Here is a 262,771-nt window from a genome sequence, read left to right on the forward strand (position 1 = left end):
AATCAGCCCTGGACATTTGAAAACCATCGGAATTGACAAAATCGCCACCTGTCAATTGCAAAAGGCCGCTTTACTGGGATCGGCACACATAATTCGACGCTATATCATGCAGTCCTAGGTGCTTGGGAAGTGCCCGACTGGTGATGAAATATGAAGTCCAGTACAGTGTTCCCTCTAATTTTTTGGGGGGTGGGCGGAAAAGTATAGTGTCTGAGCGGCAGTCCCTTCGGGACTGGGCGGCACAGAAATAATAAATAAATAAATAAACGAACAAACAAACAAACAAAAAACCCACCCTGTTTTGCCTCAGAGAATTTCAAAATAAAATACTGTACCGTGTGTCTATAACAGTGAGCTCATAATAGGGCAACTCTATCAATATCAAAATGCCACTTAAATAGTTGAGCTAGTTTCAAACTAGATTTTGATTTTCTTTCTCTCTTCCTTACTCCCATTCTTTTTCTTTCTCTTTTCCTTCCTCTCTTTTTTCTATCTGTTCCTCTCTCTTCCTCTCTCTCTCCTTCCCTCTCACTCTTTCCCTCTCGGCTTCTGGGCAGGTTTGGAAAACTTGATGATGATTTTTAAGTGAGCGATTGCTCACTGCTCAGCTTAGAGGGAACTATGGTCCAGTATAGTGATCTCGTTTTCTGTGTTGTATTGATGATGATGACAGAGAAGGATTTAGGGGTAGTGATTTCTAACAGTCTCAAAATGGGTGAACAGTGTGGTCGGGCAGTAGGAAAAGCAAGTAGGATGCTTGGCTGCATAGCTAGAGGTATAACAAGCAGGAAGAGGGAGATTGTGATCCCCTTATATAGAGTGCTGGTGAGACCACATTTGGAATCCTGTGTTCAGTTCTGGAGACCTCACCTACAAAAAGATATATTGACAAAATTGAACGGGTCCAAAGACTGGCTACAAGAATGGTGGAAGGTCTTAAGCATAAAACGTATCAGGAAAGACTTCATGAACTCAATCTGTATAGTCTGGAGGACAGAAGGGAAAGGGGGGACATGATCGAAACATTTAAATATGTCAAAGGGTTAAATAGGGTTCAGGAGGGAAGTGTTTTTAATAGGAAAGTGAACATAAGAACAAGGGGACACAATCTGAAGTTAGTTGGGGGAAAGATCAGAAGCCACGTGAGAAAATATTATTTTACTGAAAGAGTAGTAGATGCTTGCAACAAAAGGGCAGACTAGATGGACCATGAGGTCTTTTTCTGCCGTCAATCTTCTATGTTTCAATAATAATAATAATAATAATAATAATAATAATAATAATAATAATAATAATGAATTGATGACAAACAACAATAAAAAATTAGCCGATCATGATCTTAAACATAGAAACATAGAAGGTTGACGGCAGAAAAAGTCTACTTGCCTTCTGAAAGCCGCTAAAAACATATTTATGCTGGCAGGCCTGGGGCTGCGAGCGACAGTTTTCCGTTCCAGCCAGTAGTATGAATGAGGGATGACCGTTTTATGTATGGTTTGTTTGGGTTGTATGATTGTTTTTAATTAAGGGTTTTAAAACTGCTTTTGCTTTTAACATTGGATTTGTATTACTGTTGTGAGCCGCTCCGAGTCTTCGGAGAGGGGCGGCATACAAATCTAATAAATTATTATTATTATTATGACTGATTGCTTTTTTTTTTTTATAAAAGCAATCAGTCATCCCTCATTCACACTACAGGGCCTTATTTTTATTTCTCTTAACTTTTAACTGTATTGTACTATTTTTATCTTTGCCTATATTTTTATCTTTGTAAACCGCCCTGAGTCCACAAAGAGAAGGGCAGCCTACAAATTAAATGGATGGATGGATGGATGGATAGATAGATAATAGATAGATAGATAGAGAGAGAGAGATAGATAGAGATAGCTAGATAATAGCTAGATGGATAAATATAGCTAGATGGATAGATATGGATAGATAGATATATAAATTGATAGATATAGCTCGATGGATAGATAGATAGCTAGATGGATAGATATAGATAAATTGATAGCTAGATGGATAGATAGATAGATAGATAGATAGATAGATAGATAGATAACTAGATAGATAGATATAGATAGATAAATTGATAGATAGCTAGATGGATAGATAGATAGATAGATAGATAGATAGATAGATAGATAGATAGATATAGCTAGATGGATAGCTAGATGGATAGATAGGTAGGTAGGTAGGTAGATAGACATAGATAAATTGATAGATAGATGGATAGATATACAGATTGATAGATATACAGACAGACAGACAGACAGACAGACAGATTGTGGCTGTGCATTGAGGGCCAAATGTCAGTCATCTCAAGAGGGCAGAGCACTTTCTAATCATCGTCGCTACTATTTCCCTCACATTTCTGTCCTTGGGGAGTTTTCAGGCACCCTCCCCAGGGGATAAATTCAGATTTTAATAAGTCAGCCTGAAGACGAATGAAGTTAGCAGTCTTGGAAGGCACACTGCGATGGTTACTAAGATAACGGTGGAAAGTACAAGGCCCTCCCTTGTCCAATGCCAACCACCGGGCGGTAAAATAAATACGCTCGCTGGCTGCAGGCAAACAAACTCTTGGATTAATTCACAGCCAGTAGCTCTGAGGAGCCATCTCTCCTTGAAGGGATCCCTGCCTGGGCACACCTAAGGCTACCACACCCAAACAGGACATCCGGGCTGATGTGGCCATTCAGCGGGTGTTGTTTACCACAATCCCATCTTCCCTTTGCTAGCTTTGCTATGCGTCGAAGGGGTGGATGGGTGGGAAACAAACATACTCTAACTACAAATCAGGCTTGAAAAGAGCAGGTCCCACAGCATAGGTGCAGTGATGGCGAACTGGGAGTTGAAGTCCAAATATCTTCAAGTTGCCATGGTTGGGAAACACTGGGTTAGGGGACCGGAGGCTAAAACATATAAAGAATGGCTGCAGGAACTAGCATGGCTAGTTTAATGGACAGAAGGATTGGGGCAGGCCGAGGTTGCAACTTACCTCCGCTACTGTTGCTGATGCGCGCACAGCTTTGTGTGACCAGTGGATGCGCACATGCATTGGCGCAAGATTTAGCTTCTGCGCATGAACTGGAAGCAAATTTTGCAAGAAGACACACGGGCACGCGAGATTTCAGCCTCTCTCTCTTTTTTTTTTTTGCTTCCGCACATGCGGGAGCAAAAAACCCATCACCGGAAATGTTGAAATCTCGGGTGTCCAGGCGTCCTCCTAATATTTAGCTGCGGCCTTGTTGCTCTCAAACAAACTGCAGTCTGTTCTTCCATTTCTGCAGCCAGATTCTATAAAAGTCGTCTCGGAGCAGGCGAGTCAACTTCCTTGTGCAACAAACAAAGTTTCTGCAGTTTTATGGCGCTCGGTTTTGAAATCCCGAAGCTTAAAAATGGTTTGCAACCGTGGACTTTCACAATTTTATTTGTGTGCCCTGCGACGGCGGTCTAACAGGCTTTGGCAGTTAGTTCCCCCTCCCTCCCGCTACCCTGCCACCTCGTAAAACTTAAATTTGGAAGATCGAGCCTGGGAAGATAAGCCCTGACAGAACGTCTCTGTAAAATATGTATTGATTTAATCAACATTGATTTTCTCCTCTTGGGGAAGCAAAAGCAGGTCAAAAGCAGGTCCTATTCTTTTTAGCATGTTTGTGAGTGACCTAGGGGAAGGTTTGGTAGGGAAGGTTTGCCTATTTGCCGATGACTCTAAAGTGTGCAATAGGGTTGATATTCCTGAAGGCGTCTGTAATATGGCAAATGATTTAGCTTTACTAGATAAAAGGTCAAAGCAATGGAAACTGCAGCTTAATGTTTCCAAATGTAAAATAATGCACTTGGGGAAAAGGAATCCTCAATCTGAGTATTGCATTGGCAGTTCTGTGTTAGCAAAAACTTCAGAAGAGAAGGATTTAGGGGTAGTGATTTCTCACAGTCTCAAAATGGGTGAGGAGTGTGGTCTGGCGGTAGGAAAAGCAAGTAGGATGCTTGGCTGCATAGCAAGAGGTATAACAAGCAGGAAGAGGGAGATTGTGATCCCGCTGTATAGAGCGCTGGTGAGACCACATTTGGAATACTGTGTTCAGTTCTGGAGACCTCACCTACAAAAAGATATTGATAAAATTGAACGGGTCCAAAGACGGGTTACAAGAATGGTGGAAGGTCTTAAGCATAAAACGTATCAGGAAAGACTTCATGAACTCAATCTGTATAATCTGGAGGACAGAAGATTGACGGCAGAAAAAGACCTTAGGATCTTAGGATGGATCTATGTTTATCCCAGGCATGTTTAAATTCAGTTACTGTGGATTTATCCACCACGTCTGCTGGAAGTTTGTTCCAAGGATCTACTACTCTTTCAGTAAAATAATATTTTCTCATGTTGCTTTTGATCTTTCCCCCAACTAACTTCAGATTGTGTCCCCTTGTTCTTGTATTCACTTGCCTATTAAAAACACTTTCCTCCTGGACCTTATTTAACCCTTTAACATATTTAAATGTTTCGATCGTGTCCCCCCCCCCTTTTCCTTCTGTCCTCCAGACTATACAGATGGAGTTCATTAAGTCTTTCCTGATACGTTTTATGCTTAAGACCTTCCACCATTCTTGTAACCTGTCTTTGGACCCGTTCAATTTTGTCAATATCTTTTTGTAGGTGAGGTCTCCAGAACTGAACACAGTATTCCAAATGTGGTCTCACCAGCACTCTATATAAGGGGATCACAATTTCCCTCTTCCTGCTTGTTATACCTCTAGCTATGCAGCCAAGCATCCTACTTGCTTTTCCTACCGCCCGACCACACTGCTCACTCATTTTGAGACTGTCAGAAATCACTACCCCTAAATCCTTCTCTTCTGACGTTTTTAACACAGAACTGCCAATACAAGACTCAGATTGAGGATTCCTTTTCCCCAAGTGCATTATTTTACATTTGGAAACATTAAACTGCAGTTTCCATTGCTTTGACCATTTATCTAGTAAAGCTAAATCATTTGCCATATTACAGACGCCACCAGGAATATCAACCCTATTGCACACTTTAGAGTCATCGGCAAATAGGCAAACCTTCCTTACCAAACCTTCCCCCATGTCCCTCACAAACGTATGAAAAAGAATAGGACCCAGGACAGACCCTGTGCCCCCTTATTCTTGTGTTCACTTTCCTATTAAAAACACTTCCCCCCTGAACCTTATTTAACCCTTTAACATATTTAAATGTTTCGATCATGTCCCCCCTTTCCCTTCAAAGCAAAAATGAGAGGGGAATAACGTGGATGTGGGTTTATCTAAGATTTTAACGTGCTTTGTACAGAGTTATTCTATGAAGCCAACGTCATTTCAGCCCGAAAGTCTTAAAGAGATTCCTATGTTTACATATGAGTGACAGGCGTGGCTGGCTTTGAATCTTCAAGTTCAGCGTCCACCCAGAAAGATTGACGATGACGCCTTAGAGTTTCGAGGGCCTTCATTTCTATCGGAGTTGGGGTGACACCCAAGTCCTCCAAGCCGGGGAGATCGGGAAACCTCTGATCGGTGATGTGCAACTTTAAACAGATAAGAAAAGAAAAGACAATGATGTTTCATCTACAGCGACGTGTTTAAACTCTGCAATCATTAAATAAGGCAACTGTACGTGTCAGAAACTTCAGAATGCAGATGCGAGAGCAATCAAGGGCTTTCCGAAATATGCCCATGTTACACCAACACTCCGCAGTCTGCATTGGTTCCCGATCAGTTTCCGGTCACAATTCAAAGTGTTGGTTATGACCTATAAAGCCCTTCAAGGCACCGGACCAGAATATCTCCGGGACCGCCTTCTGCTGCACGAATCCCAGCGACCGGTTAGGTCCCACAGAGTTGGCCTTCTCCGGGTCCCGTCGACTAAAAAAATGTCATCTGGCGGGACCCAGGGGAAGAGCCTTTTCTGTGGTGGCTCCGACCCTCTGGAACCAGCTCCCCCCAGAGATTAGGATTGCCCCCCACCCTTCTTGCCTTTCGTAAACTCCTTAAAACCTACCTCTGCCGTCAGGCATGGGGGAATTGAAACATCTCCCCCTTGCCCATGTTGTTTTGGTGTATGATTGATTGTGTGCTTGTTTTTTATATATATTGGGGTTGCTTTTATGAATTTTCTAACCTAAAACTGTAATTTAGATTGCTAAATATTAGATTTGTTACTATGTACTGTTTTTTGCCATTGTTGTGAGCCGCCCCGAGTCTGCGGAGAGGGGCGGCATATAAATCCATTAAATCTAATCTAATCTAATCAAGGTAGGTTAAGGGAGAGGAAAGGCTTAAGATATCTCATGCTTATGGTATTAAAAAAAATGGTTCCCCCCCTGTGCAGAGATGAATATGCTGTCAAGAAACCTAGAAGGAAAGGAGAAATTTGTAGAAAAGTAAGCAAATATGTCAATATGCAAAGCAACACGTTAACTAAAATAAGCTAAAAATGTATATATCTCTGACTGAAATTCTGAATGAGAAGGGGATGTAAATACCCCAAATGTATGTTTTATCTATGTCTGTTTAACCCCTCTCTTTCTTATTTGCTTTTGTCTTTCGTCTTCCTGTTCTGTTTTATTTATTTTCTTAGCATCTTAGTTGGCTACTCCTGCCATCTTAGTGTAACTTTCCTTTCTATTCCCTCATCTAAGTCATTTATGAAGATATTGAAAAGCACGGGGCCTGCTAAGATGGAGACTTGCGCTATCCCGCTACTTAGTTCTCTCCATGTGAACTTAGACCCATCAACGTCGTTGCCCTAGCTCAGCTCCAACGTGCCCGTATGTGCCGGCCAGCTGATTTTTGGCTTGCACAGAGGCTCCAGGAGGGCGTGTTTGGCTTCCAGAGACCCTACGGGGGAATGCGGGAGGGTGTTTTTACTGTCCCCTGGCTCCAGGGAAGCCTTTGGAGCCTGCGGAGGGCAAAACACGAGCCTACTGGGCCCACCAGAACTTGGGAAACACGCGGTTTTTATTTATTTTATTTATTTATTTATTCGATTTTTATGCCGCCCTTCTCTTTAGACTCAGGGCGGCTTACAACATGTTAGCAATAGCACTTTTTAACAGAGCCAGTGTATTGCCCCCACAATCCGGGTCCTCATTTTACCCACCACGGAAGGATGGAAGGCTGAGTCAACCTTGAGCCGGTGATGAGATTTGAACCGCTGACCTTCAGATCTACAGTCAGCTTCAGTGGCCTGCAGTACAGCACTCTACCTGCTGCGCCACCCTGGCTCTTATGGCCTCCAGAGGGCCTCCAGGGGTGGGAGAAGCTGTTTTTGCCCTTCTCAGGCATTGAATTGTGGGTGTGGGCACTTGCGCATACGCGATAGCACATACACATGCTATTTCAGCACTCGAGGGAAAAAGGGTTCGCCATCACTGCCTTAAAGACTACAGTGATCCCTCGTTTTTCGCGGGGGATGCGTTCCAAGATCACCCGTGAAAAACAAATTTCTGCGAAGTAGAGGAAAGATTTTTTAAATATATATTTAACAAGTATTTGGACTTTTAAAACCCACCCTTTGCATTAAACAGTCATTCTATAATGTTTCTCAGCTGGAACTATATGTGATATCCTACCAGTTTCTTTAATAGAGCGCAGTAGCACTGTAGTAGAAGAATTTTGTGGATTTTCAATGGATTTTAAAATTTTCAATGGATTTAATGGATTTAAGCCCCCTTTGAAAACCCGTGAAGTAGCGAATCCGTGAAAGAAGAACCACAAAGTAGCGAGGGATTACTGTACTCATTGAGTGCTGCTTAATGATACCCTGTTTCCCCGATAGTAAGACACCCCCGATTGTAAGACATATCGGGGGTTTCAGGGGGGTCGGCTAATATAAGCCGTACCCCGAAAGTAATACATATGTCTTACTTTCGGGGAAACATGGGGGTATTGCCGCCTCCCTCTCATCTAGCTGGACCTGGAGAGCGAGAAGGCGGCGAGGGTGAGGAAGGCGCTTGGGAGCGGCGCGGCGGGGAAAGCAGCGGGGGCGGGGGCCGCCTCCCTCCCTCCTTCCTTCCCAGCTGGCAGCACACTCCGGGCCTCGCCGGCCGGCTCCCTCCCCATCTGTCTATGTCTTTTTCTGACTCCAGCGCGCACCGTTTTTTCCAATATAAGACATACCCCGAAAGTAAGACATAGTGGGGCTTTTGGGGATAAAAAGAAAGTAAGACACTGTCTTACTTTCGGGGAAACACGGTAGTAGTTCCTTTACTTTCTGATAAGTTGCTTTACTTTCAGATTTTGTTCCTTGTTCCTTTTTTATTTATTGGATTTGTATTTATTTATTTATTGGATTTGTATGCCGCCCCTCTTCCCTCTCTTTTCTTAGAAATATCTCTTACAACGTTTCAAAATGACACCGATGTACTGCAATGCAAACCCAGCGAACGGCTACATCCTGATAAGGGACATACCAGAATAATCTTCTGTAAATGTTACTAAAATCAACATTTCTTTCCTGGTCCTTAAAAAAAAAAAACCCACACAAAACCCCTGCCCGTGTTATCCTGTTCTGTGCTTTGACCGGATATATTTTGTTGTCCTCATTATTATTCTCTTTGTGGCTAAAGGGAAAACATCCTATCAAAGAAAAATGAAACTGAAAAAGAGATATAAATGATTTGCAGGCTTTAAACTCACCCGCTCAACTTTGTCTTTTGTTATCGCCGGCTCAAATGGATTTATCTCAAAGCATTTCGCAATCAAACTGTAACGAAGAAGGGAAAAAAAGCAACATCAAAATAAATCCAAGTTGTCTGAATGCCCAGACTATTTAAATCGGAAAATCTTTTGGTTTGCTTTTCATGGTTTCGTTAAATCAAATTTCTCTACTAACTGAACAGAACACAGTTCTTTGTATCTGTTCTGCCAGCGTGTGCTAACCGCCCTTAATTACAGGTTAATTAGTCCAAGCAGACACACACACACGATAGAAGGCAAATAAATGTTCTTTATCAACAGAAGAGAAGAAAAAACTCCCTTTTAAACTTCAAAGGGATTTCTTGTAGCAACAAGGCACAGTTGAAATACAATACAAGAACGAAGTCCGATTATTAACTCAGTAACTGTGAAATTGGGGCACAGATACTGTTGTGCAAACAGTGATAAACACTCACAATGAAGTGTAATCCAAAATCCAGGAATCCAAACACAGTCTTGAATACAATCAGGAAACAACAACTGACCTTGACGAACTACGATCAGATAATCTTCCACAACGGCCAAGCCAGCACGTTGCTATTTATATCAGCAGTTCTAATTACTGGAGCCCCACCCAACCACAGGTGGCCTCTCTTATCTCCTTTTTTTTTAAATAATTTTTTTATTAGTTTTAAATGTTAAAACATACAGACTACATACATACAACATAAAAACAGTGTCCTGTGAAGGTGCACCCATCGCCTGACAACATACATATATACCCCACCACCAATTGGAGGGTCTGTACTAACATCTTTAATATTCTTCTAAGCTGGAATCTGCATTCTATTTACATATCAAAGAGTGATTCTAATTTATTCTTTATGGCTAGATCACAAATTCTACTTGTCATATAACCTCTCACCATTTCCCATCGTTCCATCAATGTTTTCAATTTATTTTCATTATACATTATTCATCCTTACCTCCATAATTTCAAAGCAAATGTGGTCCACCACGTACCGATACCAATTCTGTATCGTCCATTTTGCTGCTTCATTCCAGCCCAATACAATTACTGCTTGAGCGCTATCCAATGCTGCTATTTTGATTTCTTTAAATTCTCTTAAGTCTCCCTTTTTCTTTTGTAATTGTCCAATTAATAGTTAACATCCTGTTCATTTACTCTTGCACTACTTTCCAAAATTTATGGACTACTGAGCACTCCCAGAACATGTGCATAAAAACTCCTCTCTCTATGCACAACTCTACGCATGCGTGGGTCTGTCGTACGTTCCTCCTCTGAATCCAAAGAAGATAAGGAAGAGAAGGAAGATTGATCTCCTCCTGGGCTGCCAGCCAAGCCCCTCTCTTCCATCACACCCACACTTCCTTCGTCATCGGATAGTTGTCTCTATCTGGAGCAAAACAGGCCTGTGACATGTGGATGTTTCCCCCACCTCCACCTCCACGTTCCTTGGGGCAGGAGCTGGGCCAGAGCTAACCACAACAGTATCTAAACAAATTTGTATCTAAAATTGAACGGGTCCAAAGAAAATGGTGGAAAGTCTCAAGCATTAAACTTATCAGAAAAGACTTCATGAACTCAATCTGGATAGTCTGGAGCAGTGTTTCCCAACCTTGACAACTTGAAGATATCTGGACTTCAACTCCCAGAATTCTGGGAGTTGAAGTCCAAATATCTTCAAGTTGCTAAGGTTGGAAAACACTGGTCTGGAGGACTATCAGTCCCACAAGTAATCTGGCCCGATCTAAGCTGGCCAGTGGCCCTCCAACGGAGCCCAGCCAGGTGCTATGGGCGGGGTGGCTGAGAAAAGACGCCATGGAGCAATTGCAACCTGTAGCAAGATATGGGGTAGGGGGTGAGGGTGTCTTAATGCTTGTACTCCTACCCCACCAATTCTTTCTCCCCCCTCTCCCCCCGGTTCTCATGATGCTTTGGGTCTGCTGCAAGCCGAACTAGAATTCCCTTTCTTTCTTTTATTTTTCTTCCTTCCTTCCTTTTTCTCCTTCCCCCTACCATCTTCTTTCCTCTTTTATTTCTTTTTCCTCTTTTCTCTTTCTTTCTTCCTTTCTTTCTTCCTTCCTCCTTCCTTTCCCTACTTTCTTCTTTTCTTTCTTCCTTCTTTTCCTTTTCCTTTCTACTTCCTCCCTTTCTTTCTTTGCTTCCTTCCTTGCTCTTTCTTCTTTCCTTCCTTCTTTCCTTCCTCCTATCTCCCTTTCTTTTTCCTTCCTTCCTTCCTCTTCCCTTCCTTTCTTCCTTTTTCCTTCCACTTTCTTTCCTTCTTTCCTTCCTCTTTCTTTTCTTTTTCCTTCCTTCTTTCCTCTTTTCTTCCTTCCTCCTATCTCCCTTTCTTTTTCCTTCCTTCCTCTTCCCTTCCTTTCTTCCTTTTTCCTTCCACTTTCTTTCCTTCCTCTTTCTTTTCTTTTTCCTTCCTTTTCCTCTTTCCTTCCTTCCTTCTTCCTATCTCTCTTTCTTTTTCCTTCCTTCCTTCCTTCCTCTTCCCTTCCTTTGTTCCTTTTTCCTTCCACTTTCTTTCCTTCCTCTTTCTTTTCTTTTTCCTTCCTTCCTTCTTTCCTCTTTCCTTCCTTCCTTCATTCCTTCTATCTGCTTTCCTTGCTCTTCCTTCCTTTCTTTCTCTCTCTTTCCCTCTCTCTTATACACACACACAACACTACTCAACATCCTTAAGATTCAGCCTATGAAAGAACCCACCACCAACCAAATAAACCATTGCACTTACCGGTAGATGGGACCAGGTAGGGGGTACATGAAGAAGGGTCTGTGCATGACCGAGTAAACATACTTGACCATGTCATAAAGCATGTATCTGTGAGGGCTGTAAAAGAAGAAGAAGAAGAAAAGGAATGAATTTATAACAGACACGAGCAGTACAACAACGAGTTAAGAACTTCTGAACAGCACAAGTAGTCCTCGAGTTACAACGCTTCATTTAGTGACCGTTCAAAGTTAAAACGGTACTGAAAAACCGACTTTTGGGACCGCTCTTCATTTACAATTGTGATGCTGCAGGGGAATCCCAGCAGGGCAAAAACAGGCGCTTCACTGGCAACGGAAGTCTGGAGGGGGGTTTCCCAGCGAGGGGAGCTTCAGTGAAATCACAACATCGCAAAAACACAGAGGTCCGGAGGTCGGGTTTCAAGGACTTTGGTGTTTTTGCGATGCTGCAATTTGACTGAGGCTCCCCTCGCTGGGAAACCCCACCTCCGGACTTCCGTTGCCAGCGAAGCGCCCGTTTTCGCGATGCTGGGATTCCCCTGCAGCATCGCAAAAACACAGAAGTCCGGAGGTGGGGTTTCCCATGGAAGGGAGCCTCAGGGGAATCCCAGCAGTGCAAAAACGGGCGCTTCGGCTGGCAAAAGGGGTGAGTTTTGGGCTTGCACGCATTAATCGCTTTTCCATTGATTCCTATGGGAAACATTGTTTTGTCTTACAAACTTTTCACCTTACAAACCTCGTCCCGGAACCAATTAAGTTTGTAAGACGAGGTATCACTTTGTGTGTGTGTGTGTGTATATATTTCTTCAGACAGACAGCGTAGCTGCAGCAGTGTTTCAAAATAGTGTCTGTAAGGGATGTACGTTACAAGCAGCGTGTCCTCACTGAATTTCTCACTGTGGAGAAAGAAACTGTTGGGAACATTCACAAACGTTTGTGTACAGTTTATAGAGAATCTGCAGTCAACAGAAGTACGGTTAGTCGCTGGGCACTGAGGGTCAGGCCATTGAAAGTGATTCGCACAGTGCAGAAATGGCTTCGTGAGCAGAACAAGGAGTGGTACCGACAGGGCATACACGCCCTTGTGTCTCGCTGCAAGAAGGCCGTAGAACGGGACGGAGATAACGTGGAAAAATAGGGAGTGTAGAAGAAACATCATTCTTTCTTGTGTGTAAGTTTCATTGTGTTCAATAAATAATTGTTGAAGAAAAAAAATGTGGTGCATTACTTTCTGGGCGACCTTCGTATTTGGGCAAATCAGAGATTGCATTGTTCCATTTACAGTACCTATTTCTCTTGGGGTGCTGTGTGTGCCTTAAAGTCAGCCTTCTTCCTTCGGCAGCGACCCTCCTCCTCCTCTTCTTCCTCCTTCTCCCCCCACCCAAATTTCGAGCTTTTATTTTATTTGACTCCTGGTGAGTGCTCTGAAGTGATGTGCCGGTGCCTGGAGGCTGTTGGGGTCTGGATGGGTGTCAACAGACTCAAACTCAACCCTGATAAGATGGAGTGGCTGTGGGTTTTGCCTCCCAAGGACAATTCCATCTGTCCGTCCATTACCCTGGGGGGGTAATCACTGACCCCCTCAGAGAGGGTCCGCAACTTGGGCGTCCTCCTCGATCCACAGCTCACATTAGAGAAACTTCTTTCAGCTGTGGCGAGGGGGGCGTTTGCCCAGGTTCGCCTGGTGCACCAGTTGCGGCCCTATTTGGACCGGGAGTCACTGCTCACAGTCACTCATGCCCTCATCACCTCGAGGCTTGACTACTGTAACACTCTCTACATGGGGCTACCTTTGAAGAGTGTTCGGAAACTTCAGATCGTGCAGAATGCAGCTGCGAGAGCAGTCATGGGCTTCCCTAAATATGCCCATGTCACACAAACTCTCCGCAGTTTGCATTGGTTGCCGATCAGTTTCCGGTCACAATTCAAAGTGTTGGTTATGACATATAAAGCCCTTCACGGCACCGGGCCAGTTTATCTCAGGGACCGCCTTCTGCCGCACGAATTCCAGCAACCAGTTAGGTCCCACAGAGTGGGCCTTCTCCGGGTACCGTCAACTAAACAATGTCGGTTGGCAGGGCCCAGGGGAAGAGCCTTCTCTGTGGCGGCCCCGACCCTCTGGAACCAACTCCCCCCAGAGATTAGAATAGCCCCCACCCTCCTTGCCTTTCGTAAGCTCCTCAAAACCCACATCTGCCGTCAGGCATGGGGGAATTAAGATAATCTTTCCCCCTAGGCTTCTACAATTTATGCATGGTATGTTTGTATGTATGATTGGTTTTATAACAAGGGTTTTTAACTGTTGTAGTATTGGATTTTTACATTCTGTTTTTTGTCACTGCTGTTAGCCGTCTCGAGTCTACGGAGAGGGGCGGCATACAAATCCAGTAAATAAATAAATAATCTTTTGGGCAAGATTCCAGAAATGGCTTGCTATTGTCTGCTGCCTAGGGCCGAGAGTGGCACAAAAACAACCCAGCAGAGGCTGTTTGCTCAAGGCAGGGGATCAATTCTCTGTCTCCCAGTTTCTAGGCATTTGGCTGGCAATAAAGCCTCTGTGTTTAGGGTAAGAGGTGAAGGTCATTTTTAATGGAGTTGTGTTTCACGGGAAGGGACACGCCAAAGCGAAACAACGCGTTGAAATGTAACCTTTATTGCATATGCAGGACAACAAAATAAAACATTTCACTTCTCATCCGAGAAGCCTTTTCTGTTCATGAAGAATCAAACCAACTTTTTGGAAGGCTGGGGATGTCTTTAGTCAAGATATAAGTTTAGCTTTTAAAAATATTTTAAATCAAATATTTCTATTTAATTGTATTTAGTGTTTTATATATTGTACTTTTATTGAAATGTTGTAAGGCGGCCCGAGTCCACGGAGAGGAGCGGCATTTGAAAGAAAGAAAGAAAGAAAGAAAGAAAGGAAGGAAGGAAGGAGGATGGAAAGAAAGAAAGAAAGGAAGGAAGGAAGGAAGGAAGAAAGAAGGATGGAAAGAAAGAAAGGAAGAAAGAAAGAAAGAAAGAAAGAAAAGAAGGAAGGAAGGAAGGAAAAAGGATGGAAAGAAAGGAAGGAATGAGGATGGAAAGAAAGAAAGGAAGGAAGAAAGAAAGAAAAGAAGGAAGGAAGGAAAAAGGATGGAAAGAAAGGAAGGAATGAGGATGGAAAGAAAGAAAGGAAGGAAGAAAGAAGGATGGAAAGAAAGAAAGGAAAGAAGGAAAGAAGGAAAAAGGATGGAAAGAAAGAAAGAAAGAAGGATGGAAAGAAAGAAAGGAAGAAAGAAAGAAAGGAAGAAAGAAAGGAAAAAGGATGGAAAGGAAGGAAGGAAGAAAGAAAAAGAAGGAAGGAAGGAAGGAAGGAAAAAGGATGGAAAGAAAGGAAGGAATGAGGATGGAAAGAAAGAAAGAAAGGAAGAAAGAAGGATGGAAAGAAAGAAAGGAAGGAAGGAAAGAAGGAAAAAGGATGGAAAGAAAGAAAGAAAGGAAGAAAGGAAGAAAGAAGGATGGAAAGAAAGGAAGGAAGAAAGAAAGAAAGGAAGAAAGAAAGGAAAAAGGATGGAAAGGAAGGAAGGAAGGAAGGAAGGAAGGAAGGAAGAAAGAAAGAAAGAAAGAAAGAAAGAAAGAAAGAAAGAAAGAAAGAAAGAAAGAAAGAAAGAAAGAAAGAAAGAAAGAAAGAAAGAAAGAAAGAAAGAAAGAAAGAAAGAAAGAAAGAAAGAAAGGCAGAGAGCCAAGGCAACAGCCGAAACGGACCTTGTAAGATTTGAATCCAATGTCAAAATTAACCCTTTTATTTTTTACAGAACAATTAAAACTCAGACCACATGTTTTCTGAACAGTTTTTATCCCAGAGCTATAACTGCACTTAACAATGTACTTGGAGGTCACCATCAGTGGTCTGTTGTGTGGATGTTGGATGGTTCAGGTGGGAAATTGTGGCGGACTGAGCATGTTCTTTCAGATTGTTATGTATGTTGAGATTGGTCTTTGGCGCCATACGAATTTCGTTGCGTGGGTAGACTGTGTATATGCATGCAATGGCAATAAAGTATTAATTTAATTTATTTATTTTTCACTTTTAAGGTCGCAGCAATGATTAAGTACACGGGAGTAAGTAAAATAATTCCTGTGACCTTAAAAATTATCTTCTGGAAACATTTGGATGAAACATCCTCATTTTCAGCACAATTGGGGGTGGAATGTAGAAGAACCAGACCTGCATTTTAAAGCTTTTTTTTCCCCAGTTAGGTAATCTTTCAACTCAACCGCCAATTTATAGGACATCTGAATCTTTGTAAATCAAACTGGGTAAAAGGTAAAACCAATAAAAAGGACCAGCCCATTTCGTTCTTGCCCTACGATCGCTACCCCACCAGCAGATCGGGACGAGATGCTAACTGCACCTGTTTCCAACCAAGGTGGATTGGATTTAAATCGAGTTGTAAAATTTATATCACGGCTTGAGTTAAATCAACTTGATTTAAGTCATCATTTTTAAAGAGCAGCTGTCATCTCCTCCAACCCGCTGTTGACTCACCCGACAGTACCAATATTGCAGAATATACGGCCTCGTGCTACAATTCATGCTGAATAAACTAAATTATGAATGTATCTTAAACAGAAAACTATAGAAACATAGAAACATAGAAGTCTGACGGCAGAAAAAGACCTCATGGTCCATCTAGTCTGCCCTTATACTATTTTCTGTATTTTATCTTAGGATGGATATATGTTTATCCCAGGCATGTTTAAATTCAGTTACTGTGGATTTATCTACCACGTCTGCTGGAAGTTTGTTCCAAGGATCTACTACTCTTTCAGTAAAATAATATTTTCTCATGTTGCTTTTGATCTTTCCCCCAACTAACTTCAGATTGTGTCCCCTTGTTCTTGTGTTCACTTTCCTATTAAAAACACTTCCCTCCTGGACCTTATTTAACCCTTTAATATATTTAAATGTTTCGATCATGTCCCCCCTTTTCCTTCTGTCCTCCAGAGTCAGACTATACAGATTGAGTTCATTAAGTCTTTCCTGATATGTTTTATGCTTAAGACCTTCCACCATTCTTGTAGCCCGTCTTTGGACCCGTTCAATTTTGTCAATATCTTTTTGTAGGTGAGGTCTCCAGAACTGAACACAGTATTCCAAATGGGGTCTCACCAGCATTCTATATAGTGGGATGCTGGTGAGACCACATTTGGAATACTGTGTTCAGTTCTGGAGACCTCACCTACAAAAAGATATTGACAAAACTATATTTAGATAGATTTTTTTTACTCCAGAAGCATTTTAGTAAAATAAATTTAGATAGATAGATAGATAGATAGATAGATAGATAGATAGATAGAGACAGACAGACAGACAGACAGACAGACAGACAGACAGACAGACAGACAGACAGAGATGGATTATAGTTATTTAGATGAGACAGGTAAAAAATAGGATACATACCCAACCAATGCGTATGTTTTTCCTTTAGAACCAGGGTCACGGATAGCATTAACTATTGCCCGGGCTACGTCAACCACCTATCAAATAATATTCAACAGAAAAATATAGATAAGTTTAATTACAATTTTTTGAGGTTAAGGAAAATATACAGAAGGACCGTCTTCTGCCGCACCAGTTGGCCTTCTCTGGGTCCCGTCGACTAAACAATGTCGTTTGGCGGGTCCCGGAGGAAGAGCCTTCTCTGTGGCAGCCCCGACTCTCTAGAACCAGCTCCCCTCAGAGATTAGAACAGCCCCCACCCTCGTTGCCTTTCGTAAACTCCTTAAAACCCACCTCTGCCGTCAGGCATGGGGGAATTGAGATATCTCTCCCGGGCCTATACAATTTATGTATGGTATGTTTGTGTGTATATCTGCTTTAATAATGGGGTTTTAATGTTTTTAAATTATTAGATTTGTCATGAATTGTTTTATTGTTGTTGTGAGCCGCCCCGAGTCTACGGAGAGGGGCGGCATACAAATCTAAATAATAATAATAATAATAATAATAATAATAATAATAATAATAATAATAATAATAATACAGGTAGTCTTCAACTTAAAACCACAATTGAGTCCAACATTTCTGCTGTTAAGTGCCACGGTGGTACAGTGGTTAGAGTGCAGGACTGCAGGCTCTTTCTGCTGACCGCCGGCTGCCTGCAGTTTGGCAGTTCGAATCCCACGGGGCTCAAGGTTGACTCAGCCTTCTATCCTTCCAAAATTGGTAGAATGAGGACACAGATTGTTGGGGGTATATAAGTCTTAAGTGCTATTGCTATTCCTTCCTTCCTTCCTTCCTTGCTCCCTCCCTTTCTTATTCACCTTTTTAAAATTTATTTATTTATTTTTAAAGAAAATATAATCTTTATTGAAGATAAATAGGGGAGGGGATACATAAAGCAAAAGGAGTATACAGTTATAAGTCAAAGTACACACATATATATAAAAGGGGGAAAAAACTAAAAGGAAAGGAAGAGAAGGAAAGAAAAAGGAAGAGGAAAAAGAAAGAAGGGAAAAAATAAAAGAGAAGTGAAAGAAGAGGTGAATTCATATCTATAAATTTATCAGAAGTCCTAAATAATGTCAACTTATCTGTTGACCCGATTACTCTACAGCGTTTAAGGTCTTTAACTATCTGTATAAATGAAAATTTTGAGTTTCTAAACTTGAGTTAGAGTTAAAAATTTTCTTGTTCTTATTCACCTTCTTTGGGGCGCAGTATTGCAGAATGACTTTGCCCACGGCCAGGAGTTTGATACTGACCGGCTCAAGGTTGACTCAGCCTTCCATCCTTCCGAGGTGGGTAAAATGAGTACACAGATTGTTGGGGTATATAAGTCTTAAGTACTATTGCTATTCCTTTCTCCCTCCCTCCCTCCCTCCCTTCTGCAAAGCACTGTGAAGTGGTATATAAGTGCTATAGCTATTTGTGAACTTTTTCGCCACAGCTCTTAAGAGAATCATGTTTTCGTTGAGTGATTGTGGCTTCCCCTATTGACCCTGCTTGTCGGAAGCCCAGTTGGGTAGGTCGCAAAAGTGGATCACATGTCTTCAGGACAGTGCAACCATCATTAATATACACATGCCAGTTGCTGGGCATCCAAATTTTGATAGAAACATAGAAACATAGAAGCTTGACTGCATAAAAAGACCTCATGGTCCATCTAGTCTGCCCTTATTGTTGTGAGCCGCTCCGAGTCCTTGGAGAGGGGCGGCATACAAATCTAATAAATTATTATTAATAATTATTATTATACTATTTCCTGTATTTTATCTTAGGATGGATATATGTTTATCCCAGGCATGTGTATTATTATTATTATTATTATTATTATTATTATTACTATTTATTAGATTTGTATGCCGCCCCTCTCCACAGACTCGGGGCGGCTCACAACAGTGATAAAAACAATATATAATGACAAATCTAATAATTAGAATCTAAAATGACAATAGTACATTTAAAAAATCTAAAAAGCAAGGAACCCCAATATATATATATATATGTCACATGTTTAAGCTGAATTTGAAAATTAAGGGAGACTAGGATAGATCTATTTCGGCCTTATTTTGGCCTCATCAGCTAGCCATACCCACTGGGACTTGAACCTGCAACCTTTGCCTTGTAAGGCAGAGAATTATCCTCTAGGCTACAGTATCCAATCCCTTCAGCTCTGTACCAGGGAAGGGTTACATTTTGTGTCGAATCACCCTGGTGTATTGAAGGAACATCACATACATATAACATACATATAGTCATATCATGCACAAAAACTACATAGGCAGGGGGAGATGTCTCAGTTCCCCCACGCTTGATGACAGAGGTGGGTTTTAAGAAGCTTACGAAAGGCAAGGAGGGTGGGGGCAGTTCTAATCTCTGGAGGGAGCTGACTCCAGAGGGTTGGAGCCGCCACAGAGAAGGCTCTTCCCCTGGGTCCCGCCAGATGACATTGTTCAGTCGACGGGACCCGGAGAAAGCCAACTCTGTGGGACCTAACGGGCTGCTGGGATTCGTGCAGCAGAAGGAGGTCTCGCAGATATCCTGGCCCGGTGCCACAAAGGGCTTTATAGGTCATGACCAATACTTTGAATTGTGACCGGAAACTGATCGGCAACCAATGCAGACTGCGGAGTGTTGGAGTAACATGGGCATATTTGGGAAAGCCCATGATTGCTCTCGCAGCTGCATTCAAAATGTAAATTCAGTTACTGTGGATTTACCAACCACGTCTGCTGGAAGATTGTTCCAAGCATCTACTACTCTTTCAGTCAAATAATATTTTCTCATATTGCTTCTGATCTTTCTCCCAACAAAGCTCAGATTGTGCCCCCTTGTTCTTGTGTTCACTTTCCTATTAAAAACACTTCCCTCTTGAACCTTATTTAACCCTTTAACATATTTAAATGTTTAATCGTGTGTCCCCCTTTTCCTTCTGTCCTCCAGACTATATAGTTTGAGTTCATGAAGTCTTTCCTGATACGTTTTATGCTTAAGACCTTCCACCATTCTTGTAGCCCGTCTTTGGACCCGTTCAATGTTATCCATATCTTTTTGTAAGTGAGGTCTCCAGAACTGGACACAGTATCCCAAATGTGGTCTCAACAGCGCTCTATACAGCGGGATCACAATCTCCCTCTTCCTGCTTGTTATACCTCTAGCTATGCAGCCAAGCATTCTACAGCGCTCTATAAAACGAGCCATGTGGTCGCGAGGGGATGCTGCGACGGTTTTATGTGTGAAAAACTGTCGTCCATCCCAGACCAAAGTTGCAAGTATCGTTATAACTCTGGTCACTAAACCAACGACTGTGATTCAAGCACTGCCCAAAAATGAAAAAGAATTGGTACTTACATAAATAGGCTGCTTTACGGTTTTCTTGCCAAAGCCAACCATGGGCACTCCGCCGATGCGCCGCATTCCTGTATGAAGACAGAAAAGTCTGTGACTTAAGATCTGGCAACAAAGCAAATTCTTCAAACATCCATCTAAAGATACAGTACAGTGGTACCTCATCTTACGAATGCCTCTTCTAACGAACTTTTCAAGATACGAACCCGGTGTTCAAGATTTTTTTGCCTCTTCTTCCGAACTATTTTCACCTTATGAACCCAAGCAGCTGCTGCTGGGATGAAGGGGTTTCTTCCCCCCCCTTTTTTGAAGAAAGAAAAGGGAGGGGCAGCTTGGAGAAAAGATTTTGCAGAGAACAACGAGCTTGCAAAGGCACTGAAAGGGTGACTTTTTAAGAAAGAAAAGGGAGGGGCAGCTTGGAGGAAAGATTTTGCAGAGAACAACATGTTTGCAAAGGCACTGAAAGGGTGACTTTTTAAGAAAGAAAAGGGAGGGGCAGCTTGGAGGAAAGATTTTGCAGAGAGCAACATGTTTGCAAAGGCACTGAAAGGGTGACTTTTTAAGAAAGAAAAGGGAGAGGCAGCTTGGAGGAAAGATTTTGCAGAGAACAACATGTTTGCAAAGGCACTGAAAGGGTGACTTTTTAAGAAAGAAAAGGGAGGGGCAGCTTGGAGGAAAGATTTTGCAGAGAACAACATGTTTGCAAAGGCACTGAAAGGGTGTCTTTTGAAGAAAGAAAAGGGAGGGGCGCCCCCCTTGCCTTTTTTCCTTCCCACTCACCCTTTAGCCTAGCCTTGCTTCTTCCACCCGCCCCCTTTAGCTGCTCCTCCCCGCCCTCTGTTCGCCTCCCTTCTAATGTTTGGGATTTTCCTGAAGGATTTGCAGGCATTATTTGCTTTTACATTGATTCCTATGGGAAACATTGTTTCGTCTTACGAACTTTTCACCTTACGAACCTCCTCCTGGAACCAATTAAGTTCGTATCATGAGGTACCACTGTATATTGTGAGGCTCAACTGGGCTAAAATGATTCCCTGAACTAATAACCAACCCCCCCCCCAACAACAACAAAAATGGCTAGAAGAGATTTTAGAAATGAAACTCATTGTGAAGCCCGAATTATATCTATTGGGAATAATTATTGATAAATATGAATGGGGGGGGGGCGACTATATCTAACATTACATATTTTAACTGAGGCAAGGTTAGCCTAGGTCAGGGGTAAGCAAAGTTGGCTCTTCTATGACATGTGGACTTCAACTCCGGTCGAACGTCTTCGTGACGTCAAAGCTCCGCCTATGGAATTCCCTATTGGGATTCCCCACCTTCTTTCTAGCCTCCAGATCGGCCAAAAACGCCGCCGCTGATCGCAAAAACGGCGCTCCGCCGAGCACTGCCGCCTGGCTGTAACCTTCTGAAACAGCCGGGCGCTTCTCAGCGGCCTCCGGAACCCGAACCTGAACTTCCGGGTTCGGCATTCGGGAGAACGCCGAGAAGCCCCCCGGCTATTTCAGAAGGTGACAGCCGGGCGGCGGTGCTTCTCGGTGGCCTCCGGAACCCGAACCCGAACTTCCGGGTTTGGCGTTCGGGAGGCCACCGAGAAGCCCCCCGGCTGTTTCAAAAGATGACAGCCGGGCGGCGGGGCTTCTCGGCGGCCTCCCGAACTCCAAACCAGGAAGTTCAGCAAAAATTCGGGTTTGGGTGGCCGCCGAGAAGCCCCACCGCCCGGCTGTCATTGTTTGAAACAGCCGGGGGGCTTCTCGGCAGCCTCCCGAACCCAAACCCTGAAGTTCGGCAAAGTTCGGGTTTGGGGTTCGGGAGGACGCTGAGAAGCCCCCCGGCTGTTCCAAAAGGTGAAAGCCGGGCGGCGGGGCTTCTCGGCGGCCACCTGAAACCGAACTTTTGCCGAACGTCCGGGTTCGGCATTGGGAGAACGCTGAGAAGCGCCCGGCTGTTTCAAAAGGTGACAGCCGGGCGGCAGCGTTTTTTTTTCTTTCACACATTAATTCATTTTACATTGTTTCCTATGGGAAACAATGTTTTGTCTTGCGAACTTTTCGCCTTACGAACCTCACCCGGGAACCAATTAGGTTTGTAAGACGAGGTATCACTGTATATATATGTATACATTGCAATAAGTATACTTACCTGCAAAAAAGTTTAAAAACCTATCTTCACTCCCGTATATATCGGAAGGCTTCATAATAATGGCATCTGGAAATTCCTCCCGGACAACTTTTTCTCCTTCTGCCTAGGATCAAGTCATTGAAAGATAGTCAAACTGCTCACGCAGATGTTAAGATGTAAATTTCAACAGCCAAATCTAACAGAGAGCTCGTCCCAATTGCACATTTGATCATTTCAATATCCCGGCTAAGATACGAAGTTGAAAACATATCAGCAATGATGAGAATCTTTTAAAGCAGTGGTGTTCAACCTTTCTAATGCTGTGACCCTTTAATACAGTTTGTTTGTTTGTTTGTTTGTTTGTTTGTTTATTATTTATTTATTTATTGGATTTGTATGCTGCCCCTCTCCGTGGACTCGGGGCGGCTAACAACAGTGATAAAAACATTATGTAGCAATCCAATAATAAAACAACTAAAAACCCCTTATTATAAAAACCAGACATACGTACTGACATACCGTGCATAAACTGTAGAGGCCCAGGGGGAAAGAATATCTCAGTTCCCCCATGCCTGACGGCAGAGGTGGGTTTTAAGGAGCTTACGAAAGGTGAGGAGGGTGGGGGCAATTCTGATCTCTGGGGGGGAGTTGGTTCCAGAGGGCCGGGGCCGCCACAGAGAAGGCTCTTCCCCTGGGTCCAGCCAAACGACATTGTTTAGTTGACGGGACCCGGAGAAGGCCCACTCTGTGGGACCTAAACTGGGATTCGTCGTTTGGCGGGACCCAGGGGAAGAGCCTTCTCTGTGGCGGCCCCGACCCTCTGGAACCAGCTCCCCCCGGAGATTAGAATTGCCCCTACCCTCCTTGCCTTTCGTAAACTTCTTAAAACCCACCTCTGCCGCCAGACTTGGGGGAATTGAGACACCTCCCCCGGGCCTATACAGTTTATGCATGGTATGTTTGTGTGTGTGTATGTTCTTTGCTTTTTAATAAGGGGTTTTTAGTGAATTTATATTATTAGATTTGTTATATATTAGGGTTTTTTATTTATTTTAATTTTAATTTTACAAATGTGACATACAAGACAAAAGAAAAAACATACATAAAAACGTATATATACAACATTTGGGAAATGAAAGTTTCCCCAGGTTTTTTTGGGGGATGTTTGATCAGAGAATTACACTTCTTTTAGATAATATTAATTTTTGAATTCTTTTATTTGACGTGTTGCTTTGCATAAATTTTTATTTATTTATTTCTTTTAGCCAATCATAAAATTTTGCCCATGTTTTATAGTAATCTGATTCTTCTTTTCCCTCTAATCTTTTGGATAGCCTGTCCATCTCCGCACAGTCTAGTACAGTGGTACCTCAAGATACGAACCCCTCGTCTTACGAACAACTTGTGATACGAACCCGGGGTTCAGCAAAATTTTGCTTCTTCTTACGAACTTTTTTCGAGTTACGAACCTGCGTTCGGAGACAGCTGGGAAGCCGCGCGGCTGTTTTAAAAGGTAACAGCCGGGCGGCGGGGCTTCCCAGAAGCCTCCCGAACGCCGGTTCGTAACTCGAACAAAGTTCGTAAGAAGAGGCAATATTTGGCTGAACCCCGGGTTCGGTTCGGGAGGTTCCTGGGAAGCCCCCCAGGCCGGCTGCGACCTTTTAAAACACCCGCGCCGCTTCGCAGCTGTCTCGCGAAGCCGAACGCGGAAGTTCGGCTTTAGCGTTTGGCTTCAGGAGACAGCTACGAAGCGGCGCGGGTGTTTTAAAAGGTCGCAGCCGGCCTGGGGGGCTTGCCAGCACCCCCCCCGAACCCCGAACCCGGAAGTTCGGCAAAAGTTCGGGGTTCGGGGGGGGGGCCTGGCAAGCCCCCCAGGCCGGCTGCGACCTTTTAAAACACCCGCGCCGCTTCCCATCTGTCTCCTGAAGCCGAACACGGAAGTTCGGCTTTGCCGTTCGGCTTCAGGAGACAGCTGCGAAGCGGCGCGGCTCTTTTAAAAGGTCGCAGCCGGCCTGGGGGGCTTGCCAGCACCCCCCCGAACCCCGAACCCGGAAGTTCGGCAAAAGTTCGGGGTTCGGGGGGGTGCTGGCAAGCCCCCCAGGCCGGCTGCGACCTTTTAAAACACCCGCGCCGCTTCCCATCTGTCTCCTGAAGCCGAACACGGAAGTTCGGCTTTGCCGTTCGGCTTCAGGAGACAGCTGCGAAGCGGCGCGGCTCTTTTAAAAGGTCGCAGCCGGCCTGGGGGGCTTGCCAGCACCCCCCGAACCCCGAACCCGGAAGTTCGGCAAAAGTTCGGGGTTCGGGGGGGTGCTGGGAAGTCCCCCAGGCCGGCTGCGACCTTTTAAAACAGCCGGAAAGCCGTTATTTTGCGGGGGGTTTTTTGGTTGCACGGATTAATTGACTTTACATTGTTTCCTATGGGAAACAATGTTTCGTCTTACGAACTTTTCGTCTTACGAACCTCCTCCTTGCACCAATTAAGTTCGTATCATGAGGTATTACTGTATTTTTTTAATTATTATGTTTTCTTCCGGTATTTTATCTGTTTTCCACTGTTGGGCATATACTATTCTGGCAGCTGTTAGTATATGTATAACTAGATTTGTTATATGTTGTTTTATTGTTGTTGTGAACCGCCCCGAGTCTATGGAAAGGGGCGGCATACAAATCCAATAAATAAATAAATAAATAAATAAATAAATAAATAAACAAACAAACAAATTAATTAATTCATGGAGGACAGGGGTAGGGCAGTGGTGAAATGTTACCGGTTCGGCCTAGCCTACCGATAATGGTGGCCAATGGTAGTTTGGAGAAGTGGTAACGGTGGTAGCAAGCCACCCAGACATTGCCACTTCCTTTCTTTTTTTTTTAACCCTCTGTGCAAAACCTTCTGCACATGAGGGTGAAAAAGCACATGGGTGGTGGCAATGTCGTTTGGGGGGACCAAGGGGAAGAGCCTTCTCTGTGGCGGCCCCGACCCTTTGGAACCAACTCCCCCCCCGATATCAGAGTTGCCCCCATCCTCCTAGCCTTTCGTAAGCTCCTTAAAACCCACCTCTGTCGTCAGGCATGGGGGAATTGACTTTTTCCCTCCCCCTAGGCTTATAAAAGTTATGCATGGTACGCTAGTATGTATGATTGGTTTTAAATTGGGTTTTTTTTAAATTAACTTAAATATTAAATTTGTTTTACATTGTATTGTTATTGCTGTGAGCCGCCCCGAGTCTGCGGAGAGGGGTGGCATACAAATCTGATTAATAAATAAATAAATAAATGTGTGCAAAGCGCATAATTCCGAGCCACTAGGCCAAGGTAAATAAATTTCACTGCTGGGTTAGCGCAGAGGTCCCCAACCTTTTTTGCACCAGAGACTGGCTTTAAGCTAGACCAGTTTTCCACGGCCCGGGGGGGGGGGGGGGGGGGGGGCTTTGGTCAAATGGGGGTGGGGTTATGGAGGGGTGGAGCTTAGTGACGCAGCCCTCCACACTTCTCCACAGGGCGGGGAGAATCAGGAGGCTCCTTTGGCGGCTGGGGGCTGCCTGGCTTTGTGATTTTGGCTGGGGGGGGGGGGGGAGTTAGGAAGGTCCTACTTCTCCCCCCCCCCAGCCAAAAATTCAAAGCCTATCTGCTGGATACGGGCGATGAGTGGGACAGAGCGGCGCGGAAGCCTCTTGCAGCAGCTGCCACAGCCACCGGCTTCGCTCGTCCCGCTCATCGCCCGTATCCAGCAGATAGGCTTTGAGTTTTTGGCTGGGGGGGGGGGGAGAAGTAGGACCTTCCTAACTCCCCCCCAGCCAAAATCACAAAGCCAGGCAGCCCCCAGCCGCCAAAGGAGCCTCCTGATTCTCCCCGCCCTGCCCGACGCCCCACCCTGTCCTGCATAATGTCCTCTGCCGGGAGGGCAGCGGCGCCGCGGACCGGCTGGAAAACCCCAACGGCCCGGTCCCGGTCCGCGGACCAGCGGTTGGGGACCTCTGGGTTAGCGTTCTCCCCATGATCAGCGTTGGGTAGCAGCTGGTGTGCTCAGGTGCTCCCTCCCGGTGGGGAATTCCAGGGATGTGTGTGCAGCTGTGCGCCCGACGCTCCCCTGCGCGAGATTTGGCTTCTGCGCATGCGCAGCAAGCGAAATCTCATGTGAGGACACTCACCCGAACAACATTTTGGTGATTTTCACCGGGGTTTTTTTTGCTTCTGAGCATGCGCGGAAGCAAAAATAGCATCGGAAATTGCCAAAACCTCACTCTCGCGCATGTCCTCATGAGATTTCGCCTGCTGCGCATGCGCAGAAGAGCCAAATCTTGTGCCGACGGGCATGCGTGAGCCCTCGACGGGCACACCAGTAGGTAGTAAGTAAGTCAAGCGGCCCTTTTGCTGCCCATGATCCTTAAAATATAATTACAAATCATCACCAATCATAAGATACAACAGTGATAGAACATAAGTTGTATTCGGAAACTAAATAAAACAATATAAATTGTAAAGATACAAGCGCAGCAGGTAGAGTGCTGTACTGCAGGCCACTGAAGCTGACTTGTAGACCTGAAGGTCAGCGGTTCAAACCTCATGACCGGCTCAAGGTTGACTCAGCTTTCCATCCTTCTGAGGTGGGTTAAAATGAGGACCCGGATGGTGGGGGCAATAGGCTGGCTCTGTTAAAAAGGGCTATGGCTAACATGTTGTAAGTCGCCCTGAGTCTAAGGAGAAGGGCGGCATAAAAATTGAATAAATAAATAAATAAATAAATAAATAAATAAAGCAGAAGGATGTAAATAATTACAAAAGAGTAACATTGATGAATCCCATCGACTGGTCAGATCCCAGAGAGTTGGTCTTCTCCAGGTTCTGTCAGCTAAGCAATGCCGCCTGGCGGGGCCTAGGGGTAGAGCCTTCTCTGTGGCAGCCCCAGCCCTTTGGAATCAACTCTCTCCAGAGATTTGTACCCCCCCCCTCCCTCCTGGCTTTTCGAAGTCTTTAAAAAGTCATCTCTGCTGGCAGGCTTCTGACCATTGAGCACTGGTATTGTGCTGCGGCCATATGTATCATGGCACCGGACCAGAATATCTCAGGGACCGCCTTCTGCTGCACGAATCCCAGCGACCAGTTACGTCCCACAGAGTGGGTCTTCTCCGGGTCCCGTCAACTAAACAATGTCGCTTGGCGGAACGCAGGGGAAGAGCCTTCTCTGTGGTGGCCCTGGCCCTCTGGAACCAACTCCCCCCAGAGATTAGAATTGCTCCCACCCTCCTTGCCTTTCGTAAGCTGCTTAAAACCCACCTCTGCCGCCGGGCATGCGGGAATTGAGATACGCTTTCCCCCTAGGCCTTTACAATTTTATGCATGATATGTCTGTATGTATGTTTGGTTTTTTATAACAATGGGTTTTTAACTGTTTTTAGTATTGGATTATTATTATATGCTGTTTTATTACTGTTGTTAGCCGCCCCGAGTCTGCGGAGAGGGGCGGCATACAAATCAATCAATCAATCAATCAATCAATCAATCAATCAATCAATCGAATAAATAAATAAAATAAATAATTAAATAAATAAAATAAATAATTAAATAAATAAAATAAATAAATAAAATAAAGAAACAAATAAATAAAATAAATAAATAAAATAAATAAATTAAATAAAATAATAAATAAATAAATAAATAAATAAATAAATTTGGGATTAAATGGAATGAATGTGAATTACTGTTTTTTAATAATTGGGGTTTTAGATAAATTTTAGATTATTTTTGAACCCTGGATTTCTCACATGTCTTTTTTGTATTGTAAGGTGCCCGGAGGCAATGGAGAAAGGCGGCCTAGAAACTCAAATAATAATAAACAATAAAATAAACATATTTACTTTAGTCCTAAGGTATTTTGAAGGACTTTTGCTATCTGAGTTCAAGTGAGAAAAGTGAATCAGTTTTTCTACTCCGGCCTCTTTTGAAAGGCGAGCAATCTCTCTAGGAATGGAAACGAACACGTCTTCATACTTGAAGTTTCTAAAAGAAGGACCAAAACCAAGAATTAGTGTCACTCATGGATAAAATACTCCCCCCCACACACATCATAATCAGGATACTGTTGCAAACAGAACTTAAGAGAACATTTATTTATGGGTAGTTCATTTAGTGACTGTTCTGCTCTGGGCCTACTCGGATCGGAGCGAAGAGAGAATCCACGGACAGAGATTTCAAATCAAACACTTTTATATTTAAAACAGGGTTTATATAAGTGTTCTGCCCTGGTACAAGCCTCCCGAAAATTCACGGGTACAAATTTCAGACACACACACACGTTTGAAAATTCAAAACAATGTCCTTTATCACAAAACTCAAAAGAAACAAAGCACCCTTTTTGTATTGCACAGAGCACTCTTCCCCAAAACAACCTTGTCGGCTGTACAAGTCCCTTACTCAGTCATTAAGTACTTAGGTAGTAGCTGTGAAGAAACGTCACAGCCCTCCTTCTTCCCACGAAGTGAAACACACACACACTTTACTCTGCTTTGGTGTCAAAGGCGTGAAAAATCCACAAAGTTCAGACACAGCGAGGCACGATCCTGAAGAACTGCGATCAGATAATCTTCCACAGCGGGCAAACTAGCACGCTGCTATTTATAGCAGCAGCTCTAATTACTGGAACCCCACCCAAACACAGGTGGCCTCTCTTATCTCCTGTAATATGTCCTCAATTGGTCTTTTCTACGCATAACTCTGCGCCTGCGTGGGTCCAAGACTTTGTCATCCGAATAGACCAAAGATAATGGTGATTGGCTTCCTGCCCCCCTCTTCCAAGTCACCCCCACCTCTTCTTCGTCCGAGGAAACTGCACTCCCTGACTCTGCCGGCAACAAAACAGGCCTAGGACATGTTGACGTTTCCCCTGCCTCCACATCCCCTGGGGCAGAAGCTGGGCCAGAGCCAACCGCAAGGTCAGCGTTTCAGTCCAAGGCAGGTTTAAATTCAGTTACTGTGGATTTACCAACCACGTCTGCTGGAAGTTTGTTCCAAGCATCTACTACTCTTTCAGTAAAATAATATTTTCTCATGTTGCTTCTGATCTTTCCCCCAACTAACCTCAGATTGTGTCCCCTTGTTCCTGTGTTCACTTTCCTATTAAAAACACTTCCCTCCTGAACGTTTACATTCAAAATGTAAATTCAGTTACTATGGATTTATCAACCACGTCTGCTGGAAGTTTGTTCCAAGCATCTACTACTCTTTCAGCAAAATAATATTTTCTCGTGTTGCTTCTGATCTTTCCCCCAACTAACCTCAGATTGTGTCCCCTTGTTCCTGTGTTCACTTTCCTATTAAAAACACTCCCCTCCTGAACCTTATTTAACCCTTTAACACATTTAAATGTTTCAACCATGTCCCTCCCTTTCCCTTCTGTTGTCCAAACTATACAAATTGCGTTCATTAAGTCTTTCCTGATACGTTTTATGCTTAAGACCTTCCACCATTTTTGGGGAAAATGGACTATGATCAATCACGGCCGAATTGTGTTGCCTGGATAAGTATGTATGTTTGGTTGACTGGATGGCTGTGGATTACTGCAGGATTTTATCGTTTTTATTATTTTAATGTTTTCAGTATGAATATTGACTTATTTTATTATTGTATTATATTGTGTTTTATATTGTTGTAAACTGCCCTGAGTCCGACGGGATTGGGCAGCATAGACGTCAAATTAATAAATGAATTAATAATAATAATTAATAATAATAATAATAATAATTTATTGGATTTGTATGCCGCCCCTCTCTGCAGACTCAGGGCAGCTAACAGCAATAATAAACACATGTACAATCCAATAATAAAAAACAACTAAAAACCCCTATTATAAAACCAATCATACACACAAACATACCATGCATAACTTGTAATGGCCTAGGGGGAAGAGCTATCTCAACTCCCCCATGCCTGGCGGTATAAATGAGTCTTGAGTAGTTTACGAAAGACAGGGAGGGTGGGGGCAGTTCTAATCTCCGGGGGGAGTTGGTTCCAGAGGGCCGGGGCTGCCACAGAGAAGGCTCTTCCCCTGGGGCCCGCCAAACAACATTGTTTAGTCGACGGGACCCGGAGAAGGCCAACTCTGTGGGACCTTATCGGTCGCCGGGATTCGTGCGGTAGCAGGCGGTTCCGGAGGTAATCTGGCCCAATGCCATGTAGGGCTTTAAAGGTCATGACCAACACTTTGAATTGTGACCGGAAACTGATCGGCAGCCAATGCAAGCCATTATAAATAAACCGAGGGAGGACACCACTGAGCCCTCTCTGGTACCATGATGACCAATCCCCAATTTTTTTTCCGAAGGGGGAGAATTACCTTGTTTCCCAATCTCTTCCAACCAGGTTGATTACCACGTGGCTATTTTCGAGAGCTCTTCGGGTAGAATCTTGGTCGCGTGAATCCCATTCCTGATAACCACAAAAAAACACACAAACTAAGTTAAATGATGTCAAACCTTTCACAGGGAAGGCCCAGTAGTTTGTGACCCATGTAAGAACACCTAGATTTATACAGTGGTACCTCGACATACGAGTCTAATTCGTTCCAGACCCTAGCTCGTAACTCGCATCTCGAACGACTACCTTTAGACTTTGTTTTTCCACGCCGAGATAACCAGAAGCAAGGATTCTTGCGCCACCTGGTGGAAGCTCGCCTCGTATCTCAAATTTGAGCTCGGGTGTTGAACAGAAATTTTGCTCGCGTTGTAGCTCGTAACTTGGAATACTCGCATGTGGAGCAGCTCGTATCTAGAGGTACTACTGTACACCGCTTCATAGTGCTTTCCAGTCCTAAGTGGTTTACAGAGAGCATATTGCCTCCAACAATCTGGGTCCACATTTTACCGACCTGGGAAGGTTGAGTCAACCTTGAGCCTGTGAGAATCAAACTGTTGGCATTTGGCAGAATTGACTTGCAATACTGCCCTCTAACCACTGCGCCACCACAGCTCTTAACTTTTTTGTCTAACAAGATCATTCACATAGTCCTTAACTTGAGATAGTTTATTTACTGGCCAAAGTTACATTACTGAAGTGACTTATGACCATTTTTCACACTTATTTTTTTTTCCAGAAAGTTTTTTTCCCTCCACATTCAGATTTAGCAAATTTAACATGCACAGTGGTACAGTACTTAAGAACGCCTCTACTTAAGAACTTTTCTAGATAAGAAACAGGTGCTCAAGATTTTTTTGCCTCTACTTAAGAACCATTTTCTACTTAAGAACCCGAGCCTGGGAAAAAATTCCCAGGAAATTTGAGAGCAGCATGAAGGCCCGGCCAGTTTCCTGCCATTCCCCCTTTAATCCTGGCCATCTCGGGCTTTTCTGGGGTGCCAGAGGAGCCTTTCAGTGGCGCTTAAGGAGGCTTTGGCAGCCCAGAGTGAACGGAACATTTTCCTTTCTTTGGGTGCTTGGAGAGGGAATAAACCACTTTGCTGTGGTGGCTCCCTCGCGCTGCCTCCCATACACCCGGTGCGAGGTTGCCCCCCGGAGTGTCTGGGCGCGGAAAAGCAAAAGGGGTGCTCACCTCACCTTCTTCCTTCGGCAGCAACTGTCTTCCTCCTCTTCTTCCTCCTCCCACCCAAATTCCAAGCTTTTATTTCTTCCCTAATGGGTTTGCAACCATTATTTGCTTTTACATTGATTCCTATGGGAAAAATTGCTTCTAGTTAAGAACGTTTCTGCTTAAGAATCTGGTCACGGAACGAATTAAGTTCTTAAGTAGAGGTACCACTGTATATACCTTCCAATATTACATATGCATACTTTCAAATTATTCTTTGTTTCATAAGCCAATATCTTAATTAATTGATTTCCCCCCTTTTGACCAACAGCAGTCTGCCCCTCTAGCTATTCTTATACACTCCCTCCTTCTTCAAACTCTTTCCTCTTCCTACCTGCTTTCCCTTAACTCCTCGACCTCTCTTTCCTTCTCTCTCTCCTTTACCACTTCCTCAACCTCACTCACCTTCTCTTCCTCCCTTTCTACTTTCTCTCCCACCTTCTAATACCTTTCCTGGAGTGTTTTCCAACCTAAAAAATTGCCTTAGCAGTCGATTCCATTTTTTCCGTGACACTGTCAGTGCGCAGAGATTTACAATAGCTGACGTCCTGCCGCTTCCACAGCTTGGAGAGCACTGAGACCGGTTTCGCGGCAAAACCTAGCGTCCCCCACACTTACTCCAAGGGCTTCGGTTCCACTCCACCCAATCGGAGCGGCGTGGGAAATTTAATTGCATTAGAGTGGTACTTCATGATACGAACTTAATTGGTTCCAGGAGGAGGTTCGTAAGGTGAAAAGTTCGTAAGACGAAACAATGTTTCCCGTAGGAATCAATGTAAAAGCAAATAATGCGTGCAAATCCTTCAGGAAAATCCCAAACTTTAGAAGGGAGGCGAACAGAGGGCAGGGAGGAGCAGCTAAAGGGGGCGGGTGGAAGAAGCAAGGCTAGGCTAAAGGGTGAGTGGGAAGGAAGAAAGGCAAGGGGGGCGCCCCTCCCTTTTCCTTCTTCAGAAGACACCCTTTCAGTGCCTCTGCAAGCACGCTGTTCTACTTTTTAAAATGCAAACACTTTCCCCCTCCAACCCGCCCCTCCCTTTTCTTTCTTCAGAAGACACCCTTTCAGTGCCTCTGCAAGCACGCTGTTCTACTTTTTTAAATGCAAACACTTTCCCCCTCCAAGCCGCCCCTCCCTTTTCTTTCTTCAAAAAAGGGGAAAAAAAGAAACCCCTTCATCTCAGCAGCAGCGACTTGGGTTCGTAAGGTGAAAATAGTTCGGAAGAAGAGGCAAAAAAATCTTAACCCTGGGTTCGTATCTCGAAAAGTTCGTTAGAAGAGGCGTTCGTAAGATGAGGTACCACTGTACTTTTGGAACGCATCCTGTAGCAACCCCCGCCGGATCCATGTGGTCATGGGATCAAAATTAGGATGCTTAGCAACTTCCAGACTTACTTAACAACCTTGTTGCTGACTTAACAACTGCAGGGATTCACTTAAAACTGTGTTAATGAAGGTCATAAAATTGGGACAAAGCTCGCTTGACGAATGTCTGGCTTAGCAACGGAAATTTTGAGCTCAAAATATTACGCTCTTCCTAGCACGAATCAATTTTGAGATGAAGAATCACAGAAGAGGCAAAGTCTGCGTTAAAAATATTTCCACTTTTTCTTTTTGTGCCTTTCATAAGGATTTGTGGCAAATTTCACACCATACCATAAAAATAAGCTGTCCTAGGTCACCCATGGGCCGAAGATACAGGAGATCGTACTCATCACAGCGATACGGGATAATGACTTGAGAACCAATACGGCCTAGAATAAGAAGTATGTAAGTAAGAAGTAAACAAGGAAATTCTGGATTATGGTTCAAAAGAAGGTAAAAGAAATATTAAAGTTTGAATTAGAATTTAAACCCGAGATATTTTTATTAGGAATAATCAGAGGACAACATGAAAACTATTATTTGATAGTACATGTATTAACTGCAGCCTGACTGATCTTCGCAAAGAACTGGAAAAAATGAAAACGTACCAACCAAGAATATGGTAATTTAAAAATACTAGAATGCGCAAAATGGAGTAAACTTACTCTAGAGTTACAGAACAAACAGGAAGAAGAATATTACACTGTGTGGGATAAATTTTATAGTTGGATTGATGGAAAGTGAGAAACAAGATAAATGTAAATAAATCCAAAATTGGGGAAACCGAAGAAACAGAAATGTAATTGTAAATATGTTTTCAAGCGTAATCTTCTGAAATTTTAAAATAGTGACAGAGAGTACATTTGTAGCATTTACCTTCATAATTGAATGGCGTACCGATTATCGTATATATTAAGTCGGAGGAGCAATACATTGATGAACGACAACATTCATTTAATAAATGAAGTCTATCCTATTTGTATATTACCTAGGTGATTAACAATATATCGGCCCACAAATCCTGTAGCCCCAAAGACTGTGGCAACAATGCCACTGACTGAGGAACGTCCACTGCGCCCATGTGGCATCACAGTATAATGAACTGAGCGATCTTGTTGAAGAAGGGACAACACTCCTGGAGAAATGCCATACCCTAAAACACAAGAACATTGAACAATAATATGTATGGTTTTAATACATATGGTTCTGCAACCCAACAAGATCAACATAGACTTCAGAGGATAATCAGAACTGCAGAAAAAATTGCTGCCAACCTGCCTTCCATTGAGGACCTGTATACCGCACAAGTTAAAAAAGAAGACTGTGAAAATATTTACTGACCTTTCGCATCCTGGACATAAACTTTCAATTCCTACCCTCAAAACATCCCTACAGAGCACTGCATACCAAGAAAACTAGACACAAGAATAATATTTTCCCAAATGCCATAACTCTGCTAAACAAATAATTACCTCAATACTGTCAAACTATTTACTAATATTTCTACTAGTTTTTTTCTCATAATTCCTATCACCCATTTCCTCCCACTTAGGACTGTATGACTGTAACTTGTTGCTTGTATCCTTAAGATTTTTATTAATATTGATTTTTTTTTTCTAATTGCTTTTATTTGACCCTTATGACAATCATTAAGTGTTGTACCTCATGATTCTTGACAAATGTATCTTTCTCTTTTATGTACACTAAGAGCATCTGCACCAAAGACAAATTCCTTGTGTGTCCAGTCACACTTGGCCAATAAAGAATTCTATTCTATTTCATGTGTTAGAACAGAATTGAAGATGGTTCACGGACAGGAGGGGAGGGGCGAGATTGAGGACCCTTGATCTACTTCAACTCTCTGCTCAGGCAGGAAATTGCATTGCACCCTTGCACCTGCTCTGGGTTCCAAACCGTCTTCGACTTACAGCAGCTCATTTAGTGACACAACGGCACTGAAAAAAAGCAACTTATCATCATTTGTCCCACTTACAGCACTTGTGGCATCCCATGGTCACGCAATCAAGTCAGCTGTCCATTAACTGTTTCACATTTATGACCGTCCCAGGTATATGTGATTCCCCGCCCCCCTTTTGCGACCTTCTGACGTACGCCAAGTTGGCGGGAAAGCCAGATTCACTTAACAACTAGGCAATCCACTTAGCAATTGCAGTGAGTCGCTTAGCAATTGTGGCAGGACAGGCGGGTAAAAATGGGACCACAACTCACTTAGCCAATGCTTCTCTTAACAATCGAAATGTTGGGGGTTGCTTGTTTATTTATTCAATTTGTATGTCGCCCAACTCCTTAGGGGCAGGGTTAGGCAAAGTTGGCTCTTCTATGACATGTGGACTTCAACTCCCAGAATTCCTGAGCTGGCATGATTGGCTCTGGAATTCTGGGAGTTGAAGTCCACAAGTCATAGAGGGGCCAACTTTGCCTACGCCTGCCCTAGGGACTCTTTTTGGTCGTAAGTCGAGGACCTTTCGGCCGTAAGTCGAGGACTATCACTACTCCGCCCCCACAGCAGCTTTTCTTGCACAGAGGACGCGCTTTTCCCCCGGGGAAACCACGGACAGGCGCTTTCTGGCCTGACCGGCTGTAGCGAGGGCGCTCCGGGAAAGGGCAGTGTCGGGAAAATAAAGCCACCCTTTGGGCGTCCTCCCGGTGACCTTCCCAGCCAGCGTCGCCGCGCCTGCGACGAAGCCCCGCCGATCTCTTGCCAGGACTGAGCCCCAGGAGGGATGACAGGGCGCCCCTGAGTCGCCCCCACGACCCCGACTTACGCTTCCCGGCGGCGGAAAGCACCGCGCGAGGAAGGACGCGCACGAAAGCCGCCATCTTTCCCCGGCCTTGGTGCACAGCCCCACCCCCCGCCTTACGGCGGCCTCCGAAGACCAAACCGAGAGCTGCGACGTTCGCGAGAAAGAGGTGGGCGGGGCCTAAGAGGCGGAAATTGAGAGGATGCTAGTGAATTTGCCACTTGTGCAACGTTATTTAGGATCGCTATTTCATTTGCACATCTAATGAATGCCTTACTATGTTTCCTTTGTTTTTTTCTGACACATCACAAATAGCACATGCATGTATTGTTTGGTTCTTTGCCATGTACAAAGATTTAACCTCCCCCTAATGTTTTTTTTTTTTGCTTTCCTGAATTATTTTTTAATTCATTTTTATGCTGGCAAAAAAGCCCCTTTGGAAATGTAAAAGTTGTTTCTTTCTCACAGATTTACCAACCAGGTGTTTAGTGCCATGCAAACTTGGGATGCCTGTGTTCAGTGAAGGGCTACCAAAATTTTTACTACCACCCCTACCTGTGTTTGAAGATTGATAATATGCATTGAATTGTTCTTAAATAAATTCCCATTAGAATCTTCTAACAAGAGAAAAGAGCAGTTCTTTTGTGACAGATTAAAACAAAAATATTTGATGAGATAAATTGGAAGGTGTTAGATTAGATTAGATTTATTGGATTTATATACCGCCCCTCTCCGTAAACTCGTTATATTTACCTTTAAGAGTATGGGCTGAATTCTCCGCCCAGGAGGTGAGAAAAATTGTAAAAAATAAAATAAAAAAAGAGGAATTGGAATTTCAAATGGAGGTGTCAGATGAGATTACACAAAATCTGAGTAAAGGTCTACTGTATAGCAGTGGTTCTCAACCTTTCTAATGCTGTGACCCCTTAATATAGTTCCTCATGTTGTTGTGGTGACCCCCAACCGTAAGTCTAGTGCCAATTCTCCCAACAGAGCTTTAAGCTGTTTGGCAGGAAGGTCAGAGGGACACCCCCACTGTAAATGCCTGATTGGTCGGATTGTAAAAATATATTCCAAGGCGCCAGAATAGAAGCTTGAGTTCCTAACACCATGGGGAAATTGTCTTTTCCCACGGTCTTAGGCGACCCCTGTGAAACAGTCGTTCGACTCCCAAAGGGGTCCCAATCCCCAGGTTGGGAACCAATGGATTAGAGAAATGACATCTATGTTTAAAGCTATCTGGAAACTCCTTAAGGACTTCTTTGTGGGAAACAGAAAAGACAAATTTATGAATTATAGTTTTGCTGATTAGAAGGGATATATTATAGAAAGAAAAATGACATGTTATAAATTTAGAGAAAGGGGTAAACTTATAATTGTAATGTATACAATTATAAAATGTATAATTGCTGTGAAGAAGTCGCTCCTAAGAGTGGACAATTTAAAGCTAATGCTATCTAGTCTACATTTAGTATTGAAATCATACATTAGCTTGCACACTCAGCAAAACCTTTGATCTGTGGGGAAAAAAACCACACTGCTACAAAAGCATTATTCAAGGAAGCTGGAAAACATTTTTAATTAATCATTGGAATTTTCCAACAATACAGAAGCAAAAAGTCATCTATGAATCAATAAAATAGTCTGGCAGCTTCTTCTGTTTCCATAGATTTAATAATACGGTATCAGTAGTATCTGGAGACAGCAGAATAGAAGGAAAAGAATTGGAGAAAGTCACAAAAGACCTGAAAATAGCAGTAGAATAACTGGCAAACAGGTGGCACCAATCAGAATAAGTATCTTGGATGCAATCCCAAAAAATTTCGAACACAACTTGAACTCCATCGGCATTGACAGAATCCCTATTGGTCAATTGCAAAAGGCCGCTTTACTCCGAGTAGCTTACATGCTGCAACAAGATCTTTGACACCATGAAACATCCACTTGTGTATCTCAGATCCATGAGAAAAACTTTATAGGTGGATAAATATGCCAAATCCAGTCTAAACACTTAAAAAATCTGAACCCTGACAAGATTTCCATCTGTTAAATTAGAAAAGGCCACAGTACTTGGATCTTCTGCATATATACTGTGTTGATACATAACAACATCCTAGTTTTAGGGAAGAACTTGATGTGAATGAGAGCCAATATCAACTAAAGAAGAAGGAGAAATAAGAAAAGAAAATCTGTGATTTCAGGTTGTCTATACAGTATAATAATAAATATAATTAATTTCCAATTTTGCAAGGATCAATTTAACTTTCTCTCTCTCATTTTTCTATTATCTATATCTCTATATCACTCGATCTATCTCTCTATCTCTTGTCTGTTATCTGTCTATTCTCTGTCTCTCTCCATCTATTTCTCTATCATTTATGTATTGTCTGTCTGTGTCTCTGTCTGTCTGTCTCTATCTCATCTATTTATCATCTATCTTATCTATTTATCATCTATCTATCTATCTATCTATCTATCTATCTATCTACTAATTTATCTATCTATATCTAATCTTTCTATATATCATTCTCTCCATCCATCCATCCATCCACCTATCTACCCATCTATCATCTATCTATCCTTCCACGTATCATTGATCCATCTATCAATGCACCTACCCATCCATCTATCATCCATCTCTCTTTCTAATCTATCATTGGTCTCTTCCCCCCCCTCCCTCCCTCTCTTTCTTTACTACCTACCTACCCACCCACCATAGCAATAGCATTTAGACTTATATACTGCTTCATAGTGCATTTACAGCCCCTTTCTAAGCGCTTTACAGAATCAGCATCTTGTCCCCAACAAACTGGGTCCTCATCTTACTCAGCTTGTAAGGATGCAAGGCTGAGTCAACCTTGAACTGGTGGTGAGATTTGAACTGCTGAACTACAGCTAGCGTTAGCTGAAATAGCCTGCAGTGCTGCACTCTAACCACTGCGCCATCCCAGCTCATTATCTATCTATCTACCTACGTACCTACCGGCCTACCTACCGGCCTGCCTACCTACCTACCGGCCTACCTACCTACCTACCGGCCTACCTACCTACCTACCGGCCTACCTACCTACCTACCGGCCTACCTACCTACCTACCTACCTACCAGTCTGCCTGCCTGCCTGCCTGCCTGCCTGCCTGCCTACCTACCTACCTACCTACCTACCTACCTACCTACCTACCTACCTACCTATATATATAAACAATCAAAAAGTTCTCCAAAAGGCTACTGCCCACCATTGGAAAATAATTGATGAAGGAACCATGTCCATCCTGGATTCAGCCTTTAGGGTCCTTAATTTGTACCAAAAGGAGGAGGAGAAGGGGAAGGAGAAGGAGAAGATATTATTATATTATAATATTAAATATTATTATATCCTTGTATACCACCAATACATACTTGACAAAACAAACAAACAAACAAACAAATAAATAAAAAGGAGAAGGAAAAGAAGAAGAAGAAGAATGAAGGGGGGAAGGAAGGAAGAAAGAAAGAAAGAAAGGAAGAAGAAAGGAAGAGGAGGAACTGACGATCAGTTCACTTTTACAGGACGAAAAATACAATATTGCTGTGGATTTCATCTTCGAAGAAAGAGAAACCATCGCTGCCCCTAATTTAATCCCCGTGAATGCACCGGGGGGGGGGGGGGGGACGGGACCGATCCTCAACATTATTTTTGTCATTCCACCAAATTTCCTCCCCAACCTTTGACCAACTGCTGAGACCTCCTTCTGATGGTGTTGATGATCACCATGGAAACAGCAGAGTCACCTGGGCATTGTGACTCCAGGGTCCATTCTGACCAGGAGAGGATGAGAGAGGAGGCCACAGTGTGGGGAGCCTTTGAGGAACATCCTGGAAGTTTGGCCTAGAAGCCTGCTTTTGGGGAACTCTTTGTGAGGCCTCACATCGATGTTCTAAAGGTAGGCCGTTCCTCCATGTTGGTGGTCAACGCAGGCCTAGCTGTTTTAGGCCGGAGATCAAACTGTCTCTACCTTAAGGGATGGGGGGTCGGGGGCAGCAAAGGGAGTCTAAATCTTGTAAATCTATAGGATTGTGGTTATTTTTTAAAATTGTCCTGTTATTTTTGGTTTTAATGTCCTTGTTTTTGGCACGTAGGGAGGGAAGGACAGTAGGCCTTCCTTACCAGCCTCCTCGGCAGCAGGTGATGGAAATTGTAGCAGGTGAGAATATTTAGAAACATAGATTTATTTTAATAATAATAATAATAATTTAATAATAATTTATTAGATTTGTAGGCCGCCCCTCTCCGCAGACCCGGGGCGGCATTTATTTTATTTATTTTGTCTAATACATAATGTAATTTTCAGAGGATATAATCATAATAAAATACATCAATAGAATAGAAGGAAAGACATTAGGAATACTTGACTGTAAAAAATATGACTTTAACAATCGAGTTGTCGAAGCGTGGAACTCATTACCAGACTCAATAGTGTCAACCCCTAACCCCCCACATTTCTCCCTTAGACTATCCACGATTGACCTCTCCAGGTTCCTAAGAGGTCAGTAAGGGGCGTACATAAGTGCACCAGAGTGCCTTTCGTCCCCTGTCCAATTGTCTTTCCTTTATCTCATATATCATATATATTTTCTTCCTTTCATATATCTTCTCTATTTTTATATCTTTTCTTTATATACATATCCTTTCATATATCTTCTCTATTTTTATATCTTTTCTTTATATATATATCCTTTCATATATCTTCTCTATTTTTATATCTTTTCTTTATATATATCCTTTCATATATCTTCTCTATTTTTACATATTTTCTTTATATATATCCTTTCATATATCTTCCCTATTTTTATATCTTTTCTTTATATATATCCTTTCATATATCTTCTCTATTTTTATATCTTTTCTTTATATATATATATCCTTTCATATATCTTCTCTATTTTTATATCTTTTCTTTATATATATATCCTTTCATATATCTTCTCTATTTTTATATCTTTTCTTTATATATATCCTTTCATATATCATCTCTATTTTTATATCTTTTCTTTATATATATATCCTTTCATATCTTCTCTATTTTTATATCTTTTCTTTATATATATTACTCCATGCCTATTCTCTTCTATATGTACTGTGTATTGGACAAAATAAATAAAATAAATAAATATTATAGAAAAATTAATCATTGGGAATAATAGAACTCATTGCTTAGACCAGTGTTTCCCAACCTTGGCAACTTGAAGATATTTGGACTTCAACTCCCAGAATTCCCCAGCTAGCGAATGCTGGCTGGGGGATTCTGGGAATTGAAGTCCAGGTATCTTCAAGTTGCCAAGGTTGGGAAACACTGGCTCAGACCATCCACCAGCGAAGAGATGCTATCAGTTGATTCCCTACTTCCAGAGTCAGAGGATTGTCTTTCTCCCCGAAGCACACATTTCTTTCAAGACCACCTTCCTTAATTAATCAAGGACTGATTCTTAGAGCATCCATTGTTGCATATGCAACAAAACTGCACTAAACGTGTATATTAAAGCAACTAGGACAGTGTTGGTGAACCTTTTTTTCCACTCGCATGGCAAAAGAGTGTGCACGTGCGCCATTGCGCATGCTTGAGTGCCCACAGACATAATAATTAAACAAACATTTCTCCCTTAGACTATCCACGATTGACCTCTCCAGGTTCCTAAGAGGTCAGTAAGGGATGAGCATAAGTGCACTAGTGTGCCTTCCGTCCCCTGTCCAATTGTCTCTCCTATATTTTATATATCTTTTCTCCCATCCATATATCCTTTCCTCTACTCTTCATTGATGTATTCTATTCTCATATCTCTTCTTCTATCCCTTCCCTGATATTTACTACTACAGTGATACCTCGTCTTACAAACGCCTCGTCATACAAACTTTTTGAGATACAAACCCAGGGTTTAAGATTTTTTTGTCTCTTCTTACAAACTATTTTCACCTTACAAACCCACCACCGCTGCTGGTATGCCCCGCCTCCGGACTTCCGTTGCCAGCGAAGCACCCGTTTTTGCGCTGCTGGGATTCACCTGAGGCTCCCCTCCATGGGAAACCCCATCTCTGGACTTCCGTGTTTTTGTGATGTTGCAGGGGAATCCCAGCAGCGCAAAAACGGCCGCTTCGCTGGCAACAGAAGTCCAGAGGTGGGGTTTCCCAGTGAGGGGAGCCTCAGTGAAATCGCAGCATCACAAAAACAGAGAGGTCCGGAGGTGGGGTTTTGCATGGAGGGGAGCCTCAGGGGAATCACAGCAGCGCAAAAATGGGCGCTTCGGCTGGCAAAAGGGGTGAATTTTGGGCTTGCAAGCATTAATTGCTTTTCCATTGATTCATATGGAAAACATTGTTTCGTCTTACAAACTTCTCACCTTAAGAACCTCATCCCGGAACCAATTAAGTTTGTAAGACAAGGTATCACTGTACACGTTTTTATTCTCTTTAACTTTCAATTTGTATTGGACAAAATAAATAAATAAAATAAATTCAATGCCTGGGAGGGCAAAAACAGCTTCCCTCTTGAGGCTAGAAACAGCCTGTTTTCTAACTTCTGGTGAGCCCAGTAGGCTCGTGTTTCACCCTTCCCAGGCTCCAAAGGCTTCCTGAAGCCAGGGGAGGGTATAAACGCCCCCCCCCAATCCCCCCAGAAGACAAAAAATGCCCTCCCAGGGCACCACAAGCTGTAGCCCTATCTGAGCTCCAATATGCATGTGTTTGCTGGCCAGCTTATTTTTGGCTTACACGTGGGTGGGCTACTGACCAGACGAGGGGGAGCGCAGTGGGGTAGCAAAACTGGAGCTGCACCCCAGAGCATCCAATTTGCACTGAAAGATGTTGAAAGAAAATGCAAGGCGTCCTGCATAAGTTACACCCACAGTGTGGTAGTAAAAATTTTGGTAGCCCTTCACTGCTTACACAGAGGCTCTGGGAGGGCGTTTTTGGCTTCCAGAGAGCCTCCGGGGGGATGGGGGAGGGCGTTTCCCCATCCCCGGCTCCAGATAAGTCTTTGGAGACTGGGGAGGGCAAAACACGAGCCTACTGGACTCAACAGAAGTGGGGAAACAGGCCATTTCCAGCCTCCAGTTAGCCTGGAGTGGGAGCAGCTGTTTTCGCCCTCCCCAGCCATTGAATTATGGGTGTGGGCAGTCATGTGCGATAGCACATGCCCAAACTCTCTCGGCACCCAAAGAGAAAAAAAGGTTCGCCACCATTGGTCTATTCTGGTGTCTTGGAACCTATTTTTACAATCCGGCCAATCAGGTGTTTACAGTGGGGGTGTCTTTCTGTCCTTTCCGCCAATCAGCTTAAAGCTCTGTTGGGAGAATTGGCGCCAGACTTATGGTTGGGGGTCACCACGGCATGAGGAACTGTATTAAGGGGTTGCGGCATTCGAAAGGTTGAGAACCACTGTTTTATAGGATGCGAGCTTGCCCAAAAGTTGAATTCCTCTGCTAATACTGTATCACCTTCTATGACCCTGCAGAAGCAGAGGATGCTGGCAGCCCCACCCGTGGCCGTAAAAAACTGGTAAGTGCCAAAACTTTTTTCCTTTTCCCCCTTCTATTAGTTTCCCCTTCATTTGCTTGTTTGAGTTTGGAAAAAAGCTACTGTGTTTTGAAACAGAAATACCCTGCGAAACTAGACATAGGGGTCTAGAAAGCTTAGAACTACGACGCCTTAAACATGATCTAAGTATTGCCCACAAGATCATATGCTGCAACATCCTGCCTGTCAACAACTACTTCAGCTTCAACCGCAATAACGCAAGAGCACGCAACAGGTTCTAACTTAATATCAACCGCTCCAAACTTGACTGTAAAAAATATGACTTTAGCAATCGAGTTGTTGAAGCGTGGAACTCATTACCAGACTCCGTGGTGTCAACCCCCAACATTTTTCCCTTAGACTTTCCACGGTTGACTTCTCCAGATTCCTTAGAGGTCAGTAAGGGGCGAGCATAAGTGCACTAGTGTGCCTTCTGTCCCCTGTCCAATTGTCTCTCCTATATTTTATATATCTTTTCTCCCATCCATATATCCTTCCTCTGCTCTTCATTGATGTATTCTATTCTCCTATCTCTTCTTCTATCCCTTCCCTGATATTTACTACTACACGTTTTCATTCTCCTTAACTTTCAATTTGTATTGGACAAAATAAATAAATAAATAAAATAAATAAATAAATAATATGGGTAGAGTAGCCTTCTCCAGCCAATAGTTTGTTTTCAGCTTATAAATAAAATAATAAATATTAACACTAAAATTCCATCAGGGCTCAGATCGGAGGGTTGGGGAGGGGCATGAAATGTTTACTTCTTTGGAGTGGGGGTTAACAGAAAATAATTGAAAAGCACTGCCTTAACCAGAGGAAATGGTATATTCTAGGGAGGGCTTATTTTGGGGAAGGGCTTATTTTGGGGGAAACACGAAAAGAGAAAAGAATAGAATAGAATAGAATTTTTATTGGCCAAGTGTGATTGGACACACAAGGAATTTGTCTTGGTGCATATGCTCTCAGCGTACATAAAATAAAATATACATTTGTCAAGAATCATGTGGTACGACACTTAATGATTGTCATAGGGGTCAAATAAGCAATGAAGAAGCAATATTAATAAAAATCTCAGGATATAAGCAACAAGTTACAGTCATACAGTCAACATGGGAGGAAATGGGTGAAAGGAATGATGAGAAAAACTAGTAGAATAGAAGTACAGATTTAGTAGAAAGTCTGACAGTGTTGAGGGAAGTATTTGTTTAGTAGAGTGTTTAGTAGGGTTTAGTGGCGTTCGGAAAAAAACTGTTGTTGTGTCTGTACCCGGTTCAACACGATCAACACGGCCAACCTTCACATTAGCTCTCATTTCTTCTCCTCCTCCTCAGATGTCAGAGAACATTGACTGGTTACAGAGTCAAAGTGGACTGTGTAAAGTTGAGCGTTACACACCCGGCGATGAGAAGGAGGAGGAGAAGGAGCAACAAAACTGGACGGTAAGGAGGGAGCCTCTTCCGCCAGCCGGCTTGGTGGCACAACAGATATGGAGGTCCGGGAATACTCTTAAGAGCTTGCTACAAATACATTCTTCAGTCAGCAGGGTTTAACACAGGGGTGTCAAATTCAAGTTCATTGAAGGCCACAGCAGGGTTGTGTTTGACCTCCGGGGCGCAGGGCGGGCGTGGCCAGTTCGACGTGGCCCGAGTGTTGTGTCAGCGAAAACAGGCTCCCGAGCTCTGTTTTCCTGGGTTGACAGCCTCACGCAACCCTCTGCCAGCGAAAATGGAGTTTGGAGTTCCGCCTATGGGTCTTGCAATCTCAATTAATTAATTAATTAATTAGATTTGTATGCCACCCCACTCCGCAGACTCGGGGCGGCTCACAACACGATAAAACAGTTCATAACAAATCTAATAATTTACAATTTAAAATATTTAAAAAACCCCATTTCTAAGCAGACATACATACAAACATACCATACATAAATTGTATAGGCCCGGGGGAGATATCTCAATTCCCCCATGCCTGACGACAAAGGTGGGTTTTGAGGAGTTTACGAAAGGCGAGGAGGGTAGGGGCAGTTCTAATCTCTGGGGGGAGCTGGTTCCAGAGAGTCGGGGCCGCCACAGAGAAGGCTTTTCTCCTGGGGCCCGCCGACCGACATTGTTTAGTTGACGGGACCTGGAGAAGGCCAACTCTGTGGGACCTAATCAGTCGCTGGGATTCGTGCAGCAGAAGGTGGTCTCGGAGATATTCTGGTCCGGTGCCATGAAGGGCTTTATAGGTCATAACAAACACTTTGAATTGTGACCGGAAATTGATCGGCAACCAATGCAGACTGCGGAGTGTTGGTGTAACATGGCCATATTTGGGGAAGCCCATGATTGCTCTCGCAGCTGCATTCTGCACGATCTGAAGTTTCCGAACACTTTTCAAAGGTAGCTGCAACAACCTCCTGCAACCCTCCGCCATTGAAAATGGAACCCAGGAGGGTCAACACAGGCCTCCTGAGCTCCGTTTTCACTGGCAGAGGCACCACGGTGCGGTCCTTTGCTGTTTCTACGATGGCCTCACGGGTCAGATCTAAGCACCTCATGGGCCAGATCCAGCCCCCAGGCCTTGAGTTTTTCACCCACTGGTCTAGAGTGAAAGATGGTGTGTGTTGGACTGGATTTTTAATATCCAGTTTAAACACCACAGTTTTCATATTTGGGATTTGATCAGATATCTGGGCAAATTGCCCAGCATAGCTTTTTTTTTTCCCTGTTCAGAAATATTTTCTTGCCTCACCAGTGATTCTTGGTTTCAGAGGAAGGCCAGAAACCTCTTCTGTGGTCCTTGGGGTGGGATGAGGAGACCAACTTGGGGAATATCAGCTAGAGCAGTGTTTTTCAACCAGTGTGCCGCGGCACACTAGTGTGCCGTGAGACGTGGTCAGGTGTGCCGCGAAGCTCAGAGAGAGAAAGAAAGCAAGAGAGAGAAAGCAAGCAAGAGAGAGAGAGAAAGAAAGCAAGAGAGAGAGAAAGAAAGCAAGAGAGAGAGAAAGAAAGCAAGAGAGAGAGAAAGAAAGCAAGAGAGAGAGAGAAAGAAAGCAAGAGAGAGAAAGCAAGAGAGAGAAAGAGAACAAGAGAGAGAGAGAAAGCAAGAGAGAAAGAGAACAAGAGAAAGAAAGCAAGAGAGAGAGAAAGAGAGAAAGAAAGCAATAGAGAGAGAGAAAGAGAGGGAGGGAAGGAGAGAGAGAGAAAGACATAGAGGGAGGGAGGGAGAGAGCAAAAAAGAGAGGAAGGAAGAAAGAGAAAGAAAAAGGGATGGAGAAAGAAGGAAGGGAGAGAAAGAAGGAGGGAGAGAAAAATAGAGCAAAAGGGAGGAAGAGAGAGAGATATTTTTTTTGTCCAAACTTTTTTTAACCCCCACCCTCCCCCCGCTGATTGTGCCCCAGGATTTCGTAAATGTAAAAAATGTGCCGCGGCTCAAAAAAGGTTGAAAATCACTGAGCTAGGGACCTCTTTTGTGGTCCTTGAGATAGGATTGGGGTAGGACGGGTAGGCAAAGTTGGCTCTTTTTTGACTTGTGGACTTCAACTCCCAGAATTCTTGAGCCAATCCTACTAGCTCAGGAATTCTGGGAGTTGAAGTCCACATGTCATAGAAAAGCCAGATTTTCCTATCCCTGGGGTAGGATGAGGAGTCCTGAGGAATATCAGCCTCGGGATAATCAGAAGTCAGTCTTGTACAAAAACCCTTTAGTCTCATCAGAAATATCCCTGCAGCCTTCAGCAGCGAAACTGTCCACCATTCCTGATGGTGATACCAAGATGAGGCTTGGGGAAGAGGTAATTTTGACAGGTTGCTTGTCCCATTGTCTCATAATTTTTTTTGAGTGCGTCAAAGCAATGTGTGAGTCTGCGCACCAGGTCCACAAGTCTAACCGTCATTGGCTTGGTGGCCTTTGGAAGGCAGCAAAGGGTGGTTGGTGGCCTGGTCTGTAAAAGCCGAAACAGGAGAACTGGGATCTCTCAAATTTCATGGAACCGTTGTCACAGTTTGAGTATGTTCAAAACTTATCCTTTGCAAGCCTGTGGCATCTAATGGATGCCATCTGGGATGTTTTATATAGAAAGAGAAAACAGAATGGCGGTGGGCTTGGGGATTGGAGAGTTGGGTGTGTGTGCGAAGAGGAGACATCAGTGCTGGGTTGCTACCAGTTCTTCCTGGTTCAGGCAAATTGGTAGCGGTGGGAGGCTCCACCCACCTGCCCAGACATCATCATAGATCAGTGATGGTGAACCTTTTTTCCCTCAAGTGCTTAAAAGCATGGATGTGCGCTATCGTGCATGCGCGAGTGCCCACACCTATAATTCAATGCCTGGGGAGGTTGAAAACAGCTTCTCTCGCCCCCTGGAGGCCAAAAACGGCCTGTTTCCCAACTTCTGGTGGCCCAATAGGCTCATGTTTTGCCCTCCCCAGGCTCCAAAGGCTTCCCTGGAGCCAGGGGAGGGTAAAAACGTCATATTCCATCCCCTCTGGAAGCTCTCTGGAAGCCAGAACCTGTAGAACCCGTGCCATAGGTTCTGCCATCACTGTCATATATGATCTGCGCATGTGCAGAACCTTCTGCGCCTTTGCGAATTGCCACATGTGAGTGACGCCAGTACATGCGCAAATTCAGAATTCCGAACCAGTACGGAAAGTAGGTGAAACCCACTACTGGGAGAAATATTTGCATCTATCTAAAGTAACCAGTGAATACAAGAACATGGGACATTCTCACATTTTGAAAGGAGAAAGAGCATTTACAGAGTCCTGACCAGAAAAAGCACCTTTTTGATTGTGTTGTGTTGTAGTTGGACAGGTTTCTCAAATGTTTTTTGCATTACAGTATTGCTCTACTGTAAGACATTACATAGCGAGCTTTCTGTTGTGTTCTTCTTCTTCTTCTTCTTCTTCTTCTTCTTCTTCTTCTTCTTCTTCTTCTTCTTCTTCATCATCATCATCATCATCATCATCATCTTCTTCCTCTTCCTCTGCCTCCTCTCCTTCCTTCTTTCCTTCCTTCTCCTCCTCCTTTTCCTTCTTTCTCCTTCTCCTTCTCCCCATCCCCCTCCATATTGGCTCTTGCCACAAAATCGATAACAAATCAACTTGGGAGCAGAATAGTTTATCTTGTCCTTAAGATTCTTAGAGCACTAGAGAGTCAGCTAAGCGATGATTAGCAGTGCTTGCATGTCCTAATCTTTACCTTCTCGTTCCACTCCATTATTCCATCCTGTTGGGTAAGAGAAACTCTTTAGACATACTGTAAATAATGAATTCAATTCCTTGTTGTTCACCTCAGATTTCCCCGAGGGTTCGATCTTGTGTTAGCAGGATCTGAAGTTTCAAGTCTTGATATCTGATTCATCCGGGATTTAATGTCTCCTTCTCCTTTCCCTTTAAATCTATCAATTTGCTCCTTCCCTCTTCCTTCCTTCCTTCCGCTAGCTTTCTTGGCCCAAACCATTGTGGACAGGAGGGATTCAAGAAGCCATTTCTTGCCCACTGTCCAAAGTCAAGGAACACTTGTGCTTCCTGATACCACTGTTTGTATAGTATATTCAATTCTGTGCCTACTGAGGACAGCAGTTTAATATAGCTGCTAATTTTCCCAGACAAAATGACATCCATTGAAACTTTTACCCATAATAGGCAGTGAATGACTTCCCACTTACCAAACACTGAGTGCCAGTCAGCGGTGAAATCTACTTACCTTCCCTACTGGTTCGGAAGCACGCGCCCTGTCTCGTATACTTTTTCACCCTCTATGTATGTGCAGAAGGCTTTGTGCATGCCTAGAGGGTTAAATAAAGGAAAATGATGATGTCTGGGCAGGGGGATGGAGCGTCGTATTGCTGCTGCTACCAGTTCTCCAAACCACCATCAGCCGCCGCTACCAATATGGCCAGACTGGGCCGAACTGGTAGAATTGGTGTCATTTCTGTACAAGGAGATGACGGGGAGCAGAGGTGGGCTGCTAAGATGGAATGGTGACATGTGCTCGACCCCATGGGTCTGAATGCTAGCGGAGTCCAGCGCAATGATGCACCTGGGCACACCTGCATTTCCGGGCGCGATTTCGCTACCTGCTCAGGTGCAGCAGCAGCATCGCGCTGGACTCCACTAGCACTCAGCGCCACGGGGGCGAGCACACCTCAGTTAGGAGCCCACCTCTGACAGGGAGGGATTTGTTATGAAAAACGTCCTTCCCTCCACTTCTGAGACTGACTCTGCTAAGCTTTTCCAGCAAACTTCCTCTGATCCCCTCAAAGTCCTGAGTAGACTCCGTCAAGATCTGGAGAAGTCCGACGTCGGTGGCCAGGATGCATTGAACGCCAGCAACAATGCCAGAAGGGCGAGGACAAGAGACACGTGCGACGGACGTCAAACCATGCCCAAGCGTAACGTCCGTTCTCCGGGACCTTACAAAGCCTGCGATGAAGAATTCAGTCTGAATGTCAGCTCCAACAGGGCGTCTCCCAACTTCCACTTAAGCATGAAAGCCGGTTGTCAGAAGGAATCCAAGGAGGAAGAAAGCGACGGTTCCTCTTCCCCGAACCCAAATCCCGACCCGGATGAAGTCTCCTTTTATTGCAACAGGCTTTCCAACCTTGCCATTGCGATGGCACGCAAAGAGATGAATGACCGCACAGAGACCACCCCCACCTGCATACACAACACGCTGTTTGCCGCTGCTGGGGACCACGGCCACCGATCCATTGGGGTGGGGACTGAGGATACCAAGCACATTGCTACCAGGTGCGAGTGCAGATACGAAGAAAGCCCCGCCACCAAGAAAAAGACCACCATTTATTACAAAGAGGAAAACACGGAAGTGCCCAATAAAAGCGAGCCTCAAAGGGATGAGGGCAGACCTGGCTTCCATCATCGGAAGCGCTTTGGGCCTGACGAATACAACAACTCGCTGAGCAAAGGGATCCTGGTTTATGCCAATAACGTGGTTTCGGACATGATGGTCTCCGTGATGAAGACGATGAAAGTCAAAGTCAACGATTCCAACATCGCGTGCGCCGTGTTGAAGAAGGTCCTGTTGAAGCACTCCAAGGAGGTGGTCTCCGACCTGATTGACTCCTGCATGAAGAACCTACACGACGTCACCGGGACTCTCATGACCGATTCTGACTTTGTCTCTGCCGTGAAGCGAAGCCTCTTCACGCAAGGCAGCCAGAAGGCCTCTGAGATCGTGCAAGCCATGCTGAATCGCCTGCACAACGCTCTGATCATGCAGAAGCAGTTCAGCGAGAAAGCTAAATCTCAGAACATGGCCTTTACGACCATCAAAACCTGCCAGGGTCCCGATACCAAGACTCAGAACATGAAGTTCTCAGCGACGAAAACACAAACCATGAAAGATAAGGAAATGACTTGTGCGGAAACAGTTGGCAATCATATAATCAAAGAAGGTCTCAACATGTGGCATCAGAAGCAACACCCAGACATTACAGGGATACCCACAGTACTCCCCAAGCCTATGCCAGCCCAAGAAATGCCAGACATTTCTAACCTTACCACCGATTCTTGGGCGAGGGACCTGATTGTGACAGCGTTGTTGCTGATACAATATCATCTGGTGCAGCAGGAGAACGCCATGAAGGATGGGATGGAAGGGGGCCGATCCAGCAAGGCAACTGGCAACCTGGGCTTTTTGGGACAAGATAAAGGCCTCGGCTCTTTAAAACTGTCCGACACTTTGAAGCATTGTGAGGACGAGCAGTTTGCGTCGAACGTGGAAAACGATATGTCGAGCGTGGTAGTAATGCTGATCCAGAAGCTCATCAACGAGACCGTCAACAAATTAGGAGGAAATTCAGGGACATTGATGAGCGATGAAGCACTCCAGAATGCTTTCAAGGTTCCTGAAGGCCTAGGCCTAGGTCCTCCAGGAACTTGCGATACAGACCCCCACGCTTATGAAGATGCGATATCTGGACTGACCAAAATGATTATGGACCAGTGTGATGCCAAGAAGGAAGGAGGGAGCGGACCTTTCATCGACAAACTGGTCGATACAGTGACCAAGCTGTGTCTGATGATCGCCAAATACAGCAACCCTGAGTCGGGACTCGGAGAACTCGGAGACGGAGAAGACATGAGCGGAGGCTTCTACTCCAAGAGCTCGGGAAACCCGGAAAGCAGAGCAGAGTCCGGAGAAGACACACCTGGCGGACGTAAGGTGGTTGTGGCTAACCAGAACACCCCGGAAAACATTCACAACAAGCAACTCCAAGCTATTCTCCAATGGGTGGCCGCCTCTCAGTTGAATGTCCCAATGTTGTACTTCATGGATGATGACGAAGAAACCCTGAACAAGGTACAATTGGAAAGGCAGGGAGGATGTGGGGGAATAGCAGGCAAGGAGAAGATAAAAATATGTTTGGAGTAGCAGAAACACTTTTTCTGCTCCTTTTTATACTCGTAGATTGGTAGTCCAGAAAAGCACGCAAATACGTCAACCGTCCAGTTGACAGAATCCAGAAAAACGAACTCCTGGCTCATCATTGTACCAAGAGTCATGATATCATCTTCATTTAATGACTCCATAATCCCCTGCAGGGTGAAGTCTGGGCAACTGAATGGAGCTAGCAGGGTGTTTTAATGGCCAGACGCCCTTCCTGTTGCCAATGTGGAGTTTTGTTCAACAAATATATTGTCATTGTGCCTGGAGAGAGACATATCTGCCTCTACGTAGGATCGAACTCACAGCCTCCTGATTGTGAGGCGAGAGCTCCACCTCTAGGCCACTGCACCACTCCATTATTTTACCAAGAGTATAAAACTTTATTGAATAAACCACATTGGCACAGAAGAAGCGGAACCAGCTCTGGGTTTCCTGCACAAAAAAGCAACCATAGTTAATTCCCCTTTTTTCCCTACCGGCCACCCACAATCCAAAATGTCCACTAATCTCTTGTGTTCATTTTGTTATGGGAAAGAACCAGCCATGCCGTGACATCTGCTCTAAGCATCCTTAAGATGTCAGCAATGTCTCACGAAAGCCGACGGATCCTTAAATACCATCCGTGCATCCCAACCATTCCCCCTCGCTGTTATTGTCCAAAGTGAGTGAAGGACACATGTAGGTGAAGGTTCAAATCACTTTTGACAGCAACTGTTTCTCCCCCAAAATAATCCCCCTGGGTCTTATTTTCTTTTGTGCTCCGAAATAAGCACTAGGGCCATGATGACGAACCGATGGAACATATGCCACAGGTGGCACGCCGAGCCATATCAGAGGGCATGTAAAAGGCATTGGCCTATGTCAGCTCCAGCACACATGTTTGTGCTAGCCAGCTGATTTTCAACTTTGGGGATGGCCATTTTGCCCACTGGAGACTTCAAGAAGCTTCTCTGAAGCCCCGGAGTGCAAAAAAAAAACGTCCAATGGGCAAACCGGAAGTTCAGAAAAACGGACTTCTGGTTTTCCCGTTGTGCTGTTTTTTGCACTCCAGAGGCTTCGGGGAAGCTTCTTGTAGCCCTAGAGTGCAAAAAAACAGCCTGACGGGGAAAACGGAACTCTGTTTTTCCAAACTTCCAGTTTGCCCATTGGATGGGTTTTTTTGCACTCCGGGGCTTCAGAGAAGCTTCTTGAAGCCTCCGGAGGGCAAAATGGCCTTCCCCAAGGCTGAAAATCAGCATCCCAGGCTTCACCATCCCAGGCTTCAGTGAGGCCTGTGCGCATGCGCAGGGACGGTGGGGGTGTCGGGAATTGTACACATGCACAGAGGCAGTTCACAGGGGGAGGGAATGGCACATGTTAACACACGCACACCAGTGATGCGTTGCTGCCAGTGCAGACCACTCTACAGAGTGATAGTAAAATCGATGACACATTCACAGCTGCGGGTATCTGGCGTGCGTGCACATGCCCCTGCATGAGATTTGGTGTCCGTGAAAGCCAAATATCGCGCGAGGATGCTCACCCATGCGAGATTTCAGTGATTTTTGCCATTTTTTTGCTCCCGCGCATGCACAGAAGCAACTAACTCGGCGAAAATCACCAAAATCTCGCACGCACGAGCATCATGTGAGATTGGGCTTTTGCGCATGCGCAGGAAGCAAAATCTCTCACACACCCATTCCCGTCTATGCGCCAGATGCGCGCCCGTGCCCGCCATCAGGAGCGCTGGCGGCGGGCACACCTCCGCTGACGCCCCCACCCACCTTTGGCACGCAGCCCAAAAATGTTTCACAATCACTGCGCTAGGGCTTATTTTTGGTGGGCGTCTCATGTTTTTTGAGCCCGCCACACGCCCACAGCCTGGGCATCCACACCCTGACAACTGCCTCACTTCACGGCCATGGCTCCAGCCGCCCCATCCAGCAAGACCTCGCGTAGCCGCTGGCCCACTTAGCAACAGAAATGTTGGGCTCAATTGTGGTCGTAATCCAAGGACCCCCTGTACCTGTCTGACCATTTCTCTTTACGCCTTCTCCTGCAGCTCCAGCAACTCTCCACGGTGGCGGTGGAGAGAAACTACAGTGTGGGCGACGTCATGCAATCCGTGCTGAAGTATGAGAAGGAAAGGCAGCTAGGAGAAGCCCTGGGCAATTTTGTGCGGCTGCCCGTCCTGGATTGGCTGCTTCAGAACCTGTAAGCCCAGCATCTCTCGGGTTCTTCGGGACCGCAGGCCTCTTCTCCTCCCCATTAGTTTCCCTCGATACAGCACTCATTGGTCAAAGATGATATGAGTTTTACTGATTCCCCCCACCCCTGCTGAGCAGTGAAATGAATAAAGGAAGGAAATACTTAATGTCGGTGCAAAGTATTATTTCCTCTTCCTCCTCCTCTTCCTCTTCTTCCTCCTCCTCTTCTTCTTCTTCCTCCTCCTCTTCCTCTTCTTCCCCCTCCTCGTCCTCCTCCTCGTCCTCCTTTTCCTCGTCCTCATCATCCTTGTCCTCGTCCTCCTCCTCGTCCTCCTCCTCGTCCTCCTCCTCGTCCTCCTCCTCGTCCTCCTCCTCGTCCTCCTCCTCGTCCTCCTCGTCCTCCTCCTCCTCCTCCTCCTCCTCCTCCTCCTCCTCCTCTTCTTCTTCTTCTTCATCTTCTTCTTCTTCTTCTTCTTCTATGGACTTTGGTAGGCCAATTTTGAAGCTCCAAAGTTGGCAATATGTTTGACAGAACAAACAGCCAGAATGTCACAAATATGGGCATTTCCCCCCCTCCCTTGTGTTCTGCCTGGCCTCTAGCCACCCAAGAGCAAAGTAATAAATCACACACACAAGCTTGTAATAATAAAACAAAAAGGTTTCCTTTATATACAGAGGGCTATATGTGAATGCAAAAGCAATGCCGAGTTATTAGTCCAGAAGGTCAGAGTTGCTCACTCAAGTCCACACAATATTTTCAGCTTGAGTGTCACAAAGTTCATAGAAATCCAAAAACCAAAACGAAACCACGATGCATCAATCTGTCTCTCCAAAGCTCAAACGATAATCTTCCACCCAGCTCACTACAACCCTCCCTTTTTTATCAAGGTTGCAACAGCGTCATTAAGTCCTAACAGCTGTGTTGTATCATTTATTTCTGCACTTGCGCAGCTGCTCTTGCCTTCCCAACATTCTCCACACCCGAGCATTCAGAATGGGGTTACTCATTAATTTTTCCCCTTCTGATTCTGAGGAACCTCTGGCTGTAGGGCTGGCTGAATCCATTCCCCCCTCTGTCTCTGCTGTCCCTTCCTGCTCCCTGTCTCTGCTTTTGATTCGCTGTACTGCAGACAGACTGGTCTTCTGTAAACAGATGATTCCCACTGCTCTTCATCAAAATCCCCAGCCTCAAGAGCTGGCCTGAATCCAACCACAACACCATGGGAATTATTTTAATGAACTCTCCAAGTTCCCAAATCCAGCAGGAAGAGAGAGAAGTCTACATCACCTAAAACACGACCTAAGCATAGCCCATAAAATCATCTGCTACAATGTCCTTCCTGTCAACGACTACTTCGGCTTCAACCACAACAATACATGAGCACACAACTTGACTGCAGGAAATACGACTTTGGTAACTGAATTGATGAGTTGATGCATTGAACTCACTACCTGACATTGCAGTATCATCACCTAACCCCCAAAACATTACCCTTAGACTATCCACTGTTGACCTCACCTGATTCCTAAGAGGTCAGCATGGGGCCGAAACAGGGCCGGAAAAGGCAGGGAGAAGCCTCCATGGGGCCTCTCTAGGAATCTACTGGGAGGAAACAGGGCCTCCACCTCCCTGTGGTTTCCCCAATCTCATGCATTATTTGGTTTTACATTGATTCCTATGGGAAAAATTGCTTCTTCTTACAAACATTTCTACTTAAGAACCTGGTCACGGAATTAAGTTCGTAGGTAGAGGTGCCACTGTACTAGCTCCTATTTCTCCTTGTATCAGAAGCACTGAAGCATTGCTGAGTTGAAAGGATGAGCTGGTGACATCACTGTGGTCTGGAGGATATCTACCTGGGGTCTCTTTTCTTGTTCCGGGAAGGAGCTGGAGCGAAGGATAAGAGCGTGCTATCCTCCTGAACGGAGGCCTGCTAATCTCCTGCCCAGTATTGTTCTGACCTAGGATTCCGCAAACCACGAAGCAGACTTCTCCCAATAAAACCCCTCTTTTATTAAGTTGCTGTGAATTCTTCTCATTCACATCCAGCAAAGTCTTTCAAGGGTGAATTTACAGTCACAGACCTTATCTAGCTTGGAGAAAGCAAGTGAGATTTTGACGATTTTTAGTGATTTTGCTGAAATATCGCTCCACCCGCATTTCTTCTTGCAGGATTTGCTTCCTGCGCATGTGCAGAAGCCAAATCTTGCTCCAACGCATGCTCGTGCCCACTGGTCAACTGGAGCTGAGTGCGTATCAGCACTGGTAGCGGAAGTAAGTTACAACCCCCACCTGGTCCTAATCCTTAGCTAATATGGCACTCCTTTGCAAAAAAAAAAAAAAGAAAGGGAAAAGCAAACAGCCAGGTACATTATTTTGTTTGAAATGTTATCTGGTGATTTTTTGTTTTTTTAGTTAAACCATCTCACAGATATTTATCTTGAATTTGTAGCACTATTTCACATTTATTAAACTTTATTCTCAAAATAAAGTTGCCAAAAATTTTACTGCCGCTGCGTCTGTGGCTTATTTTGTGGGTGTGGCTTGATGGTCATGTGACCAGGTAGGAGTGGCTTGACAATCATTATCATTATTATTATTAGTCTGCGGAGAGGGGCGGCATACAAATCCAATAAATAAATAAGTAAGTAAGTAAGTAAACAAACAAACAAACTATTATTATTATTATTATTATTATTATTATTATTATTATTATTATTATTATTAATTAGATTTGTATGCCGCCCCTCTCCATAGACTAGGGGCGGCTCACAGCAATAATAAAAAACAATGTACAACAAATCTAATATTTAAAAATATCTAAAACCCCCTTATTTAAAAAGCAAGACATACACACAAACATACCATGCATAAACAATATAGGCCTGGGGGAGATGTCTCAATTCCCCCATGCCTAACAGCAGAGGTGGGTTTTAAGGAGTTTACGAAAGGCAAGGAGAGTGGGGGCAATCCTAATCTCCGGGGGGAGCTGGTTCCAGAGGTTCGGGGCCGCCACAGAGAAGGCTCTTCCCCTGGGCCCCGCCACAAACAACATTGTTTAGCTGACGGGACCCGGAGAAGGCCAACTCTGTGGGACCTAACTGGTCGCTGGGATTCGTGCGGCAGAAGGCGTTCCTGGAGATATTCTGGTCCGATGCCATTAAGGGCTTTATAGGTCATAACCAACACTTTGAATTGTGACCGGAAACTGATCGGGAACCAATGCAGACTGCGGAGTGTTGTCAAAACATACCATTTAATTATTACCTATTTTAAAAGTAATTAAGGATCATACTAAGGGACTTGAGAAGGAAGGACAATAAAAAAACCCTATTAAGTATTCAATAAAAAGTGCATAAATTTACTATTCCCGCTGCCCCCTCCTCGTGGGGGCAGAAATAAGCATTTCTGTTCATTCTATTTATCTACAAATTTATTCATACCTTTTGCGATCCCTGATAAATTTTCAGCTCGCTTTAATGAACAAACCACGATTTATTGCTTGAATACACAAATTACTATATTTCATAGCATGATCTTTTTTTTTTTTTTTAAGAGCCTGACAAGTGCTTTAGGAGTCCATGATTCAATATCCGGCATGCGTGGGAATTCAGTTTATTGGAAACCAGGAAACCGGGAGGCCTAGTCCCATCTAAGGCCCAACACCGCCAAGAAAAGCGCACAGACCACGGTTAGAGAGAGAGAGAGAGGGATGCATTAAATTTCTGTTCTCAAACACGTCACAGCAAAATATTTATCTAGAAACTGTACGGAAAGAGAATCACTGCTTGTACTTAATGGGTGGTAAGACACTTGTATTTTTCCGCAGGCCTTTCCCCGGCCTGTGGTCTCTTTTAGGCACTTTCTCCATTGGAGGCTCGGCTTCCATCGGCGCAGTTTCTTGTTTAACGGAAACTTGGTTTTCCTCTTTATTTACTTCTTCGGACAATGCAACGGGAGAAGGTTTTAGATGCGAAACAGGTACGTTTTCAGGTGGGTCGGGTTTTACTTCCGTGCTGGACGGTTGCCGAGCGGCGTCACCTGCGGAACAGGAAAGACCCGAAATATTATTGTTGCTTTGTGTTGTTGTGGTTCGCTCTGGCTCTGCTCCTGCCCCAAGGTCTGTGGATGTGGGGGAGACATCCACATGCGGTAGGCCTGTTTTGCCCCCCCCGGTGGAATCTGCTGATGAAGGCTCCTCTGACCAAGAAGACATGAGTGACAGGGAGGAGGAGAGTGTGGCAGACAGCTCAGAAGGAGATCAATTATCTAGCTCCTCCTTGGATTCGGAACAAGAGTTAAGGATACAGCCACGCATGCGGAGAGCGATGCATAGGCAGCAAAAACTGAGAGATTATTATCAAAGAAAATAAGGCCACCTGTGGTTGGGTGGGGCTGTGGTCATGAGTGAGGCTGCTATAAATAGCAGCCAGTGGGTTTGTCCATTGTGGAGGATTATCTGACCGTTGTGTTTCGTGACTGCTTTACTGACTTTGACCTTTTGTGTGCTGATTTTTCCCCGCATTGAAACTAAACCAGAGCAAAGTGTGTTTCACTTTGTGAAAGAAGAAGGACTGTGTATTGCCTCATAGCTGCAAGCTAAGTAGCACAGAACTGATAAGGGACTTGTACAAATTACCAGTTTGTTTGGAGACCAGTGCTCTTTGCTCTACCAAAAGAGGGCTTGGTTTAAGTTAATTTTCATTATAAAGAACATTGTTTTGAATTTTCAAACGTGTGTATGTGTCAGAAATTTGTACCTGTGAATTTTTGGGAGGATTCTACCAGAGAGCCCGACAGAACATGTTGGAAGGCTAAAACCAGAGAGCAGGAAGCAAACGTACGTGTTAGCCGTTATCCAAGCGTTCAGATACAGCGAATCAGGCGGTGGTTCCTACTTACTACCGCTACTGGTGCTCTCCGTGCACAGCTGTGGGTGACCGGCTGGTGCGTGCACACATCTCAGCGAGAGTTTGCTTCTGCGTATGCGCAGGAAGAAAAATGTTGCAAGGGGACACACACGTGCGTGAGATTTTGGCACAAGTGCGGAAGCAAAAAAAAGTATCACCAAAATCTTGCACGTGTGTCTCTTTGTGACATTTTACTTCCTGCACAAAGGTAGTAATACAGTAGTAGTCATATTGTTCCTCCTATCACCCATCTTCCTCCCACTTATAACTTATTGCTTCTATCCTTAAGATTTTTATTAATTTTGATTGTTTCTTGATTACTTATTCCGAATGAATGGTTTTAAGTCGAGAAGCACACGTAGAACTTGGACGACGATTATTATTTTTTAAAAGGAAAGCAAACATGAAAACTAAACAACCTCCTTTTTCTATCTGTGTAGTTTTGTGAGCATTTTCCTTTTTCTTCTCCGGGATGTAGAAAGGTATCTCGCTCGGCTTCGTGGCTGTCTTCGGCTTCTGTTTCAATCTGGGTGGCCACAGTTCCTCCATCCAAGCATGGTGGATGGCTTCTTCTGGAATCATGCGCAAAGACGGTTTCCATCTTGATAGGAAGAGGGGAGGATACAAAAACAGGTTAAGGCTAGACCGTGGTGAAATCCATTTTTTTAAATAAAAAAAAATACTGGTTCTGTGGGCCTGGCTTGGTGGGTGTGGTGTGGCTTGGTAGGCGTGGCTTGGTGCAGTAATGGGTTCCGGGTTACGCTATCCGATGCGCTGTCCCAATAGGGAAATCTGGGACGCACATGCAGCTGCGCATCCCCGACATATGCCCTTGCACTCCACATGGCACAGGACCAGACTATCTCTGAGACTGCCTTCTGCCACACAAATCCCAGCAACTGGTGAGGTCCCACAGAGTTGGTCTCCTTAGGATCCCGTTGACCAAACAATGTTGGCTGACATGACCTAGGGGAAGAGCCTTTTCTGTAGGGGCCCCAGCCCTCTGGAATCAGCTCCCCCCAGAGATTCACACTGCCCCCACCCTCCTTGTCTTCCGAAAGAGCTTAAAAACTCATCTTTGTCGCCAGGCCTGGAGTTATTAGATCTTCCACCCTGACTAATGAATGTTTTTAGTGTGATTTATTGAATGAATGTTAATGAAAGTTTTTAAAGTTAGAATTTTTAAAGATTTTTTGTTTATTAATTGGATTAATTGTACTATTGTGAGTTGGTATATGCTGTGAGCCGCCCCGAATCCTCCAATTAAATAATTAAACAATTGAACAATTGAACAATTGAACAATTGAACAATTGAACAATTGAACAATTGAACAATTGAACAAATGAACAAATAAACAAACAAACAAACAAACAAATAAATAAATAAATATGCTGGTTGGTATTAATATCTGAGCTGTGTGCAATATACTGTGTAGAATATACTATACTGATGTAAGTGCATTTGTTGTATTAATAAGAGAAGAAGCTGCTTGCTAATACTAAATGGTATATCTGCTGTGTGCAAATGATATCGTATATGAAATACTACATGCACCTGCTTTGTCTGAAGAAGATGGACTGTATTATAATTACTATTTAAGATTATGAAGATATTGTATATCTTGTAAATAATACCTTTACCATATGTTGGCTTGTGTTATTGTCTGAACAAACCACCACTGCCCCATGTACTCTGGTTCAAATACAGTATTTCTATCATTGGTTGTTTGACCAGTGTGGAGTACTGACAATCCCAAAAGAACTTCTCTACAATTACCCATTTCTCTACAGTTATTTCTTTTTGAAATGCATAGAAAACAGGATGTAGTAAAATAATCTTGTTTCCAAAAATATATATATATAAAATCTCACACGAGGCACTTCTTGAGAAAATCCAGAAAGGAGCCGACGTGTGTTTTCAAGACGACACTTAGATCTTTGGAATTTGGGTTCCTTATTTTCCCTCTCGTATTTGTGATGCTCTTTGGAGCACCGTTGGCATCTACAAAAGAGGAAAATGGATTTTACAACTGTGAGTACGTTTCCACGTCAGCCGGGACTGTGCAACCGAAAGACATTTGCAGAAACTGTCAGTCTACACAGAGAGAGCAGCTTTGTGGTCTTGAACATTACGTATTCATGACTGGGAGAGCCAATGCAGACTTTTTCATTGCTACTCTCTCTGCAGAAGTTTTTTCCAGCCCTAAATCTTTGCAGACTTTTTCATTGCTACTCTTTCCAAAGAAGGTTTTTTCCCCAGCCCTAAATCTTTGCAGACTTTTTCATTGCTACTCTCTCTGCAGAAGTTTTATCCAGCCCTAAATCTTTGCAGACTTTTTCATTGCTACTCTCTCTGAAGAAGTTTTTTTCAGCCCTAAATCTTTGCAGACTTTTTCATCGCTACTCTCTCTGCAGAAGTTTTTTCCAGCCCTAAATCTTTGCAGACTTTTTCATTGCTACTCTCTCTGCAGAGGTTTTTTCCAGCCCTAAATCTTTGCAGACCTTTTCATTGCTACTCTCTCCAAAGAAGGTTTTTTTCCAGCCCTAAGTCTTTGCAGACTTTTCCATTGCTACTCTCTGCAGAATTTTTTTCCAGCCCTAAATCTTTGCAGACTTTTTCATTGCTACTCTCTCTGCAGAAGTTTTTTCCAGCCCTAAATCTTTGCAGACTTTTCCATTGCTACTCTCTCTGCAGAATTTTTTTCCAGCCCTAAATCTTTGCAGACCTTTTCATTGCTACTCTCTCTGCAGAAGTTTTTTCCAGCCCTAAATCTTTGCAGACTTTTTCATCGCTACTCTCTCTGCAGAGGTTTTTTCCAGCCCTAAATCTTTGCAGACCTTTTCATTGCTACTCTCTCTGCAGAAGTTTTTTCCAGCCCTAAATCTTTGCAGACTTTTCCATTGCTACTCTCTCTGCAGAATTTTTTTCCAGCCCTAAATCTTTGCAGACCTTTTCATTGCTACTCTCTCTGCAGAAGTTTTTTCCAGCCCTAAATCTTTGCAGACTTTTTCATCGCTACTCTCTCTGCAGAGGTTTTTTCCAGCCCTAAATCTTTGCAGACTTTTTCATTGCTACTCTCTCTGCAGAAGTTTTTTCCAGCCCTAAATCTTTGCAGACTTTTTCATTGCTACTCTCTCTGCAGAAGTTTTTCCCAGCCCTAAATCTTTGCAGACTTTTTCATTGCTACTCTCTCCAAAGAAGGTTTTTTTCCAGCCCTAAGTCTTTGCAGGCTTTTTTCCCATTGTTACTCCCTCCAAAGAAGGTTTTTTTTATATAGCCCTAACCAGGGGATAAAATATGTGCTGAAGCATATTATGGCCAGACTAATGATACTAGCCAGATGAATACTTGGTAGGCAGATTTTATACCCCATTTTCCTCCCCAAATACTAACGTGTGTCTTATACTCTGGTGTGTCTTATCTGAAAAATATGATTAAGTGCTTCACAAAGCTAAGCAATTTACAGTCAGCCTATTGCCCCCAACAATCTGGGGGATGGAAGGCTGAGTCATCCTTGAACTGGTGAGGATGAAACTCATGTCTGTGGGCAGAGTTAGCCTGCAATAATCCCCAAACCCCCAACACTTTACCCTTAGATTATCTAAGGTTGACCTATCCAGATTCCTAAGAGGTCAGTAAGGGGTGAGCACAAGTGCACTAAAGGGCCTTCCATCCCCTGTCCTATTGCTCTCCTATATCTCATACCTTTCTTCTATTCCTATATCTCTTTTTCTATTCTTTCATTGATATGTTCTATTACTATACCTTCTTTTCTATTCTTTCTTAGATATATTTTACTATGAGTATCTCCTCTATAACCTTCATCATGTATTTTACTATGTGTATATAGATATATACCCACTAAAACCCTCATTGTGCATTGGACAACATCAATCAATCAATAAATTCTAACCACTGCACCACCCTGGTTCTTCCCGTGATGAAGTGGAGTGTGTATTTCATCCTCCTGTTAAATATTAGGTGGATAAATGCTTAAACCACAGCCACGTTTTCTCTGCCTAAAGCAGTCCTCAAAACAGTCCCCCCAATCATAATGATAACCACTTAAGTGAATTGTTCAGTAATGATCAACGCTTACCAAAGAATGTTCGCTTTCTTGATGCAGTTTGAATGAAATCAGATGGTGGAAGTCCTAAGATCTTTAAAACGAAAGAAAAAAGAGAAAGAGATAGAGAGAGAGGGAGAGAGAGAGAAAGGAGGAGAGGAGAGACGGAGAGAGGGAAAGAAAATTTACAGTTTCTCTGTAAACTGGTCAGTAGTTAATTCAGCTGAAGTCCAACCCGTGGATTGAATGACCATATCATGATTTGGCTCAGAGTGAGTGACTGGATTTAAGCCTGCTCTATTTAACTCGGTGCTAGGTTGTGGCAAGGGATATTCCCTGCTATAAATCCAGGTGAAACTACGTGGTTGAGAAGAACAGCACTGGAAGATGAACAAGAACACCTATCAGGTGCAAGTAACCAGGAACAGGAGTTTAATTCAAACATAGAAACATAGAAGACTGACGGCAGAAAAAGACCTCATGGTCCATCTAGTCTGCCCTTATACTATTTCCTGTATTTTATCTTAGGATGGATCTATGTTTATCCCAGGCATGTTTAAATTCAGTTACTGTGGATTTACCAACCACGTCTGCTGGAAGTTTGTTCCAAGGATCTACTACTCTTTCAGTCAAATAATATTTTTTCATGTTGTCTTTGATCTTCTCCCCAACTAACTTCAGATTGTGTCCCCTTGTTCTTGTGTTCACTTCGCTTCGAATTTATTCCATGCTTCAAATTTATTCCATGCTATCTATATACAAGAATCTGAACTATTAGCGGTCCAAGCTAAATTGGCACTAGGTAAAATTCAGTGGCATCCAGGGGCAGCTGGACTTAGGTCGCTTGTGGGAATGCAACGATTCCAAACTGATGATGCATTTGACCCCACCCTCGGGCTCAGCCTTCTCATTAGTATTGGGTTGCTACTAGTGTTGGGCGAACCCAATGAAGTTTGGGTTCGGGTTCGGCACCCGAATTTTTTTTAAAGTTCAGGTTCGGCACCCGAACCCGAATCTGAACTTTTGCCAAACTTTCGAGTTCAGCGCCCGGGAAAGTGCCAGGAAGTGCCGCCGCCCAGCTGTCATCTTCCAGAATAGTCAGGGCACTTCCCGGTGCTCTCCCGAACATGAACCCGAACCCGAACTTTTGGGAGACCGTCGAGAAGCGCCCCGGCTGCTTCTGAAGGTGACAGCTGGGCGGCAGCGCTTCCCAGAACAGCCAGGAAGCTGTCGGCCAGTCGGGAGGCGCAAAAGGATTTGGGGAATCCCACGAGGGAATTCCAGGGGCGGAGCTTTGATGTCACTGAGACGTCCTTCCTGGAGTCCCCGTTTCAGCCAGCCAGGAAGGACGTCTCAGTGACGTCAAAGCTCCGCCCCTGGAATTTCCTTGTGGGATTCCCCACCTCTTTTTTCGCCTCCCAACTGGCCGACAGCTCCCCGGCTGTTTCGGAAGGGGACAGCTCGGCGGTGGCGCTTCCTGGCGCTCTCCCGAACCCGAACTTTTGCCGAACATTTGAAAAAATTCAGGTTCGGATTCGGTATACCGAACCGTGCAAAGCTATCACACATGCACGAGTGCCCACACCCATAATTCAATGCCTGGGGATGGTGAAAATGCTCTCGTTTCTCCCCCGAGAGGCCTGAAACAGCCCATTTCCCAAAATCTGGTGGGCCTGGTAAGCTGGTTCTCTGCCCTCTCCAGGCTCCAGGCTCTCCTCCATCCCCCTGGAGACTCTTTGGAAGCTGAAAATGTCCTCCCAGGGCCTGTGGACAAGTCAGAAATCAGCTGTCTGGCACACACATGTACATTGGAGATGAGCTAGAGTAACAAAAAGAAAAAAATATCCAAACGCACATACGAACTGAATAAACAATCTCTCACTGCCAACCCACACTCAGTAAAAGACCTTGGAATACTAATATCGAATGACCTAAGTGCTAAAGCCCACTGCAACAATATCGCCAAAAAAGCTTCTAGAGTTGTTAACCTGATCCTACGCAGCTTCTGCTCAGGCAATCTCACACTACTCACAAGAGCCTACAAAACTTTTGCCAGACCCATCCTAGACTACTGCTCATCTGTCTGGAACCCATACCACATCTCAGACATCAACACCCTTGAAAATGTCCAAAGATATTTCACCAGAAGAGCCCTTCACTCCTCCACTCGAAACAGAATATCCTACGAAAATAGACTAACAATCCAGTAAGGGGCGTACATAAGTGCATTGGTGTGCCTTTCATCCCCTGTCCAATTGTCTTTCCTTTCTCTCACTTATCATATATATTCTCTTCCTTTCATATATCCTCTCCTCCAAGTTCACTTTTACCCTTATATATAGAAACATAGAAACATAGAAGACTGACAGCAGAAAAAGACCTCATGGTCCATCTAGTCTGCCCTTATACTATTTCCTGTATTTTATCTTACAATGGATATATGTTTATCCCAGGCATGTTTAAATTCAGTTACTGTGGATTTACCAACCACGTCTGCTGGAGGTTTGTTCCAAGGATCTACTACTCTTTCAGTAAAACAATATTTTCTTATGTTGCCTTTGATCTTTTCCCCAACTAACTTCAGATTGTGTCCCCTTGTTCTTGTGTTCACTTTCCTGTTAAAAACACTTCCCTCCTGAACCATATTTAACCCTTTAACATATTTAAATGTTTCGATGATGTCTACATGTCTATTTTTCTTCCTATGTATTTGTGTATTGGACAAATGAATAAAAAATAAAATAAAATAAAATAAAATAAAATAAAATAAAATAAAATAAAATAAAATAAAATAAAATAAAATAAAATAAAATAAAATAAAATAAAATAAAATAAAATAAAATAAAATAAAATAAAATAAAATAAAATAAAATAAAATAAAATAAAATAAAATAAAATAAAATAAAATAAAATAAAATAAACAAACAAACAGCTTGTGTGCCAGCAAACATGTCTCTGTGTGCCACCTCTGGCCCCCATGCCATAGGTTCGCCATCACTGTTCTAAGCGGTTTACAGAGCAATCACACAGACCCCAAACAATCTGGGTCTTCATTTCACCGACCTTGTTAGCGATGTAACAGAGAGTACCTCCATAATGCAGGCAAGCTGCTCCACTTCATTTTCCCCTGGGAAGAGGGGGTACCCCGTGTAGAGCTCAACCATGATGCAACCCAAGCTCCACATATCGATTGAGGTTGTATACGGGTGGCCCAGAATGACTTCCGGAGAGCGATAAAACCGGCTCTGGACATACGTGTACACTAAAGCAAACGAGAAAACGGAGAATGGACATCGGAGGGAAAAATGGTGAGAGAGGGTAGCTCAGCCACCACCAAAAATGACACACACACCCCAGCAGTGGGGGAGTAAGTTTATGCACTAAATAATAATAATAATAATAATAATAATAATAATAATAATAATAATTATTATTATTTATTGGATTTGTATGCCGCCCCTCTCCGTAGACTCGGGGTGGCTAACAACAATGATAAAAACAGCATGTGACAATCCAATAATAAAACAACTAAAAACCCTTGTTATAAAACCAAACATACACACAGACATACCATGCATAACTTCTCACTCCCCCATGCCTGGCGGTATAAATGAGTCTTGAGTAGTTTACGAAAGACAGGGAGGGTGGGGGCAATTCTAATCTCTGGGGGGAGTTGGTTCCAGAGGGCCAGGGCCGCCACAGAGAAGACTCTTCCCCTGGGGTCCGCCAAACGACATTGTTTAGTCGACGGGACCCGGAGAAGGCCAACTCTGTGGGACCTTATCAGTCGCTGGGATTCATGCGGTAGCAGGCGGTTCCGGAGGTAGTCTGGTCCAAAGCCATGTAGGCTTTGAATGCTTATTGAATGCTTAATAGTTTTTTAATTGTCCTTCCTTCTCTAAGTACCTTAGTATGATCCTTAACTACCTTTAAAATAGGAAATAATTAATTATGTTTTTACCCATAAATGCTTTAATCATTTTAATCATTTTATCTAGAACTGAACTTTTATAGCAATGAAAGAAAATTGAGCTACTTGCCTAACCTGTTATCATACTGAACCTTGTGGGTTCAGTACAAAACCTTAAAATGTTACTGTGCTCCTCAACAAATAATGCTGCCTATCATTTGTCCTTTTTGTGGCTATTCAAATAATGGGACTTAATCAACTGAAAAAGAGTCCAAGCCCCTATTTGAAAACGTATCTTAGTCGGTAAGCCACTCCCACCCAATCACATTATCTTTAAGCCACCCTGGTCACATGATTGTGAAGCCACTCCCACCTGGTCACATGGCCGGCAAGCCACTCCTACCCAGTTACATAGCCATCAAGCCACACCTACAAAATAAGCCACGCCCACAGTGTGGCAGTAAAATTTTTGGCAGCCCATCACTGCTCAGAAGGTCACTATTTGTGCCATTAGATCTAGTGTTCTTCTTGTTATATTGAGGCAATTGCTTCCCTGGCCTATTCCTGCAATACGAACCTGCAACCTGCATCTACCGTGTTTCCCCGAAAATAAGACACTGTCTTATATTAATTTTTGCTCCAAAAGTTGTGCTACGTCTTATTTTCGGGGGGTGCCTTATATTTCTCAAATAAGACAAATTCACAGGCAGAAAAGCTGACACCCCCAAAGCAAGTGTACCATACGGTACACTGATTGCGGTACGGTACCTGTCAGTATGACACCCACATACACAAACGACGGCACTTATATGGTACAACAGTATACTCCCGCTATTGCAGTTTCCGGCCACCAGAGGAGCTACAGTCTACGCACTGTAGTGGAGATTGTAATGGCGGTGAGACAGCAGCAGACTGTGTCTGCTGTACTGGGCAGTACAAAGCGATGGAAGGGGCCAGCAGGGGACGCCACATTATTAGGGTACCGCTATGAACAGCTTTGAATGGTACCGTATGTTTTTCCACCGTACCGTATGTAAACTTGACTGCGCCTTATTTTCGGGAGGTGCCTTATATTAGCAAATTCTGCAAAACCTCTGACATGCCTTACTTTCGGGGTACGTCTTATTTTCGGGGAAGCAGGGCAAGTCTGTATCTCTGTTTTGATTGGTTCCCCATCCTCCTCATATGCTTTGGAGGATGTTTGCCTGTTCTGACCCACTTCCCAAACATGACAAACCTTCTGTATCTAAATCAATGATTCCTTTATTAGGAGTGCCAGCAGCCCCAGAAAAAGTTTCTCTTTCACTGCAGGCTAACAAGTCTGAATGATGAATACCATATTTTTCGGACTATAAAATGCCCCTGTCTCCTCCCTAAAAGAGGGCATTTGTGTGCATCTTATACTCTAATGTAGTGTTTTCTTTTGAAGTTTCTTTTTCAGGCCCAATTAAGTGCTAACAATCTTCCCAGCTTTTACCGACTTGCAGGCTCTTCCATTGTTACTCTTTGTGAAGAATGTTTCCCAAACCCTGTCTTTGCAGGTTTTTTTCATTGCTCTACTTAGAAACATAGAAGACTGACGGCAGAAAAAGACCTCATGGTCCATCTAGTCTGCCCTTATACTATTTTCTGTATTTTATCTTAGGATGGATATATGTTTATCCCAGGCATGTTTAAATTCAGTTACTGTGGATTTATCTACCACGTCTGCTGGAAGTTTGTTCCAAGGATCTACTACTCTTTCAGTAAAATAGTATTTTCTCATGTTGCCTTTGATCTTTCCCCCAACTAACTTCAGATTGTGTCCCCTTGTTCTTGTGTTCACTTTCCTATTTAAAACACTTCCCTCCTGGACCTTATTTAACCCTTTAACATATTTAAATGTTTCGATCATGTCCCCCCTTTTCCTTCTGTCCTCCAGACTATACAGATTGAGTTCATGAAGTCTTTCCTGATAAGTTTTATGCTTAAGACCTTCCACCATTCTTGTAGCCCGTCTTTGGACCCGTTCAATTTTGTCAATATCTTTTTGTAGGTGAGGTCTCCAGAACTGGACACAGGATTCCAAATGGGGTCTCACCAGCGCTCTATATAGCGGGATCACAATCTCCCTCTTCCTGCTTGTTATACCTCTAGCTATGCAGCCAAGCATCCTACTTGCTTTTCCTACCGCCCGACCACACTGCTCACCCATTTTGAGACTGTCAGAAATCACTACCTTGCTGCGAATATTTCTTTCCAGCCCTAACCAGATGCTAACAATATTCCCAGCTCTTATTGGCTTGCAAGCTCTTTCATTGTTACTCTCTGCGAAGAATGTTTTCCAAACTTTGTCCTTGTAGGTTTTTTCCCCCCATGGCTTTACTTGCTCCGAATGTTTCTTTCCAGCCCTAACCAGGTGCTAACAATGTTCCTAGCTCTTACCGGCTTGCAAGCTCTTTCATTGTTACTCTCTACAAAGAATGTTTTCCAAGCCCTAAGTCTTTGAGGGTTTTCCCCCCATTAACTAAAACTAAGGTGCATCTTATACTCTGGTGCGTCTTATACTCCGAAAAATACGGTACTCGGCTAGGGACTCCTTTATATGAGCTCCAAAACATTGACCCAGAGAAGGAAATGCTACAGGATTGCCCCTTCAACATTTTGTGATATCATCTACATCTATAGAATAAAGAAAAGCAATTCAAAGTCTTTTTTTAAAAATCAATAAAAAAATTGTATCTACTTGACTCCGCAAACCTCTTTGATGTTCGTAGCAGCTCGATCCGAAATCAATAACTTTGAATGAAATTTGTCCAGCTGAAGAGTGGCTTATTAATATGTTCTCCTAAATAACAAAGACCAAGGGAGAAAATATCAGTACATTTCATCTATCAGGTTAACAGAGACTGTAGCACCCCCAGTTATGGGATTGAGTGAGTCAGAGGATGATGGGGGATTAGAGGAGGAGGACCTGATGTTAGATGCAAGGGTCAGGAGGACTAGGTCGAGACATGAGTCTTATGAAAAAGAAGAGGGTCTTGGCATTAGTAGATCTATAGGACACTCAGACACGCCTTGTCAGTATATGTTCTGTCTGGGTCACTCCGGAAGCCAATACCAACCCAAAAAGAGAAGCCAAACACACCGGTAAAAGGCAAAGGCAGTTTATAAAATTCAAGAAAAACACAGGTAACAGAAAATGTCCTTACAAACAGGAAAATGCTGTATCTTCAGATATATCCACGAAGGCAAAAGTCCATGCAGCAATACAGGATTCTTGCTGCCAAGCCGAGGCTGTAGATAGCAGACCTACACCTCCCACGGGTCTTCCAAACTGCTGGGCCACAAGCCAGGAACAGAGACACCGAGAACAAAGCAGGACACCATAACTCCAATTGATAACACTCCACATGGCTTCAAGGGCTTGCCTGCCTTTTAAACCCTGCTGATGAGGATCACACCCAAACCCAGCTGTTCCTAATTCAGTGCTGATAATACTTCTTTAATTGCTCCTTTCTTTGATCTGAATGTCTCTGTTGCATGTCAATGACAGCTTGTGCATCATCCCCTAATGATTCCAAGCTACTGGTTGGGGAGAGCCCCCCAGGGGCTCTCATGCTGTTCATCCTCATCCCATTCCTGGCTGTCCCCTCCCCTGTCCGACTGCTCAGCCCCCTCCTCTTCACTGTCATCCTCCTCCAGGCATGGAGCCAGCAGAGACACAGCTGGTCCCTGAGCAGCCTCAGGCTGAACCACAACAGTATATAAGGAACATTCTAAGGGGAAGTGGGCATGGTGAACGACGTTTCATGGCGGTTGGTGAATTGAAGTTGAGAGAACTTTCTGCTTCCAGAGACTGTTTATCCCTGCCAGCTTCAAGTTCTACAACACTTCACTGAATTGTAAGTTCAGTCAAACTGCCAGAAACACTTCAAGGATTGAGATTAATGACCCTTTGGCTTGTAGCCAGGGTTTTCTTATCTCCGGCTCATTAGCCAGGAACGCTGCCGGCATGGACTGAAACTTAACCTGTTTTGTACTGGATGTTTTATAACAACAACAACAACAGAGTTGGAAGGGACCTTGAAGGTCTTCTAGTCCAACCCCCTGCTTAGGTAGGAAACCCTACACTACTTCAGACAAATGGTTGTCCAACATCTTCTTAAAAACTTCCAGTATTGGAGCATTCACAACTTCTGGAGGCAAGCTGTTCCACTGATTAATTGTTCCAACTGTCAGGAAATTTCCCCTTAGTTCTCATTTATTTCTCTCCTTTTTCTAGAGTCTCAGTATCCTTTTTGCATCGTGGTGACCAAAACTGAATGCAATATTCCAAGTGTGCCATTACCAAGGCCTTATAAAGTGGTATTAACACTTCACGTGATCTTGATTCTATCCCTCTGTTAATGCAGTCTAGAATTATGTTGGCTTTTTTTTGGCAGCTGCTGCACACTGCTGGCTCATATTTAAATTTTAGTGGTTTTTTTCTTTAAATTTTTTGACATATATCTTTATTAATTATTTACATTTAAAACAACAAAAAGAAAACGGAGACACACACAGAAACACACACACCCCGAAAATATACAAACAAAGAACATAACATAATAAAGCATACTGCTTTATGTTATAATTTACATTGGTATCAGAACTTCTAACAATTAACATAAATGTTAGGTTTTAATAGCAATGTAGCTTTATTTTGGATTCTGTTCTGTCGGGCTCTCTGGTAGACTCATCCCAAAAATTCACAGGTACAAATTTCACACACACACACGTTTGAAAATTCAAAACAATGTTCTTTATAATGAAAATTCACTTAAACCAAGCCCTCTTTTGGTATAGCAAAGAGCACTCGTCTCCAAACAAAGTGGTAATTTGTACAAGTCCCTTATCAGTTCTGTGCTACTTAGTTTGCAGCTGTGAGGTAATTCACAGTCCTTCTTCTTTCACAAAGTGAAACACACTTTGCTCTGGTTTAGTTTCAAAGCGGGGAAAAATCAGCACACAAAAGGTCAAAGTCAGTAAAGCAGTTACGAAACACAACAATCAGATAATCCTCTACAATGGCCAAACCCACAGGCTTCTATTTATAGCAGCCTCACTAATGACCACAGCCCCACCCAACCACAGGCGGCCTCATTTTCTTTGATAATAATCTCTCAGTTGTTGCTGCCTATGCATCGCTCTCCACATGCGTGGCTGTATCATTAACTCTTGTTCTGAATCCAAGGAGGAGCTAGATACTTGATCTCCTTCTGAGCTGTCTGCCCCACTCTCCTCCTCCCTGTCACTCATGTCTTCGTGGTCATAGGAGCCTTCATCAGCAGATTCCACCGGGGGCAAAACAGTCCTGCAGCATGTGGATGTCTCCCCCACATCCACAGTCCTTGGGGCAGGAGCAGGGCCAGAGCTAACCACAACAGATTCTTTGAGTGTGTGTGTGCTTTTTCTTCCAATCGAACCTGGCCCAGACAGAGCAATTTCCTACAGACCTTTCATTATTAAATTAGGCGACATCAATGCATTTTGCAAACTCTACAGTACAACAGAAATAGGGGGGGGAAATTATCTTGAGCTTTAATTTTGTTATGCATATCCAAAGCATTGACAATGCCTAACTAAGTTAGAGTTCTTATCCGTTCTGAAAAGGGCTTTCTTACACTTCAATATTTTAAATTTCCAAATATCATACAATTATTGAAAAACCTCACCGGTACTGAAAGGAAGGTTGTGTGCATGTTTTTTTAAATTATGGGTTTTTAACTTCGTATTATTAGATTTGTATAGTACATTGTTTCTATCACTGCTGTGAGCCACCCCGAGTCTACGGAGAGAGGCGGCATGCAAATTTAATAAGTAAGTAAGTAAGTAAGTAAGTAAGTAAGTAAGTAAGTAAGTAAGTAAGTAAGTAAATAATAATAAATAATAAATAAATAAATAAATAAACAAATAAATAAATAAATGGTACTTACGGGCTTCAGATCACAGTGGATAATTTTTTCCGTGTATAAGAGTTGCAAACATCTTAAGATGCAATGGGTGAAACGGCGAATCAAACCCAAAGTAAAACCTTGGAAATTATTTTTCTTGATTAATTCATATAAATTTAAACTGTGGGGTGAGAAATAACATTTTTACCAACATGTGCATGGAGAGGCCGCCGCACTAAAACAGCTGCAATTCTTCTTTTAAAAAATAATTGTTATTATTTTTATCTTTAAAAACAAAAAAACAGAAACAAACATACAAGGATAAAAAGTTTCCATTTTACAACATATCCATAGAGTGTATATCCACATTTTACATTTTCTCCTCCTTCCTATTCACACACACACACACACACACACACAGAGTTCCTTTATTCCTTACTTATTATTTGTACTACTTCTTATATATTATGTTTTGTTATTATATCAATATATTGCTTTACAGCTGCAATTCAATTATTTGACATTTTAAAGCTGTGAGAAATTATTATTTGACTGAAAGAGTAGTAGATGCTTGGAACAAACTTCCAGCAGACGTGGTTGGTAAATCCATAGTAGCTGAATTTAAACATGTCTGAGATAAACATATATCCAACCTAAGATAAAATACATGAAATAGTATAAGGGCAGACTAGATGGACTATGAGGTCTTTTTCTGCCATCAGTACTAAAAAGGCTTTGCTCGGTGTTCTTGTAAATCTAAATTAGCACAGTCTGTCATGGTTTATCAAAAGCAATTTTTTCCCAGAGCTATGAATCATGCCATATTTCAATCATGTTGGTTGTCCAAAATGCACTTCTTTTCCGGGTATTACCTAGAAGTGACATGTTCCCTTTTTACACAATTCTAACAACTGCAGATTCAGAACTTTCCCCCAAGAATTTCTTCTCTTCCTTTTGAGAATCTCCTGAACCTAGGATTTACCCATGGGCTGTTAGATATTCCCTCATTATTTGAAAATGAGTCACTTTCATTGCTAACTTCTAAATCATTGTCTCCTACGCTCTCATCCTCATTGCCTTCTGATAACTTTCTTAAACCAGGATAAGCTAAAACCTCTGTTTCCTCATCCTCAGAGTCTGATACTTCCCGAGGCTGGCAATCACCCTGGGGGGGAATTATTGACCCCCTCGGAGAGGGTCCGCAACTTGGGCGTCCTCCTCGATCCACAGCTCACATTAGAGAAACATCTTTCAGCTGTGGCAAGGGGGGCGTTTGCCCAGGTTCGCCTGGTGCACCAGTTGCGGCCCTATTTGGACCAGGGGTCACTGCTCACAGTCACTCACGCCCTCATCACCTCGAGGCTCGACTACTGTAACGCTCTCTGCATGGGGCTACCTTTGAAGAATGTTCGGAAACTTCAGATCGTGCAGAATGCAGCTGCGAGAGCAATCATGGGCTTTCCCAAAAATTCCCATGTTACACCAACACTCCGCAGTCTGCATTGGTTGCTGATCAATTTCCGGTCACAATTCAAAGTGTTGATTATGACCTATAAAGCCCTTCATGGCACCGGACCAGATTATCTCAGGGACCTCCTTCTGCCGCACGAATCCCAGCGACCAGTTAGGTCCCACAGAGTGGGCCTTCTCCGGGTCCCATCAACAAAACAATGTCATTTGGCGGGCCCCAGGGGAAGAGCCTTCTCTGTGGCGGCCCCGGCCCTCTGGAACCAACTCCCCCTGGAGATTAGAATTGCCCCCACCCTCCCTGTCTTTCGTAAACTACTCAAGACTCATATATACCGCCAGGCATGGGGGAGTTGAGATAGCTCTTCCCCCTAGGCCATTACAAGTTATGCATGGTATGTTTGTGTGTATATTTGGTTTTATAATAGGGGTTTTTAGTTGTTTTTTATTATTGGATTGTACACGTTGTGTTTATTATTGTTGTTAGCCGCCCCGAGTCTACGGAGAGGGGCGGCATACAAATCCAATAAATTATTAATTATTATTATTAATTTCCAACCTCTCTTGCTGCTGGGTCCCTTATATTTATTTGTTTGGTTGATTGTTTACGTCATTGACTGACAACATTTGCGTTCAGTACTAAAATGAAAAAGCTGTCTCGTTTATAGCGGCCAATACCATCCTATCTAGCTGTTAAGATTAAGGGCTGCTAAGATTGAGAAAATAAATAAATCCAGCAAATTCACATTTAATCACTACAGGAAGTAATTAGCCGGAGATGCAGAACGGTGCCTTACCCTAATAATTCAAAAGAGATGCAGAAATGATTCCGGAAGCAAAAATACTCTTTCATGTGGACGACGTTATGTGTATTATCTTGGTCCTTTTTCCGTAGCGAATTTAAGATGCCCACTTCAACCAAAGCTTGACTGTGGAATCTGAATATAAGGGGGAGTGGGGGGGGGGGGTATTACACAAGATGTGATTTTGACCTGGGAGTAAATCAATCATAATTGAACAAAACAAATTAGGAATCAATCTCCTATTCAACTGGCGACTTGATTTTTTTAATTAATAAAATGTAAAACAAAACATCAGATCGTGCAGAATGCAGCTGCGAGAGCAATCATGGGCTTTCCAAAATATGCCCATGTTACACCAACACTCCGCAGTCTGCATTGGTTGCCGATCAGTTTCCGGTCACAATTCAAAGTGTTGGTTATGACCTATAAAGCCCTTCATGGCACCGGACCAGATTATCTCAGGGACCGCCTTCTGCTGCACGAATCCCAGCGACCAGTTAGGTCCCACAGAGTGGATCTTCTCCGTGTCCCGTCAACTAAAGAATGTCGCTTGGCGGGACCCAGGGGAAGAGCCTTCTCTGTGGCGGCCCTGGCCCTCTGGAACCAACTTTTTATATTAATTGGCTTTTAATTATTTCTAACATCAGACTACTATTGTACACTGCTTTATTGTTGCTGTTAGCCGCCCCGAGTCTCCGGAGAGGGGCGGCATACAAATCCAATAACTAACTAACTAACTAACTAACTAACTAACTAACTAACTAACTAACTAACTAACTAACTAACTAAACCAAGCAAGCAAGCAAGCAAGCAAGCAAGCAAGCAAGCAAACAAACAAACAAACAAACAAACATAACAAAGACAAAAGAATCCAAACAATCGTACCTCTTTTTGTTCCTTATTATTTTCACCGCTACTTTTTCACCGGTTTTGTGGTCCAAACACTTCACTACGTGACCAAAGGATCCTTTCCCAATCACAGCCAGGATTTCGTATCTATATGCAATATGATCGCTTAGTACCTACACAGAGTGACAACAGCGTACAAAGTAAACATACCACTACCCGCTACTTCTTGTGCCACATTCACAAAACAAGCACAAAGCCAAAACTGCATTGTCATTCTAGACCCAGCGATGGTGAACCCTCAAACTGTCTAATGCCACGACCCCTTAATACAGTTCCTCATGTTGTGGTGACCCCCAACCATATGTCTAGCGCCAATTCTGCCACCAGAGCTTTAAGCTGATGGGCAGAAAGGTCAGAGGGACGCCCCCACTGTCAACGCCTGATTGGTCGGATTGCAAAAATATGTTCCAAGGTGCCAGAATAGAAGCTTTAGTTCCTAACACCATGGGGAATTTGACTTTTCCCATAAAGGTCTAAGGCGACCCCTGTTTAACCCCCAAATGGGTCCTGACCCCCAGGTTGAGAACCACTGTAAATCTAGAAGCAAGCCATTCTGCTGGTTAATTGTTCTCAATGTTAGGAAGTTTCACATTTAGTTCTAGGTTGGAGCCTTCTTTAATGGTCTTCCACCTGTTAGTTCTTATCCTGTCCACAAGTACAGTGGTACCTCTACCTAAGAATCCCTCTACTTATGAACCTTTCTAGATAAGAACCGGGTGTTCAAGATTTTTTGGCCTCTTACAAACCCGAGCCTCCGAAACTGTAATTGGAAAAGGCAGGAAGAAGCCTCCGTGGGGCCTCTCTAGGAATCTCCTGAGAGGAAACAAGGCCGGAAAAGGTGGGGAGAAGCCTCCATGGGGCCTCTCTAGGAATCTCCTGGGAGAAAACAGGGCTTCCACCCTCCCTGTGGTTTCCCCAATCACACGCATTATTTGCTTTTAAATTGATTCCTATGGGAAAGATTGCTTCTTCTTACAAACTTTTCTACTTAAGAACCTGGTCACGGAACGAATTAAGTTCATAAGTAGAGGTACCACTGTACTTTGTGACAGCCCCTCAAACAGAGTGGTATCTTGCTACTCAACTGTTTTTGAAACTCATCAAAGTGGTATTCAACCCTTTTTGATGGAAAAATACTCATTGTTTGTTCAGTACTCAACACACAAGCTAGAACTTGTGGCGTACATAAGTGCACCAGTGTGCCTTTCGTCCCCTGTCCAATTGTCTCTCCTTTATCTCATATATCTTTTCTTCCTTTCATATATCTTCTCCTCTATTTTTATATCTTTTCTTCTATCCTTTTCTTTATATATATTACTACATGTCTATTCTCTTCAATATGTATTGTTTATTTTTACATGAAAAGACCGCCCTTTGCTTGCAGCGCTGCTGCGGTGTCCTTTTTCGTAAAAATAACAATGTTATTTTTACGTGAAGACCTCCCTTTGAAGGAGCTGGGGAATCCCTCCCACGAAGAGATTCTGGGGGCGGAGCTTTGACATCACCGGCAGGTTGCTAAGGACGCCAAGGTGATCACTTCCTGGATTCCATGGAATCCAGGAAGTGATCACCTTGGCATCCTTAGCAACCTGCTAGTGACGTCAAAGCTCCAAACGCCGAACACGACCCCGAACTTTGCCCAAAGTTTGGAAAAATTTCGGGTTCGTGTTCGGCATACCAAACACCGCAAAATTCGGTACGGACCCGAATTGTGCGGGTTCAGTTTGCCCATCACTACTTAAGACCACACAAGGGATGTTTTGCCATGATCTTGAAAGCAGAATTTGAAAGAGTTTAAGTTTTCTTGAAAGATAATTGGAATAGAATTCAATTTGATAGGAAATTCTCAGGTTTTGTTTTTCTTAGAATGTGAGAACGTATTGCAACATCGAGAAGTGAATCAACTGTTACAATTAGAAACCTAGCGGAATAATGTTTGAACTCTGTCTCCTATTCCTGGTTCTCTAAACTCAGCAGAATTCATAGCGTTAGATATTATATTATATTGAATTTAGTGATTAAATTGTATTAGATGGTGATTATTTACAATATAAATGTAAATTCTTCCTTCTTCTCTTAAAATTTCTATATATATTTTCATAACTTGTTGCTTATATCCTAAGATTTTTATTAATATTGCTTCTTCGTTGCTTATTTGACTCCTATGACAATCATTAAGTGTCGTACCACATGATTCTTGACAAATGTATATTTTATTTTATGTACGCTGAGAGCATCTGCACCAAGACAAATTCCTTGTGTGTCCAATCACACTTGGCCAATAAAAATTCTATTCTATTCTATTCTATAAACTTTTATACAGGTTTATATTTACTATTTTTAAAATTGATACTTTCACATATTTCGTAGACGATGTTAAATAACAAAATGACTCTTTTTTTTCTTTTTTATTACAATGATGACTTTCACTTTGAGCGGAGCGACTGTAGCGCCACTAAATGTTGTATGTCATGTTTGTTATGTTTGTTTTTGAAAACTAATAAAATATTTTCAAAAAGAAAGAATTCATAGCGTTAGATAAAAATGTAACATGGGACTGTGTTTAATGCTTTCTTTAGTTTGTAACCCACCTCGTCGGAATAGCTGACGAACGAATGGGAGCATATTTTGTAGTTAGAAACATAGAAACGTAGAAGTGTGACGGCAGAAAAAGACCTCATGGTCCATCTAGTCTGCCCTTATACTATTTTCTGTATTTTATCTTAGGATGGATATATGTTTATCCCAGGCATGTTTAAATTCAGTTACTGTGGATTTATCTACCACGTCTGCTGGAAGTTTGTTCCAAGGATCTACGACTCTTTCAGTAAAATAATATTTTCTCATGTTGCTCTCATGATCTTTCCCCCAACTAACTTCAGATTGTGTCCCCTTGTTCTTGTGTTCACTTTCCTATTAAAAACACTTCCCTCCTGGACCTTATTTAACCCTTTAATATATTTAAATGTTTCGATCATGTCCCCCCTTTTCCTTCTGTCCTCCAGACTATACAGATTGAGTTCATGAAGTCTTTCCTGATACGTTTTATGCTTAAGACCTTCCATCATTCTTGTAGCCCGTCTTTGGACCCGTTCAATTTTGTCAATATCTTTTTTGTAGGTTAGGTTGTATTAACCACCATTTTGCTTCTCTAGGGTGTCATTCCCTTGCGGGGGTCACCATGCTTTTGGCCAGACATTGAATGCACAAAAAGAATAAAACTTGTCTGTTCTCTTTGCCCAAACATCTCATCTGAATTCTTTTGTCAAAGTTCAGCACGCAATCTGGATGCCAAGATCTACCACCACATCTGCCTCTTCCTACCTTTTTATAGGAACCATGGTCGTCATCGTAAGTGCTGATGTTCTCTCCATCTAGGTAGCCCTCAATTTTTTTTGCGTCCAGGCCGAGAAACCACAGCTCTTTATAGTCCTTGATTTCTCGTTGTTCATACAGGGTGAGTTGGTTTTTAAAATATTTCAAGGCTTCTGGTTTTGGAAGGAAGTGAAAGGGGTATGAAACGGTCTGAATATGTCACACTTTGTCCAAATCAATATTTAACAGGTAAACTGTTCCTCTTTCCATCTTCCGCCCTCCAACTTTTCACCAGTTTATTAAATGGTGTAGGTAGTGATGGCATAAATGTTGATTTCCTGCAAAGCAGTGTTCAAGGCCTCCCTCTATGTCTGAGTAACTGCTCTTGTCTCCCACGCATTCTTTTCACCCGTGCATCTAAAATAGGGTCCACAATCTCCCCCTCCTCATCAGACCCAGACAAGGCCCTACCTGGGTGTTTAATATTCTCTGCAGGACCCTCAATCTCCATCCCTTCCTCACCCTCTTGTAGGTATAAATGTTGATTTCCTGCAAAGCAGTATTCAAGGCCTCCCTCTATGTCTGAGTAACTGCTCTTGTCTCCCATGCATTCTTCTCACCCCTGCATCTAAAATAGGGCCCATAATCTCTCCCTCCTCATCAGACCCAGACAAGCTGGGTGTTTTATATTCTCTGCAGGACCCTCAATCTCCATCCCTTCCTCACCCTCACTATCCAACTCTGACAGCCACATGGGACTATGATGCTCAGACAGACTCGGTTCCTCATCTTCAAATTCTGTGATTAAAGGAGCTGGCTGTGATCCAACCACATTTTCCCTTTAGCCTTTGTCCTAGGACTGTACCTGCTGAAGTTAGTGGGAACTTGACGTTTTGAGTTTTCTCAATGTCTCCAGATTTACTGCTCAGTCCTCTGGGGATGTTTTCAGAGACGGTGGGAGGAAGCGGCTGGACTTGGGATCGGTTGTTATCCTGCAAAGTTGCAAAAGGTGTTGGTTTTTTCCCCTTCTTAACCAATTCATTATTTCTGTGATTTATTAATTACTCTGACAGGTTCAAAAACCAACTTTCAGGGGAAAATATTGCTGGGATTAAAAAAAACAAAACACCATAGCATCAAATAGCATCCTGGAATCCAGGAAGTGATCACCTTGGCGTCCTTAGCAGCCTGCCGGTGACGTCAAAGCTCCCTCCCCGGAATCTCTTCGCGGGAGGGATTCCCCGTTCGGGTTCGAGTTCGGACGAATTTTGCGCAAAGTTCGTCTGAACTTCCCGAACCCGAACACTGTTGGGTTCGCCCATCACTACTTTTAGGGCCTCATTTCACCCCAGAGGAAACTTACCGAATGCAGAGTTGTCACAGACTGAAAAGTTTTGGTGGCTATTTGTGGGAAAAGGGCATCTTGCTGTAGAGGTTTCAAAGCGTTGGTCACCAAACTTGATTTGGCTGGACAGTCCAAATGAGGGAGGGCGTTGATATTGCTGTTTAATTTCTAAGGAGGAAATACAGAGTTAATCCCAGAGTGGTCGCGATGGCCTAGAAGTGGAGCTCTTGCCTCGCAATCAGGAGGCTGGAAGTTCAATCCTAGGTAGAAACATAGAAACATAGAAGACTGACGGCAGAAAAAGACCTCCTGGTCCATCTAGTCTGCCCTTATACTATTTTCTGTATTTTATCTTAGGATGGATATATGTTTATCCCAGGCATGTTTAAATTCAGTTACTGTGGATTTATCTACCACGTCTGCTGGAAGTTTGTTCCAAGGATCTACTACTCTTTCAGTGAAATAATATTTTCTCATGTTGCTTTTGATCTTTCTCCCAACTAACTTCAGATTGTGTCCCCTTGTTCTTGTGTTCACTTTCCTATTAAAAACACTTCCCTCCTGCACCTTATTTAACCCTTTAATATATTTAAATGTTTCAATCATGTCCCCCCTTTTCCTTCTGTCCTCCAAACTATACAGATTGAGTTCATTAAGTCTTTCCTGATACGTTTTATGCTTAAGACCTTCCACCATTCTTGTAGCCCGTCTTTGGACCCATTCAATTTTGTCAATATCTTTTTGTAGGTGAGGTCTCCAGAACTGAACACAGTATTCCAAATGTGGTCTCACCAGCATTCTATATAGCGGGATCATAATCTCCCTCTTCCTGCTTGTTATACCTCTAGCTATGCAGCCAAGCATCCTACTTGCTTCATCATATCCATCTCTGCACAGTCTACAATTTTCTTTATTACATCTTCTTTTTTGGGGATATTTTCCCCCTTCCAATTTTGTGCATAAACTATCCTAGCTGCTGTTAAAATATGAACTGCTAAATACAAAATGTCTTTTTTATAATTCCGCTTGGTTATGCCTAACAAATAAAATTCTGGGTTTTTTTCTATTTCTTGTAGTACAATCTCTTTTAACATTTTTTCTATCATTTTCCAATATGTCTTAACTTTATTACAGGTCCACCATTGATGATAATAAGAGCCTATTTCCTTTTTACATTTCCAGCATTTTGGGACCAGCAGTCGGCATTAATAATGTATTATATGCACATTTTTGTAGGTTTGGAAAACCCACACAATGTTCTCTGGTCAAGAGACCAGGCAGTTTCTATGATTCTTGAAGCTGGTCATTTCTCTTTGGACTCCTATATAATGGAAATGAAAAAAGTGACTTAGGGGTGTTTTTCACACTTTCGATGATTGCAACATCTCTATGGTCACATGATCAAAATTCAGACGTTTGGCAACTGACTCATGTTAGTACTATGTACATAACTAGCTGGGTTTGGCAATATATAAAATAAATCAACAATAGAAACATAGAAACATAGAAGACTGACAGCAGAAAAAGACCTCATGGTCCATTTAAATGTTTCGATCATGTCCCCCCTTTCCCTTCTGTCCTCCAGACTATACAGATTGAGTTCATGAAGTCTTTCCTGATACGTTTTATGCTTAAGACCTTCCACCATTCTTGTAGCCCGTCTTTGGACCCATTCAATTTTGCGAATATCTTTTTGTAGGTGAGGTCTCCAGAACTGAACACAGTATTCCAAATGGGGTCTCACCAGCGCTCTATAAAGCGGGATCACAATCTCCCTCTTCCTGCTTATTATACCTCTAGCTATGCAGCCAAGCATCCTACTTGCTTTCCCTACCGCCTGACTGCACTGTTCACCCATTTTGAGACTGTCAGAAATCACTACCCCTAAATCCATTTCTTCTGAAGTTTTTGCTAACACAGAACTGCCAATACAATACTCAGATTGAGGATTCCTTTCCCCCAAGTGCATTATTTTACATTTGGAAACATTAAACTGCAGTTTCCATTGCTTTGACCACTTATCTAGGAAAGCTAAATCATTTACCATATTACAGACCCCTCCAGGAATATCAACCCTATTGCACACTTTAGAGTCATTGGCAAATAGGCAAACCTTCCCTACCAAACCTTCTCCTATGTCACTCACAAACATATTAAAAAGAATAGGACCCAGAACAGACCCTTGTGGCACACCGCTTGTAACCTGTCTCTGCTCAGAATACTCGCCATTAATAATAACTCTCTGTTGTCTACGCTTCAGCCAGCTGCAAATCCACTGAACTATCCAGGGATTAAGTCCAACCTTCACTAATTTATCTATCAGCTCTTTATGTGGAACCGTATCAAAGGCTTTGCTGAAGTCCAGATAGGCAATATCCATGGCACCACCTTGATCCAACACCTTTGTGACATAGTCAAAGAAATCAATGAGATTAGTCTGACATGATTTGCCTTCAGTAAAGCCGTGCTGATTTGGGTCCAATAAGTTATTGTTTTTAGGTGCTGATTTATCCTCTTTTTGAGTAGAGTCTCCATCATTTTAACTGTATGTATGCTTACATGTATTAGAACATTATTGCTTTAAGAGCTAGTGTTACGGATTGCCAGCAGAGGGAGCCAGAAGCGCGATTCACTCTCTCAGCTACTCTCTGCTATTTCTGTTTTGACTTTGTGATTATGCTATAGTAAGAAGTATGTATGACTGGCTGAGGGATTCTGGGAGTTGAAGTCCCCCAGTCTTCAAGGGGCCAAGCATGGAGACCCTTGCTTGAAACAATTCAATGAAGACGATCTGAACTTGAAGCCATTACAGGGCTCTTCTGTTCCCAACACATTCCTGTGCGAATACCTGTCGGAAAATTCTGTTCGCTCCACGGCGGCTGCTCTCTTGAGACGGCAATTTAGGACGAGACAGTGCTGCTATCTGGGGGAAATGGAGAACAATGGCAAAATTAGCACAGAAAACGATATCCTCGTGACTTCGGTGCTTAGTACAGTTATGCTACTGAGATGTAGCTAAATTAGTAATCGGGTATTCTTATTCCTAATAAGTCCAATTCAAAGTTTCTCATGTAACAGCCTCAACAGTCAGTGAAGCAGTGGAAGTGATGTGCCGGTGCCTGGAGGCTGTTGGGGTCTGGATGGGTGTCAACAGACTCAAACTCAACCCAGACAAGACGGAGTGGCTGTGGGTTTTGATTCTCAAGGACAATTCTGTCTGTCCATAACCCTGGGTGGGGAATTACTAACCCCCTCAGAGAGGTTCCGCAACTTGGGCGTCCTCCTCGATCCACAGCTCAAATTAGAGAACCATCTTTCAGCTGTGGCGAGGAGGGCGTTTGCCCAGGTTCGCCTGGTGCACCAGTTGCGGCCCTATCTGTATTGGGAGTCACTGCTCACAGTCACTCCTGCCCTCATCACCTCGAGGCTCGACTACTGTAATGCTCTCTACATGGGGCTACCTTTGAAAAGTGTTTGGAAACTTCAGATTGTGCAGAATGCAGCTGCGAGAGCAATCATGGGCTTCCCAAAGTATGCCCATGTTACACCAACACTCCGCAGTCTGCATTGGTTGCCGATCAATTTCCGGTCACAATTCAAAGTGTTGGTTATGACCTATAAAGCCCTTCATGGCATCGGACCAGATTATTTCCGGGACCGCCTTCTGCTGCATGAATCCCAGCGACCGGTTAGGTCCCACAGAGTTGGCCTTCTCCGGGTCCTGTCGACTAAGCAATGTCATTTGGCGGAACCCAGGAGAAGAGCCTTCTCTGTGGCGGCCTCGACCCTCTGGAACCAGCTCCCCCCAGATATCAGAGTTGCCCCCACCCTCCTTGCCTTTCGCAAACTCCTTAAAACCCACCTCTGTTGTCAGGCATGGGGGAATTGAAATTTCCCTTCCCCCTAGGCTTATAGAATTTATACATGGTATGCTTGTATGTATGATTGGTTCCTTATATTGGGGTTTTTTAGATTGTTTTTAATATTAGATTTGTTTACATTGTCTTTTTATATTGTTGTTAGCTGCCCCGAGTCTTCGGCATACAAATCTAATAAATAATAATAATAAAATAATAATAATAATAGTACAGTAATGCTACTGAGACATAGCTAAATTAGTAACCGGGTATTCTTATTCCTAATAAGTCCAATTCAAAGTCTCTCATGTAACAGCCTTGACACAGGTTTGAATGGAGGGATCACAGGTGCGGGAAGAGAAATTGCGCTCAATCCTGCATTCGTGTGCCAGAGCTGTGCACAATTAGCCCACCAGTGGACCTGTATAAACGACCTGTATCTAAGAACGACTTTTCTATCTAAGCAAAAATCATTTATTATACCCAGAAGAGAGGATCTCGTATTGGCAATGATATAGATTTCTCTAAATCAAAATGTATTGTATTTATGGAGAAAAGAAAAAACATCACATGAAAATCACCGTGGGTATTTCTCACTTAAAGAATAGGAGGGTAGTCAAATCTGAATTCTCGCCTTAGAATTTGAGATTCCGATGGTTCCTTTCTTGAATTTGTGAGTTAGAGATGTATTTTCTTGGGAAATTAAAGTTGGCACCTCCTTCTGTTTCTGGACTATGGTTTTAGGCTCTGGTAGAGACTGCAACGATAAAGCAAATATTTTTTTAACCTTTTGAACTTTTGACAGATTTTCAGCTTTTGGCTGAAGTAGTCCACTTCAAATTAATGAGCGCCATTACTTCCAATGGCGTGTTTTAGTTAATACATTCTAAACAATTGTTATTACATTAGAGAAACATCTTTCAGCTGTGGCGAGGGGGGCGTTTGCCCAGGTTCGCCTGGTGCACCAGTTGCGGCCCTATTTGGACCGGGAGTCATTGCTCACTGTCACTCATGCCCTTATCACCTCGAGGCTCGACTACTGTAATGCTCTCTACATGGGGCTACCTTTGAAAAGTGTTCGGAAACTTCAGATCGTGCAGAATGCAGCTGCGAGAGCAATCATGGGCTTCCCAAGATATGCCCATGTTACACCAACACTCCGCAGTCTGCATTGGTTGCCAATCAATTTCCGGTCACAATTCAAAGTGTTGGTTATGACCTATAAAGCCCTTCATGGCATTGAACCAGAATATCTCCGGGACCGCCTTCTGCCGCACGAATCCCAGCGACCGGTTAGGTCCCACAGAGTTGGCCTTCTCCGGGTCTCATCGACTAAGCAATGTCGTTTGGTGGGATCCAGGAGAAGAGCCTTCTCTGTGGCGGCCCCGACTCTCTGGAGCCAGCTCCCCCCAGATATCAGAGTTGCCCCCACCCTCCTTGCCTTTCGCAAGCTCCTTAAAACCCACCTCTGTCGTCAGGCATGGGGGAATAGAAATTTCACTTCCCCCTAGGCTTATAGAATTTATACATGGTGTGCTTGTATGTATGAGTGGTTCTTTAAATTGGGGTTTTAAAGATTATTTTTAATATTAGATTTGTTTTCATTGTCTTTTCATTGTTGTTAGCCGCCCCGAGTCTTCGGAGAGGGATGGCATACAAATCTAATAAATAAATAAAATAAATAAATAAATAAATAAATAAATATTATTTGTTCTGCCTGGCCCGAGCCACCCAGGAACAAAATAATTAATCAAACACGCATACGCAAATTTGTAAAAATCAAACAAGGCTTGTTCTTTATATTCAGAAAACTGCAAACCACGGAGTTGCAGAACAATGTTAGTTTAAGAAGTCAATAGGTCAGAGTTCATTACTCCAGTCGGTGTAGGAGTCTTTCAGGCTTATGTCAGCCAGAAATAACTCACAATTTGAATGTCAGAATGTCCAGAAATCCACAGCAAACACCAAACCACAATTCATCAAACTTTCTTCAACGCTGAACAATAGACTCCCACACAGATCTCTGCAACCCTCCCTCTTTTCAAGGTTGCAGCAGCGTCATTAATTCTTATCACCTGTGACCTATAATCAGTTTCTGCATTTGCGCAGCTGCTCGTCTTCCCAGCATTCTCCGCACCCAAGCATTCAGAATAGGGTTGTTCATTAACTTCCTCTTCTGATTCAGATGAACCTCTGGCTGGAGATCTGACTGATTCCATTCCCCTCTCTGTCTCTCCAGTCCCTTCCTGCTCCCTTTCTCTCCCTGTCTCTGCTTCTGGTTCACTGTCTGGTTCGTCCTCCAGCCAGACTGGTCTTCTCTGAACAGACAGCTCCCACTCCTTTGCGTCAAAATCAGCAGCCACAGGAGCTGGCCTGAAGCCAACCACAACATTAATATCACATTAACAGTGGAGATTCTCAGTTATCCAGGTTGTGGTTGTCTCAAAGTTGTGGTTTATTCCTGAAAAGGCAACTGCAGTGATGGATTGCTGCCCCCACAGGGGTTGGAGCGCAGTGGGAGTAGTAAGTTTATGATCTGTTTATTGAATACTTAATAGTTTTTTTAATTGTCCTTCCTTCTCTAATATCATAGTATGATCCTTAATTACTTTTAAAATAGGAAATAATTAAATAGTATGTTTTTACCCATAAATGCTTTAATCATTATCTAGAACTGAACTTTTATAGCAATGAAAGAAAATCGAGCTACTTGCCTAATCTGTTATCATACTGAACCCTTGAGGATTCAGTACGAAACCTTAAAATGTTACTGTGCTCCTCAACTAATAATGCTGTCTATCATTTGTCCTTTTTGTAGCTGTTCAAATAATGTTAATCAACTAAAAAAGAGTCCAAGCAGCTATTTGAAAACCTATCTTGGTCGGTAGGTGTTGTGGTTGGCTCTGGCCCAGCTCCTGCCCCGGGGAATGGGGAGGTGGATGCAGGGGACACTTCAACATGTCACAGGCCTGTGTTATTGCCGACAGAATCAGATCAGAGTTTAGTTTCCTCAGACGAAGAAGAAGGTGGGAGTGACTCGGCAGAGGAGGGCATGGCACACAGCCAAGGCAGTCAATCTTCCTTATCTTCTATAGCTTCAGATGATGACATGTTGGACCACACAAGCGCAGAATGATGCGTAGAAGAGACCAAGTAAGAACATATTACAGGAAATAAGGGAGGCCACCTGTGTTTGGGTGGTGCTCCAGTAATTAGGGCTGATGCTATAAATAGCAGCAGCCGGGTTTGGCCATTGTGGAAGAATATCTGATCGCAGTTCGTCAGGGATCTTGTGTGCTGGACTTTGTTGCTTTTTCATGCCTTTGAAACCAAAGCAGAGCAACGTGTGTGTGTGTGTGTCTCCCTTCGTTGGAAGAAGAAGGGGTGTGAAGTTACTCCACAGCTGCTGGCTAAGTACTTAATGACTGCTTAAGGGAAATTGTACAGACTACCCGGTTGTTTTGGGAAGAGTGCTCTTTTCAATACAAAAAGAGTACTTAGTTTATTTTGAATTTTGGGATAAAGAACATTGTTTCGAATTTTCAAACGCATGTGTGTCTGAAATTTGTATCCTTGAATTTTCGGGAGGCTCTTATCAGCGAGCCCAAGAGAACAGTAGGTCTCTATTCAGGAGGCTTTCCTGAACCCCAGGAATGGTGAAAAATGGCCAAAAAGAAAGCCAAAAATCAGTTGGTCAGCACACACATATGCACTGGAGCTGGCCTAGGGCAATGCCCTATGATATGGCTCCGCATGCCACCTATGGCATTCATGCCATAGGTTCACCATCACTGTTCTATGTAGTTTGCATTATTTTGAAAATTTGTAGAGCTTGTAGTGGAATAGCTTAAAAATCACTTAAGGTTGTTCAGGTATGTAGCTGATAAATTTAATTGCTTACCAAACCTATTTGGGCGTAATTTGTTTCACATGATGTTGGTTCTATCTTGGTTTTGCTTGCTGTATAACATGCATCTCCTTTAGGTGTCTTTCCTGTTTTTAAAAAGAGAGAGAAAAGAGGCTTGCTTGAAAATAAATCCCATACATTTAGCGATAGCAATAACATTTAGACTTATATACCACTTCATAGTGCTTTTGCAGCCCTCTCTAAGTGGTTTAAAGAATCAGTATATTGCCCCCAACAATCTGGATCCTCATTTTACCCATCTCGGAAGGATGGAAGGCTGAGTCAACCTTGAGCCGGTGGTGAGATTCGAACTGCTGAACTAGCAGTTAGCTGAAGTAGCCTGCAGTGATGCACTCTAACCATTGCGCCACCCAGCCTCTTTTTAGATAGGGCTGCCACCTTAACTGATAGGAAAAAACATACCGAGATCCCAGAAGGGAAAAAAGGGAAAAAATTCTAATTTTTTCTACTGGTTTTATTTTTATTTATTCATTTGTCCAATACACAAATACATAGGAAGAAAAATAGACATGTAGTAATATATATAAGGGTAAAGTGAACTTAGAGGAGAGGATATATGAAAGAAAGAAAATATATATGATAAGTGAGAGAAAGGAAAGACAATTGGACAGGGGACAAAAGGCACACCAGTGCACTTATGTACGCCCCTTACTGGCCTCTTAGGAACCTGGAGAGGTCAATCGTGGAGAGTCTAAGGGAGAAATGTTGGGGGTTAGGGGTTGACACAATTGAGTCCGGCAATGAGTTCCACAATGGTTGTGCGTACCTGACTAAAAGTTTTCTACCATTTGACAAAATGTAACAGGTCCAAAAACAGGCTACAAGAATGGTGGAAGGTCTTAAGCATAAAACGTATCAGGAAAGACTTAATGAACTCAATCTGTATAGTCTGGAGGACAGAAGGGAAAGGGGGGACATGATCGAAACATTTAAATATGTTAAAGGGTTAAATAAGGTTCAGGAGGGAAGTGTTTTTAATAGGAAAGTGAACACAAGAACAAGGGGACACAATCTGAAGTTAGTTGGGGGAAAGATCAGAAGCAACATGGGAAAATATTAGAGTAGTAGATCCTTGGAACAAACTTCCAGCAGATGTGCTTGGTAAATCCAAAGGAACTGAATTTAAACATGCCTGGGATAAATATATCGCCATTCTAAGATAAAATACAGGAAATAGTATAAGGGCAGACTAGATGGACCATGAGGTCTTTTTCTGCCATCAGTCTTCTATGTTTCTATGTTTAATAGGAAAGTGAACCCAAGAACAAGGGAGCACAATCTGAGCTTAGTTGGGGAAAAGATCAGAAGCAACATGGGAAAATATTAGAGTAGTAGATCCTTGGAACAAACTTCCAGCAGACTTGGTTGGTAAATCCACAGTCACTGAATTGAAACATGCCTGGGATAAACATATATCCATCCTAAGATAAAATACAGGAAATAGTGTAAGGGCAGACTAGATGGACCATGAGGTCTTTTTCTGCCATCAATCTTCTATGTTACTGCATGCCTGACTGTACCGGTAGGAACCCATCATTGGTCCTAAGACATTACTAGGACAAAAGGCCTCAGGATATCGCACAGAGCCAAAGGCATGGTTGGAAACACCCATGATGCTTAGGACTGATGTGAGATTCCCATTTTTCCGAGACCGCCTTCTGCCGCACGAATCCCAGCGACCGGTTAGGTCCCACAGAGTTGGCCTTCTCCGGGTCCCGTCGACTAAACAATGTCGTCTGATGGGACCCAGGGGAAGAGCCTTCTCTGTGGTGGCCCCGACCCTTTGGAACCAGCTCCCCCCAGGGATTAGAATTGCCCCCACCCTCCTTGTCTTTCGTAAACTTCTTAAAACCCACCTCTGCCGCTAGGCATGGGGGAATTGAGACATCTCCCGCGGGCCTATACAGTTTATGCATGGTATGTTTGTGTGTATGTTTTCTTTTTAATAAGGGATTTTTAGTGACTTTTAATTATTAGATTTGTTATATATTGTGTTATTATTGTTGTGAGCCGCCCCGAGTCTACGGAGAGGGGCGGCATACAAATCTAATAAATTGAATTGAATTATTATTATTATTATTATTATTATTATTATTATTATTATTATGTCAGTACAACACAGCAAACGAGATCACTATGCTGGATTTCGTATTTCATCACCAGTCGGGTGCTTCCCAAGCACCTAGGACTGCGTGATGTAGCGGTGAATTATATTTGCCGATCCCAGTAAAGCAGCCTTTTGCAATTGACAGATGGAGATTTTGTCAATTCCAATGGTTTTCAAATGTCCGCTGAGATCCTTTGGTACTGCGCCCAGCATGCCAAGTACCACTGGGACCACTTTCACTGGCTTATGCCAGAGTCGTTGCAGCTCGATTTTTAGATCTTCGTATTTCACTAATTTCTCTAGCTACTTGTCCTCAATTCTGCTGTCTCCTGGGATTGCGATGTCGATGATCCATACTTTCTTTTTTTCCACGATCACAATGTCTGGTGTGTTATGCTTCAGAATTCGGTCAGTCTGAAGTCGGAAGTCCCACAGTAGTTTTGCTTGCTCATTTTCGACCACTTTTTCGGGCTTATGATCCCACCAGTTCTTTGCCACTGGTAAATGGTAGTTCCGGCACAGGTTCCAGTGGATCATCTGTGCCACAGCATCATGTCTATGCTTGTAGTCAGTCTGTGCGATCTTTTTGCAGCAGCTGAGTATGTGATCGATTGTTTCATCTGTTTCTTTACAGAGTCTGCACTTTGGATCGTCTGTTGATTTTTCAATTCTGGCTTTGACAGCATTTGTTCCAATGGCCTGTTCTTGTGCCACCTGTATTAGTCCTTCTGTCTCCTTTTTGAGTGATCCACTTGTAAGCCATGACCAGGTCTTTTCTTTATCCACTTTGCCTTCAATCTTCTCCAAGAACTGTCCCTGCAATGCTTTGTTCCGCCAACTGTCCATACGACATTGAGTTACATCATCATCATCATCATCATCATCATCATCATTATTATTATTATTATTATTATTATTATTATTATTATTATTTATTAGATTTGTATGCCGCCCCTCTCTGTAGACTCGGGGCGGCTCACAGCAATGATAAAAACAATATATAATGACAAATCTAATAGTTAAACTCTAAAATAACAATAATACATTTAAAAAGTCTAAAAAACAAGAAACCCCAATATATAAAAAACATACATACAGTCATATCATACACAGAAAACTAGATAGGCAGGGGGAGATGTTTCAGTTCCCCCACGCTTGACGACAGAGGTGGGTTTTAAGGAGTTTACGAAAGGCAAGGAGGGTGGGGGCAGTTCTAATCTCTGGAGGGAGCTGATTCCAGAGGGCCGGAGCCGCCACAGAGAAGGCTCTTCCTCTGGGTCCCGCCAACCGACATTGTTTAGTTGACGGGACCCGGAGGAGACCAACTCTGTGGGACCTCACCGGTCGCCGGGATCCGTGCGTTGAACCCTTCGACAGTTCAAAATATTTAGGGAAGTTTAAAAAACGAAACCGCGTCATCTCAATGGGTTCATGATTCAAAAGCGCCTCACCACAGGGTTCAACGTGTCCTGATCCGATTCTACTTTTCCCTCCATCTGGTTTGGAATTGTGAACAGTAGCACTCAGCTCTCTTTCCTAGGAGAAGGGAAAATATAATGGGTCAAAACAACCGGCTGATAACGTTTTCAAAAAATTTGCTCAAAGGTACCGCCGGGGGATCTGGCGTTGTGTCATCTCCTGGCCTCCTTCGAGGTGTCTTTTCCACTACAAACCTTCCATGGGACGCCGTTGTGTCTTCCCTCATTTTTCCTACCTGTCACTAAAGTGTGCCGCCATTTTGTTTATTAATTGGACTTATATGCCACCCCTCTCCGAGGACTCGGGGCGGCTTACAACATATAAAAGAACAATAGTATACAATAGGCTAAATCCAATTCAGCCCATTTTCATGCTGGTGGGATTCCCCTGAGGCTCCCCTCCATGGGAAACCCCACCTCCGGCTTTTGCGATGCTGCGATTTCGCTGAGCCTTCCCTCACTGGGAAACCCCACCTCCGGACTTCCGTTGCCAGTCAAAGCGCCCGTTTTCACGCTGGTGGGATTCCCCTGCTGGGATTCCCCTGCAGCATTGCAAAATCTGGAGGTGGGGTTTCCCATGGAGGGGAGCCTCAGGGGAATCCCACCAGTGCAAAAACAGCTGCTTCAGCTGGCAAAAGGGGTGAATTTTGGGCTTGCACACATTAATCGCTTTTCCATTGATTCCTATGGGAAACATTGTTTCATCTTTTCATCTTACGAACCTCGTCCTGGAACCAATTAAGTTCGTAAGACAAGGTATCACTGTACAGTGATACCTCATCTTACAAACGCCTCGTCATATAAACTTTTCGAGATACAAACCCGGGGTTTAAGATTTTTTTGCCTCTTCTTACAAATTATTTTCACCTTACAAACCCACCGCCGTCACTGAGATGCCCTACCTCCGGACTTCCGTTGCCAGCGAAGCACCCGGTTTTGCGCTGCTGGGATTCCCATGAGGCTCCCCTCCATGGGAAACCCCACCTCCGGACGTCCGTGTTTTTGTGATGCTGCAGGGGAATCCCAGCAGCGCAAAAATGGATGCTTCGCTGGCAACGGAAGTCCAGAGGTAGGGTTTCCTAGCGAGGGGAGCCTCAGTGAAATTGCAGCATCGCAAAAACACAGAGGTCCGGAGGTGGGGTTTCGAGGATTTCGGAATTTTTGCGATGCTGCGATTTCACTGATGCTCCCTTCACTGGGAAACCCCACCTCTGGACTTCCATTGCCAGCAAAGCGCTCGTTTTTGCGATGCTGGGATTCCCCTGCAGCATTGCAAAAACACAGAAGTCCGGAGGTGGGGTTTCCCATGGAGGGGAGCCTCAGGGGAATCCCAGCAGCGCAAAAACGAGCTCTTCGGCTGGCAAAAGGGGTGAATTTTGGGCTTGCACGCATTAATCGCTTTTCCATTGATCCCGATGGGAAACATTGTTTCATCTTATGCACTTTTCATCTTACGACCCTCATCCTGGAACCAATTAAGTTTGTAAAACAAGGTACCACTGTTTTGGAAAAATGGGGAGACCCGAAAAGATGAGAACATAATTAGAAAAATATTGGATTGTGCTAAAATGGACCAATTAATTGGATTTATATGCCGAGAGAGTTGGGGGAATCAGAAATAGAACAATATATTTGGTCTAAGTAAATACTGCATCTTCATTCACAAGCCCAACAGGCAAACAACAGTGAAAACAGTATTAAAAATCACAGGCAAATAAAATCAGCCAGAATTCAAAAACTAGATTAGCTACCATATTTTTCAGAGTATAAGATGCACCTTTGTTTTGGGGAAATAAAAAAAAGGAAAAAAAATCTGCCTCTGTCTCCCAGCAATTTGACTCGCAGCATACAACAAACAGTACAGATGATATACACTGTTTGCGTTGTATTTCTGTGCATGTGTGCCTGACCCATAGAAATAGCAAAGAATTGGAAAAATGTACATTAGGGCAGTATATTAATCCCAGAAAAGTTTCTTAAATGTACTCACACTAACCCCTCCCAATTATTCAAATAGATCTACTCCAAACACGACTAAGTCATGGTTTAGCTCAGCTGCCTTATCTTAATATTAAACAGGACACTGTTATGTTTCGGATTATACTTTTACAGATCTTCAAATTTGCTGTGGCTTTCTAGAAGTATACATTCTTCTCTACTGGGGGCTACCTTTGAAGAGTGTTCGGAAACTTCAGATCATCCAAAATGCAGCCGCACGAGCGGTTTTGGGCCTTCCAAGACATGCCCATATCTCGTCTACACTCTGTGGACTGCATTGGCTACCGATCTGTTTCCGGACACAATTCAAAGTGTTGGTTATGACCTATAAAGCCCTACATGGCATAGGGCCAGACTATCTCCGAGACCGTCTTCTGCTGCATGAATCTCAGCGACTGGTGAGGTCCCACAGAGTCGGTCTCCTTAGGGTCCATCCATTCCTCCATCCATCTATCCATCATCTATCCATCTATCCATCTATCCATCTATCCATCTATCCATCTATCCATCTATCCATCTATCCATCTATCCATCTATCCATCTATCCATCTATCCATCTATCCATCTATCCATCTATCCATCTATCCATCTATCCATCTATCCATCTATCCATCTATCCATCTATCCATCTATCCATCTATCCATCTATCCATCTATCCATCTATCCATCTATCCATCTATCTATCTATCTATCTATCTATCTATCTATCTATCTATCCATCTGTCCTTCAATCTATCTATCTATCTATCTATCTATCTATCTATCTATCCATCTATCCATCTATCCATCTGCCCTTTAATCAATCAATCAATCTATCTATCTATCTATCTATCTATCTATCTATCTATCTATCTATCTATCCATCTATCCATCTGTCCTTCAATCTATCTATCCATCTATCCATCTATCCATCTATCCATCTATCCATCTATCCATCTATCCATCTATCCATCTATCCATCTGTCCATCTGTCCATCTGTCCATCCGTCCTTCAATCTGTCTCTCCATCTATCCATCTATCCATCTATCCATCTATCCATCTATCCATCTATCCATCTATCCATCTATCCATCTATCCATCTATCCATCTATCCATCTGTCCTTCAATCTATCTATCTATCCATCTATCCATCTATCCATCTATCCATCTATCTATCTATATCTATCTATCTATCTATCCATCTATCCATCTGTCCTTCAATCAATCAATCTATCTATCTATCTATCTATCTATCTATCTATCTATCTATCTATCTATCTATCTATCTATCTGTCCTTCAATCTATCTATCTATCATCTATCTATCTATCTATCTATCTATCTATCATCTATCCCTCCATCCCTCCATCCATCTATCTATCTTCTATCTATCTTCTATGCTACCCAATTCCAAAGGGCTCAGGGCAGCTTACAAAATAATAATACAAATACAAAAGATACAAAGCAATAAGAGAAGTCGAATCTAACATGTAAAACTAACCCCGTGATAAAACCCATTTATTTTAAAAAGACATAATCGCATGCATGCACACCATTCATACAGTTTGGGCATAAAAGGTGTACAATTCATGCTCCCCCCCCAGGACTACCGGTCGAGCCAGGTCTTTGTGGCCTTACGGAAAGCCAGTAGGGTGGGGGCAGTACGGACGTCGGGGGGTAGTTGGTTCCAGAGACCTTCGCTCACCTTTTGAATTAGAAGGTTGGGTTTTTCACCAGGTTTCAGTATAACCGGGAGAGCACTTGATCGTCCTTTCCTAATTTTTTCAGACTTGGCACTAATCTTCTTTCTGGAGAAAAACCACAGTAGAACTATGATTATGTTACAAACATTGAAGAAAACCATATATATTTTTTTCCAAAATGCAGGGTTAGGATACTATTTGTTTAACCAATCCCTGTTAACAGGAGATGTTCCTGAGGATTGGGGAATGGCCAGTGTTGTGCCTATCCACAAGAAGGGCAATAGAGAATTATTAAAACAGAACATCATTGGGCTCCAGCTACCCGCCCTGGATGATATCTTTGCATCTTGCTGTTCTGGGAAGGTGCACACCATTCTCAAAGACTCTTTTTATCCTGCTTACAATCTCTTTGAACTGTTGCCTTCTGGCATAAGATACAGAACAACTAGAACTCGGACCACATGTTTCCTGAATAGTTTTTATCCCAGAGCTATACTCATACTTAACAACGAACTAAAGGGTCACCATCAGTGAACTGTTGGACAATATTACTCGGTTTGTCATGTAGATGGTTGAGTGGTTCAGGGTGGGATAAACATATATCTATCGTAAGACAAAAAAATAGGAAATAGTATAAGGGCAGACTAGATGGACCATGAGGTCTTTTTCTGCTGTCAATCTTCTATGTTTCTGTTTCCTCTAGCTGTAGCAGATGAGATGTCATGTTTAAAAAATAACCTTATTTTTCAAAATACAGAGGTATTATTTGCTCCAGCTGTAGCAGATAGATGTCTTGCCATGTAAAAAAAAAATGCATCAAGGAGCAGCGTTAAAGCATAATATATGACCACTTTGAAGAGTGTTCGGAAACTTCAGATCGTGCAGAATGCAGCTGCGAGAGCAATCATGGGCTTCCCCAAATATGCCCATGTTACACCAACACTCCGCAGTCTGCATTGGTTGCCGATCAGTTTCCAGTCACAATTCAAAGTGTTGGTTATGACCTATAAAGCCCTTCATGGCACCGGACCAGGGTATCTACAAGACCGCCTTCTGCTGCACGAATCCCAGCGACCAGTTAGGTCCCACAGAGTTGGCCTTCTCCGGGTCCCGTCGACTAAACAATGTCGTTTGGTGGGACCCAGGGGAAGAGCCTTCTCTGTGGCGGCCCCGGCCCTCTGGAACCAACTCCCCCCAGAGATTAGAATTGCCCCCACCCTCCTTGCCTTTCATAAGCTTCTTAAAACCCACCTCTGCCGTCAGGCATGGGGGAACTGAGATATTCTTTCCCCCTAGGCCCTTACAATTTATGCATGGTATGTTTGTATGTATGATTGGTTTTATAATAAGGGTTTTTTAGTTGTTTTATTTATTTAATTTATTTATTTATTTATTTATTTATTTATTTGTCCAATACACAATACATATTGAAGAGGATGGACATGAAGTATTATATATAAAGAAAAGATATAAAAGTAGAGGAGAAGATATATGAAAGGAAGAAAAGATATATGATATATGGGATAAGGAGAGACAATTGGACAGGGGACGAAAGGCAGGCTAGTGCACTTATGTACGCCCCTTACTGACCTCTTAGGAGGTCAATCGTGGAGAGGTCAATCGTGGATAGTCTAAGGGAGAAATGTTGGGGGTTAGGGGTTGACACTACTGAGTCCGGTAATGAGTTCCACGCTTCGACAACTCGATTACTAAAGTCATATTTTTTACAGTCAAGTTTGGAGCGATTAATATTAAGTTTGAATTTGTTGCGTATTGGATTGTTACATGCTGTTTTTATTACTGTTGTTAGCCGCCCTGAGTCTGCGGAGAGGGGCGGCATACAAATCCAATAAATAAATAAATAAGTAAAAATAAATAAATAAGAGATTGGGAACTATGAGATGCGCTCGCCACATGATCGCATTAAAAATAATTTGAAGAATCTGTGAAAAGGAACTTACATGCTGGGCCTCAGGCTGGCTTTTGAAAGGGTGAGTTTTATTTCCTACAATACAGGATGCTTTGGTACAATGAAATGAAATGGAACGAAACGAAATGTTGAGGTGAAGTGAGGTGGGTTGTGGTGAGATGAGACAATGCGGGGTCACAATATATGTCAGGACACGGTTCACATAGAAACATAGAAACATAGAAGACTGGCGGTAGAAAAAGACCTCATGGTCCAACTAGTCTGCCCTTATACTATTTCCTGTATTTTATCTTAGGATGGATCTATGTTTATCCCAGGCATGTTTGAATTCAGTTACCAACCACGTCTGCTGGAAGTTTGTTCCAAGCATCTACTACTCTTTCAGTAAAATAATATTTTCTCATGTTGCTTTTGATCTTTCCCCCAACTAACTTCAGATTGTGTCCCCTTGTTCTTGTGTTCACTTTCCTATTAAAAACACTTCCCTCCTGAACCTTATTTAACCCTTTAACATATTTAAATGTTTCGATCATGTCCCTTTTCCTTCTGTCCTCCAGACTATACAGATTGAGTTCATTCAGTCTTTCCTGATACGTTTTATGCTTAAGACCTTCCACCATTTTTGTAGCCATTGGCGTCATATGCCACTCGTAGACCATTTTATAGAAAAATACGGAATGAGTTACAGGATAGCCACGAAGTGTCCAATGCTTTTAAATGTCCGTTTATGTCTGTTTATGTTTCAGTAAGGAAACTTTATTTGATTCAAAACACTCATCTGTACAACTCAAATGGACTACCATTTAAGATTAAAAAAAACACCATTCCCATGCAGGGGGTTGTCAAATTCTCCTTTAAATTCTTGAAGGACTATGACACCCAGGCGATCCCAATATTCTGCTACGAAGATGAAGAATTCCAGAATGTGTCTGAAGTTCTGAAGATGGTGGACTTTCTAGCAGGACGATGGGTAGAGGGCTTTCACAGCTGGATAATTTAAAGCAGTGGTTCTCAACCTGGGGGTCAGGTCGAACGAGCATTTCACCGTTGCCCAGGTTCGCCTGGTGCACCAGTTGCGGCCCTATTTGGACAGGGAGTCATTGCTCACAGTCGCTCATGCCCTCATCACCTCGAGGTTCGACTACTGTAACGCTCTCTACATGGGGCTACCTTTGAAAAGTGTTCGGAAACTTCAGATCGCGCAGAACGCGGCCGCGAGAGCCATCGTGGGGCTTCCAAGATTCGCCCTCGTTTCTACAACACTCCGTGGCCTGCACTGGCTGCCGATCGGTTTCCGGTCACAATTCAAAGTGTTGGTAATGACCTTTAAAGCCCTACATGGCATTGGACCAGAATACCTCCGGAACCACCTTCTACCGCACGAATCCCAGCGACCGATAAGGTCCCACAGATTTGGCCTTCTCCGGGTCCCGTCGACTAAACAATGTCGTTTGGCGGGCCTCAGGGGAAGAGCCTTCTCTGTGGCGGCCCCGGCCCTCTGGAATCAACTCCCCCTGGAGATTAGAACTGCCCCCACCTTCCTTGTCTTTCGTAAACTACTCAAAACCCACCTATACTGCCAGGCATGGGGGAGTTGAGACACCTTTCCCCCAGGCTCTTTATATTGTATGTTTGGTATGTATGTGTTGTTTGGTTTTTAAATATGATAGGATTTTATATGCTTCTTTTTTAATATTAGATTTGTTTCGCTATAATATTATTTTTTATTATTGTTGTGAGCCGCCCCGAGTCTTCGGAGAGGGGCGGTATACAAATCTAATAAATATTATTATTATTATTATTATTATTATTATTATTATTATTATTATTATTCACAGGGGTCACCTAAGACCATGGACAAAGACAAATTTCCCATGGTGTTAGGAACTAAAGTTTCTATTCTGGCACCTGGAAACATATTTTTACAATCCGACCAATCAGGCCTTTACAGTGGGGCTGTCCCTCTGACCTTCCTGCCAATCAGCTTAAAGCTCTGTTGGGAGAATTGGCACCTAGACTTATGGTTGTGGGACACCACAACATGAGGAACTGTATTAAGGGGTTGCGGCCTTAGAAAGGTTGAGAACCACTGATTTAAAGGGTCCTAAATTGCCATGTGGGTTGCTGTGAGCTCGCTTGAGTTTTGCATAATCAAAAAGGCGGGATATAAATGAAATAAATAAATACTAAGCTGCCCAGAGTTTAGGTCTTCCAGCTGCATTCTAGTCCATTGGTGCCCTGATGATGTTACCCAGTTTGGGAATGAAACGTTTGCAAGAAAACAAGCAAGCTCAGGGAGCACCAAGGATGTCTCAATAATGGGTCAGGCTAAAAAATGGAATAAAGGAGAATGATTCCATTGGATTATTTGGAAATGTGATATCTACCAAGGCCGCCTGATTTAATTTCCTTTTGGAACACAGAATACAGTGGTACCTCTACCTACGAACGCCTCTATTTACAAACTTTTCTAGATAAGAACTGGGTGTTCGAGGCTTTTTTTGTCTCTTCTCAAGAACCATTTTCCACTTACAAACCCGAGCCTCCGAAACTGTAACCGGAAAAGGCGGGGAGAAGCCTCCATGGGGCCTCTCTAGGAATCTCCTGGGAGGAAACAGGACTGGAAAAGGTGGGGAGAAGCCTCCGTGGGGCCTCTCTAGGAATCTCCTGGGAGGAAACAGGACTGGAAAAGGTGGGGAGAAGCCTCCGTGGGGCCTCTCTAGGAATCTCCTGGGAGGAAACAGAACTGGAGAAGGTGGGGAGAAGCCTCCTTGGGGCCTCTCTAGGAATTTTATTTATTTTATTTATTCAATTTTTATGCCGCCCTTCTCCTTAGACTCAGGGCAGCTTACAATATGTTGGCAATAGCACTTTTTAAAAACAGAGCCAGCATATTGCCTCCCACAATCTGGGTCCTCATTTTACCCACCAGTGTTGATGAGATATGGGCGTATCTGGGAAGGCCCATGATTACTCTTGCAGCCGCATTCTGCACGATTGGAAGTTTCCAAACGTTCTTCTGAGGTAGCCCCATGTAGAGAGCGTTGCAGTAGTTGAACCTCGAGGTGTTAAGGGCATGAGTGACTGTGAGCAGAGACATCATCTGGTCTATCCACTATCAACCTCTGCCTTGATTATTTGAGAAGCGGGGGTTTTACTCACCTGTTTCATTTCATCCTGTTATTTCAGTCGATTTCTCTAAACTATTATTATTATTATTGTTGTTGTTGTTGTTGTTATTATTATTATCATCATCATCATTATTATTATTATTAATTAGATTTGTATGCCGCCCCTCTACATAGACTCGGGGCAGCTCACAACACAATAAAACAGTTCATGACAAATCTAATAATTTACAATTTAAAATAGTTAAAAAACCCCATTATTAAGCAGACATACATACAAACATACCATACATAAATTGTATAGGCCCGGGGGAGATATTTCAGTTTCCCCATGCCTGACGACAAAGGTGGGTTTTGAGGAGTTTGCGAAAGGCAAGGAGGGTAGGGGCAGTTCTAATCTCTGGGGGGAGCTGGTTCCAGAGAGTCGGGGCCGCCACAGAGAAGGCTCTTCCCCTGGGGCCCGCCAACCGACATTGTTTAGTTGACAGGACCCGGAGAAGGCCCACTCTGTGGGACCTAATTGGTCGCTGGGATTCGTGCAGCAGAAGGCGGTCTCAGAGATATTCTGGTCCGATGCCATGAAGGGCTTTATAGGTCATAACCAACACTTTGAATTGCTTGAATGCTACTCCTGCCTTCTAAGAAATTAGCCACCCTACTGGTTTTCTCTAAGGCCATGAAAACCTGGCTTTGCCAGCAACCTGGGGACCATGAATTAATAACCATCATGCCTGTATTATATAAATGTTGTATATGCATGTTGATGGTTTAGTTAGCGTGGGCTTTAATTTGGATTTTATAGTTAGAATTGTATGTTTGACTTCTTTTAATTGTTCTTGTATTTTTATACCATTGTAAATCGCCCTTAGTCCTTCAGGATTGGGCGGCATAGAAGTTGAATTAAATAAGTAAGTAAGTAAGTAAGTAAGTAAGTAAGTAAGTAAGTAAGTAAGTAAGTAAGTAAGTAACTAACTAAGTAGGTAATTTGAAATCTACTCTTGCTTTGTATGGAAATCAGCCATCCCACCACTCCCAAACCTTGCCAGCTGTGGGATGCATTTTATTAATTTTTTTAAAAATGAAAGCAAACCTCCAAGGGTAAGGTCTTAGCAACAGCAATAGTACCTAGACTTATATACTGCTTTATTGTGCTTTGTAGCCCTCTCTAAGCAGTTTAGGTGGACTGGTAGCGCTCTGCATATCACGAATGCTCTGTATATGCGCAAAAGGATCTGTGCTTGCGCAGAAGTATTGCGCGCGAGCATGAGGGCACATGTGCTCCCATCTCCGAACAGGTAGCGAAGGTAGGTGAACCTGGCTAGAACCCACAACATGGCTAACCACTGGGGTCTTAATACCCAGGCAAAGTGGGGAGGGGAAAAAGGTCCCCCGATTTTTTTTTTTTTGGTGTGTGTTTTGACATCATGTTACACCAACACTCCGCAGTCTGCATTGGTTGCCGATCAGTTTCCGGTCACAATTCAAAGTGTTGGTTATGACCTATAAAGCCCTTCATGGCACCGGACCAGATTATCTCCGAGACCACCTTCTGCTGCACGAATCCCAGCGATCGATTAGAGTGGGTCTTCTCCGGGTCCCATCAACCAATGTCGCTTGGCAGGACCCAGAGGAAGAGCCTTCTCTGTGGCGGCCCCGGCCCTCTGGAACCAACTCCCCCCAGAGATTAGAATTGCCCCCACCCTCCTTGCCTTTCGAAAGCTGCTTAAAACCCACCTCTGCCGCCAGGCATGGGGGAACTGAGATACACTTTCCCCCTAGGCCTTTACAATTTTATGCATGGTATGTCTGTATGTATGATTGGTTTTTATGTCATGGTTTTTTAACTGTTTTTAGTATTGGATTTTGTTATATACTGTTTTATTGCTGTTGTTAGCGGAGAGGGGCGGCATACAAATCCAATAAATAAATAAAATAAATAAATAAACATCTACAGAAGTGGAAAACTTTCCTCCCACCTGGACAGGACCGGCTGAGAAGTCATGAACTGCGGCACCAACGAATTCCTCATGTTTTCTGAGCATTCTTCCATGGACCTTAGGACCGCGAGGAAAGTCTTCCATGAAATTTCCAAGGGGTCGCCAACTTCCGCCGCCCCAGGAACATCAGGGCAAACCACGGCACTCGGCTCCTGATAGTCCCCCGTTTCCAACTTGTGCTCCACAGCCGATTTTTGGATATTTTGCTCGGGGAGTGGCAATTTGTTTTGAGGGGGCTTTCCCATGGGCTCGGGTATTCACAGAGACACGCGGCTTCCCAGAAGCAGACATAGGTCAGCTACCGCCGACGCCAATCAAAACGGTGGCCTCCCATTGCAGCCTTTCCCTGTTGTGAGCCTAATATTTGCTGCATTCTGAGATAACAATGGGAGACAATGGGTGGTGGCCAATGGAGTTTTGTAGACGGCAGGGTCTTGTGATGTAACCCTCCAGGGTAGGAATGCCTGGTTGCGGACGATGCAGCTGCTTTAAAAGACTGGGTTATCCCAAGGCCTCGAAAGGCCCCGCTGAGCCTTTTCCCCCCCTGTCTGCTTATGTTGGAGATGTCAACTTTCTCGGTTTCAAGATTGCGTTAATACTACCTTGGTTTAAGGCCCCACTTGGAATCCTGCATCCAGTTTTGGTCGCCCCGGTGTAAAAAGAAGGAAGTTGAGACTCTAGAAAGAGCGCAGAGAAGAGCAACAAAGATGACTGGGGGAGGATTGGAGGCTAAAACTTACAAAGAACGGCTGCAGGAACTGGGTAAGTTCCAATTTGATGAAAAGAAGGACCAGGGGTGACATGATCAATTTCCGGTCACAATTCAAAGTGTTGGTGATGACCTTTAAAGCCCTTCATGGCACTGGACCAGAATATCTCCGAGACTGCCTTCTGCCGCACGAATCCCAGCGACCGATTAGGTCCCACAGAGTGGGCCTTCTCCGGGTCCTGTCAACTAAACAATGTCGGTTGGCGGGCCCCAGGGGAAGAGCCTTCTCTGTGGCGGCCCCGACTCTCTGGAACCAACTCCCCCCAGAGATTAGAACTGCCCCAACTCTCCCTGCCTTCCGTAAACTCCTTAAAACCCACCTTTGCCGTCAGGCATGGGGGAACTGAAACACCTCCCCCGGGCATGTACAATTTATGCATGGTATGTTTGTGTGTGTGTTTGTTAATAAATGGGGTTCTATTTAAATCTTTTTAAATATTTTAAATTTATTTGGATTTGTCATGATTTGCTGTATCTTGCTGTGAGCCGCCCCAAGTCTGCGGAGAGGGGCTGCATACAAATCTAAATAATAAATAAATAAAATAAATAAATGATAGCAGTGTTCCAATATCTCAATATTCTTTTTTTTAATTAGAATTTTAAAGGCCGTTTTTTTAATGTACTAATTGGATTGCTAATTATTGTTTCTTGTTTTTGGTACATGCTGTGAACCGCCCCGAGTCCTCGGAGAGGGGCGGCATACAAATCCAATTAAATAAAAAAACTTAAAAAAAAATCTCAGGGGCCACCACAAGGAAGGACTCAACCTATTCTCCAAAGCACTTTAAGCCAGGACAAGAAGCAATGGATGGAAACTAATTAAGGAGAGAAGCACACCAGAATTAAAGAGAACAATTAATTGTGAGAACCATTAACCAGTGGAACAACTTGCTTCCAGAGGTTGTGACTGCTCCAACACATAGAAACATAGAAGTCTGATGGCAGAAAAAGACCTCATGGTCCATCTAGTCTGCCCTTATACTATTTTCTGTATTTTATCTTAGGATGGATCTATGTTTATCCCAGGCATGTTTAAATTCAGTTACTGTGGATTTATCTACCACGTCTGCTGGAAGTTTGTTCCAAGGATCTACTACTCTTTCAGTCAAATAATATTTTCTCATGTTGCTTTTAATCTTTCCCCCAACTAACTTCAGATTGTGTCCCCTTGTTCTTGTGTTCACTTTCCTATTAAAAACACTTCCCTCCTGGACCTTATTTGACCCTTTCACATATTTAAATGTTTCAAATCATGTCCCCTCTTTCCCTTCTGTCCTCCAGACTATACAGATTGAGTTCATGAAGTCTTTCCTGATACGTTTTATGCTTAAGACCTTCCACTATTCTTGTAGCCCGTCTTTGGACCCGTTCAATTTTGTCAATATCTTTTGGTAGGTGAGGTCTCCAGAACTGGACACAGTATTCCAAATGGGGTCTCACCAGCGCTCTATGCAGCGGGATCATAATCTCCCTCTTCCTGCTTGTGATACCTCTAGCTATGCAGCCAAGCATCCTACTTGCTTTCCCTACCGCCTGACTGCACTGTTCACCCATTGGGAGTTTTTAAGGAGAGATTGGATTGCCATTTGTCTGAAGTAGTGTAGGGTTTCCTGCTTAAGCAGGGGGTTGGACTGGAAGACCTCTAAGGTCCCTTCCATTATTGTATTCTCTTGCTTGCCTGAGCTGTCGGCCTTTCCCAGTAGGATCCAACCCCTGTAATGGACGGAGGGTAAAAGCTTCAGCATTGAGATCACGTGAACTTTTAGCAGCGTTTTATATTGTAGGAGTAAGACCACTACTCTACCCAATTTCGTTCAACACAATATAAAAAAAGCTGACAAGTCTCTGGAAAGAGTGCAGAGAAGAGCAATCAAGTTTCCTCCAAAATAAGACATCCCTTGATAATGTTGTGGTTAGCTCTGGCCCAGCTCCTGCCCCAAGGACTGTGGATGTGGGGGAGACATCCACATGCTGCAGGCCTGTTTTGGCCCCGGTGGAACCTGATGATGAAGGCTCCTCTGACCAAGAAGACATGAGTGACAGGGAGGAGGAGAGTGTGGCAGACATCTCAGAAGGAGATCACTTATCTAGCTCCTCCTTGGATTCAGAACAAGAGTTAATGATACAGCCACACATGTGGAGAGCGATGCATAGGCAATAACAACTGAGAGATTATTATCAAAGAAAATGAGGCCACCTGTGGTTGGATGGGGCTGTGGTCATTAGTGAGGCTGCTATAAAGAGCAGCCTGTGGGTTTGGCCATTGTGGAGGATTATCTGATTGTTGTGTTTCGTGACTGCTTTGCTGACTTTGACCTTTTGTGTGCTGATTTCCCCCCGCTTTGAAACTAAACCACAGCAAAGTGTGTTTCACTTTGTGAAAGAACAAGGACTGTGAATTGCCCCACAGCTGCAAGCTAAGTATCTCATAACTGATAAGGGACTTGTACAAATTACCAGTTTGTTTGGAGATGAGTGCTCTTTGCTATACCAAAAGAGGGCTTGGTTTAAGTGAATTTTCATTAGAAAGAACATTGTTTTGAATTTTCAAACGTGTGTGTGTCTGAAATTTGTACCTGTGAATTTTTGGGAGGATTCTACCAGAGAGCCCGACAGAACACGTTGGAAGGCTAAAACCAGAGAGCAGGGAATAAACGTACGTGTTAGCCGTTATCCAAGCGTTCAGATACAGCGAATTAAACGTGTGTGTGTCTGAAATTTGTACCTGTGAATTTTCGGGAGGAGTCTACCAGAGAGCCCGAGAGAACAGATAATAAGCCCAATTGGGTTTTGAGTGCATGGCAATAAGGCCAAGAGCTTATTTCAGGGTTGAAAAAAAATATAAGACAGGGTCTTATTTTGGGGGAAAACATGGAAGGACTCTTGGGGGTTGGACAACAAAATCTCCAAGGTCCCTCTCAACCCTGTTATTCTGTATTCTTTGCACCTGACTAGGAACTTCTTTTCTAGCTTAGCAGCTTGTCTAGCCAGGAAAATCCAACTCAGCTGATGGAAAGAATTACATTTAGACAGCAGGACATAGAAAAATAGAAACATAGAAGACTGACGGCAGAAAAAGACCTCATGGTCCATCTAGTCTGCCCTTATACTATTTCCTGTATTTTATCTTACAATGGATATATGTTTATCCCAGGCATGTTTAAATTCGGTTACTGTGGATTTATCTACCACGTCTGCTGGAAGTTTGTTCCAAGGATCTACTACTCTTTCAGTAAAATAATATTTTCTCATGTTGCTTTTGATCTTTCCCCCAACTAACTTCAGATTGTGTCCCCTTGTTCTTCTGTTCACTTTCCTATTAAAAACACTTCCCTCCTGGACCTTAATTAACCCTTTAACATATTTAAATGCTTTGATCATGTCCCCCCTTTCCCTTCTGTCCTCCAGACTATACAGATTGAGTTCATGAAGTCTTTCCTGATACGTTTTATGCTTAAGACCTTCCACCATTCTTGTAGCCCGTCTTTGGACCCATTCAATTTTATCCATATCTTTTTGTAGGTGAGGTCTCCAGAACTGAACACAGTATTCCAAATGTGGTCTCACCAGCGCTCTATATAAGGGGATCACAATCTCCCTCTTCCTGCTTGTTATACCTCTAGCTATGCAGCCAAGCATCCTGCTTGCTTTGACGTTTGAAGAATTCCTCTACGTTTGCTTCCTAAAAAGATCATCTGATCAGGTAAGCCAGGGTTATAAAAGCCGAAGGAAGGGAGGAGGGAGTTGGAGCGGGTTGTATATCACCCCTTTCTTAAAATATTTAGATTGAAAGAACTGGAGAAGCTTTGTTCACTAAGGGGAAAAGGGGACATATGATCTCATAATAGAAAGAAAATACAGAATTCTCTGAATGAAACCTACCTAGGATGCAGAGCCCTGATCCACCACCGGATGGCAGCAAAGAGAGAGTAAGAGTTTGTTGCCATCTGCTGGTGGTCTGGATGCTGCAGCCTAATACACCAGTCTATGGAGATTCTCAGCCATTTAGGTCATAGTTGCCCTAAAGGTGTTTTTTTCAAGAGGCAACTGGACTTTCTGATTCTTCTTTTGACATTTCACTTCTCATCCGAGCTTTTTCAGCTCTTGGACGAGTTGACGAAGCTTCTTGGATGAGAAGTGAAATGTCTTCGAAGAAAAACCAAAAGTCCAATTGCTTCTTGAAAAAGCACCTCTCTCTGCCATCTATATCAATCATCTCTCATCTAATCTTATCTATCTCTGTCATCTATCTCTCACCTCTCACCTATATCTCTCTAATCATGTCTAATCTCATCGATCTGTCATCTAATCTCAACTATCTCATATCATATATCAATGTGCATCTCTCTCATCTTATTTATATCTCTCACCTATATCTCTTTAATCATGTCTAATCTCATCAATCTGTCATCCAATCTCAACTATCTCATATCATCTATCAATGTGTATCGGTCTCATTTGATATGTATATCTTATCTATCTATCTATCTATCTATCTATCTATCTATCTATCATCTAATCTATATCTATTTATCTATCTCTCTCTCTATCTAATCTATCTATTTATCTATCTAATCTATCTCTCTATCATCTAATCAATCAATCAATCTAATCTATCTATCATCTAATCTATCTATCTATCTATCTATCTATCTATCTATCTATCTATCTATCTATCTATCACCTAATCTATCTATCTCTATATCTATATCTATCTCTCTAATCTATAATCTAATCTCTCTCTCTCTCTCTCTCTCTCTATCATCTAATCAATCTATCTATCTATCTAATCTATCTATCATCTAATCTATCTCTATCTACCTACCTACCTAATCTATCTATTGTACTTCTGTATCTCATCTCTCATCTTCTCTATATCTCTCATCTATCTAATCTCATCTCTATCCATCCATCCATCTAATCTGTCTTATCTATCTATTATCTTATTTCTCTCTCTCATCTACCTACCTACCTACCTACCTACCTACCTACCTACCTATGTGTTTCTATATGGAGGCTAGACTTCTTGTTTGAGAAAGATTAAAGTTCTGACTTTTAGGATTTGATGATTGAACCAGTTATTATAGAAACATTGCATATTTTCATTCTTGCTGTTCTATATGTGCACTGTATATTCTTTTGTTTGCTTAAATAGAAAGGTTATTTTATTACAGAATTGTTGTTGGTTGATTAGAAAAATATTCCAATTGTAGTTGGGGGGTTTTCAGTTTGGTTTCAAGAGGTACTTGACTATATATGTGTCCAAACTTAAGTCAGAAGTCAATTTTCAAAAATGTTTTTTTCCCCTATCACTTAATGTTTCCCCCCCTTTTTTTGGAATCCCTCCTCCCAATTTTTTATTTTCTTATTATTTTGCATTTGCTCGCTCGCTCTCTGTAACGTATAATACAGTTGACTGTAAACATAAGATAGAAATCACAAGCGGATTATTTTTTCTAAAAAAACCAAATTTATTTCATTGTATAAAGTCACAATGATAAATATGTTTGATCTCTACAATCCTGTATCTCATTCAAAAAGTGGGTCACGCTTGTAAGGACTGAAAGTGGAACGCACGCTTGATTGGTCAAGAAAACAAACAGTTGCAAACTGGGGACAATAATTGTGTTTTTCCACTAAAAGTAAAACCAAGAAGGGAATAACATGCTACCTTGTCCTCGTGCGGTTTTAAAACACATTCTCTAGAGCTGTGTTTTTCAACCGTGACAGCTTTAAGAGTTGTGGACTTCAACTCCCAGAATTCCCCAGGGTTTATGTGGGGAATTATGGGAGTTGAAGTCCACGCATCTTGACAAACATAGAGCAATGGCTCCAACAGCCCAGCAAGGTTGTACAGGGGCCTGGAACGCCAAAATAATCACAGGAAGAGCAGCCGCCGCTCTCCGAGCCCAAAGAAGTGCTCCCCAGCTCTAGATGGTCGACAAATGCGCCGACCCACTGTTGCTGGTTATGCAATTCTCAAAAGCCAGAATTGGCTAAATTCTGGGATAAAACTAGAAAGATTGGGTTGTGTCTGTTGGCCAAACTCTTTGAGGGAAAGAAGATGGAACCACGGCATTACCACTTGGATATTTTGAAGGACAATAAATAAACCCGTGGTGTATAATTACTGGATATTTTAAGGGACAATGGTCCTGTTTTTCAGAACCCATTTTAAAAGGCAAAGCTGGGGTTTATTGCTCCGCCTGGTTTGGTATTTAACACCCCCCCCCCTGATATCTCCTCTTTTCCACCTCAATCCGCAACCTTCTCGTACCAGTCTAAGCCCTCTTAGGTACCGGCACAAGGTGGGTGCAAAGGTTTCACTTTGGCACGTCTGGAAAGGCCAAGGCGGAGACCGTGAATTGGTGACCTAACAGGAGGAGTTCTACTCAACGGGCTGGTTTTGTTTCCAGATGCACCTAAAAACAGATGGAAAAAACCGAAACAAAACAACAAAAGAACGAAATAGCTGTTGAAATTGAAATACAGTATAAGAGGCAAATTTTTCTTCCCTAATAAGAGGCTGATAATTTGGGTGTACCTTATATTATGTAGCTTTTTTTTTCCAGCCCTAACTAATTGCTAACGATCTTTCCAGCTCTTACCTTGCAGGCTCTTTCATTGTTTCCCTCTGCAAATAATGTTTTCCAAGCCCTAAGTCTTTGCAGGTTTCCCCCCCCCCCCCATTTCTCTAACTCGCTCCAAATAACTTTCTTTTTAGCCCTAACCAGGTGCTAACAATGTTCCCAGCTCTTACCAGCTTGCAAGCTCTTTCACTGTAACTCTCTGCGAAGAATGTTTTTCCAGCCCTAAATCTTTGCAGGGTTTTTTTCATTACTCTAATTTGCTCTGAGTAAGTTTCTTTCCAGCCCTAATCAGGTGCTAACGATGTTCCCAGCTCTTACTAGCTTGCAAGCTCTTTCATTGTTACTCTCTATGAAAAATGTTTTCCAAACCCTGTCGTTGTAGGGGGTTTTTTTATTGGTCTAACTTGCTCCAAATGTTTCTTTTCAGCCGTAACCAGGTGCTAAACATGTTCCCAGCTCTTACCTTGCAGGCTCTTTCATTGTTTCTCTCTGCAAAGAATGTTTTTCAAGCCCTAAGTCTTTGCAGGGTTTTTCCCATTGCTCTACTTGCTCCGAATGTTTCTTTCCAGGTGCTAATGATGTTCCCAGCTCTTACTGGCTTGCAAGCTATTTCATTGTTACTCTCTCGTTTTTTTAAAGCCCTAAACCAGTGGATAAAATAATGTGCTGAAGCTGACCAAACTAAGGACACTGGCCAGATGAATACCTGATAAGCTGATTCTTTTCCCTATTTTCCTCCCCCCAAATTAAGGTGCGTCTTATACTCTGAAAAATACGGTAAGTGACCCATACAACCTCCCATGAAATGTCCAGAGATGCTTTCTTTCCGAACCCTGAACATACCTGGAGGTGTCCAGCTGGGTTTCTTGGATACCGAAGGGCTTGAGGTTTTCAAAGGTTTCCCAATGGATTCCGAAAGACTCAATCCCATCTCCAAAGGTGGCTGAGAGTTTTCCTGATCTAATTGTGAGATGGAAAGATGGAAAAGCAACAAGTGAGGGGTCGCAACTTGGGCGTCCTCCTCGATCCACAGCTAACATTGGAGCACCATTTTTCACCTGTGGCAAGGGGGGGCGTTTGCCCAGGTTCGTCTGGTGCACCAGTTGCGGCCCTATTTGAACAGGGAGTCATTGCTCACAGTCACTCATGCCCTTATCACCTCGAGGTTCGACTACTGCAACGCTCTCTACATGGGGCTACCTTTGAAGAGTGTTCGGAAACTTCAGATTGTGCAGAATGCGGCCGCGAGAGCTATTGTGGGGCTTCCCAGATTCGCCCACATTTCTACAACACTCTGTGGCCTGCACAGGCTGCCGATCAGTTTCCGGTCACAATTCAAAGTGTTGGTAATGACCTTTAAACCCTACATGGCATTGGACCAGAATACCTCCAGAACCGCCCTCTACCGCACAAATCCTAGTGGCTGATAAGGTCCCACAGGGTTGGCCTTCTCCGGGTCCCGTCAACCAAACAATGTCGTTTGGCGGGCCCCAGGGGAAGAGCCTTAGAAGACTGACGGCAGAAAAAGACCTCATGATCCATCTAGTCTGCCCTTATACTATTTTTTGTATTTTATCTTAGGATGAATATATGTTTATCCCAGGCATGTTTAAATTCAGTTACTGTGGATTTACCGACCAGGTCTGCTGGAAGTTTGTTCCAAGGATCTACTACTCTTTCAGTCAAATATTTTCTCATGTTGCTTTTGATCTTTCCCCCAACTAACTTCAGATTGTGCCCCCTTGTTCTTGTGTTCACTTTCCTATTAAAAACACTTCCCTCCTGAACCTTATTTAACCCTTTCACATATTTAAATGTTTCAATCATGTCCCCCCTTTCCCTTCTGTCCTTCAGACTATACAGATTGAGTTCATGAAGTCTTTCCTGATACGTTTTATGCTTAAGACCTTCCACCATTCTTGTAGCCCGTCTTTGGACCCGTTCAATTTTATCAATATCTTTTTGTAGGTGAGGTCTCCAGAATTATCAGGGAATTCGTGAAAAAAAATGGAATAAATCAAGGGGAGAAAACAAACTGTATTAAAATGTTTAAAAATCAGGGGAAAATCATGTTTTAAAAAAGCCTGATCACGCTGCCTGGTAGAGTCAAGCAAAAATGAGCATAACTGTGGCAACAACTTGCTTCCTCATCTTCCTCATCCTCACGGACGATCTTTTGGGACCCGAGGGGGGGAAAAAAAGGTATCACTGTATTAGGGAAAGAATGCTGCATGCCACCCTCAGGTCAATCTTACTGGCACATAGATTTTCATCGTTGTCTGCCTCTGGTGTGGATAACACGGCTTCCTGTTTAAAATCCTCTACGGCTGCCTTAGGTTCGACACAGTCATCTAGAATTGGAAATCAAAGAGTATAGACGATCAGGGATGGGCTCCACTTATCTTTGCCAACAGTTCATGTCGTGATGTTTCACATGCATGCACACTTGGGTCAAGTGTGGGTCATGATCTTTAAAGCCGTACATGGCATGGGACCAGATTACCTCCGGAACTGCCTGCTACCGCACGAATCCCAGCGAGCGATAAGGTCCCACAGAGTTGGCCTTGTCCGGGTCCCATCGACTAAACAATGTCGTTTGGCAGGCCCCAGGGGAAGAGCCTTCTCTGAGGCAGCCCTGGCCCTCTGGAACCAACTCCCCCCGGAGATTAGAACAGCCCCCACCCTCCCTGTCTTTCGTAAACTACTCAAGACTCATTTATGCCACCAGGCATGGGGGAGTTGAGATATTCCTTCCCCCTAGGCCATTACAAGTTATGCATGGTATGTTTGTGTGTATGTTCGGTTTTATTATAAGGTTTTTTAGTTGTTTTATTAATTGGATTTCTACATGCTATTTTTATCATTGTTGTTAGCCGCCCCGAGTCTGCGGAGGGGGGCGGCATACAAATCCAATAAATAAATAAATAAATAAATAAATAAGAACTGGGTGTTCAAGATTTTTTTTGCCTCTTCTCAAGAACCATTTTCCACTTACAAACCCGAGCCTCTGAAACTGTAACCGGAAAAAGCAGGGAGAAGCCTCCGTGGGGCCTCTGTAGGAATCTCCTGGGAGGAAACAGGGCCAGAAAAGTCAGGGAGAAGCCTCTGTGGGGCCTCTCTAGGAATCTTTTGGGAGGAAACAGGGCCTCCACCCTCCCTGTGGTTTCCCCAACCGCACACATTATTTCCTGTTACATTGATTCCTATGAGAAAAATTGCTTCTTCTTATAAACTTTTCTACTTAAGAACCTGGTCACGGAACGAATTAAGTTCATAAGTAGAGGTACCACTGTACTTCTATCTTGAGATTTTAAGAATCACCTTTTTTCTGAATTTTATTTCTGTTTCCCAAATGTTCATTCAATGACAGAGCTAAGGTTACTTCCAAGTCTCTCTGGAAAAGTTTCTCACCGAGGGGAACTCTGAAACAAAAACCAAAACAGAATTATTATTTATTTCCAGTTGGGCAAAGAATACTCCAATGTTTTAACATTGTCCATCCAAAAATTCTACAGATATTGGGAACAAATGATGTCAAAGTTCAGCCACAACAAGAGAATAACCTTTGCTAAACCAGCTGGTTCAATAAATTAAACAGCAAATCTTCGCCTTTGTTAACAAATGGGCCATCTTGTAAAGTAGTTTGTAAAAGGATAACTACTACAAATAGAATTTTGCAGTATTTCCCCCCATTTTTGAAGGAGAGACAACAATGTCTTATGATCTGATGGATCCTAAGGCTGCAAATCCTTTTCAACAGTTGCTTGCTGTTCATGGCAAGTTTGTAATCAACTCCATCAAACATTATCATAATAGAATATAATTCTTTATGGGCCAACTGTTATTGGACATGCAAGGAATGTATCATTGGTGCATATGCTCTCAGTGTCCATAAAAAGAAAAGATACATTTGTCAAGTATCATGAGGCACAACACTTAACGATTGTCATAGGGTACAAACAAGCAATCAGGAAACAATATCAATATAAATCATAAGGGTACAAGCAACAAGTTACAGTCATTTGGTCCTAAGTGGGAGGAGATGGGTGATAAGAAGGATGAGAAGACTAAGAAGTGATAGTAATGGAGCCTTAGTCAATAGTTTGACAGCGGTAAGGAAGTTATTTGATTAGTCAAGTGAATAACATAGTTTGGAGATATGAACACACACACGTATATTCATATGCACAAACACATACATATTTTCATATACTATATATATATCCATATATGTAATATATCCATACACAATGTGCATATTATACTCATACATATATAAATAAATATATATATATATTATATTCATATGCAATACACTCACAGGTGCATGTATATTCATACACATACCCTTATATTCGTGAATATACACAGATATACACAGATATATTCATATACTATATACACATATATGCATATAGATAGATATATTTTCATAAATATATACATATATACACAAATATCTGTGTATTCGTATATATACAAATACATATTCAGACAATATACACATACATGTATATACACATATGAATTCATAAAAATATACACATATGTATGTATATTTTTATGTGTGTGTGTAGATAAATAAATAGATATAGATAGATACAGATAGATAAAGAGAGAGATGGATATAGACAGATAAATATAGATTGATATAGATAGATACCTAGATATAGATAGATACACAGAGAGAGATATAGATAGATATAGAGATAGATTGGGTGGCATAGAAGTTGAATAAATAAAATAGAAATAGATAGATAGATAGATAGATATAGACATATAGATAGATAAATTTTAACTTTTTTAGTATTGGATTTTGTTGTACTGTTTTACTGCTGTTGTTAGCCGCCCCGAGTCTGCGGAGAGGGGCAGCATATAAATCCAATAAATAATAATAATAATAATAATAATAATAATAATAATAATAATAAATATAGATAGATATAGATACAGACAGAGAGATAGATATAGATTGATATAGATATAGAGATATAGATTGGGCGGCATAGAAGCTGAATAAATAAAATAGAGATAGATAGATATATTATATTCATATGCAATACACTCACAGGTACATGTATATTCACAGACAATATACACATACATGTATATACACATATGAATTCATAAAAATATACACATATGTATGCATATTTTTATATGTGTGTGTAGATAAATAATATAGACAGATAGATAAATATAGATAGATATAGATACAGACAGAGAGATAGATATAGATTGATATAGAGATAGAGATATAGATTGGGCGGCATAGAAGTTGAATAAATCAAATAGAGATAGATAGATATAGACAGATTGATATAGATTTAGATAGATACCTAGATATAGATACAGACAGAGAGATAGATAGATATAGATTGATATAGAGATAGAGATTGGACGGCATAGAAGTTGAATAAATAAAATAGAAATAGATAGATATAGACAGAGATATAGATTGATACAGTATATAGATACATAGATACAGATAGATACACACACATATACACAAGTAGGTATACAATACACACATATAAATATGCATATACTATATATCTAATCTGTATCTATATGTCTATACCTACACAGACCTTTATGTAACCATATACAGAACAGAGGCGCCTCTACCCATGGGACACCCAGCCTCGTTCACATTCTCTCTCTCCCTCCCTCTCACCTCTTCTCGGCGGGGCGAGCCTTCTTGGGCGGCGCGGCGAAGTCCTCGTCTGCGGGTGGGGAGAAAGGTTGTTCATGCCATCGACCCCCGACACCCCCACCCACCCCACCGCCTCGACCCTCCTCCCCGACCCTCTTTGCTCGCTCCTGGACTCACCCTCGTCACTCTCCTGGAAGGAGACCGCCCTCCCGCTCCGGCTGCTCCTGCCGGGCAAGCGCAGCGGTCATAGGGGAAACTTCGGCCGCCCGCTTCCCCTCATTCCCCATCCCGCCTGCACCGCCCCCCCTCCGCATCGCCCCCTCCCCTCGGTTTCCCCGGAACCCACCTTCGCGCCATAGCCCGCCGGAGACGGAAGTGGGGGCGGACCTCTGCGGGGACTTCCGGCTACGAAAGGCGGCGGGGGACTCCGCCAAGCGCGGTTGCTGGTGACGTCGCTCTCCTCGGCCCCGCCCTCTTCGCTCCCCCCCCCCCCGCCTGGTTTCCGAGCTTCCTGTGGGGAAGCGCTCATATCTGAATTCTGATTATTAGTTTTCTTCTTGATTCGGATTGGGGAAGGTCTTTTCCCCCCCCCGGTGGCTCCTAACTCTTTTACTCCGAGGTCTAGTGTGAATCTTGGTTTTTTTAAAAGATGGGACATCCCGGTTCCTGTTGCGTTTGCAGGAATTGTGTGCGGAGAATAGAACAGAATAGAATAGAAAAGAAAATATGGAATGGAATAGAATAGAATCGAAATATGGAATGGAATAGAATGGAATAGAATAAAAATATGGAATGGAATAGAATAAAATAGAACAGAATAGAAAATATGGAATAGAATAGAAATGAATAGAATAGAATATAAAATACAGTACGCATAGAATAGGATAGAATAGAATAGAATAGAATATAAAATATGGAATAGAATAGAATGTAACATATGAATAGAAAAGAAAAGAAAATATGGAATGGAATAGAATAGAATAGAATAAAATAGAATGGAATAGAAAAGAAAATATGGCATGGAATAAGAATAGAATATAAAATATGGAATAGAATAGAATATAAAATATGAATAGAATGGAATAGAATATAAAATATGAATAGAATGGAATAGAATATAAAATATGGAATGAAATAGAATAGAACATATGGAATAGAATAAAATAGAATGGAATAGAAAATAAAATATGGCATGGAATAAGAATAGAATATAAAATATGGAATAGAATAGAATATAAAATATGAATAGAATGGAATAGAATATAAAATATGGAATAAAATAGAATAAAATAGAATGAAATAGAATAGAATATAAAATATGGAATAGAATAGAATATAAAATATGAATAGAATGGAATAGAATATAAAATATGGAATGAAATAGAATAGAATAGAACAGATGGAATAGAATAAAATAGAATGGAATAGAATATAAAATATGGAATAGAATAGAATATAAAATATGGAATAGAATAGAATATAAAATATGAATAGAATAGAATAGAAAATATGGGATGGAATAGAATAAAAAATATGGACTGAACTATTCCATTCCATTCATATTTTCAATTCTCTTCCGTTCTGTTCTCTTTCGTTCTGTTCCATATTTTCTATTCTATTCCAGTCTAGCCCAGTCCATGATTTCTATTCTATTTTATCCTATCCTATCCTACCCTATCCTATCCTAGTACAAATATATATGTTCAGAAATACTCATTTCTAAGCTTAAAGCTTCTTGATCTAAGGGTGTTGCTGTGAACCAAAAGGTGTAATAAATTACGCATTTTATAAAACCTCATCTTTGCTGCTACTGAGATCTCAAATAGGAATAATGGTATGTTCTTGTTGATCCAATTGGAAATATATTGCACAACTGGGAGAAATGCCAAAAGAAGCCAGAACTTCTGTTTTACCAAGACTATGGAGGCGTTTCTTTTTCCAATAAGAATATGAATTTTTTGGGGGTAGCAGGAATTCAAGTCAGAAATAGCAACTGAGAAAATTAAAAGCCGCTGGAAAGTTGGAATTAATGGAAAGATAGGAAGAAAAATGGCTCTGGACTGTTGACTCATTTCGTAAACAATCTTGATGAAATTGCCTGCCTGTATCCAATTCTTGCTGACATTACTGTAATGCTCTCTACATGGGGCTACCTTTGAAAAGTGTTCGGAAACTTCAGATCGTGCAGAATGCAGCTGCGAGAGCTATCATGGGCTTTCCTAAATACGCCCATGTCACACCAACACTCCGCAGTCTGCATTGGTTGCCGATCAGTTTCCGGTCACAATTCAAAGTGTTGGTTATGACCTATAAAGCCCTTCATGGCACCAGACCAGAATATCTCCGGGACCGCCTTCTGCCGCACGAATCCCAGCAACCAGTTAGGTCCCACAGAGTTGGCCTTCTCCGGGTCCCGTCAATTAAACAATGTCGTTTGGTGGGACCCAGGGGAAGAGCCTTCTCTGTGATGGCCCTGACCCTTTGGAACCAACTCCCCCCAGATATCAGGTTGCCCTCACCCTCCTTGCCTTTCGTAAGCTCCTTAAAACCCACCTCTGTCGTCAGGCATGGGGGAATTGAGATTTTCCCTCCCCCTAGGCTTATAAAATTTATGCATGGTATGTTAGTATGTATGATTGGTTTCTAAATTGGGGTTTTAAATTAACTTAAATATTAGATTTGTTTACATTGTATTATTATTGCTGTGAGCCGCCCCGAGTCTGCGGAGAGGGGCGGCATACAAATCTGATAGATAGATAGATAGATAGATAGATAGATAGATAGATAGATAGATAGATAGATTAATTTATTAATTTAATGTATTAATGTATTAATGTATTAATTTATTAATTTATTAATTTATTAATTTATTAATTTATTAATTTATTAATTTATTAATTTATTAATTTATTAATTTATTAATTTGTGCTGGAGATCAGAGCTAAACAATTAAACTCAAACCCAGTAGCCCACAAGCTCTGTAGCTTATAAGTACATTAAGCACCTGGAGTTTTCAATAATCTTTCAGATTATTATATAATTATTTTTTTCAGAATGAAACTGACAGGCCTGGAGAAGACACCAACGCCTTAATTGTCAGACTCACGTTTATTCCCATCCCAGCCAAAATTGGCCAATTTCCAACAGGGAATTTCTTGTCCACTAGAGATGTAGGCGCAGAAGCAAAACTCAGCTAAAATTACCAAAATCTCACTTGCATGGATATATGTTTATCCCAGGCATGTTTAAATTCAGTTACTGTGGATTTATCTACCACGTCTGCTGGAAGTTTGTTCCAAGGATCTACTACTAATTCTATAATTCTAATTCTATAATTCTAATTCTAATTCTATAATTCATTGTGCATTGGACTAACTAACTAACTAACTAACTAACTAACTAACTAACTAACTAACTAACTAACTAACTAACTAACTAACTAACTATCTATCTATCTAACTAACTAACTATCTAACTAACTAACTAACTAACTTACTAACTAACTAACTAACTTACTAACTAACTAACTAACTAACTACAAGTGCACTAGAGTGCCTTCCGTCCCCTGTCCTATTGCTCTCCTGTATTTCCTATCCCTTTCTTCTATTCCTATATCTCTTCTATTCTTTCATTGATATGTTCTGTTCCTATATCTTCTTTTCTATTATTTCTTAAATATATTTTACTATGAGTATCTCCTCTATAACCTTTAATTCTATAATTCATTGTGTATTGGGCAAAATAAATAAATAAATATAAAATAAATAAAACATTGTGTATTGGACACCCCTTCATTGTGCATTGGACTAACTAACTAACTAACTAACTAACTAACTAACTAACTAACTAACTAACTAAACAAATAAACAAACAAATAAATAAATAATTCTTCTCTCTGCAATTTGGAATATTATGTCAGGTAGGGCCCCGATCCTGACATCAGCCTCATGGCCACGAGTGTCCACTTCCGAGGCCGTTTGAGTTGTTTGAGAGTGTGTAGCCAGGGTCATGACGTTAGAAGTGGCTGGAATGTGGTTAAAGCCCATTAAATTGTTCTTAGATATCATTCCATTCTTCCCTCTGTACAATTTGATGGGCAAGAAACAAAACTTGTTCACAACATTCTTATGTAACTCAACTCAGGGGCGAACAAATATCCACTTCCTGTTATGATACCTCCGTCAATATTTTAAAAATGGAAATGTTCCAAGAGATTATATATTCCCCCCCCCTCCCCGGATTATCTCTGGAGGTTTACGTTCTGTCTGCTGTCATTTGTCAGGGGGGTTATTTTTATTTGTGACGTCGCCAAGATTGTCCCACAAACTCGGTGAATCTCCAGGTGCTGCATCCTCTTACGTCCAGAAAGTCCTTTTATGGCATCGGCTGTTGATCTCCCGGGTTGCAAAATTGTCGTCTTCTTCAACCATCAGAATCTTCCTTTATTTTTATTTTTTTTGCAGAGATAGAAAGAAAGCATGTTTCCTTTTGGCCACTGGCCGATTTGAAATGCCCACATAGCATGTGAGCCATAGGACATGTAGGCAGGTAAATTATAATGGAAATACCACATTCCTTCCGCTGCTTCTGGAGAGAGAGAGAGAAAAATTACTACGTCTGTATTGGGCTATCCATCTTTCTTCGGTCTGATTCATAGGCTGCCCAAACCTCAGAGTAAAAGTAAACAGACTTGAGGATTTGCATCATGAGAAAATTGCTTTCAAATGTTTCCAGCTTACAAGATGTTTTGTGGTTTGATCTCTCCTACTGATTCACTGCTACTAATTCGCTTAACAGGAGGGAGAGATTTTCCTTTTCTTTTCCTCCCTCAAATATACATTTTTAAAAAATTAATAATTTTTCACCGGAGTTCTGTTTACTAGGAATTACTAACCAAAATTACAAAAAAGAAATCTTGTACTCAATTATACACATTTTTACAGCGGCAAGGATTATTTACGCGCAAAATTGGAAAGGGGAAAACATCCCCAAAGAAGAGGGAGTTATCACAAAAATATTAGACTGCGCGGAGATGGATATGATGACAAGACGCTTGAATGATCAAGAAGAAACGAAATTTTATGAAACATGGAACAATGTTTATGAATGGATAGATAAGAAAAAAAAATAACAATAGAAGATTAATAATAGGCATAGATACTTTGGTATAAATTTTTCTCTTCTTTTTATTGAGATTAATATTAGATTTAGTTTATATACATAGAATCGACAAGATTGTTTGACTTTATACTAGTTATAGCTATCTTTCTTTTTTCTACAATATCACCTTTTCCTTATTAGATATTTTTGTATTAGTAGTATTGAATTACGCATTTAATCATGTATTCCTTTTTTTTGTATCTGCACTTATACTTTTAAGAAAAGCGGGGATGATACATCCCCACATTCTATGTTAAATGTTTGTAAGTCTGTATGTTATTTTAAGAAAATTAATAAAAATATTGGGAAAAAAATTAATAAAAAATAATATTTTTTATTGCAATTTTCCAATGAAAAACAGCAGCAACAGCAATCAGACAAACTAACAATACAACACACAAACCAAGCGTGTACATTGCATATATGTCAAATATAATTCCATTAATACAGCTTTGTGCCCTTCATGGCACTGGACCAGATTATCTCCGAGACCGCCTTCTGCCGCACGAATCCCAGCGACCGATTAGGTCCCACAGAGTGGGCCTTCTCCGGGTCCCGTCAAATAAACAATGTCGTTTGGCGGGACCCAGGAGAAGAGCCTTCTCTGTGGCGACCCTGGCCCTCTGGAACCAACTCCCTCCAGAGATTAGAATTGCCCCCACCCTCCTCGCCTTTCGTAAGCTCCTTAAAACCCACCTCTGCCGTCAGGCATGGGGGGACTGAGATGTTCTTTCACCCTGGGCCTCTACAGTTTATGCATGGTATGTCAGTATGTATGTCTGGTTTTTATAATAAGGGTTTTTAGTTGTTTTATTATTGGATTGCTACATATTGTTTTTATCACTGTTGTTAGCCGTCCCGAGTCCACGGAGAGGGGCGGCATACAAATCCAATAAATAAATAAATAAAATAAATAAATGCCATCATAATATCCTTCTAATTTTCACATTTTCCTAGTTGTGGCTACTGTTATACTGTATGCTCAAACATTTTGTCTTTTTTCCCTATTTGATATATACATTATTACCTATTATCCCATAATTCCATTAATTCATATTTGTATACAGTATATACAATCATTTGAGTTTAAGGTTTCTTTTTTGATTTCATTTCTTCATTCATTCTTATTTAAATTTATACATTAATTTTGCTTCTCTTCTTGAGCCAATCATACCATTTATCCCAAATTTTATATTTTTTCATGGTTGCTAGCCTTGTGTGTCTTGCCTGAGCCAAACAATAAATTGCCTTTGTTAAATATATGTACAAGAGACAGAACAGAACAGAACAGCAGAGTTGGAAGGGACCTTGTAGGTCATCTAGTCCATCTTTATATGGCATATAAGGAGAGGAGAGGGTCAACCTATTTTCCAAAACATCTGAAGGTCAGACAAGGAATAATGGATGGAAATTGCTCAAGGAGAAATTCAACCTGGAAATAAGGAGAAATGTCTTGACTGTTAGAACAATTCATCAGTGGAATGACTTGCCACCAGAAGTTGTAAACACTCCAATACCGGAAGTGTTTAAGAAGAGATTAGATTTGGCTAGGAATGAGAGTGAGTATATGTATGTTTGGGTGGGTTTTTTAAAATTAATATTTTTATGTTGTTTTTATGCATTATTTATTGGAAGCTGCCCAGAGTTAAGCAGCATATAAGCAAAACAAACAAACAAGCAAACAAGATATAGGTTGTTCATATATGTAATAGTAGGTGACTATGATCTTTGGGGACAGGAGAAAGATCTGAATATTAGATTAGACCAGGGGTAGGCAAAATGGGCTCTTCTATGACGCATGGACTTCAGCTCCCAGAATTCCTGAACTAGCATGATTGGCTCAGGAATTCTGGGAGTTGAAGTCCACAAGTCATAGAAGAGCCCACTTTGCCTACCCCTGGATTAGACAATAGTCATCTTAGAGGCAGGAGAGGGTGAAAATGGCCTCCCCCCATCCTCCAAAAGTCTGAAAATCAGCTAGCTAGTGCTCATATGTGCACTGGAACTGACAGGGCAATGTCTCGCATGCTCTCAGATATGGCTCTGCGTGCCACCTATGATACGTGTGCCATAGCTTCGTCAACACGGGGCTAGAACCAACACAATTTGGAGTACTGTGTTCAGTTCTGGAGATCTCACCTACAAAAAGATATTGATCAAATTGAACGGGTCCAAAGATGGGCTACAAGAATGGTGGAAGGTCTTAAGCATAAAACATATCAGGAAAGTCATTTAAATGTTTTGATTGTGTTCCCCCATTCCCTTCTGTCCTCCAGACTATACAGATTGAGTTTGTTAAGTCTTTCCTGATAAGTTTTATGCTTAAGAACTTCCACCATTTTTGTAGCCCGTCTTTGGACCCGTTCAATTTTATCCATATCTTTTTGTAGGTGAGGTCTCCAGAACTGAACACAGTATTATTCCAAATGGGGTCTCACCAGCACTCTATATAGCGGGATCACAATCTCCCTCTTCCTGCTTGTTATACCTCTAGCTATGCAGCCAAGCATCCTACTTGCTTTCCCTACTGCCCTGACCGCACTGTTCACACATTTTGAGACTGTTAGAAATCACTGCCCCTAAATCCTTCTCTTCTGAAGTTTTTGCTAACATAGAACTGCCAATGCAATACTCAGATTGAGGATTCCTTTTCCCCAAGTGCATTATGTTACATTTGGAAACATTAAACTGCAGTTTCCATTGCTTTGACCACTTATCTAGTAAAGTTAAATCAATTGCCATATTACAGATGCCTCCAGGAATATCAACCCTATTGTACACTTTAGAGTCATCAGCAAATAGGCAAACCTTCCCTATCAAACCTTACCCTATGTCACTCACAAACATAAGAATAGGACCCAGAACAGACCCTTGTGGCACACCGCTTGTAACCAGTCTCTGCTCAGAATACTCGCCATTAACAACAACCCTCTGATATCTATGCTTCAGCCAGCTGCAAATCCACTGAACTATCCAGGGATTAAGTCCAATCTTCACTAACTTATCTATCAGCTCTTTATGTGGAACCGTATCAAAGGCTTTGCTGGTCCAGGTAGGCAATATCCACGGCACCACCTTCATCCAACACCTTTGTGACATAGTCAAAGAAATCAACGAGATCCACAATACAGTCAGATCATGGATTCAGCAACACCTGCACTGCAGGCTGATGTTCAGCAATGACTTCATATGCTTCGTGTTGGTTAGCATAACCAGGAAGTTTGCTGTGTGTGGGTTGGTGTGACAGAGACAAACTCCCCAAATACAGTCACTGCAGGATGTGAGATTTAACAACTCTTGGGCCAGGGAGTAATCGCACCAGAGTACATGCGGTTGACTCTGTCTGTAATTATGCCTAGAATATACCAGGCTATAGAAAGAGCCCACCTTCACATCTTCACTTACTAACACACGGACTTCCTAGATCCTCTGTTTATGTCCACGCTAAAAAGAAAGCGTACAGACACTGTTTGTTTTGATAGCACATCTGTCGAAGGGGAACGCCAGGAAATATTCGCCGTCCTTCGCTTGGCAAATATATCAACCTGTGGTCCATTGGCATGTAAAACAGCTCTGGTATCTTTTTTGTATTTTTAGAACGTGTTGTTAGCAGGTTTCGTGAATGGTCACCGTTTCCGGGGTGGATAGATTTGGGGTTCAGCGCATTTTCTGTTTGTTTTGACTTCCGTTTTTTGTTTCAACAGGAACCGTATTTTTTCGGAGTATAAGATGCAACTTTTTCCTCCCTAAAAGAGGCTGAGAATTTAGGTGTGTTTTATACTCTGAATGCAGCTTTTTTCGAAGCTCCCCCCACCATCCCTAACTAGCTGCTAACGATCTTCCCAGCTCTTACTTTGCAGGTTCCTTCATTGTTACTGTCTGCGAAGAATGTTTTCCAAGCCCTAAGTCTTTGCAGAGTTTTTTTCATTGCTCTCACTTGCTCCAAATATTTTTTTTCCAGCCCTAATCAGGTGCTAACAATGTCCCCAGCTCTTACTGGCTTGCGAGGTCTTTCATTGTTACTCTCTGCGAATAATGTTTTCCAAGCCATAAATATTTGCATTTTTTTTCATTGCTCTATTTGCTCCAAATAATTTTTTCCCCAGCCCTAACCAGGTGCTAACAATGTCCCCAGCTCTTACTGGCTTGCAAGGTCTTTCATTGTTATTCTCTATGAAGAATGTTTTCCAAGCCCTAAGTCTTTGCAGTTTTTTTTCATTGCTCTACTTGCTCTGAATTTTTCTTTCCTGCCCTCACCAGGTTCTAACAATGTTAATATTATTATTTTATTATTTATTAGATTTGTATGCCGCCCCTCTCCGAAGACTCGGGGGGGCATACAAATCTAATAATGTTCCCAGCTCTTACTGGTTTGCAAGCTCTTTCATTGTTATTCTCTGCAAAGAATGTTTTCCAAGTCTTTGCAATTTTTTTTTTCATTGCTCTACTTGCTCAGAATTTTTCTTTCCTGCCCTCACCAGGTTCTAACAATGTTCCCAGCTCTTACTGGCTTGCAAGCTCTTTCATTGTTACTCGCTCCAAATAAGGTTTTTTTTAAAGCCCTAACCAGGGGATAAAATAATGTGCTGAAGCTGACCAGACTAAGGATGCTAGCCAGATGAATATCTGTTAAGCAGATCCCCCCCCCTGTTTTCCTCCCCCAAAACTAAGGTGCTTAAAAACACAGAGCTTAAAGCAGGTTTGGTGTCAGAATTGTGTTTATACTAATTTTAGCTGGTGTTTTCCATCCTTTCTCTCCTTAATCTCCTAAAAGTATATCTTCTGGTATCATCATCATCTTTTAATCCCTTGCAGGGTGGACTCTGGGCACCTGAATGAAGCTGAGCGTTTACTGGCTGGATGCCCTTCCTGTCGCCAATGCAGAGTTTTGTTCAGCGGATATTTTCTCCCTGTGCCCAGAAAGAAAATATCTCCCTCTACCTAGGATCGAACTCACAGCCTCCTGACTGTGAGGCAAAAAGCTCCACTTCTAGGCCACCGCACCACTCTAAAGCAATGGCCCCCAACCTTAGCAATTTTAAATCTGGCAGACTTCAACTCCCAGAATTCCCCAGCCAGCTTTCCATCCATTATTCCTTGTTCTGCCGGCGTGTCCCAACCGCCCGTAATTACAGGATAATTAGTCCAAACAGACACACACCACACGATAGAAGGAAAACCAAAAGTCTTTATCAACAGAAAAGCAGAAAAAACTCCCTTTTTAAATGTCAAAGGGATTTTATGGTACACACAAGGCACAGGTTAAATGCAATCCAACTTCTCACCCAGTAACTGGGAAATTGAGTCCAAATTCCAAAGTTCAGAAAATCCACACACAGTCTCGAACGGGGAAACAGCAAAACCACGATCTTGACGAAACTATGAATCAGATAAACTTCCACAAGGCTAAACCAGCACGCTGTTCTTTTTATCTGTAGCACTAATTACAGCAGCCCCACCCAACCACAGGTGGCCTCACTTATCTCCGGTAATAATCCTTCAATTGTTCTCTCCTATGCATCACTCTACGCATGCGTGGATCTGTCATACGTTCTTGTTCAGAATCCAGGGATGATAAGGATGATTGATCTCCTCCTGGGCTGTCTGCCAAACTCCCCTCTTCCCTGCTACTCATGCTTCCTTCATCAGAGGAGCCTTCGTCGGGAGATTCTATCGGGAGCAAAACAGACCTGTGGCATGTGGATGTTTCCCCCACATCCACCTCCACATTCCTTGGGGCAGGAGCTGGGCCAGAGCCAACCACAACAATTCCTTGTCTGGCCTTTGGGTGTTTTGGAAAATAGCTTGACCCCCTCCCTCTTCTCTGTGGCAGCCCCTCAAATATTAAAAGACTGCTATCATGTCTCCCCTGGTCCTTCTCTTCGTTAGACTAGCGATGCCCAGTTCCTGCAACCATTCATTGTATGTTTTAGCCTCCAGTCCCCTAATCATCCAGGTTGCTCTTCTCTGCACTTTTTCTAGAGTCTCAACATCCTTTTTTTATATTGTGGTGACCAAAACTGGATGAAGTACCCTAGGAGTGGTTTTACTCAGGGTTTATAGAGTGGTATTCATTCATTCATTCATTCATTCATTCATTCATTCATTCATTCATTCATTCATTTATTTATTTTGTCATACAAATATAGTATTGTATTGTAGTATGTTTAACATAATATAAGTATAAAGTACTTATGAATGGGCGGTAGGAAAAGCAAGTAGGATGCTTGGCTGCATAGCTAGGCTCAGGAGTGTGAAAAAGAGGCACAATGGGCAAACCGGAAGTCTGTTTTTCCAAACTTCCGGTTTCCGCTTTGGGCCATTTTTCCATCTTTCCAGGCTTCAGTGAAACCTGTTCGCATGTGTGAGGGCAGTGCGGGGGTGTTGTGCACATGCATGGGGGGGAGGGGATGGGCGTGGGTACGTGCGCACGTGCTAACACACACACACACACACACACACACACTTTTAGAACGCAAATAAAAAATGGTTCGCCATCACTGTCCTAGGAGATTATTCTCTCCAGAACCTATTCTGGATTGGGACCCGAAAACAGTCTGTTGCTGTACAGATGGAAGACCTTCTCTAACTCCAGGAGTCATTGAGAAAGATAAAAAAGTTGGCATCCTCCATGCCCCAAAACATGACACAACTTCTTCATCCCCTTCATGGCATCAGACCAGAATACCTTCTGGACCGTCTTCTGCTGCACGAATCCCAGCGACCGATTAGGTCCCACAGAGTTGGCCTTCTCTGGGTCCCATCAACAAAACAATGCCATTTGGCGGTACCTAGGGGAAGAGCCTTCTCTGTGGAGGCCCTGACCCTCTGGAATCAACTCCCCCCAGAGATTAGGACTGCCCCCAGCCTCCTTGCATTTTGCAAACTCCTAAAAACCCTCCTTTGTCACCAGGCATGGGGAAATTGATTCCCCTCGGCTGCTCAGTTTTATGTATGGTTTGTTTGGGTTGTATGATTGATTTTAATTAAGGATTTTAAAATTGTTTTTGTTTTTAACATTGGATTTGTATTTTGTATTATTGTTGTGAGCCGCTCCGAGTCTTTGGAGAGGGGCGGCATACAAATCTAATTAATAATAATAATAATAATAATAATAATAATAATAATAATAATAAATCGAAAATGAGCAAGCAAAACTACTGTGGGACTTCCGACTTCAGACTGACCGAATTCTGAAGCATAACACACCAGACATTGTGATTGTGGAGAAAAAGAAAGTAGGGATCATCGACATCGCAATCCCAGGAGACAGCAGAATTGAGGAGAAGCAGCTAGAGAAATTAGTGAAATACGAAGATCTAAAAATCGAGCTGCAACGACTCTGGCATAAGCCAGTGAAAGTGGTCCCAGTGGTACTTGGCACACTGGGCGCAGTGCCAAAGGATCTCAGCGGACATTTGAAAACCATTGGAATTGACAAAATCTCCATCTGTCAATTGCAAAAGGCCGCTTTACTGGGATCAGCAAACATAATTCGCCGCTACATCACGCAGTCCTAGGTGCTTGGGAAGCGCCCGACTGGTGATGAAATACGAAATCTAGCATAGTGATCTCGTTTGCTGAGTTGTATTGACATAATAATAATAATAATAATAATAATAATAATAATAATAATAATAATAATATCTTATAATTCCACAAAATTTGACCCCATTTTTAATTCCTTACTTAATTTGTATAAATAGCTATGGTTAACTTTATCAAAAGCTTTATAATTTGTTATGAGACAGAGATAGAGAAAGAGAGAGACAGGGAGAGAGACAGAGAAAGACAGATGCGAATAACAGAGAAAGAGAGACAGAGACAGAAATAGAGAGAGAAAGAGAGATGCAGGGAACAAAGGCAGAAAACAGAAAGAGACAGAGAAACAGAAACAGAAAGACAGAGACAGAGAACACAAAGAGAGAGACAGAAAGAGAGAGAGAGAGAGAGACAGGCATAAAAGCCAACTCGTTGACTTTGGGTCAATCACTAGGAGATGTTGAGTTCTAGTTCTGCTTTAGGCATGAAATCCGACTAGGTGACTTTGGGCTAATCACCAGGACACAGAATTCTAGTCCCACTAATAGGCAGGACAGCGGCAAACAGTCGGGTGGCTTTTAGCCAGTCAATCTCTTTCAGTCCAGCCCACCTCACAGGGTTCTTATTGTGGAAAAAATAGGATGAAAAATATTAGTTATGTTCACCGCCCTGAGTTATCTATAAATATAATAAGAACGGGAAAGAAATAACTGACTAAATACATTTGCAAGCAGAGACCTGCTGCCCTTATGGAACACCGTTTGCCACGCACATCTAATTCTTCATATTCAGCAGATGTGAATATGAAATTCGCTGGTCCAAAAGGAGTTATCGTGAAAGTTAAGCGAAAGGTAACTTTCCCTTTTGAGCTCTAACACAAAACGCCTGAGGACATCAGTGCTTCAGGCCCTTCAGGCGCTGAAAAAGGCTTTTTAAAGTTTTAAAAGTTTTAATAAAAGTTTTTAAAGTTTTAATAAAACATTTTAAATTTTTAAAGTTTTAAAGTTTATACTAAACAAACTCTTCATCTTGTGACACATATAATTACTGCAGTTAGAATATCACTTGCACAGATGTGGAAAAAAGAACAGACTGAAAATTTTATTATTGAAAAGATTTACAGAGGTGTAGAGATGGACGAGACAACTAATGCAATTAAAGGAACAAAAGATAAAGAAACTAAAAAGATATGGTATAAGTGGTATGAATGGATCCAAAACAGGTATAGAGTGTCAGTGTATATAAAAATAAATATTTACACAGCATAGACTGGAATAATAGTGATAGACGAAACAAGCACTTATGAATATAACTTTTTTTCCTTTTACTAGTTAACACTTATTGCTATTTCCTTTTTTCTTCCTGTCTTACTATAAATGTATCTAAATGTATATAATTTAATAGAATATATAGCATAATGAATGGTAAACTTGAAATGTAATAGACACGGGTTGTGATCTGTAAAAAACTATGAGATATACTTCTTATTATCTTATGGAAATTAATAAAAAGAGTTTTTAAAAAGTTTTAAAAGTTTTAAAAGTTTCAAAGAAAGAGAAAAAAGAAAAAAGAAAGAAAAGAGACAGAGAAAGAGAGAAAGAAAGAAAGAAAAAAGAAAGAAAAGAAAGAGACAGAGAAAGAAAGAAAGAAAGAAAAAAGAAAGAAAGAAAAAGAATGGAAGAAAAAGTGGAAAGAAAGAAAGGAAGAGAGAGAAGGCAGAATATAAAGGAACAAGAATGGGATTGAAGGGATGGATAACTGAGAAACGTGGAGGCACCTGCATTCCTCCAGGTTCACTCAGCCTTCCATCCTTCCCAAATCTGTTAAACGAGAACCCAGATTATTGGGGGCCAACAGGGCTGACCCTGTAAACCACTTAGAGAGAACTCACAAGCATTACCGAAGCGGCATATAACTCGAAAGTGCTCTTTGCTCTCCTGCCTTCCTCTTTCAGATAACGGGGCAAAGTTTTGACCGGTGTGCCCCCCTCCCTTCAAAAAATACCTTATTTGGGGAAGTCTCACTCCCCCCTCCCCTTCTTCCTGAAATTGGAGGGCGCTCCTAAAATGTTGCTCTGCTAAAAAAGACCAGAAAAGAAAGAAGGAGGGAGGGAGGGAGGAGGGGGGAGCCAAGGATGCCTCTTCCTTTCTCCCGCCCCCCCTTCCACCCCCCCCGCCCCGCCGTCCTGCATAAAACCGGGGCCGAAGGACCAGGGAGCCCAGCATCGGCAAGTCGGTCAGCAAAGGAGAAGAACCAAGATCGCCTTTTCGGGTCCTCCTGCATCTTTCCAAGCGTAGCACCATGCGCCCCGTCGCGTCTCCTCCAGCCTTCCTCCGCGCCTTCGGGTTTCTGCTGCCTCTGGTCGCCTGGGGCTGGGCACCCTCCGCCGCCTCCCCGATCTGGAGTAACGCCGACGAGCTGGTGCACCTCTACACCGCCAGCGCCAGGAGGAACTTCCACCTGCAGATCCATCCCGACGGACGCGTGGACGGCAGCCCGTCCCAGACCGTGCATAGTAAGTCCACCCGGAGGGATGGAGGAAGGGAGGTAGTGGACCTGTCCAGGATCTCTCTCTCTCTCACACACACGCACACCTCGAGGCTCCAGAGGGCTAGGAATTCAATAGAAGAAGTTGGAAGGCTCCTTATTGTTCTTCTAGCCCAGGCATGTTTAAATTCAGTTACTGTGGATTTACCAACCACGTCTGCTGGAAGTTTGTTCCAAGGATCTACTACTCTTTCAGTAAAATAATATTTTCTCATGTTGCATGTCCAGCCAGTAAATGCTCAGCTCCATCCAGTTGCTCAAACGCTTCCCTGAATTAAGGGATTTTTAGGGTCATTAAAAAAGAGAGTCTTGCCTATTTGACCGAGGCTGGAGGCAAATGTTTTGCCACAATTGGCCAGAATTTGGGAAGACCGGGAAGGCATCAGATAATCAGTATTCTGATATTTGAATTTACTATTTCTGATTTATAATTATTAAATTAACAGAGATCTAATATTTAACCTGTTCACTTCCAGGTGCTTTGACGATCAAAACTGAAGATGCCGGCTATGTCGTGATTATTGGTGCGAAGAGCGGACTTAGCCTTTGTATGGACAATAATGGAAATCTCTTTGGATCGGTGAGTCCAAAATATTTATTTTGGATTATTTGACTCCTTTCCTAGTGCAGTCAAGCCATGAAGTCCTCATTTTATGACCCCGTTGGAGCCCAACCTTTCGGTTGCTAAGTGAGCTTTGTCCGCGTCAGTCAATATCAGTGCTTCCCAAATACAGTGGTACCTTTACTTACGAACTGAAGTAGTCAGTTGAAGCTGAAGTAGTGATAGGCAGGACATTACAGCATATGATCTTGTGGGCAATACTTAGATCATGTTTAAGGCATCGTAGTTCTAAGCTTTCAAGACCCAGGATTGTAAGTCTAGTTTCGTAGGGTATTCTGTTTCGGGTAGAGGAGTGAAGAGCTCTTCTAGTGAAGTATCTTTGGACATTTTCGAGGGTATTAATGTCAGAAATGTGGTATGGGTTCCAAACAGATGAGCTGTATTCTATGATGGGTCTGGCAAAAGTTTTGTAAGCTTTGGTAAGTAGTGTGAGATTTCCAGAGCAGAAGCTACGTTACATATAAAATATAAAATCGATAGTATGATTGACAAGCATAGTTCCCTCTAAGCTGAGCAGTGAGCAATCGCTCACTTAAAAATCATCATCAACTCAGAGTTTTCCAAACCTGCCCAGAAGCCGAGAGGGAAAGAGTGAGAGGGAAGGAGAGAGAGAGGAAGAGAGAGAAACATATAGAAAAAAGAGAGGAAGGAAAAGAGAAAGAAAAAGAATGGGAGTAAGGAAGAGAGAAAGAAAATCAAAATCTAGTTTGAAACTAGCTCAACTATTTAAGTGCCATTTTGATATTGATAGAGTTGCCCTATTATGAGCTCACTGTTATAGACACACAGTACAGTATTTTATTTTGAAATTCTCTGAGGCAAAACAGGGTGGGTTTTTTATTTATTTGTTTGTTTGTTTGTTTGTTTATTTATTTATTTATTTATTTATTTATTTATTTATTATTTCTTTGCCGCCCAGTCCCAAAGGGACTGCCGCTCAGACACTATACTTTTCTGCCCACCCCCCAAAAAATTAGAGGGAACACTGTTGAGAAGTAGATCTTTTACGTAATGATTTAGTTTAAACACACATAGAATAGAATAGAATAGAATAGAATAGAATTTTTTATTGGCCAAGTGTGATTGGACACACAAGGAATTTGTCTTGGTGCATATGCTCTCAGCGTACATAAAATAAAATATACATTTGTCAAGAATCATGTGGTACAACACTTAATGATTGTCATAGGGGTCAAATAAGCAATGAAGAAGCAATATTAATAAAAATCTTAGGATATAAGCAACAACATAGACTGATAGTTATGCAACTGAATAAGAATAAACCATTGTAAATACACTTAACTGATACGAAATATGTACAAAAGGCAAATTATGTTGTGGCAAAATGTGTGCTTGTGATACGCAATGTATGTTTATATGTTTTGTCAGTCAAATTTTGTTTGTTTGTTTTAATTTAAATGTTTAGTAAAGATTATTTTTGTAAAAAGAAATAAAAAATGTGCCTTGGATGTGGTATTTTTTTTACCGTAAGATCTGGCTTGATTTTTCACCTCTGTCTTAACCTTTCGTGTTTCTTTCCTTCAGAATTCCTTCGGCAACGAGGATTGTGTTTTTAAACACACAATGCTGGAAAACGGCTACGATATTTACCAATCCCCCAGGTACCATTACCTGGTCGGTCTGGGGAAGGCGAAGCAATTGTTGTTTCCCAATATGAACCCGCCAACCTTCTCTCAGTTTTTAACCAGAAGGAATGAAATCCCCTTGAGCCAGTTCAGCGCCTCGGCGCCTCAGGAAGAAGACGACGCCAGGGACGATGATGCTGAAATCTGTGGAGGCATCTTGGCGGGAAAGATGCCGGAAGAAACCCCGGATGAGGTGGGCATCCACCCTTGCTTGACGAACTCAAATTCTGAAGAGAGAGACCCAAACGGCGCCACGCTGAGTCGAAGATTTCCTAGCCCCCGAATGGGTTCTTGAACCCCAAGACGTCTCACCTGAACTGAAAACTAAATTCCTTTTTCCTTCATCTCAAATGAATTGTTCAGAATAATGGGGTTATATACAGGTAGCTCTCACCTTACCGCAGTTCATTTAGCGACAGATCCAAGTTACAATGGCGCTTTTAAAAAAGAAAAGGGACTTAGGAATGTTTTTCACATGAACAACCGGCGGCCATTTTGGCGGCCATTTTGATTTTGATCCCGGTGATCAAAAAATCAGATGCTTGGCTGCTGATTCGTCTTTGTGATGGTGGCAATGTCCTCAGGGGAGTCTTGGTTCACTTACAACCCGTCTTACTAACTTAACCGCTGCACTGATTCAGTTAATATTTTATTATATTATTATTATTATTTATTGGATTTGTATGCCGCCCCTCTCCGCAGACTCGGGGCGGCTAACAACAATGATAAAAAACAACATGTAACAATCCAATTTAATAAAACAACTAAAAACCCTTATTATAAAAACCAAACATACACACAAACATACCATACATAACTTCTAATGGCCTAGGGGGAAAGGATAACTTAACTCCCCCATGCCTGGCGACAAAGGTGGGTCTTGAGTAATTTGCAAAAGACAGGGAGGCTGGGGGCAGTTCTAAAATCCGGGGGGAGTTGATTCCAGAGGGCCGGGGCTGCCACAGAGAAGGCTCTTCCCCTGGGGCCCGCCAAACGACATTGTTTGGTCGAAGGGGCCTGGAGAAGGCCAACTCTGTGGGACCTTATCGGGCGCTGGGATTCGTGCGGTAGAAGGCGGTTCCGGATGTATTCTGGCCCAATGCCATGTAGGGCTTTAAAGGTCATTACCAACACTTTGAATTGTGACCGGAAACCGATCGGCAGCCAGTGCAGGCTGCAGAGTGTTGCAGAAACGTGGGCGAATCTAGGAAGCCCCACGATGGCTCTCGCGGCCGCATTCTGCACGATCTGAAGTTTCCGAACACTTTTCAAAGGTAGCCCCATGTAGAGAGCGTTGCAATAATCGAACCTCGAGGTGATGAGGGCATGAGTGACTGTGAGCAATGACTCCCTGTCCAAATAGGGCACGTTGCTTCTGATCTCTCCCCCAACTAACCTCAGATGGTGCCCCCTTGTTCTTGTGTTCACTTTCTTATTAAAAACACTTCCCTCCTGAACCTTATTTAATCCTTTGACATATTTAAATGTTTCGATCATGTCCCCCCTTTTCCTTCTGTCCTCCAGACTCTACAGATTGAGTCCATAAAGTCTTTCCTGATAAGTTTTATGCTTAAGACCTTCCACCATTTTTGTATCCCGTCTTTGGACCCGTTCAATTTTATCCATATCTTTTTGTCGGTGAGGTCTCCAGAACTGAACACAGTATTCCAAATGGGGTCTCACCAGCGCTCTATACAGCAGGATCACAAGCTCCCTCTTCCTGCTTGTTACACCTCTAGCCAGGCAAAAATTATTTTAAGAAACAGCTTGGGGTGGGGCGGCGGATGAAGGTAACACCTCTGCCCCCAAATCCATTCAGATTCGATGACTGTGCTGAACATGGAACATGGAACACTGTAATGTTTTATCAAAGTTTTCAAAAGGGACGTATGTACCCTTAAAAAAAAGTGAGTGCTTTGATGGGATTTGTTCACAAGAACATCCTGGAAAAATATCTAACAATGAGAATGTTTCTATTTATTTATTTATTTGGATTATTTACATATTGATGGTATATTTATAAGTATATTTATGATGTCTATTATTCTGGCCTCCTCCAATTCTGCCTCTGGATGAAGACAAAATAAACGTTTCATGTTTTTCAAAGAAGAAAAGTGTCTTTATTGGTCATTTCTGGTTTGATTCAGTGCAATGACTCCCCGAGTTCCAAGCAGGATTTATTTATATTCATTTATTTATTTTGTCAAGTGTACATAAAACTACAGAAAAAGTGTGAATGTGACTATGAGTACAGTAAATAGATACATAAACCATTCTCATGCCTTGAGAAATAATTCCCTGCTATGTCACAAATTCCCAAATCCACCCAAGATCTTGTGAAGGAGGCAGCAATGTGTAGATTAGATTAGATTAGATTTTTTATTATTTTTATTGTTATTATTTTTATTATTTATTGGATTTATATGCCGCCCCTCTCCAAAAACTCGGGGCGGCTCACAACAATGGTAAAAATAATACATAATAACAAATCCAATACCCACCAATCCAATTACAATTTTAAGCTAAAAAATTCATAAAAAAACAACCCCAGAATATTAAAAAACAAGCACACAATCAATCTAACACCAAAACAACATGGGCAAGGGGGAGATGTTTCAGTTCCCCCATGCCTGACGGCAGAGGTGGGTTTTAAGGAGTTTGCGAAAGGCAAGGAGGGTGGGGGCAATCCTAATCTCAGGGGGGAGCTGGTTCCAGAGGGTCGGAGCCGCCACAGAGAAGGCTCTTCCCCGGGTCCTGCCAGACGACATTGTTTAGTCGACGGGACCCGGAGAAGGCCCACTCTGTGGGACCGAACCGGTCGCTGGGATTCGTGCGGCAGAAGGCGGTCCCGAAGGTATTCTGGTCCGGTGCCATGAAGGGCTTTATAGGTCATAACCAACACTTTGAATTGTGACCGGAAACTGATTGGCAACCAATGCAGACTGCGGAGTGTTGGAGTAATATGGGCATACTTAGAGAAGCCCATGATTGCTCTCGCAGCTGCATTCTGCACGATCTGAAGTTTCCGAACACTCTTCAAAGGTAGCCCCATGTAGAGAGCATTACAGTAGTCGAACCTCGAGGTGATGAGGGCATGAGTGACTGTGAGCAATGACTCCCGTTCCAAATAGGGCCGCAACTGGCGCACCAGGCGAACCTGGGCAAACGCCCCCCTCACCACAGCTGAAAGATGTTTCTCTAATGTGAGCTGTGGATCGAGGAGGACGCCCAAGTTGCGGACCCTCTCTGAGGGGGTCAATAACCCCCCCCAGGGTAATGGATGGACAGATAGAATTGTCCTTGGGAGGCAAGACTCACAGACACTCCCTCTTGTCTGGATTGAGTGTACCTTAACATTCAACACAATGGGACTTTTTCAGACTTGTCAACTATGCATTCAACCCTAAACCCTAACCAGAACCAGGATCTCCCTGCTTCATAGGACTTAACTGGGGAGATGCAGGCAGGATTCCCTTGAGTACCATTTGTTGGGGGTCAAGGGAAAGGGAGGGTTTTGCCTTGTCTTTCTGCTCAAGATCCCCATGGCCACTGTGTGACACAGAATGCTGGACCCTATGGGCTTTATTTATTTATTTATACACAATGAGGGTTTTAGTGGGTATATATCTATATACACATAGTAAAACACATGATGAAGGTTACAGAGGAGATACTCATAGTAAAATATATCTAAGAAATAATAGAAAAGAAGATATAGTAATATAACATATCAATGAAAGAATAGAAGAAGAGATATAGGAATAGAAGAAAGGTATAGGAGATATAGGAGAGCAATGGGACAGGGGACGGAAAGCACTCTAGTGCACTTGTACTCGCCCCTTACTGACCTCTTAGGAATCTGGATAGATAATCTAAGGGTAAAGTGTTGGGGGTTTGGGGATGACACTATGGAGTCCGGTAATGAGTTCCACGCTTCGACAACTCGGTTACCCAAGTCATATTTTTTACAGTCAAGTTTGGAGCGGTTAATATTAAGTTTAAATCTGTTGTGTGCTCTTGTGTTGTTGTGGTTGACGCTGAAGTAGTCGCCGACAGGCAACGTTGCAGCATATGATCTTGTGGGAAATACTTAGATCTTGTTTAAGGCGTCTTAGTTCTAAGCTTTCTAGGCCCAGGATTGAAAGTCTAGTCTCGAAGGTATTCTGTTTCGAGTGGAGGAGTGTAGGGCTCTTCTGGTGAAGTATCTTTGGACATTTTCAAGGGTGTTAATGTCTGAGATAAGAGATGGGTTCCAAACAGATGAGCTGTATTCGAGGATGGGTCTGGCAAAAGTTTTGTAAGCTCTGGTAAGTAGTGTGAGATTGCCAGAGCAGAAGCTACGTAGGATTAGGTTTACAACTCTTGAAGCCTTCTTGGCTATATTGTTGCAGTGGGCTTTGGCACTTACGGTAAATCTTTGGTTATTAGTGTACCAAGGTCTTTAACCGAGTGGGGATTATCTGTGATAATTTGATTATTCAGTTCGTATTTGGAGTTCAGATTCTTCTTCCCAATGTGTAGGACAGAGCATTTGCTAGTTGAGATTTGGAGTTGCCATGTGTTAGGCCACTCAGAAACATCGTCAAAGTCTTTTTGGAGAGTAGTTGTGTTATCGGTGGTGTTGAAGAGTTTTACATTGTCGGCGAAGAGGACACAGTTGCTTGTGATGTAATCACGAGGTTCATTGATTGGCTCGATTCAGCATGGCTCTTCTTATGTTCTTACGTTCTTATGAGGAAATGTCCACATATGCAGAGCATGAAGCCCAGGCGCAATGATTCTGGAAAAAAAACATTTTCTTCCTCTAAATGCAAATATTTTGTTTGATGTCCCAGGAGGATCGTTGTAGCCTGCAAGTTTTATCATGAAGAACTGTGTTAATAGAAAGAAGGAGGAAGCTATTGAGGTTTATGCATGGTTTGTTTGCTTGTATGGTTGTTTTTTTATAAGGGTTTTTAAACTGTTTTTAAATATTGGATTTGTATTCGTTGTATTGTTTTCCTTGTTGTGAGCCGCTCCGAGTCCTCAGAAAAGGGCGGCATACAAATCTAATAAATAATAATAATAATAATAATAATAATAATAATAATAATAATAATAATATCCGAGTGTTTGTATGCAACATAAAGCCTTCTGTATTCAGACTCCACATTACAGAGAAACACGATCTCTTTACCTCCATGAATGTCTGAAAGTCTGCGGACAGGGGCGGCATACAAATCTAATAAATAAATAAACAAACAAACAAACAAACAAACAAACAAACAAACAAACAAACAAACAAGACTCTTAGTCATCTAGGTCCCAGTGGTCCCAAAGTTGCTTTTTCAGGAGGAGCAAATCCAGAAAGTCCAGTTGCCCCTTGAAAAAGCACCTTTGGGACTCCCTCCATGAATATGTTTATGTTTATGTTTATTTAGATTTGTATGCCACCCCTCTCCGCAGACTCGGGGCGGCTCACAACAAAGTGCAAAAGACAATTTACAACAAATCTAAATTTCTACTTAAAACATTTAAAAACCCCATTTCTAAACACACATATATACACACATACCATTCATAAATTGTATATGCCCGGGGGAGATGTCTCAGTTCCCCCATGCCTAACGACACAGGTGGGTCTTAAGGAGCTTGCGAAAGGCAAGGAGAGTAGAAGCAGTTCTAATCTCCGGGGGGAGTTGGTTCCAGAGGGTCGGGGCCGCCACAGAGAAGGCTGTGGACTACGGAATGATCACGGTACAAATCTAATGGCCACAAGCATCAGAGTGCATCAATAATTTGCATTAGAACAGATAGTCTTACTGGTCAAGCACAGGGTGACCAGGAAGTTCACAACTGGTTTAATTCTGAGTTGCAATGGCAGAGCATTGGTAGAAGAACCATCACTTGTTCTTTCATGATTGGATGGTTTTGGAAGGGGGGGTGTCTCTTCTTTTCTCCCTCCCTCCTTCCACCCTCCAGCCCTCGTGCATAAATCCAGGGCTGAAGGACCAGGGAGCCCAGCATTGGTGAGTAGTCAGCAAAGGAGAGGAACCCAGATCATCTTTTGAGTCCTGCATCTTCCAAGACAAGTGAGCATCATGCTCTCCATCCCGGCTCAAGCGTTTCTCCGCAGCCTCGGGCTTCTGCTGCCACTGACCGCCTGCTGCTGGGCATCCGAGATCACCTCCCCCATCTGGAACCATCCCAGTCAACTGCTGCACCTCTTCACTGTCAGCCCCAAGGGGAGGTTGTACCTACAGATCCTCCAAAATGGACGCGTGTCAGGCACGCGGCAATTGACCGCGTACAGTAAGTTCCCAGTGGAGCTGCGGAGTTGGCTGCTGTGGGAGGGAGGGAGCAGGGGGGGTCTGTCCGGGATCAAGCCCTGAAGGCTCCGGAGTGCTGGGAATTGAATAACAGAGTTGGAAGGGACCTCGGAGATCTTCTAGTCCAACTCCCCTACTCAGGCAGTGATGGCGAACCTATGACACAGGTGTCACAGGTGGCACATGGAGCCATGTCTGCTGGCATTTACATATTTGTTTATTTGTTTGTTTGTTTATTTGTTCATTTGTTCATTTGTTTATTATTTCTTTATTTCTTTATTTCTTTATTTCTTTATTTCTTTATTTCTTTATTTCTTTATTTCTTTATTTCTTTATTTCTTTATTTCTTTATTTCTTTATTTCTTTATTTCTTTATTTCTTTATTTCTTTATTTCTTTATTTCTTTATTTCTTTATTTCTTTATTTCTTTATTTCTTTATTTCTTTATTTCTTTATTTCTTTATTTCTTTATTATTTCTTTATTTCTTTATTATTTCTTTATTTCTTTATTATTTCTTTCTTTCTTTCTTTATTCTTTCTTTCTTTCACTTCTTTATTTCTTTATTTCTTTTTTATTTCTTTATTATTTCTTTCTTTCTTTCTTTCTTTCATTTCTTTCTTTCTTTCTTTATTCTTTCTTTCTTTCTTTATTTCTTTCTTTCTTTATTATTTCTTTATTTCTTTATTTCTTTATTTCTTTATTCCTTTATTTCTTTATTTCTTTATTTCTTTATTTCTTTATTTCTTTATTATTTCTTTCTTTCTTTCTTTCTTTATTATTTCTTTCTTTCTTTCTTTATTCTTTCTTTCTTTCACTTCTTTCTTTCTTTATTTCTTTTTTATTTCTTTATTATTTCTTTCTTTCTTTCTTTCTTTCATTTCTTTCTTTCTTTCTTTCTTTATTCTTTCTTTCTTTCTTTCTTTCTTTATTCTTTCTTTCTTTCTTTCTTTCTTTCTTTATTTCTTTATTTCTTTATTTATTATTTCTTTCTTTCTTTCTTTCTTTATTATTTCTTTCTTTCTTTCTTTCTTTCATTTATTTCTCTCTTTCTTTCTTTCTTTCTTTATTCTTTCTTTCTTTATTTCATTTCATTTCTTTCTTTCTTTCTTTTTTTCTTTCTTTCTTTCTTTCTTCATTTCTTCATTTCCTTATTTCTTTATTTTTTTGTTTGTTTGATTTTTATGTTGCCCTTTTCCTTAGACTCAGGGCGGCTTAAATCATGTTAGCCATAGCCATTTTTAACAGAGCTAGGCTATTGCCCCCACAATCCGGGTCCTCATTTTACCCACCTGGGAAGGATGGAAGGCTGAGTCAACCTTGAGCGGGTGATGAGATTTGAACCGCTAACCTACAGTACAGCACTCTACCTGCTGCGACACCCCGTTCAGCTCCAACATGCATGTGTGTGCCGGCCAGCTGATTTTTGGCTGACACAGAGGCGGATGGGAGAGGACGTGTCTACACTCTCCCAGCTCCGGGAAAGCCTTTGGAGCTTGGTGAAAGCAAAAGACTATCCTGCCTGTCAATGACTACTTCAGCTTCAACCGCAACAACACAAGAGCACGCAACAAATTCAAACTCAATATTAACCGCTCCAAGCTTGACTGTAAAAATTACGACTTTAGCAACTGAGTTGTCGAAGCGTGGGACTCACTACCGGACTCCGTAGTATCATCCCCTAACCCCCAACATTTTACCCTTAGACTGTCCACGTTTGACCTCTCCAGATTCCTAAGAGGTCAGTAAGGGGCGCGCATCAGTTCATATGCATTAAGAACTCACCTAATATTTAACCCGTTTGCTTCCAGGTGCTGTGGTAATCCGAAGGTTTGGTAGCGGCTATCCGAAGATCTTTGGTGCAAAGAGTGGACTCTTCCTTTGTATGCGCAGAAACGGAAGACTCTACGGATCGGTGAGTCCGAATATTCATTTTGGATTATTGGACTCCTTTCCTAGAGCAGGGGTCTCCAATCTTTTGGACCTCAGGGACCCCCGAGGTCATACTTTTACATCCCACACAGACCACCAATTTCATTAATTTTAAGTCTTGCAGATCACTAATAGGATTTTTTTAAAAAAGATAAGTACACTTGTAAAATAATGATCAGAGAACTTCCGGTTTATTCATACGAAATGCACCTATTTAAACACTACAAAATTATAAATGCTTATTATAAAAAAATCATAAATGCTTACTTAATCTTAACAAAATCATTAAAGGTTGTTTAATTGTAACAAAATTATTGAAGTTAGTGTAATTATTACAAGGTAACTGAAGCTTATTTGACGGTAGCTGGCTGACGTTGTTGGGAAAATCAGTCCGATAGTCCAGCTGTAGATGTAGTCTCTTCCCTTCCCTCCCCTCCCTTCTTTCCTCTCCTCTCTTCCCTTCCCTTCCCTTCCTTTCTCTCTCCTCTGCTCTCCTCCCTTCCCTTCCTTTCTCTCTCCTCTCCTCTCCTCTCTTCCCTTCCCTTCCTTTCTCTCTCCTCTGCTCTCCTCCCTTCCCTTCCTTTCTCTCTCCTCTCCTCTTCCTTTCCTCTTCCTTTCCTTTTCCTTTCCCTTTCCTTTCCTTTCTTCTCCACTCCACTCCTCTCCTCTCCTCCCTTCCTTTCTCTCTCCTCTCCTCTTCCTTTCCTCTCCTCTCCTCTCCTCCCTTCCCTTCCTTTCTCTCTCCTCTCCTCTCTCTCTCCCTCTCCTCTTCCTTTCCTCTTCCTCTCCTCTCCCTCTCCTCTTCCTTTCCTCTTCCTCTCCTTTTCCTTACCTTTCCTTTCCTTTCTTCTCCACTCCACTCCTCTCCTCTCCTCTCCCTCTCCTCTTCCTTTCCTCTTCCTCTCCTTTTCCTTACCTTTCCTTTCCTTTCTTCTCCACTCCACTCCTCTCCTCTCCCTCTCCTCTTCCTTTCCTCTTCCTCTCCTTTTCCTTACCTTTCCTTTCCTTTCTTCTCCTCTCCTCTCCTCTCCCTCTCCTCTCCCTCTCCTCTTCCTCTCCTTTTCCTTTCCTCTCCTTTCCTTTTTCCTTCCCTCTCCTTTCTGCAACAAATTACAGTCATGCAGTCAAAAGTGGAAGGAAATGTGTGATAGGAATGATGAGGAAAAAAACCCTAGTAGTAACAGTAGTGCAGACTTAGTCAATAGCTTGACAGTGTTGAGGGAATTATTTGTTTAGCAGAGTGATGGCGTTCGGGGGGAAAAACTGTGAAAGTGTGAAATCAAATATCCTAAAGAAGGAGAAAGAACAAGTATTTGCGAAATACCTGGCTGATTTTCACCTCTTTCGGTTTGTCTTTTGTGTTTGTGTCTTTCTTAGAGTTCCTCCAGCAACAAGAACTGCACTTTTATATACCGCAGCCTCTCAAGCTACAGCGGCGTTTACGAATCCGTCAGGCACAAGTTACTGGTCAGCCTAGGAAAGGTTAAGGGGCCATTCGGTCCCGAACAGAGCCTACCACCTTTATCTCAGTTTTTACCTAAAAGGAATGAAATCCCCTTAAACCAGTTTAGAATGCAACGGTGAACCGAAGAATTCCTTCTCTCCTAAATCATCAAAGAAAACTAAATTCCTTTCTTTCTGATGAATTCTCCAGAATACTACTACTACTACTACTACTACTACTACTACTAATTGTTATGACCAGAAGATTCCACAATATTCTGTAACTGGGTAAAGTTTAAAAGCAGAGTTGTTAAGCAGAATCCACTGTTTGTATTAGAAGTTGTTTACCTGCTTCTCATTGGCTGCTGCGGTTTGGCGCCAATCTTTGTAGAGCTGTCAGGCGTCGCTTGTTGCCGGGTGAAACAGTATACAGTATAAGGAAAGTGCCACCGATGTTACGCGCTTCTCTCTAGCTCGTGTCTGAGTGAAAGTGTATCCGCGTCTAGTTAGTCTCCTGCAGAGAATAAAGATTTAAAGTTAGCCACCGTGTTTCTCGGTTATTTCAATAATAATAATAATATTAATAATAATAATAATAATATTAATAATAATAATAATCTTAATAATAATAATAATAATATTAATAATAATAATAATAATCTTAATAATAATAATAATATTAATAATAATAATAATAATATTATTAATAATAATAATCTTAATAATAATAATAATAATAATAATAATACAGCAGTACCTCTAGATACGAGCTGCTCCACGTGCGAGTATTCCAAGATACGAGCCACGAGGGGGGAGAAATTTCTTTTCGAGACCCCAGCTCAAATTCGGGATACGAGCCGAGCGTCCACTAGGTGGCGCAAGAATCCTTGCTTCTGGTTATCTCGGAGGGGAAAAACAAAGTCTAAAGCCATTTGTTCCAGATACGAGTTGTTCGACATACGAGCTCCCTTCTGGAACGAATTAAACTCGTATCTAGAGGTACTACTGTACTGTACTACTACTACTACTACTACTACTACTACTACTACTACTACTATTACTACTACTACTACTATTACTACAACAACTACTACTACTACTGCTACTAATAATAATAATAATAATAATTTATTAGATTGGTATGCCGCCCCTCTCCAAGGACTCAGAGCGGCTCACAACAACAATACATAATGTACAAATCTAATCTTAAAAAGAACAATTTAAAACCCTTATTATAAAAAACAGACACACAACCTAACAAACCATACATAAAAAAACCCATAGTAGCTAAGGGGCATATCAGTTTCCCCATGCCTGGTGACATAAGTAGGTTTTCGGGAGCTTTCGAAAGGCAAGGAGGGTGGGGGTGGTCCTAATTTCTGGGGGGAGTTGATTCCAGAGGTTGGGGCCGCTACAGAGAAGGCTCTACCCCTGGGTCCCGCCAGAGGGAATTGTTTAGTCGATGGAACCCGGAGAAGGCCAACTCTGTGGGACCTAATCGGTCGCTGGGATTCGTGCAGCAGAAGGCGGTCCCAAAGATATTCTGGTCCGCTGCCATGTAGGGCTTTATAGGTCATAACCATAAAACGTATCAGGAAAGACTTCATGAACTCAATCTGTATAGTCTGGAGGACAGAAGGAAAAGGGACATGATCGAAACATTTAAATATGTCAAAGGGTTAAATAAGGTTCAGGAGAGAAATGTTTTTAATAGGAAAGTGAACACAAGAACAAGGGGACACAATCTGAGGTTAGTTGGGGGAAAGATCAGAAGCAACATGAGAAAATATTATTTTACTGAAAGAGTAGTAGATGCTTGGAACAAACTTCCAGCAGACGTAGTTGGTAAATCCATAGTAACTGAATTTAAACATTATTATTATTATTATTATTATTATTATTATTATTATTATTATTATTATTATTATTATTATTATTATTATTATTATTATTATTATTATTATTATTATTAATTATTATTATTTCATTCTTGTTCTTTTCTGATTACATGCAGTTTGATGTGAAGGAATTGTTGTGCTGTAACACAATGTGAAGGAATTGTGCTTTCTGCATTTGACTGATGGTGATTTAATCGATTTTAAACAGTTTTAGATGTAATTTCAGTGCTTTGGGGACAGCGTGTTTGAATCCCCAGCCTTGTTTCAATGGCCTGGTTCCCAAAGGAATGTTGTTGTTGTTATTGTTATTGTTATTGTTATTGTTATTGTTATTGTTATTGTTATTGTTGTTGTTGTTGTTGTTGTTGTTGTTGTTGTTGTTGTCGTTGTCGTTGTCGTTGTCGTTGTCGTCATTGTTGTCCTTGTCCTTGTCGTCGTTGTCGTTGTCATTATTGTTATTATTATTATTTATTAGATTTGTATGCCTCCCCTCTCTGGAGACTCGGAGTGGCTCACAACAGTCACAACAATAAACAAAACATTTTAAAAACCCATCATTAAGAACCTACAATCATACCATTCATAAAACTATATGTGCTTGGGGGTATCTCAGTTACCCCTTGCCTGGCGACAAAGGTGGGTCTTAAGTAGCTTGCGAAAGGCAAGGAGGGTGGGGGCCGTTCTAATCTCCAGGGGGAGTTGATTCCAGAGGGCCGGGGCCCCCACAGAGAAGGCTCTTCCCCTGGGGACCGCCAGACAACATTGCTTAGTCAACGGGACCTGGAGAAGACCAACTCTGTGGGACCTTATCGATCGCTGGATTCGTGTGGCAGAAGGCGGTTCCGGTATTCTGGCCCGATGCCATGTTTCCGAACACTCTTCAAAGGTAGCCCCATGTAGAGAGCGTTGCAGTAGTCAAACCTCTAAAAGTACCTTTGGGACTCCCTCCACGAATAATGGGCTATGTCTCATGATGGAATTATCACGGTACAAATCTAATGCCCACAAGCATTAGAATGCATCAATGATTCGCATTGGAACAAATAGTTTTATTGGTCAAACACAAGGCGACTAGGAAGTTCACAATGGGTTTATGAGTCAATGAGTCACAACTGCAGAGAATTGATGGAAGAACCATCAATTGTCCCTTCATGGTCTGATGGTTTTGGAAGGAGGTGTCTCTTCCTTTCATCCTCCCACCCTCCAGCCCTCATGCATAAAACCGGGGCCAAAGGACCAGGGAGCCCAGCATTGGCGAATGGTCAGCAAAGGAGAGGAACCAAGGCTGCCTTTCGGGTCCTGTGTCTTCCAAGCCAAGCCAACACCATGTGCCCCGTCTTGGTTCCAGCGTTTCTCCAAGCCGTCAGACTTCTGTTAGCTCTGGTTGTCTGTGGCTGGGTATCCGTGGTCATCTCACCCTTCTGGAACGATGAGGACAAAGAGGTGCACCTCTTCACCTACAGCCCCACGAAGAGCTTCCACCTGCAGATCAAGCCAGGTGGACGCGTGAACGGGGCACAATTCCAGTCAAAGTCCAGTAAGTCCTCATGTTATGGGTGAACAGTGCAGTCAGGCGGTAGGGAAAGCAAGTAGGATGCTTGGCTGCATAGCTAGAGGTATAACAAGCAGGAAGAGGGAGATTATGATCCCGCTATATAGAGCGCTGGTGAGACCACATTTGGAATACTGTGTCCAGTTCTGGAGACCTCACCTACAAAAAGATATTGACAAAATTGAACGGGTCCAAAGACGGGCTTAAAGAATGGTGGAAGGTCTTTAGCATAAAACGTATCAGGAAAGACTTCATGAACTCAATCTGTATAGTCTGGAGGACAGAAGGAAAAGGGGGGACATGATTGAAACATTTAAATATGTCAAAGGGTCAAATAAGGTCCAGGAGGGAAGTGTTTTTAATAGGAAAGTGAACACAAGAACAAGGGGACACAATCTGAAGTTATTTGGGGGAAAGATCAAAAGCAACATGAGAAAATATTATTTCACTGAAAGAGTAGTAGATCCTTGGAACAAACTTCCAGCAGACGTGGTAGATAAATCCACAGTAACTGATTTTAAACATGCCTGGGATAAACATAGATCCATCCTAAGATAAAATACAGGAAATAGTATAAGGGCAGACTAGATGGACCATGAGGTCTTTTTCTGCTGTCAGACTTCTATGTTTCTATGTTTCTATGTTTCTATATTCCGTTGTTTCTATGTTGTTTCTATGTTGTTTCTATGTTTCTATGTTTCTATGTTTCTATGTTTCTATGTTTCTATGTTTCTATGTTTCTATGTTTCTATGTTTCTATGTTTCTATATTATCCACCTCGGATGGATGGAAGGATGGAAGGCTGAGTCAACCTTGAGCCTGGTGAGATTGAGACGGCCAAATTACAGTCAGCCAGTAGTCAGCAGAAGTTACCTTTGAAACTTAAAGATAAACAAGACTTCGGATTATTATAAAATTTGGGGGAAGTTTTATGATTGGATAGAAAACGAATTGTGGATAGAAAAAGAAAATTACCACAATAAAGACGAATGTATAAAGGGTACAATAGTCTGCAGAATCAGGATTTAACTGGGGGGGGGTGGAGGGGTCTAGGAGAGCTATATTTTTGGGAGTGTTGGCTCCGTGCCTACTCTATCAAAGTATTCCTTCCTCAGGCATGCTTCTATGGTGGTGGGGTTCCAAATAGTGCTGTGGAAGTAGAATAGTTTAGTAAACATATTATTTATTATTATTATTGTTATTATTATTATTATTATTATTATTATTATTATTATTATTATTATTATTATTATTTATTAGATTTGTATGCCGCCCCTCTCTGTAGACTCGGGGCGGCTCACAGCATACAATAAAACAATTCAAAACAAATCTAATAAATTTTAAAAAACATTAGTTGGGGGAAAGATCAAAAGCAACGTGAGGAAATATTATTTCACTGAAAGAGTCGTAGATCCTTGGAACAAACTTCCAGCAGACGTGGTTGGTAAATCCACAGTAACTGAATTTAAACATGCCTGGGATAAACATATATCCATCCTAAGATAAAACACAGGAAATAGTATAAGGGCAGACTAGATGGACCATGAGGTCTTTTTCTGCCGTCAGTCTTCTATGTTTCTATGTTTCTATTAAAAAGCCCCATTATTAAACCAGACATACACACAGACATACCATACATAAATCGTATAGGCCTGGGGAAGGGGGGAATGCCTCAATTCCCCCATGCCTGACGGCAGAGGTGAGTTTTAAGGAGTTTACGGAAGGCAAGGAGGGTAGGGGCAGTTCTAGTCTCCGGGGGGAGCTGGTTCCAGAGAGTCGGGGCCGCCGAAATTTGTACCCCCTCTTCCTGTTCCTTTTTCAATAAATTAATAAATTATATATTTTTAAATAATAATAATAATAATAATAATAACAACAACAACAACAACAGAATTTGGAAAGACTGGGAAGGCATCAGGTCATAGTAGTCCGATATTTGAAGTTGCTATTGGAAGCCGTTATTTCTGGCTGAAGATATTTATGAAGAACTTTCTGAATATTTAACCCGTTTGCTTCCAGGCGCTATGAGAATCACAAGCGATAGTAGTGGCTATCGAAAGATCTTTGGTGTGAATAGCAGACGCTTCCTTTGCATGCATAGTAACGGAAGACTCTACGGATCGGTGAGTCCTAATATTCAATTTGGATTATGTTCTGCCTGACGGGGCTCGGGCGGTACTTAAGGGTCCAGGAAAGAAGGTCAGACACACACGGGCAGTGATAAACAGCACAATTGTATTAAACACAAAAGGAAAAACTAAACAAAATGTCCTTATTCTTCAGGAGTAAACCACAGTTCTAAGCGAAAGTTCAGATAGATACAAAGTGCATGTGAAGCGAAAAAGCAACCAAATAAAAAAGTTCACGTTGCAGGAAAGTTTCAGGAGTTCTCCAAAGTCACGAGGCACGATAGAAGCAGTGATTCACAGGCTTCCCAATGCCCACTTGCCTGAAAATGCTGGGTTGAATCCAGGGACCCAGGGGAAGAGCCTTCTCTGTGGTGGCCCCGGCCCTCTGGAACCAACTCCCCCCAGAGATTAGAATTGCCCCCACCCTCCTTGCCTTTCGCAAGCTGCTTAAAACCCACCTCTGCCGCCAGGCATGGGGGAATTAAGATTCCTTCTCCCCCTAGGCCTTTACAATTGTATGTATGGTATGTTTGTATGTATGTTTGGTTTTTTATATTAAGGGGTTTTTAATTCGCTTTTAGTATTGGATTATTATTGTATACTGTTTATGATAGCTGTTAGCCGCCCCGAGTTTTTGGAGAGGGGTGGCATATAAATCCAATAAAATTAAACTAAACTAAACTAAACTAAAAACATAGAGCAAAGATCTCAAAGCAGGGAACAGCAAAGCCACCCAAACTACACAGATAAACGTCCACGGTTTGCCTCTGTTCCCTTTTGTAACTGTAGCCCTCATTATGGAGACCACACCCAGCCCTCATTCTGTGGACCACATCCAAACACAGGTGACACCATAATCACCGTTGATAATTCCGTAATTGAGCCCTACGTTGCATTGCTCTACGGCTACGCATATTGATTATCTGTTCGGCATTCGAATCCAGAGAAGAGAGGCTATCCGATGGGCTGCCTGCCAAGTCCCCTGGGCTGTCTGCCAACTTCTCTGGGCTGTCTGCCAAATCCTCTGGGCTGTCAGCCAAGTTTTCCTGGCTGTCAGCCAGGCTTTCACAATTGCTCTGTGACGCATCTCTCACATATGTGGGAGCAGCAGCCGGCCAAGCCCAAGCACAACAGATTATTTGACTCCTTTCCCAGTGCAGCCAAGCCATTAAGAGCTTGTGCTATGAGAGTTCAAGTAGGTTTCTTGGTGAAACACAAGGGGGTCAAACTGAAGGACAACAGATTATTTGACTCCTTTCCCAGTGCAGCCAAGCCATTAAGAGCTTGTGCTATGAGAGTTCAAGTAGGTTTCTTGGTGAAACACAAGGGGGTCAAACTGAAGGACAACAGATTATTTGACTCCTTTCCCAGTGCAGCCAAGCCATTAAGAGCTTGTGCTATGAGAGTTCAAGTAGGTTTCTTGGTGAAACACAAGGGGGTCAAACTGAAGGACAACAGATTATTTGACTCCTTTCCCAGTGCAGCCAAGCCATTAAGAGCTTGTGCTATGAGAGTTCAAGTAGGTTTCTTGGTGAAACACAAGGGGGTCAAACTGAAGAAATGGTGTCAGGAATTAAAAATCCCTGGGTAATATCTTAATGCAGAAAGTTGGCCTCTGTTGAGAATGCTGAGCCATTCAGAGGCAGTTGAGCATGCAGCAACCTAGCAATTATGTGAAAAGTATTTAACTAGGCAAGAGCTCTTTGCTCTCTCTCTCTGTCTGTCTGTTTGCTGTTAGCTGTGTGCTGTTTATGGAAGTATGTTTTGAAGAAGCTGTAACGTTGTAAAAGTTGGTTCCTGTGAGTTATTGAACTAAGATAGTTGTAGCAAGGTACTAGTAAGATACTAGTTTATTGTATGTATAGTATAGACCAGACCTGGGCAAATTGTGGCCCAGGGGCTGGGTGTGGCCCGGGGGGGGCATATGTGGCCCGCCTGCTGTCTGTGACTGGCCCAGGGAGGTAAGAAGGAAGGAGAAAGGAAGGAAGGAAGGAAGGAAGGAAGGAAGGAAGGAAGGAAGGAAGGAAGGAGAAATTATCTTTCCATGCCCTTTTGCAAAAGTCCAATAAATGCTCATTTTTAAATTGTTCATTGGTTTCATTGGCCTTTCCAAGAAGGCAAACCCCCCATCCCACCTCTCCGGGGGGGAAAGGGAGGAGGAGGAAGAAAAGGAATCCAAAGCTACTTTCAGGCAAAGCCTCCACTATGTTTTAAAGCCAAAGGCCCTGTGCAATTTGTGCTGGTCTCCCTGCCTCGTTCCGAGGAAGAGGAGGAGGATGGGAGGGGGGATTTAAAAATATCGGAAAGCCGAGGGAGAGTTACATGATTATTATTGCCGCACGATGCCTTTTCATCTCAGCTGCGGACGGAGTGAGGGCTTTGTAAGGGGAAAAAGACCACAGCCCAGAATGCTTTGTCACGGCACGACTCAGCTCTCCTTTTTCCCCCTGCTCCTGCTGCTGCGCTCCTTGCTTTTTTACTCTTTCCTCCTTCCTGGCCTTGGGAGGTGGCCACGTGAGGCTGGAGGGGAGCCGGGCAGGAGAGAGCGAAGCTCGTCCGAGGCCAGGAAGGAGGAAAGAGGAAAAAAGCAAGGAGCGCAGCAGCAGGGAAAAAAGGAGAGCCGAGCCGAGACCAGTAATCCAGGAAGTGACAGCCGCCAATCAGCTGGAGCTGGTCATGCTGTTTCATTTCCAATGGTGGAACTGCGTTTCACCCCGTCCTGCCTGCTGCTGTCGCATCCTTTGCAAACTAAACTCTTTTTGAGAGGTAAGAAATGTGAAATCAGATAATCTAAAGAAGGAGAAAGAACAAGTACAGTGGTACCTCATGATACGAACTTAATTGGTTCCAGGAGGAGGTTCGTAAGGTGAAAAGTTCGTAAGACGAAACAATGTTTCCCATAGGAATCAATGTAAAAGCAAATAATGCGTGCAAATCCTTCAGGAAAATCCCAAACTTTAGAAGGGAGGTGAACAGAGGGCAGGGAGGAGCAGCTAAAGGGGGCGGGTGGAAGAAGCAAGGCTAGGCTAAAGGGTGAGTGGGAAGGAAGAAAGGCAAGGGGGGCGCCCCTCCCTTTTCTTTCTTCAAAAGACACCGTTTCAGTGCCTCTGCAAGCACCTTGTTCTCTGCAAAGTCTTTCCTCCTCCAAGCCGCCCCTCCCTTTTCTTTCCTCAAAAGACACTCTTTCAGTGCCTGTGGCTGTTCTCTGCAAAGTATTTCCCCCTCCAAGCCGCCCCTCCCTTTTCTTTCTTCAAAAGACACCCTTCCAGTGCCTGCAAGCATGCTGTTCTACTTTTGTTAATGCAAAGTATTTCCCCCTCCAAGCCGCCCCTCCCTTTTCTTTCTTCAAAAGACACCCTTCCAGTGCCTGCAAGCATGCTGTTCTACTTTTGTTAATGCAAAGTATTTCCCCCTCCAAGCCGCCCCTCCCTTTTCTTTCTTCAAAAGACACTCTTTCAGTGCCTGTGGCTGTTCTCTGCAAAGTATTTCCCCCTCCAAGCCGCCCCTCCCTTTTCTTTCTTCAAAAGACACCCTTCCAGTGCCTGCAAGCACGCTGTTCTACTTTTGTTAATGCAAAGTCTTTCCCCCTCCAAGCCGCCCCTCCCTTTTCTTTCTTCAAAAAAGGGGGGAAAAAAGAAACCCCTTCATCCCAGCAGCAGCGGCTTGGGTTCGTAAGGTGAAAATAGTTTGGAAGAAGAGGCAAAAAAATCTTAAACACCGGGTTCGTATCTTGAAAAGTTCGTTAGAAGAGGCGTTCGTAAGATGAGGTACCACTGTATTCGCAAAATATGCAACTGATTTCAACCTCTGCCCTGACTTTTAGTTTTTCTTTTCGTTGTCTTGACGTTGTGTTTGTGTCTCCTTTAGCGCAAATTCAGCGACGACTGTACTTTTAAGTACCATTTGCTCAATAACCGCTACGACATTTACGTGTCTGTCAAGCACAATTTATTGGTCAGCCTAGGAAACATTAAGGGACCCTACATTCCTCATAAGGAACTGCCACCTTTTTCCAAGTTTTTACCTATCAGCCATAAAATCCCCTTAAGCCTTTTCGACATACGACGCTGAGCTCAAGATTTCCAAGCCCCCATATGGACCATTGAACCTGAGAACTGGACTTATCTCCTGAATCATCAAAGGAAGTTAAATTCTTTTTTTTCCTTCCAGATGAAATGTTCATAAATGCTGTGTACAGGTAGTCCTTAACTTACAACAGTTCATTTAGTGACCGTGCAAACTTCAAAGTTACAATGGCATTTAAAAAGGAGGTGGGACTTGGGAACTTTAAGCTTCATAATTGTTCTGTCGGGCTCTCTGGTAGGAGCCTCCCGAAAATTCAAGGGTACAAATTTCAGACACACACACGTTTGAAAATTCAAAACAATGTTCTTTATCCCAAAATTCAAAATAAACTAAGCACTCTTTTTTTGTATTGCAAAGAGCACTCATCCCGAAACAACCGGGTAGTCTGTACAATTTCCCTTAAGCAGTCATTAAGTACTTAGCTAGCAGCTGTGAAGAAACTTCACACCCCTTCTTCTTCCAACGAAGTGAGACACACACACACACACACACACACACACATTGCTCTGCTTTGTTTTCAAAGGTGTGAAAAATCAACAAAGTCCAGAAACCAGCAACACAGGATTCCTGACGAACTGCGATCAGATACTCTTCCACAACGGCCAAACCCACATGCTGCTATTTATAGCAGTAGCCCTAATTATTGGAGCCCCACGCAAACACAGGTGGCCGCTCTTATCTCCTGTAATAAGTCCTTAGTTGGTCTCTTCTACGCATAATTCTGCGCTTGCGTGGGTCCAAAATATCATCATCTGAAGCTATAGAAGATAAGGAAGATTGACTGCCTTGGCTGTGTGCCAAGCCCTCCTCTGTCGAGTCACTCCCACCTTCTTCTTCGTCCCAGGAAACTAAACTCTGAACTGGCTCTGTCGGCAATAACACAGGCCTGTGACATGTTGAAGTTTCCCCTGCATCCACCTCCACATTCCCTGGAGCAGGAGCTGGGCCAGAGCCAACCACTTTCAAGAGGAGATTGGACTGCCACTTGACTGGGGTGCTTTAGGATTCCTGCTCAGGCAGGGGGTTGGACTTGATGACCTGCATGGTCCCTTTCAACTCTAACAATAAATAAATAAAATAAAATAAAATAAAATAAAATAAAATAAAATAAAATAAAATAAAATAAAATAAAATAAAATAAAATAAAATAAAATAAAATAAAATAAAATAAAATAAAATAAAATAAAATAAAATAAAATAAAATAAAATAAAATAAAATAAAATAAAATAAAATAAAATAAAATAAAATAAAATAAAATAAAATAAAATAAAATAAAATAAAATAAAATAAAATAAAATAAAATAAAATAAAATAAAATAAAATAAAATAAAATAAAATAAAATAAAATAAAATAAAATAAAATAAAATAAAATAAAATAAAATAAAATAAAATAATAAAATAAAATAAAATAAAATAAAATAAAATAAAATACATTACAATACAATACAATACAATACAATAAAATACAATAAAATAAAATAAAATAAAATAAAATAAAATAAAATAAAATAAAATAAAATAAAATAAAATAAAATAAAATAAAATAAAATAAAATAAAATAAAATAAAATAAAATAAAATAAAATAAAATAAAAAAAATAAAATAAAATAAAATAAAATAAAATAAAATAAAATAAAATAAATAAAATAAAATAAAATAAAATAAAATAAAATAAATATTGGAATTACAGGAAAAAGATAAATCTGAATCTTACAAAATATGGGAAAATTGGTACAAATGGCTCAAACAGAAAAAATACATTAAAAAATTTAAAGGACAAGTAAAGTTAGACACTTCTTCCTTTTGCACCCAAACAAAATGAATGAATGAATGAATGAATAAATAAATAAATAAAATAGAAGAAAGATTTCCTTAACAATCACATGAATCACTTTACGGTGATTTGCTTAACAATTTTGCAAAAAAATAAAAATAAAAAATAAAATAAAAACAAAGGTTGTAAAATCCTGGCTGACTAACTTAATGAGCGCCTTGCTCAGTGATGAAAGTTTTAAACCAATGAGAATAAATTTTGGTCAAAAGTTGAGGACTCTGTCTAAAAATTACATTGCCTCATTTTACCGAGAGGGCCTCTTTTTTTTAAATCAACTAAATATATAGATGCAGATCTAAATAGAAACATAGAAACATAGAAGTCTGACAGCAGAAAAAGACCTCATGGTCCATCTAGTCTGCCCTTATACTATTCCCTGTATTTTATCTTACAATGGATATATGTTTATCCCAGGCATGTTTAAATGCAGTTACTATGGATTTATCTACCATGTCTGCTGGAAGTTTGTTCCAAGGATCTACTACTCTTTCAGTAAAATAATATTTTCTCATGTTGCTTTTGATCTTTCTCCCAACTAACTTCAGATTGTGTCCCCTTGTTCTTGTGTTCACTATTAAAAACACTTCCCTCCTGGACCTTATTTAACCCTTTAATATATTTAAATGTTTCGATCATGTCCCCCCTTTTCCTTCTGTCCTCCAGACTATACAGATTGAGTTCATGAAGTCTTTCCTGATACATTTTATACTTAAGACCTTCCACCATTCTTGTAGCCCGTCTTTGGACCCGTTCAATTTTGTCAATATCTTTTTGTAGGTGAGGTCTCCAGAACTGAACACAGTATTCCAAATGTGGTCTCACCAGCGCTCTATATAAGGGGATCACAATCTCCCTCTTCCTGCTAGTTATACCTCTAGCTATGCAGCCAAGCATCCTACTTGCTTTCCCTACCGCCTGACTGCACTGTTCACCCATTTTGAGACTGTCAGAAATCACGAACCCTAAATCCTTCTCTTCTGAAGTTTTTGCTAACACAGAACTGCCAATACAATACTCTATATACAATAAATACAATAAATAGTCAGTAGTTCGGTAAATGTGATAGATTATTATATCCTGTTCGATGAAAATAGCTCTACCCAAAAGTCCGTTGAAGTTAGGTGTGTAGAAAGACATGTCTGGAGAATGGGAAGACTCAGTGTTCAAAAATAACGCTATAACGTTTTCTTGCAGGTCCCATTTGGGATGTATGCACACAACAAAGTATATGTACACAACCAAACATGGGTGCTTTGGTAGGAATTGTTCATATGAACATCCTGGAAAAGAAACACACAACGAGAAAACAATATAGTGGTACCTCTATCTAAGAAGGCCTCTACTTACGAAGTTTTCTAGATAAGAACCGGGTGTTCAAGATTTTTTTGCCTCTTCTCAAGAACCATTTTCCACTTACAAACCTGAGCCTCTGGAACTGTAACCAGAAAAGGCAGGGAGAATCCTCCACAGGGCCTCTCTAGGAATCTCCTGGGAGGAAACAAGGCCGGAAAAGGCGGGGAGAAGCCTCTGTGGGGCCTCTCTAGGAATCTCCTGGGAGGAAACAGGGCCTCCACCCTCCCTGTGGTTTCCCCAATCGCACACATTATTTGCTTTTACATTGATTCCTACGGGAAAAATAGCTTCTTCTTACAAACTTTTAGACTTAAGAACCTGGTCATTGAACGAATTAAGTTTGTAAGTAGAGGTACCACTGTAAATGCATTTTTCTATACATTTGTTTATTTGAATGTAGTTGTAACCAATGTTCCCTCTAATTTTTTTTCGGTGTGGGCGGAAAAGTATAATGTCCGAGTGGCAAATTTTCATGCCTGGGCATGGATCGGTTAGCAACAAAAGGGAGTCGCGTGACCTCAGGACACACAGCAATGGTCATAAATATTCAATTTCAATTTATTAGATTTATATGCCGCCCCTCTCCGAGAATTGGGGCGGCTCACAACAATAATAAAAACAGTATAACAATGGAACAAATCTAATAATAAAATTATATTAAAAAACCCCCAACAATTTAAAAACCATACAACACATACATACCAAACATAAAATATAAGAAAGCCTGGGGGAGATGTCTTAATTCCCCCATGCCTGGTGATATAGGTGGGTCTTGAGTAACTTGCGAAAGACAAGGAGGGTGAGGGCCAGTGTTCCCTCTAATTTTTTTGGGGGGTGGGCGGAAAAGTATAGTGTCTGAGCAGCAGTCCCTTCGGGACTGGGCGGCACAGAAATAATAAACAAACAAACAAACAAACAAACAAACAAACAAATAAATAAACAAATAAAAAACCCACCCTGTTTTGCCTCGGAGAATTTCAAAATAAAATACTGTACTGTGTGTCTATAACAGTGAGCTCATAATAGGGCAACTCTATCAATATCAAAATGCCACTTAAATAGTTGAGCTAGTTTCAAACTAGATTTTGATTTTCTTTCTCTCTTCCTTACTCCCATTCTTTTTCTTTCTCTTTTCCTTCCTCTCTTTTTTCTATCTGTTTCTCTCTCTTCCTCTCTTCCTCTCTCTCTCCTTCCCTCTCACTCTTTCCCTCTAGGCTTCTGGGCAGGTTTGGAAAACTCTGAGTTGATGATGATTTTTAAGTGAGCCATGGCTCACTGCTCAGCTTAGAGGGAACTATGTCCCTGATGCCACGCCATCCTCTTATGGATTCACGCAACGAGATGGAACCAGACTGGACCTGAGGGAGCAAGCACAGCAGCAAAAATCCTCTCCCCCCTGTCCTCGACAGGTCCTTACCATTCAGGGTTAGGTAATATCCTATATAAAACTGACGGTTGACAAGTTCTATGAATACTGGACTACAGAATTATCACGGTACAAATCTAATGGCCACAAGCTTCAGAAGGCATCAATGATTCGCATTAGGACAAACAGTTTTACTGAACGAACACAAGGTGACCAGGAAGTTCACAATCATTTTAATTCTCAGTAGCAACTGCAGAGCGTTGGTGCAAGAACCATCACTTGTTCCTTCATGATTTGATGGTTTGGGAAGTGGGTGTCTCTTCCATTCACCCGCCTCCCCCTTCCACCCCCCCACAGTCCTCCTGCATAAAGCCGGGGCCAAAAGGCCAGGGAGACCAGCAACGGCCAGTGGTCAGCAAAAGAGAAGATCCAAGATTGCCTTTCAAGTCCTGCATCTTCTTAAGCCAAGCGAGCACCATGCGCCCCGTCCCGGCTCCAGTGTTTCCAGAGGACCGGGGCCGCCACAGAGAAGGCTCTTCCTCTGGGGCCCGCGAACCGACATTGTTTAGTTGACGGGACCTGGAGAAGGCCCACTCTGTGGGACCTAATCGGTCGCTGGGATTTGTGCGGCAGCAGGCGGTCTCGGAGATATTCTGGTCCAGTGCCATGAAGGGCTTTAAAGGTCATAACCAACACTTTGAATTGTGACCGGAAATTGATCGGCAACCAATGCAGACTGCAGAGTGTTGGTGAAACATGGGCATACCTAGGTAAGCCCATGACTGCTCTCGCAGCTGCATTCTGCACGATCTGAAGTTTCCAAACACTTTTCAAAGGTAGCCCCATGTAGAGAGCATTACAGTAGTCGAACCTCGAGGTGATGAGGGCATGAGTGACTGTGAGCAGTGAGTCGCGGTCCAGATAGGGCCGCAACTGGTGCACCAGGCGAACCTGGGCAAACGCCCCCCTCGCCACAGCTGAAAGATGTTTCTCTAATGTGAGCTGTGGATCGAGGAGGACGCCCAAGTTGCGGACCCTCTCCAAGGGGGTCAATAATTCCCCCCCCCCAGGGTAATGGAAGGACAGATGGAATTGTCCTTGGGAGGCAAAACCCACAACCACTCCATCTTATCCGGGTTGAGTTTGAATCTGTTGACATCCATCCATTAACATATATGGCCACCAATCGATGCTTATATTTTGTTCTGTTAGCTCTTCTCTTGTTTTAATGTTACCTTCTATATTTAATAATTGATTATAAGTTATCATCTTTTTAAAATCCGTGACATTCGGGTGTGTGAGAGCTTCCAAACTGGAGTACCATCTAGGTATGATGGGATTTTTTGATGTTGGTTCCATAAAATGTTGTGCCAGCCAGAAAGCATATCATGACCTTCTAGAGCTAATAATCTTTCGGCTTTGATCTCTATCCAATCTTTAATCCAAAGGAGTTTAGTTGCATGGTAATAAATTTTGAAATCAGGTAGACCCAAACCTCCTTGTTTAATCTCATCCTGTAACCATTTCAATCTTATTCTGGGGCTTTTGTTATTCCATATAAATTTGGATATGATTTTGTTTAGTTTATTGAAAAAGTGGTTATCTATTTTTATCGGGATGGTTTGGAAGAAGTATAGGAATTTTGGCAAAATTGACATTTTAATCGTCGCTATTCTACCCAATAATGAGATTTGCAATTTATTCCCGTCATTTAATTGTTTTTCCGTTGTTTTCAATAATTTATCGTATTTATTTTCTTTAATGGTACTACATTTTTTTGTTAGTGAAATCCCTAGATATTTCACTGTTTTGGCAATCTTAATTTTCAAAATTTCTTCCAGGGTTTTTTCTTGTTCTTTATTCATATTTTTCGTTATAATTTTAGTTTTTTGAGTATTTATTTTTAGACCTGCTACTTTGCCGAAATCTTCCACTTCCTCCATTATGTGTTTCCCTGAATCTAGAATGAGGACTAAATCGTCTGCATATGCTTGCAGCTTAAACTCCTGGCCTTTGATTTTCAGCCCTCTTATTTTTGCATTGGCTCTGATCTGCCTTAACATAGTTTCTGTGGCTAAAATGTACAGTAAAGGGGATAGTGGGCAGCCTTGGCGAACTCCTTTTTGAATTTGAAATTTGTCAGATAGGTCCCTATTGATTGCAATTCTTGTACTGTATATTGTTTCTGGTAGATTGTCTCGACCATGGTAATAAATTTGGCGCCAAATTTCATTTGTTTTGTTAATTCCGTCATAAATCCCCAATTTAAATTATCAAATGCTTTTTGGGCGTCTAAAAAAATAAGAGCCAATTGTTTATCCGAGTGATTTTTGTAAAATTCTAAGACATCCAATATTATCCTTGTATTATTTCTAATGTACCTGCCAGGTAAGAAACCATTTTGGTCAGGGTGTATCCTATCATTTAGAATTACTTTTAGTCTGCTTGCCATGATGCTCATAAAATTTTTATAGTCCACATTCAACAGGGATATAGGTTTGTAATTTTGGATTTTATGTTTCTCTGATTCGTTTTTAGGTATTAAACTCATGATTGCCTCCATCCAGGAATTTGGTATTAAACTTTTTTCTAGCACTTAATTTTATAATATTAGTAAGAGATCTCCTAGCTCCGTAGGGAATTCTTTATAAAATTAGCAGGGAATGCCATCAGGACCTGGGGATTTATTGTTTTTCAAAAATTTTATTGTTTCCTCCAGTTCTATCATCGTAATTTCTTTATTTAACATTTCTCGTTCACTATCAGTCAATTCTCCCGGTTCAGATTTTCTTATGTATACCTTTTGTTCCTCTAGTGATTTTATTTCTTTTTTATATAAATCTTTATAGTAATTAGTGGCTATTTGTTTTTTTTCTTCTATCGTGGTATATCTATATCCTTTATCGTCCTCTAAGGATTGGATATATCGCTCTTTTTCTTCTTTTTTAAGTTTGTAGGCTAACCATCTGCCCGGTTTGTTTGCATTTTCATAATGGTCTTGCTTAGCCCTTTTTAATTTCCATGTTAGATCATCCTGGGTTATTAAATTAATTTGATGTTTTAATTTGCCTTTTTCCTCTTTTAGTTTCTCATTTGACATGTCTTGTTGCAGATAGGATTCTAATTGTTTAATTTTCTTTTGGTAATCTTTAATTCTTTGATTTTTAATTTTCTTTACTTTAGCAGAATATGAAATAGTGATCCCCCTTATGTATGCTTTTAAAGTGTCCCATAACTTTTGTGTAGAGGTGTCTTCATACGTTTTATGCTTAAGACCTTCCACCATTCTTGTAGCCCATCTTTGGACCCGTTCAATTTTGTCAATATCTTTTTGTAGGTGAGGTATCCAGAACTGAACACAGTATTCCAAATGTGGTCTCACCAGCATTCTATATAGCGGGATCATAATCTCCCTCTTCCTGCTTGTTATACCTCTAGCTATGCAGCCAAGCATCCTACTTGCTTTCCCTACCGCCCGACCACACTGCTCACCCATTTTGAGACTGTCAGAAATCACTATCCCAGCAGACGTGGTAGATAAATCCACAGTAACTGAATTGAAACATGCCTGGGATAAACATATATCCATCCTAAGATAAAATACAGAAAATAGTATAAGGGCAGACTAGATGGACCATGAGTTCTTTTTCTGCCGTCAGACTTCTATGTTTCTATGTTTCTATTTTTTTAAAAAAGAATGCACCAATGATTCGGATTAGAACAAATAGTTTACTGGCCAACACAAAGTGACCAGGAAGTTCACAATTGTTTACTTCTCAGTAGCAACTGTAGAGCGTTGGTGCAAGAACCATCAGTTGTCCCTTCATGATTTGATGATTTTAGAAGTGGGTGTCTCTTACATTCACCCGCCCCCCCTTCCACCACCCTGCAGTCCTCCTGCATAAAGCCGAGGCCAAAGGAACAGGGAGACCAGAAACGGCGAGTAGTCAGCAAAGGAGAAGAACCAAGATCGCCTTTTGAGTCCTGCATCTTCTAAGCCAAGTGAGCACCATGCGCCCCGTCATGGCTCTGGCGTTCCTTCGCACCTTCCAGCTCCTGCTGCCATTGATTGCCTGTGGCTGGACATCTGTGGCCAATCCACCCTCCTGGACCACAGGCAATGAAATTGTGCACCTCCAAACCGTCACCTACAAGAAGATGCTCTACTTGAATATCTATCGAGACGAACCTGTGTCTGGCACATGGGAGAAGACCGTGAATAGTAAGTTGGAGGGGGCATATCCAGGAACCCCCCCCCAGAGGCTCTAGTGTACTAGGAATGGAATGACACAGTTGGAAGGGACCTTGGAGGTCTTCTAGTCCAACCCACCTGCTCAGGCAGTAATCAAGTGACAGCGAGAACAATCAACAGAGTATAGTAAGTCTCTGGTGAAGATGGCTGGTTTGGGAGGGATGGAGGTAGTGTGGGGAGGGCATGTCCAGGACCACACACACTCCGGAGGCTCTAGAGTTCAATGATCAGGTTCGGTGATGTCATAGTGACATCACCAGCGGGTCGCTTCCAGTTCAGGCGAGAGAGGAAGCCACCCCTGCTGATAGATCATTAATAATAATCAGTGGGCATCAGATAATATTATTCTGATTTGAAGTTGCTATTGGAGGCTGTTATTCCTAGCTTAAGATATGTATGAAGAACTTTCCTAATATTTAACCCATTTGCTTCCAGGTGCTGTGCTAATAAGAGCTAATAGTCAAGGCCATCTAAGGATCATTGGTGTGAAGGCCAGACTCTTCCTTTGTATGGACAAAAAAGGAGAACTCTACGCATGGGTGAGTCCAAATATTCATTCTGGATTTTTTTTGACTCCTTTCCTAGTGCAGCCAAGCCATTAAGGGCTTGTGCTACGAGAGTTCAAGTAGGTTTCTTGGTCTAGCACAAGGGGGTCAAACTGAAGGACCGGTGGCTGTATCTGGCGCACGGTGGGGTTAGATCTGGCCCATGGAGCTACCCTAGAAATAAGTGAAGGCCAGCAGTGCCTCTGCCAGGGAAAACAGAGTTTGGGAGAGCCATGCACGGGGCCTCTCATGCTCTGTTTTTGCTGGCAGGGGTTTGCAGGCAGTGGTGGGATCCTACCTTTGCAGCCCATAAGAACCCACTGATGACACAATTTTGGGCAATTTTTTTCCAGTGTTTAGTTTATTACTGGGTAGAGCGGGTGTACCACTCATACACAGGTACGAGTGGACACATCTTAAATCAGGAGTGTCAAACTCAAGGCCAAGGGAAAGATCTTGTCTGCAGGGCTGCCCTTAAAACAGCACTGTCCCGTGTTCAGTAATGGGCAGACAAAATTTTTACTGCCATACTGTGGGTGGGGCTTATTTTGTGGGTGTGGCTTAATGGTCATGTGACTCTGTAGGAGTGGCTTTGCCAGCCATGTGATAAGGTGGGAGTGGCTTGAACGATCATCATCATCCTCGACTTAAAACCTTACCAGTGTCGCTCGCGGGGGGGAAATTTAATTCACGTTTCCTGCATTCTCCTTCCTAGGTCACCCCATCTCCCACCTCAAGCTGGGTAGCTAGGGGAACAGGTGCTGCCAAAAGCATAAATGCTGCTAGCACCACTTCCACCCAAACCTTCTGCTTGTACCTCAGGCGGTGTTCTGTCTGGGTCACTCCGGAAGCTATGACCAACCCAAAAAGATAAGCCAGACACACCGGTTGAATCCAAACACAGTTTTATAATGGTAAAGAGAAAAGAAGCCAACAGAAAATGTCCTTACAAGTCAGGAAAGCACTGGAACTCCAAATAGATACACGAAGGCAATTGTTCATACAAAAACACAGGATCCTTGATGACAAACGAGGCTGTTGCTAACAGGCAAAAAACCTCCCACGGGTCTTCAAGACTGCTGGGCCACGAGCCAGGAACAAAACGCTGAGAGAAAAGGCAGATAACTCCAACTCCACTGTGATACCACTCCACACTGCTGGAATGGTTCTCATGCCTTATAAACCCTTCCCTGCTAATGAGGACCACACCCAAGCCCTGGTGTTCCTCATTCAATGCTGATAATATCTATTCAGTTGCTGCCTCCTTTGATCTATGCGTCTCTATCACATGAGGCTTGTGCCTCATCATCCAATGACTCCAGAGACTCCAAGCTACTTGCTTGAGAGAGCCCCTCCCTAGGGCTCCCAGGCCCCTCTTCCTCGTCACTTTCCAGATTGTTATCTCCCCAGTCTGGCTGCCAAGAACTCTCCTCTTTGCTCTCAGCCTCCCCCGGGCATGGAGCCAGCAGAGACGCAGCTGGTCTTTGATCTTGCTCAGGCTGAACCACAACAGGCAGGAGGGGGCTGTGTGAGGCTGGAGGGGAACCATGCAGGAGAGAGGGAAGCTCGTCCGAGGCCAGGAAGGAGGAAAGAGGAAAAAAGCAAGGAGCACAGACGAAGCAGCGAAAGGGAGAACTGAGCTGAGACCAGTAATCCAGGAAGTCACAGCTGCCGATCAGCTAGAGCTGAAACCAGCAACTTCATTTCCGCCAGTGGAACTGTGTTCCATCCCATCCTGCCTAATACCCTGCCCGTGTTGCCTCTGCCAGTGAAAACAGTGCTTGCAAAGGCAGCATGTGGGCCTCCCAAGCTCCGTTTATCACTGGCAGAGGCTGGCAGGAGGCCGTTGCAGCCAAAAATGCAGCTGAGGAGCCCCCTTTGCTAGCAGAGCACTCGGGACGCCACAGGCAGCCCCAACACGTTAGTGACTACTTCACCATCAACAATAACAACACAAGAGCACGTAATAGATACAAACGAAATGTAAATCGCTCCAAACCTAACTGCAGAAAATACGACTTCAGCAACAGAGTGATCAATGCCTGGAACTCACTACCTGACTCTGTTGTTTCTTCCCCCAACCCCAAAATCTTCAACCTTAGATTGTCTACTGTTGACCTCTCCCCTTTTCTAAGAGATCTTTAAGGGGTGGTGGTGCATAAGGGCACTATTGTGCCTACAGTCCCTGTCCTTCTGTCCTATTATCCCTTTTACCCCCTCTTTATACTTTGCTATGTTAATACAAACTATAATTCTATACTTGATTTGATTTGATTTATTCGATTTGTATGCCGCCCCTCTCCGCAGACTCGGGGCGGCTCACAACAACAACAAAAACAATATATATTAACACATCTAATAATTAAAAAATCTAAGATAACAATTACACATTTAAAATCTAAAAGCAAGAAACCCCAATATAACAAACATACATACAGTCATATCATGTACTAGAACTACATAGGCAGGAGGAGATATCTTAGTTCCCCCACGCTTGACGACAGAGGTGGGTTTTAAGGAGTTTACGAAAGGCAAGGAGGGTGGGGGCAATTCTAATCTCTGGGGGGAGTTGGTTCCAGAGGGCCGGGGCCACCACAGAGAAGGCTCTTCCCCTGGGCCCCGCCAAATGACATTGCTTTGTTGACGGGACCCGGAGAAGGCCAACTCTGTGGGACCTAACCGGTCGCTGGGATTCGTGCGGCAGAAGGTGGTCTCGTAGATACCCTGGTCCTGTGCCATGAAGGGCTTTATGGGTCATAACCAACACTTTGAATTGTGAACGGAAACTGATCGGCAACCAGTGCAGACTGCGGAGTGTTGGTGTAACATGGGCATAACAAGCAAACAAACAAACAAACAAATAAACATGAGTGATGTTGAGCTATCCACACCCATCCTGTTGCCAGAGGTCAAGGACAACCCTTGTGCAGCCTTCAATTAAATTGAGTTTGACCCCCTGCCTTGAATCATCAATATACTTTCTTTATATCCCCTATCAGCATCACCAGTAATGGGACATAGCCCGAATGGTCAGATGCGCAGTCCCGGTTGGAATAGATGTGCAGGAAGCGAAATCTCACCCGAGGACACTCGCGCATGAGATTTTGCCGGTTTTTGCTTCTGCGCATGGGCAGGAGCTGAGTTCCAGCCCTCGCCATCTCTTTTTTTGAGTATTTTTCTGGATTTTTTCTTACTGTGCATGCGTACGCACATGAAGCACATGTGCACCCACACCCACGCAGTGCAGGTGGGACCGAACCTGCAACATGGCAAGTTGCAACCCACCCTTGATGTGTGTGCACGCACAGTGCTGAAAACTCAGCTTCTGCTCATGCACAGAGGCATCAACCAACGAAAAAGAGAAGGGGGAAAAAGTCTACGGACTGACACTGATTGAACCAGTTGCATGACATTTTATTTTATTTTATTTTATTTTATTTTATTTTATTTTATTTTATTTTATTTTATTTTATTTTATTTTATTTTATATTTTATTTTATTTTATTTTATTTTATTTTATTTTATTTTATTTTATTTTATTTTATTTTATTTTATTTTATTTTATTTTATTTTATTTTATTTTATTTTATTTTATTTTATTTTATTTTATTTTATTTTATTTTATTTTATTTTATTTTATTTTATTTTATTTTATTTTATTTTATTTTTCATTCATTCATTTATTTATTTAGTCCAATACACAATGAGGGTTTTAGTGGGTATATATCTATATACACATAGTAAAATACATGATGAAGGAAGCCTTTGGAGCTCGGTGAAAGCAAAAGACTATCCTGTCTGTCAATGACTACTTCAGCTTCAACCGCAACAACACAAGAGCACGCAACAAATTCAAACTCAATATTAATCGCTCCAAGCTTGACTGTAAAAAATACGACTTTAGCAATCAAGTTGTCGAAGCATGGAACTCATTACCGGACTCACTAGTGTCAACCCCTAACCCCCAACATTTCTCCCTTAGACTATCCACGATTTATTTATTTATTTTGTCCAATACACAATGAGGGTTTTAGTGGGTATATATCTATATACACATAGTAAAATACATGATGAAGGTTATAGAGGAGATACTCATAGTAAAATATATCTAAGAAAGAATAGAAAGGAAGATATAGTAATAGAAAATATCAATGAAAGAATAGAAGAAGAGATATAGGAATAGAAGAAAGGTATAGGAGATATAGGAGAGCAATAGGACAGGGGACGGAAGGCACTCTAGTGCACTTGTACTCGCCCCTTACTGACCTCTTAGGAATCTGGATAGGTCAACCGTAGATAACCTAAGGGTAAAGTGTTGGGGGGTTTGGGGATGACACTATGGAGTCCGGTAATGAGTTCCACGCTTCGACAACTCGGTTACCGAAGTCATATTTTTTACAGTCAAGTTTGGAGCGGTTAATATTAAGTTTAAATCTGTTGCGTGCTCTTGTGTTGCTGTGGTTGAAGCTGAAGTAGTCGCCGACAGGCAGGACGTTGCAGCATATGATCTTGTGGGCAATACTTAGATCATGTTTAAGGCGTCTTAGTTCTAGGCTTTCTAGGCCCAGGATTGAAAGTCTAGTCTCATAGGGTATTTTATTTCGAGTGGAGGAGTGAAGGGCTCTTCTGGTGAAATATCTTTGGACATCACTATTGCTTTATTATAGAACCGGCCCGAACCAGGAGGAACCCAACTCTGGGCCTATCTAAACAAACTGAAACCAGTCACAGACTCTCCAGGATTGTAGACATCTGTCAGTTTCCCTCAAATCTGTTGAAATACTCGTTCAGTGTGCCAAACATGGCTGTTGTATCTTTTCCAAACGCTTTTGAGATGTAAGAAATGTGAAATCAAATATCCTAAAGAAGGAGAAAGCATTCGTGAAATATGCAGCCGATTTTCACCTTGACTTTTGGTTTGTCCTTTGGTTGTCTTGACTTTGTGTTTGTGTCTCCTTTAGTCTTCCATCAGGGATGAGTGCCGTTTTCAATACCACAGAATGGAAGACGGCTGTTACGTTTTCGAGTCCACCGAGCACAAATTTCTTGTCAGCCTAGGAACTTATAAGGCATCATTACGTCACCTTCCCTGGCTACCAGTACATTCTCGGTTCGTAGTAGAAAAGAATAGAATCCCCTTTGGGAAATTAACTTAGTCAAAGATTTCCTAGCCCCCGAATGGATTCCCGAACCTGAGATGATAATCAGACTTCTCTCCTGAAAGAAAAAAGCAAAATTCCTTTTTTTTCAGATAAATTGCTCAGAGTAAGAGGGTCATCGTTGTGTACAATAATCCTCAATGGTGAAGTTGCCAACATCTTAGCAGTTGAATCATTGACTTGATTGGACTTTAACTCAGGAACAAATTCCCATAACCTCTAAACAAGCAAAATCTTTGGATCTTGTCTGGAGTGATGTAAACTTGTTTATCAGTGAGATGTTTATTGAGCCCTTTTGTTTCCCTGTTGTAATTCACCAGAAATACAGACTAGGCAAATTAGTACCGTCCTATCCTGGCTTATAATAGAATCAGGGTAAGCAGAGCATTTTTATGCTAGAGGTCCAGATATATATAATATGATATACAGTGATCCCCCGGTTATTGCGTCCCCGACCATTGCGAACAGGCTAATTTGCGATTTTTCAACCCGGAAGTCAAAACACCATCTGCGCATGCGCGCCCTTTTTTTTCTATGGGCACGCATGCATAGATGGCGCCGGGCAGATCAGCTGCTGGGCGGCTTCCCTAGGTCTTCCCCCTCTTGGCGGGCATCAGTGAGGAGTTTCCCCACCGCCCACGCAAACTCCTCGCTGCTGCCGCTTCGCTCGGGCCGCTTCCCAGCTGAGTACTCAGCTGGGAAGCGGCCCGAGAGAACGGCTTGTCCGCAGCCTGCCTGCCCGCGTGCCTGCGGCTCATGCGCCCTTCTCCCGCCCACGCCGTTCGCTGGGGCCGCTTCCCAGCTGAGTACTCAGCTTGGAAGCGGCCCGAGCGAACGGCTTGTCCGCAGCCTGCCTGCCCGCGCGCCCGCGGCTCGCGCGCCCTTCTCCCGCCCACGCCGTTCGCTGGGGCCGCTTCCCAGCTGAGTACTCAGCTGGGAAGTGGCCTGAGCGAACGGCTTGTCTGCAGCCTGCCTGCCCGCGCGCCCACGGCTCGCGCGCCCTTCTCCCGCCCACGCCGTTCGCTGGGGCCGCTTCCCAGCTGAGAATTCGCTTCAGGACTCAGCTGGGAAGCGGCGCAAGCGAGCGGGGTGGGCGGGCGAAGGGCGGGCGAGCGGCAGCGAGGAGTTTGCGTGGGCGGTGGGGAAACCCCAGCGCCGCTTCCCAGCTGAGTCCGGCTCCTCGCTAGCGCTGCGGAAGTAAAAACACCATCTGCGCATGCGCAGATGGTTTTTTTACTTCCGCAGCGCTACTTCGCAAAAACCCGCTCGTTGCGGGGGGTCCTGGAACGGAACCCCCGCAATGATCGGGGGATCACTGTAATCCTATTCTAACATTCATTCTATACTGCAACATTCTAATAAATTATTATTATTATTATTATTATTATTATTATTATTATTATTATTATTATTATTATTATTATGTCAGTACAACACAGCAAACGAGATTACTATGCTGGATTTCGTATTTCATCACCAGTCGGGCGCTTCCCAAGCACCTAGGACTGCGTGATGTAGCGGCGAATTATGTTTGCCGATCCCAGTAAAGCGGCCTTTTGCAATTGACAGATGGAGATTGTGTCAATTCCAATGGTTTTTAAATGTCCGCTGAGATCCTTTGGCACTGCACCCAGCGTGCCAAGTACCACCACTGGGACCACTTTCACTGGCTTATGCCAGAGTCGTTGCAGCTCGATTTTTAGATCTTCGTATTTCACTAATTTCTCTAGCTGCTTCTCCTCAATTCTGCTGTCTCCTGGGATCGCGATGTCGATGATCCAAACTTTCTTTTTCTCCACAATCAGGATGTCTGGTGTGTTTATGCTTATTCGGTCAGTCGGAAGTCGGAAGTCCCACAGTAGTTTTACTTGCTAATTTTTGACCACTTTTTGGGGCTTATGATCCCACCAGTTCTTTGCCACTGGTAAATGGTAGTTCCGGCACAAGTTGTTGTTGTTGTTGTTGTTGTTGTTGTTATTATTATTATTATTATTATTATTATTATTATTATTACATCGTGCAGTCCTAGGTGCTTGGGAAGCACCCGACTGGTGATGAAATATGAAATCCAGCATAGTGATTTTGTTTGCTGTGTATTATTATTATTATTATTATTATTATTATTATTATTATTATTATTATTATTATTACATCATGCAGTCCTAGGTGCTTGGGAAGCACCCGACTGGTGATGAAATATGAAATCCAGCATAGTGATTTCGTTTGCTGTGTATTATTATTATTATTATTATTATTATTATTATTATTATTATTATTATTAATTAAAAAAGGGTGAACCTCCTTAATTACAGGGATGGGGAATTTTATTTCTCAATAGAATTCTTTATTTATTGGCCAAGTGTGATTGGACACACAAGGAATTTGTCTTTGGTGCATATGCTCTCAGTGTACACGTCTAACCATTTGGTATAAATGGCCCCCAAGCACAGTATCCTTGCTCCGCAGGCTTGGAATACCACCCCCATCACTCCCAGCCAGAAGATTCCAGCCCACATAAAGAGGAAGAGCTTCAGAGAAAGGCCCCCTAAGTGCTCAGATCCCCAGAGGGGGAAAAAGAGAGAGAACCTCTCCCTGGTAGTGCCAACCCAACGGGCCCATATTTTACAGATTAACAGAGTTGAAAGGGATCTTGTAGGCAGTGAAGGGCTACCAAAATTTTTACTACCGCACTGTGGGCGTGGCTTATTTTGTGGGTGGGGCTTGACGGTCATGTGACCAAGTGGAGATCTCATGCGGGGGCACATTGCGCAAGTCAGGCGCATGCGGCTGAGTGCGCATCCTGGATTTCCCTACTGGGAAGGCGCATTGGACCATGTACTCTGGACCCATTTTAGCAACTGCAGTGATCCACTTGACAACTTGGGCAGAAAAGAGCTTAAAATGGGACAAAGCCTGCTTAACAAATCTTTCGCTTAGCAACGTAGATTTCAGGTTCAACTGTAGTCATAACTCATCTTCTTTCATTCTAGCTCTGGTCTTTACCAACATAGAAACATAGAAACATAGAAGACTGACGGCAGAAAAAGACCTCATGGTCCATCTAGTCTGCCCTTATACTATTTTCTGTATTTTATCTTAGGATGGATATATGTTTATCCCAGGCATGTTTAAATTCAGTTCCTGTGGATTTACCAACTACGTCTGCTGGAAGTTTGTTCCAAGGATCTACTACTCTTTCAGTAAAATAATATTTTCTCATGTTGCTTTTGATCTTTCCCCCAACTAACTTCAGATTGTATCCCCTTGTTCTTGTGTTCACTTTCCTATTAAAAACACTTCCCTCCTGGACCTTATTTAACCCTTTCACATATTTAAATGTTTCGACCATGTCCCTCCTTTTCCTTCTGTCCTCCAGACTCTACAGATTGAGTTCATTAAGTCTTTCCTGATACATTTTATGCTTAAGACCTTCCACCATTCTTGTAGCCTGTCTTTGGACCCGTTCAATTTTATCAATATCTTTTTTGTAGGTGGGGTCTCCAGAACTGAACACAGTATTCCAAATGGGGTCTCACCAGCACTCTATGTAACGGGATCATAATTGCCCTCTTCCTGCTTGTTATACTTCTAGCTATGCTGCCAAGCATCCTACTTGCTTTGCCTACCGCCTGACTGCAGTGCTCACCCATTTTGAGAGTGTCAGAAATCACTACCCCTAAATCCTTTTCTTCTGAAGGTTTTGCTAACACAGAACTGCCAATACAATACTCATTATTTTACATTTGGAAACATTAAATTGCAGTTTCCATTGCTTTGACCATTTATCTAGTAAAGCTAAATCATTTACCATATTACAGACGCCTCCAGGAATATCAACCCTATTGCACTCTTTAGAATCATCTGCAAATAGGCAAACCTTCCCTACCAAACCTTCCCCTATGTCACTCACAAACATATTAAAACGAATCACAAACCTGGAACATGGGCCGCAAGGCAAGTCTTATATCTTTTGCTCTATTGACATTTCAGTGTTTAAACTTCCCCACTCGGTCAAGGACCTCGGGATACTAATAACTAAAGATCTAAGTGCCAAAGCCCACTGCAACAACATCTCTAAGAAGGCCTCAAAAGTGGTTAATCTAATCCTACGTAGCTTCTGCTCTGGAAATCTCACACTACTTACCAGAGCTTACAGAACTTTCACCAGACCCATCCTCGAATCACAGCTCATCTGTTTGGAACCCATGTCGCATCTGAGACATTAACACCCTTGAAAATGTTCAACGATACTTCACCAGAAGAGCCCTTCATTCCTCCCACTCAAAACAGAATACCCTACAAAACTAGACTTACAATCCTGGGTCTTGAAAGCTTAGAACTACGACGCCTTAAACAAGATCTAAGTATTGCCCACAAGATCATATGTTGCAATGTCCTGCCTGTCAAAGACTACTTCAGCTTCAACCACAACAATACAAGAGCACACAACAGATTCAAGCTTAATATTAACTGCTCCAAACTTGACTGTAAAAAAATATGACTTTAGTAATCGGGTTGTCGAAGCGTGGAACTCCTTACCGGACTCTATAGTATCAACCCCTAACCCCCAACATTTTACACTTAGACTATCCATGGTTGACCTCTCCAGATTCCTAAGAGGTCAGTAAGGGGTGTGCATAAGTGCACTTGAGTGCCTTCTATCCCCTGTCCTATGGTCTCTCCTATATCTCGTATTTCTTCTCTACTATACCCTCTATAACCTTCAGTGTGTATTATTGTGTATTGGACAAAATAAATAAACAAACAAACAAACAAACAAACAAATAAATAAATAGAGTTCTTGTCGTGCAACAGTCCACCCACAGCTGACTGGCAGAGATGGTGAAGTTGTCAATGTCTTATCGTTGGAACCTTTGACTTGTTTTTTAATTTATTTGTTTATTTGTTTATTTGTTTATTTGTTTGTTTGTTTGTTTGTTTATCCAATACACAAAACATATTGAGGGGAATAGTCATGAAGTATTACATGTAAGGAAAAGATATGAAAATGGAGGAGAAGATATATGAAAGGGAGGAAAGATATATGACATATGGGATAAGGGGAGACAAATTGGACAGGGGCCGAAAGGCACACTGGTGCACTTTTGTACGCCCCCTACTGACCTCTTAGGAACCTGGAGAGGTCAATCGTGGATAGTCTAAGGGAGAAATGTTGGGGGTTAGGGCTTGACACTACTGAGTCAGGCAATGAATTTCACACTTCGACAACTCGATTGCTAAAGTCATATTTTTTACAGTCGAGCTTGGAGCGATTAATATTGAGTTTGAATTTGTTGCGTGCTCTTGTGTTGTTGCGGTTGAAGCTGAAGTAGTTGATTTGACTCCAAGTCCAAAACAAATTCCCCGAACCTTTAAATCAGCAAATTCTTTGGATCCGCAGTCATAGAAAGAGGAAAAAAATATTTACAACAGCACGAAGCTTGAAACTTCAGCCTGATGATGGTGAATGTGATTTCACCGAAACGTCGCATAGACACTCAAAATATTACACGGGGCAAAACCCGAAGTTCTTCAGGCTGGTGTTTCTGTCCTTGTTCTAAGGTGAACAAGGTGTTCTAAGGCGAACAAGGTGTTCTAAGGTGTTCACCTTAGAACAAGGACAGAAACACTAGCCTGAAGATGATGAGTGGGACCTCATTGAAATGTCGCCAGAAACCCGAATATACCAAGACCGTCATACCTGTATCCGTGAAAATCTACGAAAACATATATATATATATATATACACACATAGTAAAATACATGATGAAAGTTATAGAGGAGATACTCATAGTAAAATACATCTATGAAAGAAGAGAAAAGAAGATATAGGAATAGAACATATCAATGAAAGAATAGAAGAAGAGATATAGGAATGGAAGAAAGGTATAGGAGATATAGGAGAGCAATAGGACAGGGGACGGAAGGCACTCTAGTGCACTTGTACTCGCCCTTACTGACCTCTTAGGAATCTGGATAGGTCAACCATAGATAATCTAAGGGTAAAGTGTTGGGGGTTTGGGGATGACACTATGGAGTTCGGTAATGAGTTCCACGCTTCGACAACTCAATTGCTAAAGTCATATTTTTTACAGTCGAGCTTGGAGCGATTAATATTGAGTTTGAATTTGTTGCATGCTCTTGTGTCGTTGCGGTTGAAGCTGAAGTAGTTGATTTGACTCTAAGTCCAAAACGAATTCCCCGAACCTTTAAATCAGCAAATTCTTTGGATCCGCAGTCTTAGAAAGAGGAAAAAAGGGTGAACACCCTCAGTTGCAGGGGTGGGAAATTTTATTTGTCCAATTCTGCTGGGGTGATCTTATTAGATATCAGCAGGATTTGATAAGGATAACCTTATCTAGATTCAGGATGCCGACCCATCCTATGAATCTGTTGGCCAAAGGTAGGCTTTGTGCAGGAAATGCCAAATCTTGCCATGGGTTATCTACAACCAGATGGAGAGGGACGGGCACATGAGGTTCCCTTCCTGGAGAACAGAATGGAGATGCTCCATAAAACAAGTGGGCAGCCATCCCTCCAGACTGGGGTTCAAATCCACCTCAAGCAAACCCAATGGCAGAAGAAAGATATCCTTAACAATTCATTCATTCATTCATTCATTCATTCATTCATTCATTTATTTAGTCCAATATACAATGAGAATTTTAGTGGGTGTATATGTATGTATGTATGTATGTATGTATGTATGTATGTATATATATATATGACGGTCTTGGTATATTCGGGTTTCTTCCCGTGTAGGATTTGGAAATTTCTGGCGACGTTTCGATGAGGTCCCACTGATCATCTTCAGGCTGGTGTTTCTGTCCTTGTTCTAAGGCGAACAAGGTGTTCTAAGGCAAACAAGGTGTTCTAAGGTGTTCACCTTAGAACAAGGACAGAAACACCAGCCTGAAGATGATGAGTGGGACCTCATCGAAACGTCGCCAGAAATTTCAAAATCCTACACGGGAAGAAACCCGAATATACCAAGAATGTCATACCTGTACCTGTGAAAATCTACAAAAACACACACACACACACACACACACACACACACACACACACATATATATATATATATATATACACACACACACACACACACACACACACACACACACATAGTAAAATACATGATGAAAGTTATAGAGGAGATACTCATAGTAAAATACATCTAAGAAATAATAGAAAAGAAGATATAGGAATAGAACATATCAATGAAAGAATAGAAGAAGAGATATAGGAATAGAAGAAAGATATAGGAGATATAGGAGAGCAATAGGACAGGGGATGGAAGGCACTCTAGTGCTCTTGTACTCGCCCCTTACTGACCTCTTAGGAATCTAGATAGGTCAACTGTGGATAATCCAAGGGTAAAGTGTTGGGGGTTTGGGGATGACACTATGGAGTCCGGTAATGAGTTCCACGCTTCAACAACTCGGTTACTGAAGTCATATTTTTTACAGTCAAGTTTGGAGCGGTTAATATTAAGTTTAAATCTATTGTGTGCTTTTGTGTTGTGGTTGAAGCTGAAGTAGACGCTGACAGGCAGGACGTTGCAGCATATAATCTTGTGGGCAATACTTAGATCATGTTTAATCACATGAATCAATTTACAGCGTATCGCTTAACAATACGGCGACTACTTCAGCTTCAACCACAACAACACAAGAGCACACGACAGATTTAAACTTAATATTAACTGCTCCAAACTTGACTGTAAAAAATATGACTTTAGTAACCGAGTTGTCGAAGCATGGAACTCATTACCGGACTCCGTAGTGTCATCCCCAAACCCCCAACATTTTACCCTTAGATTATCTACGGTTGACCTATCCAGATTCCTAAGAGGTCAGTAAGGGGTGTGTCCTATTGCTTCTATTGCCACTCAAGATGTTTTCCACCTTTGTGTAGGGGGCAGTGCTGTGCACCTCAATATTCAGCAGAAGGATAATTTTCCAGACTTCTTAACTATTCATCCAGTCCCTGAATCAGAACCAGAACTAGAGCCAGAAGATCCCTCTGGTTCACAGCACATTTTCTTAACTGGAAAAAGGAAATGTCCACATAGCCAGAGCATGAAGCCCAGGTGAAATGACTCTTGAAAAAAACATTTTCTTCTTCTAATTACAAACATTTTGTCTGATGTCCCAGTAGGATTATTGCAGCTTCCACATTTTGTCATAAAAAACTGTATTAAAGGAAATAAGACATAAGCAGAAATAAACCCAAGACAACCCAGATCTGAAATTAGAGTCAACAGCCGATGCAAAAGAAAGGCTATTTGGAGGTATTTATTTTCTATCTAGGAAAAGAGAGATTTTGAAAGTCAAAGTTTGATTCTCCTTCTGGTCCATCTCAGGACCCTTCCTCCAAATCAGGAAGCCCCTGACATTGGAAAAGAGGTGGAGAAAAAGAGCGTGATTGATGTAATGGCACTTTCTCCAGATATCCGACAGGTTTGGTTCGTCTTTGACATGTCTGTGATACCACATCTCAACCATGATAGCCATAAACTAATACAGTGATACCTTGTCTTACAAACTTAATTGGTTCTGGGACGAGGTTCTTAAGGTGAATAGTTTGTAAGACGAAACAATGTTTCCCATAGGAATCAATGAAAAAGTGATTAATGCGTGCAAGCCCAAAATTCACCCCTTTTGCCAGCTGAAGTGCCCATTTTTGCGCTGCTGGGATTCCCCTGAGGCTCCCCTCCATGGAAACCCCACCTCTGGACTTCTGTGTTTTTGCAATGTTGCAGGGGAATCCCAGCAGGGGAATCCCAGCATCGCAAAAATGAGCGCTTCGCTGGCAATGGAAGTCCGGAGGTGGGGTTTCCCAGCGAAGGGAGCCTCAGTGAAATTGCAGCATCGCAAAAACACCAAAGTCCTCGAAACCCCACCTCCAGACCTCTGTGTTTTTGCAATGCTGTGATTTCACTGAGGCTCCCCTCGCTGGGAAACCCCACCTCTGGACTTCCATTGCCAGCAAAGCACCCATTTTTGCGCTGCTGGGATTCCCCTGCAGCATCACAAAAACACGGAAGTCCAGAGGTGGGGTTTCCCATGGAGGGGAGCCTCAGGGGAATCCCAGCAGCGCAAAAACGGGTGCTTCACTGGCAACGGAAGGTCCGGAGGCGGGGCATCCCAGTGGCAGCGGTGGGTTTGTAAGGTGAAAATAGTTTGTACGAAGAGTCAAAAAAATCTTAAACCCCGGATTTGTATCTCGAAAAGTTTGTATGACGAGGGGTTTGTAAGATGAGGTATCACTGTGTTTGAATGTTCGTAGACAGCCTGAAGATTTGTGTATTTGACATGTTCTCTTTGTGAATGTCAGGTCAGGTTGTCCTAAGGGTGTTTTTTCAGGAGTAGCAAAGCAAGAAAGTCCAGTTACCTCTTGAAAAAGCACCTTTGCGACTACCTCCATCAATAATGGACTATGTCTTATGACAGACCTATCTTTTTTCTTCTTTCTCTTCTTTGTAAGTTTGTATGTTCATTGATTGTTTTGTTTTTATATTTTGGCCTATCGTCCAAACCAGGGGTCCCCAAACTTTTTACACAGGGGGTCAGTTCACTGTCCCTTGGACTGTTGTAGGGCCGGACTATAAAAAAAACCTATGAACAAATTCCTATGCACACTGCACATACCTTGTTTTAAAGTAAAAAACAAAATGGGAACATACTATTTAGAGGGGGGAGATGGTCTGAAATTCATATATGTTTATGTTTTGTTTTTAATTTTCTTTTGTTGACATCTGATTGGCTATGCAAGGTTTTCTTGGCTTATGAAAAATGTATACAGAAATAAGGAAGCACTTTGGCATAATGGCTAATAAGTTAGAAATATAATTGGTGTTGCACTTTTTGAAGGAACGTTAAGGAGGAAGTTTAATTAAAAGAAAATGAATGTAACTGGATGACAAAATTAGGAAAAAAAACTTTTGCATCTTTTTTGATGATTGACATTAGTTACTAACAAAACACTGCATTTTATTCATGGAAAATTAGATGGTACACTGTGTTGTTTGAATGTATGTTGAGAGAAAAATTTAAAAAAATTACCCTCCGCCAAAACAGTCCTTCTTTCCTCTGCCCCTCCATTCATTTCATTCTCCCTTCCTTCCTTTCTTCCTTGTTCCCTCCATTTCTCCTTCCTTCCTTCCCTCCTTCATTCCTTTCCACTTCTCCTTCCCTCCCTCTCTTTCCCTTTTCTTTCTTTCTCTCTCTCTTTTCCCTGTGTTCTTGTCACTCACTGGCGGGCCGGATAAATGGCCTCAGTGGGCCGCATGTGGCCCACGGGCCGTAGTTTGGGGACCGCTGGTCCAAACACACGAATACTGCATATGTAATGTGCCACGTTTTAACTGTCAATTGTCATTATACATCTTTTATGTATTCATGTTATATTTGTAAATAAAAACTTTTTTTTAAAAAATGGACTATGTCTTATGACAGACCTATCTTTTTTTCCCTTTCTCTTCTTTGTAAGTTTGTATGTTCATTGATTGTTTTGTTTTTATATTTTGGCCTATCGTCCAAACACACGAATACTGCATATGTAATGTGCCATGTTTTAACTGTCAATTGTCATTACACATCTTTTATGTATTCATTTTATATTTGTAAATAAAAACTTTTTTTAAAAAAAAAATGGACTATGTCTCATGACAGACCTATCTCGGTACAAATCTAATGGCCACAAGGATCAGAAGGCATCAATGATTTGCATCAGGACAAATAGTTTTACAGGTAAAACACACGGTGACCAGGAAGTTCACAAACGGTTTAATTCTCAGTAGCAACTGCAGAGCGTTGGAGTAAGAACCACCACTTGTTCTTTCATGATTTGATGGTTTTGGAAGTGGGTGTCTCTTCCGTTCACCCGCCCACCCTTCGACCACCCTGCAGTCCTCCTGCATAAAGCCAGGGCCAAAGGAGCCCAGCCATGGTGAGTAGTCAGCAAAGGAGAAGAACCAAGATCGCCTTTGGGGTCCTGCATCTTCCAAGCCAAGTGAGCATCATGCACTCCATCCCAACTCGAGCGCTTGTCTTCGCCCTCAGACTTCTGCTGCCTCTGGCTGCCTGCAGCTGGGCACCTACAGTCGCCTCCCCAATCTCGAGCAACAGTGAGGATGTGGTGCACCTCACCACCGTCAGAAACTTTACGAATGTCTACCTGCAGATAAATTCCAACGGACGCGTAGACAGCAGCCCATCCCAAACTGGATACAGTAAGTCGCTGGTGGAGTTGGCTGGTGAAGTAGGAATGGAAGCATAGTTCCCTCTAAGCTGAGCAGTGAGCAATCGCTCACTTAAAAATCATCATCAACTCAGAGTTTTCCAAACCTGCCCAGAAGCCGAGAGGGAAAGAGTGAGAGGGAAGGAGAGAGAGAGAGGAAGAGAGGAAGAGAGAGAAACAGATAGAAAAAAGAGAGGGAGGAAAAGAGAAAGAAAATCAAAATCTAGTTTGAAACTAGCTCAACTATTTAAGTGGCATTTTGATATTGATAGAGTTGCCCTATTATGAGCTCACTGTTATAGACACACAGTACAGTATTTTATTTTGAAATTCTTTGAGGCAAAACAGGGTGGGTTTTTTGTTTGTTTGTTTATTATTTCTGTGCCACCCAGTCCCAAAGGGACTGCCGCTCAGACAGTATACTTTTCTTCCCACCCACCCCAAAAATTAGAGGGAACACTGAATGGAAGAGGTAGGAATTCAATAACGGAGTTGAAAGGGACCTCAGAAGTCTTCTAGTATGAACCCACGCTCAGGCAGGAAACCTTAGACCGGTGATGGTGAACCTTTTTTTCCTCGGGTGCTGAAATTTGATTTTATTTTGATTTTATTTTATTGGATTTGTATGCCGCCCCTCTCCGTAGACTCGGGGCGGCTAACAAGAGTACTAAACAGCATATGACAATCCAATATAAACAGTTAAAAACCCCTATTGTAAAACCAAACATACATACAGACATACCATGCATAAAATTGTAAAGGCTTAGGGCGAAAGAGTATCTCAATTCCCCCATGCCTGGCGGCAGAGGTGGGTTTTAAGAAGCTTACGAAAGGCAAGGAGGGTGGGAGCAATTCTAATCTCTGGGGGGAGTTGGTTCCAGAGGGTCGGGGCCGCCACAGAGAAGGCTCTTCCCCTGGGTCCCGTCAAGCGACATTGTTTAGTTGATGGGACCCGGAGAAGACCCACTCTGTGGGACCTAACAGGTCGCTGGGAGTCGTGCAGCAGAAGGCGGTCCCTGAGATAATCTGGTCTGGTGCCATGAATGTGCAAGTGCCCACACCCATAACTCAATGCCTGAGGTGGGCGAAAACAGCTTCCTCCACCACCCCAGGCTGGAAATGGCCTGTTTCTCAACTTCTGGTGGGCCCAGTAGGCTTGTGTTTCACCCTCCCCAGGCTCCAATGGCTTCCCTGGAGCCAGGGAAGGGTAAAGACACCTTCTCCCATCTGCCATGAGGCTCTCTGGAAGCCAAAAACACCCTCCCAGAGCTTCTATGTGAGCCAAAAATCAGCTGGCTGGCACACACCTGCCCATTGGAGCTGAGCTAGGGTAACAGCTCACGTGCCAGCAGCTATGGCTCCACATACCACCTGTGGTACCCGTGCCATAGGTTCACCATCACTGCCTTAGACCATATCAGACAAATGGTTATCTCCGGGGCCGCCTTCTGCCGCACGAATCCCAGCAACCAATTAAGTCCCACAGAGTTGGCCGTCAACTAAACAATGTCGTTTGGCTGGACCCAGGGGAAGAGCCTTCTCTGTGGCGGCCCCGGCCCTCTGGAACCAACTCCTCCCAGAGATTAGAATAGCCCCCACCCTTCTTGCCTTTCACAAGCTTCTTAAAACCCACCTTTGTCGTCAGGCATGGGGGAACTAAGATAATCTTTCCCCCTCGGCTTCCACAATTTATGTATGGTACGTTTGTATGTATGATTGGTTTTTTAAAATAAGGGTTTTTAGCTTCTTTAGTATTGGATTGTCGCACGTTGTTTTTATTACTGTTGTTAGCCGCCCCGAGTCTAAGGAGAGGGGCGGCATACAAATCCAATAAAATGAAATGAAATGAATCTCTTCTTAAAAGTCTCCAGGGTTGGAGCAATCCCACGACTTCTGGGGGCAACCGTTCCACCGATTAGTGAGTCTAACGGGATTTTTGGTTATGACCTTTAAAGCCCTTCATGGCACTGGACCAGAATATCTCCGAGACTGCCTGCTGCCGCACGAATCCCAGCGACCGATTAGGTCCCACAGAGTGGGCCTTCTCCGGGTCCCGTCAACTAAACAATGTCGGTTGGTGGGCCCCAGGGGAAGAGCCTTCTCTGTGGCGGCCCCGGCCCTCTGGAACCAACTCCCCCCGGAGATTAGAATTGCCCCCACCCTCCTCGCCTTTCGTAAGCTTCTTAAAACCCACCTCTGCCGTCAGGCATGGGGGAACTGAGATATTCTTTCCCCCTAGGCTGCTACAATTTATGCATGGTATGTTTGTATGCATGTGTGTTTAGAAAATGGGGTCTTTTAAATATTTTTAAACAGTCATTTAGATTTGTTGTACATTGTTTTTTCACTTTGTTGTGAGCCGCCCCGAGTCTGTGGAGAGGGGCGGCATACAAATCTAAATAATAAATAAATAAATAAATAAAATAAATAAATAAATTTTTGTCTCCTTAGTGTTAGGTTAGCAAGGCGCAACGTCTTTATTGTTGGGAAGTAGTAGCTGTCTCCACTCAGGTGGGAAGTAGTGGAGATAGATTTACTGGGAGAGGTGTGTGCAAAGGTAGGATAAGAGAGAGGCAAAGGAGGAAGAGAGAAAGCAAGAGAGAGAGAGAGAGAGAGAGAGAGAGAGAGAGAGAGAAAGAGCGCATGGCGAAGAGGTCTTTTAAAGATTTGACGGAGCAATGTCTTTAGAAGGTCCTCTAAAGCAGTGTTTCCCAACCTTGGCAACTTGAAGATACCTGGACTTCAACTCCCAGAATTCCCCAGCCAGTGAATGCTGGCTGAGGAATTCTGGGAGTTGAAGCCTAGTTATCTTCAAGTTGCCAAGGTTGGGAAACACTGCTCTAAAGCAAAGGCAAAATGCTTTCCAAAAAAATTTGAAACAGATAAAAGGTGAAGAGGGAAATAACAAGAAGAAAAGAAGAAAAATTCTGGAGCGGGACACACAGAGAGAATCTAGTAGATCCTTGGAACAAACTTCCAGCAGGCGTGGTTGGTAAATCCACAGTAACTGAATTTAAACATGCCTGGGATAAACATAGATCCATCCTAAGATAAAATACAAAAAAATAGTATTGTAGCAGGAAAAAGAACGAGTTGTTGCCAATAAGGGAGAAGAGACCACAAGGAGATTGAGATTCCCAGGTTTATTTGATGCATGCATCAGGTTCAGAAGATACAAAAGTAATGTCTGAACAACGTGGATTGTTTTTCAGGGCTCTTTATACATTTCCAAAGGAATACAAAGAACACGCAATATCAGCCAATCAGATACTAGTTGTCAACGTTTCCTTATACAGAAAGTTAAAAAAGGGTTATACAATGTAGAAGGTGCAGAATGTACAACAAAAAGGAACTTGCGGTTAGTATGTGGGTTCATGCATGAAGCTATGTGCCTTGAGAGCAGGTGTCAGATCCACCTCTGCACCATCAAAGCCATGTCCTTTTCCTGTAGCACAGCTATGTTCTACCAGATGCAAGGCATAGATTATAAACACAAAATGTACTTTTTGTACTCTAAATATCAAGCATAACTATATATGTGGGGCATAGGTTTCTGACAGTCTCAAAATGGGTGAACAGTGCAGTCAGGCGGTAGGGAAAGCACGTAGGATGCTTGGCTGCATAGCTAGAGGTATAACAAGCAGGAAGAGGGAGATTATGATCCCGCTATATAGAATGCTGGTGAGACCACATTTGGAATACTGTGTTCAGTTCTGGAGACCTCACCTACAAAAAGATATTGACAAAATTGAACGGGTCCAAAGACGGGCTACAAGAATGGTGGAAGGTCTTAAGCATAAAACGTATCAGGAAAGACTTCATGAACTCAATCTGTATAGTCTGGAGGACAGAAGGAAAAGGGGGGACATGATCGAAACATTTAAATATATTAAAGGGTTAAATAAGGTCCAGGAGGGAAGTATTTTTAATAGGAAAGTGAACACAAGAACAAGGGGACAGAATCTGAAGTTAGTTGGGGGAAAGATCAAAAGCAACATGAGAAAATATTATTTGACTGAAAGAGTAGTAGATCCTTGGAACAAACTTCCAGCAGACGTGGTAGATAAATCCACAGTAACTGAATTTAAACATGCCTGGGATAAACATATCTCCATCCTAAGATAAAATACAGAAAATAGTATAAGGGCAGACTAGGTGGACCATGAGGTCTTTTTCTGCCATCAGACTTCTATGTTTCTATAGGTCAAGGCTTAAGAAATGCAGAATTTGGGCTAGCACTACATATGAATGTATATCTCAGGCTAGCTTCCTCAGTATAAGGGCAGACTAGATGGATCATGAGGTCTTTTTCTGCCGTCAGTCTTCTATGTTTTTATGTTTCTGTCTATGGAAAGGTGATTAGAAAGGTTCAGAGGTAAAGACACAATGCAGATATTTTTTAAAAAAATGGAAAAATGAAGCCAAGAAAGAGATAAAAGGATAATCAGAAAATTAATACAAAATGGAATGCTGGAGAGACCAAGAGATAATGGTTTTAAAAAGGGAAGATTAAGTAAGGAGGAAGAAAACTAGGTTTTGTACGGGTAGATGTAAATAGGATTTAATAGAATTGTACTAGTACTAAAAATCTTTGGTTGTTATCTATGGAAAAAATGGTTTTCTTCTGTATGTTAAACTGAAAATAGATACAAGATGATGAATGTTATAAACAGTAAAATATATTTAAATATAAAATTGAAAAAAAAGGAAATAGGGTAAATCTGTACCATAAAATGTATCTTTTCTTTTATGTCCACTGAAAAGCACCTGCACCAAAGATAAATCCCTTGTGTGTCCAATCACACTTGGCCAATAAAGAATTTATATTCTATTCTGTTCTGTTCTAAAATGAAGTAAGCTAATATTTAAAAATGGGTAAATAAATGGCCTGTTAAAGAAGACAGCAAATTGTGGGTGTATAATGGTATAATGTGGAATATGTTTGAGAAGGAAAGGAAGAAAATTAATTGTACCAGTACTAAAAACTGTGGGGAAATGGGTTTGGTAGGGAAGGTTTGCCTATTTGCCGATGACTCTAAAGTGTGCAACAGGGTTGATATTCCTGGAGGGGTCTGTAATATGGTAAATGATTTAGCTTTACTAGATAAATGGTCAAAGCAATGGAAACTGCAGTTTAATGTTTCCAAATGTAAAATAATGCACTTGGGGAAAAGGAATCCTCAATCTGAGTATTGCATTGGCAGTTCTGTGTTAGCAAAAACTTCAGAAGAGAAGGATTTAGGGGTAGTGATTTCTCACAGTCTCAAAATGGGTGAGCAGTGTGGTTGGGCAGTAGGAAAAGCAAGTAGGATGCTTGGCTGCATAGCTAGAGGTATAACAAGCAGGAAGAGGGAGATTATGATCCCGCTATATATAGCGCTGGTGAGACCACATTTGGAATACTGTGTTCAGTTCTGGAGACCTCACCTACAAAAAGATATTGACAAAATTGAACGGGTCCAAAGACAGGCTACAAGAATGGTGGAAGGTCTTAAGCACAAAACGTATCAGGAAAGACTTCATGAACTCAATCTTTATAGTCTGGAGGACAGAAGGGAAAGGGGGGACATGATTGAAACATTTAAATATGTCAAAGGGTCAAATAAGGTTCAGGAGGGAAGTGTTTTTAATAGGAAAGTGAACACAAGAACAAGGGGACACAATCTGAAGTTAGTTGGGGGAAAGATCAAAAGCAACATGAGAAAATATTATTTTACTGAAAGAGTAGTAGATCCTTGGAACAAACGTCCAGCAGATGTGGTAGGGAGGCATCAGATAATAGTATTCGGTTATGGGAGGCTGCTATTTCTGGCTTAAGATATGTATCTTAAGTCTACGGAGAGGGGCGGCATAAAAATCCAATAAATAATAATAATAATAATAATAATAATAATAATAATAATAATAATAATATGTATGAAGAGCTCTCTAATATTTAACCCGTTTGCTTCCAGCTGCTTTGAAAATCACACCTGTAAGGCCAGGCTATGTAGAGATCGTTGGTGTGAAGACCAACCGCTACCTTTGTATGCGCAGATTGGGAATACTCGTTGGATCGGTGAGTCCTAATATTCATTTTGAATTATTTGATTTCTTTCCTAGTATAGGCAAACCTTGAAGAACATGTGCTATAGAGTTCAAATGGTCTAGTACAGTGATGGCAAACCTTTTTTTTCCCTCGGATGCCGAAAGAGCATGGGCATGCACTATCATGCATGCGCGAGTGCCCACACCCATAATTCAATGCCCGGGGAGGGCAAAAACAGCCTCCCTCACTTACCTGGAGGGCCTCTGCAGGCCGGAAATGGCCTGTTTCCCAATTTCTGGTTGGCCCAGTAGGCTCATGTTTCACCCTTCCCAGGCTCTAAAGCAGTGTTTCCCAACCTTGGCAACTTGAAGATTTCTGGGATTTGAAGTCCAAATATTAATTGGGCGTCCTCCTCGATCCACAGCTCACATTAGAGAAACACCTTTCAGCTGTGGCGAGGGGGGGCGTTTGCCCAGGTTCACCTGTTGCACCAGTTGCCACCCTATTTGGACCGGGAGTCACTGCACACAGTCGCTCATTCCCTCGAGGCTCGACTACTGTAATGCTCTCTACATGGGGCTACCTTTGAAGCGTGTTCGGAAACTTCAGATCGTGCGAGAGCAATCATGGGCTTCCCCAGGTATGCCCATGTTACACCAACACTCCGCAGTCTGCATTGATTGCCAATCAGTTTCCGGTCACAATTCAAAGTGTTGGTTATGACCTATAAAGCCCTTCATGGCACCGGACCAGATTATCTCAGGGACCGCCTTCTGCTGCCTGCGACCAGTTAGGTCCCACAGAGTGGGTCTTTTCCAGGTCCCATCAACTAAACAATATTGCTTGGCGGGACCCAGGGGAAGAGCCTTCTCTGTGGTGGCCCTGGCCCTCTGGAACCAGTTCCCCCCGGAGATTAGAATTGCTCCCACCCTCCTTGCCTTTCGTAAGCTGCTTAAAACCTACCTCTGCCGCCAGGCATGGGGGAATTGAGATACTCTTTCCCCTTAGGCCTTTACAATTTTATGCATGGTATGTTTGTATGTAAGTTAGATTTTTATAATAATGGGTTTTTAACTGTTTTTAGTATTGGATTATTATTATATGCTGTTATATTATTGCTGTTAGCCACCCCGAGTCTCTGGAGAGGGGCGGCATACAAATCCAATAAATAAATAAATAAAATAAAATAAATATCCTAAAGATGGAGAAAGAACATAATATTCGCTAAATATGCAGCTGGTTTCCACCTTTGTTTTAACTTTTGGTTTGTCTTTTGTCTGTACGTTGTGTTTGTGTCTCCTTTAGAATTCCTTCAGCAATGAGGATTGCGTTTTTAAACACAGGCTGCTCAGAAGCAACTACCCCGTTTATGAGTCCGAAAGGCACAACTTACTTGTCAGCCTAGGATACCCTAAGGGACCGTTCGTTCCCGGGCGCCAGCTACCACCTCTCTCTAACTTTCTAAGTAGAAAGAATGAAATCCCCTCCAGCCAGTTCAACCCGCCAGTGCCTCGGGAAGGGGACATCGATTTTGCACCCTGCCTAGGTGAAAAGACAGGAGCGGGAATATGGGAAGAAAGCATAGGAGAGGCGGGCATTGACCCCTGTGTGAGCCAGCATTAAGAGAGAGAGAGTAGATTAGATTAGATTTATTGGATTTATATGCTGCCCCTCTCCGCAGACTCGGGGCGGCTCACAACAATAGCAAAAAACAGTACATAGTGACAAATCCAATGCCCACCAATCCAATTATAATTTTAAGTTAAGAAATTCATAAAAGCAACCCCAATATATATAAAAAACAAGCACACAATCAATCAAACAGCAAAACAACATGGGCAAGGGGGAGATGTTTTAGTTCCCCCATGACTGACAGCAGAGGTGGGTGTTAAGGAGTTTACGAAAGGCAAGGAGGGTGGGGGCAATCCTAATCTCAGGGGGGAGCTGGCTCCAGGGGGTCGGAGCCACCACAGAGAAGGCTCTTCCCCTGGGTCCCGCCAGACGACATTGTTTAGTCGACGGGACCCGAAGAAGGCCGACTCTGTGGGACCTAACCGGTCGCTGGGATTCGTGCGGCAGAAGGCGGTCCCGAAGATATTCTGGTCCGGTGCCATGAAGGGCTTTATAGGTCATAACCAACACTTTGAATTGTGACCGGAAACTGATGACCCAAATGGTGTCCTGTTGACCGGATTATTTTCTAGCTTTCAAACTGATTCCTGAACGTCAAAGAAAGCTACATTCCCTTTTTTCACATGAATTGCTCAGAATAAGGGGGGAGGGACATAGCTGTGTAGAGGTAGTTGTCAACTTACAACAGTTCATCCTCATCACCTCGAGGTTTGACTATTGTAATGCTCTCTACATGGGGCTACCTTTGAAAAGTGTTCGGAAACTTCAGATCATGCAGAATGCAGCTGCGAGAGCAATCATGGGCTTCCCTAAATATGCCCATATCACACCAACACTCCACAGTCTGCATTGGTTACCGATCAGTTTCTGGTCACAATTCAAAGTGTTGGTTATGACCTTTAAAGGCCTTCATGGCACTGGACCAGAATATCTCCGAGACCGCCTTCTGCCGCACGAATCCCAGCGACCGATTAGGTCCCACAGAGTGGGCCTTCTCCGGGTCCCGTCATCTAAACAATGTCGGTTGGCGGGCCCCAGGTGAAGAGCCTTCTCTGTGGCGGCCCCGACTCTCTGGAACCAACTCCCCCCAGAGATTAGAGCTGCCCCTACTCTCCCCGCCTTCCATAAACTCCTTAAAACCCACCTTTGTCGTCAGGCATGGGGGAACTGAAACACCTCCCCCGGGCATGTCTAATTTATGCATGGTATGTTTGTGTGTGTGTATGTTAGTAAATGGGGTTCTTTTTAAATCTTTTTAAATCTTTTAAATTTATTTGGATTTGTCATGATTTGTTGTATTTTGCTGTGAGCCACCCCGAGTCTGCGGAGAGGGGCGGCATGCAAATCTAAATAATAAATAAATAAATAAATACATTTAGTGACCGTTCAAGGTTAACGACCCATCCGTCTTACTAACTGAACAGCTGCAGTGATTCACTTTAACAACTCTGGCAGAAAAAGGCTTAAAATGGGACAAAGCCCACTTAACAAATGTTTTACTCAGCAACGTACATTTCAGGCTGAACTACAACTGTTGTTAGCCGCTCTGAGTCCGTTTTGGAATGAGCAGCGCATAAATACAATCAATCAATCAATCAATCAACCAACCAACCAACCAACCAACCAACCAACCAACCAATCAATCAATCAATCAATCAATCAATCAATCAATCAATCAATCAATAAACTGTAGTTGTAACTCATCTTCCTTGTTCTAGCTCTGGTCTTTATCAACTTGAATGACAAACTTGGAACGGGGGTCACAAGCCGAGTTTTATACGAGGGTCGCCGAGAAAGTAATGCACCACATTTTCTTTCTTCAACAATTATTTATTGAACACAATGAAACTTACACACAAGAAAGAATGGTGTTTCTTCTACATTCCCTAGTTTTCCACGTAATCTCCATCCCGTTCTATGGCCTTCCTCCAGAGAGGCACAAGGGCGAGGATACCCTGCTGGTACCTCTTCTTGTTCTGGTCATGAAGCCATTTCTGAACTGTAATGGCCTCACCCTCTGTGCCCAGCGACTAACCGTATTTCTGTCGACTGCCAATTCTCCATAAACTGTATACAAACGTTTGTGAATGTTCCCAACAGTTTCTTTCTCCACAGTGAGAAATTCAGTGACGACAGGCTGCTTGTAATGTACATCATTTACACACGCCATTTCAAAACTAGTGTGCAATAGGGTTGATATTCCTGGAGGGGTCTGTAATATGGTAAATGATTTAGCTTTACTAGATAAATGGTCAAAGCAAAGGAAACTGCAGTTTAATGTTTCCAAATGTAAAATAATGTACTTGGGGAAAAGGAATCCTCAATCTGAGTACTATATTGCATTGGCAGTTCTGTGTTAGCAAAAACTTCAGAAGAGAAGGATTTAGGGGTAGTGATTTCTGACAGTCTCAAAATGGGTGAGCAGTGTGGTCGGGCAGTAGGAAAAGCAAGTAGGATGCTTGGCTGCATAGCTAGAGGTATAAAAAGCAGGAAGAGGGAGATTGTGATCCCCTTATATAGAGCGCTGGTGAGACCACATTTGGAGTACTGTGTTCAGTTCTGGAGACCTCGCCTACAAAAAGATATTGACAAAATTGAACGGGTGCAAAGACGGGCTACAAGAATGGTGGAAGGTCTTAAGCATAAAACGTATCAGGAAAGACTTCATGAACTCAATCTGTAGAGTCTGGAGGACAGAAGGAAAAGGGGGGACATGATCGAAACATTTAAATATGTTAAAGGGTTAAATAAGGTCCAGGAGGGAAGTGTTTTTAATAGGAAAGTGAACACAAGAACAAGGGGACACAATCTGACGTTAGTTGGGAGAAAGATCAAAAGCAATGTGAGGAAATCCTCTTCCGGTTCCGGTTCGAGCGGTGAGGAGATGGTGGGTCCGCCGCTCTTCTGAAACGACGGCATAATATCATCAGAAAATGTGTTAATCCAGGATGGAATGCCCCGAAAGCTGTCTGCTGCTGCTGCTGTGTCCCCTATCTTGAAGTTTGAGGCTGGAAACGTGGTATTTCCGCCCTGCTGTAGGGGTGCCGAGAGAGACCGCGGCATGGAGAGGTAGTCAGCTGAGACCCGGAAGATGGCGGTGGTACCTGACACTGGATGTAAACATCGGAGGGAAGAAAGCGGTCGAGAAAGCGTGGAGCCATTGCCAGGCTGTGCCTCCTGACCCGGCCCCGTCGAGTGAGAGTGGCCGGTGCCGAGACGGTGGAGGCCAAGGGGTGCTGTGGGCACCGAGAAATATCACGGCGTCAAGAGGTGACCAGCTGAGACGCGGAAGATGGCGGCGGTGCCTGGTGCAAAATACAAACATCGGAGAGAGAAAAGGAGCCGAGAATAATATGGAGTGTGGAGTGTGGAGTGTGGAGCCACTGTTGAACTGAGACTCCCTCCCCCCCTCGACCCCGGTGAGTGAGAGTGACCGGCGCCGAGGCGGTGGAGGCCAGGGGGTAATGGAGGCGATGGAGAGAAGTGGAGACCAACACCGAGATGGGAGCGATCTGTTGCCAGTGGCGGAGTTGCAAGTGGGGAACATCCAGGGACAACAACCCCCCCCGCCCCCCGCTCCCCCACCCCCCGCTCCCCCGCATGGCACCAGTGGGTGAGAGTTGCTGGTGTCGAGGGGAGGTTAAAGTGGGATGGAAAGATTGCGGAGACTGATGGGCCTGCTGGACATTGGAACAACAACGACAAAAAATGATTAGAGGGGGGTGAGAAAGATGAAATTGGTTGCTCGGGAACATTATGGCCAATTGGTTTAGGGACATTGCTAATGCTAACTTTGCCTATCATGGTTTGTCGTCTCCCCCCTCCCCTCCTCCTGATTGCTATGCACTATATAGAAGATCTGCGCCCCTAGTGGACTGAATGTAGAAGACAGCAGTTTTTAAGACCTTTTAAGACCTTAAAGACCTTATAGAAGATCTACAAAAGATATTACTCCTGTATTGATTGATTGACTGATGATTAACTAATAATTAAGATCTGATTTTATACTATCAATTACTAATTTATGAATTTTTTCTACTTTCTATTTTATACCTATTTATCGTGATATATTTTATTAGTGTTTTTAACTATTATTAATTTAATTCATTTTTAATATTATTGGGGGGTCTTTTAATTAATGGATGATTGGGGTAGATACAATATTGTGCATGGAGTGAATGATTGGTATGAGTGTGATGGTTGGGGTAGGTGGGAGTATGGTATGAATGAGACAATTGGAAATAGTATGAATGACGGATTTGGCCCACCTGATGCCGGAGAGGCAGGAGGGGAGGGAGCGCTAATCTCTGGGGTGACAGAGGGTCAGAATATCCTAGTGTTGCTGGGGAGAGGCAGATATGGCGGGGGCCACAGAGTTAGCCGTTCCAGGGGAACGAGGGATCATTGCTTAATAACGATCCCTTGTTCTGGCTCTGTGAGCTCAACCTTGGATACTGGTGATGAGTGTAATTCTGGCCCTGGGCTCAGGTTGCTGCTGCTTAATGCCAGGTCGGTGGTAAATAAAGCTCTCCTCATCTGGGATTTAATCCTGGATGAGGAGGCCGACCTGGCATGTATTACTGAAACCTGGCTGGGCCCAGAGGGAGGAGTTCCTCTCTCTGAAATTTGCCCAGCTGGGTTTCAGATATGGCATCAACCTCGACCCCAGGGAAGGGGGGGGGGAGTGGCTATTATAGCCAGGGAGAGCCTTTGCCTACGTGGACTCATTGCTCCAGAGATTGCGGGTTGCGAGTCTCTCTTGATGAAGCTGGACTTAGGGGTTCAGGTGGGCTTGTTTCTCACATACCTGCCTCCCAGCTGCGTGTCAAAAGCCCTGCCTGTGCTGCTCGAGGAGGTAGCCGGGTTGGCGGTGGAGTTCCCCAGACTTATTGTCTTGGGGGACTTCAACCTGCCGTCACTCGGTGAATCCTCTGGACTGGCACAGGAGTTCATAGCCACCATGACAGCCATGGACCTGACTCAAGTAATACAGGGTCCGACTCACGAGGGAGGGAACGCAGCCGACATGGTATTCCTCTCTGAGCAATTGAGCAATGGTCTGAGACTAAGGGGCTTAGAAGTATTGCCTTTGTCACGGTCAGAAAAGTTTGGACAAAAAAAATATCTCTTCCTCCATTTCACTCTATTTCTCCCTCCCTCTTTCTCTCTCTTCCTTCCTTCCCTTCTTTCTCTCCATCCCTCTTTCTTTCTTTCTTCCTCTCTTTTTTGCTCTCTTTCTCTCTCCCTCCTTCCCTCCCTCTATGTCTTTCCCTCTCCCTCCTTCCCCCCTTTCTTTCTCTCTCTCTCTCTTGCTTTCTTTCCCTCTCTTTCTCTTGCTTTCTTTCTTTCATTCTCTCTCCCCTCCTTTTTTTTCTCTCTCTCTTTCTCTCTCGTTCACCACGCCAGCAACAGAGAGAAAAAGAAAGAGCGACAGAGAGCCGGAGAGAGAGTGGAGTGCGCAGCAGCCATCAGCCTCCTCGCCCTCCCAGATGTCCCCAGCGCCCGGCCTCGCGCCGCCTCCCGTTAGCCCGGACGAAAGCCACACAGTCCCGGACTCCCAGATCGCTCGCTTCTCTGGCCAGCGCGGCGCTTTCCTGGGCAGATGGCTTTGCTGACCGGAGAAGTGAGCGATCCGGGAGTCCGGGACTGTGTGGCTTTGCGCCATGAAGAGAAAACGGCAGCAGGGAAAAGTCGGCCGTTTTCTCTTCATGGCGCAAAGCCACACAGTCCCGGACTCCTGGATCGCTCGCTTCTCCGGCCAGCGCGGCGCTTTCCTGGGCAGATGGCTTTGCTGACCGGAGAAGCGAGCGATCCGGGAGTCCGGGACTGTGTGGCTTTGCGCCATGAAGAGAAAACGGCAGCAGGGAAAAGTTGGCCGTTTTCTCTTCATGGCGCAAAGCCACACAGTCCCGGACTCCCGGATTGCTCGCCCCAAGGCAGGAGGCGGCAGCGGAGGAGAGTGGGCGGGCAATGGGGCAGGGCGGAGAAGCCAGGGGCGCATTTGGCCGGAGGCACCGTGGGGAAGCAGGGGCAGGGAGGTGCGGAAGTAGGAGTAAAGGGAGCCGCGGCTGCCCCTGCCTCCCCACGGTGCCTCCGGCCAGACGCGCCCCTAGCTTCTCCGCCCTGCCCCATTGCCCGCCCGATCCGCCCACTCTCCTCCGCCGCCTCTCGCCACGGCACACCTGATGGTGTGTCGCGGCACACCGGTTGGGAAACGCTGGTCTAGAGAAGCGATGGAGGAAGAGTAAGTCTGAATCCGATCGAACACTTGTAAGAGCTTTTATTAAGACTTACAAAGTAGCGCTCAAGGCGGCAAGATGCGCGTACCATGCCGCCTTGATTGCATCAGCGGAATCCCACCCGGCCACTCTGTTTAGGGTGACCCGCTCCCTTCTTAACCAGGGGGGAGTTGGGGAGCCCTTACAGAGTAGTGCCGAGGATTTTAACACATTTTTCGCTGATAAAATTGCTCAGATCCGGGCGGACCTCGACTCCTATTGGAAAACAGAGTTGGCTGACAACGAGTCAGTCGAGGTGACTGGGGCCCGTACTTGTCCACCTGTCTGGGAAGAGTTTGATCTGGTGACACCTGATGAAGTGGACAAGGCCATTGGAGCTGTGAGTTCCGCCACCTGTTTACTGGATCCGTGTACCTCCTGGCTGGTTTCGGCCAGCAAGGAGGTGACACGGAGCTGGGTCCAGGAGATTGTCAACGCTTCCTTGGGGAGGGGATCCTTTCCATCCTCCTATAAAGAGGCGCTCGTGCGCCCCCTCCTCAAGAAGCCTTCCCTGGACCCAGCCGTACTTAATAACTACCGGCCAGTCTCCAACCTTCCCTTTATGGGGAAGGTTGTCGAGAAGGTGGTGGCACTCTAGCTCCAACGGTCCTTGGAAGAAGCCGATTATCTAGGTCCCTAGCAGTCGGGTTTCAGGCCCGGTTACAGCACGGAAACTGCTTTGGTCGCGTTGATGGATGATCTCTGGCAGGCCCGGGACAGGGGTTTATCCTCTGTCCTGGTGCTTCTTGACCTCTCAGAGACTTTCGATACCATCGACCATGGTATCCTTCTGCACCGGCTGGAGGGGTTGGGGGTGGGAGGCACTGTTCTCCAGTGGTTCTCCTCCTACCTCTCCGGTCGGTCGCAGTTGGTGTTAGTGGGGGGCCAGAGGTCGACTCCGAGGTCTCTCCCTTGTGGGGTGCCTCAGGGGTCGGTCCTCTCCCCCCTGCTATTTAATATCTACATGAAACCACTGGGTGAGATCATCCAAGGGCATGGGGTGAGGTATCATCAGTACGCTGATGATACCCAGCTTTACATCTCCACCCCATGTCCAGTCAACGAAGCAGTGGAAGTGATGTGCCGGTGCCTGGAGGCTGTTGGGGCCTGGATGAGTGTCAACAGACTCAAACTCAACCCGGATAAGACGGAGTGGCTGTGGATTTTGCCTCCCAAGGACAATTCCATCTGTCCTTCCATTACCCTGGGGGGGGAATTATTGACCCCCTCAGAGAGGGTCCGCAACTTGGGCGTCCTCCTCGATCCACAGCTCACATTAGAGAACCATCTTTCAGCTGTGGCGAGGGGGGCGTTTGCCCAGGTTTGCCTGGTGCACCAGTTGCGGCCCTATCTGGACCGGGACTCACTGCTCACAGTCACTCATGCCCTCATCACCTCGAGGTTCAACTACTGTAATGCTCTCTACATGGGGCTACCTTTGAAATGTGTTCGGAAACTTCAGATCGTGCAGAATGCAGCTGCGAGAGCAGTCATGGGCTTACCTAGGTATGCCCATGTTTCACCAACACTCCGCAGTCTGCATTGGTTGCCGATCAACTTCCAGTCACAATTCAAAGTGTTGGTTATGACCTTTAAAGCCCTTCATGGCACTGGACCAGAATATCTCCGAGACCGCCTGCTGACGCACGAATCCCAGCGACCGATTAGGTCCCACAGAGTGGGCCTTCTCCGGGTCCCGTCAACTAAACAATGTTGGTTGGCGGGCCCCAGGGGAAGAGCCTTCTCTGTGGTGGCCCCAGCCCTCTGGAACCAACTCCCCCCGGAGATTAGAACTGCCCCTACTCTCCTGGCCTTTCGTAAGCTCCTTAAGACCCACCTTTGTCGTCAGGCATGGGGGAACTGAGACATCTCCCCTGGGCATATACAATTTATGAATGGTATGTTTGTAGGTACAGTATGTGTGTTTAGAAAATGGGGTCTTTTAAATATTTTTAAACAGTAATTTAGATTTGTTGTAAATTGTTTTCACTTTGTTGTGAGCCGCCCCGAGTCTGCGGAGAGGGGCGGCATACAAATCTAAATAATAAATAAATAATAAATAAATAAATAAATAAATATTATTTCACTGAAAGAGTAGTAGATCCTTGGAACAAACTTCCAGCAGATGTGGTTGGTAAATCCACAGTAACTAAATTTAAACATGCCTGGGATAAACATAGATCCATCCTAAGATAAAATACAGGAAATAGTATAAGGGCAGACTAGATGGACCATGAGGTCTTTTTCTGTCGTCAATCTTCTATGTTTCTATGAATCGAGGATCTGAGAGTGGCTCATTATCACTAATATCTCCTTCGTCCTCTGACTGGGACCAATCCCTCACTGACATATCTGCCATCTCTGGTGGTCCCTTGGGTTCATCCAGGTCTATTTCTCCTTCACTCTCACTCTCTGCATCACCCGGCAACACCAGTGGCCCAGGGTACCCAGATGGGCCTGGTTCATCCTCCTCAGAGTCCATTATTACCAGAGGGAGACGAGGAACACTTACAACAGTTATTAACAGTCAGATGGAGGGGAACAGGCATATATGCCTCCCTTCTGGAAGAATGGAGTTGAGATGCTCCATAAAGCACTACTATTACTACTATTACAATTACTACTATTACTACTACCACTACCGCTGCCTCTTCTTCTTCTTCTTCTTCTTCTTCTTCTTCTTCTTCTTCTTCTTCTTCTTCTTCTTCTCCTCCTCCTCCTCCTCCTCTTCTTTTTTTCTTCTTTTTTCTTCTTCTTCTTCTCTTCTTCTCCTCCTCCTCCTCTTCTTTTTCTTCTTTTCTTCTTCTTCTCCTCCTCCTCCTCCTCCTCTTCTTTTTCTTCTTTTCTTCTTCTTCTTCTTCTCTTCTTCTCCTCCTCCTCCTCTTCTTCTTTTTCTTCTTTTCTTCTTCTTCTTCTTCTTCTTCTCCTCCTCCTCTTCTTCTTCTTTTTCTTCTTTTCTTCTTCTTCTTCTTCTCCTCTTCTTTTTCTTCTTTTCTTGTCCTCCTCCTCTTCCTCCTCCTCCTCTTCTTTTCTTCTTCTCTTCTTCTTCTTCTTCTTTTCTTCTTCTTCTTCTTCTCTTCTTCTTTTCTTCTTCTTCTCCTCCTCCTCCTTCTCCTCCTCCTCCTCCTCTTCTTCTTCTTCTTCTTCTCTTCTTCTTCTTCTTTTCTTCTTCTTCTTCTTCTTCTTTTCTTCTTTTCTTCTTCTTCTTTTCTTCTTCTTTTCTTCTTCTTCTTCTTCTTCTTCTTCTTCTTCTTCTTCTTTTCTTCTTCTTCTCCTCCTCCTCCTCAGAGCAAAGAATGTTCACTACTTTTATTCTGGGGCAATGGAAGGAGAGATGAGGTGATCAATGAAGACTTTCTCTCTGCACCTCTTTCTCTCAGGGTCTTTGTGGCAAAGATGGTGAGACAGGAGCAGCTGGACCTCCAGGACCTGCTGTGAGTATTTGCTTTCTTTTTATTTTGGGGGAGTATGCCATCTACAGATTATCTAGACACAACAGAAAGAAGGCAAAATCCAAATCCGATCTTTTCCTAAGTTTAGTGGCCAAATTTCCACCACCAGTTCATGTGAACCAGTCTGAACCAGGAGCAACCCACCACTGCTTAGGACAGTGATTCTCAACCTTATAAATGCCGTGACCCCTTAATACAGTTCCTCATGGTGTGGTGACCCCCAACCATACGTCTAGCCCCAATTCTCCCAACAGAGCTTTAAGCTGATTGGCAGGAAGGTCAGAGGGATGCCCCACCTGTAAATGCCTGATTGGTCGGATTGTAAAAATATGTTCCAAGGTGCCAGAATAGAAGCTTTAGTTCCTAACAACAGGGGAAGCTTGTCTTTTCCAAGAGTCTTAGGTGACTCTTGTGAAATGATCGTTCTACACCCCCCCAAAGGGGTCCTGACCCCCAGGTTGAGAACCATTCGCTTAGTAGATATATTGATGGTGGGTGGTCCATTATGAAAGAGAGTATGGATCCATTTAATAGAACATGACTATAAGTAATCAATAATCTTTACGTAAGCTCTGGTTTTTGGTTACATGAATATATCTCTCCCCTTCTTATTAGGCTCACGGTGTTGTTGTTGAGGTTTATGATGGTGGTGGTGGTGGTGATGATGATGTGATATTTGCAGGCGGCTGTTGGAGGGCGAGGTAAACGGGATGCCCCTGGACCATCTGGATTGCAAGTAAGTACAGCAATTCTATTCCAAGCCTTTTACTACCATGCTGGAGGACATTCCCCCCTCCCCACTCAGTCCTAGCAGGTAAACCTGCTTGTGCAGGGGGGTAAATAAACAGACACAAGCAGATTGGGGGAAAACTATCCAATTCCTGCTGAATGCAAAAAGGAAATTTGTCTAAAATATTGAATTATATCTGTTCCTCAAAGATGCATAGTTGTTTGAGGGTTGCATTTGTTGATGATAACTTCCTGCCAAATAATTTTATAAGGTTCCTAGGAAGGTACTATTTTTATTTAATCTGTCTATCACCTCTTTTCCTGGATTCCTGGCATATTTATTAATTGGATTTAATAAATCCAAATTCCACTATATCCCAAAGGCTGTATGTCGCACGGTTTGCACGGGTGGTGGAGTGGTGGAAGAGAGTGAATGAATGAATGAGGCTGAATTGGGCTTATGTATTAATCACAGGTGCTCAGGTAGGCAGATGTATACACAGTTGTCCCATCATCTAGATAGCAAGATACTATTGTCCAATCTAGTGCTAGACTTACTTCACGTTTGATGGAAAATTAGTGGTTTGGATCTAACTCCTTTGGATCCACTTATTTATTTGGGGGGTGGGTGTTGTGTGTGTGGGTATAAATTTAGCTGTTTTAGCTCCATTTGAAATCAAATCGAGCAGGGGGGGGGAAATCCAAAAATCCCTTTCGGCCACTTTAACTCACCAGCAACAGATTTAAATATCTCCTTCCTCTGTAATTACACATCCAGCTCTTTCCAGATGTTACCAATCATCTTTCCATCCTGGCGTTGTGTTGTCTCCATGGCTGTGTCAGCTCAGGCATGGCTGCCTGGCCAGCTTCACACCACAGCCAGTGCGAGACTGAGCCAGTTTGTCTGGTGGGGCATACCAGCCTCTACTAGACCCCTGGTAGCATCCCATACATCTACTTCCCTTCAGGAAGAATCTGGTCGAGTCGCAAAGGGCGGGAACCCCCAGGCAGTGGGGATTTAGAGCCTTTCCAAGGGAGGGGAAAGGCTCCCGTTGCCGCGGCCATCAGACCCCGACCCTCTCTCCACACTGGATCCACTTAGATGGGGCAGGATCAGAGGTGGGCTGTGGCCCGGATGGAGGAGGGAACCCAGTAGGGTAGAGAAAATGGAGCTCCACCCCAGAGCATCCAAATGCACTGAAAAATGTTGAAATAAAATTCAGGGTGTCCTGCATAATCCACACCCACAGTGTGGTAGTAAAAATTTTGGTAGCCCTTCTCTGGGCAGTGTTGTTGTTGGCTCTGGCCCAGCTCCTGTCCCAGGGAATTGGAGGTGGAGGCAGGGGAAACGTCAACATGTCCTAGGCCTGTTTTGTTGTCGGCAGAGTCAGGAAGTTCAGTTTCCTCAGACAAAGAAGAAGGTGGGGGTGACTTGGAAGAGGGGGGCTTGGCACACAGCCCAGGAAGCCAATCACCATTATCTTTGGTTGATTCAGATGACGAAGTGTTAGACCCACGCAGGCGCAGACTTATGCATTGAAGAGACCAATTGAGGAAATATTACAGGAGATAAGAGAGGCCACCTGTGTTTGGGTGGGGCTCCAGTAATTAGAGCTGCTGCTATAAATAGCAGCATGCTAGTTTGGCCATTGTGGAAGATTCTTTGATCGCAGTTCTTCAGGATCGTGCCTCGCTGTGTCTGAACATTGTGGATTTTTCATGCCTTTGACACCAAAGCAGAGTAAAGTGTGTGTGTGTGTTTCACTTCGTTGGAAGAAGGAGGGCTGTGACGTTTCTTCACAGCTACTAGCTAAGTACTTAAGGACTGGTTAAGGGACTTGTACAGCTGACAAGGTTGTTTTGGGGAAGAGTGCTCTTTGCAATACAAAAAGGGTGCTTTGTTTCTTTTGAATTTTGTGATAAAGGACATTGTTTTGAATTTTCAAACGTGTGTGTGTCTGAAATTTGTACCCGTGAATTTTCGGGAGGCTTCTATCAGAGAGCCCGGCAGAACAGGTAGGATGTTACTTCTCGAAGAGGATGAAGTGAGCCTTCCTAATACCAAAATAATCTCTTGCTTTCAGCGACTTCCAAACCCCGCAGGCCCTCCAGGCAAAGGTGGAGATCCAGGTGACCAAGTAAGTTATAATAATTATCAATCCCCATTTAGCACATACAACATAGATACTTGCCAGTCTGACGTGCAGTCTTTCCTACGTTTTTTCTACAGATTCAAAATAGCTTCTCGATGTAGAAGTAGATTGAATTATGTACACTGATAATATATGTACCAAAGACAAATTCCTTGTGTGTCTGATCACACTTGGCCAAGAAAGAATTCTTTGTTCTAAGTTTTATCTCATACTCAGTCCTTCTTTTCATTAAACAAGACATACCTGGTTCCTGCAACTGTTCTTCATGTGTTTTAGACTCCAGTGCCCTAATCATTTTTGTTGCTCTTCTCTGCACTTTTTCTAGAGTCTCAACCTCCGTTTTGCATCGTCGGGACCAAATCTGAATGCCATATTCCAAGTGCGGCTTCATGAAAGGCCTTATATAGGGGTATTAACACTTCACGTGACCTTGATTCTATTCCTCTATTAATGCAGCCTAGAACTGTGTTGGCTTTTTTGGCAGCTGCTGCACATTGCTCACTCATATTTAAATGGTTGTCCACTAGGACTCCAAGTTCCCTCTCACAGTTACTACTGTTGAGCAAGGTACCACATATACTCTACCTGTGTGTTTTGTTTTTCTTGCCTAAATGTAGAACCTTCCTTTTTTCACCATTGAATTTCATTTTGTTAGATATCCCCTTCTGTTCAAGTCTGTCAAGGTTCTTCTGTATTTTGACCCTATCTTCTGCCATGTTCTAGAATGTTAAACCATACGGCTAGCGCCAATTCTCCCAACAGAGTTTTAGTGGATCCACTTAGATGGGGCAGGATCAGAGGTGGGATGCTGCCTGGATTGGGGAAACACATTGGGGTAGCGAAAATGGAGCTCCACCCCAGAGCGCCTAATTGCACTGAACGATATTGAAAGAAAATGCAGGGTGTCCTGCATAAGCCAGACCCACAGTGTGGTAGGAAAACTTTTTGTTGCCCTTTTTACAGAAATCAGGTATTTTGGGGAGCATTTTGTGGAACCCTAGATCTATCACAGCGTCTGTGAAAGCAATGTTGAACCATACGTTGAGCGCTAATTCTCCCAACAGAGTTTTAATGGATCCACTTAGATGGGGCAGAATCAGAGGTGATGCCCGGACTGGGGGGAACGCAGTGGGGAGCGAAAATGGAGCTCCACCCCAGAGCACTTGATTGCACTGAAAGATGTTGAAAGAGTATGCCGGGTGTCCTGCATAAGCCATTCCCTCAGTGTAGTAAAACTTTTGGTAGCCCTTCACTGGGCAGGATGTTACTTCTCAAAGAGGATGAAGTGAGCCTTCCTAATACCAAAATAATCTCCTCCTTTCAGGGAGGTCCCGGCCCCAGAGGCCCTCCAGGCCAAGGTGGAGAACCAGATAACCAAGTAAGTTGCAATTATCAATCCCCATTTAGCACATACAACATAGATACTTACCAGTCTGATGTGCAGTCTTTCCTACATCTTTTCTATAGATTCAAAATAGTTTCTAGATGTGGAAGTAGATTGAATTATGTACACTGAGAGCATATGTACCAAAGACAAATTCCTTGTGTGTTTGATCACACTTGGCCAAGAAAGAATTCTATGTTCTATGTTTTATCTCATCCCCAGTCCTTCTTTTCATTAAACTACCCTGCATTACGAATATGTACGACAGCACAGTTTGTTTATTTATTTATTTATTAGATTTGTATGCCGCCCCTCTCCGTAGACTTGGGGGGGGGCTAACAACAGTAAAAAACAATATAAACAAATCTAATATTAAAAGTAGTTTAAAAACCCCAATTTAAGAAACCAATCATACATACAAACATACCATGCATACATTTTGTAAGCCTAGGGGGAAGGGAATAACTCAATTCCCCCATGCCTGATGACAGAGGTGGGTTTTAAGGAGCTTACGAAAGGCAAGTAGGGTGGGGGCAACTCTAATATCTGGGGGGAGTTGGTTCCAGAGAGCCGGGGCTGCCACAGAGAAGGCTCTTCCCCTGGGTCCCGCCAGATGACATTGTTTAGTTGACGGGACCCGGAGAAGGCCAACTCTGTGGGACCTAACCGGTCGCTGGGATTAGTGCGGCAGAAGACGGTCCCGGAGATATTCTGGCCCGATGCCATGAAGAGCTTTATAGGTCATAACCAACAGTTGCTTCTTTCTCTTCCAACACAGGGTCTGAAGAGACCTAATATCTCACAATATCCCAAAACAAGTAGAAGTTGTCCGAGCCAGATAGGCTCAACTCCATGAGTTTCTTCCTTTGGGTCTCAGCTTGAATCTCCCATGACTAACCTTAGCTGGATTCAAGATACTAGCCCATCCCATCAACCTATCAGCCGAAGGTGGGCTTTGTACAGGAAATGCCAAATATTAGGTGTTTTGGCATGGGTTGTTGTTCTATTCCGGGCTTATTCAGATTGAAACAAAAGATGAAAACCCACTTTTTAAACTTTGAATTACCATCCTTATATAAAAAAGGCCACATTTACAAGCACAAGTCAGTCTCTGAGAGTTCATTGAAATAGGTCTTCGCAGTTGCAGAGTTATCAGATAAGCATCCGGGAATGACGCCAGAATCAGGGCTAATTGCATTCCAGCAAGATAAACCAGGCGTGATTCATAGGTAATACAAGCAGCTCACCACGTTCTGGCTGGACAGGCAGCTTCTAGGGCATGGGTATTGCAGAGCAGAAATCAGGTATTTTGGGGAGCATTTCTGGAACCCCAGATGTATCACAGTGTCCGTGAAAGCAATGTTTATTTTTATTTATTTATTTTGTCCAATACACAATAAAACACAATGAAGATTATAGAGAATACACTCAAAGTAAAATGTATGAAAAAAAAGAATAGAAGAGAAAATATAGGAATAAAATATATCAATGAGAGAATAGAAAAAAAGATATAGGTATAGAAGATATAGGAGATATAGGAGAGACAATAGGACAGGGAACGGAGATGACAGCTTCTAGGAGATTAGTTTTGCAGAGCAGAAATCAGGTATTTTGGGGAGCATTTCTGGAACCCCAGATCTATCGCAGCGTCCGTGAAAGCAATGTTGAACCATATGTCTAGCGCCAATTCTCTCAACAGAGCTTTAAGCTGATTGGCAGGAATGTCAGAAGAACACTGCTACTGTAAACGCCTGATTGGTTGGATTGTAAAAATATGTTCCAGGGTGCCAGAATAGAAGCTTTAGTTCCTAACACCAGGGGGAATTTCTTTTTCCCCCCATAGTTTAAGGTGACCCATGTGAAATGGTTGTTCGACCTCCCAAAGGGGTTCTGACCGCCAGGTTGAGAACCATTCGCTTAGTAGATACATTGATGGTGGGTGGTCCATTATGGAAGAAAGGGTGAATCCATTTAATAATCAATAATCTTTAGTTAAGCTTTGTGTTTTTGCTTACATGAATTATATCTCTCCCCTTCTTGTTAGGCTCAGGGTATTGTTGAGGTTTTTGATGATGGTGGTGGTGGTGGTGATGATGATGGTGATGGTGACATTTGCAGGTGGCTGTTGGACAGAGAGGTAAACAGGATGCCCCTGGACCATCTGGACTACAAGTAAGTACAGCAATTCTGTTCCAAGCCTTTTACTACCATGCTGGTGGACATTCACCCCTCCCCACTCAGTCCTAGCAGGTAAATCTGCTTGTGCAGGGGAGTATAAATAGATACAAGGAGAACTGAGGCAGAATTGGGCTTATATATCAATCAGAGGTGCTCAGGTGGGCAGATGAAGTTTTGTTGCAGGTGTTTGAGAGCCACAACAGGAATGTATCCATTGTTGTCCCATCATCTAGGTAACAGGATACTATTGTGTTGGTAATGACCTTTAAAGCCCTTCATGGCATTGGACCAGAATACCTCCGGAACCGCCTTCTACCGCACGAATCCCAGCGGCCGATAAGGTCCCACTGAGTTGGCCTTCTCCGGGTCCCGTCGACCAAACAATGTTGCTTGGCGGGCCCCAGGGGAAGAGCCTTCTCTGTGGTGGCCCCGGCCCTCTGGAATCAACTCCCCCTGGAGATTAGAATGGCCCCCACCCTCCTTGTCTTTTGCAAGTTACGCAAGACCCACCTATATTGCCAGGCATGGGGGAATTAAGACATCTCCCCCAGGTTTTCTTATATTTTATGTTTGGTATGTATGTGTTGTATGGTTTTTAAATTGTTGGGGTTTTTTTTAATATAATTTTATTTTTAGATTTGTTCCATTGTTATACTGTTTTTATTATTGTTTTGAGCCGCCCCAAGTCTTCGGAGAGGGGTGGCATACAAATCTAATAAATTGAATAGAAATTGAATTGAATTGAATTGTCCAATCTAGTACTAGACTAACTTCATGCTTGATGGTAAATTAGTGATTGTTCCTTTGGATCTAATTCCTACCCTGGATTCACTGAGATGGGGCAGGATGTTACCTCTCGAAGAGGATGAAGTGAGCCTTCCTAATACCAAAATAATCTCTTGCTTTCAGGGACCTCCAGGCCCCGCAGGCCCTCCAGGCGATGGTGGAGAACCAGGTGACCAAGTAAGTTATAATAATTATCAATCCCCATTTAGCACATACAACATAGATACTTACCACCAGTCTGACATACAATCTTTCCTACGTCTTATGGAAGAGAGTCCAAATCCATTTAATAGGTCATGACTGTAAGTATTCAATACTCTTTAGGTAAGCTCTGCTTTTTGCTTGCATGAATTATATCTCTCCCCTTCTTGTTAGGCTCACGGTGTTGTTGTTGAGGTTGTTGTTATTGTTGTTGTTGTTGATGGTGATGATGATATTTGCAGGGGGCTGTTGGAAAGAGAAGTAAACGAGATGCCCCTGGACCATCTGGATTGCAAGTAAGTACAGCAATTATTTATTATTATTTATTAATTGGACTTATATGCCCCCCCTCTCCATGGGCTCGGGCGGCTTACAATGTTTTAGTAAAAAATACAATAAATAAAACATTGTAGGCCAATTCTTATTCTTATTCCTCTTCCTCTTCTTCTTCTTCTTATTATTATTCTTATTCTTATTTTTATATTATTATTATTATTATTATTATTATTATTATTATTATTATTAATTAAATTTGTATGCCACCTCTCTCCGAAGACTCAGAGCTATTAATAGGATAATAAATTTTAAAAAATTCTTAAAACTAAATATTTAAAATAAAAAAGTCACACACATGCTATCACACCAGATACATTCATTGGGTAGAGGCTGGGTCCTAATGACCCCAAGCCTGACAACATAAATGTATTTTCAAATTCTTACGGAAGGCAAGGAGGGTAGGGGCAGTGTGAATCTCTGGGGGGAGTTGATTCCAGAGGGCCGGGGCTCCCACAGAGAAGGCTCTACCCCTAGGACCCGCCAGCCGGTATTGTCCGGTTGATGTGACCTTGAGGAGACCAACTCTTTGGGATCCAACTGGACACTGGGATTCGTAGAGCAGAAGTTGGTCTCAGAGATAATGGTTCTATGCCATGTAGGATTTTGTAGGTCATGACCAACACTTTGAATTGTGTCCGGAAGCCAATTGGAAGCCAATGGAGTCTGCCGAGTGATAGAGAGATGTGGGCATATTGCCCAAAATTGCTCACGCGGCTGCATTTTGGACGATTTGAAGTTTCCGGACAGAAGGAAAAGGGGGGACATGATCGAAACATTTAAAATATGTTAAAGGGTTAAATAAGGTCCAGGAGGGAAGTGTCTTTAATAGGAAAGTGAACACAAGAACAAGGGGACACAATCTGAAGTTAGTTGGGGGAAAGATCAAAGGCAACATGAGAAAATATTATTTTACTGAAAGAGTAGTAGATCCTTGGAACAAACTTCCAGCAGACGTGGTTGGTAAATCCACAGTAACTGAATTTAAACATGCCTGGGATAAACATATATCCATTGTAAGATAAAATACAGGAAATAGTATAAGGGCAGACTAGATGGACCATGAGGTCTTTTTCTGCCGTCAGTCTTCTATGTTTCTATGTTTCTCTTCAAAGGTAGCCCCATGCAGAGAGCATTGCAGTAGTCAAACTTCAAGATGATAAGGGCATGAGTGACCATGAGCAAAGACTCCCTGTCCAAATAGGGCCTCAATGGTGCACCAGGCGGACCTGGGCAAACGCCCCCCTCGCCACAGACAAAAGATGGTTTACTAAAGTCAGCTGTGGATAAAGGAAGACGCCCAAGTTGCGAACCCTGTCTGAGGGGGTCAATAATCCCCTCCCAGGATAATGGATGGAGAGATGGGCGTGTCCTTGGGAGGCAGTACCCACAGCCACTCCATCTTGCCTGGATTGAGTTTAAGCCTGTTGACACCCATCCAAACCCTGACAGCCTCCAGACACCGGCACATTAATTCCATTGCTTCACTGAGTGGAGTAACATCAGCATACTGGTGGTAACTCCCCCCATGCCCTTGGATGATCTCACCCAGCAGTTTCATGTAGATATTAAACAGCAGCTCATCTGTCTGGAACCCATATCACATCTCGGACATCAACACCTTTGAAAACATCCAAAGATACTTCACCAGAACAGCCCTTCACTCCTCCACTCGAAACAGAATATCCTACGAAAATAGACTAACAAACCTGGGTCTAGAAAGCTTAGAACTACGGCGCCTAATATACTACTATATATATACTACTATATATATACTACTATAATATAACATCTGAATACTTCAGTATTTTCGTTATAGCATTGCGGTTAAAATAATTGAAATCAGTTAATAAAGCTAAAACTTACCAATAAAGTTTCAATATGCCATTTATTGAATCTAATAAATTTAAGTTTTCTATAATTTGTTTTTATATTGTTAATAATCCTGTTTTACATACCACCTATTATATACTTTCTCCCAAGTTTTATAAAACTCTGTTTCCATTTGATTATTTAACCGTCTCGTCGTCATATCTAATTCTGCACATTCCATAATTTTCTTAAAGACATCTTCGTCTTTTGGAATTTCCTTTTCTTTCCATTTTTGTGCAAAGGTAATTCTTCCCGCTACTAATATATGAATTATTAAATAATATATTTCTTTTTTGCATTTAGTATCAGTGATACCTAATAAGAAGAATTCTGGGGTCTCCTTATTTGTAATTTGCCGTCTGCCGCACGAATCCCAGCGACCAATTAGGTACCACAGAGTCGGCCTTCTCCGGGTCCCGTTGACTAAACAATGTCGTCTGACGGGACCCAGGGGAAGAGCCTTCTCTGTGGTGGCTCCGACCCTCTGGAACCAGCTCCCCCCTGAGATTAGGATTGCCCCCACCCTCCTTGCCTTTCGAAAACTCCTTAAAACCCACCTCTGCCGTCAGGCATGGGTGAACTGAAACATCTCCCCCTTGCCCATGTTGTTTTGGTATTAGATTGATTGTATGCGTGTTTTTTAATATTCTAGGGTTGTTTTTTATGAATTTTTAGCTTAAAATTGTAATTGGATTGGTGGGTATTGGATTTGTTATTATGTATTGTTTTTATCTTGTTGTGAGCCGCCCCGAGTTTTCGGAGAGGGGCGGCATATAAATCCAATAAATCTAATCTAATCTAATTTCCTTTAATCATTTTTCTACTTTATTCCAATAGACCTTAGTTTTTGGGCAGGTCCACCATGTATGAAAATATGTATCATGTTTAATAATATTACATTTCCAGCAAGTAGGGGAGGTATTTGGAAACATCTTTTGGTGGAAGGTGCCATCTATAAAACATCTTAATTTGATTGGAAAATCAAAGAAAATCAAAGAAACATAGAAACATAGAAACATAGAAGTCTGCCGTCAGACTTCTATGTTTCTATGTTTCTATGATTTTCTTTGAACGAGATTGATTTAGTGATTTTCCAATTTTCCATATGTCTAAATTTATTTCTTTTCCAAAATTTTTACACCAACTAATCACGTTACTTCTCGAAGAGGATGAAGTGAGCCTTCCTAATACCAAAATAATCTCTTGCTTTCAGCGACTTCCAGGCCCCGCCGGTCCTCCAAGCGATGATAGGGAACGAGTAAGTTGCAATTATCAACCCCCATTTAGCACATACAACATAGATACTTACCAGTCTGATGTGCAGTCTTTCCTATGTCTTTTCTATAGATTCAAAAAAGCTTCTAGATGTGGAAGTAGATTGAATTATGTACACTGAGAGAATATGTAATATGTAATATGGTAAATGATTTAGCTTTACTAGATGAATGGTCAAAGCAATGGAAACTGCAGTTTAATGTTTCCTAATGTAAAATAATGCACTTGGGGAAAAGAAATCCTCAATCTCAGTATTGCATTGGCAGTTCTGTGTTAGCAAAAACTTCAGAAGAGAAGGATTTAGGGGTAGTGATTTCTGACAGTCTCAAAATGGATGAGCAGTATGGTCGGGCAGTAGGAAAAGCAAGTAGGATGCTTGGCTGCATAGCTAGAGGTATAACAAGCAGGAAGAGGGAGATTGTGATCCCGCTATATAGAGCATTGGTGAGACCACATTTAGAATACTGTGTTCAGTTCTGGAGACCTCACCTACAAAAAGATATTGACAAAGTTGAACGGGTCCAAAGAGGGGCTACAAGAATGGTGGAAGGTCTTAAGCATAAAACGTATCAGGAAAGACTTCATTAACTCAATCTGTATAGTCTGGAGGACAGAAGGAAAAGGGGGGACATGATCGAAATATTTAAATATGTTAAAGGGTTAAATAAGGTTCAGGAGGGAAGTGTTTTTAATAGGAAAGTGAACACAAGAACAAGGGGACACAATCTGAAGTTAGTTGGGGGAAAGATCAAAAGCAACATGAGGAAATATTATTTCACTGAAAGAGTAGTAGATCCTTGGAACAAACTTCCAGCAGACGTGGTTGGTAAATCCACAGTAACTGAATTTAAACATGCCTGGGATAAACATATATCTATCCTAAGATAAAATAGAGGAAATAGTATAAGGGCAGACTAGATGGACCATGAGGTCTTTTTCTACCATCAGTCTTCTATGTTTCTATGTTTCTATCTTTCTATATACCAAAGACAACTTCCTTCTGTATCTAAACATACTTTGTCAATAAAGAATTCTATGTTCTATCTCATCCCCAGTCCTTCTTTTCATTAAAGTAGACATACCCAGTTCTTGCAACTGTTCTTCGTATGTTTTAGACTCCAGTGCCCTAATCATCTTTGTTGCTCTTCTCTGCACTTTTTCTAGAGTTTCAACCTCCGTTTTGCATCGTCGGGACGAAACCAGAATTCCATATTCCAAGTGCAGATTAACCAAGGGCCTTATAGGGTATTAACTCTTCATGTGATTTGATTCTATCCCTCTGTTAATGCAGCCAAGAACTGTGCTGGCTTTTTTGACAGCCACTAGGACTCCAAGATCCCCTCTCACAGTTACTACTATTGAGCAATGTAACACATATACTGTACCTGCGAAGTTTGTTTTTCTTGCCTAAATGTAGAACCTTACTTTTTTCGCCATTTAATTTCATTTCGTTAGATAGCACCCAGTGTTCAAGTCTGTCAAGATACGTATGTATTTTGACCCTATCTTCTGCAGTGTTGGCTATTCCTGCCCAGTTTCGCCTGGTGCACCAGTTGTGGCCCTATTTGGATAGGGAGTCATTGCTCACAGTCACTCATGCCCTCATCACCTCGAGGTTCGACTACTGTAACGCTCTCTACATGGGGCTACCTTTGAAAAGTGTTCGGAAACTTCAGATCGTGCAGAATGCGGCTGCGTGAGCCATCGTGGGGCTTCCCAGATTCGCCCACGTTTCTACAACACTCCGTGGTCTGCATGGGCTGCCAATCAGTTTCTGGTCACAATTCAAAGTGTTGGTTATGACATTTAAAGCCCTACATGGCATTGGACCTCCGGAACCGCCTGCTACCACACGAATCCCAGTGACCAGTAAGGTCCTACAGAGTTGGCCTTCTCCGGATCCCGTTGACTAAACAATGTTGTTTGGTGGGCCACAGGAGAAGAGCCTTCTCTGTGGCGGCCCCGGCCCTCTGGAAACAACCATGTAGAAACGTGGGCGAATCTGGGAAGCCCCACGATAGGTCTCGCGGATGCATCCTGCACGATATGAAGTTTCCGAACACTTTTCAAAGGTAGTACCATGTAGAGAGCGTTGCAGTAATCGAACCTCGAGGTGATGAGGGCATGAGCGACTGTGAGCAATGACTCCCTGTCCCAGTAGGGCCGCAACTGGTGCACCAGGCGAACCTGGGCTGATAGCTTGATCCCTCTTGATCCCAGTGGATTACAAATTATACATTAGCAGCTAAGCAAAACTATAGAATTGCGCAATTCTGCAGTGACCCTGAGACACTGAACTTATAGTATTGCAGAATTCTGCAGAAACACTGAGACACTGAACTATAGTATTACAGAATCCTGCAGTGACACTGAGAAACTGAACTATAATATTGCAGAATCCTGCAGTGAGACTGAGACACTGAACTATTGAATTGCAGAATTCTGCAGTGACCCTGAGACACTGAACTATAGAATTGCAGAATTCTGCAGTGACACTGAGACACTGAACTATTGAATTGCAGAATCCTGCAATGACACTGAGACACTGAACTATAGAATTGCAGAATTCTGCAGTGACACTGAGACAATAAGCTATAGAATTGCAGAATTCTGCAGTGACACTGAGACACTGAACTATAGAATTGCAGAATTCTGCAGTGACACTGAGACACTGAGCTATAGAATTGCAGAATTCTGCAGTGACCCTGAGACACTGAACTATTGAATTGCAGAATTCTGCAATGACCCTGAGACACTGAACTATAGAATTTCAGAATCCTGCAGTGACACTGAACTATTGAATTGCAGAATTCTGCAGTGACACTGAACTATAGAATTGCATAATTCTGCAGTGACCCTGAGACGCTGAACTATTGAATTGCAGAATTCCGCAGTGACCCTGAGATGCTGAACTATAGAATTGCAGAATTCTGCAGTGAGACTGAGACACTGAACTATTGAATTGCAGAATTCTGCAGTGTGACTGAGACACTGAACTATAGAATTGCAGAATTCTGCAGTGACCCTGAGACACTGAACTATTGAATTGCAGAATTCTGCAGTGACCCTGAGACACTGGACTTATAGTATAGCAGAATTCTGCAGAAACACTGACAGTGATTTCCAATGAAATCATTTTTTCGGATGGCAAAATTTACTTCAGGAAGTATATTAGTTTGCACTGGGCATTCTGTGTTTGCATGATGAATATTCCTATGCTGATATATTATTGTCTGTATGGGATAATATCTAGGAGTTCTTAGGAGATGGGTTTTGCACAACAGAAATCAGGTATTTTAGGGAGCATTTTGTGGAACCCTAGATCTATTACAGCGTCCGTGAAAGCAATGTTGAACCATACGTCGAGTGCCAGTTCTTCCAACAGAGCTTTAATGGATCCACTTAGATGGGGCAGAATCAGAGGTGATGCCCGGACTGGGGGGAAAGCAGGTGGGTAGCGAAAATGAAGCTCCACCCCAGAGCACTTGATTGCACTGAAAGATGTTGAAAGAATATGCCAGGTGTCCTGCATAAGCCATTTCCCACAGTGTGGTAGTAAAACTTTTGGTAGCCCTTCATTGGGCAGGATGTTACTTCTCAAAGAGGATGAAGTGAGCCTTCCTAATACCAAAGTAATCTCCTCCTTTCAGGGACTTCCCAGCCCCGGAGGCCCTCCAGGCGATGGTGGAGAACGAGGCAACCAAGTAAGTTTTAATTATCAATGCCCATTTAGCACATACAACATAGATACTTACCAGTGTAACATGTAGTCTTTCCTATGTTTTTTCTATAGATTTAAAATAGCTGCTAGTTGTGGAAGTAGATTGAATTATATACACTGAGAACATATGTACCAAAGACACATTCCTTGTGTGTCCGATCACACTTGGCCAATAAAGAATTCTATGTTCTATGTTCTACAAAGTGTTGGGGTACTTCTCTGCATAATTCCCTCCGTATAGATGCAGTTCCATTGAGGATTGAGGATTACACGCTGATTGCAGTGCTCAATGCAACTGCATCTACATGAAGGTCAAATAGTCTCTAATCATTGAAAGGGTAGTGGTCAGGGGCAACAAAATAATTCTTCTGAAAAAGCAACTTTTTGGGGGATGGGTTGGTAGCTTGATCCTTCTTGATCCCAGTGGATTATAAATTAGACATTAGCAGCTAAGCGAAACTATAGAATTGCAGAATTCTGCAGTGACACTGAGACACTGAATTGCAGAATGCTGCAGTGACAGTGAGACACTGAACTATAGAATTGCAGAATTCTGCAGTGACACTGAGACAATAAGCTATAGAATTGCAGAATTCTGCAGTGACACTGAGACACTGAACTATTGAATTGCAGAATTCTGCAGTGACACTGAGACACTGAGCTATAGAATTGCAGAATTCTGCAGTGACACTGAGACACTGAACTATAGAATTGCAGAATTCTGCAGTGACACTGAGACACTGAGGTATAGAATTGCTGATTTCTGCAGTGACACTGAGACACTGAGGTATAGAATTCCAGAATTCTGCAGTGAGACTGAGACACTGAACTATTGAATTGCAGAATTCTGCAGTGAGACTGAGACACTGAACTATAGAATTGCAGAATTCTGCAGTGACCCTGAGACGCTGAACTATAGAATTGCAGAATTCTGCAGTGACACTGAGACACTGAGCTATAGAATTGCAGAATTCTGCAGTGAGACTAAGACACTCAACTATAGAATTGCAGAATTCTGCAGTGACACTGAGAAACTAGCCATTAGCCATTGTTGTGTTCTGACCTACCGTCTTTGGCAATGGCGGAAGAGATTCTTTTTCAGCAACAAACACTCCGCGGTGTTACTTTCCTTTTTTGTGTTGTGTGTGCTCTCTGTCCGCCTTTGTAATGCTCGGACCCAGAAGGGGAAGGTGCAATGGAACCTGTCAATATCCCTGATTTAGGAGATGAAGAGAATTTTAGTGAGGAGGAGGCTGAGATGGGAGAGCAGCTTTCAAATGATAGCATGCAGACAGATGTTCCTTCGGATAGCTCGAGCTGTCAAGATTCCAGATGGATAGATCCCAAATGCAGAAGAGAGCAGAGAAGGTTAGAAGAGCTTGGTGGGAGGAAGTTTTGAGATGCATTTTAGAGCGTAAGTTAATTAATTAACAAATTTGGCAAAGCAGCTTCTGCTTTTGTCCAATTCCGGATATGATGTAATTAATTAATTACATCACATCCGGAATTGGACGAAAGCAGAAGCTGCTTTGTCTAATTTGTCATCTGGCCAACATGGCAGTTTGCCTCTTAGTTCCGAGATGTGTTTTCTATTGTGTGATTTATTGCTTTTTTATTGCCTTTCTAATCAGCAGAAACCGGCCTAAGATTTAAAGAATGCTTTCTAGCAGCCAGTGGAGTAATTTAAAAGATAAATGACCTATTTATCTCCAGAGTGAACTGTATTTTACTAGAATTAAGTAGAAGAAATAAATTGAAGTGTTATTGTTTGAAAATTAAGCATCTCAGAAGCAATTATTATTCAACCATCAGACGACTCCAGCCTGAACCAGAACACTTTCTATCCCTACAGGGTGAATTAGGTCCCCCTGTCCAAAGTGGAGCTGCTGGTACTCGTAGTGCCCCTGTAAGTTGGCTTGTCGTTGTGAAACCTTCCAATGAAGTTTGTTTGAGATAAATGGGGGAAAAGACTCAGGTTATCCCACATCAGTATAGAAATCCTAATAGGAAACCATTTCAACTCCTACAGGTAGCATAGGAATATATGTAGACATACTAGACAAGCTTGAACAAGCTGAAACTAACAGAATGGTATTTAACAGAGAGAAATTCAAGATCCTACATCTGGGCTATTGAAATTGGCCAACTTTTAAAAAATCTTTTTGACATATATTCAAAGAAATGTCGATGCATATACTGTACAGTGGTACCTCTACTTAAGAACGCCTCTACTTAAGAACTTTTCTAGATAAGAACCGAGTGTTCAAGATTTTTAAGAACCATTTTCTACTTAAGAACCCGAGCCCGGAAAAATTTCCCAGGAAATTTGAGAGTGGCATGAAGGCCCGGCCAGTTTCCTGCCGTTCCCCCTTTAATCCCGGCCATCTTGGGTTTTCCTGGGCTGCCAGAGGAGCCTTTCGGTGGCGCTTAAGGAAGCTTTGGCAGTCCAGAGCAAACAAAGCATTTTCCTTTCTCTGGGTGCTTGGAGAGAGAATAAACCTCTGCCAGTGCCCAGAGAAAAGAAACGCTCCCTTCGCTCTGGGCAGCGACTGGATGCACTGAGATGGGGCAGGATGTTACCTCTCGAAGAGGATGAAGTGAGCCTTCCTAATACCAAAATAATCTCTTGCTTTCAGGGACCTCCAGGCCCCGCAGGCCCTCCAGGCGATGGTGGAGATCCAGGTGACCAAGTAAGTTATAATAATTATCAATCCCCATTTAGCACATACAACATAGATACTTACCAGTCTGACATACTGCCTTTCCTACGTCTTATGGAAGAGAGTCCAAATCCATTTAATAGGTCATGAATGTAAGTATTCAATACTCTTTAGGTAAGCTCTGCTTTTTGCTTGCATGAATTATATCTCTCCCCTTCTTGTTAGGCTCACGGTGTTGTTGTTGAGGTTGTTGTTATTGTTGTTGTTGTTGATGGTGATGATGATATTTGCAGGGGGCTGTTGGAAAGAGAAGTAAACGTGATGCCCCTGGACCATCTGGATTGCAAGTAAGTACAGCAATTATTTCTTATTATTTATTAATTGGACTTATATGCCCCACCTTTCCATGGGCTCGGGGCGGCTTACAACGTTTTAGTAAAAAAATACAATAAATAAAACATCGTAGGCCAATTCTTATTCTTATTCCAATTCTTATTACTATTACTATTCCAATTCTTATTCCTTCTTCTTCCTATTATTATTATTATTATTATTATTATTATTATTATTAATAATAATAATAATAACCAAGATTGAACTAGAAATGAAACCTGAAATATTTTTGCTTGGCATTATTGAAAATCAGATGAATAAGGAACATTATTAGTTAATACAACATCTAATAACTTCAACGAGAATAGCTATCGCACAATTTTGGAAGAATGAAAACATGCCAAATGAACGGAATCTAATTTAAAAAAAAGTTAGATTGTGCTGAAGCAGATAAATTAACAATGGAACTAAAAGAAAAAGAAAAAAACGAAATACTACCAAATATGGGAAGAATTTTACATTTCGTTAAATAAAAGAGCACACCTTTATAGTGCTGCGAGATAAGGAAGCAATTTAAAGAGCAATCTTAATTTTAAAAAAACTCAATATAGTCACTGTTTTCCCTAGTTGATAAGAATTTACGACATAAAAACCCAACTATAACAACATACAACTTAAACCGCTGGTCTTAACACCGCCAAGAATTTTTTAAAAAGAGAGGACGCTGTCAACAGTCTCTACTACAGGAGAAGAGAAGAAATATGTCTCTTGCTTGTTTTTCCCGTTTTTTGTATTTTATGTAAATGTACTGTTTGCCGTTATTGTCTTATAATATATATGTAAATAAAAATTATTTTAAATAAAAATAAAAATAAAATAAAATAAAATAAAATAAAATAAAATAAAATAAAATAAAATAAAATAAAATAAAATAAAATAAAATAAAATAAAATAAAATAAAATATAAAATAAAATAAAATAAAATAAAATAAAATAAAATAAAATAAAATAAAATAAAATAAAATAAAATAAAATAAAATAAAATAAAATAAAATAAAATAAAATAAAATAAAATAAAATAAAATAAAATAAAATAAAATAAATAAAATAAAATAAAAATAAGAAGGAATAAGAATTGGAATAGGAATAAGAATATTATTATTATTATTATTATTATTATTATTATTATTATTATTATTATTATTATTATTATTATTATATTATGCCGCCCCTCTCTGAAGACTCAGAGCTATTAATAGGATAATAACTTAAATTTTTTTCTTAAAACTAAATATTTAAAATCAAAAAGTCACACACATACTATCACACCAGATACATTCATTGGGTAGAGGCTGGGTCCTAATGACCCCAAGCCTGATGACATAAATGTGTTTTCAAATTCTTACGGAAGGCAAGGAGGGTAGGGGCAGTGTGAATCTCTGGGGGGAGTTGATTCCAGAGGGCCGGGGCTCCCACAGAGAAGGCTCTACCCCTAGGACCCGCCAGCCGGTATTGTCCGGTTGATGAGACCCTGAGGAGACCAACTCTGTGGGGTCCAACCGGACGCTGGGATTCGTAGAGCAGAAGGCGGTCTCTGAGATAATCTGGTTCTATGACTTGTAGGGTTTTGTACATCATAACCAACACTTTGAATTGTGTCCGGAAGTCAATTGGAAGCCAATGCAGTCGGCAACGTGATGGAGAGATGTGGGCATATTGCCCAAAATTGCTCACGCGGCTGCATTTTGGACGATTTGAAGTTTCCGGACAGAAGGAAAAGGGGGGACATGATCGAAACATTTAAATATATTAAAGGGTTAAATAAGGTCCAGGAGGGAAGTGTTTTTAATAGGAAAGTGAACACAAGAACAAGGGGACACAATCTGAAGTTAGTTGGGGAAGGATCAAAAGCAACATGAGAAAATATTATTTTACTGAAAGAGTAGTAGATCCTTGGAACAAACTTCCAGCAGACGTGGTTGGTAAATCCACAGTAACTGAATTTAAACATGCCTGGGATAAACATATCTCCATTGTAAGATAAAATACAGGAAATAGTATAAGGGCAGACTAGATGGACCATGAGGTCTTTTTCTGCCGTCAGACTTCTATGTTTCTATGTTTCTCTTCAAAGGTAGCCCCATGCAGAGAGCATTGCAGTAGTCGAACTTCAAGGTGATAAGGGCATGAGTGACCATGAGCAAAGACTTCCTGTCGAAATAGGGCCTCAATGGTGCACCAGGCGGACCTGGGCAAACGCCCCCCTCGCCACAGACGAAAGATGGCTTTCTAAAGTCTGTTGTGGATCAAGGAGGACGCCCAAGTTGCGGACCCTCTCTGAGGGGGTCAATAATCCTCTCCCAGGATAATGGATGGAGAGACGGATGTGTCCTTGGGAGGCAGTACCCACAGCCACTCCATCTTGCCTGGATTGAGTTTAAGCCTGTTGACACCCATCCAAACCCTGACAGCCTCCAGACACCGGCACATTACTTCCATTGCTTCACTGAGTGGAGTAACATCAGCATACTGGTGGTAACTCCCCCCATGCCCTTGGATGATCTCACCCAGAAGTTTCATGTAGATATTAAACAGCAGCTCATCTGTCTGGAACCCATATGACATCTCGGACATCAACACCTTTGAAAACGTCCAAAGATATTTCACCAGAAAAGCCCTTCACTCCTCCACTCAAAACAGAATACCTTACGAAAATAGACTAACAATCCTGGGTCTAGAAAGCTTAGAACTACGGCGCCTAATATACTACTATATATATACTACTACATATATACTACTATAATATAACATCTGAATACTTCAGTATTTTCACTATAGCATTGCGGTTAAAATAATTGAAATCCGTTAATAAAGCTAAAACTTATCCATAAAGTTGCAATATGCCATTTATTCAATCTAATAAATTTAAGTTTTCTATAATTTGTTTTTATATTGTTAATAATCCTGTTTTACATTCCACCAATTATATACTTTCTCCCAAGTTTTATAAAACTCTGTTTCCACTTGATTATTTAACCGTCTCGTCGTCATATCTAATTCTGCACATTCCATAATTTTCTTAAAGACATCTTCGTCTTTTGGAATTTCCTTTTCTTTCCATTTTTGTGCAAAGGTAATTCTTCCCGCTACTAATATATGAATTATTAAATAATATATTTCTTTTTTGCATTTAGTATCAGTGATACCTAATAAGAAGAATTCTGGGGTCTCCTTATTTGGAATTTCCTTTAATCATTTTTCTACTTTATTCCAATAGACCTTAGTTTTTGGGCAGGTCCACCATGTATGAAAATATGTACCAATTTCTTTTTTTACATTTCCAGCAAATAGGGGAGGTATTTGGAAACATCTTTTGGTGGAAGGTGCTATCTATAAAACATCTTAATTTGATTTTCTTTGAACGAGATTGATTTAGTGATTTTCCAATTTTCCATATGTCTAAATTTATTTCTTTTCCAAAATTTCTACAACAACTAATCACGTTACTTCTCGAAGAGGATGAAGTGAGCCTTCCTAATACCAAAATAATCTCTTGCTTTCAGCGACTTCCAGGCCCCGCCGGTCCCCCAAGCGATGATAGGGAACGAGTAAGTTGCAATTATCAACCCCCATTTAGCACATACAACATAGATACTTACCAGTCTGATGTGCAGTCTTTCCTATGTCTTTTCTATAGATTCAAAAAAGCTTCTAGATGTGGAAGTAGATTGAATTATGTACACTGAGAGAATATGTAATATGTAATATGGTAAATGATTTAGCTTTACTAGATAAATGGTCAAAGCAATGGAAACTGCAGTTTAATGTTTCCAAATGTAAAATAATGCACTTGGGGAAAAGGAATCCTCAATCTGAGTATTGCATTGGCAGTTCTGTGTTAGCAAAAACTTCAGAAGAGAAGGATTTAGGGGTAGTGATTTCTGACAGTCTCAAAATGTGTGAGCAGTATGGTCGGGCAGTAGGAAAAGCAAGTAGGATGCTTGGCTGCATAGCTAGAGGTATAACAAGCAGGAAGAGGGAGATTGTGATCCCACTATATAGAGCGCTGGTGAGACCACATTTAGAATACTGTGTTCAGTTCTGGAGACCTCACCTACAAAAAGATATTGACAAAATTGAACAGGTCCAAAGAGGGGCTACAAGAATGGTGGAAGGTCTTAAGCATAAAACGTATCAGGAAAGACTTAATGAACTTAATCTGTATAGTCTGGAGGACAGAAAGAAAAGGGGGGACATGATCGAAACATTTAAATATGTTAAAGGGTTAAATAAGGTTCAGGAGGGAAGTGTTTTTAATAGGAAAGTGAACACAAGAACAAGGGGACACAATCTGCAGTTAGTTGGGGGAAAGATCAAAAGCAACATGAGGAAATATTATTTCACTGAAAGAGTAGTAGATCCTTGGAACAAACTTCCAGCAGACGTGGTTGGTAAATCCACAGTAACTGAATTTAAACATGCCTGGGATAAACATATATCCATCCTAAGATAAAATAGAGGAAATAGTATAAGGGCAGACTAGATGGACCATGAGGTCTTTTTCTGCCATCAGTCTTCTATGTTTCTATGTTTCTATGTTTCTATATACCAAAGACAACTTCCTTCTGTATCTAAACATACTTTGTCAATAAAGAATTCTATGTTCTATCTCATCCCCAGTCCTTCTTTTCATTAAAGTAGACATACCCAGTTCTTGCAACTGTTCTTCGTATGTTTTAGACTCCAGTGCCCTAATCATCTTTGTTGCTCTTCTCTGCCCTTTTTCTAGAATTTCAACCTCCGTTTTGCATCGTCGGGACGAAACCAGAATGCCATATTCCAAGTGCAGATTAACCAAGGGCCTTATAGGGTATTAACTCTTCATGTGATTTGACTCTATCCCTCTGTTAATACAGCCTAGAACTGTGCTGGCTTTTTTGACAGCCACTAGGACTCCAAGATCCCCTCTCACAGTTACTACTATTGAGCAATGTAACACATATACTGTACCTGCGAAGTTTGTTTTTCTTGCCTAAATGTAGAACCTTACTTTTTTCGCCATTTAATTTCATTTCGTTAGATAGCACCCAGTGCTCAAGTCTGTCAAGATACGTATGTATTTTGACCCTATCTTCTGCAGTGTTGGCTATTCCTGCCCAGTTTCGCCTGGTGCACCAGTTGTGGCCCTATTTGGATAGGGAGTCATTGCTCACAGTCACTCATGCCCTCATCACCTCGAGGTTCGACTACTGTAACGCTCTCTACATGGGGCTACCTTTGAAAAGTGTTCGGAAACTTCAGATCGTGCAGAATGCGGCTGCGTGAGCCATCGTGGGGCTTCCCAGATTCGCCCACGTTTCTACAACACTCCGTGGTCTGCATGGGCTGCCAATCAGTTTCTGGTCACAATTCAAAGTGTTGGTTATGACATTTAAAGCCCTACGTGGCATTGGACCTCCGGAACCGCCTGCTACCGCACGAATCCCAGTGACCAGTAAGGTCCTACAGAGTTGGCCTTCTCCGGATCCCGTTGACTAAACAATGTTGTTTGGTGGGCCGCAGGAGAAGAGCCTTCTCTGTGGTGGCCCCGGCCCTCTGGAAACAACCATGTAGAAACGTGGGCGAATCTGGGAAGCCCCACGATAGGTCTCGCGGATGCATCCTGCACGATCTGAAGTTTCCGAACACTTTTCAAAGGTAGTCCCATGTAGAGAGCGTTGCAGTAATCGAACCTCGAGGTGATGAGGGCATGAGCGACTGTGAGCAATGACTCCCTGTCCCAGTAGGGCCGCAACTGGTGCACCAGGCGAACCTGGGCTGATAGCTTGATCCCTCTTGATCCCAGTGGATTACAAATTATACATTAGCAGATAAGCAAAACTATAGAATTGCGCAATTCTGCAGTGACCCTGAGACACTGAACTTATAGTATTGCAGAATTCTGCAGAAACACTGAGACACTGAACTATAGTATTACAGAATCCTGCAGTGACACTGAGAAACTGAACTATAATATTGCAGAATCCTGCAGTGAGACTGAGACACTGAACTATTGAATTGCAGAATTCTGCAGTGACCCTGAGACACTGAACTATTGAATTGCAGAATTCTGCAGTGACACTGAGACACTGAACTATTGAATTGCAGAATCCTGCAATGACACTGAGACGCTGAACTATAGAATTGCAGAATTCTGCAGTGACACTGAGACAATAAGCTATAGAATTGCAGAATTCTGCAGTGACACTGAGACACTGAACTATAGAATTGCAGAATTCTGCATTGACACTGAACTATAGAATTGCAGAATTCTGCAGTGACACTGAGACAATGAGCTATAGAATTGCAGAATTCTGCAGTGACACTGAGACACTGAACTATAGAATTGCAGAATTCTGCAGTGACCCTGAGACACTGAAATTTTGAATTGCAGAATTCTGCAATGACCCTGAGACACTGAACTATAGAATTGCAGAATCCTGCAGTGACACTGAACTATTGAATTGCAGAATTCTGCAGTGACACTGAACTATAGAATTGCATAATTCTGCAGTGACCCTGAGACGCTGAACTATTGAATTGCAGAATTCCGCAGTGACCCTGAGATGCTGAACTATAGAATTGCAGAATTCTGCAGTGAGACTGAGACACTGAACTATTGAATTGCAGAATTCTGCAGTGAGACTGAGACACTGAACTATAGAATTGCAGAATTCTGCAGTGACCCTGAGACACTGAACTATTGAATTGCAGAATTCTGCAGTGACCCTGAGACACTGGACTTATAGTATAGCAGAATTCTGCAGAAACACTGACAGTGATTTCCAATGAAATCATTTTTTCGGATGGCAAAATTTACTTCAGGAAGTATATTAGTTTGCACTGGGCATTCTGTGTTTGCATGATGAATATTCCTATGCTGATATATAATTGTCTGTATGGGATAATATCTAGGAGTTCTTAGGAGATGGGTTTTGCACAACAGAAATCAGGTATTTTAGGGAGCATTTTGTGGAACCCTAGATCTATTACAGCGTCCGTGAAAGCAATGTTGAACCATACGTCGAGCGCCAGTTCTCCCAACAGAGCTTTAATGGATCCACTTAGATGGGGCAGAATCAGAGGTGATGCCCGGACTGGGGGGAAAGCAGGTGGGTAGCGAAAATGAAGCTCCACCCCAGAGCACTTGATTGCACTGAAAGATGTTGAAAGAATATGCCAGGTGTCCTGCATAAGCCATTTCCCACAGTGTGGTAGTAAAACTTTTGGTAGCCCTTCATTGGGCAGGATATTACTTCTCAAAGAGGATGAAGTGAGCCTTCCTAATACCAAAGTAATCTCCTCCTTTCAGGGGCTTCCCAGCCCCGGAGGCCCTCCAGGCGATGGTGGAGAACAAGGCAACCAAGTAAGTTTTAATTATCAATGCCCATTTAGCACATACAACATAGATACTTACCAGTGTAACATGTAGTCTTTCCTACGTTTTTTCTATAGATTTAAAATAGCTGCTAGTTGTGGAAGTAGATTGAATTATATACACTGAGAACATAGGTACCAAAGACACATTCCTTGTGTGTCCGATCACACTTGGCCAATAAAGAATTCTATGTTCTATGTTCTACAAAGTGTTGGGGTACTTCTCTGCATAATTCCCTCCGTATAGATGCAGTTCCATTGAGGATTGAGGATTACACGCTGATTGCAGTGCTCAATGCAACTGCATCTACATGAAGGTCAAATAGTCTCTAATCATTGAAAGGGTAGTGGTCAGGGGCAACAAAATAATTCTTTTGAAAAAGCAACTTTGTGGGGGATGGGTTGGTATCTTGATCCTTCTTGATCCCAGTGGATTATAAATTAGACATTAGCAGCTAAGCGAAACTATAGAATTGCAGAATTCTGCAGTGAAACTGAGACACTGAACTATTGAATTGCAGAATCCTGCAATGACACTGAGACACTGAATTGCAAAATGCTGCAGTGACAGTGAGACACTGAACTATAGAATTGCAGAATTCTGCAGTGACACTGAGACAATAAGCTATGGAATTGCAGAATTCTGCAGTGACACTGAGACACTGAACTATAGAATTGCAGAATTCTGCAGTGACACTGAGACACTGAACTATAGAATTGCAGAATTCTGCATTGACACTGAACTATAGAATTGCAGAATTCTGCAGTGACACTGAGACAATGAGCTATAGAATTGCAGAATTTTGCAGTGACACTGAGACACTGAACTATTGAATTGCAGAATTCTGCAGTGACCCTGAGACACTGAGCTATAGAATTGCAGAATTCTGCAGTGACCCTGAGACACTGAACTATTGAATTGCAGAATTCTGCAGTGACACTGAGACACTGAACTATAGAATTGCAGAATTCTGCATTGACACTGAACTATAGAATTGCAGAATTCTGCAGTGACACTTAGACAATGAGCTATAGAATTGCAGAATTTTGCAGTGACACTGAGACACTGAACTATTGAATTGCAGAATTCTGCAGTGACCCTGAGACACTGAGCTATAGAATTGCAGAATTCTGCAGTGACCCTGAGACACTGAACTATTGAATTGCAGAATTCTGCAATGACCCTGAGACACGGAACTATAGAATTGCAGAATCCTGCAGTGACACTGAACTATTGAATTGCAGAATTCTGCAGTGACACTGAGCTATAGAATTGCAGAATTCTGCAGTGACCCTGAGACGCTGAACTATTGAATTGCAGAATTCTGCAGTGACATTGAGACGCTGAACTATAGAATTGCAGAATTCTGCAGTGAGACTGAGACACTGAACTATAGAATTGCAGAATTCTGCAGTGACCCTGAAACACTGAACTATTGAATTGCAGAATTCTGCAGTGACCCTGAGACACTGGACTTATAGTACAGCAGAATTCTGCAGAAAAACTGACAGTGATTTCCAATGAAATCATTTTTTCGGATGGCAAAATTTACTTCAGGAAGTACTATTAGTTTGCACTGGGCATTCTGTGTTTGCATGATGAATATCCCTAGGTTGATATATTAGTGTCTGTATGGGATAATATCTAGGAGTTCCTAGGAGATGGGTTTTGCACAACAGAAATCAGGTATTTTAGGGAGCATTTTGTGGAACCCTAGATCTATTACAGCGTCTGTGAAAGCAATGTTGAACCATACGTCGAGCGCCAGTTCTCCCAACCGAGCTTTAATGGATCCACTTAGATGGGGCAGAATCAGAGGTGATGCCCGGACTGGGGGGAAAGCAGTGGGGTAGCGAAAATGAAGCTCCACCCCAGAGCACTTGATTGCACTGAAAGATGTTGAAAGAATATGCCGGGTGTCCTGCATAAGCCATTCCCACAGTGTGGTAGTAAAACTTTTGGTAGCCCTTCATTGGGCAGGATGTTACTTCTCAAAGAGGATGAAGTGAGCCTTCCTAATACCAAAATAATCTCCTCCTTTCAGGGACTTCCCAGCCCCGGAGGCCCTCCAGGCGATGGTGGAGAACGAGGCAACCAAGTAAGTTTTAATTATCAATGCCCATTTAGCACATACAACATAGATACTTACCAGTGTAACATGTAGTCTTTCCTACGTTTTTTCTATAGATTTAAAATAGCTGCTAGTTGTGGAAGTAGACTGAATTATATACACTGAGAACATATGTACCAAAGACACATTCCTTGTGTGTCCGATCACACTTGGCCAATAAAGAATTCTATGTTCTATGTTCTACAAAGTGTTGGGGTACTTCTCTGCATAATTCCCTCCGTATAGATGCAGTTCCATTTAGGATTGAGGATTACACGCTGACTGCAGTGCTCAATGCAACTGCATCTACATGAAGGTCAAATAGTCTCTAATCATTGAAAGGGTAGTGGTCAGGGGCAACAAAATAATTCTTTTGAAAAAGCAACTTTGTGGGGGATGGGTTGGTATCTTGATCCTTCTTGATCCCAGTGGATTATAAATTAGACATTAGCAGCTAAGCGAAACTATAGAATTGCAGAATTCTGCAGTGACACTGAGACACTGAACTATTGAATTGCAGAATCCTGCAATGACACTGAGACACTGAATTGCAGAATGCTGCAGTGACAGTGAGACACTGAACTATAGAATTGCAGAATTCTGCAGTGACACTGAGACAATAAGCTATGGAATTGCAGAATTCTGCAGTGACACTGAGACACTGAACTATAGAATTGCAGAATTCTGCAGTGACACTGAGACACTGAACTATTGAATTGCAGAATTCTGCAGTGACACTGAGACACTAAGCTATAGAATTGCAGAATTCTGCAGTGACACTGAGACACTGAACTATAGAATTGCAGAATTCTGCATTGACACTGAACTATAGAATTGGAGAATTCTGCAGTGACACTGAGACAATGAGCTATAGAATTGCAGAATTTTGCAGTGACACTGAGACACTGAACTATTGAATTGCAGAATTCTGCAGTGACCCTGAGACACTGAGCTATAGAATTGCAGAATTCTGCAGTGACCCTGAGACACTGAACTATTGAATTGCAGAATTCTGCAATGACCCTGAGACACGGAACTATAGAATTGCAGAATCCTGCAGTGACACTGAACTATTGAATTGCAGAATTCTGCAGTGACACTGAGCTATAGAATTGCAGAATTCTGCAGTGACCCTGAGACGCTGAACTATTGAATTGCAGAATTCTGCAGTGACATTGAGACGCTGAACTATAGAATTGCAGAATTCTGCAGTGACACTGAGACAATAAGCTATGGAATTGCAGAATTCTGCAGTGACACTGAGACACTGAACTATAGAATTGCAGAATTCTGCAGTGACACTGAGACACTGAACTATTTAATTGCAGAATTCTGCAGTGACACTGAGACACTAAGCTATAGAATTGCAGAATTCTGCATTGACACTGAACTATAGAATTGCAGAATTCTGCAGTGACACTGAGACAATGAGCTATAGAATTGCAGAATTTTGCAGTGACACTGAGACACTGAACTATTGAATTGCAGAATTCTGCAGTGACCCTGAGACACTGAGCTATAGAATTGCAGAATTCTGCAGTGACCCTGAGACACTGAACTATTGAATTGCAGAATTCTGCAATGACCCTGAGACACGGAACTATAGAATTGCAGAATCCTGCAGTGACACTGAACTATTGAATTGCAGAATTCTGCAGTGACACTGAGCTATAGAATTGCAGAATTCTGCAGTGACCCTGAGACGCTGAACTATTGAATTGCAGAATTCTGCAGTGACATTGAGACGCTGAACTATAGAATTGCAGAATTCTGCAGTGAGACTGAGACACTGAACTATAGAATTGCAGAATTCTGCAGTGACCCTGAGACACTGGACTTATAGTACAGCAGAATTCTGCAGAAAAACTGACAGTGATTTCCAATGAAATCATTTTTTCGGATGGCAAAATTTACTTCAGGAAGTATATTAGTTTGCACTGGGCATTCTGTGTTTGCATGATGAATATCCCTAGGTTGATATATTAGTGTCTGTATGGGATAATATCTAGGAGTTCCTAGGAGATGGGTTTTGCACAACAGAAATCAGGTATTTTAGGGAGCATTTTGTGGAACCCTAGATCTATTACAGCGTCTGTGAAAGCAATGTTGAACCATACGTCGAGCGCCAGTTCTCCCAACCAAGCTTTAATGGATCCACTTAGATGGGGCAGAATCAGAGGTGATGCCCGGACTGGGGGGAAAGCAGTGGGGTAGCGAAAATGAAGCTCCACCCCAGAGCACTTGATTGCACTGAAAGATGTTGAAAGAATATGCCGGGTGTCCTGCATAAGCCATTCCCACAGTGTGGTAGTAAAACTTTTGGTAGCCCTTCATTGGGAAGGATGTTACTTCTCAAAGAGGATGAAGTGAGCCTTCCTAATACCAAAATAATCTCCTCCTTTCAGGGACTTCCCAGCCCCGGAGGCCCTCCAGGCGATGGTGGAGAACGAGGCAACCAAGTAAGTTTTAATTATCAATGCCCATTTAGCACATACAACATAGATACTTACCAGTGTAACATGTAGTCTTTCCTACGTTTTTTCTATAGATTTAAAATAGCTGCTAGTTGTGGAAGTAGACTGAATTATATACACTGAGAACATATGTACCAAAGACACATTCCTTGTGTGTCCGATCACACTTGGCCAATAAAGAATTCTATGTTCTATGTTCTACAAAGTGTTGGGGTACTTCTCTGCATAATTCCCTCCGTATAGATGCAGTTCCATTTAGGATTGAGGATTACACACTGACTGCAGTGCTCAATGCAACTGCATCTACATGAAGGTCAAATAGTCTCTAATCATTGAAAGGGTAGTGGTCAGGGGCAACAAAATAATTCTTTTGAAAAAGCAACTTTGTGGGGGATGGGTTGGTATCTTGATCCTTCTTGATCCCAGTGGATTATAAATTAGACATTAGCAGCTAAGCGAAACTATAGAATTGCAGAATTCTGCAGTGACACTGAGACACTGAACTATTGAATTGCAGAATCCTGCAATGACACTGAGACACTGAATTGCAGAATGCTGCAGTGACAGTGAGACACTGAACTATAGAATTGCAGAATTCTGCAGTGACACTGAGACAATAAGCTATGGAATTGCAGAATTCTGCAGTGACACTGAGACACTGAACTATAGAATTGCAGAATTCTGCAGTGACACTGAGACACTGAACTATTGAATTGCAGAATTCTGCAGTGACACTGAGACACTAAGCTATAGAATTGCAGAATTCTGCAGTGACACTGAGACACTGAACTATAGAATTGCAGAATTCTGCATTGACACTGAACTATAGAATTGCAGAATTCTGCAGTGACACTGAGACAATGAGCTATAGAATTGCAGAATTTTGCAGTGACACTGAGACACTGAACTATAGAATTGCAGAATTCTGCAGTGACCCTGAGACACTGAACTATTGAATTGCAGAATTCTGCAATGACCCTGAGACACGGAACTATAGAATTGCAGAATCCTGCAGTGACACCGAGACACTGAACTATAGAATTGCAGAATTCTGCAGAGACACTGAGCTATAGAATTGCAGAATTCTGCAGTGACCCTGAGACGCTGAACTATTGAATTGCAGAATTCTGCAGTGACATTGAGACGCTGAACTATAGAATTGCAGAATTCTGCAGTGACACTGAGACAATAAGCTATGGAATTGCAGAATTCTGCAGTGACACTGAGACACTGAACTATAGAATTGCAGAATTCTGCAGTGACACTGAGACACTGAACTATTGAATTGCAGAATTCTGCAGTGACACTGAGACACTAAGCTATAGAATTGCAGAATTCTGCAGTGACACTGAGACACTGAACTATAGAATTGCAGAATTCTGCATTGACACTGAACTATAGAATTGCAGAATTCTGCAGTGACACTGAGACAATGAGCTATAGAATTGCAGAATTTTGCAGTGACACTGAGACACTGAACTATTGAATTGCAGAATTCTGCAGTGACCCTGAGACACTGAGCTATAGAATTGCAGAATTCTGCAGTGACCCTGAGACACTGAACTATTGAATTGCAGAATTCTGCAATGACCCTGAGACACAGAACTATAGAATTGCAGAATCCTGCAGTGACACTGAACTATTGAATTGCAGAATTCTGCAGTGACACTGAGCTATAGAATTGCAGAATTCTGCAGTGACCCTGAGACGCTGAACTATTGAATTGCAGAATTCTGCAGTGACATTGAGACGCTGAACTATAGAATTGCAGAATTCTGCAGTGAGACTGAGACACTGAACTATAGAATTGCAGAATTCTGCAGTGACCCTGAGACACTGGACTTATAGTACAGCAGAATTCTGCAGAAAAACTGACAGTGATTTCCAATGAAATCATTTTTTCGGATGGCAAAATTTACTTCAGGAAGTATATTAGTTTGCACTGGGCATTCTGTGTTTGCATGATGAATATCCCTAGGTTGATATATTAGTGTCTGTATGGGATAATATCTAGGAGTTCCTAGGAGATGGGTTTTGCACAACAGAAATCAGGTATTTTAGGGAGCATTTTGTGGAACCCTAGATCTATTACAGCGTCTGTGAAAGCAATGTTGAACCATACGTCGAGCGCCAGTTCTCCCAACCGAGCTTTAATGGATCCACTTAGATGGGGCAGAATCAGAGGTGATGCCCGGACTGGGGGGAAAGCAGTGGGGTAGCGAAAATGAAGCTCTACCCCAGAGCACTTGATTGCACTGAAAGATGTTGAAAGAATATGCCGGGTGTCCTGCATAAGCCATTCCCACAGTGTGGTAGTAAAACTTTTGGTAGCCCTTCATTGGGCAGGATGTTACTTCTCAAAGAGGATGAAGTGAGCCTTCCTAATACCAAAATAATCTCCTCCTTTCAGGGACTTCCCAGCCCCGGAGGCCCTCCAGGCGATGGTGGAGAACGAGGCAACCAAGTAAGTTTTAATTATCAATGCCCATTTAGCACATACAACATAGATACTTACCAGTGTAACATGTAGTCTTTCCTACGTTTTTTCTATAGATTTAAAATAGCTGCTAGTTGTGGAAGTAGATTGAATTATATACACTGAGAACATATGTACCAAAGACACATTCCTTGTGTGTCCGATCACACTTGGCCAATAAAGAATTCTATGTTCTATGTTCTACAAAGTGTTGGGGTACTTCTCTGCATAATTCCCTCCGTATAGATGCAGTTCCATTGAGGATTGAGGATTACACGCTGATTGCAGTGCTCAATGCAACTGCATCTACATGAAGGTCAAATAGTCTCTAATCATTGAAAGGGTAGTGGTCAGGGGCAACAAAATAATTCTTTTGAAAAAGCAACTTTGTGGGGGATGGGTTGGTATCTTGATCCTTCTTGATCCCAGTGGATTATAAATTAGACATTAGCAGCTAAGCGAAACTATAGAATTGCAGAATTCTGCAGTGACACTGAGACACTGAACTATTGAATTGCAGAATCCTGCAATGACACTGAGACACTGAATTGCAGAATGCTGCAGTGACAGTGAGACACTGAACTATAGAATTGCAGAATTCTGCAGTGACACTGAGACAATAAGCTATGGAATTGCAGAATTCTGCAGTGACACCGAGACACTGAACTATAGAATTGCAGAATTCTGCAGTGACACTGAGACACTGAACTATTGAATTGCAGAATTCTGCAGTGACACTGAGACACTAAGCTATAGAATTGCAGAATTCTGCAGTGACACTGAGACACTGAACTATAGAATTGCAGAATTCTGCATTGACACTGAACTATAGAATTGCAGAATTCTGCAGTGACACTGAGACAATGAGCTATAGAATTGCAGAATTTTGCAGTGACCCTGAGACACTGAACTATTGAATTGCAGAATTCTGCAGTGACCCTGAGACACTGAGCTATAGAATTGCAGAATTCTGCAGTGACCCTGAGACACTGAACTATTGAATTGCAGAATTCTGCAATGACCCTGAGACACGGAACTATAGAATTGCAGAATCCTGCAGTGACACTGAACTATTGAATTGCAGAATTCTGCAGTGACACTGAGCTATAGAATTGCAGAATTCTGCAGTGACCTTGAGACGCTGAACTATTGAATTGCAGAATTCTGCAGTGACATTGAGACGCTGAACTATAGAATTGCAGAATTCTGCAGTGAGACTGAGACACTGAACTATAGAATTGCAGAATTCTGCAGTGACCCTGAGACACTGGACTTATAGTACAGCAGAATTCTGCAGAAAAACTGACAGTGATTTCCAATGAAATCATTTTTTCGGATGGCAAAATTTACTTCAGGAAGTATATTAGTTCGCACTGGGCATTCTGTGTTTGCATGATGAATATCCCTAGGTTGATATATTAGTGTCTGTATGGGATAATATCTAGGAGTTCCTAGGAGATGGGTTTTGCACAACAGAAATCAGGTATTTTAGGGAGCATTTTGTGGAACCCTAGATCTATTACAGCGTCTGTGAAAGCAATGTTGAACCATACGTCGAGCGCCAGTTCTCCCAACCGAGCTTTAATGGATCCACTTAGATGGGGCAGAATCAGAGGTGATGCCCGGACTGGGGGGAAAGCAGTGGGGTAGCGAAAATGAAGCTCCACCCCAGAGCACTTGATTGCACTGAAAGATGTTGAAAGAATATGCCGGGTGTCCTGCATAAGCCATTCCCACAGTGTGGTAGTAAAACTTTTGGTAGCCCTTCATTGGGCAGGATGTTACTTCTCAAAGAGGATGAAGTGAGCCTTCCTAATACCAAAATAATCTCCTCCTTTCAGGGACTTCCCAGCCCCGGAGGCCCTCCAGGCGATGGTGGAGAACGAGGCAACCAAGTAAGTTTTAATTATCAATGCCCATTTAGCACATACAACATAGATACTTACCAGTGTAACATGTAGTCTTTCCTACGTTTTTTCTATAGATTTAAAATAGCTGCTAGTTGTGGAAGTAGATTGAATTATATACACTGAGAACATATGTACCAAAGACACATTCCTTGTGTGTCCGATCACACTTGGCCAATAAAGAATTCTATGTTCTATGTTCTACAAAGTGTTGGGGTACTTCTCTGCATAATTCCCTCCATATAGATGCAGTTCCATTGAGGATTGAGGATTACACGCTGATTGCAGTGCTCAATGCAACTGCATCTACATGAAGGTCAAATAGTCTCTAATCATTGAAAGGGTAGTGGTCAGGGGCAACAAAATAATTCTTTTGAAAAAGCAACTTTGTGGGGGATGGGTTGGTATCTTTATCCTTCTTGATCCCAGTGGATTATAAATTAGACATTAGCAGCTAAGCGAAACTATAGAATTGCAGAATTCTGCAGTGACACTGAGACACTGAACTATTGAATTGCAGAATCCTGCAATGACACTGAGACACTGAATTGCAGAATGCTGCAGTGACAGTGAGACACTGAACTATAGAATTGCAGAATTCTGCAGTGACACTGAGACAATAAGCTATGGAATTGCAGAATTCTGCAGTGACACTGAGACAATGAGCTATAGAATTGCAGAATTCTGCAGTGACACTGAGACACTGAACTATTGAATTGCAGAATTCTGCAGTGACACTGAGACACTAAGCTATAGAATTGCAGAATTCTGCAGTGACACTGAGACACTGAACTATAGAATTGCAGAATTCTGCATTGACACTGAACTATAGAATTGCAGAATTCTGCAGTGACACTGAGACAATGAGCTATAGAATTGCAGAATTTTGCAGTGACACTGAGACACTGAACTATTGAATTGCACAATTCTGCAGTGACCCTGAGACACTGAGCTATAGAATTGCAGAATTCTGCAGTGACCCTGAGACACTGAACTATTGAATTGCAGAATTCTGCAATGACCCTGAGACACGGAACTATAGAATTGCAGAATCCTGCAGTGACACTGAACTATTGAATTGCAGAATTCTGCAGTGACACTGAGCTATAGAATTGCAGAATTCTGCAGTGACCCTGAGATGCTGAACTATTGAATTGCAGAATTCTGCAGTGACATTGAGACGCTGAACTATAGAATTGCAGAATTCTGCAGTGAGACTGAGACACTGAACTATAGAATTGCAGAATTCTGCAGTGACCCTGAAACACTGAACTATTGAATTGCAGAATTCTGCAGTGACCCTGAGACACTGGACTTATAGTACAGCAGAATTCTGCAGAAAAACTGACAGTGATTTCCAATGAAATCATTTTTTCGGATGGCAAAATTTACTTCAGGAAGTATATTAGTTTGCACTGGGCATTCTGTGTTTGCATGATGAATATCCCTAGGTTGATATATTAGTGTCTGTATGGGATAATATCTAGGAGTTCCTAGGAGATGGGTTTTGCACAACAGAAATCAGGTATTTTAGGGAGCATTTTGTGGAACCCTAGATCTATTACAGCGTCTGTGAAAGCAATGTTGAACCATACGTCGAGCGCCAGTTCTCCCAACCAAGCTTTAATGGATCCACTTAGATGGGGCAGAATCAGAGGTGATGCCCGGACTGGGGGGAAAGCAGTGGGGTAGCGAAAATGAAGCTCCACCCCAGAGCACTTGATTGCACTGAAAGATGTTGAAAGAATATGCCGGGTGTCCTGCATAAGCCATTCCCACAGTGTGGTAGTAAAACTTTTGGTAGCCCTTCATTGGGCAGGATGTTACTTCTCAAAGAGGATGAAGTGAGCCTTCCTAATACCAAAATAATCTCCTCCTTTCAGGGACTTCCCAGCCCCGGAGGCCCTCCAGGCGATGGTGGAGAACGAGGCAACCAAGTAAGTTTTAATTATCAATGCCCATTTAGCACATACAACATAGATACTTACCAGTGTAACATGTAGTCTTTCCTACGTTTTTTCTATAGATTCAAAATAGCTGCTAGTTGTGGAAGTAGATTGAATTATGTATACTGAGAACATATGTACCAAGGACACATTCCTTGTGTGTCCGATCACACTTGGAAAATAAAGAATTCTATGTTCTATGTTCTACAAAGTGTTGGGGTACTTCTCTGCATAATTCCCTCCGTATAGATGCAGTTCCATTGAGGATTGAGGATTACACGCTGATTGCAGTGCTCAGTGCAACTGCATCTACATGAAGGTCAAATAGTCTCTAATCATTGAAAGGGTAGTGGTCAGGGGCAACAAAATAATTCTTCTGAAAAAGCAACTTTGTGGGGGATGGGTTGGTAGCTTGATCCTTCTTGATCCCAGTGGATTATAAATTAGACATTAGCAGCTAAGCAAAACTATAGAATTGCAGAATTCTGCAGTGACACTGAGAAACTAGCCATTAGCCATAGTTGTGTTCTGAGCTACTGTCTTTGGCAATGGCGGAAGAGATTCTTTTTCAGCAACAAACACTCCGCGGTCTTACTTTCCTTTTTTCTGTTGTGTGTGCTGTCTGTCCGCCTTTTTTAATGCTCGGACCCAGAAGGGGAAGGTGCAATGGAACCTGTCAATTTCCCTGATTTAGGAGATGAAGAGAATTTTAGTGAGGAGGAGGCTGAGATGGGAGAGCAGCTTTCAAATGATAGCATGCAGACAGATGTTCCTTCGGATAGCTCGAGCTGTCAAGATTCCAGATGGATAGATCCCAAATTCAGAAGAGAGCAGAGAAGGTTAGAAGAGCTTGGTGGGAGGAAGTCTTGAGATGCATTTTAGAGCGTAAGTTAATTAAGTAATTAATTAATTACATCACATCCGGAATTGGACAAAAGCAGAAGCTGCTTTGTGAAATTTGTCATCTGGCCAACATGGCAGTTTGCCTCTTAGTTCCAAGATGTAAGTTTTCTATTGTGTGATTTATTGCTTTTTTATTGCCTTTCTAATCAGCAGAAACCGGCCTAAGATTTAAAGAATGCTTTCTAGCAGCCAGTGGAGTAATTTAAAAGATAAATGACCTATTTATCTCCGGAGTGAACTGTATTTTACTAGAATTAAGTAGAAGAAATAAATTGAAGTGTTATTGTTTGAAAATTAAGCATCTCAGAAGCAATTATTATTCAACCATCAGACGACTCCAGCCTGAAACAGAACACTTTCTATCCCTACAGGGTGAATCAGGTCCCCCTGGCCAAAGTGGAGCTGCTGGTACTCGTAGTGCCCCTGTAAGTTGGCTTGTCGTTGTGAAACCTTCCAATTAAGTTTGTTTGAGATAAATGGGGGAAAAGACTAAGGCTAGCCCACATCAGTTTAGAAATCCTAATAGGAAACAATTTCAACTCCTACAGGTAGCATAGGAATATATGTAGATTTATTTATTTGTTTATTCATTCATTCATTCATTCATTCATTCATTCATTCAATTTTTATGCCGCCCTTTTCCTTAGACTCAGGGCGGCTTACAACATGTTAGCAATAGCACTTTTTAACAAAGCCAGCCTATTGCCCCCACAATCTGGGTCCTCATTTTACCCACCTCGGAAGGATGGAAGGCTGAGTCAACCTTGAGCCGGTAATGAGATTTGAACCGCTGACCTTCAGATCTACAGCCAGCTTCAGTGGCCTGCAGTACAGCACTCTACCTGCTGTGCCACCCCAACTAGATGTACTAGACAAGCTTGAACAATGGGATGAAACTAACAGAATGGTATTTAACAGAGAGAAGTGCAAGATCCCACATCTGGGCTATTGAAATTGGCCAACTGTTGCCAGGTTCTTTTTTTGTGAAAAGTTTTTTTTTTAATCTTTTCCACATACAAATGTTGATGCATATACAGTGGTACCTCTACTTAAGAACGCCTCTACTTAAGAACTTTTGTAGATAAGAACCGGGTGTTCAAGATTTTTTTGCCTCTTCTCAAGAACCATTTTCTACTTAAGAACCCGAGCCCGGAAACATTTCCCAGGAAATTTGAGAGTGGCACGAAGGCCCGGCCAGTTTCCTGCCATTCCCCCTTTAATCCTGGCCATCTCGGGCTTTTCTGGGCTGCCAGAGGAGCCTTTCGGTGGCGCTTGAGGAGGCTTTGGCAGTCCAGAGCAAACAAAGCATTTTCCTTTCTCTGGGCGCTTGGAGAGGGAATAAACCTCTGCCAGCACCCAGAGAAAAGTAATGCTTCCTTCGCTCTGGGCAGTGACTGTCCTCCTCCTCTTCTTCCTCCTCCTCCTCCCACCCAAATTCTGAGCTTTTATTTCTTTCCTAATGGGTTTGCATGCATTATTTGCTTTTACATTGATTCCTATGGGAAAAATTGCTTCTACTTACAAACTTTTCTACTTAAGAACCTGGTCACGGAACGAATTAAGTTCTTAAAGTAGAGTTACCACTGTAATCCAAAATGAACATTAGGACTCACTGATCCAACAAGTTTTCCCTTGCTGCGCATACAAAGGAAGCGGTTGGTCTTCACACCAACAATCATTCACTAAAACCTTATACTGTAGTTCTAATTTTGGCATCTGGGTTAAATTATTTCTTATCTCTTAACTGTGGCCAGTTTGAGGGGTGTGGCCGTGGCTCCTTCCCATTTCTGACTGCTCCTTCCGTTTCAGGGCGAGCGTGGCAAAACCGGACCCACTGGCGCCACTAGGTCTGCTGGCCCCCCTGTGAGTATCGCATGACAGTTCCAGGATGTCACACTTTTAATATTTAAATGGTCCAATCGCTCTTGATGTCTAATCATTGTGGGGATTCTTCCCCCTGCTTCTCCTACTTTTCTCCCTATTGCATGATGCTGATGGTCACAGGTAGGGGTGGGCAGCAGGCAGGATGGGGTGGAATGCAGTTCCACCGGTGGAAATGAAGATGCGTGCGCAGCTCCAGCTGATTGACGGCTGTCACTTCCTGGATTACTAATCTCGGCTTGGCTCTCACTTTTTTCCCTGCTGCTGCTGCTACTACGTCTGCACTCCTTGCTTTTTTCCTCTTTCCTCCTTCCTGGCCTCGGATGAGCTTCCCTCTCTCCTGCCCGTGCAAGCAGAAGGCATGGGTGGAAGTGGCGCTGGCAGCATTGATGCTTCTGGCAGCACCTGTTTGCCTAGCTACCCAGCCTGTGGGGGGGGGGGAGGCAACCCAGGAAGGAGAGTGCAGGCTGTCCTTTTTTCTCTCTGCGGCTGCTGCTGCTGCATCTGCGCTCCTTGCTTTTTTCCTCTTTCCTACATCCAGGCCTCAGACGAGCTTCCCTCTCTCCTGCCTGGCTCCCCTCCAGCTTCACACAGCCACCTCCCACCTGAGGTGCAAGCAGATGTGGGTGAAAGCGGCGCTGACAGCATTATGCTTCTGGCAGCACCTGTTCGCCCAGCTACCCAGCCTGTTGGGGGGGGGGGGCGACCCAGGAAGTAGAGCGCGGGAAACGCAAAGCAAATTGTCACCCCAGCAAGCGACACTGTTAAGGTTGTAAGTTGAGGACTTAACAGTTCACTTGAACGAAGATGATTGTTCTAGCCACTCCCACCTGTTCACAGGGCTGGCAAGCCACTCCTACCCAGTCACATGACCATCAAGCTACACTCACAGAATAAGCCACACCCACATTGTGGCAGTAAAAATTTTGGCTGCCCATTACCGGACACAAGTTAGTGAAATGCGCGTATGCGCGCACACAGAGGGAGAGAGAGATTGTAAAGCAGGGATTTTCCAGCTGCTAATCCAAAAGTACAAACAGGTTGAGCACATTGTCCATGAAGCTAGTACTATGTCCAACAGCGCCACAGGCATGGCTTCTGAATTCATTCATTCATTTCATTTTATTGGATTTGTATGCCGCCCCTCTCCGTAGATTCAGGGCGGCTAACAACAGTGGTAAAAACAACATACGACAATCCAATACTAAAGAAGCTAAAAACCCTTATTTTAAAACCAATCATACATACAAACGTACCATACATAAATTGTAGAAGCCTAGGGGGAAAGAATATCTTAATTCCCCCATGCCTGATGGCGAAGGTGGGTTTTAAGAAGCTTACGAAAGGCAAGAAGGGTGGGGGCTATTCTAATCTCTGGGGGGAGTTGGTCCCAGAGGGACGGGGCCACCACAGAGAAGGCTCTTCCCCTGGGTCCCGCCAAACAACATTGATTAGTTGACGGGACCCGGAGAAGGCCCACTCTGTGGGACCTAATTGGTCGCTGAGATTCGTGCGACAGAAGGCGGTCCCTGAGATAACCTGGCCCGGTGCCATGAAGGGCTTTATAGGTCATAACCAACACTTTGAATTGTGACCGGAAACTGATCGGCAACCAATGCAGACTGCGGAGTGTTGGTGTGACATGGGCATATTTAGGGAAGCCCATGATTGCTCTCGCAGCTGCATTCTGCACGATCAGAAGTTTCCGAACACTTTTCAAAGGTAGCCCCATGTAGAGAGCGTTACAGTAGTCGAGCCTCGAGGTGATGAGGGCATGAGTGACTGTGAGCAGGGACTCCCGATCCAAATAGGGCCGCAACTGGTGCACCAGGCGAACCTGGGCAAATGCCCCCCTCGCCACAGCCGAAAGATGTTTCTCTAATGTGAGCTGTGGATCGAGGAGGATGCCCAAGTTGCGGACCCTCTCTGAGGGGGTTAGTGATTCCCCCTCCAGGGTAATGGATGCTGAGAAGTTCTATCAGAGTGAGTGGAAAACCCGGGGAAGACTTGCTGCTGCTGTACAAAATGATGCTACATAGATCAGCGATGAAAAGAGCATGGAAAACCATCCCAATTTCCTGTTTTCATTTTGCTTTTCAACAGGTTCCAACTGGCGTCACAGGTCCAAAAGGTGCTCCTGGTGTACAAGGGCCCCCAGTGAGTATATTTCGGGAATCAATTCCTTTACTTTTTGTTTTCCAAGCAGGCCAAAAGCGTAGCATTAATGTTCATTGTTCATGGCTTTCCTTTATGGTATCCCTACCAGGGGTGGGCAGCAGGTAGGACGGGTGGAACGCAGTTCCACCGGTGGAAATGAAGATGCGTGTGCAGCTCCAGCTGATTGGCGGATGACACTTCCTGGATTACTGGTGTCGGCTGGGCTCTCACTTTTTCCCCTGCGTCTGCATCTGCGCTCCTTGCTTTTTTCCTCTTTCCTCCTTCCTGGCCTTGGACAAGCTTCCCTCTCTCCTGCCTGGCTCCCCTCCAGCTTCACACAGCCACCTCCCACCTGAGGTGCAAGCAGAAGATGTGTGTGGAAGCGGCGCTGGCAGCATTTATTTATTTATTTATTTATTTATTTATTTAATTTTTATGCCACCCTTCTCCTTAGACTCAGGGCGGCTTACAGCATGTTAGCAATAGCACTTTTTTAACAGAGCCAGCCTATTGCCCCCACAGTCCGGGTCCTCATTTTACCCACCTCGTAAGGATGGAAGGCTGAGTCAACCTTGAGCCGGTGATCAGATTTGAACCGCTGATCTTAAGATCTACAAGTCAGCTTCAGTGGCCTGCAGTACAGCACTCTACCTGCTGCGCCACCCCGGCTCGTTATGCTTCTGGCAGCACCTGTTCGCCTAACTACCCAGCCTGTGGGGGGGGGGCAACCCAGGAAGGAGAGCGCGGGAAAAGCAAAGCAAATTGTCACCCCAGCGAGCGACACTGTTAAGGTTGTAAGTTGAGGACTTAACAGTTCACTTGAACGAAGATGATCGTTCAAGCCACTCCCACCTGGTCACAGGGCTGGCAAGCCACTCCTACCCAGTCACATGACCATCAAGCTACACTCACAAAATAAGCCACACCCACATTGTGGCAGTAAAAATTTTGGCTGCCCATTACCGGACACAAGTTAGTGAAATGCGCGCACATGCGCGCACACACACACACAGAAGGGGAGAGAGATTGTAAAGCAGGGATTTTCCAGCTGCTAATCCAAAAGTACAAACAGGCTTAGCACATTGTCCATGAAGTTAGTGCTATAGCATTTAGACTTATATACCGCTTCACAGTGCTTTACAGCCCCTCTCTAAGTGGTTTACAGAGAGTAAGCCTATTGCCCCTCCAACAATCTGGGTCCTCATTTTACCGACCTTGGAAGGATGGAAGGCTGAGTCAACCTATGTCCAACAGCGCCACAGGCCTAGCTTCTGAATGCATTAATGTTCATTGTTCATGGCTTTCCTTTATGGTATCCCTACCAGGGGTGGGCAGCAGGCAGGACGGGGTGGAACGCAGTTCCACCGGCGGAAATGAAGATGCGTGCGCAGCTCCAGCTGATCGGCGGCTGTCATTTACTGGATTACTGGTTTCGGTTCTCACTTTTTTCCCTGCTGCTGCTGCTACGTCTGCGCTCCTTGCTTTTTTCCTCTTTCCTCCTTCCTGGCCTCGGACAAGCTTCCCTCCCTCCTGCCCGGCTCCCCTCCAGCCTCACACGGCCACCTCCCGCCTGAGGTGCAAGCAGATGTGGGTGGAAGCGGTGCTGGCAGCATTATGCTTCTGGCGGCACCCGTTCGCCTAACTACCCAGCCTGTGGGGGGGGGGGACCCAGGAAGGAGAGTGTGAAAAACACAAAGCAAATTGTCATCCCAGCGAACGATATTGGTAAGGTTGTAAGTCGAGGACTTAACAGTTCAAGCCACTTCCACCTGATCACATGACCATTAAGCCACACCCATAAAATAAGCCACACCCCAGAGTGTGGCAGTAAAATTTTTGGCCGCCCACTACTGGGGGGGAATGCAGTGGGGTAGCGAAACTGGGGCTCCACCCCAGAGCACCCAATTTGCACTGAAAGCTGTTGAAAGAAAATGCAGGACTTCCTGCGTAAGTTACGCCCACAGTGCGGTAGTAAAATTTTTGCTAGCCTTTCACTGATCTCTACTATTAGTGTGAATGACATGTGCTGTGAAACTGTTCTTTGAAACAATGTGGGTAACGATAAGGGGAACGATCAGCTATGTAGATGAACAGGGCATGTTGGAGAATTCAAGTCAATGGTTATTATAGAGCCGGGGTGGCGCAGCAAGTAGAGTGCTGACTGTAGATGTGTAGGTCAGCGGTTCAAATCTCATCACTGGCTCAAGGTTGACTCAGCCTTCCATCTTTCCGAGGTGAGTAAAATGAGGACCCGGATTGTGGGGGCAATAGGCTGGCTCTGTTAAAAAGTGCTGTTGCTAACATGTTGTAAGCCGCCCTGAGTCTAAGTTGAAGGGTGGCATAAAAATCGAATAAATAAATAAATAAATAAATATTCTGCTTGGCTTTGTAGGTGCAATAACCTCAGAGATGCCCTTTCTTACCTATGTCAAAACAGCTGCCTGAAGATGAATGAAAATGCAGCTTCAAGACAAAAAAAAAAGGATTCCACATCCTATTGTTGACTCTTTTGTTACTGCATACAAAAAATAATGGTAACACAAAGAGAATGAGAAGACGCTATGTATTTTTCTATTCTTGTTTATTTTTTTGAATTAGTTACCAATTGAAAATGTGTTTATGAGTGTTTATTATGTTACTCTGCTCCTCCAATCTGTCTCTCCAGGAAGACAACATAAATGTTTTCAAGAAAGAAAGATATATGTATTAAAATGTTCCTGTTGCAATTCAATGCACCCTCGTGTTCTCCTTTAAAAATTACCGTATTTTCCGGTGTACAATACGCACTCCCCCACCCAAGCGGGTGGAAATGTCTGTGCATCTTATGAAGCAGATGTTGATAAAGCCCAGCCCACCCTCAGGCATCTGCCTCCCAGCAATTTGCCTCCTTGCAGCAAACAGCCTGTTTCAGTTTCGCTTTCAGTTTCAGTACAACCTGATTATCACAGGGGGGGGAATCTGCCTCTGCCTCCCAGCAATTTGACTCTTTGCAGCAAACAGTCTGTTTCAGTTTCGCTTTCATTTTCAGTATAGCCTGATTAGCACAGGGGAAAAAAATCCACCTCTGCCTCCCAGCAATTTGCCTCCTTGCAGCAAACAGTCTGTTTCAGTTTCGCTTTCAGTTTCAGTATAGCCTGATTAGCACAGGGGGAAAAATCCCCCTCTGCCTCCCAGCAATTTGACTCCTTGCAGCAAAAAGTCTGTTTCAGTTTCGCTTTCAGTTTCAGTATAGCCTGATTAGCACAGGGGGAAAAATCCGCCTCTGCCTCCCAGCAATTTGTCTCCTTGCAGCAAACAGTCTGTTTCAGTTTCACTTTCACTTTCAGTACAGCCTGATTAGCACAGGGGGAAAAATCCGCCTCTGCTTCCCAGCAATTTGTCTCCTTGCAGCAAACAGCCTGTTTCAGTTTCGCTTTCAGCACAGCTTGATTTAGCACGAGCAGCTGATTGACGGTTGGATTGGCTTCCCGGGATAACGCCAATCAGCTGTTCCAGGCTGTGAGGGTTGCCGGCGCCCATTGCCGCCTCCATACACCCCATTTTTAACCTCCATGCAATCTGTTTTTGGCCTCTGTGTGTCCCATTTTCAGCTTGTTCCAGGGGGCAGAGATTGCCACAACTGATCACCACCAAAGAGCGATCCCTTCTGCCTGGTATGGGCTGAAAATGCGAAGGTCAAAAATGGGGCATGCGGAGGTCAACAATTTTAGCAAAGAGGCTACGATGGGTGGCGGCAACCCCCGCAGCCTGGAATAGCTTTATTCCGATAGGCCGATCCAACCGCCACTCAGCTGCTTGCACTAAATCAGGCTGTGCTAAAGCTAACTGGGCCGTTTGCTGCAAAGAGGCAAATTGCTGGGAGGCAGAGGCAGATTTTCCCCCCTACCCAAAAGCTAGGTGCATCTTATAGCCTGGAGTGTCTTATATTGCGAAAAATACTATAACCATATTGCATCCCGTTCTGACGTTGTCATTCTCCATCTCTCATTCATGTAGCCATCGGGGTTTTTTTTGTTTGTTTGTTGACAAAATAAATCCCTCAGACTTTTGGGCTCACTCAAAAGATGTATATTTTAATGACCTCGGAAGTAACATTATTGGAAGGCATAACAAAAACAACAGGCTGAAGGTTCAAATAAATATAAACACGGCAAATGTTTCGCATACATTAAAATACAGAGCAGTTGATAATTTAACAAAGGGCACCGCAAACTAAACGGCTTGAGGTCAAACACAAAGAAAACCAAACTGGCTGAGAATTATGTGTCTTAAATACACATTACACTGGTCCTTCATCTCCGAAATTAAGAGTCAACAGCGCATGCAAGGTGAGGATTTCTGGAGGTATGTATCTTCTTTCTAGGGAAAGCTAGATTTTGAATGTCAAGGCAGGATGGCACATCTCTTTGTTGGAGTAGGGGAGGCCATTGACGATTTTAATGCCACCCAGGAAAGGAAGTGGAGAAAAAGACCTAATTGGACTTTCAGTACATATAACTCGGTGAAGCGTTACATCACCTTCGTCTTTGGCATGTGGGGGATTAGAACATCTAAACCATAACAACCATAAAGCAGTTTCTGAGCGTTAGTACGCAGCATAAAGACTTGTGCGTTTGTTTTCCACGTTATAGAGAAGGGACCGGGTTTCACAACAGAATAATCACCACCCACTTTTAATGCCCACAAGTATCAGAATGCATTGGAATAATTCACATTAGAATGACAGCTTTACTGGCCAACGCAAGGTGATTAAAAAGAATATCAACAACGGTGCACCATTATTTTAATTTTCAGTAGCGACCACAGAGTAGTGGTCGAAGAACCATCGCCAGCCCCTCAATTCTCTCATGGTTTTGGGGAATATGTTGCCGTAAGTAACACGGAAGGTCCAACTTCGTCTTGCTTATACTTCGAGTATGGTTTGGCTCTATAGCATTTTTTATTTTTATCCGAAAGAAAAATCAAGGCATATATTTATTGCACGATTATTCCCGGGGAATTTCCTGCAATGAACATAAGGCAAACTTCCAGCAGGGGGCTCCCTTGTGCAAATTCTCCTAAATCCTGTTAGGACACCTCTGTGCACCAGGAGTTTTTCACAGGATCACATCTGGCTTTGCCTCCTATTATTTTATTAAAACACTAAAGGATTGTAAAGATGTGTGGGGTTTTTTCCCCAGGAGGCAACTGGATTTTCTGGTCTTTTTCTGTAAAAGGTTTCACTTCTTCAACTCTGACTGGATGGTGGGGAGTGGAAGGATTTATATTCCTTGCAGAGTTCTTGAGGCCACCCGGTGGACACAGATAAAACCTCCAAGTGCTTCTAAAAAAATGCAAATGGTCAGCCCGTCTGCAAGGAATATTAATTGTTCCCTTCCCCACCGTCCAGTCAGAGCTGAAGAAACTTCCTGGATGAGAAGCGAAAAGTCTTCAAAGAAAAAGACAAGAAAGTCTAGTGACCTCCTGAAAAAAGCAGGAGAGAACCATGACCTGGATCACTAAGAATCTCTAGACCTAAAGGATTTGAAGTTGTCCAAGTTATTTAATATTATTAAAACAAATGATAGGGATTTTTTTGTTCTTATTGTTTCTTAGGCAGAGCTAATCTGTGTCTAAGCACACCATGTTCCATCCAGCAGAGATATTCAGGTCCACCCTTTAAGAGGCCTGCTCTTACAAAGGGAAGCTAGATTACACTCTGGCTGACGGTCTGCTCCCGATTAAACCCTGATTAATTTAAAACAGGAGTCCTCAACTTTCCAGTCTATGGCCTGAGTGGCGGGCGGAACCGGGGCAAATTCATGTGCATACATTCATGCAGCTGCGTTTGTAAAACCCCAACCTTTCCGGACTAGTGGGATAGCTTTGCGCATAGCTGCATTTGTGAAAGTGACACATGAGTAGTGGATCCTTGGAACAAACTTCCAGCAGACATGGTGGATAAATCCACCGTAACTGAATTTAAGCATGCCTGGGATAAACATAGATCCATCCTAAGATAGAATAGTATAAGGGCAGACTAGATGGACCATGAGGTCTTTTTCTGCCGTCAGACTTCTATGTTTCTACATGTCTGCCCCAAATTATCCCCTCTCCCCCCCCCTCCGCTGCTGCTGCCACCAATGCCTCGCCACTGGCCCACAAAGGCAGTACAGTGGTACCTCTATCTAAGAATGCCTCTTGTTATGAACTTTTCTAGATAATAACCGGGTGTTCAAGATTTTTTTGCCTCTTCTCAAGAACCATTTTCCACTTACAAACCCGAGCCTCTGAAAATGTAACCGGAAAAGATAAGGGTCTCTCTAGGAATCTCCTGGGAGGAAACAGGGCTGGAAAAGGTGAGGGAAAGCCTCTGTGGGGCCTCTCTAGGAATCTCCTGGGAGGAAACAGGGCTTCCACCCTCTCTGTGGTTTCCCCAATTGCAAGCATTATTTGCTTTTACATTGATTCCTATGGGAAAAATGGCTTCTTCTTACAAACTTTTCTGCTTTTCTCTACGTCAGTGATTTTCAACCTTTTTTGAGCTGCGGCACATTTTTTACATATACAAAATTATGGGGCACATTGAGCGGGGGGGGGAGTGGGGGGCTAAAAAAAGTTTGGACAAAAAAAATATCTCTCTCTCTTCCTCCCTTTCGCTCTATTTCTCTCCCTCTTTCTCTCTCTTCCTTCCTTCCCCTCTCTGTCCATCCCTCTTTCTTCCTTCCTTCCTTCCTCTTTTTTTTGCTCTTTCTATCTCTCCCTCCTTCCCTGCCTCTCTTTCTCTCTCTTGCTTTCTTTCTCTCTCTCTCTTGCTTTCTTTCTCTCTCTTTCTCTCTCTTGCTTTCTTTCTCTCTCTCTCTTGCTTTCTTTCTTTCTCTCTCTTTCTCTCTTACTGAGCTTCGCGGCACACCTGACCATGTCTCGCGGCACACTAGTGTGCCACGGCACACTGGTTGAAAAACACTGCTCTACATAACGAATTAAGTTCGTAAGTAGAGGTACTGTTGTGGTTAGTTCTGGCCCAGCTCCTGCCCCAAGGACTGTGGATGTGGGGGAGACATCCACATGCTGCAGGCCTGTTTTGCCCCCGGTGGAATCTGATGATGAAGGCTCCTCTGACCAAGAAGACATGAGTGACAGGGAGGAGAGTGTGGCAGACAGCTCAGAAGGAGATCAATTCTCTAGCTCCTCCTTGGATTCAGAACAAGAGTTAATGATACAGCCACGCATGCAGAGAGTGATGCATAGGCAGCAACAACTGAGAGATTATTATCAAAAGAAAATGAGGCCACCTGTGGTTGGGTGGGGCTGTGGTCATTAGTGAGGCTGCTATAAATAGCAGTCTGTGGGTTTGGCCATTGAGGAGGATTATCTGATAATTGTGTTTCGTTACTGGTTTACTGACTTTGACCTTTTGTGTGCTGATTTTCCCCCGCTTTGAAACTAAACCAGGGCAAAGCGTGTTTCACTTTGTGAAAGAAGAAGGACTGTGAATTGCCTCACAGCTGCAAGCTAAGTATCACAGAACTGATAAGGGACTTGTACCAATTACCAGTTTGTTTGGAGACGAGTGCTCTTTGCTATACCAAAAGAGGGCTTGGTTTAAGTGAATTTTCATTATAAAGAACATTGTTTTGAATTTTCAAACGTGTGTGTGTCTGAAATTTGTACCTGCGAATTTTTGGGAGGAGTCTACCAGAGAGCCCGACAGAACAGGTACCACTGCATTATTCATATCCTACCCTTTCCTTAATGGCTTCCATAGAGCATTTAGAACAATTGGTTCCCGTAGCTTATCCATGAACCGGTCCAGAAAGATGGAAGCAAAGATGGAAGGCTTAAAATTGCTTAGAGAAAGAAAATTCTTTCCAATATGCTACGTAATTGAAAATTTAGGTAATTTAGCCATTCCGTGCGGGGCATAAATAATTTCCGCTTGGGTTACGCCTTCTACAGCTGCGTGACCTCAGCTGTCACTCATGTCATGTAAGTGATCGCTTCTATTGAGAGAAAGGCAGCGTATTTTAGGCGGCAGCAGCTTCTCTCTCATTTCCAGTTTCACAACGAAGCGGCTGATCCCGGTATTGGGAGTAAGCGAGGTCAATTCGGCCTTCGTCAACGCGGCTGGCAAGCTACACTCCAGGTCTGAAATGAAGTAACCAAGCCAGTTTCTCATATATGCCCCGTGACTCACAACGAGGACGTTGGCTGCCAGTCCTCCGGAGGCAGCTCCTTCGCAACTAGAATCGGATTCCGGACCGCCGCGGTAGTTCGGCAATGGCGGTTCTGCCGTTTCCGCATTTCCTGGGGAAGCTCGTTTTTCTAGACGTGCCTCCTGGGCAATCAGGCCGCAAAGGCACTCAAAGAAATCCTTGACGCGGGCTTTCACCTGGAAGGCGAGAAAAATCAGATGAGAAGTTTTGCAGAGTTATTGCAGCATAGGGTTTTAAAAAAATATTGACAAAATTGAACGGGTCCAAAGACGGGCTACAAGAATGGTGGAAGGTCTTAAGCATAAAACGTATCAGGAAAGACTTAATGGACTCAATCTGTACAGTCTGGAGGACAGAAGGAAAAGGGGGGACATGATCGAAACATTTAAATATATTAAAGGGTTAAATAAGGTCCAGGAGGGAAGTGTTTTTAATAGGAAAGTGAACACAAGAACAAGGGGGCACAATCTGAAGTTAGTTGGGGGAAAGATCAAAAGCAGCATGAGAAAATATTATTTTACTGAAAGAGTAGTAGATCCTTGGAACAAACTTCCAGCAGACATGGTTGGTAAATCCACAGTAAGTGAATTTAAACATGCCTGGGATAAACATATATCCATTGTAAGATAAAATACAGGAAATAGTATAAGGGCAGACTAGATGGACCATGAGGTCTTTTTCTGCCGTCAGACTTCTATGTTTCTAAATTTTAAAAATCAAGGTGAGCTCTGAAATTCCTGTTCAGTTTCTCCCTGTGTTGAAGACAGCTCCCATGGATGGAAAACCTGTCATGTGTTGATTTGATTTAAAACTGGAAACGACTAAGCAATGTCGTTTGGCGGGACCCAGGAGAAGAGCCTTCTCTGTGGTGGCCCCGACCCTCTGGAACCAGCTCCCCCCAGATATCAGAGTTGCCCCCACCCTCCTTGCCTTTCGCAAGCTCCTTAAAACCCACCTCTGTCGTCAGGCATGGGGGAATTGAAATTTCCCTTCCCCCTAGGCTTATAGAATTTATACATGGTATGCTTGTATGTATGAGTGGTTATTTAAATTGGGGTTTTTAAGATTATTTCTAATATTAGATTTGTTTACATTGTCTTTTTATATTGTTGTCAGCCGCCCCGAGTCTTCGGAGAGGGGCGGCATACAAATCTAATAAATACAAATACAAATTGAGTTCAGTTGTTGTCGTAAGTTGAAGACAACTCCCATAGATGGGAAACCTGTATATGTTTTTCACCAAGTAACAAATAGATTAAGTTTCAATATCCCTCTTTCTTTCAAATTTTCTCATCTTTTATTTCCATGCAGTGAACTAGAAGTAGAGGAGCTATGATCCCCTCTCCGAAGACTTTCCTGTCAGAAAGCCAGCTGACAAGCTTACGGAAGGTGAAGGCACAATCCCAAATACAGTAGTACCCCTAGATACGAGCATAATCCGTTCCACAAGGGAGCTTGTATCTTGAGACAACTCGTATCTGGAACAAGTTGTTTTTCCCCTCCGAGATAACCAGAAGCAAGGATTCTTGCGCCACCTAGTGGACGCTCGGCTCGCATCCCGAATTTCAGCTCGGGAATAGAACAGAAATGTCTCTCCCCTCCTGGCTCGTATCTTGAAATGCTCGCATGCAGAGCAGCTCGTATCTAGAGGTACTACTGTATATGCCAGTTGCCAAGCACCCTATGCCATCACCTCACATGACTAATTTCGCAAATTTCTCTTTGGGTCCCAAATCGAGGGTCACAGAACAGCATTAAAAAAATGGAAACGATGGCAGTTGACAAGTAGCGTCTGTCAGTAAAGGGCTGCCCGTCGCCTGTCAGGCTGAAGCCATCACGTGGGAGTTAAAGACTTTGGCCAGCCACAGTAGAATAGTATTAGGGGAACTGGGAAGGGTAGTTTGCATGAGAGGGAAAGTTTGCCCAGGTTCGCCTGGTGCACCAGTTGCTCACAGTCACTCATGTCCTCATCACCTCGAGGTTCGACTACTGAAATGCTCTCTACATGGGGCTACCTTTGAAAAGTGTTCGGAAACTTCAGGTCGTGCAGAATGCAGCTGCGAGAGTAATCATGGGCTTCCCCAGGTATGCCCATGTTACACCAATACTCCGCAGTCTGCATTGGTTGCCGATCAATTTCCGGTCACAATTCAAAGTGTTGGTTATGACCTATAAAGCCCTTCATGGCATCGGACCAGAATATCTCCAGGACCGCCTTCTGCCGCACGAATCCCAGTGCCCGGTTAGGTCCCACAGAGTTGGCCTTCTCCGGGTCCCGTCGACTAAACAATGTCGTTTGGTGGGACCCAGGAGAAGAGCCTTCTCTGTGGCGGCCCTGACCCTCTGGAACCAGCTCCCCCCGGAGATTAGAACTGCCCCCACCCTCCTTGCCTTTCGTAAACTTCATAAAACCCACCTCTGCCGTCAGCCATGGGGGAACTGAGACATCTCCCCTGGGCCTATACAGTTTATGTTTGTGTGTATGCTTGCTTTTAATAATGGGGTTTTTAGTGTTTTTTAAATTATTAGATTTGTTCTTACATTGTGTTTGTTATTGTTGTGAGCCGCCCCGAGTCTACGGAGAGGGGCGGCATACAAATCTAATAATAATAATAATAGCCACAACAAATTCCTTTCTTGGAGTACAAGGTCATCTTTTGTTCTGCATCAACTGAAGTGTGGGTGCGAGGATGTGGGATGAACCTTAATCTGGGTGGGGAACTAGAAGGAAGTTAGTGTTACTATGTCTCGGTGTAGCTAGGCTGCAAGACCTTCGACATAAGCAGAGCAGAGTTTAAGGGAAGAGTGTGGTTCGAGGGCGTGGACCGCCGGTCATCGCTGTCGGTTCGGCAAGTGGTGGGAAATTTCCACTACCAGTTCTACAGAACTAGCCTGAATTGTCAGCAACCCACCACTGGTTTTTTTCAGTCACTTCCCAATGGACCAGAAACCCCAAGACAATCCTTACTTCATCTAGTGTTTCTCCTCCAGGAGGTGTGAAAGAGAGATATGTCTGTCCAGCTTCCTTGGCCATGGCCTTAAGATCACCCACAGGCCTCCCTTCCGCCACTCCGTATTTCTGTCAAGAGAAGAGAATTGTGGTCAGGTCTCAGCTCCATTCTACTCAGTTCTTATCAAACATACACCATGGCCCAGCACTGGCCCTACCAGTTCCTGGTGCAGCCATTGGGAACCTGGCATTGAACTGCTCTAGGGGGACAGGAAATAATTACCCGTTCTCGTAGGCGGGCGTCACATTTTACAGGAATCTCTTTACAGTGCTGGCTATTTCTAAGAATTGAGGCCGTGGTCTGAAATGTTAAAAAAACAAATCTTGAAAAAAAAAATTAATTTTAAATTTTTTTTGAAATAGTTAGTTCTCGACTTATGACCGTGATTGAACATATTTTTGCGGATAATGAAAAGGAAGGGAGATTACTATAGACCTATTTTGGATGTCTGTCTGTCTGTCTGTCTGTCTGTCTGTCTATCTATCTATCTATCATTATCTATCTATCTATCTATCTATCATTATCTATCTATCTATCTATCATTATCTATCTATCTATCTATCTATCTATCTTCTGTCTATCTATCTCTCTATCATCTATCTATCTATCTACCTATCATTATCTATCTATCTATCTATCTATCATCATTATCTATCTATCTATCATCATTATCTATCTATCTATATCTATCATCATTATCTATCTATCTATCTATCTATCATCATTATCTATCTATCATCATTATCTATCTATCTATCTATCTATCATCATTATCTATCTATCAATCAATCTATCTATCTATCTATCTATCAATCTATCTATCTATCTATCCATCATTATCTATCTATCTATCTATCTATCATCTATCTATCTATCATTATCTATCTATCTATCTATCTATCTATCTTTTTCTATTTATTTATTTATTTATTTATTTATTTATTTATTTATTTATTTATTTATTTATTTATTTATTTGATTTTTTAATACCACCCTTCTCCTTAGACTCAGGGCATCTTACAACATGTTAGCAATAGCCCTTTATAACAGAGCCAGCCTATTGCCCCCATAATCCGGGTCCACATTTTACCCACCTCGGAAGGATGGAGGGCTGAGTCAACCTTTCTACAAATAACTCAAGGTGGCAAACATACCTAATGTCTATAAAACAGAATTAAAGAGTAGGCAAGCTAATTAAAATGGAACATGTCTATTTCTTACTATGCATGAATGCAATTTTTAAGACTGTATCGTTAATCAATTCACTGTTCCAATCTTGCAGTACTTATCACACACACACAAAAATGAACGCAAAAAACCCCAACCCCCCATTAGAATCATGACTGTTTATTTAATTTCTATGCCTCCCAACAAGTCAAAATATTTCTTTGGGCACAATTTCACCTACAAGATACTTGCCTGCTTTGCCCGAATCAGGTCGCTGGTGAAGACATGAGTAAATCTGATATGACGGAGATACATCCCAGCCGCATTGGCTTGCTTGAACCCAACGTCCGAGAGAGGCTCGTCCACACCCTGACCTGCCAGAGACACCGTGGGAATGTGTCCAACAGTTAGAACAAGCAGCTCTCAACAGCTGATACTCTCCAAAAATCAGGGGCAAGCATTCAGCTACAAAGGGAGGCCTTCCTAAAAGAGCGCTCTGAGGGCCATCTCTGAAAAAAGTGAACAATTACTATGTTTCCCCAAAAATAAAACCCTGGCTTATATTTCTTTGAAGCCTGAAATAAGCGTTTGGCCTTATTGCCATGCACTCAAAAGCCTGATTGGGCTTATTATCAGCGGATGTCTTATTTTTGGGGAAACAGGGTATTAATCTACCTACCTACATATTGTGTTTTCCAAAAAATAAGACCCTGTCTTATTTTTTTTTGAACCCTGAAATAAACACTTGGCCTTACTGCCATGCACTCAAAAGCCTGATTGGGTTTATTATCAGGGAATATCTTATTTTGAAGAAAACTGGGTATCTGTCTGTCTGTCTGTCCGTCCGTCCATCCATCCATCTATCTATCATCTATCTCCCTATCTATCTCCCTCTCTCTCTATCTATCTATCATATATCTATCTATCTGTCTGTCTATTATCTATCTATCTATCTATCTATCTATCTATCTATCTATCTATCTATCATCTATATTTATCTATCTATCTACCTACCTACCTATGAATGACACGGGCAATGAGCAAATTGAGCAGCATAATGTAAGGTCAACTGTGTCTTCAATGGGGATTTTAATATTCTGACGATGTTAGTAGAGGACTAATGAAAGCTAAGTAATTTTAAACGTTCTGGTGACCGTGGGGGCTGTTGTCCCTTCATTTATAAGTATACCTGGAACTCACATTTTTAGGACAATTATCTATCTATCTATCTATCTATCTATCTATCTATCTATCTATCTATCTATCTATCTATCTATCTATCTAATAACCTATCTATCATCCACCCACCCACCTTGTTTTGAAATCATGCAGCAAATTGAGGAGCAGGGGGAATCTGTTCTCCTGGCAGATGGCCCACCTGTCACCCCCTGGGACAACGCCAACCCAGGCAAGTGCAAACTTCAAAATTGATGCTTTGGAGTGTGTGAAAGCTCGCACAAAGCCCAGCTTCTTCACATTGTGGAAACAGGAGAGACCTCTTTCGGGCTTCCGTGCCTGCTCCCAGCTGCCTCAGCTATATGCAGTACATTTAATCCTCAAGTTACAACCACAACTGAGCTCAACCTTTTACCAACTTTCTTGCCACCGCTGTTCAGTTAATCGCTGCAGTTGTTAAGTTAGTTGTGAGGTTGTTAAGTGAAGTCGGCTTCCCCCTGGGCTTTGCTTGCAGAAATTGATCACATGACAACCCAGGGACAGTTGCAACTGTCATAAATACATGCCAGTTGCCAAGCACCAAATTTTGATCACGCGACTGTGGGAACGCTGCAATAGTCGTTACGTGTGAAAAATGATCATAAGTCATCCCCCCCCCCCCAGTGCCTTTATAACTCTGAATGTTCGCTAAAGGAACAGCTGCAAGTCGAGGACTATCTCTAATAACTGAATAAAACCAGCATTTAATATCCAAATAAAAGAAAAGGGCGCTGCGATTTAATAACCACCGGGAGAGACAAACCTTGCATTATCTTCTCTTTGTTGAATCTCGTTTGTCCACTGCGGAAAAAACAAACAAACAGAAACCAACAACTTAAAAACAGGAGACAATCCAATTATTCAGCCTTTATAGCACTGACTCAGTTGGGCTATCCCGGTCTTTCCCTGCTAACGAAGCACAGCAATTTTGTTACACGCACAAACACCAACATTGCTGGTGCTTACTGTGTAACAAAGAGGCACTGGCACATGTGTCCTGGCCCCTCTTGAAGCCCAGGCATCGCTCCAGGAATCTACCAATGACTCCATAAACCTGACTTGACTCGCAAGGATGCAGGTCACTAAAATGATCGGGAGAATTGCGAGAGATTAAGCAGCGAAAACTAATTGTTTTCCTAGCTGGAAAGATTGGCATGAATCTGTATACGGGTTAGATACAGTGTTATATGATTAGTGAGGAAGGGTTATAGGATCAAGGGGGAAAATTGGAATTACCAAGGCCTACCAGAACCAATGGAAACAATAAAAGAGTCTAAGAGTGCAGTCAGTAGGGAAAGCAAGTAGGATGCTTGGCTGCATAGCTAGAGGTATAACAAGCAGGAAGAGGGAGATTGTGATCCCCTTATATAGAGCACTGGTGAGACCACATTTGGAATACTGTGTTCAGTTCTGGAGACCTCACCTACAAAAAGATATTGACAAAATTGAACGGATCCAAAGACGGGCTACAAGAATGGTGGAAGGTCTTAAGCACAAAACGTATCAGGAAAGACTGAATGAACTCAATCTGTATAGTCTGGAGGACAGAAGGAAAAGGGGGGACATGATAGAAACATTTAAATATGTTAAAGGGTTAAATAAGGTCCAGGAGGGAAGTGTTTTTAATAGGAAAGTGAACACAAGAACAAGGGGACACAGTCTGAGATAAAATACAGAAAATAGTATAAGGGCAGACTAGATGGACCAGGAGGTCTTTTTCTACCGTCAGACTTCTATGTTTCTATTATCTATCTGTCTGTCTGTCTGTCTGTCTATTATCTATCTATCTATCTATCTCTCTATCTATCATTTCCCTCTCTCTCTCTCTCTATGTCCTATATCTCCCATCCATCCATCCATCCATCCATCCATCCATCCATCCATCCATCCATCTATCTATCTATGAATGAATGACACGGGCAATGAGAAAATTGAGCAGCATAATGTAAGATCAATTATGTCTTCAATGGGGATTTTAATATTCTGACAAAGTTAGCAGAGGACTAATGAAAGCTAAGTAATTTTAGTAGTTTTAAATACATTTTAAACATTCCGACGATCGTGATGGCTGTTGCCTCTTCATTTATAAAGATACCTAGAACTCACAATTATCTATCTATCTATCTATCTATCTATCTATCTATCTATCTATCTATCTATCTATCTATCTATCTATCTATCTAATCTTTGATTGTAGAGTTGGCCAGTAAGTAACCTTTTGCTTGTACTGATATCAGTTGAAATCAAAATTTGAGATTAAATCTAGATATTTTTCCCCTCATGCTTCACTAAACAATTTGACACAACAGTAAAAATAATTAATTGCACAAGCAAGTAAGAGTTTTGCAATGACTATATCAAGGTATTTAAAAGTGTCAGTTTAGAAAATGATTTTAATGCTTGAGGGGGAAAAAATCCACAGTTGTCTTTTTCATTCTCACAGTTGATTTAAAAGTCCGTAATTACAAGAAGATAATTTTAAAAACCTTTTAACACATTAGAATTTTCCTAGAATCAGCTTGACAAGATACTAGCTTTAAAATTTGCTGCTTTCAATGTAAGATCGTATAAATTATTTTTCATTGTTGGCAGTTTCTACAGTACTCAGCAGCATTTCTATATAATTATTGAAAATAAGCAAAACGGCGTTCTGGAACAGCGGTACCCCTCATATTTTTGAGTTAACAACTAGAAAAGCCGGATGAAGTGCTTACTATCCATTATTCACTTTAGAGGTTGTTCGGTTTTGAAAGAGACATAATTAATTCCTAACGCAGACTTGGAGCAAATGCTGGATTTGCAAATCTCTATTTCGATTTTCAGGTTTCACTTTATGGGACGATTAAGATGATTAAGGAGAGGGAGTGAATTTACGCAGAGTGATTTACATAATTCAGAATCCAGAATAATCAGGGCTCCCCAAGGACACAGGTCATTAGAAGTTCTTCCCATGACCACAGGAGAAGAAATCTGAGATTGAAGGGGGAGAGGGTTCCTAAAAAGGAAGGTTCTAAAAACAATTCCAGGAAAGAAAGAAAAAGACTTTGTCTAAATCTGTAAACCTGAAAGGAAACAAAGTAAAACTAGAAACAGGTGTAGGAAGAGTACTGACAAACAGCCACGATTTGTGAAAATGGTATTAAGAAAACAAGTACAGAATGAGTATAGTTTAACAAGCTTCACATTCATTTAAAAATAAATGTCATTATCTCACCTGCTCTGTGAATACAGCAAAATACTAATGGATAACAAAGAAAAGACAGATAGACTCAACTCTTATTTTGACTCAGTCTTCTCTGAAGAGATAAGCACAATTGTCAAGAGCTGTTTGAAAGAACAAAATGCCAAGTTGAACTCAATAGTCCAGGACTATCTACTGACCTTGAATAAAAGGAAATCTCCACAACCAAGTGCACTCCCCTCTTGGGATATTAAAAAAACTGGCTGATGACCTTCCTAGCCAAATCTCCACCCATTACTTTTCAGAAATTCCGGAGAATGGTCAGTTATCAGATGACTGGAAGAGAGAAAATATTGTCTCTATCTTCAAAAATGAAGAAAAGGGTTAATCAGACAAATACAGGTTAATCAGTCTCATTCCAATACCATCACAGAGTACAGAATCAGGAAAATTCTATGGGGGGGAGGGGAGTGTCACAAAGTCATTAATCTGTAAATCCTTTTAAAAATGAAGAAACAATTAGAAGTCAGTCTAGATTGACCAAGAAGCATTATCAGCCTTGGCTTTTTTTTTTTTTTTTTTTTAAAATATAGAATGTAAGAATGTTGTGGACATGAAATAACTGGAGTAGAACTAGAGGTTATCCAATGAAATTAAGTTCTGAAACAATCAGGACAAAATAAATATATGAGGAACAGGTGCAGGAACTGGGTATCTGTAGTTTAGAAGGACTCTGGGTGACATGATAGCAGTGTTCCAATATCTCAGGGTTTGCCACAAAGAAGAGGAAATCAAACTATTCTCCAAAGCACCTGGGAGTACAGCAAGAAATAATGGATCGAAGCTAATCAAGGAGAGAAGCAACTTAGAACTAAGGAGAAATTTCCTGACCGTTAGAACAATTAACCAGTGGAACAACTTGCCTTCAAAAGTTGTGAATGCTCCCACACTGGAAGTTTTTTAAGAAAATTGGATTAGTCTGAAGTGGTGTAGGGTTTCCTGCCTAAGCAGGGGGTTGGACTAGAAGACCTCCAAGATCCCTTCCAACTCTGTAAATAATTATTATTCTTCAAAATTCCCTCAAGTCTATCTGGGAGTAAGCTTGCCTCAATTATATGCTAAAACAATGTCCTGTTGTGATGCATTACAGAATAGAATAGAATAGAATTTTTATTGGCCAAGTGTGATTGGACACACAAGGAATTTGTCTTGGTGCATATGCTCTCAACGTACATAAAATAAAATATACATTTGTCAAGAATCATGTGGTACAACACTTAATGATTGTCATAGGGGTCAAAGAAGCAATGAAGAAGCAATATTAATAAAAATCTTAGGATATACGCAACAAGTTACAGTCATACAGTCAACATGGGAGGAAATGGGTGATAGGAATGATGAGAAAAACTAATAGAATAGGAGTGCAGAACAGAATCCCTACTAAAAAAGAAGAAGATCTTATTCTCCAAAGACAGAAGATCATGATATTATTCCTACCTACGGGACCGCCTGCTACCACATACCTCCCAGCGGCTAATAAGGGCCCATAGAGGTGGCCTTCTCCAGGTCCCGTCTACCAAACAATGTTGGTTGGAGGGCCTTCTCTGTGACGGCTCCGATGCTCTGGAACCAACTGCCTCCGCACATCCGCACTATCTCCACCTTACTGGTCTTCTGGAAAGCCATTAAAACCTAGCTTTTCCAGCAGGCTTGTGGCCGTTAGGTTAATATGTTGATTTGGCCCTGAATTGACTGTGAGATATGTATGGATTTATTAAGGGTTATTAATGTTATTAATTGTTTTTTAATTGTGTTTTCTATTGTAAGCCGCCCAGAGTTCAAGTGGAGTTGGGTGGCATATACGAGGGTCGCCCAGAAAGCAATGCATCACATTTTTTTTCTCAGCCTACTGTAACGGTACAAATGCAAAACTTTAGATGTATATTATTTGAATTGTCAGGAGTGCGCCTGTAAATTTTACGTTTCTTCAGACAGATAGTGTAGCTGCAGCAGTGTTTCAAAATGGTGTCTTTAAGTGATGTACATTACAAGCAGGAATTTCTCACTGCGGAGAAAAAAACTGTTGGGAGCATTCACAAACATTTGTGTATAGTTTATGGAGAATCTGCAGTCGACAGAAGTACGGTTAGTCGCTGGGCATTTTTAGGATGATGAAGAGGTGATTTGCACAGTGCAGAAATGGCTCCGTGACCAGAACAAGGAGTGGTACCAACAGGGCATACATGCCCTTGTGTCTTGCTGGAGGAAGGCCATAGAACGGGACGGAGATTACGTGGAAAAATAGGGAGTGTAGAAGAAAAATCATCCTTGTGTGTAAGTTTCATTGTGTTCAATAAATAATTGTTGAAGAAGAAAAAATGTGACACATTGCTTTTTGGGCGACCCTCGTAAATTTTACAAATAAATAAAATAATAAAATTCATTTATTTACATCCCCCTTTATTATTTTTATAAATAACTCAAGTCCGTGAACCCTAAACAAACACTTTCCTCCTCCTATTTTCCCCATAACAACAAGCCACCCTGTGAGGTGGGTTGGGCTAAAAGAGAGAGAGAGAGAGGAAGGGAGGGACAGAGAAGCTGGTTCAGGGACATTTAGCTGGCTTTTATGGCTAAGGTGGGAGAGAGAGAGAGAGACATAGACAGAGAGAGAGACAGAGAGAGGGGGGAGAAAAAGGGAGAGAGACAGAGAAAGAGGGAGACAGACAGAGAGAAGGAGAGGGGGGGGAGAGAGACAGAAAGAGACACACACAGAGACAGAGAGAGAAAGAGGGAGGGAGAAAGAGACAGACAGAGAGATACAGACAGGAGAGAGAGAGACACAGAAAGAGACAGAGGAAGAAAGAGGGAGAGAGAGGGGGAGGGGAGAGACAGAGAGAGACAGAGAAGGAGAAAGAGGAAGGAGAGCGAGAGACAGAGAGGGGGAGAGAGAGACAGAAAGAGACACAGAGAGAGACAGAGAGGAAGAAAGAAGGAGAGAGAGGGAGACAGAGAAAGAGAGGCAGGCTGGTTCAAGGTCATTTAGCTGGCTTTCATGGCTAAGGTAGGACTTGAACTCACGGATCTCCTGCTTTCCAGCCTGGTGTCTTAACCACTAGACCAAACCGGCTACATTATACAAGACACCCGCTTTCGTCCCTCTGTGAGGTAACATCCACCTGAAGCTCAGGGCTTCCTTGGCGGGCTTGGGCAAACGGCTAGGTCGCCCTCTTCCCTCGGGCCAGGAGACTGCCTTGCGCCCGTGCACCACACACCGGCCCCGCCTGAAGAGCCACGAAGGAGGCTGAAGGCCCTAGCCTCCTCCGGCCCCGCGTAGCAGCTTCCCCGGGGCCCCAGATACTCACTGCCGGATGACCGTTAAGCCGAAGGCGGCCATGCTTCTCTCCATCGGTGTCGCGCGCACAAATGACGTTATGCCGGGGCGCCGCCCCCGGGCCAATGGCGGGCGGGTGGGGGTAAACGCGGTGGAATCTCGCGAGAATAATGGAAAGGGAAGGACGAACCTGGGATAAGGTCCCGCCTCCTCTTTTCAGCAACGGGTGGGGGAGGGGACGGGGTTTGGGCGGGAGCGTTTTCTTTAGCTTGGTGGGGGTTGGGCAAGTTGTCCTTGAGGGATGTGAGGGAAAGGAGGGAGGGAAGAAATTGATGGGTGGGAGGAAAGAAGGAAGGAAAGGAAGAAATAGGCAGGAGGAAAGGGAAAAAGAAAAGGAGGAAGGAGAGTGAAGGAAAGGAAGAACTAGACAGAGGAAAGGAATGGAAGAAATATGCAAAAGGAAGGAGAGAAATAGGCAGGAGGAAGGAAGAGAAAGAAAAAGAAAGGAAGAAATATGCAGAAGGAAAGAAGGAGGAAAGGGAAAATAAAAGGGGGAGGGCGGAAGGAAGGAGAGTGAAGGAAAGGAAGAACTAGACGGAGGAAAGGAATGGAAGAAATATGCAAAAGGAAGGAAGAGAAATAGAAAGGAAGAAATAGGCAGGAGGAAAGGAGAAAGAAAAAGAAAGGAAGAAATAGGAGGAAAGGGAAAATAAAAGGGGGAGGGAGGGAGAGTGAAGGAAAGGAAGAACTAGACGGAGGAAAGGAATGGAAGAAATATGCCGAAGGAAGGAAGGAAGAGAAAAAGAAAGGAAGAAATAGGCAGGAGGGAGGAAAGGAAGAAATATGCAGAAGGAAAGAAGGAGGAAAGGGAAAAGAAAAGGAGGAAGGAAGGAAGGAGAGTGAAGGAAAGGAAGAACTAGACAGAGGAAAGGAATGGAAGAAATATGCAAAAGGAAGGAAGAGAAATAGAAAGGAAGAAATAGGCAGAAGGAAAGGAAGAAATAGGCAGAAGGAAAGAAGGAGGAAAGGGAAAAGAAAAGGAGGAAGGAAGGAAGGAGAGTGAAGGAAAGGAAGAACTAGACGGAGGAAAGGAATGGAAGAAATATGCAGAAGGAAAGAAGGAGAAAGAAAAAGAAAGGAATAGGCAGGAGGGAGGAAAGGAAGAAATATGCAGAAGGAAAGAAGGAGGAAAGGGAAAAGAAAAGGAGGAAGGAAGGAGAGTGAAGGAAAGGAAGAACTAGACGGAGGAAAGGAATGGAAGAAATATGCCGAAGGAAGGAAGAGAAAAAGAAAGGAAGAAATAGGCAGGAGGAAGGAAAGGAAGAAGCAAAGCATGTGTGGAACGAAGCAAAAGGATCCTGGAACAAGCACTGGGGTAGAGAAAAGATAATTTAGGACTGGTAATGACAAGAATATACAGTAGAATAGAATAAGAATAGAATAGAATTCTTTACTGGCCAAGAGTGATTGGATGCACAAGGAATTTGCTCTCGGTGTAAATAAAAGAAAAGATGCATTTGTCAAGAATCGTGAGATAAAATCCTTAATGATTGTCATAGCAGTCAAATGAGCAATCAGGAAACAATATTAATAAAAATCTTAAGGATATAAGCATCAAGTTACAGTCATAAGTGGGAAGAGATGGGTTTAGAGCTTAAAAAGAAAAGGAAACATGCTAAATAAAGAGCCTGTGTCTGTTTGGCCAAGAAGCACCGTTTAGTCTAATAAATATTCTTTATTATTGCACTTATTGAATAAGTACGCCTGGACGATCATTTCTGTCTTCCGTGGGATCTGGCTTGAGTCCTGCCTGGCTGTTTCTCCACTCACAACTGCCCCCCCCTCTATTAATGGGCCTTCCAACTGGCAAAGTACTGGATATGAAACATTGACTATCAGTGAAGGAATAGCTGTTGGGTTTGAATAAACAAAGGCTAAAAAAAAGAGGATAAAACAAGATCAACTGACAATTGAAAAAAGGCAAAATAACATTGGATGGGTTCCTAGAGTCGATGCATTTTTGCAATTTAAAGAGGTGATGTCATGTAAAAAACAAAAGATGAAGCGACTGTCATGGAGACTGACAAAAAGATATCTTTCGTGTCATGTGAACATCCATTTAAAAATACTTTGGCGATAACCTATTGTTCAGTTCCTACCTAATGAATCTCTTGCTCTCCCTGGAGTTGCCAGCATCAAAGACGCTTTACAACCCTTCTCAGCTAAACATGAGCGATGCAATTCTTCAGTTCAGAGAGAGCTTCATGTTTTTATCATTCAGCTAGTCCAAAAATTATTCTTAATTACATGACAGGTTGAATTTTTCTCTTAAAAACTGGGCATTGTTTGTCACTTGGAGGACACGTTAACAGATTAACGGTTGGATGGGACCTTGTAGGTCATCTAGTCTAACCCCCTACCCAAGAAGGAGACCCTCCATCGGTTCTGACAAATGGCATTCCACTCTCTTCTTGAAAGCTTCCAGTGAGGAAGCTGATTTTTTTCTGCTTATGTGCTTTCTAATTTTTATAATAGACCTCATCCCCCACTTTTCATCGTTTGGATTACAGATAATCTTTTATTTACAACCAGCTCCAGTGATCTTAGAAGCCGATGTCTTAGAAGAACTTGAAAGATTAAAGATAAATAAGGCAATGGGTCCAGATGGCATCCATCCCAGAGTTCTTAAAGAACTCAGATCTGTCATTGCTACCCCCCTGACTGATTTGTTTAACCAATCCCTGTTAACAGGAGATGTTCCTGAGGATTGGAGAATGGCCAGTGTTGTGCCTATCCACAAGAAGGGCAGTAGAGAAGAAGCTGGAAACTACAGGCCAGTTAGCTTGACATCAGTTGTAGTTAAAATGATGGAGACTCTACTCAAAAAGAGGATAAATCAGCATCTAAAAAACAATAACTTATTGGACCCAAATCAGCATGGCTTTACTGAAGGCAAATCGTGTCAGACTAATCTCATTGAGTTCTTTGACTATGTCACAAAGGTGTTGGATCAAGGTGGTGCCGTGGATATTGCCTATCTGGACTTCAGCAAAGCCTTTGATACGGTTCCACATAAAGAGCTGATAGATAAATTAGTGAAGATTGGACTTAATCCCTGGATAGTTCAGTGGATTTCAAGCTGGCTGAAGCATAGACATCAGAGAGTTATTGTTAATGGCGAGTATTCTGAGCAGAGACAGGTTACAAGCGGTGTGCCACAAGGGTCTGTTCTGGGTCCTATTCTTTTTAATATGTTTGTGAGTGACATAGGGGAAGGTTTGGTAGGGAAGGTTTGCCTATTTGCCGATGACTCTAAAGTGTGCAATAGGGTTGATATTCCTGGAGGGGTCTGTAATATGGTAAATGATTTAGCGTTACTAGATAAATGGTCAAAGCAATGGAAACTGCAGTTTAATGTTTCCAAATGTAAAATAATGCACTTGGGGAAAAGGAATCCTAAATCTGAGTATTGCATTGGCAGTTCTGTGTTAGCAAAAACTTCAGAAGAGAAGGATTTAGGGGTAGTGATTTCTGACAGTCTCAAAATGGGTGAGCAGTGTGGTCGGGCAGTAGGAAAGGCAAGTAGGATGCTTGGCTGCATAGCTAGAGGTATAACAAGCAGGAAGAGGGAGATTGTGATCCCCTTATATAGAGCGCTGGTGAGACCACATTTGGAGTACTGTGTTCAGTTCTGGAGACCTCACCTACAAAAAGATATTGACAAAATTGAACGGGTCCAAAGACGGGCTACAAGAATGGTGGAAGGTCTGAAGTATAAAACGTATCAGGAAAGACTTAATGAACTCAATCTGTATAGTCTGGAAGACAGAAGGAAAAGGGGGGACATGATCGAAACATTTAAATATGTTAAAGGGTTAAATAGGGTTCAGGAGGGAAGTGTTTTTAACAGGAAAGTGAACACAAGAACAAGGGGACACAATCTGAAGTTAGTTGGGGGAAAGATCAAAGGCAACATGAGAAAGTATTATTTTACTGAAAGAGTAGTAGATCCTTGGAACAAACTTCCAGCAGACGTGGTTGGTAAATCCACAGTAACCGAATTTAAACATGCCTGGGATAAACATATATCCATTGTAAGATAAAATACAGGAAATAGTAAAAGGGCAGACTAGATGAACCATGGGGTCTTTTTCTGCCGTCAGTCTTCTATGTTTCTATGTTTCTATAATTGATTCTGTTGCTAAGCAAAACAGTTGTTAAGTGAGTTTTCTAGTGTGGGATTCAAGGAGTCAGGTAGAAAATGGACTTAACGTTGCTAAGTGAGACGGTTCTTAAGTGAGTTTTTTAAAAAAAATATTTTTATTGATTTTATAGAAATGGTTACATAAAACAAACATAAAACAGTGCACAGTGCGTGTGCCCATCACCCAACTGACAATAACCATCACCACCACCACCACCAATTGCAGGGGTTTCAAATATTTACTAATTTATATATACGATATATATATTTCCTTGGCTCTACTTTGCATTTGTTATTATTGAAAGAGTGATTGGAGTTTATTTTTCACATTTGCATCACAGATTCTACTTAGCATATAACCTTTCACCTTATTCCATCGTGCCATCAGCTTCTCCAGTTTATTTTCATCAAAGTTGTTTAATCTTATTTCCATGATTTCAAAATGAATGTGATCCACCATGTATCAGCACATGCCCATATCCAAAATGTAATGTCTTCTTGTGCATGCATGCACAACGCCTCTGCTGCTCCCCTGCACATGCGCACAGGCCTCACTGAAGCTTCTGGACCTCCAGTAGGCCTGTTGTGCCATTTTTGGCCTTCCCCAGGCTTCAGGAATGTCTCCTGAAGCCTGGAGAGGAAAAAAAACCCTGCCCCAACGAGCCTACCGGAAGTTTGTTTCCGAACATTCCAGTATGCCTGCTGGGTCCATTTTTCACCATCCATTGGCTCTGGAGGCTTTCCAGAAGCTTGGGGAGGGTGAAAACAGCCTCTCTCCATCCTCCAGAACAGTGATGGTAAACCTATGGCACAGGTGACACATGGAGCCATATCTGCTGGCACACGAGCTCTTGCCCTAGCTCAGCTCCAACATGCATGTGTGCCAGCCAGCTGATTTTTGGCTCACACAGAGTCTCTGGGAGGGCGTTTTTGGCTTCCAGAGAGCCTTCGGGGGGGGGGAGAAGCTGTTTTCGTCCTTCCCAGGCATTGAATTATGGGTGTGGGCATTCGTGCATAAGTGATAGCACACACCCATGTTCTTTCGGCACCTGAGGGAAAAAAAGTCCACCATCCCTGCTCCAGAAGGTCGAAAATCAGCTGCCCAGCACACACATGTGCACTGGAGTTGACATAGGGCATTGCCTCGTGTGCCCTCTGATATAGAAACATAGAAACATAGAAGACTGACGGCAGCAAAAGACCTCATGGTCCATCTAGTTTGCCCTTATACTATTTTCTGTATTTTATCTTACGATGGATATATGTTTATCCCAGGCATGTTTAAATTCAGTTACTGTGGATTTACCAACCACGTCTGCTGGAAGTTTATTCCAAGGATCTACTACTCTTTCAGTAAAATAATATTATCTCATGTTGCTTTTGATCTTTCCCCCAACTAACTTCAGATTGTGTCCCCTTGTTCTTGTGTTCACTTTCCTATTAAAAACACTTCCCTCCTGAACCTTATTTAACCGTTTAACATATTTAAATGTCTCGATCATGTCCCCCCTTTTCCTTCTGTCCTCCAGACTATACAGATTGAGTTCATGAAGTCTTTCCTGATAGGTTTTATGCTTA

General features: G+C 42.6%; 8 protein-coding genes across 12 annotated transcripts; 4 read left to right on the forward strand and 4 right to left on the reverse strand.

The window, feature by feature from the left end:
• Positions 1-5,272: 5,272 nt before the first annotated feature.
• NDUFA9 (NADH:ubiquinone oxidoreductase subunit A9) lies at positions 5,273-36,218 on the reverse strand. Its single transcript, XM_070755204.1, has 11 exons — positions 36,111-36,218; positions 34,313-34,477; positions 33,616-33,713; positions 30,719-30,810; positions 28,245-28,386; positions 22,408-22,510; positions 20,263-20,330; positions 16,870-16,946; positions 11,428-11,523; positions 8,663-8,729; positions 5,273-5,550 (listed from the first exon to the last, which is right to left on the reverse strand). Exons 1-11 carry the CDS (start codon positions 36,163-36,165, stop codon positions 5,377-5,379), a joined length of 1,137 nt encoding a protein of 378 aa, XP_070611305.1. The 5' UTR covers positions 36,166-36,218; the 3' UTR covers positions 5,273-5,376.
• On the forward strand, positions 36,000-54,383 carry AKAP3 (A-kinase anchoring protein 3). 3 transcript variants are annotated; one of them, XM_070755202.1, is made up of 6 exons: positions 36,000-36,255; positions 40,204-40,268; positions 43,572-43,615; positions 44,971-45,078; positions 49,862-51,946; positions 54,075-54,383. In XM_070755202.1, the coding sequence occupies exons 2-6, from the start codon at positions 40,253-40,255 to the stop codon at positions 54,228-54,230; spliced, it is 2,409 nt and encodes an 802-aa protein (XP_070611303.1). In that variant the 5' UTR covers positions 36,000-36,255; positions 40,204-40,252; the 3' UTR covers positions 54,231-54,383. The 3 variants fall into 3 exon arrangements, with proteins under 3 accessions (XP_070611303.1, XP_070611304.1, XP_070611302.1); XM_070755201.1 differs by lacking the exon at positions 36,000-36,255 and adding an exon at positions 39,932-40,007; XM_070755203.1 differs by lacking the exon at positions 40,204-40,268 and having other exon boundaries at positions 36,088-36,255.
• Positions 54,384-57,695: 3,312 nt separating this feature from the next.
• DYRK4 (dual specificity tyrosine phosphorylation regulated kinase 4) lies at positions 57,696-103,212 on the reverse strand. Its single transcript, XM_070754698.1, has 18 exons — positions 102,947-103,212; positions 95,915-96,017; positions 92,205-92,289; positions 88,620-88,711; positions 85,353-85,475; positions 83,710-83,784; positions 80,880-81,029; positions 80,382-80,508; positions 79,526-79,689; positions 76,178-76,314; positions 75,287-75,427; positions 73,065-73,203; positions 69,847-69,934; positions 66,287-66,459; positions 63,231-63,291; positions 61,003-61,132; positions 59,550-59,731; positions 57,696-58,261 (listed from the first exon to the last, which is right to left on the reverse strand). The coding sequence occupies exons 1-18, from the start codon at positions 103,210-103,212 to the stop codon at positions 58,002-58,004; spliced, it is 2,496 nt and encodes an 831-aa protein (XP_070610799.1). The 3' UTR covers positions 57,696-58,001.
• Positions 103,213-109,186: 5,974 nt separating this feature from the next.
• RAD51AP1 (RAD51 associated protein 1) lies at positions 109,187-116,421 on the reverse strand. 2 transcript variants are annotated; one of them, XM_070755205.1, is made up of 7 exons: positions 116,329-116,419; positions 116,160-116,206; positions 116,004-116,052; positions 113,648-113,748; positions 112,582-112,677; positions 111,170-111,286; positions 109,187-110,158 (listed from the first exon to the last, which is right to left on the reverse strand). In XM_070755205.1, exons 1-7 carry the CDS (start codon positions 116,337-116,339, stop codon positions 110,028-110,030), a joined length of 552 nt encoding a protein of 183 aa, XP_070611306.1. In that variant the 5' UTR covers positions 116,340-116,419; the 3' UTR covers positions 109,187-110,027. The 2 variants fall into 2 exon arrangements, with proteins under 2 accessions (XP_070611306.1, XP_070611307.1); XM_070755206.1 differs by lacking the exon at positions 112,582-112,677 and having other exon boundaries at positions 116,329-116,421.
• Positions 116,422-130,985: 14,564 nt separating this feature from the next.
• On the forward strand, positions 130,986-133,794 carry LOC139168922 (fibroblast growth factor 23-like). The gene is made up of 3 exons (XM_070754700.1): positions 130,986-131,199; positions 131,708-131,811; positions 133,399-133,794. The coding sequence occupies exons 1-3, from the start codon at positions 130,986-130,988 to the stop codon at positions 133,792-133,794; spliced, it is 714 nt and encodes a 237-aa protein (XP_070610801.1).
• Positions 133,795-139,579: 5,785 nt separating this feature from the next.
• Positions 139,580-143,321, forward strand: LOC139168924 (fibroblast growth factor 23-like). Its single transcript, XM_070754702.1, has 3 exons — positions 139,580-139,790; positions 141,617-141,720; positions 143,115-143,321. Exons 1-3 carry the CDS (start codon positions 139,580-139,582, stop codon positions 143,319-143,321), a joined length of 522 nt encoding a protein of 173 aa, XP_070610803.1.
• Positions 143,322-161,423: 18,102 nt separating this feature from the next.
• On the forward strand, positions 161,424-239,328 carry LOC139168926 (collagen alpha-1(I) chain-like). The gene is made up of 34 exons (XM_070754704.1): positions 161,424-161,622; positions 162,088-162,191; positions 162,238-162,341; positions 163,967-164,160; positions 175,274-175,448; positions 175,722-175,818; positions 178,224-178,309; positions 178,450-178,592; positions 184,555-184,658; positions 195,919-195,972; positions 196,673-196,726; positions 198,804-198,857; positions 199,198-199,281; positions 200,197-200,250; positions 202,375-202,437; positions 203,344-203,397; positions 203,664-203,717; positions 206,840-206,884; positions 208,066-208,146; positions 210,552-210,605; positions 212,475-212,528; positions 213,259-213,312; positions 213,576-213,629; positions 217,179-217,223; positions 218,405-218,485; positions 223,077-223,130; positions 225,548-225,601; positions 228,027-228,080; positions 229,934-229,987; positions 231,883-231,936; positions 233,220-233,273; positions 234,658-234,711; positions 236,833-236,886; positions 239,279-239,328. The coding sequence occupies exons 1-34, from the start codon at positions 161,424-161,426 to the stop codon at positions 239,285-239,287; spliced, it is 2,586 nt and encodes an 861-aa protein (XP_070610805.1). The 3' UTR covers positions 239,288-239,328.
• A 4,367-nt stretch (positions 239,329-243,695) lies between these two features.
• Positions 243,696-257,081, reverse strand: TIGAR (TP53 induced glycolysis regulatory phosphatase). 2 transcript variants are annotated; one of them, XM_070755207.1, is made up of 6 exons: positions 257,021-257,081; positions 251,238-251,275; positions 249,512-249,633; positions 248,315-248,392; positions 248,050-248,160; positions 243,696-245,257 (listed from the first exon to the last, which is right to left on the reverse strand). In XM_070755207.1, the coding sequence occupies exons 1-6, from the start codon at positions 257,062-257,064 to the stop codon at positions 244,835-244,837; spliced, it is 816 nt and encodes a 271-aa protein (XP_070611308.1). In that variant the 5' UTR covers positions 257,065-257,081; the 3' UTR covers positions 243,696-244,834. The 2 variants fall into 2 exon arrangements, with proteins under 2 accessions (XP_070611308.1, XP_070611309.1); XM_070755208.1 differs by lacking the exon at positions 257,021-257,081 and adding an exon at positions 253,856-254,018.
• Positions 257,082-262,771: the final 5,690 nt, after the last annotated feature.

This window comes from Erythrolamprus reginae, chromosome 6, assembly GCF_031021105.1.
Source record: "Erythrolamprus reginae isolate rEryReg1 chromosome 6, rEryReg1.hap1, whole genome shotgun sequence".
Lineage (NCBI taxonomy): Eukaryota > Metazoa > Chordata > Lepidosauria > Squamata > Dipsadidae > Erythrolamprus > Erythrolamprus reginae.

What these genes read in the sequence shown, in the direction of transcription:
- RAD51AP1 (XM_070755205.1), bottom strand. An exon ending in AAATAAAATTCAGAAAAAAG is followed by an intron (nt 112,678 to 113,647) that starts GTGATTCTTAAA and finishes TTCCAATTCTAG; the next exon opens with ATGACTGTGTCGAACCTAAG. An exon ending in ACCCAGCTGGACACCTCCAG is followed by an intron (nt 110,159 to 111,169) that starts GTATGTTCAGGG and finishes ATCTGTTTTTAG; the next exon opens with GTGCATCTGGAAACAAAACC.
- LOC139168924 (XM_070754702.1), top strand. Translation starts at nt 139,580, where the DNA reads ATGCTCTCCATCCCGGCTCAAGCGTTTCTCCGCAGCCTCGGGCTTCTG. An exon ending in GCGGCAATTGACCGCGTACA is followed by an intron (nt 139,791 to 141,616) that starts GTAAGTTCCCAG and finishes GTTTGCTTCCAG; the next exon opens with GTGCTGTGGTAATCCGAAGG. An exon ending in ACGGAAGACTCTACGGATCG is followed by an intron (nt 141,721 to 143,114) that starts GTGAGTCCGAAT and finishes TGTCTTTCTTAG; the next exon opens with AGTTCCTCCAGCAACAAGAA.
- LOC139168926 (XM_070754704.1), top strand. Translation starts at nt 161,424, where the DNA reads ATGGCTCTGGCGTTCCTTCGCACCTTCCAGCTCCTGCTGCCATTGATT. An exon ending in TTAACCAAGGGCCTTATAGG is followed by an intron (nt 208,147 to 210,551) that starts GTATTAACTCTT and finishes TCCTCCTTTCAG; the next exon opens with GGACTTCCCAGCCCCGGAGG. An exon ending in CTGGTACTCGTAGTGCCCCT is followed by an intron (nt 233,274 to 234,657) that starts GTAAGTTGGCTT and finishes CTTCCGTTTCAG; the next exon opens with GGCGAGCGTGGCAAAACCGG.
- DYRK4 (XM_070754698.1), bottom strand. Translation starts at nt 103,212, where the DNA reads ATGGGAAAGCCCCCTCAAAACAAATTGCCACTCCCCGAGCAAAATATC. An exon ending in CTGTGACAACTCTGCATTCG is followed by an intron (nt 80,509 to 80,879) that starts GTAAGTTTCCTC and finishes GCAACTTTGCAG; the next exon opens with GATAACAACCGATCCCAAGT. An exon ending in GTTCCCACTAACTTCAGCAG is followed by an intron (nt 79,690 to 80,381) that starts GTACAGTCCTAG and finishes TTCCAAAACCAG; the next exon opens with AAGCCTTGAAATATTTTAAA.
- LOC139168922 (XM_070754700.1), top strand. Translation starts at nt 130,986, where the DNA reads ATGCGCCCCGTCGCGTCTCCTCCAGCCTTCCTCCGCGCCTTCGGGTTT. An exon ending in CCCGTCCCAGACCGTGCATA is followed by an intron (nt 131,200 to 131,707) that starts GTAAGTCCACCC and finishes GTTCACTTCCAG; the next exon opens with GTGCTTTGACGATCAAAACT. An exon ending in ATGGAAATCTCTTTGGATCG is followed by an intron (nt 131,812 to 133,398) that starts GTGAGTCCAAAA and finishes TCTTTCCTTCAG; the next exon opens with AATTCCTTCGGCAACGAGGA.
- AKAP3 (XM_070755202.1), top strand. An exon ending in CCCGTGGCCGTAAAAAACTG is followed by an intron (nt 43,616 to 44,970) that starts GTAAGTGCCAAA and finishes CCTCCTCCTCAG; the next exon opens with ATGTCAGAGAACATTGACTG. An exon ending in ACGAAGAAACCCTGAACAAG is followed by an intron (nt 51,947 to 54,074) that starts GTACAATTGGAA and finishes CTTCTCCTGCAG; the next exon opens with CTCCAGCAACTCTCCACGGT.
- TIGAR (XM_070755207.1), bottom strand. Translation starts at nt 257,064, where the DNA reads ATGGAGAGAAGCATGGCCGCCTTCGGCTTAACGGTCATCCGGCA. An exon ending in GGCTTAACGGTCATCCGGCA is followed by an intron (nt 251,276 to 257,020) that starts GTGAGTATCTGG and finishes TTTTTTCCGCAG; the next exon opens with TGGACAAACGAGATTCAACA. An exon ending in ACGCCCGCCTACGAGAACGG is followed by an intron (nt 248,161 to 248,314) that starts GTAATTATTTCC and finishes TTCTCTTGACAG; the next exon opens with AAATACGGAGTGGCGGAAGG.
- NDUFA9 (XM_070755204.1), bottom strand. Translation starts at nt 36,165, where the DNA reads ATGGCGGCTTTCGTGCGCGTCCTTCCTCGCGCGGTGCTTTCCGCCGCC. An exon ending in TAGGACAGCTTATTTTTATG is followed by an intron (nt 30,811 to 33,615) that starts GTATGGTGTGAA and finishes TGTGGTTATCAG; the next exon opens with GAATGGGATTCACGCGACCA. An exon ending in CAAAATACCTTAGGACTAAA is followed by an intron (nt 22,511 to 28,244) that starts GTAAATATGTTT and finishes ACTTGATCCTAG; the next exon opens with GCAGAAGGAGAAAAAGTTGT.